At 50.2% G+C, this 222,669-nt stretch overlaps 7 protein-coding genes across 24 annotated transcripts; 4 read left to right on the plus strand and 3 right to left on the minus strand.

The window, feature by feature from the left end:
* The first annotated feature begins 5,111 nt into the window (after window positions 1–5,111).
* Window positions 5,112–6,326, plus strand: ACTL9 (actin like 9). Its single transcript, XM_068919521.1, has one exon. The coding sequence runs from the start codon at window positions 5,112–5,114 to the stop codon at window positions 6,324–6,326; it is 1,215 nt and encodes a 404-aa protein (XP_068775622.1).
* Window positions 6,327–21,710: 15,384 nt separating this feature from the next.
* On the minus strand, window positions 21,711–43,431 carry NFILZ (NFIL3 like basic leucine zipper). 5 transcript variants are annotated; one of them, XM_068920153.1, is made up of 5 exons: window positions 43,353–43,431; window positions 42,959–43,087; window positions 29,165–29,324; window positions 27,653–27,777; window positions 21,711–25,942 (listed from the first exon to the last, which is right to left on the minus strand). In XM_068920153.1, exon 5 carries the CDS (start codon window positions 25,890–25,892, stop codon window positions 24,984–24,986), a length of 909 nt encoding a protein of 302 aa, XP_068776254.1. In that variant the 5' UTR covers window positions 25,893–25,942; window positions 27,653–27,777; window positions 29,165–29,324; window positions 42,959–43,087; window positions 43,353–43,431; the 3' UTR covers window positions 21,711–24,983. The 5 variants fall into 5 exon arrangements, with proteins under 5 accessions (XP_068776254.1, XP_009665475.2, XP_068776256.1 ...); XM_009667180.2 differs by lacking the exon at window positions 27,653–27,777; XM_068920155.1 differs by lacking the exons at window positions 27,653–27,777; window positions 42,959–43,087; window positions 43,353–43,431 and adding exons at window positions 40,908–40,988; window positions 41,296–41,340.
* Window positions 43,432–62,798: 19,367 nt separating this feature from the next.
* Window positions 62,799–96,923, minus strand: ZAP70 (zeta chain of T cell receptor associated protein kinase 70). Of its 3 annotated transcripts, none has more exons than XM_009667178.2 (13): window positions 96,115–96,923; window positions 77,183–77,639; window positions 75,665–75,825; window positions 74,845–74,983; window positions 73,046–73,124; window positions 72,243–72,283; window positions 70,969–71,017; window positions 70,179–70,359; window positions 69,260–69,466; window positions 68,785–68,977; window positions 67,310–67,450; window positions 65,991–66,103; window positions 62,799–65,646 (listed from the first exon to the last, which is right to left on the minus strand). In XM_009667178.2, the coding sequence occupies exons 2-13, from the start codon at window positions 77,582–77,584 to the stop codon at window positions 65,523–65,525; spliced, it is 1,830 nt and encodes a 609-aa protein (XP_009665473.2). In that variant the 5' UTR covers window positions 77,585–77,639; window positions 96,115–96,923; the 3' UTR covers window positions 62,799–65,522. The 3 variants fall into 3 exon arrangements, with proteins under 3 accessions (XP_009665473.2, XP_068775715.1, XP_068775716.1); XM_068919614.1 differs by lacking the exon at window positions 96,115–96,923 and adding an exon at window positions 78,565–78,676; XM_068919615.1 differs by lacking the exon at window positions 77,183–77,639 and having other exon boundaries at window positions 96,115–96,912.
* ADAMTS10 (ADAM metallopeptidase with thrombospondin type 1 motif 10) lies at window positions 81,216–164,317 on the plus strand. 7 transcript variants are annotated; one of them, XM_068919609.1, is made up of 27 exons: window positions 81,216–81,345; window positions 83,581–83,689; window positions 101,332–101,614; window positions 115,283–115,744; window positions 121,204–121,568; window positions 126,375–126,534; window positions 128,866–129,083; window positions 130,350–130,433; window positions 130,801–130,946; window positions 134,087–134,130; window positions 135,449–135,554; window positions 136,330–136,476; window positions 138,318–138,459; window positions 142,050–142,157; window positions 145,341–145,486; window positions 145,971–146,034; window positions 146,843–146,945; window positions 154,071–154,204; window positions 155,308–155,431; window positions 156,165–156,245; window positions 157,690–157,853; window positions 158,230–158,356; window positions 159,328–159,457; window positions 159,943–160,147; window positions 160,387–160,563; window positions 161,843–161,999; window positions 162,436–164,317. In XM_068919609.1, the coding sequence occupies exons 4-27, from the start codon at window positions 115,657–115,659 to the stop codon at window positions 162,543–162,545; spliced, it is 3,330 nt and encodes a 1,109-aa protein (XP_068775710.1). In that variant the 5' UTR covers window positions 81,216–81,345; window positions 83,581–83,689; window positions 101,332–101,614; window positions 115,283–115,656; the 3' UTR covers window positions 162,546–164,317. The 7 variants fall into 7 exon arrangements, with proteins under 7 accessions (XP_068775710.1, XP_068775708.1, XP_068775711.1 ...); XM_068919607.1 differs by having other exon boundaries at window positions 115,406–115,744; XM_068919610.1 differs by lacking the exons at window positions 81,216–81,345; window positions 101,332–101,614 and adding an exon at window positions 81,419–81,468 and having other exon boundaries at window positions 115,406–115,744.
* Window positions 164,318–166,392: 2,075 nt separating this feature from the next.
* MYO1F (myosin IF) lies at window positions 166,393–183,638 on the plus strand. 3 transcript variants are annotated; one of them, XM_009667175.2, is made up of 28 exons: window positions 166,393–166,740; window positions 170,757–170,894; window positions 173,169–173,258; window positions 173,771–173,865; window positions 174,658–174,745; window positions 174,984–175,073; window positions 175,307–175,438; window positions 175,530–175,664; window positions 175,757–175,889; window positions 176,282–176,478; window positions 176,843–176,923; window positions 177,058–177,144; window positions 177,468–177,554; window positions 177,843–178,010; window positions 178,115–178,200; window positions 178,558–178,639; window positions 178,749–178,855; window positions 179,036–179,134; window positions 179,211–179,355; window positions 179,599–179,713; window positions 180,280–180,449; window positions 180,614–180,759; window positions 181,177–181,323; window positions 181,473–181,621; window positions 181,920–182,003; window positions 182,120–182,318; window positions 182,708–182,874; window positions 182,993–183,638. In XM_009667175.2, exons 1-28 carry the CDS (start codon window positions 166,738–166,740, stop codon window positions 183,067–183,069), a joined length of 3,297 nt encoding a protein of 1,098 aa, XP_009665470.1. In that variant the 5' UTR covers window positions 166,393–166,737; the 3' UTR covers window positions 183,070–183,638. The 3 variants fall into 3 exon arrangements, 2 of the variants coding, with proteins under 2 accessions (XP_009665470.1, XP_009665469.2); XR_693049.2 differs by having other exon boundaries at window positions 166,579–166,740; window positions 170,679–170,894; window positions 181,473–181,587; XM_009667174.2 differs by having other exon boundaries at window positions 166,580–166,740; window positions 170,679–170,894.
* A 3,312-nt stretch (window positions 183,639–186,950) lies between these two features.
* On the plus strand, window positions 186,951–197,550 carry ZNF414 (zinc finger protein 414). 3 transcript variants are annotated; one of them, XM_068920051.1, is made up of 9 exons: window positions 186,951–187,066; window positions 191,326–191,503; window positions 192,697–192,804; window positions 193,131–193,238; window positions 194,374–194,479; window positions 194,859–195,397; window positions 195,801–195,851; window positions 196,637–196,795; window positions 197,039–197,550. In XM_068920051.1, exons 2-9 carry the CDS (start codon window positions 191,437–191,439, stop codon window positions 197,113–197,115), a joined length of 1,215 nt encoding a protein of 404 aa, XP_068776152.1. In that variant the 5' UTR covers window positions 186,951–187,066; window positions 191,326–191,436; the 3' UTR covers window positions 197,116–197,550. The 3 variants fall into 3 exon arrangements, with proteins under 3 accessions (XP_068776152.1, XP_068776154.1, XP_068776153.1); XM_068920052.1 differs by lacking the exon at window positions 186,951–187,066 and adding an exon at window positions 188,949–189,162; XM_068920053.1 differs by lacking the exon at window positions 195,801–195,851.
* A 3,018-nt stretch (window positions 197,551–200,568) lies between these two features.
* LOC104139145 (acidic leucine-rich nuclear phosphoprotein 32 family member B) lies at window positions 200,569–210,803 on the minus strand. Of its 2 annotated transcripts, none has more exons than XM_068920301.1 (7): window positions 210,593–210,803; window positions 206,143–206,292; window positions 205,473–205,595; window positions 204,245–204,443; window positions 203,797–203,918; window positions 203,337–203,391; window positions 200,569–202,489 (listed from the first exon to the last, which is right to left on the minus strand). In XM_068920301.1, the coding sequence occupies exons 1-7, from the start codon at window positions 210,644–210,646 to the stop codon at window positions 202,401–202,403; spliced, it is 792 nt and encodes a 263-aa protein (XP_068776402.1). In that variant the 5' UTR covers window positions 210,647–210,803; the 3' UTR covers window positions 200,569–202,400. The 2 variants fall into 2 exon arrangements, with proteins under 2 accessions (XP_068776402.1, XP_068776403.1); XM_068920302.1 differs by having other exon boundaries at window positions 203,797–203,915; window positions 210,593–210,787.
* Window positions 210,804–222,669: the final 11,866 nt, after the last annotated feature.

Below are 222,669 nucleotides of genomic sequence, written 5' to 3' on the forward strand. Positions count from 1 at the left end.
TTACTTATTACATCAGGACCTTTTCTCTGTCCCTCTGAACCATGCCGTACTGGACAGATGTGCCCAAAACCTCAGTGCCAGGCCTGCAGCGTGCCCTGATTTTTGGCAGAGCACACTGGGTGCTCTTGCAGAAAATTCACACTAGTGTCACAAGGAAACTGCTGGATCTTGAGCCTGTATTGCCACATGTCCCTGGGAACCAAAAATCTTTTGGAAAGTCTGTCTCCAAATACAATGCCAAAATTTTCTTGAGGAAAACACGCAGAAAGGCTCACCCCTGCTCCCTCCCTAAGAGCATTTGGGGATCTTAATGCAGCGTTTCAGCACAGGAGATGGTGCTAATCTCTAGGTAATTACTTGATATTATCATTAGACAAACTCTCCACTCTGCTGAAAGGGAAAGCACCAGAACTAATGCAACCATGACAAGTCATTAATCCTTCCACTGCAGGCCATGTTTCCATGCAAACTGCCTTTTTGCTTTCAAAGCAAAACTGATCAATGGCAGGTTGGCCTCATTCACCTCCCAGGTTCGGTTCCTGAGCATGGACTAGAACATCCTATTTGGAAGGATTAGAAACTTACTTGCTTGATCAAAGGTTTACAAATGCCCAATATTATGTCAGCAACATCAGCTGAAAAAGTTTTCATAGCTGCTTGCAACAGACCTCTGTTGGTTTCCATGCTGCTGAGCAAGCCCTGGCTACGACATTGATGCAGGTACAGAAATGCTTTGAATAGAAAGGACTTCTTGGCTCAGCCTTTGAGGGGAGGCTCTCAGAACCTGAATGACTGAGCAGGAGTAAGGAGTCTAGTGGTTAGAGCATCAGCTCCTGTCTCAGGAGCCCACCTCCTGAGGCCTACCCCAAATCTTCCACTGACCATCCCCACTGTGCCTTAGTTTCCTTCTCTTCATCTCTCGAACTCCCCAAAGCCCACCTCCCCTTTCACTACAGAACACCATTTCGTGCCCCCCACAGCAGATGAGCAATGTTAACGGCACACTTGGGGGTGGTGCTGGACAGCTGGCACATACTGGGAGAGGAAGGTGCTATTTTGTGGAAATGTTTCCTAGAAATTTTGGGTTTGTTTGTTTTTTTAAATGCCATATTCATGGTGAGAAGAGCTGCCTCCCAGCGCAGCATGCCATACCACCCACTTCCTCACCCTCCCTTACTAAGCACTGAGATGATGGCCAGGGCCCTTGTACCCTAGGCTGTGCCCACAAGACTACCAGGAACTGAAGGAGAGGCCCAATGCATGCTACAGAGCACGGACTAGCAGCCCCCGCACTAGCACCACTGTCCTGATCAGCCCCGAGGACAAAAGGGAGGGCAGAAAATCAGCCATTTTGCAGTGAAGCTCCTGGCAGCACCCCCAGAGTTCCAGGGCTTCTCTAAACCTGGCCAGGACATGCAATGTACAACGGGCCATGCGTGCCTTGGCCAGGATTGCCACCATGGCCAGCCCCGACAGACACCAGCCCTGCCTGCTCATCTCCCCCATCCAACCCTGACAAAGTCCCACCGTGGTTTAAGAGCCAAGACTAGAGCTGAAATATTAAGAAAGGGGCACCAAGAAAGCTCAGAGAGAAGAGGATTTAGGAGCTGAGAAAGCAGCAGCACCTGCAGAAATTTGCAGGCAAAAAAGAGCCAGACTGGGTTGCACTGCAGAGACGGGTGGTATCTGCAAACCTCCTTCTGGGGCTGCCTTCCAAGAGGAAGGAGCTGTCACATACCAGTGCGCCTCTTGGCATCCCTTGCATTGTGTTGCAATGTGCCTCGTGTTATGGTTGGACACCAGCCCACATTTGCTATGGTGCTGCTGTTTCCCAGCAAGCTTGCTCAGGAGAAGGACAGGACCTGAGGGACAGCATGGCAAGGCCAGCTCAGCTCAGCAGTGACGCAGGTGCCTGAGCCACCAGCTCACTGACCTGGCCACAGGCAAAGATTTAATCCACCAGTTGCTGAAGCCAGATGGCTTCTCTTCCTCCAGAGAGGAGGATTAGCACACCCCCAGAGACAGATATTTGACTAGGGTCAAGGCCAAGGGCAGCAGCGAGGCAAGGGCAGAGCAAGGGGACAAAGAGGCAGAAGGTGGCCCAGCTCAGCCTTGTGGACCTTTCTTGGACACCCTTACAGCAAGCCCAAGCTGCAGCTCAGCCTTCCACTGTTGCTTTCCTCCCAGTGGGATCTTAGGCCTCCTGCTCTGTTCTCTGTCCTTACATTGCAGCTACACCAGGGCAATTCCTCTGTTTTTCTTTCCTTATATTTGTCTCGGTGTGACTTGACCCAGCCTCTCCACTGCTGCCAGTGTGCAAATCAACTTCTGATGGTCCCTGGCCTCCTCTTTTCTCAGTACAGGGCCAGCAGGACCTCCCCAGCACTGCCCTGCTAATTGCTGCCTGATAACAGACACTTTATCAGCCTCCTTTTCAGCTCTTAACATTTTATGTTCAGCTCTGGAAACAAGCTTGAACTGCAGCAATAAAAGATACAGCTGCTTCTCATCATTCTTCTCAGCGATTGCTATTCAGTTTGGCTCTTTCAGACAGAAAAATGCTCCAGCTGCCTAGGAAAGTAATCAAAAAGCCCTTCGTTTGCATTGCATTTCTTCCCCTGTGCAGCGAGGGCACAATTCAATACACACATCCAGACACTTTGCTGTAATCTCTGTTTTTAGCACTGACTCCAGCATCATTTCCCAACCACTAATTTCCATCCTAGTGAAGTTCTCATCTCCAGGGGTGGAACAAGCAGAGCAAGGGCCAGGCACACGGATCGCAGTAGTGGCTGACCCCAGCTTTGCTTGCTGGGCTTTATAGCTGCACAGCTAAGGGCAAATCAACCCATCCTTTCTGCTTATCCCTCTCATAGCTTTGTCACTAATTGTGCTTCATCAGCCTTTTCCCTCCTCCAAGAGAGATCTCTCAGCTTCATACAGCCTGCCAGCTGGGAGCTGTGCTGCACCTAACAAGGAATTTAATTTGCAAAATGGTTGCCTTATCCCGAACAGCAGCCTTACCTTATTGGCACCACAGCTGCTGAATGATGTCCCCCCCTCCCCCAAATCCCTGCCAGCCTGCAAGAAGCAAATCTAAACTTCCCCTAGAGCCACTGCTGGGGCCTTGCAGCTCCCCTTCTGTTCTTCTCTGATAAAAGCACCAGTGTTAGGGACAGCAGGAGACAGGAATTTCAACATTTTGGAATATACTTTGTCCAATACACCAGTAAAGAAGGACCATTAAGCAACTACAGCTTCCCCCTCCCTCTACGATCATAAAGGGACATTTCTGTCAGCTCTCGTGCCCACAGCACAGAGCAGCCCCTGCCACACCACTGCAGGCCTTTCTCCAAGCTCTGCTGTGAGCCAGGTCCACCTAGGGCTCTGGATGGACTCTGCAAATAGCCAGGCACCAGCTACACAGCCCACAGAGGCCTTGCTGCACCCAGCCACCTGTAAGCCCTTCAAACAGCCGGCTCATGGAAACTTTCCTGCATTCAGTCACCGCAGTTCAGTGATTCCCTTCCAAGGGCAGCAGTAAATAACCCCAGGCTAAGGGCACAGCCTGTGCAGTGCCAGTTAGTCTTTCACAAGCAGTCAAAAGGCTGTTGTAGGTGGCAATCTAGGCAGCTTTTGAAAGGCATTAGGCAGGATTTTACAAGAGTACTTCAGGAAATAGGAGCTATAGTTTTCCTTGGGTGTGCATAAGCACAGCCACAAAGGAGCTGCTCCAGCACCAGGTCAGGGTTTCCCCCAGGTGCTGGCTTGCAGCCAAATAGCATTAGCACAAACAAAAAACCCCAAAGCAGACCAAGAAAATCCCCAGGACACATGAGCTGGTATAAACTGGAGCTAGGTAACACTGTTCAGCTTTCCACCTCACTGCCAAAAAAAGCATCCGATACCAGCAAGCATTGTATTGTGGACTTACTGAACTTAATTGGGACCCAGGGGTCTCCCTGCCCACTCTCACTAACCCATCCTCCTCCAGCTGCTCCAGCCCCAGACCCCAGCCCCAGCCAAGGGACCAGGAAAGTATCCCTAATGTGCATTTTGAGGCTGCACTGAGAACAGCCTCACATACATCACAATGCAAAGGCCACCCATCATCCCCTGATCCCACTGACATGCTTACGTCCACAGCAACGTTCCTGTGTCTATCACTATGATCTGGTGTTTGGACTGTGCCAGATTAAATAGCAGGGGCCACAATGAACAAAGCCGCCAGCAGGCTGACAGGCGCATCCCCTGGGGCAGGCACTTTGCCTGGGTTTGGACTCTCTGAATGACTTTTTCTGACCTTGGGAAAACCAGTCCCTTCCTCCCCTGCTCTTGAGCATTTTTGGGAAGGCACCATCTGGCCCAGAGAAGATACAGGCTCTTACCCATCCACAGAGCCAGGAGGGTTTTACAAGGCAGAGACTTTTAAAAATTATCAGATTCTATTTGTGAAGAGGAACAGCGAGTTTGGATATTTAATCTGGGTCTCCCCACAGCAATACGAACCTGTGCCTTTTGGGGCAGCCCAGTGCCGATCCTCAACTCTCAATACCCGCATTAGGTGCCTGAACTGCCCCCACATATCCAGCCTTCAGAGGAGCAATGCTAAAACACTGCTCCTTGGGCTTGAAACACTCAAAACTGGGCACTGTGAAAGACCCTCCAGAGAGGACTCTTAACTAGATCCCTTTTGCTTTGAGGTAGATTAATTCAAATTCTGGCTGCTCCCTCCCCCTACATTTTTTAAAATCCTAACAAAGTGTAAAATTAGCTAGAATAGGAAAGAGCGAAAAAAGCTCCCGAGGTCACAGGTGAGAGATAGCCCAAGCTCAAGAGAGCAACCGCAGTAGCGCAGGGGGTCTGGGTCTGCTGTGACCAGTTCAGCCCTGGGTGATGTCACAGTTCCCTCTACGACAACACAAGCTGTCAAACACAAGGTCCAAACCCACTCCTCGGAAAGCCACCGCCAATCTCACTGCTGCATTGCCACCCGTCCTTGCAGACGGCCCAAGGACATTGCCACCTTGGCCAGAGTCCAGCTGGGAACAGTGCTTCCAGACTTAGCAAGCCAAAGAGCAGGGTGTCTGGGGGCAAGAAGTCACTCTCCAATGTCTGCACTGCACAGACTACATGAGGACCTCCCAGATCCAGGATCTGCAAAAGACACATCCTCAGACACAGCTAGTTCCTCATCAAGTGAGCACTCCTTTGAGACAAGAACTGGAGCTGTTGTGATAGATATCGGCACGGGGAGCTGTAAAGCAGGGTTTGCCGGACAACAGAAACCCAAGTCTGAAATCAGCACCTTGGTTGCCTATCCTTCAGAGCAATTCCTAGGCTCAGAAAAGGCCGGTCCTCACACCTTCTTCAGGGAGGAAGCCTTGCTTCACACCGATGTTGACATCATTGGGCTTGTGCAGAGCAGCATCATCAACTGGGAGGCAGCTGAAATCCTGTGGCAGCACATGTTCTACCATGACCTCATGGTCCCCCCTGAGGAGCACGCTTTACTCATCACAGATCCCCCCCTGAGTCCTATCACCAACCGAGAAAAGATGGTGGAGCTGGCATTTGAGTCACTGAACTCCCCTGGCATTTACATCGCCTCACAGTCTGTCCTCTCAGTATATGCCCATGGTCAAACTAGTGGTTTAGTTGTGGATGCAGGCTACGCCGTGACCCACACGGTACCCGTCCATGAGGGTTACAGCTTACCACACGCTGTCGAGAGAATGGATATTGCCGGATCCCACATGACACATTACCTGATGAAGCTTCTCAGGGACTCTGGGTACACGATCAGTGAAGGGATAACCCAAGTCATAGAAGACATCAAACACAAATGCTGCTACGTTGCTCCTGACTTTGAAAATGAGTGCTACCTCCCTAAGGCCACCTACACGGTGGATTTCCCCTTACCAGATGGTCAGACCATCAGTCTTGGGAAGGAGAGGTTCCAGTGCCCAGAGGTGCTCTTCAACCCCCCCCAGGCACACGGGATTTCTTACGTGGGCATTCATGAGATGGCCCAGAGAAGTCTAAACAAAGTTCCAGAAGCGGTCAGGGAAAAAATGTACAAAAACATCCTCCTGTGTGGAGGCTCCTCTCTCTTTGAGGGGCTAGAGGAGAGGTTTTCCAGTGAGCTCCTCCGAAAAATGCCCTCTAATGACAAAATCAGAGTATCTGCCATCCCCTTGAGGAGATATTCTGCCTGGATGGGGGGGTCCATCCTTGCCTCCCTGAAAAATTTCCAATCATGCTGGATCCGAAAGGAGGAGTACAGCGAACACGGACCATGTATTGTCCATCAGAAATGCTACTGAAGGAGACACTTCACACCGGGCTGAAGGCCACCAAGAGAGCCAACAGGTTTCTTTGGCTACCTGGGTGAGAAACACGTATGTATTGATGCACAATTTACTTGTGGCTACAGGATGGCCAGTAGAAAGCAGTAATAAATGGTTTTGCTTTATTGAACACTGTCCTTTCCCAGGTTTCACATCATGCAGAGTTGTGGGTTATTTCAGTAGATGCCCCAAATGTGAAACCAGCAGATCCTGCTCCCCACAATGCCCCAGTGAAATAGGTGAGGTGCTTCACACAGCCCTTGCTCCATTCCCCCAACCCCTCATCTCAGCCAGCACAGAACTCCCATGCAGCCATACCAGCCCTGGAGGGCAGCAGAGGCCTGTTCCCCAACTCACTCTGCTGCATCCCCTCCACGCTGTTTGCTCTCTCCAGGCTGTCCTGCAGCCTGGAAAAACTATCTTCACCCACAGAAATGCATGTCTAAGGGTTGGAACACAATGACTACCTGCAGCCAGGGTGTCCCAAGCCACAACAGGGGCCTGCTTGCTCAGAAAGGTTTTATTTATGGGGAGAAAATTGCAGTCCAGGTTGAGCAGCCCAGGGGGCTCTCAGCCTGCATCCTGCCTGCTGGAGACCTCTTGCATAGCCCTGCACAGCCCAGAGGACAGTGCTGATCATGGTCCCCCACCTCCAGGGCCACTACAGTGGCATCAAAGTGCCATTTCCACCTCCTTGAGGCCACCCAGGAGCTCATGGAGACACAGGAATGGAGTCAGGGCATGCAAACACCAGCCCAACCTCCTCACTCCAGCCCAGCTGAACAACAGCCCAGCCAGGAGCAGAATTGCATGGCCCCACTTTGCAGAGGAGACTTTCCCTCCAGTACAGCCCAGGCACTCCAGAAAAGGTTTCTAATGCTAAAGCAGGGCCCTGCAGATGTCTCCTATTGTGCATACAGCCCTTGCAACCACCTCCAAGCACACAAGCACTGGTCATCAATGCCCACATTCCAGCAAAAAAACAGGCACTCGGAGCATACTGCCACGGTACAGACCAAACCATGATGTGGGGATGTGGTGGTGGTGGGGGGGAACAGAGCAGAGCAAAACCTCCAAATCCATGACACCCCTAGTTACCTAAGGAATTTTCCTACCTCACTGCTAGGAAATGGTCTGACCTCTGTCCATAGCAGCTAAAGGGCCAAGGGGACTCCCAGGCACAACAGGCAGAGCTAGGCTGCTGCTAGCTCCCCCCCCTTCAGTGCCTTCTCCAGAGAAGAAGACATACTGACCCTCTGGGTTTTGTAGGTCTGAGTGCTTACCGGCCTCAGGGTGCACTTGGCAGCTCCTCAGGGCTCAGTCACCTCCAGCTGTAGCTCAAGGGACCTGGGCAGCTCTGCAGCCACCTGAGTCACACAGCCCTGACAGTGACCAGCGTGCAGGTACCTTGGCACCAGCCAGCTCTCCTCCTGACACAGCACATTCCCATGTAGGGTTTCTTCATCCAGCTGCTGCCAGTTCAGAGTCAACAAGAAGCAGGAGCTACAAAAATTCCTCCCCAGCTGCACTTCATCACTGGGATTTCATCAGGGGCTGAGGGCTCACAGGCACAGGTGTTCCCCAGCTGCAATTAGACACATTGAACCTGCACCATCATCTTTTCCTCAAGTTGCATCCTTTTATTTTCCAGCCCCCCCCACCTCGATTTTGCTTTCTCATCCTTTTTTATTTCTCTGCTTTCTCTTTTCAGCCCCAAGAGCTCTTGGCCCCATGAGGACCAGTTATTTAATACTCCCACTCAGGTGGGCAGAGTTAAGGGTATTATGGCAGGCTTAATCCCGTTGTTTGCTGATGCTCTTGAACATCAACGTGGCAAATTTAATCTCACTTGAATGTAGCTTTTGTGTGAAGGCAAAACCAGGACAGAGGTGTCTACCTCACCTCTCTGGCACAGACTGCAGCCCTCAATCCCACCCCGTGGCCGGATCCCTGCAGACACCAACACATGCACACAAGCAATTTTCTCACCACAATGGGGAGATAGAGCCGTGGAAACTATTTCAAACAATGTCAAGCTCAGCACCAAACCCTCCCACAGAAAGTCCTCAAGAGAAAAATCATGCCAAAGTTACCAAACTGTTGTGAAACTCTGCCGACCTTTTGAAGCTGGTGTGGGGTTTGGCAACAGCTTTTCAGCTGGTGACACTTTTATTGCACCTTGGTGCCCGGGGCTAGACCTGTTTTGGTCTCTTCACTACCAGCTGCGTTTGGGGGCTGTGTGGAGCCAGCGGGGTGAGGAGGAGGAAGAGGGCAGAGCTGCAGGGATGCTGCAGGGAGCTTTCCCACAGCTCACTGATGAGCACAGAGTGGTTGGCTCTCACATTGAGTCAAACTAGCCACTTAATTTCCCCTGAAACTTTCCACAGAAAACAAACTCTTACCTTGCTAGAAACCCAGGCCACAGAGGTGGGCTAGGAGGAATGAGCAGCTCTTGGGAAAGGAGGGGACAGGCTTGAGGGACACGTGCAGCAAAAGCAGCAGCACGAGCGACCCAAATTTGTTCCCTGTGAGCCAAAGGGGAAAGCACTGGGGCCAGCCAGGTGCTTTATTCTGCACCCTGGGCGTTAGCCAAAACTTTCAGTCTTTTTTCTGTTCAAGCAATTTTAAAACAAAGGCTTAAAAGAGGGATAGGACTTGAATTCTTATAATTCTTATCTTTACACTGAGGGCAAGCTCCTTCAGTGGGTACCACCATGGGCCACAAAAAAAAAAGCCATCACATTTGCAGCTTTTTTAGTCCAGCAAACTCCCCCCCCACTTCCTCTTTTTGTTTGGCAAAAAGCCTGAGCAACAGCATTCCACCACCCTCTCTCCCCCCGCTTAGGACATGGACCCCCTCCCCAATGTGAGCCGGGTGAGCAGGAAGGTAGTGATGGGGCAAGACAGGCCGATTTTATTTTGGTATTTCCTTAGCACATCAGAGAAAATGGGGAAAGTGGCAGGACAGGATTCGCTCGTTCTCGTAAGCACTTAATTGCAACCAGGCGAGGGTTGCTCTCGGGATGCCTGTGTCAAGGTGTGAGTGGGGAGGCACCTGCGTGTGTGGCTCCAGTCAAGTGGAAATACCGGAAACCTATTCACAAGAGGTTCGGCCTCGCCTCTGCTAAGGAAACTTTGAACCAAACGTTTTAACCCGTCCCAGTTTCCCGCATTCCTCGACCCCAGTGAAATCCTGCACCCTGCAAAAAGCATTGCTGCGTTTCAGTCCCGGCAGCAGCACGAGGCCTCGATCCCGGCGGGCTCCCGCTCCCGACAGCTTTGGGAGGCAGCCTCAAAAGCTGCCCTGCGAAAGCTTCGGCGTCTCCACCCTTGCCTGCTGGCGGCTCGCTCTGCCTCCTGCTCGCTGGCACAATGCAGGGTGCAGCCACCACAGAGGGAAGAAATTGCTCAGCGGCTTGACACCTCCGTTTCGCTTTCATCCACCCAAAAGTACTTTCTGCTGCCCATCAGCCTTTCCCCATGGAGGAGGATGGCTCCCTTCACTGGCTCGGGTGTTCGGCAACGGTGCCGCGAGCCAATGTGCAAACCTCCCCGGGAAGGTGGATGACACCTGGAGGATTGGCACAGCTCAACGGGATCCCAAAAACCGATGCAAAGCTATCGAGCACTTGCATTGAGAAGCATCGCTTTTGCAAGCAAAAACGGATGCGGCTTCTTCATGCCGAGGGGAGTAGGGCAGTTCAAAGCTGGGGGCAGCCTCCAGATCTGCTGGTCACCTCCAGCTCCCTCTGGGTGAGATAAAATAAATATGCATTAGGCGAGACACCCTGCTGCACATCATGGCTTCAGGGCCTAAAGGGAACGGGGCAACCCTGCATGCTTGGTGTTAAAGCGCTGCATTTCACTGTCCCAGCAGGGCATCAGCTCCTCCACGGGCGTGTATTTGTATTACGAAGAAAACCTCTCAGCCGTAAGTCTCAGAGAAATAAGACACCAGGCAGAAAGGGCTGGTAAGATTTTGAGGTTAGTCAAAAATGCTGTGGTAACTTAGCGGAAAGTATTTTTCTGCCGTAATCTCATTCTGATGCCAGGCCAAGGTTTTTTGTGCTGTAGGAGAAAGAAATGCAACGAGTGTGGGAGGTGTGAACTGTTGCTACCGCACTGGGAAGGTGGTGACGACTGGCGAGCTCAAAATGATGCTTGTCAGACTCCCTCCTTGATAGTGGCGTGAGCAAGTAAAGTGGAAAAAAAAAAAGACATTATCGGCCTTTTAAAAAAAAAACAAAAAACAAAACCCGAATCAAATAGCTGTGAGACGACCTCGTCAGCAAATGTTATTTAAAAGCAGAGACATTTGCTAGCATTGTCTCCTCTCTCCCGCGGGTGGGGAGGCTTAACTTAAGACGCAGCCCTTCCGCTCCCTTCCCCTTCACTCACACATTTGCCAGTTTGAAGCAGCCCTTGGCATCACCCAGTGAAAATATTTTCAAGCAGCAAAAACACCGCCACCTGCGTTGCGAGCTCTCGCACCTGCAGAGCTGCCTCCCTGCTCAGGAAGGTTTTTCAAAGCCTTGCAAACTCAGAAGTGACAGTGGCAAAAGCAGGGCACAGTTTGGAGGATGGGGACCCTTGCACCCAGGCCATCGTGGCCATCCCAGCGGAGGTGACACCTCTGCCCTGATGTGGTTTTTTACAGGGGTGACGGTGTGGTGGCAACAGGGGAATGACTTGCTCTCCGTCTCCAGGCGCTCAGCCCTATTGCCAGACCGGTGCAAGCTCCTGCCACCGCTGCCACCAAATCGGGACGGCTCGCGGAAGTGCTGAGGACAAGGAGGACCTCTAAGATGCGGAAGCGAGTTGTAAAACTTCCCATTCATGAGCCACCAACACTTCCTAGCAGGAAGATCGGCGGGTGCGAAGGGGGCCGAGACAGCTCTGCATGAACCTGCTCAGCCTCGGAGACACCGCTGGGATCACAGGGTGTCTTTAAAACGATGCTCCCCATCCCTCCCCATCCAGTCGGAAACATCAGAGTTCTGGGTGCCCAACTCAAAATTGAATTACTATTAAAAAAAAAAAATTGGAAGCTTTTCTTATCAAATTTTGACTTCCAAGCTTGCAGTCCCTATTTCAAAGGTGTTAAGGACAGAAACAGCCTTTTTCGGATGCAAGTGAGGCTCCGACTCATGCAGGATTGCCAATTCCTGCTTTGAATGCCAAAAACTCGGAGAAAAGAAGGTGCGAAAGTTGCCACCGCTGCTGTCAGCCAGAATGATTCAGTGTTTGTGCCTCTGCTCCCAGCCCTGCCCTTTGTCCCCAAAAGCCCCCAAAGATGTTGGTGTCCAACCCACTGAAAATGATGAACCCACATCACCGAGGAGCAGTTCAAAAAGGTTTTTACTTAAACTAAGCATTCATATTTTGACCCAAAATCCTAGCTCAGATTGTTTAGCTTTCATAGCCGTGGCTCAACACTGAGGCCCAGTGGGTAGGACTTTGACATGAATTTAGCCTCTAAAATCAAGGGAGGCGTTTTGCCGTTTCTTGTTCATTGGTGACCCCAACGACCTGGTCGTAAGGCTAGTCCTGCCGCTCATCCCCTGCTTCCACGGAGCACCAACTCCGTCCCCTCCCAGCAGCGAAATAAATGATAGCTTTTAAATTAAATGTTGGAAATTTTGCCTAGCTTGGCAGGGAAAGTCCCTGCCATTGTAGTTAGGGGCTCGGGAGCTTTGAAGGCGGTGGATTTTTCCAGTGGTTATGCTGCTGACGTAATTAATCACCTTGTAACAAATATGTAGCCACTTGGGATTTCATAGCTGCTTTTATATGCTGCTATGTGGTTATTCAGAATCGCAGAGCAGCCATGGAGCTGAAATTCAGGGCATCCTGCTTTGCATTCACAGCTTAGTTGGATGCAAACCATGCATAGGCGTTTGCTGGGGCAGAAACTCGCACTGAAATGTCATGTTCACCGAAAAGCATGTTTTCCTGCTTCTCCAAGGCTCTGGAAAATAAAAGTGCAACAGCATCTTTATTTCCCTCTGAATTTTGTGTATTGGTTTTGCACTTCTATTCCCCCCTCCCCACTCTCACTAGGGAAATTCCCCCAAAGATTATATAATTTTTTTACAAGCAATTCAAGTGGAATATCTGCATTTTTATCAGTCAGAAAAATGCTGAAACAATGAGGAAGAAAATCTGGGCTCCTTCAAAACTTTCTTATTTTGTCTAAGAGCTTGAAACTGCCCTTAGCAGAGGCTGGCTGAGCCGCACGTGCTCTCTTTTTGATCCTTTTTTTTTTATTCTTCTGATCTCCTCGAGCTAATAACGATTTTTTTCCCCTTCTTAATAAATACCACAGAAAAGCAGCCAAGCAGAGACCTTGTTGTGATAATAACACATTAATTCTTACTCATTTCTGCCCTGGAAGACATTAGACACTCTCTTGATTAAGCTCATTGTGATTTCACAGGGGAATATAATTTGATGGGCAGCGCTAAGGGGGCTCCATCCCTGTGCGGGGGGCAAGAAACCACCTGGGTAATTCAGCTCCAGAGCTAGCTCCGCTCTGAGCTGCTCCCTGCTATCATCTCTTTTCCAAGCCTGTCCCCAAAGGACTGTCATTAACTCTAATAACTGCAATAATGTGATGAGGTTGGGTAGGGGAGAAGCCTCCAGGACCCCTAAGCCTTGTCTCTACTCAGACGCACACTGGTTGAAGGAGAGATTAGCAAAGATGCAGATAGGTGTATTTTATTCCCCCTGGGAACTAGAGAATAAATAAATTGAAAAAAAAAAAAAATCCTAACCACAGAATCACACAGAAGCACGGAACGGCCAAGGTTGGAAGGGACCTCTGGAGGTGATCTAGTCCAGCGCCCTGCTCAGGCAGGGTCCTCTAGAGCATCTAGAGCAGCTAGAACCAGCTGCTGGCTGCCCAGGTGTGGCTGGTGAAACTGTTCCCGTCAAAAGTTATTTTCTCCACAGAACAACAACAAAACAAAACAAAAAAAGCTTTTTGTCAAACTGAATTTACAGTAAAAGGATTTATAACTTTTGTCTTTTTGCTCAAGAAACAAGAAGGAAAACTGTATGACTTCAAATCTGAACCTCTGACATTTCTTGAGGGGGGGAGAAAAGTGCTGACAAACTGAAAATTGTTATCAGATGGCAAGCCTTTCACATGCGAGCAAGGAAAAAATAATTTCCTAGTTACTTCTTATGGCTGATTTGTGGGAAAAATCTGCTCCGGAAGGATTTGGCCAGCAGTCAGCCAATGAGCAAGGGAAAAGACCAGAAATGAGGAGTCAGGGTCGGAGCTTGATTTTGGTGGCACCAATACAGCGGTACTCAGCTGGGTCTTGCGTGCCCTGGCTGAGCGCAGCGGCCAATAGCCCAGCTGCCACTTGGAGACCTGAGTTTTCAAGTGGGAAAACGGAGCTGGCAAGTCCTTGTAGGGCTTCAGCAAGGGCTGACAGTGAGAGGATGAGTCCCCAAGGTGTCCCCTGGGTGCCGAGACTGCCGATGCTCATTCCAAAATCTTCTGCAGCCACAGCTGGTGAGAAAGGGAAAGCTGAAGAAAAAGGGTTGGGGTTGCCGAGTGCTTTGGCCAGTGGCCGATCCCACCTGGATGGACACTATCCTTCTGGCCAGGCACATGTGGTGGTCTCAAGGGGGCACAGCTGGAGCTCTGGCTGACAGGGGGATTTCTGCAGCAGTTTGGGGCATCACGTGGCCACATCAGGGAGCATCAGCAAGAAAACTTTTTCCATCCTGGTTTTCCACTGCTCTGACCCTTTCCATAGGCCTAGCTGCTAGCAGCCTAACGTAACCACTTTCTGACTTCACTGTCACCACTAAATATTCTGGGTTACAGATGTGAAAAGCGAGTATAGGTGTTAAAACTCAGAGGAGTCCCAAGGCAGCGCAGGCAGCTGCCAGCCAAAACAGTTGTTCCCAAGCAGTGCATTAGGGACCCGGGGGTGGACTGGGGAGGGGACAGCAGCACCGTCCTGCTTCATCCCAACCAGAGTAGCTCAAAACAAGCACAGAAAGGTGCGAACACAAGGACGTATCTGGGTCTTCCGTTTCTACCAGCTGAAGAAGCCTCTTCTCACATGCCCGGCACCCTCCTGGTGGTGCGGGGATGTTATTAATACAGGGGTTTCCCTTGCAGAGGGACACACCAATCCCTTGGACACACAATTGCAATACTCCTCACGCTGCTTTTGCTACACAACGAATTTGCATCTGCAACGAAGAAAATCTCCTTCAGGCTTTGCTTCTGCAGCCTGGCTGGCACTTTATTCTCAGCTGGCAGGCAAAGGCAGCACCGCAGACCTGCAAGAAAGGCAAAGGCATGTGTTTTGAAGACTTGCACATGCAGTGTTGTCCCCCTCACCTGATGTGCATCAGATGTGATTGCCAGTGTCGTTCCCTCCAGACCTCAGGGCTGTGCAAGCCCCCGTAGCCACAAAGCTCGGGATCTGTGCGAGGAGCAGGGATAAAATGCAGGGGCACCGAAAGAGAGGAGACGATTTCTAGGTTTAGCTTAACCTAGTGGGACCCAAATTCTGCTTGTGGATTTTTTACGCAGCAAACCGGCATTTCCGTGGGTGCTGTGCAGATTGCTTCACCCTTGAGTTTGAGTTAATTTATGCAAACATCAATAAGCCAAGTTTTCTAGCAGAAAGACAAGAAGAGATAAAGACAGCATGATTCCACTTAAATGCCTCTGCAGGAAAAGGCTCAGTTGAGTACAGGACTAGGAAGAGAGGGTTAGTCCCTCCTCACCCAGTGGAGGAGACAGCTCGATCCTTGCTCTGCTGCAGCCTCCCTGCACAAAGGATAGGAAAAAATCATGTAATCCCCCACACTCAAGCCAGTAACGTGGCTCTTCCTCACTGGGGCGCTGGGACACTGCTGATAGATAGCAGCAACTGAGCGATTTGGATGCCTGGCATTGAGTGTACAGGAGCTGTAAAAGGTGGAAGGAGAAATTGGAGGTGGAAGAGTCTGGTTCGCATAGATGTTTGGGGATGGAGATTGGGTTTGGGTGCAAGTTTTGGTTAGCTGTTGTTTTATCCAAACCCAGCCCTAACACATCACAAATGCAAAGGCAACTTTAAACATATTAAAAAATATCAGATGAGCTTTATTCATTCTGGAGCATTGCTGTCTGAGTAGTTTGTTTGTTTGAGGTCTAGGAGTCATCAAACCTCCCCAGTTGCCTCTGATGTTTTAGCACGCTTATCAAGTATGAGTAAAGCTATGTGTGAGAAATGAAAGACTGTGGTCTTCAGAAGAACTGATATGAGAAAGCCAGCTTAAAGATGAATACTTTAGTGTAGTCACACTTCTTGTGCCGCACTTACTAAATTTTACAGGCTACTGGAAGGGGCTATACTTTCTTTTTCTCTTTTCTTTTTTTCTACAGGGTTGAGCATGAATTTGAAAGACAGAGTATCTGATAAGAGAAAGATGCATATTAGAAGGCAGCGACGTAAATACAAACTCCCACACACCTAAGATGCCTCTTCAATAATCACTTCATCTTAAAACACTGGCAAGCACTACTGCACATCAGTCAGGGTATTTGGTAGCCTTAGGAGCAGAGATAGCAACTCCCAAAATGTTTTGCATTAAAAGGGAGCTGGATCATGTAACTTGCTTTAGCCCTTTGCAAGCCACAGAGCTAAGTTCTCCGGTGTGGCAGCCTACAATTCTGGTGAGCGTCTCCGAGCTGTCTCTCTAGTCATACCTTCAGCCTGTCCTTGCACTGAGGATGGATATGCCTCGTGAACATTTTGAAGTTTATCCTGCCGGCATCCCTATGGAACAGATGAGGCCAAGGGCCCCTGGACACGCAGCTCTTCACCGTGGAAATAAGTCCCCCGGAAGCCAAAGCTTGCAGGCACTGAGCCTCAGTGCTGTCTAACTTGCTATGAACTAAACTGCATTGTCAAGGATCTGATCTTCAGATTCTTCCTATTCCTATTAGAAAGAAGACTGGATATGAGCACAAGAGCAAATTTAATCTGCGATATCTTTTTCAGCAGGAAACCAATAGGTATACAACCCAGGCAGCTGGGAGCAGAGCCTAGGGATTCGTGTGAGGAGCAGCTCTCATGCAGCTGATAAGTAGGTTAGCATGAGATAAGGGGCAGAAATGCTCTTGCTGCCTGTGGTTGATCAGTCAAGCTCCACGCAATCTCTCTGCATAGGAAATAATAAAAACCGGCTCTAACTCCAGCATCCGCAACCTGCAACTCACCACAAGGGTAAAAGCTTCACTGTAAAAGCAGAGATGCGTTGCTGCAGTCATGTGCATCCTCCCCCTCCACCTGCCCCTCCGGTCTTGCCTTGCCCAGCTGGTGTCAGTTGGCCTCGATCCAGATAACCTTCTTGTAGCAAGCAACCACCCGAGCACTGAGTTTCACTGCCTGGCTTGCAGTTAATTAATACTGCATTAATACTTGTATTAATCTGCGCCCTCAGCTCTCAGGGGAATTGCAAATCTGTGACATCAGGGTAACCTGGCACTGAAGGCACCAACCTTGTCCAAGTCACTTGGGGTTTACGACAGTGGATATGCAAACCAGAAGTAGTTAACTATTTTCTCTTCTGTATAAAGACCCACCCTCTTCTCTAGAAATAATCTCCTGGGACTGACATGGGATTAAATTAAAAGAATCCTATATGTTGGAGATTGGGGAATTCAGTTCAAGTTTGAGGCCCAGCTGCCCATATCTCCTGTCCGAACCGTGGTTTAGGAATAGGTGTCTACACCACCGCACTGCAGGAGGTGGGAAAAGGCCCCACAGCCTTTGGGATTTTGAGCCATTTTGTAGTGTAAAGTCTTGTGGCAGTGGGTTTACATCCTTTAAAAGGCAGAATTTGTCCCAGAGCGGTGTGCATCAGCAAAATATGGTCCCTCTACAGCTAGGCTGCTGCATCCCCTTGTAGCAGGGGCTGCGATGTAGGTACCCAGTTCATTTTGCAAACGATTAATACCGATAGTTGTGTATGGTTTGGAATTTTCCCCTCTAATTATTTCATAGTTGTGGAAATATGGCCAAGATTAAATATCAAAGAGATTTTTGAAATGGCATTGCCCTTACATGCACACGCGAGTGCTATACAATAGGTCAAGCAGTGGGGTATTCTGAATGTAATGCTTATTTCCAGAAGTCATTGCTAACTTTTCCTGCCTCAGTAATGATTCAGTCTTGGTCCTTTGCATGAGCTAAAGGTCATCATTAACTCATTCCCTTAAAGGGAAAACTCTGTAGTCATCTCTCCATCTAACACCATGAAGGTGTGAAAAATAGTGCTTGAAATGCGAGAGGTGTTTTTGCCTTTTTAGAGAGTGCAGTGTTTGGCAGCAGAAGAATGCTCTTTTCAGGGGCACAGGGACAGAAGGGCATTTGGATCCCCCCAAAGCTTCATCCAGCCTAGCAGCTGTCTCCAAAATTGGTGGATGCTTAGGAGAAACGTTGTGAGAGCAAAGGGAGCTTCCCCTGCCTTCCTGGCTCCTGCAGTCTGCAGTTTAGGGACTTCCTGAGCCAGACAGTCTATCCACACCTCTATGTTTAAATGCCCTGATGGACTTATCCTCCCTGAACTTGTCTAATCACTTTTTGACCTCAGTTATATTTCTGGCATCCAAAACATCCTGTGGTAACCAGCTCCACGGTTTAACTGTGTACTGCATGAAAAAATACTTCCTTCTGCTTTTCTATTTTAAAGAACTTCTGTGCACTTTCATTCAATGCCAGCTAATTCTACGCTATGGAAAACTGAGCAATTGCTCCCTGTTCAAATGCTTTAGGTCTTGCATGATGCATATTTAGATACCTGTAGGCATGTCCCTCTCAATTACCTCTTTCCTAAATCTGGCTATCTTTAGGTGCCATCCTTGCCTTCTCTTTATTGTATCTTTTTGAAGGCAGGAGGACCAGAACGGCACACAGTATTGAAAGCGGGAGTTCACTAGGATGTCAAAATTGCTTTGCAGAATGCTATTAATTTGAAGTTATCATATATGATTCATTAAGGTCATGGCTTTTTCCTTTGTGCATTAATTTGTATTTTTCAACGTTAAATTGCCCCTGCATGTTCTTCCACAGTCATTCAGGGTGGTAAGATCTTCCCCAACTCATCACAGTCATTTTTAGTTGTTGCCAGACTTAATAATTTTATAATACCAGAATCTTTTTTCATTTCACTATTTCCGCCTTATTCTCAGTCACTTACTGAATGTGTTTACTACACTACAAAAGCCACTGAGGTGCTACTCAGATTAACACCTAAAATGTATTTCCTGGAATTTGTGTGGGGCTTTTGAGCACTTTCCATTATGATCAGCAAAATTGTCACCGGTTATAGCAAAATGGCTATATTTTTTAAATTTGAGAAAAAAAAATCTATTGATTATGAAAAGAGGATGTTTGCAGAGGGGAAAGCACTGCTTTAAAAATAAATATTAAAACAGCATTGCAAGAGTGAGATTCACCTGTGATTGACCGGAGCATTAAGCTCAGAAGGCAAAAGGTTTATGTAATGTTTAAATGCCACTGAATGTTTCACCTCTGCTGCAACAAAGGCAAACACCACAATCCTGGGCTCCCTCTCCTTTCGGTCTTTGTGGCCCTCGGCACCCCAAATTCCCATCTGCGCTTGAGCAGAGGTTCGAGTGGCCGGAGGATGGTGCCTGGCTTTGCTGGAGTGACCAGGCCAGGAGCTTCCCGCGGGGTCTGGGAAGCTGTTTTGAATCCTTGCAGCCTGCAGAGGGAATTGAAGCACAATCTTTCATTTCCTGGGGAAGTGCTGTAACCACGAGCTCATATGCAAAACAAAAGGCTGATATTTATACACCATTTCTTCCTCCGCTGGTTGTGCTTTCGAATGAAAGTGATCGTGGTGGCCGCGCTTCGGCAGAGACCAGGCTGGCCACACGTGCTGGGGCTCGCTCGCCAGAGGAGCGCCACGGTGGAACCGCGGCCATGCTGCCACCCTAAACATGTGTGTGTGTGCATGCAAATGCATGTGCACGCGTGTGCATGTGCGTATGTGCAAGCGTGTATGTGATTCCTCCTGCTCAGGTGCCTGCAGGACAAGATGCCAGCATTACTGGGATCAAGGTGTCCCTACAGTGATGCTCTCGGGCTCATTCTCACCGACGCAAGCTAGTTTTTGCCTGCAAACCTCTTGACCCACTTTATTTCTCTATTTTGCCTCTATAAAGAACAAACATCACCAAATGGTACTGCTAAGTACAGGCCCGTATTTACCAGTGGAAATTATGATGATGTTAAAACTGTGGCATTACTTTACATATGCTTAACTGTGGGTCAAATCAACATTACAGTCTTAAATACCAGTTGGTCCTGAATTAGGATGGTGCTTTTGATCTTTCCATTCTGGTCAACAAATTAAAAAAATCAGAATAGGTTTCCAAAGGGATGCAAGTTCATGGGGAGTAGATCTCTTAACCAAGGCTGACCAGTACTTGTAATAAAACCTAAAATAGACACAAAATGTTAATTGGTTATTTGTGGTTAAATATAAAACACTTCCACCTCTTTTTGTTAACATAAAAGTGAGCCTCTCTCTTTTTTTTTTTTTTTTTTTGCTTTCTTTCCCTCCCATTTGGGACCAAAATGAATTTTGATGCAAAATCTTCCCAAGAGATTTCTAGTTCAGATTTGCAAAGCTACATGATTTCAGAGTTTGACTCAGCACCTGAAATCAAGGCTGTGGAGTCAAACAGGACGTAGAACGAATCCTCCCCGCCTCCAGGATTCCTGGGACTGCTCAGGAGTACAGTGACCGACCCATATACACCTCTGTTCATCCACCCCCTCCCACCTGCTCCACGCAGCACTTTGCCATCACGTCTTTCCCCCGACACCACGCTTCTCCATCACAGAAACAAACAAGGCCCCCAGGTCTCAGGAAATGTGAAATATTTTACTCACCTCCCTCCTTCAGACTCACACACAGTTGCTTTATTATATAACACTCCTCTCTGTAATTAATCAGCTTGAAAACTACTTAAAACTGCTTTGCAACAAAAGCTGCTTAATGAATTAGCTTTTAAGCCTGAGCAGAACCAGAAATCAGGTCAGATGCATCCCAGGCCAGCCCTCCAGCTTTCATTACCTAAAGCAATTAGTTCAATAATCGCTCTTATTTGAACATGTTATTAAATATGCAAATTGGGGCTGGAGTAATCAATAGAGATGGCTGGATACCCCCCAGGCTACCGGTAGGAAACTCTCTCAAGGACAAGGCAGTACAGGCAGAGATACAAGCGTAGTGGAAATACCCTCCCTGTCTGCATCTCCTCCCACACGTCCTAAGCCAGGTACGCAGCCCCGGCGGGGAGGAAAAGCTAAACCTGGAAAAAGAGAAATAGTTGAGAGAGGAGCACAAGGAGGTGTGAGATAAAATTAGGTGTGGGAACAGGGCTGGCTTAACTCACACCTTTTCATCCTCTCCTGCTTGGTCTTCCTGCTGTCCCACCCTTCCCACCATTATACTGCCGTTAACCCCAACTCCAGGCTCAGCCCCCAGCTCATGCACCAGCAGGGAGACAATAAACAGGAAGTGTTACTCATTTCTTAATACTCTTCAGATGAAGCATGTCTGCTCCCTGTGAAAAATCCCGGCTCTTGGCACCTGCAGGGTTAAACAGCTCGGGGCTTGCTCTGCTAGGGACCGTCTGCAGCGCAGTGCTGGGGCTACTTCCTCCCTGCTAGTGCTGAGCTTGGCCTGTGCTGCAAAACTCATCCTAAATAGCAGAGTGAGCTAGTCTACACCAAGCTCTGTCATCAGGCTAGATTGCTGCTGGTACCCCCAACTCGTTTGTTTACAGCTTGTTGCATCCTGAAATGCTTGCAACAGGCAGAAAGCCAGAGCAAGGTCCTGGAAGGGTCTTCCCAGTGATGCTTGGGAAGGGCAGTCATAGGGCAGAGGTGATTTTTTTCTAGCAAAACAATTTCTAAGCCTTCTTATTGCTATGGGCTGTCTCTACCTGTTCAGAGGGGAAGAGAGGACGGCGGGGAATAGCACAGGAAATCGACACACTTGCGGTTTCTTTTAATCTGCAAGCATCACTGTGTCAAGTTTCACACCTGAAGATGGTTGCAGCACTCTGGTTTCCCTTCATCTCCATAAGTACATCAGCGCTGCCCCCATTGTGCCGCAGCTCAGTGCGGGATGCTGTTTAATCCTTGCCCTTCTTCAAAGCCCCTTGTTCCCTTTGTGAGCAGGCCTTATCTCCAGGGGATATATTTATCACACTGGTCACTCCTCAGAAAGCAAACTTGGTGCCAATACAATTCCAACAGGCCATTTTTTGAAATAGAGTTTTATTAGGCACAACACGTTGATACACCTTACAGCACAGTGCAGTTCTCCCTCCATACAATTCATATTAAGGGCATTCTTTTTCCAAACCGAGCTAAGATGTGAGGATTATAACCCACATCAGGCAGTGCTGTTTATCCTTTTACACTGTCTTATTATTGGTGCATTTATTTGTTATCAATAAAATCCTTTCTGGAAAAATATCCCTGACAACTGTCCTTGTTCTGCAAAACCTGTGTTATTCACCTGATTTCCCTATGTTTTCCCTATTATGTTTTCCCCACGGTATTCCCCCAATTTCTAGTAGGGCTGGGCAGGCACTGCAGCTTTTCTATCAGTAGGGATACGATAGATTGGCCTCCTTTGCCCCAGCCACCTATTTTCAAGCAATCTGAAGTTACTTATTCTCTTTGAATCTCTTCTCTTCCATCAGACTGGACTATATTTGTCCATCAAGTCAAAAAAAAAATGTTTAGGAATGACAGACTGACACAGAAACACAAAACTGCATTAGCCTCATTTCCTTAGGAAACAAGACAAAATGTGGAAGAGGTAGAAAAAGAAAACTGAGGACAAGAAGTTACAGATATACCTGGAACACATCCCTGAGGACTCTCTTTGGCTTCTGCTTCGTAAAGCAAATGAATCACCAAGCTCATCTGCCTTGTAGACGTGGCACATCCTGCAGAATTCAGCACTAAGGTACAGCAGAGTGTCCTTTAAGCGTGTACTGGGAGAAAGCAAGATCAAGAAACTGAGGGGAGCACGCAAGCCCAGTGGTCAGTACTGGACATCTAAACATGAATTTTACACTTTCCTAGTTTTCACTTTCTCCCCCTGCTTCCACACAGCACCACCTGTACCCTGGAGCTACGCATTCGACAGCAATTTGTGCGCTCAAAATCCAGACCTAGATCCTAAGTCCATGAAGCGAGTCCACATCCGAGTGCAGACAGCAGACCCCGTGTGGCTCATAAAATGTGGAGGCTGAGGAACGGAGTAAAGGAGGTCTTAACGTCCTTAAAGAAGCTTCTGCTCATTGACGCTAAGCTAGTTTTAAGCTTAACAAAGCTATAGCAGCAGAACCTGCTCAAGATGCCAGGCTGTCCTGCACTGAGCTCTGTGCTACATCGCCGGCGGTCTCAGGTTGGCTGGGTTAAAATACTTCAGCTATATCTAACTTACTCCATACTCACTGCCACTGCTGCAGTGCAGACTTTCCCAAAGGCTAAGCAGTAGGAAGGCAGGAAGGACAAGCAAAGTGGCTGTGCAGGTACCCTGAGGAATACATATGCTATTTGCAGTATGTACACAGGTAAAAAAGGGAGCAAAATGCTTTAAAAGCCTTTAGGGGCTGAGCCAGAAGGTGTTAGCTAATAAACAAACAAAACTCTGGCGATCTGGAACAGAGCAGTTTCCGGAGAGGCCGAACTGACACCTCTGTGACCTGGAATAGTTAAATCTAACGCTGACACAGTGCTAGAAATATCTCAGCATGGACACTCCTTGAATGTCTGGCGAAGGGGCAGAATGTCCCGCAGGAAGCACCACACAGGAGCAGAACACCACTTTGCCCAAGCCTGAGAGCAGGCTTCCAAAAAGGACTAGGGGCAACTAGTTTGCAGATGCTTCCTAATGCATCTCACTGTATAATTTGTTGGTGAGGGAGCAATTCCCACAACCCAGATGACACATGTGAAGCCTGAGGGCGGTGAGCGAGATGGAAGCGTTATCCTTGCTGTGTGCGCTTCTAAAGGCTGGCTGCGATTGCTAAGCAGTGCCCCAGGCTGGAGAGCCATCCTCCTCCAGCAGGAACTTCAGTCCAAGAGATGCAGATGTTAGAGACCATTCACAGACAGCACAGCACTGAGTGAATTGTTAAGTAATAATTAAAGCAAGCAGCTCTGTCCTTGGGACAGGAGGTGCATCAGGAAACTTCTCTGTTTGGGCACAACAGTATAAGATATAAACAAAGATGACTCTGAACCACTGTCTCCAGGTGTTGCTCACATGCAAGCCCTCTCTGATATTTCCCCTTAAAGGGACACCCCTCGTGCCCTGGGTACCTGACACTTTCTCAGTCTCCTAGCTCCTTCATATAGGGATGCAGACCAGTTCCTCCATGTCCCAAAGATCTCTGAAGCAGCGATGTAGCCTTTCCTGTTTTTTGGAAAGTCCAGTCCATTTTGCTCCGTATCTGCGGCTCGTTCAGTGATGCTACACACTCTGTGTCAGCACGGATGCAAAAGCCAGTCATTAGTATTATCTTCCTCTATTATTTCTGAGTGCTGCAAATATGCCAGGCACTGAAACTCAAGAGAAACTTTCAGGGCCAGCTCTCCAGTTTAGCCTCTTAGACTTGGACAGTGTCATAAATACAGATAGTCAATGAGTACATCCAACTGTGAGTCCAATACTGCCAGTCACATTTTACTCTGATTAATGTATGCAGCCATATGTTAACTAAGATGCTCACTTGTATTTTAAGCTGGCTAAATAATTTTAAAAGTCATTTTTAAAAAATCTAAAATGTTGAAATGCTTTCTATTAAGTTTATTGACAATTCTGTTAAAAATCATCTTTTTTTAAATTTTAGAAATAATTCATTGCAAAATAAGGAAATGTTCTGGCCAACTCAGCTAAAGGTGAGAGAATGTTTTATAAAGGCAATTTCCAAATATGGAAATATCATTTCTGAAAAATGCCTTATATATTATGCCAGTGTAAATCTACTGCCTTTTTATCACTCTACCTTTTCTTGCTCCTGACAGCTGGGGTGAGAAGGTCTTTGAAGCTGTTTCCATCAATAGTTTCAACTGTAAAACAAACCCCATTTAAGAGGATGAAAGTGAAAAAAAAAAAAAGAAACAAAAGAAAGGGAATTAAAATGGTTGCCACACCAAGCACCTGTAGTTGAGGGGTGGAGCCACTACTGTATTACATGCTATGGCTACCAGCACCACTGTCTTAGCCTCTTCCTGCCTTTGGTCCTTTTACACTTTAGTTTGGTGTGTGAGCAGGGTGAAACTGAGACTTACTGACACAGTGACCAAGGGATCTGGCAGGTCTCCTATGACAAATGGAGCATCACAGATAATGCAGGGCATCAAATGCAATCATGCTGTAGTGATGCAGCCCAGTCCTATAAACCTCCTATCAATCATTTACACAAAACAGAGAAAATTACTTCCCACTTTGAAGCCTAAGATATTTCCCTTTCATTCCCTCCTTCCAAACCCCTCATGTCTTTGGAAGGTCTAGCGCTGGCCTCCCAGAGCGGGCCAGTCTTCTGCCATGTCAGTGGGAGTCCAAGCCGCCCTCCTCCCAGCTGCTTAGGGTTTTGGTCTTAATCCGGAGTTTGTGAGGCAGAGCAGAATAGCTTCGGCCCTTTGGGTGGTCTTCTGAAGAGCAGGACAGGCTGTGTAGGGGTAGGGGAGAAATTTTGGGCACTTGCTGCTCATCGTCTTCATCCGAGACCGTTCTAGTGCTTCCTTTGCTCACCTCAGTTAGGCTGGGGAAAGGGGACAAGAAGCAGGCGCTGTCTGACAAGGAGAAATGGTAGGCATATTTGTCTGGGCAGTGGTAATTGAGGAAAGGAGAGCAAACTGTGGCTCTGAATGCTGAATCAAGCCTTTTCGACTGGTGAAGGCTAAGGTCACCCTGGGTGCCCATGGGAGCCTGCTGTGAGTCATGGCTGAGGATATTTTTGGAAGGGCCAAAGCTTTTGCATGAAAAGTCAGCTGGCTCCAGCACCTTCGGCACAAAGCTGTTTGTCCTGAAGAAGCAGGAATCCCTAGCAAAGGACTCTGCCTCGGGAAACGAGGGGGGCACTTTGTGTCCTCTGAAATAAATTCCCAGCAAGTCCTGGACAGAGCAGCCCTGATGGGTGCTGGTGTCCGGGCTGATGAGCCCAAAACGCAGTTTCAGGGACAGCAGCTCTGTCCTGAGGATGGCATTCTCCTCACTGAGAGCAGCCAGCTGGGTCTCCATGGCGAAGTCATTAAGACGCCTCTTCTCCCGTGAGCGCTTGGCTGCCTCATTGTTCTTGCGCCTCTTTTCCCAGTACATGTTGTCCTTCTTCTCATCCGGCATGAACTCCCGCTTGCGCCGGGAGGGCCCACTCACCTTGTTGTGGAGGAACTTAGCCTTGCTGTGCTGAAGCCCAAGCTCGCTGACAGTGCTCAGTGGTGCCATAAAGTTTTCCATGGTCGCCAATGCACCTTGCGTTCTGCCAGTGGGAACCTCGGATGGCAGAACTAAAATATAAAACCGTTACCACTAAAGGTCTTATTAATTAATAACAATGAATACATTAATATAGCCATGGCATTGTTTTATCTGTGTTGCATTCACACCCAGGAACACTAAGACGAGTACTATACAAGCAAGTAATCTGAGGATGGTTTCCCTCAGTTATTTCTATTGTTTTGAAGCCATTACTTCAAAATATACTGTCAGCATATCAATGCACTTCCATCTCACCAGTGTCTGCAAAGTGAATCATGGGGTGCCCCAAAAATACGTATGATTGAGCAGGGAAAGAAAGGATATTTTTACTGGATCAATAAACAAATAAACATTTTGCCTAAATGAATTCAATCAGGAAAACAAAAATTGATCTTGCATACTACTTATCTCCCACTGATCTCAAACTGCCTTACAAAGGAAATAAGCCTCATTGCCCCTATATTACAGATAAGGCAGGCACAGGGAGGAGAACTGATTTACCTCAAAGTCACATGCCTTAGCAGCTGAAGCAGGAACAAAGACCTACTGCATCCCTGCTCAGTCTCATTTTCCCTCAAAACTCCAGGTCTCAGTCTGGTAAGCTGGTTTTGATGAGCACTGTGATTTTGATAGGTCTGTGAGCAGATGTGGATGAGCTCTATGAAAGTGCCATCCAGAAGTGTGCAAAGTACTTTCCTGTATATGCATGGCATCAGTGTGGCAGTAAGTACCAGCACAGCTAGAAAAGAACTAACCATGTGAAGATAATGACCATGGTAAAGATAGCATGAAAGACAAATGATACTGTAAATATACAAGCTGTGAATTAAATTAATATAGAAATCACAGGACTACTGCAAGCAATTATCATGGCAGACATCCCTACCTAAGCTATGAGTTTCTTGTAGCATTGGCATCTTCCAGGAAAACCAAATAAGGCCTCCTGCCTTCAGGCAGTCTGAGAGGGACTGCTCTGATTAAGCATCAATGTCTATAAAGTAAGCACTTCATCTGGTCACCTCAGACTCCCTCTAAACCCCACTGAGACCTGCTAAGGGAATTTAGTATGGAATATTTCTCAACCTGAAGTATGGGCTTACATTTGGTCAACTGAAATCTCTGGACTACTGTCCAGAAGGCCTAATTCTGAGAGCCCACAGGGACTAATTCAGATTTAGACACATACCTTGCAGGCACCTGAGGTGAGGTAAGTCACATCTTGTGAGTCAATAACTTAAGATTTGGGAAACTACTTCGCAGAGTCAAGGGGAGACAGTTTGTTACGACAGCCCTCCAGTATGGGTATGGAAGGAGTAGAGGAAGGATCCAACTCAGAAATATTCCATTTAGATACTGTTCAGGACCTAGGTCCCTTCTAGCAGAAAGCCAGGTCAGAGGGAGCAGCCGGGGCTGAGCCTGATGAGCTGTTACGTCTACAGGACTAGCCCAAAATGGCAAAGAGCAGCATGATTGTTTCACTTTGTTTGGTAATTAATGCACTGAAGCTTGGGTATTTGCCACATTTCCATCCCCACAGCCCTTACACAAGGCCCTTCATTGTAGCCTCATGACTACGTGACTATTACCCACTGTTACCCACGTGACCCACAAGACCAATGCACAAATAATTGTCAAAGAGCCCTCCACGCTTCCTTGCGGGTTACAATACACTTCACTAGCCCTGCAATACATGCATGGCAGTGCTCTGCCACGTCAAGTAGCTAGAATAATAATAGTACCTGTTTATAGAATTGCAAAGTGCTTTTCTGAGTCATGGGCAGAACATCAGCAAGGTTCCTGGTAGAGCTGGTCAGAGCGCTGCAGGAAGGAGGGCTGGCTGACATTTTCAGCTGAGAATGTGCCCCTTCTCCCAAGAAAAAAATTTTCTATTTGAAAATTGCCAAAACTCAAGGGAAAAAAAAAAACCAACACAACACTCAAAAGCCTAGCCTTTTTCAGTTTTTAGCCAGAAACATTCAATTTTGGCATTTTTGACTTTCAAACAAAGACCTAGTTAGTAATCAAATTACATGGCCATATTCAGAGTCTCAGGTGAAGCAAGAAGTCCAATTACTTTAGAAAGTCTGGACAGCCTTTCTGAAAATCAATACAGCTAATGATCAGCATGACTGATCAGCTCACATTCTTGCTAAATCAATTAATTATGAGTCACATGATTTGCTCTTTTCTTGCTGACAGAAAACCAGCTACAAGGAAATGACAATACCTAATTCAAAACCATTCATTCCTCAAAGCCTGATATCTCTTTAGGCAGGTACTGTACATCCCCCTGCACACAGAAGAGGACAAGTTCAATAAAGGACCTTTAGAGAGAGAAATGATAAATAGCAGTGTTTGGGCACTCCACCTGTTTTTCACAAGTATTCACACCAACACTAGTGAAAAGAGCTCACATATCTATGGAAAACATAATTCGTAAACATTGTCTGCTTAGAATTTGTTTCTGAAATTTTTTGGGGAAAATTTCTGGTGTTTTTCCCTTTCCAATTTTCGTGTAAAAGACCACATTTGAATAGTCTGGTTTTCCAGGAGTGATTAGCCATTTCTTAGGAATCTAGCTTCAGAAATCATGCAAAAGACAAAATTTTGAAAGCAGCGTGCTCTCTTCACTTTCTTGCATAGTGCTTTATGAAAATCGTATCACTTTTTAAGGTATCTACCTAGTACCCAACAAAGGAGGCATTAAAAATCACTAGTGGATTTTGAAAAATCAAGTAATGCACAAAGCCTTTCCTAGCCTAAAAATGCTTGCCTTCTATAGATGCTATTTGATTAACTATTTTGTTGCTTGCAGGCATAGATTTGGAGACCTTTAGTATTGGGAGGTGGTGATCTTTGCACAGTGCAGACTTGCAAAATAGACAAAACCACATCTCTGCTATCAGAATTTGCTCAGTATGACCAGTTTAAATCGGGACAAGTACCATGAAAGCAATCTCTGTGCAAATTAGTGTGATTTTGTAATTAAATACATCTGCAAAGTATTTATTTTAATTTAGCCATAACTCTTTGAGATCTTAAGCAGTGTGCAAAGGTTCTGAGGGTAACTAACAACCAAAACAAAAGAATCTCCTTTAGCATTAATATGTTTGGGGTAATTCCTCCAGTTTTCGATCAAAATTACTTCTGATCTCAAAGCATCAAAGGGAGAACATCACTGAGGATGCCTGTGGTTTCTGACAGCATCAAGATGCAGAAATATGCTATTGTTTCGGGGTTTAATCACTTACCAGGAATTTTTCAGGTTAGTATTTGACGTGACTTCTTTGTTGAATGAGTCAAAGATCAACAGGTGGCTCTTTCACTGCGTAAACTCATCACTCGCATTAGGGAATGTAGTTTGTTTTCTCCTTGTCCTTCTCTTGCTCCGATGCCTGTCATAAGGTGATCCTATAAGAGGAAGTTTAAGGTTACTGTAACCAACACTCATGGTCCAACATAGCTGTGAAACATTGAAATGAAAGGGACCCAGAGTAAGCGTGAGACAGGACAGAAAAAGTCACAACCAACCTGAACTCTTCCTTCCAGCATACTCATTCCAGCTCATTTGTTTAACGCTTTTCACATTAGTTTAACCCCTCACACTTTAACTCACTGTGTCAATGTGGGAGTTTTCTTAGGACCCCAAATCAGGGGTGCCAGGATTGAAGCAGATGGGATGTGAAATCATGCAAAGGGAGTGTTGAGGCTAGGGAAGAGGCAGGAGTCAGGCTGGACAGAGGGCACAGTAGCACTTGCTGGGGGGGGGGAGGGGGGCGGGGAAGGTCTGGGGCAGGTGGTAGGAGAAGTGGGAGGCAGAGGAAGTACTAATCGGAGGCAGGATCTGGCCTTTTAAGGGCAAGGGATGAAATTTTAGCTAGCAAAAGCATTGTTTGAGGCCACAGAGCCTAAACTCTACCTGTTATTTATATCTGCAGCCACAAAGTCTCACATATACCCATGTGACATTCATCTTGGGAGGCTCTCCATGAGTGCAGACTCTAGCAATTCAAGTGCACCAGATGTCACACTACTTGAACCCATGAGGACAAGTGGAAACATTAATATTAGTAAATACGGTAGAAGCATTTTGGTCGAGTGCATTTTGCAACCAACATTTCCGAAGATATCTTGGTACCTATTGTTTCTGCTGCTATAAATATGGAAGACAATTACTAGTGAGATTCTGCTACATGTAAGTCTTGCCAGAACATCAGCCACATGCTGTTTTATCTGCATCCCGACTGGAAGAAAAAGCACAAAAAATGTTGTAAAATAATGATAGCCCTTCAATTTCCACCTCTTATTTGCACTACTGCTGTTAGCTCCGTTCACATACAGCATCTTTCTGAAGCCATGCCTATCTGGAGAGAGCAGCCTTTGAACTTTTCCACTCTCTGTCTGTCTGCTCAGACAGATAGGAAAGCCACGTTTTTCCTATAACCACTGCACTGTTACATACACAAAAACATGCATTAAAAACTATATCCTTACTACCTCTACACTATATCTAAGTAGTTATGCTGCTGTCCAAGGACAGAAAAGTTGATGAACTTGGCAAAGATTTGACTCCACGGTTAAATATCTCAATTATCCCTTCAGCCTGTATGGGATCTTTTGGATCTCCGCAAGGGATGCTTCTGGTTGTGAAGAACTGATTGTGCAATGTCTCAGTGTAATGCATACACTTAAAGCATTTATGCCTCTGTGAAAATGAGGGTGCATTTGATTGAGGTTTTCCTATATATACTCTGTCTGGTCACAAGATCCTCATTTCTGATAAAATTGCCTTTCTTCCACTAATAGAATGCCACATTGGGGCTCAGGCTTTAGAGGTTTGGTTCAGACCTATCTCCCCTTCTTCCTCTTACCTCCACGCTGAGCAGCGTATCAGAGCAAACTCTGATTAATTATATTTTTCAGCAGGTTGTACAAAGCTCTCCAGCAAAAACTTACATCTAGCAGGAACTGATTCACTGCAGATCTACAAGATGATATACGCTTTTTAAAAACAAAACATACTGCCTCATAAAACAGCTGGTAAATCTCACTTTTCTGTGATCAAAAGTCAGGACCTCCCCTCTCAAATTACTTCATTCTTTTTCCCAGAGCTGTGAAGGGCAACCCAGAAGAGTCATAGATATAAAAAACTATTTCTGTACAAAGAAATGATCACTCATTATTTCTCAAGAACAAAGAACACACACTGGTGTTCTCAGTATTTCACAGTAACAAAAGGGAAACATCTTTATACGTCATATAATTAAAATCTGGAATTTGTTGCCACAGGATACTGTAGCCACCAAAAGTAGAAGTGGGATCAAAAAAAGATTACACAAATTTATGGCACACAGGACGACCGAGGGCTATTAAACAAGATGAACAGGATGCAATTGCAGATTGCTATAAAAAGAAAATAATTATTTCATAGACACCCTGTTTCTTATGCCCCCCTCCTGACTGTCCTGTTAGAGGCTATTGTCATAGAAAAAAGATCAAGCCAGGTAGAAGTTTGAGATGACTCAGTATGACTGTTCTTACATCCTAAAATACTGGTTGACTTTGGGTATTAAATAAATTTCCAGTGAGTGGGTTATAAAGGTTGTAGAACTGAACCACAGTTGTGGTGTCATCTTTTCTTTGAATGAGAACAGAGGGTGAATAGAATTACATACAAAGTTCTATCATTTTAATATAAGGAATACCTGTATTTTTTCTTTTCAATTTATTCATTTTCAATATATGAATCTAAATTTTACTACTACTCAGTATGACTTCACTTTGCATAAGTTGCAAAGTTTTTCTTAAATCTTTGCATTTCTGTTTATTTCCCCCTATTATATCACAAATTCACATGTGCAACCACTGATAATATTTCTACGCTTGAAATCTCCTTTGAAAAAAGGAGCTGGGAGGGGTATTCTTAGTCAAGAACAAGAATCAGAAGCCAAGCATAAATCTACATATATTTACATTAAATAGGAAGAATCAATGTAATTTAGAAGTCCCTCATTGCATATAGTGACTTAGTATATCTTCTCCAGGCTAGAGACTTCTTTTCTATATCCTGAAGTGAAAATCTATTTTTTACAACAACAACAACAAAGCCTAGCACAGGATAATCTCAAATGGTTTGATTTGTTGTAATATTGATGTCCTTTCCCATGACATGGACACATTTAAGCACATAGTGTATATTTGATTTTAAGTATATCTTTAAACAAACAACTTTACCTTAGTGAAAATGGGAACAGAATTTGGGATTTAAAAGTTCAAACAGGCACAGACTTTGCCGAAGCTACTCTTGCCTTATGTCAGTATAAATCAGATGATAGTTGTCCATTTTTTCCCTCTTCAGTTACACCAGCTGCGATTAAATCAGAACTCAGTTGTTAATCTCGAGTCACTCTGGTACATCAGTATCTAACCCACAGGAGTTATTCAGAACTTGCACTGATAAAATGAGATAATAAACAGGCCTCAGTGAGCATGGCATGATTTACAAGAGAAACCTCTGAAAACTTCTGCCAGGAACACCATCCTGTAGACACACTGCACAAAATTATAAGCACAACATTAGTAAAACAGTTTCATACTTCTCTACTGCTTGTTAACTTTAGTAATAAGAAAAAAAGTCTGTGGTTTGGTAGTATCTCACAGTACTCTAAACACTCTGCCTATTTAAGATAAAAGGATACCATTCTAATTACTCATGTTCCTGATTATTTCACATTCATACTAATGTAGTGGTTAATAGTTGATATTGAGGGACAGGTATTATTCACTTTTCATGTTTCAGTGGGAGACAGCATGGTCTATCGAGTGAAGCAGACAGAAAAGGGGAAAACAGATCACAACCTCATGATGTGTATTCCCGAGCTCCAAGACAACTACTTCTACGATTGCTACTCATGGAAGAATCGTTCGTGCTGGTGAAGCTTTAAACTCACATTCAAAGCAAAATTGACTCAGAAACAACTAGAACATGCCAAAGTCACAAAGCTGCCGTGCGTCTATTTTGCAGCAACACAAATGATTGTTGGCTCACAATGTCAAATGTTGCTGCAACTCTGTCAATGTACTGCAATGCCTTTACAGACAGATTTTCAAAATTGAGCATTTTCACCAACAGGCCAGGTTTTAAAAAAGTCTGGCTCCACTGAAGGTTTGCACTCAATTAGGCATTTGTTTGAAAATCAGACTCTTAAGACCTAGTAAGGATTCTCTGGTGTGGGCAGCTTTTGAAACCTGGCCCCAGCCACAGATGCTACACTCTTGAAAATTAAACTCTTCTCTACAGATTTGGAGTCCAAAGGATATTTTGAACTTTCAGGAGAACTAAAATTCTAGGCTCATGGAGATTAAATCATTGCTTCTGGAGCTTAACTACAACAGGTTGCTTTTTAGGGGCTTGGCAGAATCATAATTTTGTATTTTGGTCTTGAGATGTAGGACTTTGACCCATACAAACCTACCCAAGCTTACCAAACTACCTGCCACAGAACTGTCTGCAGCTTAAGCCGTATAAGCTTTTTTTCAGCTCCTCAGTACTTGTGGCCAAAGGCCACACCACTAAAGCTGCATTGCTTACTGTAACCAGCCTCAAAACTAGCTCAGGTATGACTCTGCTTGGAACAACCAACCTCTGAATTTTACTCTGGATCTACAAAGGACCACAAGACTGGAAATGTACTGATTCTTAAAACCTCAAATGTTACTGATGATTCTTTCTTTGCAAACTAGAGTTTTGCAGCTCATAGTCGGCAAATCCTCCAGTCTGTGCTGGTGCAGAGTAACAGTACTTCATAGCATTTGCTCCGTGCAACTTACCTCTGCGCCCGAGAAACCTACTTTCAAAACAAAGGCTCAATATGCCCCAGAAATGCACTTTTTTTTCCTCTAGGAAAAGATTTTAATGAAAGTCCTTTTTTTTCCCCCTTGCTTTATTCCATACTTTTGAGTGGAAAATATTGATTTTGCAGTAAATCATACTTGGCTGGGATAGCTTAGTTGAATTCTGAAATACTGTGTTCTGAAACTCAAGTGTTTCAGCAGAAGACCTAAAGCAATGAAATTCTTAGATATTTGTTGGCTCATCTTCGCTGATTTTTTTTTATGATTACTGAAATCTTCTTTGGAAAGCAGACTGCCTGAAAAATGGACTGGATACAACTCTATGAGTATTGGTTTTGATATTTTTTACCAGGATATTTTTAGTCATGTTGTTCTTCCAGTTTCAGCACCTACAGGTGGCCTCTGCTCTGAGAACAAACAAAGCATGAATAACTGAATTGTGTCCTTTTAAAGTCCCTTCTCTCTTGTCATTTCTACACTGTACAACGCAGTGTAGCACAGAGATACCTGAGCTATTTCATTTAGGCACAACCTTGCTGAGATAGACTGGAGCTCCCCCAAGCTAATTCATGCCACCCTTGACAAGATCAATTAGACTATGCTACCGCAGCCAGATTGCTTCTACCAACATAACTGCTTTACTGAGCGCACGCTCCAGCGCTATCATAGTACAGAGCACTGTGTTTTGTAAAGCTGTAACACCTTGTGCAGTGTAAAAGGGCTGGGGTTAAAAGGATTTAGGACAAGAAGGCAAGCTTGCAACAGGGTTCTGAATATTTATGGACTGTGAGTGCTGCTCCATTCCCCATTTAAGGAAACAAAACTATGCCTGCGAATAAGGACAAGCTAAGGATTTGCAGGACCAGACCTCAAATTGTATCAGATTTGTGTCACATGGCTTATAGAAAAGCCATAAATAACACAAAAATATTATTGTACGTAGCACTGTAGGTGAGAGATATGAACCTGCTAACTTGTGTGTGCATTCACTTATTGTAAGTGTCAGCTTTTGGCCTTTTGTGCTAACAGGAACTGCCAAAGTGTGGCTGCGTTTGCCATGGTGCAATTCAGGCATAGGTTTGTGCAAATCCTTAGGCCTTCACTCACATGATTAATGGGAGAACAGAATTAGCCCAGATGCTAATACGGTTGGTTACGGTCAAACAAGCAAATGCTCGTTCATTGTCTGCTGCTCTCGGTACGTGCAGACCTGCAGATGCTGTCTGCCTCTCTCTGCCTACCCAGAGGGATGGAAAATTCCATCTGCTTCATACTGAAGCTGACAAAAACTGCTGTTGCAACGGTTTCTTTAAAAGTGAAGACTGATTCACGAAGATAAGCTCGTCATTATCTGAAGGTTATCCCAGATGTGACAGTAATGCCTCGTTGTGAAGAAGAAATGAGATGCAGTCTACACAGTAAGCCCCTTTCGCGTCATAGAGCAAGAACGTCATTGAAGGCTGTGACGTCCATGATGCCTAAGCGATGCTGACTTTAGTAGGGCTGTCATTGATTTTAGCAAGTCGGTGGCTTTCAGTCTTGGCAATCGGAAGTCAAGAACCAATAGGAAGGAATTTGACACATTTCTAACCTTTCTTAGGTGTGATCACCAGTGATTAGCAAGTCTCAAGGAGACATGAAATCCCTATTTTAAAAACTGGGTGGAATCCCTATTTTAAAAACTGGGTGGAATCATTTCCTAATGAAAGAGCCCTCCACTCTCTACAAGCTGCAAAGATCACATTGTCAGAGAGTTCATAACAACAGTTTAAAAGGAAAAGCAGAACAAAGCCTGCTAAAAACAAGGACCCTCCCACACCTTTTCTAAACTACATTCTTCACCAAACTCCAGCCACCAGGAAAGAAAGCAGCCTCCCACAGCTGATGTTCCTGAATCCTTCCTTCATCTTTTCAAGTACGTGTTCCGAAACAACCAAGCCAAATACTTTGCCCAGCCAATGAAACGTTCAAGACCTGCCTGATCCCTCATCCTCCTGCTCATCGCACATTATAAAATATTCCTGATTTTAGAAAACCATATGAGGCCCCCCATCTGCTGCTGAGCTGTAGCAACACAGGTAGCCAGTAGAGCTCCATGGGGTTTTGCTAACCCAGCAGTGCTGCCATCCATACTCCAGGCATAAAAAATGATTTTGCTTTAAGTGGGCAAACGAAAGGCATCAGTCCCCTTCCCTGCTCCTAGCTGCAGCATGAGCACCTCCAGTATGTAGGACTGATCACAGCATCCCGTTATTGAACTTATTGCAGGTCCTAAATTAAACTCTTCTCATCGCTTACCCTTTTGTTTCAGAACGAGAAACTGATGCTCATAAAATAGAAGCCATTTTCCCTAAGATATCTAGAAGTAAGGAGCAGATCAGGAGTGGAGCATATCCATGAGCGCAAATTTCTATGCATGGTGCCTTTCTCATTATTTTCTGGTAGGAGTGCTCCCATTCTTGTGTTCTTCTGCAGGAGTCCTGTCAAAGGAACTGATGCACTCTGAAAGCTTTTCTTTCTCTTTTTAAAGGAAATAAGCTGTCCGTAATGGCTCGTCCTGCTGGGCCTCCTCCCCTCATAAGCGTGTGTGAAGGGCACCCACTACGGAGCGTGATCGCATCTCTCATTCATTAATTGTTAATATCAAGATTTTCTGTCAGAGGTTTCCCTTTCACTCTGTTATCACAGGAAATAAATGAAACTTTTGAAGATTTTGCAAGGCAGAGTCATGCATTGGCCACTTTCTGCCTGAGTTTCTATAATACACAGAATTGGTGACAAACCCACTTGTACTAAAGATGAAACTCTTCATTTCAGTCCCAACTCATTGAGTGTCTCTGGCTCCAAAGCAAATGAGTCTTTATCAGCACTTAATCAGATTCACAATACATATTTCTGGGTGACTGAAATGCAAATGTTTGTGTGTAAACTCACATAGTCCAGTCCTAGAAATAATTTTCCCAGCCTAAAACTGATTGCTGCCGTTTCTTTTTATAATCATTGGAAGAGAAAATAAGGATCTAAATTAGGACTTGGATTTTAACTGAAACCACACTGGAGTCAAATCTGGAGTCCCTCCTCCAACGCTGCACAACTCAATCCAGATTTCTGCCAGACCAGCAGAAATCAGAAGCCAGGATATAATGGTTTTTTTTACAGAAATCAGCAATAGAGAGTGAACGATCTCCTCCATCCCTTGCAATATTAATACACATGGTACAATTTCAGTAGATGTAAGCAGCAGGAATTTTACGTTAAATTGCTCGACCGCACGAGAAAAGAGAGAAAGATCTCCTTCCTTCTCAAAACGCAAAGCTAAATTCTGCTGTGAATTACACTTGCTCAGACTTACTGCACAAGTTGGAAAAAGGAGGAAGCTGTAGCCTTTGCACAGATTTCAACCAGACACACTTCAGTTTACTCCCCGAAGCTTTTTCTCTTGCCAGGAGCTCTTTCTTTCTCAAAGATTCCCAGGAGCATGGGAGCAGTCCTAGCCCCCCTGGACACTGAAATTCAGGGAACACTTCACCTCCCACAGTCGCCACAGCCACATTGACGGTGGAACATGGTAGCTCAGTATACAACCCATGTCAAAACAATCACCTAGCCAGGATGTGGAGAACATTCCTGCAGCCAGTGGAAACTGTGAGAGAAAATCCAAGGAGAAAGGGTAAAGAGCACAAACTGGATTGTGCTCTGAAGGCTTGTATTTCAGTGCAAAAAATCAGGCCAGGAACCACAATGAGAAGGCCAGTTCCTTAGGTCCTTCCTTGCCGATGGACTGCTGTTTTATAGTCATTCATGTGAAAAATGCTGAAAGTCGCCAGTTAATATGACTTTCATAATATTTGGTGTTCTCTTGAAAGCCGCTGAGAACTGAAGTCACTTCATTAGGTAGAAATCTCAGCTTTCAGTTACAGGAAAACATGTTTGGATGCAAACAAAGGACTAAAATTGTAACACCCTGGAGTCTCAAATACACAAAGGCAGATAGAAAGCTTCCCTTCAATACAAAAATAACAAAAACAAAACCTCTTCACATTCTGATTTTACCTCTCAACACCACTTGATTTTGGAACCAATTCTGAAATTCTTAAAAACATGTTGCAAAAAAGGCATCCTTTTAAGTTAGAGCCGAATGTTTTCTTAGAACAGCTCATGATTTGGAGTCTCTTTATTATGAGACTGCTTTCCGGACGCACCTCAAAGAATGCATGAGTTTAAAAAGGGGTCTTTTTAAATGAAGCCTCTTAAGTTTGGCAAGGAGAAATGTCAGTGCTTAGATGCATTATTCTTTTCTGAAATACTGCCCAGTCTCTGCAGATGATTGCACTAACACGGGCACAGAAGTCTTCCTATTGCTAATTATTGTGATATTATTTTCTGGTAAGCAGAGATGCTAGACTTGTGATAACCGGCATGTAATAATAACTGTCTTCCTCACACAACTTTCGAGTATGCTCATCGCCTGCCTTCAGTACATTATTCACAGTCTACACTACTGGGATAGATCCACCTTATAATATAATGGGCAGATTTCTGCCTACTCAGTTATTTCCAGTCACATTCCCTTTAAATCTTGAACAATCAAAAGCAATGCTGGCTACTAATCAGTTTTGATATTACCCTGTTTAAAATGTCCACACCTCATATATGGAATGGTTTTGGATTATGGATACTTGAAAGTTTCAGCTACAATTACATACAAAGACCAGAATCCTTCATCCAAAGTTTCATTTCCCCCTCTGCCTCCCCAGCCCAACCAGAAAGAATGCAACAAACTGAAAATTTGCACTTTATACTGCTTCAGTCTATATACTCATAATACACTCATTTTTGCATGGTACATTAGTAAACATGCTGGGGACAATTTTTGAGACAAAAGCCACATAGACTTGGAGCACAAAATCTCAGCCATCATCATTACCCTTCAATATGAGACACAAACTTGCATCCCAGGTCCAAATTCTGCTGTTAGAGGGTTCAGCTATACAGAGCAGAAGAAACCATTTTTTGCTGGGAATGTTATAAATACACAAATCTGTGTTCTGCAGACTGAAGTTGCAGTTTGATCTCATTACACTGTCTAGATGACTACTGTCCCTCTGTCTAGTTAAATATATACCTGAATTCCCTTGTCAGATGCAAGATTGCAGCTCACATTGAAACATCCTACAACAGAGCTGCATGCGGTGCTCTTTCCATGGCTGAACCGAACATCTGAAAACCTGTTTCTATGAAGTCAAGAGAAAGCATTTTGTTTTTATCTGAAATTAAATGTTTCAAGATGACTAATCGCTTTTCTCTCTTAAAGAATTGATTAATTTCAACATGAAAACACCATCTTGAAGTGAAAATGCACAACATTTTGTTTTGGTAAATTCAAAGTAGAACTTGTTTAGAAGGATTTTGACTTTTCCTAGAAACAGCTTCCACTTTTTAGTGAAATTATTTTCTAGTGAAACAGAACAGTTTGGGGGTCACTAATATGTCATTGGTTTTTTGAATTGTAGTATGTTTCAAAAAATTCACCCAGCTGTAATTTGTGAAGTCTACAAATATCCAAGGGCAGATTTTCTCTCCTGCCTTTGTAGTTCTTATTACATTGTCAAACAATAATGATGCACATTATCGTATAGAATATGTTAATTTAAATTTGCAAAAATAAAGAGTACGCTTCAGAACCGGTGGCTTCTGCTAGACCAATCTGCTTCCTAATATCTGTAATGACAAAAAATACAACTTGCAATAGCAATTAAAGCAATTTTGCTCCCATTTTCAGAAATGACCTATGAAATTCAGAAGCCAAACTTTCAGTGAGAAGAAATGGGACGTAGGACTGTAGTGGTAACAATCTTGGGTTACAACATATTTTTTTAAAATATTTAGAGATATAGGCATCTAAATCTCACAGGAAATTAACGAGCCTTCTGAATCTGGTGAACTGGAAGGTTGAATTGTGTTATGATTCAAGAAATCCCAGAGCCAAGTGGGAACGGAGGTAAGTCCATGCAGACTTTGCTGGAGTACAAGGTGCAAGGATCAGCGGAAAAGAGGAACAGACATTATCAAAAGTGTAAGAGACAATAGCATGAACTATAAAAGAAAAGAAGAAAACATTAGAACCAGTGCTTTTTAATCCTTTCGTAAATCTAGTCAACACGCCCCGCTGAACTCTTAAAATCAAGGAGATTTTGCAAATTGGACTTTTAAGGAAGAAAAGCATCTTTTTACTTTTTGGCTAAGTAAGTCCACGCCAGTGTCATCAAAAGTCAGTAAATGGGACAGGAAACTTACTTCCTTCTCCAGTTTTTCATTTATTTATTTCATGATAGAACACTTCTGAAAAGAATTTCACTATAAATCTTGGAAAAGTATTTTTAGCATGCATTTGATATTAATTTACTATTACTGTGTGCCTGCTAGCAATAGCAAGATTCTGTAGCTTCAGCTGGATTTTATGTTGCTTATATAAATAACCAAGCAATTACAAATGGCATATTGAGGTTTGGCAGATTTGCAACATTCAGACAGATATGTATCTCTGTCATATATTCGAATCACCAGCTCTTTCAACAAATACACACTGTTTCATTAAGTTGCATTTTAAATCTACAATCTTACTGCTTATGTAGAAGGGGAAATTTGGTTAATTCCACAGAATTCAGAAGAGCAGTTTCATTTTCTTTTGCATATCAGCTTTTCTCTCTGAAGTTTTCTCTACTACATAATACTTAGGATGACTGTAAAGCATACCAAGAATATTTGTTCTAACATTAGGCAAACAGCAAAGAAAGGTCTATTGCTATTACAACTATCTGAAAGATATTACGGGTCTGAGTCTGCCATGATTTTTTTGTGACAAGGGATATACAAGTTGCCCCAGCGTTGGCACCCAGTGGAGGGATGGGACGGCTGGAATGACTGCTCTAAGATAGTAGGACATTTCTTTAGGAGTACTTCTAAAGGCCTATTGACAATACATTCCCAATCCCTTTGCCATTTAGCTAATGGTAAACAACGATAAGAAGAAACTCCAGGTCATTTTTGCCTGCAGGAGAGGAACTGTAGCATTTTGCAGTTCACTGAGAGCCAGTAGGAAAAGTGGTTTCAAGGCACAGCCTTTGGCTTTATACTTACAGACATAAGACAGTAAGGGTTCAAGCCGTGGATGCAGATTTCTGTGTGATTTTAAAGTGCTTCTAACCCCAAAGGCTGCCTCTGAAATGGAGGTTTGTGAACACTTTACGTTCATGACTATAATATTTATCACACCCTGTAATTAATCTAATTAAAATATTTTATGTTTTAATTTCTTCACTGTGAAAGTCATTGTTTTGCTGCAGCAATAAAGAGAGAGCACGAATCCTGGGCAGAAAAAGATGGATTAAATAGTCTCGTTCTTTGCATGAAAATCTCATGACAGTTGTCAGCCTGAGAATTCAAAAGCAAAAGTACCTCACCACAAGCTTCAGAAATAACACACAATAATTTACACCTCCCTCCAAGTAGAATAAAGGTATATTACCTGACACCTGCCTTTATACAAATCCCCTGAGTGCCTTCACAATAGTGTTCTCTTTTTCTTTCTCTCTCAAACTTGTTTCAGAGGGAGAAGTCTGAGGAGGACAGGGGGAAATGACAGCAACTCCTCCCCTGTCTTCGAAACGAGATGCAAAGGCTTTTTCAAAGCAAGAGAGGAAAAGGCTTGCCCCCAGAAGCTTTGTGAACTGAAGAAACACATTATAAGCTGAGCAATGACAGAAAGAAACAAGCAGCACTGCATGGCGCTGGTAATTTGTGACAAGTGTTCAATGCCTGGATCATTCAAATTTTGTATCCCCTGTCTCTGTGCTTCTACTGTCATAAGGGACATAGGGAAGGACATATATACATCAGCATCTGCCTGTATGGAGTAAGCAAAGAGAAATCCAATTTTCAAATATTCTGTTTTCACACTGGCTTTGAAATAAAGGATGAGGTTTTCAGAACAGGGTTTGCAGCTGGGGCCTCAAGCATTTTGAAAAACTGGCCAGCAGTGTCATAGGAGGATTTTAAAGGGAGGAGAAGAGGATGAGGAGACAGGGAGAGGGAAGCAAAAGGTTTTAAGCTCATACAAACCAGGTAGAAGAAAAACAGGTTGTGCTTTCAGTGCAGGCTCTCTAGCTTAGGAAGTTCACAGCAGAACTTGTCCTGGTTAAATCACAGAGTGGAGCAAATGCTGTTACCATAAGGGACCTCCGTGACAGGAGCTTTTGCTTGGCATTGACAAATATACACTCCGTAATAACCACTGGTGTAACTGAGGCCAACTGCCTCTCCCTGCCTCGCAGTCTCAGCAAGCTGGGCTTAAGCCTGGGCATGCAAACGGCTCCCTCAGCCCAGAGCTGGGTCCATCTGCCAGCATAAGGGTCGCTGGCAGGAGGCCGCCCCATGACGAAGCCACATTTCTACAGGGCTGCTCTGCAGAGGTACGGCAGACTCCTCTTGTTGGAGCTGCAAATCCAGCACCTTAAATGCACTGCCTTATCATCACACACTACTGCTGCGCTGGCTGCGCCCAGAGAGATGCCAAGTGATGCTCTAGAAATGACAGAAAGCGTGCCCGCTGCAGGAAATAAACTCTTCCTTAGTCCCACAGCCAGCCAGGCGCAAGCACGTGAATGATGGCGCTCCTGGCACTAGCCGGAGAGCGAGCCAAGACCGACAAGCAGGACAGAGCAGGCACCGAGAAGGTCCCGCTGCTACAAACATGGCAGAAGCATACAACAAACTCAAAAAATACAATCTCCTCCATCACTACGGATGGGAAGCAAAATTAAGGAGCGAGATATGAGGCAGTGCAAGATGGTGAGGGCACGTGCACACACCTGTGTACGCACGCAGGTGTGTCTGTGTGCTGGGAGGCATGGCGGGGAGCAGGGTTAAATGTCAGGAGTTTAGGGAAAGAGGTAAATCCAGGGGCAGGGAAGCATAACGTTCACGGAGAGATTACAGAAGGAAACACAGAAGGAAAAAATAACAGGAATTTTTGCTTTGAAAGTCTCCCATGTCCCAGGAAAGCTGGTAGGGGGCCAGGGACGAGCCCTGAAATGGTTTCCTGGCAGTGCTTTTGCTGCTGCTTAGCCCCACAACCACCAAAAAAGCCCCTATGCTATTAATCTACTGACACCGAGCTGTCACGGACTTACCTTCGGGGACCAACGCAGCCACGGGGAGTCAGCAGGCATCAGCTCCTGGTGCCAGAGCCGCCTGGTGAGGGCGAGCGGGGGAAGATGAACTCCTCTTCTGCCTGACGCTGCCACCCCACCTGCTCGATCCTGTCCAGAGAAACATGTCAGTGGGTGAGTGAGGACTTTTTCTTGGTTGCTTTTTTTTTCCCTTTTTTTTTTTTTGGACACCCCCTCCACCTTTTTTTTTTTTGGCATAACCAGATCTTCGGAAAGCGGGAGTCATGCCGCAATTACGTAAGAGCCAAGAGCCGGTGACAGGGCAAGCGGCTTTGCTCCAGGGTGAGGTGGGCCCCGCCAGCGACGACGACGCAGCTGCTTTCTAGTTTTCTCAGAGCTTCCCGTTAGCGTTTACCCTGAAAACAGCCGGCAGCTGAGGCGGCGAGCGGGTGGCCTCCCTTCCAAGCCTCAAGTTTTAAAAAACCGGTGTCGGGGTTGAGTCACTCAGGAACCGAAGCGATGCGTGCTTTATAAACACGGCGGGAGGGAGAAAGAGAAACAGTGAGAGGCGTGAATGGCTGGGCAGAAGGAGAGCTGAGGTTTTATATACATATATATAGAGAGAGAGAGAGAGAAGGAAGGCAAAGCGATGTTCCTGATAGATGCAGTGAGATAAATCACAAATAGGTCCGGAGGAGCCCAAACAAATCAGGTTTCCCACTGCCCCGAGGCACCTCACGGCCCCTCCCTGCTCCTGGCAGGCGGGACTCTGGCTCCACCACGTCCCCACCAGCCGCCTCCCATCTCCTCACCCGTTTATCCACCTTCTCCCAGCTGCAGTGTTTTTTCACCCACCCCTATGGTGGTCGTTGCCAGCCTGGCTGCTGGAGAAGGGGCTCAGGCCCTCGTCACGGGCCAGCCGTGGCGCTCCTGCAGCCGCCATTTTAGGCTTGGGGGCCCTGTGGGTGTCATGGCGTAGCGGAGGCCTCAGTGAAATGCTTCCTGCTCGCCGCCCCACCGGACACGGAGGCCTGCGCCCCACCACCGGCCCCCTCGGTCGGCTGCTGCTGGAGGCGGAGGCCCGGCCCAGCAGGCCGCGTAGGACCGTCCTGCTGCCTGCTGGGAGCAGCCAGGGCGGGGGTTTTGCCCCAAAATCCCCTAATCCAAATAAAAGTGGCTGCCCGGGGGCTCTCTGTGTGTCACACAGATGTTGTACCCGGTGCTGTCTCCCGCCCCATCTGCATGCAAGAAACCATGCTCCCTTGCAGCTGCTTTTGGCAGAAATTCTTCAGCTCCCGACCGTTTCTTGCGCAGAAATGGCTGCGCTCGCAAGGTATGTGAAAGGGTTTAATATGCTTCATTCATTCATTCATTCATTTATTTATTTATTAAGCAGACTGGAATATTTATGGCTTTCTTCCTTCACATAAAAGCAGTTGTACTGTTGGCGCGTACTTTTGTGTTAAAACAGCACCTCGTCGGCCCGTCGTAGGAAGTCGCTGCGCGGCGGCCTCCTGCCAAAGCCGCGTAGCATGTGGTTTGCTTACAGCCCGCCGACCGGCCAAAGTCCGCATAGCCCCCAAACCAGTGCACTCACCACGAACTGGTACTGCCTCCGTGCCTCAGTTTCCCTGTTAAATGTGAATGTTAATGATGGAAAGGAGGAATCATTATCTGAGACATCTACCTCTGTGTCTTGTTTCCCGTCTGCAATGTGGGAGGTGACAGCGCTTCAGTTCATTTTAAAATCCTCTAAAACACCAGTTCTATCAGACCTAGGAACCGTTCTCTCTCTAATTACTGGGACAGCTTATTAAGTTTCTTTCAGGAACTCTAAAATCCTTGTAGAGAACATAGTGGCGGTAGCGCTTCTAAAATACCTGCAAGTCAGGGTGATGTTGGAGATCTGCTCTTTCACAGGGGATGTGGCATTGACTTCTTAACTCTTCCATGGCTCTCTTTGACGTCATTGTTTTGGGTATGTTTCATCCTTGTTGAGTGAAGTATTAACACACAGCAAAATATTGTGCTAAAGAGCCACGGTTAATCAATTCATTCTAATCAATTAAATTCACCCTCTGAATTCTTCAGCATAGCTGGTTGTAGCATCCTTCAGTGACGTTTCTGCTCCTGTTTTGGGCAGCTGCCATGTCCTGTGCTCTGTAACACCTCACAGCCTGCAGGAGATTTGCTCATGGGTTATAATTCGGAATGAGCAAGCCTCTCCCCTTGATGAGGAAATCCAGGTACAAAACAGGTGAGAGTTTGATGAGGAGCCAGGCTCAAAAGAGAAGATGAGTGTGAGTTGCTTTGCAGCAATGGGCTTTGGATCAGGACTTGCCCACTAATGCCTGTCACAATGATACTGAAGATGATGGTGTAGATCTGATTTGCCTGAAGTCTCAGTGGTATTGCTCTATAAATTTAAATTCCTTATCACTTAAGTGAGGATAATCATTGTTTGGATGGTGATTTTTATAGTGCAGATACTTTCTGTTGCTACACACTGCATCTGCCTTGGCAGTGCTGGCATCTTATATGCATTTCTGCGGTCTGTTGTAATACAGTGATGAAACTCTTTTGATACAACTAAGCATCACTTAGCTAGACAGCCTTAAAACTTGCAGTGTGTACCCTGAGGACAGAAAAAGAAAAGAATAGCTCTGAGTTGTTGGTACCATCCAGAAAACCAGAAATCACCTTTCTAGTGCATTGAGCCGTTACCTGTTTGTAAATCTGTCTGGACCCTGTGCCGCCTGGTGGACATCAAAGATAAAACAGCGAGCTGTGCCAGAGTGAAATAACTGTTTGCTGAATAGCACAAGTTACTGCCCTGGGTCCCAGATGTTCAGACCACCCAGTTCTGATCCTTTGAGACATGGTATGAGTGCAGTGAGCTGGCTGAACCTCCTGGCTGGACGGGTACAAATGGGATTGAAGACATGCTGGTATGAACTTCTAAAAGTAACACAGTGTGGAGAAGAAGGTAGTATGCCATCATTGTGAATGATATGTAAATAGGTCTGAAAAAATCACCAAAGTATAGCTTGTTTGTGTTTTTTAATTAATATGAAGTAAAACTTGCAAAAGCATTGAAGTAGCTTCGGAGGATACTTCAAAATCTCTCTGGGTGTTTAGCTGTATTTTATTTTTTAACTGAATTTCCTTGAATCTTCAGTAGTAAAGTTTCAGCCTGAGGGACACAGTCTCTGGTAAGTTTTTTATCTAAAGTGGCCATTAAAGTCTCCTTTGGTAAAGATGTCTTTTTTTTTGGGGGGGGGGGGGGGGGGGGATGCTGATTGTAGCAAGGATTAGTGTGAGCAAGGGAGAGAGTGAATTCTTCTCCCAGGCTGGCCCTGGGAATGTGCTGAGCTGTAAGGGTCACTCCTCTCTCTCACTGCTTCCAAAGTGAGCTAAGGTATCCCCTTGCTCTCAGCGGGGACCAAAGTACTACTGAACTCGTTTGACTCGTTGGATATCCACAAAGGGAGAGTTTCAACATATGAACTTATCCTCTAGATTCCCTTCATAGTCAATGGAGAGAAATAGGCTTTGGTAGAGTGTGAGTTGTCTGATCTATTTTATGTAGTGAAGAAAAGAACATATGTCGTTTATATGCCACTGGGCATAAACAGAGTCAAAGATGAGTAGTCCAGTTGATAGCTACAGTGTAGTCATCCCAGTTTAGGAGGGAGGATTCCTGCTGTAAGCCTAGAGCTAGGAGCACCAGCCAGAAATAGCATATCTTTTCTTAGCAGGCGGTCGTGGAGACAGAGACCCTCAGAGGCAGTAAACATTAGGGGAGCTGCTCTGGGGACGTTTTACAAAGTCAGGTTTCAAAATCACTTTCAAGCAGCTGCAGTCACCCCTGGGTCTCCTGGGGAAGAGACTGGCAACATCATAAAGTAGATCATGTAGTGCTCAGTTGCAGCTCAGCTGCAGGACTTAGAGGGCTGTTTGGATGTGTATTGAAAATATCCCCATGAATTCTGTGAATTAACATTATATCCTTCCCTGATCATTGCCTTCATGTCTTGTATTTACCTCGCTACCAAATTCTTACTTATTTTGGGCCACCTTCCATAGACATAAATGACAATGAAGTGTTAGCCAAGCTAACAGTCCAATCTAGGGCCTTCAGACTGTAAGAGAGAAGACCAGAGTGTCCTGCCTTACCCAGGGCAGAAGAGACTCAGAGGTATTATGTGAGCTGGCCGCACTCTGACTCATGAAATCTCAGAGTAAGCCATATAGAAATGCTCAGTCCATTAAAGACTGTAGGCTGAGGGTTCTCAGGAAAAGTGCTCAGTTAATTTAATTCTGTAAAATGACAGCATCACACTAAGCACAAGACATCAGCAAATATCTTGAAGATGAACTCCAAGGGAATACCAGATCTGTCCTATTTTCCATGCTACTGACTTAAGAGCTCCAACACTGAGGATACAGCTCACTTCCTTGGTTTGATGCCTGAAGTGGCGGAAGGACTTGGTGTTTCTGAGAAACTAGCTGCCATTTAGAGCTTCAAAGATCAAATGTAGAAAATTAACATTTTTGATTCTCTGTGTTAGGCATTTAGCAGGAAAATGACATTGTAATGTCTACCGAATGTCTCAGTAGACTTTGCCTGGAACATGAAAATAAACCCCAAGTTGTAGCATTTGTGAAGAACTAAGTTGCAGAGTCTGAAGGTGTAGACTTCATTCCTTATTACTCTGTTATCACTCACAAAACTTTTTGCCCAAATGCTCTAAATGGAAGTGATCAGCCTTGGCAGTTTTTTCAACACCGTCTTAGCGTGTCTTCAGAAGTATGCATTCTTCTGAAAAAAACATGAGCATGAGATGTAATCACAGCCGATAAGTGATCATTGTCAATTGTTTTTTTTATATTTCAGCAATGTACCAACGTAGCCTCAAATCAGTGGCAGTAAATATCAGTTACATACATTCAGCTCAGGCATGAACTAGCATTGGGGCTGAATGCTCCCTTGTGCACAGCTGTATATGTAACCTATATCATGTTGCTTGTATTGAATGTAACTATTGCAGATGGTCGTTATTGTGCTTTTCCCAAGGCACTATCACATTCAGAAGTGAGTTTTCATGAAATAGCCTGAGGAAGCTGTATCACAAGAACTTGGTGCCCTCTCATCTTCATTGTCCTCTGTGGACTGGGTCCCCTGGGCAGACTTCCCATTGCATTCTCCGTTATGCAATATGATGTGGTGTGGTGTTTCAACTGGAAAACACCACAAGGACTGTAAACCCGCCTCTAGTAATGAGCTATGACCACTGAATGTGGATTTAGCTCGAAGTAGAGGGGAACTGAAAATTAATACTTTGGTCTGGCTTGGCAAACCAAAATATATTAATTTTAATCATGCCCAGAATGAAATATTTTATTTCATTCTTTTTCCACTGGGAAATAATGCTATGGAACTTTTTTGTCTGGCAAGATAGAAATTTTCCATCAGAAAACACTGATTTTCTGAGAACTGTTTTTTTATCTCTGAAGAACAAGATTCTGACATAAAGATCCTTATAGTCACTAGAAATGTGTGAATCAAAATGCCACGTGTTGTAAGTAGATTATTAATTATAAAAAGACATTTTTTAAGGAAATGCATGGTAAATAATCATTAGCCCATCACATCTGGCTATAAGAGCAGGCAACGTTTCTCTAGCTGATTGCCTACATTCAGATTTTCTTGCATAACAGAGAACAGATAATTTCATCCTATCGCTTTTGTGTCAGTCTGTTGTGCACTGTGACCATGAAAAGAGCTGTGTGAAATGTTTTCTTCAATTTTTTTTTTTTACAGAAATATGGTTTTTCATCAAGTAGGAGGTTCCATAGCAAATATCAGTTTTCAAAATAGAACTTCTCATTTCTTCTCCCTCTCTCCACAGTTTGTCAGCATGGTCAATCAAGACATTTCAGTCAAAAAATCCCCAAACAGTTTTTAATTTTCAGATATGCAATTTTAGGAATGCTTCCAAAGGTTGAGAAGAAAAACTTCTCAAAAAAAAAAAAAAAAGCCCAAGCCTCCTTTTGTTTATTGTTATCAAAATCATTGCCAGGAACAGAAAATTAATGAAGAGCTCTAAATGTAATCATGGGACCACCAGACTTCTTGCTGCAAGGACAACATCTTCCCAGCTTCCTTAGGAGCTCTTTTCTGGCTCCCAGACATGCAATTCCACTCTATCTCCCTTACTATCTCAAGGTAGAGCTGAACACACATAGTGCTGCTACCAGAATAGCAGGAAACCTGCAAATGTGTTAAGTCTCACCTTTCCTGGTGAGATGCTGTATCTGAACCTCATCTTCAAAACCTCACCTCAACCTTGTACCCACATGAGCAACCACAGAGTGTTTCTCCTTTGCACTCAAAGACCGTGGGCTTACCTCCCTTTTGGCTTCTTTATACTCTTCCCCTGAACCCCAGCAAACAAATCACTGTGCTCTACTATCGTCTTTGTTTCAGATGAACTTGGTTTTACACATACCTTTTACTGACTTCAAGAGGAATTGCTTGTATGCTGGCAGCAGGGAGTAGAAAATCCCTCAGTGGTGTTTTGAGGGGAGGGATCGCTGCCTTTAGTTGCCACTCATCCCACCTACCAAGGAGAATAACATACCATATCTGCAGTTCTTGATACTGTTCTGCCACTTACTGCAAGGGCTCGATAACAAAACGCTACATGGTTCAGCCTAAACAAAGCAAAAACCTTCATATGTGAGTAAGCTGTGGAACTTGCTACCACGTTAGAAAAAGAAGCTCAACCAGAACTTGAGAAGGACCATTGGTGATCTGGATTTGGACTGCAAGGATAGTAACGTTTACCTGGGCTCTCTCTGTTCTGGTCTTGGAGATATTTCACATTGGGATGGACTTTGCTTCCATCTCTGCAGTCCTGCACGTTTGGGCAAAGATTTTGGCTGACGTTTTTCCTGGGAAGCAGTCAGCCTCAGAGGCTGGAGAGCTCTCTTCAGTCCCTTCTGTCTTGCGTGAGCCGTTGTCTAAGAGCTGGCAACCGTCGGCTTGCATTAAAAGACATTGAACATCTGTAGTGTCAGTGCTGTCACTCAGGCCAGGGTGTGTAACCAGTATTTCATTGTTGCATTAAGGGATAATGCTATTCAAACAGCACATGATAAAATGGTGGCAGCACAACGGGCATGTGGTTTTCTGAATGTACAGCAGGCAGCTCTCGGAGTGAGGCAGAGTGGAGGGAAGATTTTTTCACTGTATTATTCATGCCTGCAGGAGACCCAAGAGGCCTCATTGCCATTTCCCAGAAGAGAGGATTTTGTGGGCTTGGTGACATGAGAACGAAGGTGCCCAGCAAGCAACTACTGGGAGAGAGGCTGAAACTAATTCACGTGGGGGCTATATGTTAAACTCCAGCATAACCAGAAAGCACTCTTCCTCTTCTACTTCTCTTATAAAATACTTCTTCCGTCTTCCCCTTACCTGTCCTCACCTGCTTGGCTTTCACAGACAGAGACTACACTTTCTGCGCAGCAGAGCCTGCAGTGCACTCATTACTCCGTATTCCAGTCCTGACCTAAGGCTGAACAGAGAATCCACCCCTTTTGTGATGGGGGCTGTACAGCTATCTACTGAGAGAGAATCCCATTCACAAACAGTTTATTTAAGAGGAGATATTTAAAGGAAAAGGCATTTCAGATTCAATTGACTTGGGAGCCTGGATCTGAAGTTTCATTTATGGTTTTGGAATTCTCCCCACTGGAGTCAAAGCATGAGGTTAAGAGCATCCCATGTAAATAAGTTAGCACTTCTCTGCTGGCATGCTCCGTTACCAAAGTTTGTGCATGTGTGCGCTCAGGCTGACAAGGAATATGAAATCCATTGCGTACTTTATGCACTGACTGCCCAGTGAAAATGGGAACCGTCAAAACGGTTGCGTGGAGAGTAGTCAAAGAGCCAAAGCATGGAGTTTTGATGATAAACATCCAAACGTCATCGTAATTGGCACTTCTTAATAGGGACAAATGAAGGCAGGCCTTCTTTGCGCTAGCTCTATATACGTAGTGTAGCAGCCCCTCAGAACAAGAATGAGGCAGGAAAAGGAAACTCGGATAGAGGAGGCAATTATTCGGGGTCACATATTGGGACTAAGAAAAGCAGGAAATAAACCAGTCTTTGACTCCAATTCCCTCTGATACCAAAGGCTGGATTTTTAAAAGAAGCCAACCACCAAAATGAAAATCATACACTTTTAGTTTCTAACAGAACTTGTGAGTGGGAGTGCAGAGCTGTTCTGCGAACCTTTTTCCTCTGTTACCAGTTGAGAGCTTTGCTGTTTTGAAAATTGGCCCTGTCTGTGTAGGACGTAGCATATAAAAAGCTGGCCCTGAATGCTTCCAAAAAGAGAGCCATATGGGAGAAAGGATGCTGCTGTGGTTCAGGTATAAACTGGCATGTAGTAGGTTCTGTTTGCGCCACAGATGTATTACGTGATCTAAATCAAGTAACTTAGTCTCTGTTTGACTTAGTTTCCCTTCTTACTATTGTTTGTTCTACCCCATTTCCCAGAATTGCTACCTTTTATCATGCTTACAGAAGCAATAATACAAATAAAAACAATAAGTTTATAAACAATAAGTCTAATTATTCTGTTCCTTGAGAAACGCAGTTCTCTTAGCCATATGTTCAAGCATATACACAGTACAGTACTTTTACTGATTCTGTAAAAGAATCTGGGTGGACAGAAGGGTTTTTTATGGCTACTTTGTGGATTTTATAATGAAAATAGAATAAAAACTCTTTCCAATCAGTGATATATGATGATTCACCTAAAACTTTCCTGCACTTCTCCTTTGTATAGGCTATAGAAATTCTGTATTATTTTTCTGTGCTGCTGGCATAGTAGTGATACAACACAGAGGCCAAACTCTCCTTCTGTTTGCAGCAAGAAAGAATTAAGAATTATCTTGCATTTGGATCAGAGCTACTTATTTCTCATAATGTGAGTCGAAAAGGATACTGTAATCAAAACAGCATTTAGACAAAAGAATGATTGGTTTGTATATTGTGTGGATCAGGTTCAGTTTCACTTTAGGTTGTTTCTGTAAGTGTCTTCGTACATATTTAAAGATACTTAATACTATTTTAGCAACTCTGTATGATAGATGGCAAAACCTTTCAGTACTACTAAATTGAGCCTTAGTAACTCAGTGCACGGTCTATCAAATCACAGCGCATAAAACTATTTTTTCCATTATGTCATTTCTTGTAATAAGTAACAGCCCAAAATACTTTTTCCTCTTTGCACAGCTCTGTAGATCAGTGTTGTGTTATACAGTCAGAGAGGCATGGGAAGATGTCTGGGAGGAATGTGAAGGGGCAAGAATGGTCATCCACCCCATCCTTCTGCTTTATGGCAGCATGAAGTCTTGTCTTAGCCATTCCCGGTAGATATGTATCTAATCTGATCTTCAGGGTCCCTGATGAGGGAGATGCCACTATCTCTGCAAGCAGTGTATTCCAGCGTTTCACTACGCTCACTGTTAAAAAGTTTTTCTAGTATCTAGCCTAAATCTTCCTTGCAGCACTTTAAGCCCACTGCTTCTCACCCACTGGATACAGAGCACAGTTTATCCTCACAGTTTGTGGGAGCTTTTGACACTCTTGAAGAATGTTCTCATGTCTCCCCTTAGTCTTCATGGTACAGGGAAGAAACTCACCTACAGGAGAAATTAAGTTGTTTGCTCAGGATTTCTAGCTAGCTGGAAAGTGAGGACCCAAAGCTGGAGTTGGTGCTGCTCTGTAGGCAGCTCTGGCAACTGCTCTCTCAGACAGGACAGCAGTGCTGTGCATGACTGCATGAACTTCCGAGATGTATGTTCACAGGTAAGTGCCAGCTTTTGTCTACTGCTGAACTGTGCTCTATATCATTTATCACTTCTTTTAAACACTAAAGAGCTGAATTCAGCCAGTTCTATGTTTTATAGCCGTATCATTAATAATTGTATTTAAAATAAACCAGGGCAGTCTGTGCAGTACATCAATACAATAAATAGGAAATACAAACTTCATATTACTCACATCAGGGAAGTTTATTAATCAGTTCAAGTAGCTCAGTGAAGTAAATAGAGGTTTTAAAAAATGAATAGATTGGGGAGGAGAAGTCAGGGAGAACAAATAGGTTGTCTCATAAAGGTCAAATCACAGACACTAGAGAGAGCCCAGTCAACTGAATTTGAAAGGGCTGGGAGGTTTCCACCTTGGGTAAAGAGTAACTAATTTATAAACAACGTAAACAAAAGTACAGCCTTTGTTATTATGTGCATGCAAACATAGACCTGCACACGAGTGTCCTCCTGTTTATTTGTGTGTATGCAGGCGCACAAAATGCATCCAGACATGCCTGGCTGTAAACCTGCCTGGCAATTCCTCCACACAAACAAAACGGCATAGAAATTTTATTCTACATTTTGAAGGGTCAAAAGCAAAGCGCAGAAAGGGAAAATGAAGATTTGACTTTTTCTGACTGTAAGTCACATTGTCCTTTGGAGACTATTCAAAGGAACATTTACATCCTCTGAAGCTTCCGTTGACTCAGTGGGAAGAATTACCTCCAAAAATTCCCATCACTTAATTCCTTCTTCATTTAAACTCTGCCTGTGAAATCTATTTTCCCTTGCATAGGTCTTCTAGAGTCTGTGATTGTACTAAAGCATCTGATCCCATTGACTGATGTGTCACTTAAGAAGGAAGGAAGGCACTGTTGCTCCTCAGTTTATCTCCCTTCAGACAGCATCTGGATTGGGAGAGATGCTGAGGACAGTCCCCAGAATGGGAAGCCCCTATGCAGCCCCCCTGCATGCTGCATCCGACTCCAGGTCTTAGGACTGAGGAAAGCTCAGTTCCTGCGACACAGTCACCCTTAGCTTTTCTATTCACACTTTGAAAACGTTCCTCAACAGCACTTGAAACATTAAAACAGGCTGTCCTAATTACCAAGTCTTAGGCCTCCTCACAGTCTCTTCTGATTCTTTGCTGCTTGACATTTGGGAAAAGGGATGCTGGACTAAATAAACTGCTGTCCTGATGCACTCTCTATCTTCCTGTGTCTATTTTTTAATCAATTTTCAGTCCACTTTTTCCATCCTTGTTTATTTCCTGTCAGTTGAATTACAAACACATGAAACACACTACTTTCCTCCTTTCCACTGATTGTATGATATGGTTTACCTTTTTTTAATCATTGCAATTTTTTTCCATATCATTAGTTTTATTATGCTTTGTTAAAGCATTTGAATATCTGCTAGTTAAATCTTTATTAAAGTGACCGTAGCAAGTAAGCGTATTTTGTGATTCCCTTATTTATTGCCACCAAGACAGTGAGTTCTTTTTTGAAGTTATACCTTGCGTAAGCACAAAAAAATCACTTTATCTTTCTTATCATAGCATCAGTAAAATATAAGCACCTTCCTAGAAGTGAGACTGAGATGTACTGGTTAACCTTTACACAATGTGTTTTTATACATGTCAGAAAGCATGTTAGTATAAATTATAATCTAATTGAACAGTTGTAGTGATATAATTACTACACTTACCCCGGCCTCCGATTTCAAAATGGACCAATTTTGTAATCTTTACTTTAAACCAGTAGTTAAGCCAGTTGACTTATTATTCTTTCCTGTTAGAAGAGAAAGCAACAATACAGCTTTCCAGTCTTGAATTTAGAGCCCATCCATGCCAACGTTTCCTACATATATACTCCTAGCTATGCTCCTTATTTGCAAATAAAAAAAAAAACCATTACTTTCAGTGAAAGTCCCTACAGTAGAACATACTATGTTAAAACTTCGAATGAGTATGGCATTGTCCTGTAGCAGTGAGGCAAACTCAGGGAGGATTAGGTTAAGTGTGTGTATTTCTGGAAAGCATAGATCTGGAGAACAAAAAAAGGCAGAGAGCCTGAGAGGCAGAGATAGATTTCCGCATCCTTCTCCATGCCTAGACCGTATTTCCTACTCACTTTAGGTCTGGGGTTCTTGGACTGTTTGTCATTCCTGCCTGTTTCCCAAAATTCACTCGTACGTGGCCAAAATCAAATTCATGGGTTTGTCCAAGATGATGCTGTAGATCTGGGGTGAAAAGGGAGCTTGTTCTCCCTTTCCTGCTACACCACAGCTCCATTTACACCATGCCAAAGGATGTGGCAACCACTACAACTCTGACAAGACTGTACTTTATACCCACAGTATACTCACTTGCCCCAGAAGTAAATGACTTGAGTTGGATGGAAATTTTCCTGCAGAAGAGTTTTCCATCCAAAAATGCTGATTAGACTGAATTGAAATGTTCCATGGAAAGATTTTAATTCCATCAAAGCTTTCAGTGGAAATAAAGCAAGCATTGGCCAGGGTGTCTGACTGGTGAGTCTGCCTCGATTCCTGCCAGCTTGTCCGTATGTCTACATGTCCCTGGACTTTCTGGCTCTGCGGCTACAAGATTTCCCGGCTGATAGGGTCTTGAAGGCCAAGATATCAGTCAGGTACCCAATTTCAAGGACTCTGGCCTCTCACAGCTCTCTCACTCTGTGGGGGCAGCTCTGGGACTGCACACTGCCTGTCTTCCAGAGTTGGACATTTTATTTTGAAAACCTCTTCTGATTCTGGCCTTATGATTTTTTCATTTTTCATTGCACTGAAAGCATCTATATTTTCTTTTGCCTTTCAATTCAGAATTATTATTATTGTCAGTAGCATGTTTTTTTTAGAAGCATGTTTTTTTTTTCTGTACCACCACAGAAGGTGGTGTTCATTCAGCTTTATTGGTGACATGACTTCCAGCTCCAGAATCAAACTCTGAAAAAAGAGGAGATGCTTTGCTCCCCATTTCACCCTGCCTGTTCACAGCTGCCTCCTGCAATACGTTCCCTAATGCTTTGCCTAGTTGTAACGATTCTGAGTGAGGATCGGTACATTTTTTTCCCCACACAGACCTCACTATTCTTAAGAAATCCCTCAATTCAGCCTTAATCTACTTTATCAGTCACTAGCTGTTACATATCATATGCAGGTAATTTTTCACGCGTCCCCAAGGTCTTGTCCCAGCTACTCCCATCCTTCCTTGCCACATAGAGTATTAACATTTTTGTGGGCAGTTATGAGCATTTTGCCATCTGTTAAGTTACACAGACACAAAATTGGTTTGAAAGCTGTCACGCATGCAAGAACAGAAGGCAGACACTATGAAAACAGTAGTACTCTATAGCATCTCTCGTCAGAAGCATACTAGCAATGTATTTTATTTTCCTTGTTGTTTAGGTGGCTACCATGCTGCCACCCATTATTGTGCTCAAGGAATCAAAGAGAACTGACTTCTGCAGAGATGCAGAAGGAGTGAGTGGCAAACTTAAGAGGAAAACTCAAAGACCCCAGCTCTGTTATACCTCTGACTGGTTAACACTGAGCTATGGTGCAATGTAGATTCATCAGCACTTAACAGTGGGGATCAACCTTCAAGACGCTACAGCTATCTGTCTACCTCTATGATTACCCCATATTTTTAAATCAGGGTCTTATCCAGCATGTGAGTGGTGCCGAATGAGTGGTGGTCAGCACTTTGGAACATCAGAACCTGAACATATATATATATGAGTTGGGATGCAGAAGGCAGGATCTGCTAGGAAACAGCAAAATTACAAATGAGAAGCGTTTATGGAACAGTCTGGGCAAATAGGTTAAAGCCACATTTAAATCCCAGATGTGAGAATGAGCCAAAGAGAAATCAAGAAGTTATAAAGTGAAATGGACTGTTTTCTTTACCTTTCACCCCAGGAAAGGTTTTTCAGCCTGTTGGTATTAGGCTGAAATGAACAAGCAGGCATATTTTTAAGTCTTACTTTTAAATAACTCATCTGCTGTCCAAAGTGAGGTGAAAAAAGCAGCACAGCCAATGAGAAAGGATTGTTGAGAAGAGAGTGTTACTTCTGTGGTTTACATTTCAGAAATATTTCATGTTTCCTTGTGACTTGCAAAATGATACATTTTATAATAGCATGGATGATAAGAATAGCATGTGGTTCTATCTAAAATGCAAATCCAACCTTTCAAATCGTTTCACCTTCAGGAAATAAACATATTCTGTCCTGGCTAACTGTCGTAGGTATTGCTACATGCAATATCTGGTTGATCCGTTATGTTTGCTCTTTATGTGTATTGTTGTAGTATTTAGAAATGCATTGTGCTAGAAAGAGAGTAGGAACTGGGAGACAGACCATGGCCAAAAGAGCTTATAGTTTAAATAGACATGACAGACAAAAGTGAGTAGGAACCAAAAAGTGGAAGTGACTTGCCCAAGGTTACTCAGCAGATCAGTAGCTGAGTTGAACTTGAATTCAGGTCTTCTAACTCCTGGGCCACTGGCTCAGCTCCTGTCTTACCTTTGGGGTGATCGTGGCTGCCAACCTCTATGCTTTGGTCACTCCTTTCCCTCTTGCCTAAGCAGCTCTGTGCTTCTGCTGGAAGTGGAAGTTATGAGATGCACAAGGATGTTGATTCTCATCCTTATAGGAAGAAATATTCACACCTCACCGCAATGCTGAGAAGTCTTCTCGACAGAGGAGCTCCCTTTCGCTCCTCTCTGCCATGCTCTGTCTACCAGCTGCTGCCTGCAGGTCACAGGTCCTGAGCAGACCAGAGCGGAGAAGAGCATCCATGCCTGGCTCTAGTCTCACATGAGAGGTGACAACCAACAGCCCTTCTGCTGAGCCAAAGTCGCACTGGTCCTCTCCAGTTCTGCAGGATTGTAAATCCCGGGCTTAGCTCAGAAAGGTGCTGGTAGCTGCATTACAGGCGGGGACCCTTGTGCACCTGGACTCCAATATAAGCTAGGAAGTGGCACCCAGCACCTGAGAGAGAGGTTATGAGTAACTTTGTCACTTGTCACTCCATCCGTTCTGCATGTCCAGTGGACTGCAGCTGCTGCAGCAAGCTAGCTAGCTCTCCCCTGACCAAAATGAGCCCAGCGCCCGGGCTTATGGCTTCAACAGTGAGGGCAACAACCACAAGCCAAGCACTACGTTGCTGTAGCTTTGGCTTTCCCTCCTGAGCCACACCAAGCCCACCACTATTTCTGAATCTACAAATGATATATTTCTTTTTTGATGCGTTACACGGTTGGGTTCCCAGCAACAATCTACAGCCTTCAGAAAGAGTATGTGAGACAACCTGCTGCTTTCTGTCTGGGACAGTTTGAATTAAAATAGCTCTGCAGACAAGCACGTGTGTGTCCAAGCTTTAGGAAGAGCACAACCAAGCGCTGAATGATGGGAGTATTTGGGACAAAGCAACGATTTTGATAGTTTATTAGAAGAAAGCTGTGAGTAATAGCAGTAGTTTAGCTGTTGGGCCTGCAGTGGGTGGTTTCGTTCTGGAGAAGTAGCTGCTGCGCACAGCCCTGCATGAGGTGCAGTCCCTTGTGTGGCAAGCTACGCAAGGACTCTACTGGAGGGCAAGACCTTGCAGGGAATGCACTCAGGCTTTGACGTGAAGCAGAAATCAAATATAAAGAACCCTGCAGCCCACTCAGGCCAGAATGCAAGGTTGCTTCAGTCACAGCAGGGCTCACTGCAGCTCTGCCAGCGGAAGGAAACTGCTCGAGTTATATCAGCCAGTGCCATCTCCTTTCCCAGGAACTGTTGACCTGGCTGGCCTTTGCACAGCAGGCATGGGCTTTAGCCCTTCTCTGAGCTGAGCTATCTGGCCTGGGTTGAAGGCTCGGCCCATATGGTGCTCCCGCAGGTTGCGGAATGGGAGAGTTAAAAGGAAGGGGGAGCATGTGATGAGGATGAAGGCAGAAAGAAAAAGAGGAGAACAGTGTTCCCACTTTGGTCACATCCTCCACTCTGGCACTGCCATATGTACCTATTTTACCCTCTTACAAAACTTCTGACACTATCCAATAAAAAAAAGAGGGAGAGATGGATCAGATGCCATTTTAGCTTTTAGTGTTTCTTTCTGGAGCTGTGTGTTCTCTTGTTGTCCAAAGTAGCTGACAGCCCAATACCCCAGCCAGGCTACAGAAGAAGAAAAACAGTCCTTTTTCAACAACAGCAACCAGAAATTGGTTGGTTACTTAATTAATTTAATAGTGAAATGTATTTATCAAATAAGTTGCTTGTTTAACCTTTCAACAGCCTATTAACAGTCTATTACTCTGGACTAAATTTGCTCTGTTTGAGTGAGAGGCTGTTTTGCCATGTCCCAGAGCACTAGTCTACAAGTGGAAGCACTGGGTGGAGATCACAGACAGGGAGGGCAGGTGAGTTGAGGAAATATGGAGGATGGGACTTCAGTGGATCTCAGATCAGTAGTCAGATTTCTTGGTACCATCAGGTCCTCAAGGCTTTGGAACAAGGTCCTGAAGCTACCTTCTTACCAGAGCAGAAGCTTTGAAGAGGCTGTGTGAGCCGCAGTGGAAACATCAGCCACCTATAGCCTCATTTGCCTATAAAAGTTTAACAGAGCAACACGTTACAGTGACCAAAGCTGATTGCTTAAGGCCACAAAAAACTGCATAGAGAATTAGTTGTCGAAACCACCTGTCACTGCATGCTCTGTTTGCTGGCAGCTAGGGACAAAAATAGCCTCTCTTCATGACATGGTGTGTGTAGGAGAGCAGATGCCTCTCTCTGCACCTCCTTTCTCACTGCGCAGCCCGAGTCTGAGCGTGCTTCAGCTGGTCAGGCAGGAAGAGCCCCCGTGCCTATCCTCAGCACCCCTGCTGTCAGTTTGGGCCAGCCACTTCTTGATCTTCCTCAGTTACATCTTTTAGGGAATTTTAATTACTGTTATAATGTGCTTTTTCAATCAGTGGCTATTAACTGCTGTACGAATAAAATGCTTTGACAGATTTCAATACGGCTTTCATGCAGCCTGTAAGTAGTACTGGGCTCCAAGTCCTAGCTGAGCTCTTTGCCCCCTTTGCAATCTCCATTACGTCACTCTGCTAGCCTGTTCCTTACTCAGTCCAATAAGCTGAATGGGCTCTTGCTGTTGTTTGAGTTTGCCAGGTAATGAATGACCAGGACAAGACATAACTTACCTTCAAATGCTAAGATGAACAAAGAGACTCAGAAGCTAACGTGAAAGCAGAACTGGTGTCCAAATTCTGTGCCTATGGGGATTCACACCATACGCACCCTCAGATGGGATCACATGAAGTTAGAAGAGATGATCAGTGCTAAATTTCTTACCATTCAGCAATGGCCTTTCAGCCAGTAGCAGCACCTCCCTTGCTCTCCAAGGTTCCTGTTACTGATGAAAAAAATGACTTGTGATACATGCTCTGCCAGCACCTGGCTTCTATCTGAGGGGCAAAACCAAGGTAATAGTTAAAAAATAGAGAAAAAAAGACAGAGAAGCCCTTTTGGCTTACTTCAAGTCTCACCTGCCCTAGCAGATTTCTTGGTGGCAAAATAAGTAATTTCTTGCTGTTGCAAGAAGAGAGATTATTTTCCTTAAGACTTAGATACTCATTGTTAGTACCTAAAATAGACAGGCAGCCCGATCAGTTGCATTCCTCTTGCCACTGAAAAGCATTTAGATTTGCATCTTTCTGTGCCTTGCATACCCTTTTTTTCTTCGCAGGCAACTGGTAAAAGCCACTACAATGAGATTTAGCTACTTCTGGGCCATTGCAGAGTGAGCATATGGCATTCTTTGTGCTGGAGGCTGCGGCATCATTTGGCTTGTTCAGCTTCTCTGAACCATTAAAGTCCTTTGAACCTTCAGAGAAGACATCATCTAGAGATCAAAGTGTGACAACAGACAAAGGTGGAGAAGGCTTTTCCTCCAGGCCTCTGTTTAAACACTGATGAGTCATATCCTTTCCCTTGTCTTACTTCCCTCTGCTGTAATCAGAAAAAAACCCCATCTTGATCTCATGTCAGGGAATGAAAGAAAGGGGCGGTGTGGGGATCAGTATTTCACCTGTTTTTTATGAAGAAATCTGACTTTGAGATGGGTTTTGTTAGGGCAGGGCCAAAGTGATTCTGTAACTTCACAGTTGCCAGACATGTCCTAACAAAAAGGGTTCTGAACAGGGGGTCTGTACAAAATAAGCCTGTGCCCTACCCTTGCAGTGTCTCCAAGTTGTCAACAGCTGGAACCATTCAGCAGGATCTTGAAAATACAAAAAATGCTGTTTCCCTAGACCGTCACTGCTGCTTCTGAGCGACTCGGGCACAGGAGCAGGTCTGAATGCTGTAACAGCTGATCTCTATCATGGTCACATCCTCATCAAGGGCTGCACAGGGACAGCTGCCTGTAGAGCTTTCCAATGCTCTTCCCTAGGGCTGGTTCCCTCTCCTCTCCTGCTCAGTGCTCCTGGTTCTGCCTTTTATGCTGCATAAAAATACATAAGGCTGCTTTGTGCAGGCCATGGAAGGCCCAGAAAGCAGCCCAAAGAGAACAGTTTAACTGCTGGGCAGGCTGATGGGCCAGAGGACAGCCCAGCTGCAAAGCAGGGAGTCCCACGGCAGCATTGAGCTTTGCCCTGGGGAACCTCATTCCTCGTCGTGTGGGAGATGGCGCACTGCTGGGGCAGGGACGGCACTTCTTGAGGGGGAAAATAACCAGAGCTAGTATTGAAAATATACTTTTGTGTTTGTTCGGTATATTACTTGCAGATATGATACAAAAGTCAATGAGCACAGAGCTGGATTAGTCAGGTCGTTAACGTGCTGCTGAGCAAAGTGAAAATGCCTAGATAGCTGGAAGAGATAGAAAGGTGAGTATGTGCTTGAGATATGACAGTGCAATTGCATGTACTGGTGGTAAGATAGGCTTACTGGTGATAAGATAGATCGGAATGTGATGTATCTGCATTGGTGATATGGTAGAGTGTTACATAGCGTTGATCAGACATGATTACTGATACTTTATCATGTCTCACGGTACTGCTGTGGCTACTTAGTTACAAGATGTAATTCATCCTTTCCCTTGCACTGGATGAAGAATGCAAGAATCATAGGAGCTGTAAAGATTCCGGCAGAAAAAGGGGAAAGAGGGGAGGGAAGGAGGGAGGGAAAACGTCAGCCAAAAAAAGAGAATGTGAGAGAGTTTACAGGAGGGCAGAATCAGCCACATATCACTGAATTCTGAGTCCGTGCTAACTACAACTTGTGCCTTTATCTTATCAGTGACTCAGCTCTTGTCCAAACACCCAGCAATTCTGGTATCAGTCAACAAAAAGACTGAGATGTACAGAAGAGTGTTTCAGTATCTGGACCTGCTGGCAGGGAGTGAGGAGGGAAGACAGAGCCAGATATACCCATGTTGTGGGTGGGGAAGAAGAGAGGCTGGCCCGGACTGTGGGACCCGGAAATCTGTCTTACTGCGTTGGCTGAGCCCCTTCTAACCCATTATGAGTGCAGGTTGGGGATGCCCAGGAGGGACTCAGTGCCTGAAGTCAAAGGAGATTCCCCTTGGGGATGACTGTCAGCCCCTTTGCATGCCAAAGACATCCTGGCATAAACACGTGAGTCATAAAGTCCTCCAACTTCAGGTCCTGTTTATCTCACTCCCTTTCCCCCCCGCCCCCCCAGCAAGTCCTGACATTTTGTGATGCTCTTGGGACAGCCAGAAAAACATCCACAGCCCAGATGACTTTCCGGAGGAGCAGCCTCTGCTCTCCACTCTTCTGGTGAGATCTCGAGGGACTTACCTCCTGGCCATCACCTCATTGACTGTGTGCACACATGCTCACTTGTAATTGTTTCCAGCAACTAAATCAGAAGCTCCTCAGTGGACACAGGTTCTCTGAGGCAGTCCTTATGTCCCCTTCCGCATTTGAAAAAATGCTACCAACCAGTTAGCTGAAAATTTAATACGAAAAATCATTTCACACCAGAAAATGGGTTTGTTTAGAAAAAAAGTCAAAACAAAATGTTTTGGCTGTGCTTATTAAACAAAAAGTGCATAGAATCACCTATTTTCCAGCAAAAAAAAGCTGCTTTCTCCAGGAGGAAAACATGACATGGCAATAATTTTTTTCCTCTTTCTGCTGCTAACTCACTGCACAAACATGAACAAGCCACTTTCTCCTTTGATGCATCTATTTTCGTATCTATTGGTAGGGGTAATATGTCCATAGTTCTCAAGCATACTGGAGGGGCTGATGGGCTTGAGAGAGAAAATGCATGGTGTGTAAATACTTGCTGTCTCTGGAGACTGTAGTCTAAGCAAGGAGGGGAACGCTTACTTGTGTTTTCCATTGGACCTAGGTTCTCTGATTGCTTAAACAGGGTACTTGTTTGTGTACCCCAGAGGGTAATTCAGGCCCCATATCTGAATATCCTCCAGGAACTGTTACCTTCAGATCAAACCCATCTCCCATGAAGGTTTTAGATAAGGGCTGTGCCGTGGTGGCTTGGTCTGTAGCTGTTTATTTTACCTCCAGGACAAGGTACACTATGTGAGCTACTGTGTGGCTTTCAGATGCCAGAAGATGGTGAGAGGTAAGTTTCCCTTTTCATTGTATCTCAGGACTCTGATCTTTTGCTTCCTCTACTTCCCCAGCTTTCACACCCACTTTCTGTAACAGTGCAGACCACAGTTGTCCCCCCACCCCATGGGTAGTCCACTGCACCCAGGGGCAAGGGAGGGCCTGTAGTTTCTGAGTCTCTTCCAGGAGAAGGTGGAAGGAAGTTTAGAGGGCAGCTTTGCTCTTATTGTCCATCCAGAAATTACTGTGTCTCTGACTGCATTTGTGTCCCAAGAGAGGGGCTTGTTCTGCAGTTTTACGAGCAACTCAGGAAGGACAATGACCACCATAAATCTTCTACTCTGTATATGTTGTTCATCCGAGGTGCTCAAAAACCTTTGGACATGTGGATGGGACAAAACCTGCAGAGCACACACTGTGTGGGGTTCCAGTGGGGAATCAGTATCGTGGTCCTCCTCCAGTGATGAGGTAAGTAGGGCACAGATCAAATGGTCCCATTAAATAGTGACAGCAATAGTGAAACATCCCTGGGTGCCATAATATGAGCCTTGGACACTGGCAGCACTTGCTCTGACTCTCTGCCTGTGTCCCCACGCTACCATGCTGTCCACTCCTTAAGGGGGGATGCCACCACGGTACCAGCAAGGTTACTTGCAGAGTTCAGTGCATACCTACAGTGTCCTGGAAAAGGGACTGTGGTTATACAGCGTTTCTTCACCCTGCTGGACTAGTCACCCCAGTTGGGGTGAGGAGGCAGGAAGTGTCAATTTTGCTGCATACAGTGCTAGAATTAAAAGAAAAGGGAAGCATTTCTTTTTTGCTGTTTTCATTGCTTCCATGCAAGGCTCCAAGGATTAACTGCCCCATTACTCCCTAAAGCGTCCTCAAAAGGGCCTCATTTTTGCAGCATGCTGATGGCCACCCCTTCAGAACTTGAAGTCCTTTGAAGGGTCCTTAAGGTGGGTACCCCAAAACATTGGGGCTGCTCCTGGCAGTAAAAGCCTCGATAGTTAGGTTTCCAAAGTGGACTCAGTTGAACTTTACCCCAATCCTAGGCAACAGTATATGCCATTAGCTGCAAGAGAGCTCCATTTCTGGAGGGAGGTCAGTGACCTGGTTGGTGACTCCAAAGGGGTGCGGAGACCATCAAGGAGGGAAATCCTGGCTTAGTGTGGGGAAACTACCACTAGTTTCTGTTCAGCTTAAAGCAGTTGTAAACATCTGTGGTAGTTCAGTAGTCTAAGCCATATGTATGCTTAAAAAAAAATAGACTAGTTTATTTATAGGGTGGTTGATTTTCAGGCTTCAAAAGCAAAATGCTCATTTGAGTAGCACAGAAGGGCCAGTAGGAATCCAGGAGGTGAGCAATGAATGGTTCCTGGCCTGGGGATTTTGTTGCTTCAGGAGCCATAACCAGCCTGGAGGGCAGTGGCAGTGCAGGAGTGATGTATACCATGCGCCATGCTACACAGGCGCACATGCAGTGCCCAGGGGTGGAAATGCTGCAGTTGGCAGGGTTGGAGAAGGACAAAACAGTGCACACTGCAGCTCTGCCCCAGCATTCCTCCCCGTCTCTGCCGGCAGTGAGCAACACACCAGCTCCTTCCTGCCCTAGAGTGGAGGGGAAGGGGATGCAGTGGCTCCCTCTCCTGTGTTCCACCACATGCAAACTTCACCCAAAATGTGTAGTTGATGGTTTCCTGGGAAATAATTGTTTTTTAAGGGATCTGGAGAAATCCAAGTCTGCTGGAGCCAACATAGTTCATCCTTAGTAAGCCTGGTAGGCATTAAGCACTGAGGTCCTGGGATGAGATTTTGGAGGTGGGTAAGAATGCTGTTCTGCACTGTCCCACGTGGGGGTCAGGCTGGGGATGTAAATCATTGCTAGCTCTTTGTATGTGGAGACACAAGTTATGGTTGTTCTGTTATGGAGTTCTCTTGTCTGCTGTGGCAGCATCATTTTCTCCCAACTTCTTATTTCTGGGACTACTTGAGAAACGAAACCAGCAAACGAGATTAAAGCAGAAATTTGCAAAGAGGTCCCATTCAAGAAGTCCAGCGGGATACGTGCTGAGGAGCAGAGAAGAAAGCTCAGTGAAGAGCTGCTTTTGACTTGTCCTCGGTCTCTGACCCATTTTCTGTCTTGGTAGCAATACTGTAGTAGTAGGAGCGGATTGTGTTTTCCACAGAAATAAACCCTGGACGTTCTTCCCATCTGCAAGGGAAAAAAGGAACAAATAGAGACAGCGAAAGGACAAGAGTGGGCAGGGACCCAAGGGAGAAGATACCGAGCACAGATGAGCCCAGGACAGAACAGAAGCCCAGTTGTATCAGGGCTCAGATGAGGAGCTGAGACTTTTTCTAGGATGGAGAGGGCAGAGGCAGAGAGGCTTTGACGTCTTTCAGGGTTGCTGCAGGCAAAAGGAGGGGAATGATATTGAAGAAATAAGTGGACTGGTGAATGAGACCAGGGCAGGGGATACCATTAGCTTTATAATGCAACCATCCAGTGGGTGCTGTCTGAATGGACCTGCCACTCGGCAGAGAGATGAGCCTTACCTGTAGGTCCAGCACTGCTGCATGAGGGCGTACATCTCTGCTGGGCAGTCCACAGGGCAGTCCATGCGCTTGCCTTGCTCTATGAAACTGATGACCTCAGGGCCTTTGATTTTCTAGGGGAGGATCAAGGGAGAAAACATTTTAATGTGCATTGGAGTGGCAAGAGGGTCTGAGGAGGCAGATTAGACCAGCCTTCTAACAGGCATTGAGCTGTGCATGGGGTAGTGCTTTGAGGCTGTGCGCAGCACACCCCACACAGGCACGCTGTGTTTTTAACCCAGGCACCCAGCAGCAGTGTCTCATGTTGTGGTCAGTTCGGCCGACCACTCCTCTCCCAAGCTGAGCAGAGCAGTGGCTGAGTGACAAATTTTTCAGCTCAGCAAGTGGAAGGATCAAAGAGAAGATTTGCTTTGATTCATACCCAAATTATTTTTTTTTTCTGTTTCTTGTCCCTGAAATGAATACAAAGCCACAGGTTTCAAGCAGTCTAATTAGCTCCTTTCATAATATAGAAGTAAGCCTGTCTCCTTTCTCCTCTATCCAATAATGGTCAGAGGACCCACTCAAGGAGCAAGAAATTGCAGTTTCAATGCACATCAGCCCATTTGAGAGTGGGAGTCTGGGATGAAGCATCCATCTGGGTGGATTTCTCTAACTCCTGAGCCAGGAGCCAAAGTGAAACTGGTTTTCCTTGCTCTGCTCCACTGCTCTTCCTCTCCACACAAACTATGACAGATCCACTCAGGCAGTGAACATGGGGATGGCTCCAAAACTGCCGGCCACTAAATGCCCATATGGGCATTTCCCAAATATCTGCTAGGCTGCTAGGCTGTGACTGTGCTGGGCAGGGGCAATTGAATTGCTTCAGATGCAGGGAGATCGGGTAACTGTCACGAGCAACCAGCTGCTGGGCAGAGGTAGTCTTTGGTTCACCTTGCTGCTCTTATGGATCTACAAGCATGTTTTTTCCTCAGACTATGCCAGAAATTTGGCCTGAATTCACTAACTGTATCAGAAAGATGATATACGCACTTTTCAGCAAACAAGCTACTCCCCAGCCCAGTCTGTTTTGCTAGTTGCTGGCCACCTTGTTTTTGCTCTGAGTAAACATACTTCCTAGGGTTCATGGCCCAGGTGCTGGTTGTATTGCTCCGTCTGCCAGTGACTCCACTAGACTGGCACATGTTGAGGCACTATGGGGCCATGGGCTGTGTTTTCCCAGTACGTAAGAGACAGGCACAAAGTAGGGCAGGGTGATTAACTTGCAGAAGGCTGTTGCACAGGTTAGATCAGTGGACTGTCATCCAGTTGTGCCTCACCTTGTACGGTTTCTGCCCATAACTGAAGGCCTCCCACATGGTCACACCATAACTCCATACATCACTCTTGCTTGAGAACTTGTGATAGAGGATGCACTCCGGGGCATACCATTTCAAGGGCCACTTTCCTGCTGTCCTAGCCTGTAGCAAAGCAAGGAAGAATGTTTTTACCCTGAGACAGATGGTGACTTAACAATGTGCTCTGTTAAAATCTGCTTTGCTAAATGCTTGAATCAAATGAGATCACTCAGTACTGAGTGAGAATAACAGGCAAAAAACAATTCGAAGGACTAATAACCAGAGCCTCATTATGAAATAACTTGCGTATCAGACAGGGTCTGGATCTCAGTCCAACCTGAGCTGTTGTATTTCTTCTAAAGGATTGAACACCAGATCTGAACTGTTTGAATCTGGCCCTGAATCCAAATAGGGCATTAAATATGTCACAATTTCAAAGCTGAGATACTAGGTAAGGGCATTGCCTGTAACTCGATGTAAGGAACTGGATTTCCAGGTGAATACAGCGAGGGGATAAAATCCTCCCTGGTGTCAGAGAGAAGGGGATCTTCGTGTCTGTTGGAATGGATGAGAACAGAAGTACCCTAAATGAATTTCTGTGCCTGTCCCAGTTGAAGCACCCTTTTCTCCAACTGCCAATGAATGCTTTTGGGACCCTGGAACACAATTAGTGGCTCTTGGCTTCAGAACTTGATCCAAATGGCAGCCTTCCCCTATAAGTGCATGGCTGTATTTAGCTGGAGCCCCTCCTGCCCTCAGTGCGCAGCTCAGGGCCAGCCGAGCAGCTGGCAGAGCCACCGCAGCACCAACGTGCCTCCCACACCGCTGCTTTGAGGCGTTCCCAGCTCCTGGGCATTGCAGCTTCAGCCCACTGAAGTTAGAAATAGGCCTGCATGCGTTAAAGCTGAGCACACAGAACAGGAGCTCTTCTGGGAGCAGAGCTGACTGGAGCTCTGCCAGCAGGACCCACAGCAGGAAAACACCCTGCCCAGAGCCCAGAGCCTGCTGTCTTGGCAGCTCCAGCTTGGCCATCCCTGGGTGAAGGGTGCCCTCCTGTGGTACGCACACCTCTCCTCCAGCAGCCAGATTTCCCCCGGGAAGCAGCCTGGTCCCACATAGTGTGCATTCTACCAGAAGGATCAGCCCTGACTCACTCAGAATTGCCTTTTCGTCTCAGCTCTCGGCTGTCACTCCTCTCTGGCCTCCTCTCTCATTTCATTACAGTGCATTGCACCCCGCTCACTGCCTCGGTGGCTATTTTAATTTCCTCCTTGCCTCCTTGTTCTGCTGGAGCTTTGCAAAGCCCCTTTTAGTGTCAGAACAGCGAGGACAGGCCGTGTGTGATGCAGTCATGCAGCGGGGCTCCCGGGAATAGCCTAGACCCCCTATCCCCGGGGATCTCAGCCCCAAACCAGGAGGCCTCCCTCTCTTGGATCTTTTGCTGTGCTTACTCTTACCTTGTAATAGCTGTCATCAGCACCAAGAGCCTTGGAGAGTCCGAAATCACTGATTTTGGCATAATGTTGGTTGACCAGCAGGACATTTCTAGCTGCCAGGTCCCTGTGGACAAAGTTTTTTTCCTCCAAATACTTCATGCCCATGGATACTTGATGCATCAGCTCCACAACATTGCTGACTGCAATCTCATCTCTGGGGAAGAGAGAAGGACAATGCAGTAATAAAACTATTTGGACAGCAAGGACCTGTCATTACTCTACACACCTCAGTCCGCTCTGAGCTTTCTCACTGCAAGAGAAAATGAGCATGGACGTCTCTGCTGCAGAAGCAATGGTCCCTATTACCTCACATGAAAACAAATCCCCCTTTGCTGTTATTAGGTTCCCCCCACCTACAAAGCCAGGCTCCCTTGATAGCAGTGAGTATGATGAGAAGTACAGAGAATCAGCCAGCCACATTTTTTTCAGTACTTACTTCTTGGAAGCCAAGAACTTGTTGAGTGGGCCTCCAGAAGCCATCTCCATCACGAGCATCAGGGACTCTGCCTCACAGACCCCAATCATGCGGACAATATAGGGGTTGTCCAGCTGATGCATGATCTGGGCTTCCTTCATCATTTCATCCTTCACTGTTTTCTCGTTGTTGCTCTTCAGCACCTTGATGGCCACATCAATCTGCTTCCTGCACAGGGGGCAAGAGGAACACACATGGGATGAATTAAGCAGCAGCTTGACTCATGTATCACAGCTAGGAATGGAAATTGCCTCTCTTTGATACTGTTTTATCTCTCAGCTGCAATCTCAGTAGTTTGTGCTGGTGGAGCCCTACACCTCCCAGTTATCCCAGACCTACCAGAAGACTAAAGAGAAGAAGGAATGCCCAGCAAAATAAGGAAATCATATCTCCTCACCCTTATTGGTGTAGGCTAGTCTTTGCCATCTCTAGGTCTCAAGATATGTCTCATACTAAGCTCTGCATCATCCTTGCCATTTTACAAGGGGGAAACTGAGGCACAACGTGGAGAAAGGCCATCCTTGTGATCTCATGGAAAGCTAGTGATAGAGCCAAGGATCACACATCTCAGTCTCTCTCCTTTGCCTGACATGGATCAAGATGACCTCAGAAGCATGGACTTGCTCTTCTGAGCCCAGCAAATGCCTCCAAAAATGGCAGTCTGATGCCATGAAATACGCAGTGCAGATTACACCCCCAGTGCACTGAGGTTGTCACTGAAAGTCAGTGGAAAGCCACTGTTGACTTTCCAAGGTCTCCTTTATGCCTCTGCCCCATTATCACTCTAGGGTCTGTCTAGCTAGAAACAGGATGGCTGGCGACACCTCTATGTTCAGCCTGAAGGACCCTCTTCCTCTGCGTCCTTCAGGGCAGCACTCACTTTCTCATTTTGTAAACGCCTTTCTTGACGCAGCCAAAGTTTCCTGCCCCCAGTTCCACTTCGTCGATCATCAGGTGGTCCCTCTTCAGGAAGAGTTTCTTATCCTTCAGTTCCTCAGGGTCACTGTAAGGGCTCTCATAAACCCTGGTGTCCATTGGTAGCAGGCATGACTTTCCTGCGCCTTCCCAAAAGATATAGTTATTTATAGCTGTAAGTGATGTACCCTTTCCCTGCGCCTCTCCCCCTCACTGATGGGGAAAGTCTTTGCTAGTCTCTTGACCAATTCTATTTCATGCTCCAGCATTCAAGCCTCCTTCCTGGGCATCTCCCTTCCTTTTGCAGCCTGTGGCCTCTCCTGTTTACAGCTGCTGGGGGATCCAGGATGGAGAGAGTGTTTGAGCACTCCCACTCCACATGTCCTGACCCTGCAGGAGCTAGGCACGTGCATGACTTCACTCCACTGAAATGTAATTGAGCACACTGTGTACTTAATTGGGTTTGTAGGCAGGATGGAAGGTGGGAAATGGGACAGGGCTTGATTTACTGGGTGCTGGGTGCCTTCAAAAAGTCTAGCAATATTCTTGGCTCAACATCTTGTGAAACAAATGGGATGCTCTTGGGTGCTTTTGTAAGAAAAAAGCTTTGTAGCATAGCTCCTTGGCTAGAAGGTGATATGGATATGTAAGCTAGCCCCCATGGCTTCTGCAGCATCCCCATGTCCTATCTTACTGCTTGGCTGATGGTGCCCACCCCTAACCTGTACCATTAGAAGGTTTGTAGAGATACTCACCTATAGGCTCTGGTGTATATCCATCTGCATTGAGAATCCCAAGCTGTCTCTGGAAAAGAAGTGGGAATAAAGTGTATAGTGCAACCAATGCAATACAAGGGAAATGACTATTTCAGTTTGGAATGGGGGAGGAAGGGGACTGGGATCCTCTGCAGCCAAACAGATCCCTGCAGGTGACTTTTTCTAATTGTCTTTGAGGACCCTGAAGTGGGCACAAGGCATCAGGGTGGTATTAAGGTAATTTTCCCCTTCTAGGCTTGGTTGGCCTGTACCCTCACTGCAGTTCCACAGCAAGGATCTGACCTGGGAGGGATTCAGTGCTGCGGATCCTGAGTGCAGCATTGGCCTTCTGTAACCTGGTCTATGGACAGTGCAGCGTGAGGTGGTGAGTCGTCTGTATTTAGCCAAGCATTGAGGGCATGCACCCTTGACTGCATTTGCTCTGTTTCCCCTCTGCTCCCCCCATCCTAAATTCTCCTGCAGCAGCTGGGGTCATCCTGGGCCAAGTTTCTGCCACTCATTTTGAGATCGTGAGCAAAGGGAAGCCAGTGGACAACTCAGCTTGCAGTTGGCACATCTGCCTGCCCATCCACAGTTAAGAGCGGCCTCCATGAGCAAATGCAGACACTGTGTCCGCTGTCAGGGAGCCTAAAGCAGACACTCAGTCACAAAGCTGTGACTGCAGTATGGTACAGATTTATCCAGCACAGCGTTGAACTTCAGCGCTGCTTGCAGCAGAGTCACCACAATATGGGAGCCCATCACAGATTGTGAAAGCTCTCTGAAAAGATGGGTAAATGCTCAGGCCTTTATTTAGCCTCTGCTGAGCCCTGGGATGGGCTGCTTGTTGAGTCCAAACTAGCTAGTTTCAACACTGCTTTGCACTCAGAGTGGTGACTGAGTGCAGACATACCTAGAGGCCAAGGACACAGAGGGAGCACAAAGACCTGGCCGGCAGCCAGCAGCCAGGCTGAGTGTTCCCAGAATCCAACCAAGTCTTCCTAGCTTCTGCCTGGCAAGGAGGGCAGGGAGGAGAGGGCTCCCTGAGGACAGGCCTACATGTTGCAAGGAGCACAGTATGAATGGAAGCCATTTTCAGCTCTCGTGGTAGCTGTGCCCAGCTATTCCTCATCTCCATCCAAGCTGGAAAGGGGACAACGTTGCAGCTGGCCTTAATATACTCCAGTCAAGGGCAGAATTTGGTCAGCAAGCTTGAAATGTAATAACATTAAACCACTGAGATACCAATAAAACAGACTCTCCCCAAAACTTACGCTCACAGAGGGGTGGGCGGGTGGAACTGGTGCTGCAGAAGCTGTGAATCAGGAGAGAGACGTTGTTAGGTGTCTGCCTATGCCCAAGTAGGATCAGAGCATTAGTCCTTGAAAGACTGTGTGGACGATGCGGTCTGATTCCCACCCACACAAATGCCCCTTTGCACCACTTAGCCATAAAAGGTGTGGAAATGTGTGTGGATATAGGCATTATTCCCAGACCAGCCCTCAAGAGAGGTGCAGGCATACTGGAGAGCCCTGTATTCTCTGATGGTCACAGAGCAGAGACTGACTGAACAGCACTGAAACCCCCAAGCCCCTTGCCCAGGAGCCCTTGGGAGCACATAGGCAGGCTCTGAAGTGAGATCTGTGAGACTTGGGCCAGGATAAGAGTGACCCATATTTTCGGGTGTTTAGCTTGAGAGAAGAGGCAGGAGCCAGACTTGTGGGATACTTTGGTTCCTGCTGTCTAAAAAAGAGGTCATTTTTAGAAGCCATGGGTTTGGCCCCAGAAGTCCCTAATCACTTTGGAACATTGATTCTCAGCTCTGTTGCTGTCTTTTGGCCACCATAAGTCAGGCCTTGAGAGGGGCCATGTTCGGCAGTCACCGTTAAGTGATGATTTGCCGACGCTGTCAGAAGAACTGAGATCCCACCATTCCTGCTGATTGTGGATCCTTCACTGTCAGATTTGAGCAAGAAGACTGGACATAGTGGAGGACATTTGTGTTGGTGCAGCTCAAACTGACCCCATTCAGGCATTAAACCAAGGCCATGGATATCACTCACAAATGTCAACTCACCTGGCATATTGGGGTTGGAGCAGCTTTCCCTCAGGTAGAATATCAGTCCATCTGCTTTGAGTTTTAAGTACTCTACCAGCTGGGAAAGGAATCATAGGAAAAGGAGATTACTGAAAGGAGAAAATCATCCCTTTTTTGCAAGCAGCATTTGCGGCTTATGGTAATAATTTCTCTTAGCTTTATGGCAGTCAGGACTTCAAATATTCCCTTCTCTCCTCTCCTATCTGTTCACACAGAGCTCTCCCAGAACAAGTGTTTACATACCTCAATATCTGCCAGAGCTGGGAAGAACTTGGAATGTTAAATAAAAAAACGAAGAAGGACAAAAGGAAAATCCCCAATAGTAGAGCTAGTTAGGGTATTTTCAGTGTAATTTCATTGTTTTCGCATCCAGAAAGGTTTTAAAGACATGTTGCGTTCCGTAAAACCTGAGAGAGAAGTCTTTTACTTTCCTGGAGGAATCCCAGGGCTAGCCCTGTGGATGCAGGGCAATTTTTCATTGCAGCTCCCTCTGATTCAAGCACAGCAGGGGCTTGACTCTGGCTGGAGACAACCACACCAGCCCCTAGGCACCAGACCGCAGAGTCTTTCTTTTCCCCTCCCATGTGCTCTTGCATTTCATCTGAATTGGATACCTGGCGCTGTTCCATTTTCCAAAAAATGCCCCAAAGTCTTTGTTTTCATTCAAATTCAGAGTGAAAACAGTCCTGGGAGTTTGCAAAATTCAGCAAAACACAGTTATCGCCCTCCAGACAGCCTGCCCAGGAGGACACACTGGTGCATGTTCTCTGTAGCAGCTCTGAGAGAGAAATGACCATGGTGCATGCCACAGGGGAGACCCAGGCTGCAGAGAGCAGGTCCGGAGGGGCACGTGATTCGTAAGCCGTTCCAGGAGCTGCTGGGCCGTGTGTGCTGGCTGTAGGGCTCTGCTTGTATGAAAGCTTTGAACCCTTGGCTGTGGGAGCCAGCTGGGGTTGCTGAGGCTGACACTGCCAAATTGCATTCCCTGAAAACTCTGCCTCATCACTTCCTGAGGTGGTGGGATTGCTGGGAAATTACAACCATCTTCTGCCTGTGAACATTCTCCTGAAGCCCCTGACTGTCTGGGGTGATAGGATGCGTCTTGTGGCACTTGGATCTTCAGTCTTGATAATGACTTTGGCAGTTGGCTCAAGACTTGGCCTCCCCTAGTCGATGCACAGAAGTCAGTCACTTGAAAAATGAAGTTGCAATCCACAGACAATAGTTTTTCAGGTCCAGGAGCAGTGTAGGAGATGCACAGGAGGGACAGATTGGGATAAGCAGTTTCATCGGGACTAGCTGCGGGCAGAAGTCCATGGCTATAAGGGACTGTGCTGCGGCTGCATGTGTGATATTTGCTGATGGGGTACAGGTGTAATTAATATGACCATCTCAAGTATCCTGGCTTAAAGCTAAGAATGGAGAGCAATGATCCTCTTGTTTCCTTGGAAAGACAGCAGGCTAGTGTTAGGCATGAAGACAGTGGTAAGGCCAGCACTATTTCAGAGCAGCTGTGATATTCTAGACTTTACATCTACATAGCTAGGAGCACATGTTGTTGCACAGAAATGCACGCAATGAGGTGAGCTGATAGCCAGATCCAGGGGATATAAAGGCTTTCTGGAAGGAGCTAAACTGTACATGTATGGTCTTAAAGTCTGGTCTTAAAGGCTCCAGATAGCCTTTCCCATCCCCCAAGGCATGGGCGGCTATATCAAAGGAAAAGTGCCTTCGCCTTATTAGGACACCAGTGGGGTCACCATCCCCGAGTACGTTACCTGCCAGAGCGTGTCGAACTTGGTTCCTTCAGGGATGGAGTACTTGCCGGACTTGTCCTGGTCTATGCGATAGTGATACACGGTTTTGCCATAGACAAGGGAGAGAGCATAGGTGCCGTTTTCCTTCCTTTCTCTCAGCCTGGTAGGAAGGAGAACTATTAAGAGCAATTCTAGATTTTGTCTCCAAGTTACTGTGGCTGCAGAGTGGCAAGTCGCTGGGTGAGTACTTGCTAAGGTGTCCCTGGACCTCACTGTTAGAATTGCCACCTTCCTGACACTCTTCTGCCTAGATTGAGGGTGTACACCATTCACCTACATACTCTTGCCCCTCTCTTCCGTCCCCTCCAGCTAATTTTTTCTTTTTCTAACTCATTCAGGAGATAATTAAATTCAGGGCTGTCTCACCTCTTCAAAGATGCATGCATAGAGTCCCTATTCTAGCAGAGCAAAAGCTTTCTCCTGTATTGGGCTGGCCATACAGTGTCCCCTTTTCAATGTGAAATATCTCCTTCCACTGAACTCTGTATCTCACATCAACCTGTGCAATAACAAGCATAGTTAATACAAATGTCTAAACATGAGAAACACAAAAAGCTTAAGATAGGCTCTAGGCGCTTCATGGAGACCAGACACTGTTTGGGTGATAATATGTTTGGGGTGTCAGATCCTCTCTTTGAAAGATCTGTAACCATAGTCTGACAATATCCAGCTAAGCTCTTCTCAAGAACTGTCACATGTAACAAAATTAGAGGGAAGTGGAGGTGAGGAAATGGTAGCGAGTACAGAGATCATGGCATCTCCTAGGGTTTTGCATACTCACAGGAATTTCCCATCAGGTTGCGCTCCGGAGTAAAGCCTCCGTTCAGCTTCGTCCCGGGCAATGTTACCATGATACCAGGGCATCCTCTCATGCGCAGTGGTGGCAATGAGTTTCTCCACCTGTGGAGCCTGACTTATGATGGCCTGTTCGAGTGCATCCCCCTGGAAGAGAGTGAGAAATGAGACCATCTGCAGTTGTTGACTGGCTTCAATATGATTTATTTTGCACCCTCTTTGACAGATGGCACAGGAAACTTAGGAGATCTCAGAATTGAACTGCCTATGACTTTATGACTTGTCTATAGCAATAGTGACTTGAACTCTATTCTGCTGAAAAGCAGAACTACTCACTTATCTAGATTGGTCTCATCCCTTGAATGCATCTGCAGACCATTGACTTGCTGGTGAGAGAAGAGAAAAGTCATCATGTTCATGCAGGGGATCTTGACACCATGATCAAAGGGTGTCTTTCAACCTTGTATTGGTGGGAGAGGAGGACCCTGTTCTGGTGCCTCTGCCTTCCTGGCTGCTCTCTGTCCTCATACACTAGAACCTGTCAAGAGCAGTGCAATCTGGAAATCACATGGGATACCCAAAATTATTTTTACTAGCCCCACACGCTTTATAAACAGTTGCATTTTTTCATTTGCCAGTAGATGGCAATGTCCTTTACATTATCTACCAGCGTTCACAAATCTGCTTCCATGGAGACAACCTATAGAAGACCTCATCTTGTCAAGCACCTTTGCTCTAAAATAGGCCAAATTTAGAGATCTTTCCCAAAGAGGGTATGGATCATAAGGAGCCTGCATGAGCCATCTTTCAGAAAGGGACATGGAGGTGACTGAGTAGCTGCTGTTGAGGTAACAGTAGGTAAAAGGAAATTAATTATGTGGCTGCCAGTGTGACCACTTACAGAATTTGTCTGTATCATTATATATTACAGTATACAACCAAGTGTGGGAATTTCTGTAGCTATTTTTGAATTTAAATGACAGGCCTGATCCAGGATCTCTGTCTCGTAGTCAAAACCTCCACTAACTTCAAACAGTGAGGAAAAACTGAGCAAGAGTTTGAGTCTGTTTTCTTTGTACCTTGAACACAACATCACGGAGGCACAGACGCCTTATGCGGAGAGCAATGGTCAAACAACAGCGAGTGCCCAGTGAGCTGCAAAGGAGCAAATGGCACAGGGGGAAATGCCTTTGCAAAGTCTACTGTAAACTCTAATGCTCTGCAGAGCAGACACAGCACTAATTGTTAAGAGAAAGAATCTGAAGGCTTAGGAAGAGGTTTAGACCTGTTTCTGAAGACGAAACTGAAAAAAATTAGAGATTTAAGACTCCTCTAAATGCCAGAAGCCTCTGGGTAGAAGGACCTTGCTCTAGTAATAAAAAGACCATGCTGTAGTGTAAGAGGAGGAAAACAGAGACGAAGGATATCAGGGTGGCAAGCTGCAGTAAGTCCCCAGGGAGTACTTCTTGCACACTCCCACACCAGCATTGACAATGGCCAGTACCTCTAGTTTCCATGTCTGCCGGACATATTCGCGCACCATATTGTCCCTCATGCTGTCGAAGACACCGGGCTGGGGCTCCACGCCACTGGGGCGATTGCAAGGCTTGCGGAGGGTGCAGCAAAGCCCATCAGCATCCTTTGAGTAGAATTCGCAGAGCTCCTCCGGCCCACAGTGTGCCTTGCCCCCCGCAATGGCGTAGGTACCATTCATCTGGCGCTCAATGGAGTAGTGATAAAACTGCAGGTTGCAGACCATGGAGAGGACATATCCCCCCAGATTGCGCAGGCATTGCCGCAGCAGGAACAGGCCATCCGACATGCCCGCCAGCTTGAGGTACTCCTCAGCTTCTGACCTGGCAATGCTGCCGTAGTAAAAGGGCAGGTGCGCAGCAGCATTGGGCATCTCTGCACACCTACTGGGACTGCTTGGGTCAGCTCACAGGCTGCTGATGCTGGACCTGGGAGAGAAAAGCAAAGTGTTTCCCTGAAACATAGTATTGCAGAGAGATTGAAATGGACGTTTCTGGAATTCAGACTTGTCTGTCTAGAAGTCTTTAGCCCTCAATTGCCTATATCTAGGGTAAATTCAAATATCACACAGAGAGACACAAAGGATGCATGCGTGTTCCTGGCCAGAGAATCCCACACAATGATTCCTGTATCAGGCCCTGGACTGAGCCAGAAAGCATATTCAGACACCACCTGATGTTGATTTAAAGATTTGAAGCAATAAGGACTCCACCAAACCCAACAGTGAATTGTTCCAATGGTTAATTACCTTCACTATTAAAAATGTGCTTCTTATATCCATTCGGAAGTTCTCTAGCTTTGACTTCCTACCATTTTCTCTCCAGCCCTGCTCACAATAAAAGGAAATTCTTTTCTTCTCTGAATAATTAATTTTGCCATGAGAGCTTACTAAAGCCAAAATCTTAGATGGATTAAGATTAGGATGTTAGACAGACATTAAATGTCTGAAAAGCATTTGAATACACAATCGCACCAAGCGCAACAGAAGTTAAAGGATAAACCCAATTGCTTCTAGGCAGACATTAGCCACCAACTGACAGGAGTAAGGAAAAACCTTCCTCTCTTTGTCTCTTGATAAATTTTGTGAATTTTCTTCCACAATACCTGACTCTGGCTGGTTTATGAGTTTGGCCGATACTCTCATCTATTTATCACTATGGCCAATACTCTCATTCCTGTTTCTAGTCCCGCGTATAGTCCAGAGAAAGCTGCCGCTCAGTCAGCCGTCAGTCATTGCAAAGTGAGTAAAAACTCACTATCTCTGCCAAGCTGAAATGTGTAAATATTTCCTGTATGGGAGGTATTACTGGAGTCCCTAGACTCACAACAGCCTGAAAACAGAAATGAACCTACCACCTCACTGCTGTGGCACCAGTTCTCAGCAGGAATCCAATGAGCGGTAACACTTTGTTGACTGAGTCATTGCAGAGCCCCTTCTGCCAAAGAGCTATAGGTTTTGTATCAAATCGTCTAAAATCCAGCCCACAAACTGAAGCTAATTTCCGGTGGTTAATGGAAACATTACCAGATTTGAAGGGTCTCATTTGTTCTCTGGAGCCTGATCTTTGATTAAATCATTGCGCAGATGTTGACCCCAATGAGAGCAAATGTGTCAGTGACATTCAAAGTAAAGAAAATCCAGCTCTGGGGCCAATTCTCTGGGTATTTGCCCTGATTCTTCCCAATGTAACCCTCATTTCTGAACCCAGTGGAAAAAGCTGCTGCCCGATCAGCTGGTCCTGCTGCGATATTTCAAAACTGGCCTGTTCTCTCGGGTACTGGCTGGACCTGTCACTTGGCTGGGGGACAGGTCTGCTCTGTGTTATAAGCTAGCTTGCCTTAGTCTGCTAAGTAGCATTAAAAATAGGGCTACTGCCAGTTAGCCTCCAGGCCCACTGGAGTTAGGAGAAGGTTGACTGGATATGTGCTGGGTATCAGTAGATATGGGATGGGGGTTAAGAGGAAATTTCTCAGGAGAAACCATCCAGCTGTACATGCCCTGCTCTGCCTAGAGTACAACAGCGAAGACCTGTGGGGAGCTGGACTTATGGCAACCATACTCTTTTCTAGCTATTTGTTTGTCTTCAGTAAGCCCAGAAGTGGCCTTGTGATGAGAACAGGAAGGGAAAGCAGACTCAGCGGAGGAGGCATTTTACTAAAGCAGGAAACCACAACAGGAAGCCGTCAGTGGTGTTTGCAACTTGGGTACAGGACTAAAGTGAACTGTTTCAGGCACAGTACAAATAACCCTAAATTGTGAAGCCCCTTAAATCAAATTCATGAAATGAGGCAGAGTGGGGGCTTGGCAGACCTGCCAGCCTGGAACACAGATGGCAAATGAGAACACCCTGCAGCTCAGACACTAACTAACTGGAGTCGTGCTTGTAATCAAAGCCAGCATCCTAACAATATCCTCTGTGCTCCTACAGGAATGCTCCAGGCATCAAAAAACCCAAACACTGGGCAGATGCATCCCTCAGGTTCAACTTCTGAGGTGGGAGGACTGTCAGGTCTACCAGACCTCAGCCCAATCCCTGGTCCCAGGACAGGGGCACATCCCAGGCAAGTGGGTTGAAGGATGTGAAGGGCGAGGATTTCAGCTCCTGATTTTGAGTGCAGTTTCAGGCTCATGAGTCAAGCTCACAAGTCAAGGAAGAGAAGTGCTGAATGGGCACTGGAGGGCAGAGGGCTTTCTGCCTCCTCATATGCTACTAATTTCCACTCGTAACCTGGGTGAAACAGTATTTAAGTGAAAGGATGCTGTACCCAAATGCAGTGATTCCCTTTTCTGGAAAGCCCAGGACCAAAACGTCACAACAAATGGAACATGTCTGAAAATCTGTTCAGTCAGGTGACAATGAGATGGCAGGAAGACATTGGTCACCCCTGAGAGCTGCCACAAAGTTTCCAGTTGCTTCACAGGTGGTTATGTTACAAACAGACTGACTGGTTGTCTTCTCCAAGAACAGTGAGGAAATCCTCATAGAGGTAAGAGACCGAACCCAGAGATCAGAAGGTTGGTTCAGCTCATGGCAACCTCTTCATGCAAAGCCTCAGTGCCAGAAATGAACCCTATTCACTGCTCTTGAAGAAATTTCTGAAGTCCCCTGCCATTAGGGAAAGTCACCTCCTGAAGCCTGAGAGCCGGTTTGTGCCCTAGAACATGATGATTTATAGCACTTCTAATGCTCTCACTTTAAAAAAAATAGTCTATCCTATTGCAACTGTGGCTGTTTCTGTTGCCAGTATTCCCTCTCAAGGTCTCCTGGGCACAGCTAAGCTCTTACTCCAAACTATATATTGTGGAATTAAATTCTGTTCCTTAGCATTGGCTCTGTGTGGACCTGAACAACCCTGATAGAACCTGAACAGACTCTCACACACCTCATACAACTTTGTTTTTCCTCACTGTAAAATGTAGACAAGAGTAAGAACTGACCTCACGGACTGTTATGAATATAACAAACTAGAGCCTGTAAGAAGCTGTGCAAGGGGGCCTCCACTGCCATTAATTTCAAATAGCAGGACCTGATTTTTCCAGCACCTGCTAAATCTCTGTGTGCCTTGGGATACAGCAATGAAGGTGCGGAGCATTCCTGTTGACTTTGAGTGCTCAGCCCAGGGTAGAAATAGCCCCTGGGCAGAAAAACCTGTGAAAGGAGGGCACCTGTGATAGTGGCCACATTTGCAAGTTGGTGTTATGATGTGAAGATGCACCGAAAAAAGCAACACCCACGTAAAAAGCACAGTCAGAACTGCACACCATGAAACACAGAAAAGCCAGGCAGGAAGCTATTGAGATGTCAGTCAATCAGAACTATATATAGCTGGCCACTTGCTTTTATTGAGATCAGACAAGAACTGTCAGGAACTGGTGTGATTTTGTAATTTCTTGCAACAGCAAATCCACTTTGTGCTACACCCATGCCAATCCGTACCTAGCAGGCTGTACCAACAAAGCAGGAGGAAGCACTGGCAAATATTGGCATCCTCCTAGTACTCTTATTTTCTGTATCACTATTACGGTTGCCACAACCCCTCCTAATGCAGCCCCTGTTGGCTGGTCTGTCCCTTTAAGGTCGCTGGGGGCGAGCCTGCCCTGCTGGAGGAGTAACCCTTCCCTGGGGGAGAGAAGTAAGTGTAGCTGGGAGGGCTGGAAGCTGGGAATCCTGGGATGGGAAACAGGCCTGCAGGGTATAAAGGAGGCCTTGAGCAGTGCAGGGGCTTTGGAGGTGGTGGAAGGAGCTGCTGGCTGAGGTTTGTGCTAGCAATGTGGGAGGGATGGGGGAGCAGTCCTTCAAAAGAAGGAGCTAGGGGGAGGCAAGTGGACCTGCTAAATGGAAAATGTGTCTAGTGCTTGTGGTGTTGCTGAAAGGTTGGGTTGGGCTGTCCTGTCCTGTGGGAGCTGGGTGCTCTGGGAGTTCTTTCTGCTGTGCTCCCAGGTGTGGGAGAGTACCTGGGTGGTGTTGGGAGGCTGGTGGTCAATCCACTGGCTGTGGTGGAAACAGTGTGGGGTAGCAGAGGGTAGTGAGCGCTAGGAAGTTGGGAAAAGCTCTAGGGGGATGGTGCACAGGCCAGTGCCTGTGTGAGTGCTGCCTGCTCGGTACTTGGCTGCAGGAAGGTGAACCTCAGGGCCTGGCCCTGCTGAGGGTGCTGGCAGTGGGCATGGGAGCAGCTTGGTGCCTGGTGGGCAAGGAGTGCTGCTTGGGTGATGGCAGTAGCCTTGCAGGAAGTAAAAACACCTTTCTGAGTGCTTTGTGCTGACCTGTTGCCCAGCCCTGTTGCAGTAGCTGGGGGAAGAATAAGTGTGTCCAATTGTGCCTTTTACAGCTTTGCCTTTTCCAAGCTTTAGTAAAGCTTGGGTAAAGTAAATGCTTGAGTAAAGCATCTTGCTCCAGGTTATCTCCAACTTCTGTTACTTACTGGACTCCCTAGGCACAGGCTGTTAGGGCTCTGCAGGTGCCCATAGAGGGGCAGCTGACTTGAGAGGAGGCTGAGTTGGCTGAGGGAGAGACTGTGGGGAAGGCGGAGGGGTATAGACAGGAGCTGGAAGTGGGAGCAGTGGTGGGTGCAGGCAGGAATGGCAGAAAGCAGCAGATAAAGCTGCAGTGAGACAAAGCCAGGGCAATGGAGGCAGCTGCTGATTGAGGCCTGTTCCCTCTGTATTGGCAGAGGTATAGTGATAATGGGCATGAGCCAGGCTGCTGCCAGGGATCTTCTGGCTTGCATTGCATTGTGGAGTAGAAGTTATCCCCGAGCCCTCCCTAACTGCAGCTTGCTCAGCCCCCAAGCCACAGCCTCTGTGATCTGGTGTCCACAACCATGGTAGAAATGTCCCATGAGGTCTTGCTTGCTACCCCTGGTGCTGAGGCTAATTGCCAACAATTTTAGCTCTGAGGCTGTTTGAAGGCACTGGTCAGGTACCTTGTAGCTTGCTTGAGTTGGCACAGGGGCCTGGAAAGTGCCAGCTGAGACTTCTTCCAGAGTCACAACTCCTGGATTCCCTTCTGATGTTTGTGACTTGGTCTGAGAACTTGACTTCAAGCAGAGAGCCTGAGTGAAAGTGTGAAGGGCTGAAAAATGTCTGAAGTGTAGCAGGATTTCCCTTCCTAAATCCTCCTTCCTAGGAGAAGTGGGCAATGGGCAAGAGGGTGAACTGCAAAGGGCTGATTCCTGGAGCTCAGGCTACAGGCAGTACAGCATTACTGGTGTCTGACAAAACTCTGCCTTTAGTGTTCCTGTAATCAGTGTGACAGATACCACAGTGCCAAAGTTGAGAGATTGCTCTTTGTGGTATAGGTGTCCTTTTCCCCAAGGCACAGAGTTTGAGAATGATATTTTACTATTTAGAAGACTACAAAGTAATTTCGGGCTATTCAAAAGGAGGGCAGGATATAGTCCAAATGAACCTGAGTGCTCACCCTGGGTGAATTACTTTAAGGGCACCTTTTTTTTATGTTAATAACAAAAGGCTTAAAGTAATTTTGATTCCACTGAAATAGTTCTTCAGTTTTTTTCTTTAGAATTTACTTTGGATTGGCTTGATCACACTCTCCTAATTGTTCTTGATTAGCACTTGATTCTTATTTCAGCATTCCATAGCAGCTATTCCCAAGGCTTCCTCATGAGCCCATACCCACTTACATTCCTGGCTACAACTGCTGCCTTAACCTTCCTGCTGACTGCTTATTAAAACCTTGCTACCCAACCACTTATCAACACTTTAGCTATGTGTGAGTGGGAGTTTATGAAAGTGAGCCCATTTAAGTCTGTTTGTACTCATAAGCAGTGTGCTTTCTGCTTGTATTTAAAGATAATCATCTCTTCTGCTTGTCAGTGAGTATTACTGACTCAGTCCTACCTGAAAAGGTTGTGTTTACAGAAACCTCAAGGGAAAAACTCCCCACTTCTGCTGGACTCCTGTGCTCTGATTCCTACTAAGGACCTTGTCTCCTTTTATTGTGATTGAAGCAAGCAGGTAAGTCCAAGCTGCCCATGGATCTCTGGCCATGTGCAAAGATCTTCCATATAGTTCTCCCCCTTTGGAGTGGCACATAGGATCCATTTGGCCCCAATAATAATTGATAGTCCTTTTTGAAGGAAAATGCTGAATTCCATAGTAGCCTTCTCTGGGCCCAGAAAGGGGCCTGGTGCATGCACTCCTGTGATGCACTCAGTGCAAAGATGCCTAACGATACGAGGACTGTCCCGAACACAGAGGCTTTGGAAAGGGCTGGTACTGTGGAGATCAATAACTTTCTTCCTGTCCCCTCCCAAATCTTTGGCCAAGACCTAGTGCCGGCCAAGACCTAGTGCCAGCCAAGACACAGTATTCTTGGAGATGGAAATACGGGACAATTCTGCTCAAATGCTTGTAGCTTTGGTCTTAAGGTACTCTGCTTTGACTTGGCCCCTCTGAACCTACCCAAAGGGTGAGGGTGCTCATCCTTCTCAGAAGGGGAAAAATTGTGCATAGAGCATGGAAAATCGATGACACACTTGTTTGGTGCAGTCAGATGGCAATAAAGGCCTAAGCTCATTCATATCCTGCTGGGGACTTGTTTTCCTTCTGCGGTAATTTGTCAAATGCTAATGAGCGGAAGCAATTTGCTCCTATAGCTTTGAACGTGGGAGAGCAGGAGGGGGATGGGGAGGGAGAAGGCCACCTGCATGGGAGCCTTGTGGGTATAACTATCTGCCTGTCTTGTTCAAGCTGTTGCTGTAACAGCCAGGACTGCCGTGTTCCCAGAAAGCAGTTTCCTGGTGTTACCCTGCTCTTTCCGAGCTCTTGGCTGATGGTTGAGGATCCACAGTGCAGCCACCTCAGGGACAGCGTGAGGCAGGGCTTGGTGCTTCCCAGCATGAGATTAGGGCAGATATTGATGCATGATATAGGAGGGAAATCAGGCCGACTGCAATCCCCTAAACCACAATATTACAGCAAAAAGTACCTGTGGGTCTCTAATGGACCCATGGAGACAGTGCTTCTGTATTAACACAGATGAACTGTTGCACATGTGAACTTTTTCCTGTTCTACATGTGGTCATGCCAGTCATGCATCATATGCCCTTTCTAGTAGAGCACATCTATCTGAGGAAAACCTTGTTGTCTAGTTGCGCTCCGCTCAGGGAGTGGGGAGGGAAAGACGCAACAGAGCATGCAGACCTCGGTGTCTAGGGAGCACAGCATAGAAGAATGTAGGTGGCTAGTCTTAGCAGTCTGATTTGCACTAGGCAATGACTGGCCACAGAGCTGACTTTAAATGCTTTTCCAATTAGTTCTGCCCTTAACCAAAGGAAAATTTGGCTAAATACTTGGCTCCTTCTCTAAAGAAAAATGCATTGGTTCTTTAAATAGTGCTCCTTTTCCATGAAAAGATCCCTAAGCAAGAGTGTATACTAGATAGGAGCCTGGCAGACCCTGGTAATTTGGAATGTAAAGAATCATATTCATCCTAAAAATGATGCATACAATGAGGGGCACAGAAGAATCTAACAATGCAGTGCTTTATTTAAACTCAGTCTGACATTTAATATTTCAGAAACACCCAGTGATCTGGATGGGCCTGAGTACACTGACTCATGACTCCTGCAGTGATGGAGCTTTGCCCTTGGCTTCCCAGAGGCTGAGTTAGAGCAGGAATTGACACCTGAGCTTGAGTGCCTCCTTGATTTAGTGAACCCTTGTCACAGATTCAGTAGCATCCTTTGCTCTGCCAAGTGTCCCTGGCTAGCAGCTTCCCTTTTGAGGTGCCTGGAATAGATGGAGCGCTGAGGTCTATGGGCAGGATTGACTCTGCCTTGTAGTGAAGAGAAAGCAAAGTCATTGTGTTGCCCCAGCATGAGGGGTCCTGCAGTAGCTTGTGCTCATCTGTGTATGGATTTGATTTGCAAGGCTGATGGATAAACCTCTACAAAAACACCCTGCTGATCCCTTATACAGCTACAGAAAACACTTCTGGCTCTGGGCCTGTTGGTCTGGAACAGTTTTAATTAAGGCTCTAATTCTGGTGAATAGACAGCTTCCTGCTTGGTGTCCACGAGTGCTCCTGTGGTCTGCTAACTCAGCTATGGATCATTGCCTCTAAAGAGATGATGCCAGGGTACGTATTCTAGGGACAAGTGGGCACAGAACCTGTGCCTGTATTTACCTGCCAGGTAGAGCTTGAAGTTGACTGTTAACCAGAGGGTTGGTGCTTCAGCAGGATCATCTGTCTTGGAGCATAGGAGATGGATTCATGGGGCCAGTGAAAGAAAAGTGCACTAAGGTGTGTATATGTCAGGGGAGAGGGGCTCTGTTTTGTTGCTTTCTGCCACCAGGCCTCTCCATTTCCTTGTAAAGGGCTTTTGCTGAAATAAGAGCCTAGCACCCAGCATCGTGGTCCTGGAGACTAACTACTTCCAGTGGGGAGCATTTGGAGAGCAGCAGGCTGAAGAAAGACTAAATAAGACAGATGGGTTGTGCAGTGCCCACAGGGCTAGCCTAGAGTTTGAACTTGATCCTTCTTCTAGTAGCTTAGCCCTACCTCACTTACCAGGCTGCAGTGGCAGTGATACAGAAGGCTTTTGAGCCACATCCGTATGAGAGTGCAGAGCCATAATAGAACTAACTGTAAATAAGTCTTTCAAGTCCCACATTGGCTAGGGTCTTTTTGGCAGTGCTCAGCAGGTACCTTCCTTAGCAGAACTGAAACCTGCTGAGCAGGTTAGATGCTGTTCTGAACAAAGTTTCTCACCTCTGCCTCTCTTGCTGCTCTGGGTGGTGGAGTGATTGACAGAACTGTATCTTCAACTGCAGAATGACCCAACCCGGAACCTTGTGTTTTTTCTACATAATAAAAACATCTGTATTTGTTTTGCATTTGTTAATTAAAAAATAAGCCTTAAGCTCAGCTATTATGTTTAGCAGCACTTGTCTTTCATACCTAGAGATTCCCTAGAAGATCACAGCAACCTTGTGTGCTGCGTGTGAGTACAAGCTTTGTCCTGAAAAGCTGAAGTAGAAAAAGTAGGGTAAGAAGGAGGGGAGAGAGGCAAACTGAGGAGAGGAGGGTCATTGTGTCCATAGTTGCAGTCAGATCAGTTGTACAGCTCAAAACAAGCCTTGTTCCGTGGCTCCTGGGACTCTGAGCTCTGCAGCCACTGTTACAATGCCTTTCTGATGGAAGAGTTGATTTTTGTACTGAAGTGCAAAAAAACCCTGTCCTTCTCCTTAAATACATGATACCTAGCAAGTAAATTCTCTGTGAATACAAAAATGACATTGGAGTTTGGCAATCAACCCTCGCTTCACAAAATGCTGTTAGCTGAACCACTTATCTACTAGTGTTAGTTGGTGCAGCGAGCTCCAATGCTCAAAGGGGCGGTAAAAAACAGCACAGTGAGCAAATATTCGGCTCTCCCACCCTGTCGTAGTTCCAGATTAGATTTTTGTTACCTATAATGGTTCCTTGTAAAGGAAAACTGAGCTGGGCAGCCGGCTGCCCTGCTTGGTATAGTGTTGGGTTATCGAGTATGCTGGAGAGGCAGGGAAGGAGGTGAACTGTCTGGAGATAACATGGGTGGGCTCACCCATCTGCTGGCTGACCTTCAGTCAGGAGTTACACTCTGATTCTTCAGATCAGTTAACCTGCTGATTCAGTGGAAATTGATTGCATCTCACATGCAAGTTTCAGTCCTTTAATCATGCTGCCTTAATTTAGTTTCAAGAGGAAACAGTTACTGTGTCTCGGTCCATATTCTCTGCCCTCTGAGCATGTGTTCTCCTCTGGTCATATGCTTTGGTCACTGGGCTGTTTCACATGGTAGAGGCTGTCAGAGGCCAGCAAGCTATTAGTCTTCTGTATTCTGCAATACAACCTAGCTTCTCCTGTCACTACTGTATTTGGTGTATTTTTTTTAAGTATTCTCAGTTTGAACAATATCTCTACTCAGAGATGGCACTTCATACTCTCATTCTGTTCTATAGTCTTCCTCTGAAGCTGTCCCCAGAGTTCATCGAGACTATCTCAGAGTAAGAGTCCTAGGAGGATGGCTGCAAGAAATATAAGGAAGAAGGCAATTGCCACTGTGAGCTGATAGTGAGCTAGGTCTTGTCGGTGTTGCTGTGCGCCCGTTTCTCTGAATTTCAGCCAAGTCAAAGACTTCCACACACTCTGAACTCCCCCATAATTGAACATAGCTGCTGGATAGAGATTTCTGTTTGGGGGTAGGTTGGGTGTATGTAACAGTTAATATGCATGGAGCCAGTTTTGCTGGAATGGCTCTCAGAACATCGCAGAAGCAAACTTTAGAGGTGATTCAGCCTCATCTTCCAACATAGCTACCCCCAGTATGGGACACTGCAGCTATTGTGCTCCACAGTGCTGACACAATAGTGCCTTTAAAAAAAGGAGACTACCTTCCCTACACACTGTGAAAGGGATTTAGACAGGCAAAGTATAAATATCCAACTCGGAATTTGGCTAAAATACAAAAGCTAACGTATGTGCTTGTAATAAGTGCCACAGGCTTCCTAATGGCCACGAATCATCAGTTTCTCAATCTCATTTTGAAAGTCCAGGCGAAGTGGGCTAGCAGCAGATCCAGACATGACAAAATGCATGTTTTGGGCATCTGGTGTTTGCCACGAGTGTTGCAGCTATAGCTTTTGCTTTTATGAACACCTATTGCTGTAAGAGGAGTGAACGAAAGCTGTTGCCAGATGGGGAAAAGGCCAGCAGAGCATTGGATGCCCTCATTGCTCCTCAAATAAGCAAAGATGAGTTGTATTTACATGTAACAGATCAAAACAAAATTGCTATAGCTTTCAAAAAAGATACCACCCATGTGGTATAGTTCCGATGACAATGCTGGTGATTCCAGCGCCTTGGCACTGCTGAGTTTACTTATTTCAGTTAGCATTTTGATACTGGAGAAGGGTCAGAAACCCAGCACAAATTCGGAATAGAGCAATAAAAGTGATGAAGGGCCTGATGGGACTGATTAATGAGAATGCTTAGGAACAGAGTTTGCCAAGCATGACTGGGGGGAATGTGAGAGCAATCTAAAACTATCTGAAGAGCATGATCATCTTTCAGAGAGGAAAAGCTGTTTTGCGTGCTCTGCGAAGATATGAGGATAAAAGAAGAGAGATTAATCTGTGGAAATTAAGTGTGGTTATCAAGAAACACTTCCTAATAACAAGATCCATCAGTATGTGGAACAGTGTCTTCAGGGGAAATAGTGGAAGTCGTTGCTAGTCATTTAAACTGGATCAGAAAAGGTACTGTAGGGAACAATCCCCTACGAGCAGGAAGAAGCTGGGATGAGTAATAGGACTTTCCCATATCTAATTTCTGCAATTCTGAGTTCCATTTAAGGAAAATAATACTTTCATTTTCTTTCTCTGGCCAATGTAATTTCCAGTTCAGTCAGTGCTCCATGGAAAACTGAAAAACACTAAGTGCAGAAATATTTTGCTTCCAGTGTTGACACTTCTGGTGGTCTTTTGCTGGACATCAGTTTGAAATGAGATTGAAGTTCCCTACTTGCATGCAGACTAGGGATTGCATGGAGACTGGCAAATACTCTCCTGCACTACTTTCTTGTAACATGGCTCAGCCGTCATCTATGACTGACTAAGGTGGGAAAAAAAGCTCATTCTCCATGGTCTGGTAAGCTCTTAGCTTTTATCCTTTCTACACTGTCAGTGGGAGGTGGCAGTAATCAATGTCTACCCATGCTCGGTCACTTCTGCCCATGTTACCACGGGCAAAATGCACCATCTCCCTTTAGTTTTGCTTGGTACAAACATTACTTTGAACGAAACTTGCAGCCGAACATCCAGTTGCAAGCACCCGTTTCCCTTTCCTCTGTTGGATACAAGACACTGAAATGAACAGCAAACGGTTAATGTTGTCTTCCAGAAAATCCTCTGGTCACTGCTAGCTTCAGCTTCACTCTCCTGCAACCTCCCCTTGTCAGCTAAACATGCTGACTGCTTCCATTGTGGGATGCCAATAACCCATCAAAACAAATCCTCCAAGGAGGGACATCATGATCCAAGGAATAGGGCTTTGTGCTACAAGCCCTCTAGGTTGCTGGATTGCATCCAGCCGTGGCGGGGACAGGCTAGACATTCCTGTCTGGCAGTTGTTTGGGCGCTGTTAGCAGAATTGTTGTTCTCTCAGCCTGGTTCACATTGGGGTGGGTCTCTGTGGCAACAATTAGTTGCAAATAGCCTTTTTTTCGGCAGTCTCAGCAGAGAGAGTGGAAATCCTTCCAGGTCCTGGGGAAGCCTGTACACTGGCAGCTGTGCAGGGCATGTCCTGCCCTGCGTGGGCCCAGACTGAACAACTGAGTTCTCAGAAGTGCCCTGTGCTGTTTAACCCTACCCTCATAATGTGATTTCAGAGAGCTGTGGACAGCATTGAATGCCCCTGAAAACTCCCTGTTCCTCTGGCACCTACTGCTGCGATTGCTTTCTGTGACTATAGGGCCTTTCTCTACTCTTGTCCCTGCACTGAAATTATATTCCTCTGAGCAGTGTCTGCTGGCTCCTTTCACTGCTCAGTACGAAGCTGGAGTTTTTGCTGACTACCTGTCTTGTCAGTTTTTTGACTGTGGCAAGACCTATGTTGACATCCCTCTATCCTGTATAACTCTTCAGCTGAAGACGACAGGACCTAGAACATCTCATGCAAGATTTGGGGAGGGAGCTTCATTCACTGGTCTAAAGAAATGTATGTAGTCTGACATCCTTAACTAAAACTGTATTAATTTAATGAAGTGAGGCTTTAGTTACCAAACAAGTAATGGTTATGCTGGATGCACCTACTTCTGCCGTCTAGCCCTGTGCGTGAAAGATTATAATCTCCTCAGATGAAAAATGAGGGGCAAGCCGTATGTATATACTTATACTCTTAATCTTCAGGATCTTGGTTTCCCAGCACAAACACCCGAGTGTAAGAAGGTCATGATGCTTGCTTTAAACTCTTGCTATTTTTCCACTCACCTTGCAGATCTCAAACAACTTCTCTGATTCCAGTGTGAACTCCTAGAGAGTCACACAATGAGCCTTCCAAAGGGATGGAGAAAAGGCAGGTAGGAGCAGGACAGCCAGATGGGCAAAGAAAGTGACTAACCTGTTTTCTAATTGACCTGACCTGTCTAACTTTGTTTACTTAATCCCTTGGCAGAAGGCTATTTAGAAGCTTTTGGAAGCCCAAATTCATAGTATTTTCTTAAAAGACTTTAAGCGCTTATAATATTCACCTGGCTTCACTGTTCTGCTTTTATTGGCCAAAAACATAAAGGAGATGAAACCTGGGCACAAAACAATTGTATCGGACATCTCAGATATCAAAAGACTTTCTCTGGAATTTGAGCTCAGGATTTGAGCCAATGACTGATAGGTGAAGAGTCTATCTCATTCCAGCCTTGTCTGTATAATCTGGTTTTCTATTAATTGTTGACAGGCAGCAACAGTTCTAGATGCTTGGGGAGGGAGATTATTTTTTCAATCAAAGAACAGCTTAGACACATCCTCAAAAATACTAAGGTTTGAGATGATGTTCAAGCAGCTGGCAGTATTAGTGAACACTCATAGTTAGTAGGTAGTGTAGCCCTCCCCCCCCCCCCAAACAAATGGAATCTGAGATACTTTACTGCTCAGTTGCTTCTGCTCTGCAGTTCTGTAGGTTTGCTCATCCCAAATGCTGCCTGACTTGGGGCTGTTCCAGCAGCCCCTGGAAGAAGCCAGCACATCCCATTGAATTCATCGTGCTGCAGCACTGGTGGAATTCTCTGAGCAGCCCTGCCAAGACTCGCTGCGGATGAACTGGAAGGCACAATGTTCCACTTTGGTCTTTTTAACTCTTGCGATAGGATTTTTCTCAATGTGTCTGGGAAGGCTTTGAAATTATGCTTGTCAGCTTTAACCTAGCAATGTTTCAATGCTCTCAGCTGGAAAACCTGGAAGGTAGTGAAGAGCTTCCCCTGAGAGCTAAGGTCTTTTCCTGTCCATTCACAGGTTTTGCCCTAGGTTTTGCCCAGGCCAACGAGAACTTTAAGTCTTGAAAATGTGCCTTTGTTGGATGCTGAATGTGCTTTTTGCATTGGTATTCCACTGTTCAGTTCTTCTATTTTTCTAAGCAGCTGAGGGATGAAATTTATGATCGCTGCCCAACAGATGGGAAGTTGAGGCAGGCAGAGAGTAGCGCAGTGCACTGGAGTTCTCCCAAGTCACACTCCTGCTGTCACATCGTGTTGCCTTGCACTGAGCTTGCAGTGATTATCTGGATGATCTAGGATGGGCCCAGGAAGAATATAGTTGGTTTATGCATGCTTTATTAGGGCCAGTGAAGCTCAGAACTGAAGCTTTCTGTGCAGTTTTAAGATCTCATAGAATTTTCAGAAAATACCATGTCTGGCATCTGAAGTCTCTTACCCCATTTACTGTGTCAGACTCTCTAAATCTGTGTTTGAATTCTCTACTGCAATAACTGTGTTGTCTTGCCCCCCTGCAGAGGGGGGGAATTGTATGAAATGTTGCTTTCTGAAGCACTTTAGGATCCTTCACAATAAAGAGCTATGTAGATATTCCAAGGTACAAGTGGCAGGTCCTGCCTGAAGATTCAAATTGTATGGCGTTCATACTGTGTGACTTATGTGCAACTGCCTCTGCTACATTAATTCTGTCATCAGCTGGGAGAAGTCCATAAATCCTCCTTGCATCCCTTCAGGTCCAAATTAGCTATGCAGTTCCTAATAGTTTCAGTCCCATGAGGATATTTTTATGCATGCTCAGAAATAACGTGAACGCACTGTATTGCTGTAAAGGATTCCTGTGTTCTGATGCACCAATCCTGGATTAGGTGCAGTGTGAATTGACTACTGAGCTTGTGCAGGGTCCAACTAATAGTACAGAAAAGTGTTTAGCAGTTCTGATTGCCTTTAACACCTACTGTCCCCAAGGGGGTGAGAGAAGTCTGCATGCTCACAGCTCTGTTATGAAGGACGTGTTCGTATTGCACAGGGCAGCAATCTTTGGAGAAGCTTGGTTACCAGAAATGTTATTAACTGCATTAGCATTGCACTCTCTCTAACCGCAGCTAGATGTTTCCAGTTCCCTGAGTTAGCTCGGGTATCTCTGTGCTGTTCTGTGAATGCACCATAGCGCAGAGGCGGTCACCGATAAACAGAACTGAGTTGGGCACCCCAGTCCTCTTGGGCGTCAAAGGCTGTTGCACAGGCTGCGTGAAGAAGTTTTGGTCCCATGTGACTTAGGAAACTAGGGATCTGGCTAAGCAGCCCTGCAATGAATTGAGAGAAACTGGCAATTAGGTACCCAATTCTTCTCAACAGTTAGTGCGAGTTTGTCACGCTTCTCTAGGATCTTTTGAAATGCTCTGATAGGTGTTGAATTTAAGGCCCCTGCACTTACTCTTTGGCGCTTGCTACTTGCTAAAGTAGCCATAGGGAAGTGGAGGATGATTCTTGTGTTGCCAAAGGCACGTTTAACATCCCAGGACACATCTTCCTAGAGTTGTAGAAAAGGGCCTGAGCATCAGTAAATAATACTTGCTGTCTGATTTGAGCTGGTGGTCAGCTGCGTAGAGGTAATGAGCACTGCACTGGAAAAGACTTGACAGCTCCTGGCTCTGCTAAGGCTATAAACTGGGTAAATACAGTAGAAAAAGAGCTTGGAACCTAACAGTTATTTGTGACTTGACAGCAAAGGTTGAGCATCAGTTGTTCTGTTTGGAGCCATAAAAGTCAAAAGATAAATGAGCCTGAAACCTCACCTGTAACCAAGAGAAGAGTTCTGCAAGATCAGCTGATCTCCTAAAAACACAAGGAGCAGCAGGTTTAAATTATTGTCCTGATAGCAAGGCAGGGTTTAGGCCTTGATTTATCTTCACTAAAGTGGGAGCGCAAATTTTGCATTATCACTGTTGCTCAGGACTTTTTTGAACATCTCCAAACAGAATAAGATTATTTCTTTACCTTAAATCTTCACAAAATATGCTAGTAAACTTCAGACTGCACAGGATTAAGAGATGTTTGCAAGAAATTTCTCTTTTAAAGAAGAAAATTAATACTCTTGGGGGCAGGGGAAACTGAGAACTTGGGCTTCACCAGCCCAGATGTTCTTGCTGAGGCTTACTAGCCCCAAATCGTGGGTATGTATTTGCGTGTGACCAGCATGTTTTTGGGCAAAGCATGTGACTTGTAAGTGGTAATGGAAGTTTACGTTCACAGTCTGTCATTTCCTATGTGAAAAGGTCTTTTGAATTTTGAAATATGCCACTAACAGGCAGCTTGCTACCTCTCTTTCTCAAGTGGAAAACTGAGGCACAGCAATAGTGGGCAGATTTGCACAGGCCTTTACCATTATGGTAAAGGCTTTTTGATGTTTCATTGACTTATATGAGAATTTGGGAACTGGGGTTCCTGAGATCTTGGTTCAGGCTTTATCCTTCCTGCCTTTCTCAGAGTTGCCACAGCTTTGTCACCTGGTTGTCTGTGTCCTATAGAAAGCACCCCAGGTTTTCCCCAGCTCCTGTTACCTGTTTTGCCTTCTGGGCTTTTTCCAGCTTGGCCCACCCGTCTCTGCTGTGTAAATCCAAACCCTTCAGGGCCCTCACTGGAGCCACTGGGGGTTATTATGAGATTAAGTTAGCACAAGTTAGTGATCAAAACTATATTTAAAAATGCATGTTGTTGCATTGGTGAAGGAGAGGATGAACAAGTATTATACCTTGAAATTTCTAACCTAGTCTGTGAGATACAGGGCTGCCATGTGGCTTAGCAGTGATTCCTGGGAAGGCAGGTGCTAGACAAGGTACGTGGAGCTTTAAATCACTTGATAGCAGTCATGTATGCTCCTATACTTCCAACCCTCCAGATTCATTTTCTGCCTTACTGTTTGATAGTGCTTGTCCTAATAACAACCACTTCACGCATCTCTTTCTGTTCCTGGTCATGTTGCTCAATTCAGATCCACAAAATCATTAGAGGTGAAAAGTAGGTCTGTCAGTGGCCATATCTGCACTTTTGTGCTGCTGGTCCCACCTGCTTCAGGGTTTGTGAGTCAAAGCTTGTCTTAACTAACATATGTGTTGCCATTTCTGACCACATCTGCCTTCTCAGACTTTCACTGCTTAAGTAGAGTTTTACGCAGCAGGTTCAGTGGCCTTAGATCACATACAAAGCCTGATGTTTCAAAGGCTTTCTGTTCCTTGCAAAAGCCAGTTGCTTTATAGGGCAGTATAGGCAGCAGCATAATGCTTGCTATCTAACGGTTAAAGTTCTCCTTGGGAAACCCTCATTCCGGTTTAGGTCTCAGTGGGAAACAGCTCTTACAAGGAAGCCATTAAATGCACATGCATTTCCATGTGGATGCTACATGCTACTGTAGTATGTTTAGGAAATTGTTTTCTCAGGAGCATCAGCAAGTGTAACAGGAACTTGGGCCCCTTTTCCGCTCAAGAGGAAAAAGGATGAATGTTTCAAGAAACAAAAATCATAAGTGTACCAGAAGTATAACCTCTTAGATCAGCTTGTTCATCTCCCTGCCGGTGAAAGAGCCTTCTGCCTCATCCCTTCTCCAGTTCCTTTTCCAGTTCTGCCCATGGGATGGGGTTTCCCCACATGCCTGCACTGTTTATTCCACAGTCTAACAGATCTGAGCGTTAGGAAATGTTTTCTGAGGCTTAATCTCAACTTTCCTTTGTTTCAGTTTATTCCGTAACACTATGGACTGTGTTTGAATTGATGGGACTTGGAGTTGTGCCTGTTTTCGCAGAAAAGTGCAGAGCAATAACAGATGAGATGACAAAGAAGCTAAGGAAGTGAACGGGAATTTGCCGAAGGCCTGTTTTTGAGTATAGTTGTTGTTCCATTTATCAGTATGGAACTCTAAAGCCCCTCTCCTCAATTATGTGGTGCATTATTCAATAGGTGCCAGGGATCCTAAGCACAGAAGTCATCTCTCCACGTTGCCCCTAGGTTTTTAGATAGTGCTCAGCTGAATTTAATGAGAAGCTTCTAAGGAAGACAATTTTTAACATGGTGTCCAGATGTAAAGGAAAGAATGGCTGGCCCTGTCTGTTGGACTACTGGCCATCATTTTGGCTTCTAACCTGTGCAGCTCTCCACAAATCACAAAAAGAAAGCGTGATCTCTCTGCCACTGTACCTATTTTTTCCTAAAACGATGGAGTAGTCAGCAGAAGAGCTAGAGCAGTCTCATGGGGAATTAAATTGGGCCTACCAATGTTGACATTTCACAAGTTCCCCCCCTCCCACCAGTAAAGCCTTGATGCCGCCGGGGCGCACAGAAAGATATGCAGAGCAGGAACAAAGAAGCCATGTCGCGTAACAGCTACTGAACATGCTGACAGCCGAAGCAGTGTCTTACCTGGCTTTGCAGATGTGGACAATGTCTTGTTAGAGCTCCGTTACATCAATTGTGAAGAAAGAAAGGGGAGAAGGAAGGGAAGAACGTCCTTCAGCAAACAAGAAATTTGTTGATTGTGGAAGATGGGAGGGGAACAGGCCGCACCATCCAGTGAGCTGTCTGGCATTCAGTAACCTCCGTTTGCTGGTTTCTTTGAAATGTGACCTATTTCCTTGTTGCACAGGAAAGGAAAGAAGAGAAAATAAAAGCTGTGCAGCTCTGAAGAGTGAACAAGTTCCGAGAACCTTCTCAATGCCAGGGCGTAACAGTCCCTTATGGAAGAAAACAAACCCGATGGAGGTAGTGAAGAGCTGTCGTTATTTAAACAAATGTTGCGCTGTGGGAAAACGTTGCCTGGAGAGCAGCAAAGGCCTCGTCTGGCCTGTGGAACGGATGTTCAGGGGGAATTGAGTCCTTTTGCACAAGTTAATGCCTGCCATGCCATGGTGTGCCCCTTGGAAGTCACAAGGGGGCAAGGGGAGTTCTGTCAGTCTGAATTTTCAGCCTCCAGCTTGGAGGCTACAGAGGAAGGCTCTCTGTTTGGGGCTTCTTTGATGTAACAGCTTGTGATGGTCAGGAACTGAAATCAGTAACCCAAGAAGCCTCTTCCAGTCTTTTTTTTCTTGTTTTCTGTTCTGCTCTCTAGCTCTTTGTAGTGCAGAAGTGCCCTTACTAAGAGCTGGGCCAAGCATTCTCCAACACCAAAATAAGCACTATTTGATGGAATTGGAATGGCTTTCAGCTGCTCCTCAAGGACAGATCTCTCTTCCAGAAGGAAGTGTGCGTGTTTCTTAACTAGCCATGGTAAACCTCTCATTACCACTTGTCAGCTCATTAGCTTTGAAGAGATGAGTAAAGGGTCAGTGTTCAGTGCCAGTTCTCAGTGACTGAGAAGAAAGGCTACAGCATCATGACCATCCTACACGTTGCAAAGTGCTGAACAGAGAAGGTCCCAGCGAGATGGGTGGGGAATTCCAATGTGTCTGTTGCATACAGAAGACTCTCTGCTGCTGAAGACTCTACCATATTAAGAAGTTGGGACCAGAGCTGTGATGATGGCAAGTTGAGTTTGCTGATAATCAAGATTTTTATGGAGTAAAAGAAGCCTTAATAGGGCTACATATGCAAAATATGGGCTATCCTTGAACATTAGTCAACTGTATGGCATTTCATTACTGAATCCCACTTGGAGTCCTGGGTTTATGCTTTGTACATGCAGCAGTACGAGATATTTATGAAGAAATCAGTTTCAAATGCAAAGCAAGATCCTGAGACAGATGAGAGTCACCTAGGCGGTTTGCAAGTGTGAAAAATGAAGCATTCTGACCTAGCTAACCTTACAGTGAGTGGAGAGCTCGTCCTGCGCCTGCAGCAAGGCTCACCTGCACATTTGTCCTTTGCCCAGAGTCTCCGCTAAATTTAAAGCAAAATATAGTGATCTTGGCAATTGTTCTTTTCTGGCTGTGTTCTCAAAGCTACTTAGCAGCTCTTTTGAGCTGTAGGTAAAATGGGCTTGGTGTCTCCCAAACTTGTATCTGTTATAACACCTGGAATTAGTTAAAAATCTGCTTCTTACTGTTGAGCAATTAGCTTGATTTTTCCGCTAGTGGAGAGAGATACAAAAACTTTTTTTACAGCTGGTCTCCTTTGCAGGTTCTCAACAACCTGCAATATTTGGGCTACAAACAGAGCAGTCTCTTATAGTGGTAGCTAAAAGGCGGAAGAGAGCATTGTTGTGTTAGTACTGTACAAACAAAAAGGATTAGTCCATAGTGAAGTAGCTAGTCCCAATGTGGACTTCTGGCCAGGCTGTGATGTACAGCCAGAACTGGGACGTTTGCCCAGGCCTTGCCGTTTAGACATAGCAAGAGCCTTTTATTTTTTTATGTACAAAATGATTATACAAAATGACTCCTTGAAGCCTCAGCACCATCCCTTTTGTGCTTTAATGGCACCAAAGGTTCTGCAACTTTACAAGCCTTGAAATGAGCCCTAGCCTCTGTGTGTCCTGCAAACTGCTGTTGCATGCTGCTGTTGGGCATTCTGAGTGCATTTGGGCATCTGCCAGCGTGGCCAAGAAGAGATGGTTGTCATGTTTGCCTGGAAGCATTGTTCTTTGCTGTATTTACCCAAGGCCTGATGAGATTCCGCATGGCATCCCTGTAGGGTTTTCAGCAACCAGGTGCTGCGTTAAGGGTTTTGCAGATGCTGTGCGCTGGAGAGCTGAGTATGCAGCCTCTGCCCTGTGCAGCCACATGAGGGTGCAATGTCACCGGGCTGCTGAGTCTATGCTGGCCTTGGGGACTTGGTCCTAGCACAGCTGAGAACTGGGCTCCCACTCTGTCACCCTGCAGGACTAAGGAGGCGGAGGAGCCAGAGAGGATTTCAAGGCTCTCCTGGAAATATGTCTTCCTCTCCCTATCCCAGAAGGGGAGGGAGCAAGAGTGGCTCTAGCTGGCACTGTCTGATCTTGGAAAATAGAGGCCTGGATAGGCTTCGGAGACATGCCCAGACTAGACTAAGACCTTGTTTCTGAGCTAAGGAATTTGCTTGGTCTGGTGCTAGGATGAGAGAGGCCTTAGAGCAAAGCTGTGCTTGGGTACAGGGTTAGGGAGGTTTTGGCACCAGGAACGCATATGAGGATGCAAAATCTGATCCTGTTTGTCAGGAGTCCCTAGCACTGTATTTACCATCCAGCAGGGATTGTAGCCTCTGGTGCAAGGACACACTGCACTACAGGAAAGAGCATGTAGCTGTGGGGAGGGAGAGGGACAGGTAGCCTGCAACTGCTTGCTCTTGAGCAGGAAAGATGGTGTTGCAACCTTGCTCCCTTTTAATTGCACACAGTGTCTTTGAGGGCAAGCTTCAGCAAACAGTATTCATTTGAAAGCCCCTCATCTGGCACTGGGCCACATTCTGGGCAATTAATTTTTGCATGGCCAGAAGCGGCACTGCTCAATTAAAGCCCAAGTACTTTGTTTAGTTGCTCTTTTATGTATGCTTTGGGGGCTCAGACAATGGCTAACACAGCCTGAAGAGGAAAGAAACCCCTCTTTCCACCCAGTCAGGGAACCAGCCAAAAATCCAGCCCAGCAGTTGCTTTCTCTTTGAACTCCATTTTCAGAAAGAGAGGTAGGCCATGCCTGTAATGAAGAGCAGTCTTGAGCTAGTGTTTGGTGGTCTTACATCTTTGCCCACGATGGGACAGGGGCTCTCAAGGCTAATTCTCACTGCATGGCATTGGGATGTCCTAGCTGCAGATTGGTGCCGCACCAGGAGCGAGTCCAGGGCTGGGCACGCGCACAGTCAGGCCTCTGCTTCTGGGCTCAAAGGATGTTTCCCTTTGTTGTTGCTGTCTTGAAGCTGTTAGGACCAGCTTGCCAGCTACTAGGCAATAACACATACTCAGAAACCAGTGGAGGCTCAGAAGCCCCAGAGCTGCAGAGCACTGGCAGGCTGGACAATGTCTTCCTCTTCCACGGGCATCTTGGCTACTGTCAAAGGTAGGACTTTGGACTAGGTGGACTCTTGGTTTCAGTCACTGTGGCCACACTTGCATTCTTGTAGGTGGAGGAAGGCACTGGAATATAACTCCCTTCTCGGGCATCTGCTCAGATCACACTGCTGCTCCCTCAGAGAAGTGGAGCTCAAAGAGGTTCAATAAGTAAATGTTTATGTAGATTAATGAAAGGAAAACCATTATGTGAAAAGATACAACCTTTGGTTCAGAGTCAGTCTTGCACTTAGTTTGAGAGCCAGGAGGATATACTGTGAAAAGAACTGCAGGTTCCTTGTCGCCTTAATCCTCTTCCTTAGGCATCCCAAGGCCAGAATCTGCCTAGGAAGTAGGGCTGGCCAGACCTTTGATTTTCCCCTCCGTGGGAAAACGTGCTTCGTTCCCATTCAACAGCCAGATATCTGTGAAGACCTGCACTGGATAGTGCCAGGACCGTCCGGAAGAGCTGTGGCTGCATGGGACTGCCCTTTAGGGCCGAATCCTGTGGATTGGGCACTGCACGTACCTAGAACGGGCCACAGCAGGACACACAGTGGGGTCTCATATTCAGGGAGTTTAGTCTATGACTTAGCTTACCCTTCCCGTTCTGCATTTCATCCCTTACCCTTCAGTCAGTTGTTCTTACGCTGAAAGGGTCCTTGGGGGATGGTTTTTGGGCTCCTGTGTTGGCAGGGATGGGCTCAGAGTGGAGGTGAGGTGCCTGATACACTGCACTTTACTGGATCTGTCCAACATGGCCTTCCATGGGGCTGTGTCTATATCCACAGGGAAGCAGCTCAGCACATGGGAGCTCAGAAGGGGCCTTTTTTATAATATTTGCAGCATTGCCATGTAATTCTCTCATCACCAAGGTTTACATGTTCAGCTTTCTAATCTCAAAGACGACTCAGATGGAAGAAGGAAATGAGCTCCTGCCCTTTATTGTTGCATACTGTTTTATGTGTCCTGAGAGCTTTGTTTTTAAACAAGCACTATTTTATTATTTGCAGTGTTTATTCTTTACTTTAGAAATGTATTGTCCTCTGTGGGACACTCCATGGTGGCAGTAGAACATGATAAACTGTGGCGTCAGGAGAGCCAACAGGGTGAAAATGATTGGGAAGGGAAGGGACCTTTTCGAACATTAGCAAACTCTTGAGGGCTTTTTTAAATGTAATGCCAAAGCCTAACACTCCTATAGAGTAAAATTGTCCTTGTTAAGGTCATTTCCTCAGACTTGCGCTGGCTTTTTTAAAGAATTTTCAAAGCTGCAGTTAAAATGAAGGATGGGAATTTTGTTTGTTTTGGAAAAAAAACAAAAGCCCTGGCTTGCTTTCTCTGTTCTCTCCTGTGTGCCACCGTCAGCCCTATCTTTTTTGCTTTATTGCTTTTATTGGGCTATTTTATTGGCCAAGGAGCAGACCTCCAGCCATTGCACTTGGTGCTCTGCAAACACAGCCCAAACAGGCAGGGCAAGCCGGGGAAGGATGTTGCCTGTTTCTTTGCAAAACGGCTTAGCTGATTAGTTTTATACTGTTGCAGGAAAGACCTGCCTTCTGCACTGATGTCAGCAGTCAGGGCGGGACTTTTACAGCCCTGTGGGTTTGGGATTTTTTTTGGATAATCCTGGCAAAATTCCTGAGCAAAGGGTTTTTTTTTTTTTTTTTTTTTTTTTTGAGCAGCCCCTATACATGCTGCTTCTGAGCCGCTCTCTTATTACTGCTCACTTCCTGAAAGGAGACTTTTTAGTAAAGCCTCTAACTCTAGCACTGCCTGAGTCTGACAGAAGAAGGTTATTGAGGAAGACGACATAAACGCTCAGCCTGGAAACTTTCTGACACAAGCAAGACTGAGAGGGAGAGAGAAGCTTTTGGCTGCTGTTGGGAAGAGAAAAAAAAAAAAAAAGAAAGAAGCTCAAAGAATTAAAAGAGGAAAAAGAAGAAAGAGGGGAAAACGCTAGAAAAGGTAAAACACTCTTTAAAATAATTTTTCCAGAGAAAACCTCTTTGAGGTTGGAATGGGGTGGTCTGGGGTGGAGGTTATGTGAATGTTCTTTGAAATCAGAACTATCTCACTGGAGAAGGAATGAGCCTGAAGAATATTGCACGCTGGAAAAACATTTATGAGAATGAAAACCATGTTCACCCTTCTCCAACATTCAGAGTTTCCATAAAAACTCCGGGTTGTGTTTCAAAGTGTCTGCAGACAGCAGGAGTCAGGCATCTGCACTCGCGCGCTCTCCGTCTCTCTCGCCTCCCCCTTTCCCCGCACCACTCTACTTTTTTTTATTGCATTAAGCCATCTGATCGCATGCTTGCTGCTCTCAAGGAGGGTTCTCTTATGCAGACCTGCTGTGGGTGAAACTCTTAATTACAGAAAGCAAAAGCTATAATCCCCATTGGAGAATTATATGTTCCTTGCTGTCCTCATTCCTGAGAATAAACACATATTGCATTCCCTCTCCTGCTTTCGCTGTCTCTCTCCATCTCCAGGAGCTGCCAATGCCTCTTTCCCTCCCGTACAATGTGGTCAGAGGATTATAAACTGTCTGCCCTGAAAAAGCTGCGATGTCATTAACTTCATCTGCATCACCAGACATTTGGCCCTGTTACACTAGCTGTATATTTTGCTACTTCGATTATATTTTGAAGGCTTTTTTTTTTTTTTTTAAAAAAAACCCTCATAACATGTTATTTTAAACTTCAAAGTAAATATTAGTGATGGTGAAGTGCCAGAAGATTATCTCATTAGAGCTGAAGGAGCTGTACTATGAATAGAAAGGAGTTTATAAAATAACCTTGGCAAATATCTACCAGAGGGGAAGGATCAAATCAAGAGGGAAGTATAAAGCTGCACTAGTCTGAGCTGCACTTCAGGGCAGGCACCTTGCTTTGGCGCCAGCCACGGCTGTGCAGTAAAATGTAAATTTTCAAACTGAGGCAAGGTTTTGGAGGCTTTTCTGGTCAGGTGTAAACATGGGTGTAAATGTCAGGGGGCTCTTTCATTTTCCTATTTCAGTCCATGCCAGTACCCATATCGGCTGGAGATGGCTAAGCCACTTTGCAGATATCTGTTTCCTATTCTGTTTATTAATGTTGTTAGCAGGGCTCGCACAGTGACAGTGCGTGATCGTGTGCATGACGAGTGGCAGCAAGACAATTCTTGCAATCTTCTTGGTTTTGATCTCCTTTCCACCAGACGGTAGTAGGGGAAATGCCTTGTTGGGCAGCCTGGATGCATCCCCAGCCTGAGTCAGAGTGCTCCCTTTGCTCACTAGAGCTTTGCCCAGACTAATTTTAAATGCCTCAGTCAATGAGGCTTTCTCCATCTCTTGGGAGCTTGTTCCACTGTTGCGAAGTTTCTCCATATATGGAACATGCCGTTTCGGTTACTCCAACCTCTCCTTCCCATTGTTCTTGGTTAGACCCACAGGCAGCACCCTCTCGTTTCCTTCTCCTTTGACATTTAAAACCTCCAGCACTCATAGGTGCTTCTCCAGTTGTATCCTGCAAGCAGCTGCTTAGCTGGTAGACGGTGCAACAACGAAGGTGGTATAATCTCATCTTGTAAAACAGTTCTGTCCCACTGTCTTATTGGGACTTATTTGGCAGAGGAACGCCCCGACAAGCCACGAATGATTGATAAGGTGAAGCATGATGCTAAGGGAAGATATTGCCTGCTTCAACGTGAACGGTTTCTGCTACTCATGTACTCTCCTTCTAAGTACAACCTGACAACCTGTAACATGAGAGCCTCTGTTATCGCTGATGATTCAGGGTCACCCCGAGACTGTTTCCAAGAGGAATAGGTGTGCTTATGCAGCTCTGGTCCGGAGATGGCGTATGTGCACTGCTACCTAGAGGAACTGCCCCATGGAGAGCTTTCCAGTGACCTCGGTGTATGCCACATCAGGCCCATGCAGGAGAGTATTCTCTCCAAGCACTTATCAAAGTTTATTAGAAACCCCCAACTCCAAAAACCACTCTTCTTGCCAAGTTTCCAGCAATTAGTTCATTCTAAAGCAGAAACACTGCAGGATGTATTTGTCACGTCCTGTCCTGCCCTAGATCTAGAGTTAGCACAAGTGAACTTAAAACAATTTGAAACAAATTTGTTTGTTTTTTAAACAGTTCACTAGTGTTTTGGATGATGTGTCAGCTCAGATGTGCTGAAGATACGTAAGTCAAAAAAATGTTGGCTTGACCCCACAGCCATAGGAAATATTTGCAGGGCAAGTAGTTGCAAATGTTTCCTGGGAATTTGTAAGCCAGTCAGATCTGATGTAAAGCTTTTGCAGAGCAAGAAACCTGGAAAACCACTAGTCTCTATAGAGACCCGTTTGCAGCACTGAGGGATATTTTAAAGGGATACCATCAAGGCAAATCTTCCCATCTTGCTTACTCTTAAGTGCCTTGCTTACTCTAAATGCCTTACATTGTCTGCAACCAATTTAAGAGTCAGGAGATTCTCCACTGGGACAACATGGCCAAAATATTTTAGATCCATATGATTTCAGGGGTGCTACATCAGTGATGCATGTTAAGGGCAGGGTTTCCATCCATCCAGCTTGCTCCATTGCTGCTGTTCTCTCACCTTCTGGATTCACCCGCCTTGGGAAAAGAAATGCTTGTGATATGCTGTGGCTGTGTATTCAGCATCTTTCAGCTTTCAGCATCACTTATGATCCCAGCCCACCAATTATCACTGTTGCGTTTCCACTCTTCCATTTTAGCTCCATTTTTGAAAAGAAAGCGATTTCAAGCAAATCTATTCCTATGCAATTCTGCAAGTGCTGAACTCAGACAATCATAAATCTTGGTTCTAGCCTTAGCTGAAGTTACGGGTGAAATCCTGGTCTTCCGCTGTGGGAGTTTTGCCACCGACTTCAACAGGACCAAGGTCTTACCCAGAAGTGGCTTGCTTCAGTCAAAACCACAGTGCAAATAACTAGCTCAGTCCTATTTGGGTTAGCAGCTCTTTATTCCCTAGCCATGAACTAAGGCAGCTCTTCTGTGGCTGCGCACAGATAAATGTACTTGGTGACCTTTTGGTTGCAGCTTCCTCATTAGGAAGCGGCACATGCCTGTGAGACTCAATATTTTCAGTTCCACCCTGCCATACCCCATCAAATGCAAACCATCTGGGCCATATGTTTCCTCGGACAGAGAACCTGCAGGGAAGGGAAAAGGCCCCCTGAACTCTCAGCACAGCAGATCTCTTGGAGCTCACTTAAGGGAGCCGGAGACTGGAGAGGGTCTGCCGATTGTCCGCATCTCTGAGAGCTGGAGGGAATCCATAGCCCAATAGCTCAGTCCCTGCAGCATCTGTAAGAAGATTTCAACCTGCCTCAGAGCTCCCTGATGCGTTCCTCCGTGGAAAAGTGTCTTGGGGTGTGTGGGAGGTCTGTCACACGGCCTTACACAAAGAGGGCCCCAGAATGATCACATGGGAGGGGCACCATGCTCTTGCACAGACTTTCTGCTTAAGCATAGTCAGATCACTCATTCTCCCTTTGCCTTGGTTTCCTCTGCTGTAAAATGAAGCTAATATTTACTGATGAACAGGAACATTTTGAGAAGACAGAGAAGGTTGTGAGCTACTGGGATGTGATGGCAACAGCAGCTATCAAGTTCTTGCAGATAAGCTGGGCTGTATGTTTGCGTTACTGTACACCTTAACAACCTGTAAGACTGGGTGCTGTACACACATCTGTAGAGGGATCTGTAGATCTTAATGCTATGGTACTGAAAACTCATAGACCAAGCAGGCAGCAACACAGAGCAGATCATTAAAAGCTACCACTCTGGCCAGCTGGTGCTCCTCGCACTAGGTTCCCTTTCTCTGTCTCTCTGTAATGCAATAGCGTCTCTGAAAGAACGCATTTCTTCTGCTTTTCTGAAGGGACACCTTGGTCCAGACCAGTTTTACTGCTACAGGGCCGCATTCCACAGTTAACTGCGTTTACTCCAAGTCACTTCTGCATGCGATCCTGTGAGATAGCCTGTGAGATAGTTTCAGGATCTAAGCCTGATTTAATGTCAGTTAACCCTGTTCTGACAGAGGGGATTGGACCAGAGATCTGAAGCTCCTTCTGACCTCAATTATTGTCTGATTCAATGTGGCAGGACTAAATGGGTTGCAGGAGACAGGCGATGCTGTGGCTTGCACTCCTTCCACTGTCCAGCGCTGTGCTATTGCTGCACGCAGCATTAGATGCTGCTGTGCTGTGGGGATGCTATGGCCTTGTGGTTCACTGCAGGTCCCATCGTGCTTCTTGCAGCCACTCTGGGTGACGGGAGTTGCCTGTAATGCTCTTTTCCCTGGGAGGGGGGCTGCACACTGCTGGAGGTACTCAGGTAGCCAGGTAGAGCTCACTTGTTCCTCTAGCTTCAGGAAATGAGTCTGTGCTGTACTGTGGGTGTACCTGGTGTGGCAGGTGATGGGACGGGCCGCAGCGAGGTCTCTGCCCTCTAACACAGCACTTTTGATCTGGTGACCAGATGCATCGTGGTGCGGAGGGTCCCAGAGCAGGTATAGCACTGCAGATGCATGAGACATGCCAAACTTTCAGGGCAGTTTGAGGAAGGAGCCAGGTTTGGGAATGCTGCACTCTGTGTGGGACAGATCTGTGTGAGATACAGCCATAGTAAACCTGCAATTGCCTAAACTGGGACCCACAGCTCACCTCTTCCATACTCAAGATCCTTCCTAAAGAGAGCTGGGGGTAGTTATGCAGGTGAAGGTAGCTTGGTGGTGGCACAATAGGATGTTCATCTTTTTGTAACGCAGGGAATCTGTGCCCTGCGTTGCCATGAGCGTTGTATATGCGGGTGCATAGTGACTGTTGAAAGGCTGCTGGAGGAGCAAGTTTGGCCAGGATGCAAATAGTGACATGTGGCAGTTGCAGTGGATGTGTGCCTGTTCTCTTCCCTGCCTGTTCAGAGGTGTGAATGACCCTGTCCTTTCTGAGAGCCTGGGGGAATTTCCTGACCTACTGAGCACACTAGAGCAGAATTGCTTCTTGCTGTTGCGGCAGGAAAAGTAGGACCATGTGAAGGGAGCAGCTTGTGCTGAGGCCGAGGAGATGTGGATTGAACTCTGACAATGACCTCCCCCCCCCCCCAAAAAAAAAAAAAGAAGGGATCACAGTAGGGCTGTTCACTCTTGCACGCAGTGCAGCTTAGGTGGCTGCGAGCCGGTGCAAGGTCTGTGCTCCCTTTGAACTGCTAACTGGAAAGCAGACTGTTTTCTGGGGGAAGAAGTTTCTGGCAATTGCAAACCTGGGCTAACACCCAGGCAGTTCTGTAAAAGGGCTACAGCTGGTATTTGGGGCTCTGGATTCACTTGGGACTTTTACTTGCTTTCTGAAGCTTACGCGCATGAAGTGTGCACTCTCACGCATGTAGCTGTGTGACAGCTGGTGTGCCTGTGCACACACGAGTGGCAGACTCCTGACAAGATCTCCGGAGCGGATTTTCAGGTACTCTGCGCCTGTAACTCTAGATGTTCACTAACCACGTGAACACATGCACAAGAATGTGGATAGGGAGAAGATTTATGAGGGTGGAAGGCTCTCACACAAACATGGAGATGGTAGATATAAAAGCAACATTGTGCATGGAGTATCCAGATGTATTGATGGTACATGATAGCATGCAGGCAATGCACACAGAGGGCATGTGAGTACCAAAGGCAGACATGCCTGCAGGTGATGTGTATCCTCATACAGAGGTGGCATCCACCCATGTGGATCGCACAGCCACACACACAGCTGCAGACCTGGTCTACATGCATGTGGATGGCATGTGCATACTTACATGTGGGGCACATGTGCGTAGCTGGTGAGGGCACAGTGCTGTAGGTGAGGTGCAATTTCTTTCACTGACTGTTTGGTCGTCTTTTTAATTCTGCCGTTTCGTCCGTGGCTGAAGCCAGCAAGGAGAGCAGTGGCAGGGGGCCAGCAAGTCTGGGTCACATGGAACTGCTCCAAACCATTGCATAAGTCCCGTCTGACAGTGGACCTGCATGAGAACTGGTGGAGTCATCTCCTTAAAGCAAAAGACGTCCTAGATTAGGAGCTTTCTGTGTTGCTCTGTAGCTATCTCCCCTCTAGCTGAAGTTGCCCGGTTGAGCAGGTAGACCTGGGCACAGCCCTAGGACTCGCACTGCTCTTTGCCCTCTCCTGAACACCCCTTCCTGATAGTGGCATGACTTGGTCCTTCTCAAACCCTTTCCTGTCGAGGACCTCTGAGCTTTTTGCCACAAATGAAATGACCCCAGCTTTACAGATAGGGCCAAATCCTTATGTAACAGAGAGATAGTATTTCCAGAAAGCAAAGCAGCCAGTGTCAGAAAGGAATCAGTGCTCCCAGCTCCCCACTGTTATACCCTCACTTTCTAATGGTTCCTTTTTGCCCCATTGCTGGTGAAATGAAAGATCGCACTGGATTTTGGAGAGAGCAAGTGGGTAATTCAGTTCTTTCCTCACTAAGCTTGCACTGAATAGAATTGACTGTAAAACCATTTTCATGTTTAAAAAAAAAAAAATACTCCCACACAGTCCTGGAGTGAGCCCAAAACCCTCTGAAGCTTGCTTGTACAAAGGGATCAAGGGTGTGCCCAGCCAAAGCACTGGAGGGCCCAGCACAGAGCTCAGCAGTGAGACCCAACCAAGGCAGCGGGCTAATACAAAGGCAGAGGGTGTTCCCCAGCTCACCCCGAGCTGGGTACCACAGTGCTAACAGGGAGACGGGACACCTGTGCTCAAATCCCTTTTCTTAGATTCAGACTGGTAGCTCTAGTCTGAATTTCCCACATTACTGGTGAGTGCCTTTCTACTGGATTGGATCTTATGTTAACACTTCCAACCTGGCATCTCTGAGGATGGGTGTCTCCAGAGAACCATTCATCAGAGCTTCTTAGGAGGTGCTTCATCTCATCCTACAAATAAGGTGGGCTGGAGTGAAGTGGTGGACATCCAGCTAGAAAGGGGAAGACAAAAGCTCTTGTCCTTCCTCCGGGGTGGACTTGACACCAGGAATAATTGGATAGATGGCAAGGGGGTCCTAAATGACTGCTGTAGAGCAGTGTAAAAAGTGTAACTGTAAGAAGTTCCCGTGGCTGGAGGCTGCTGCTCTCTGGTGAATTGTGGTAACTAAATGTATGTTTGTTGCTAATTCTTTGCTCACCGTGCCCTAAAAGAGGCCCAGCCCAGAGCAGCAAGGCTCACTAAGGTTCATGTTCTTATTTTCAGTCCCACAGATCTGAGACTTTAACCTATTTTTCCCATTCCTCAGCTGATGATCCTTACAGTGAGCTCCTGGTTAGCTAGTGCTGATTTTTGTTTTTAACCCGTAACTCCACTCTAGGCTGAGAAATGACGTCCTAGTGGAAGTCCTGTCCTAGCTGGCAAACTGACTGCTAAAAATCTCCTGTCCTCTGCAAACGACCTTGTTTTCAACTTAACAGTCTCTCCAAATATTTTGCGGGGAGTGTCGGGACTCTCTTGCTCTAAGCCAGGGGAGTTGCTGGGGGCACAGCACTTGCAGCCTGCCTGGCCTCTCACCTGCTGCTGGAGGCCGCGTTGCGTGGCGGAGGGGGAGTATCACTGTTTACTGTGTCCTGAGCAACATGAAGGGACCTGCAGAGAGCTGAGGTGATGACTCCGCACGCATGAAACGCCCACTGCCCAAGGGGAACACAGTGGGCCAACAGCCCCCGGCCTGGGAGCAAACGCACAGCTGTATTTGCAATCCGGTGCCTAGAGGGAGGAACCTGAGTGTTTTGATAGTTTTGGGTGTGCAGAGTCTGAGGAGATAAAAAAACGAGGGGTGGAAATGGAGAGAGATGATTTGGGAGCAGCTTAAAGGGAAAGGAGGAAGGTTCGTCTTCAGCGGCGTTCCCTCATCCAGCTCTTTCCTCTTGCTCCTTGTGACCCACCATTGTGGACAGGAGACCTGCTGGTTCTTCACGTGGTCCTTCCTCCTCTTCAGCTCCTCACCCTCTGTTTTCCTTCTCTTCCCGGCCGTTCATGGTGTGGAGAGGCCAGGAAAATGCGGTGGAGCAGAACTGGTTGGTATCAGAGCGACTTGACGGAGCTGAAGGAGAAGAAGGTGACGATCCCGTTGACCGTGTAGTGCAGGCAAGCTAAGCTATGCCTAGCTGAAAGGACTGAGGCTCTGATTTTTTGCTGCAGTAGTGATGGCCAGAGACGTTGCCCTTTCTTCTCAGCCATACCAAGAAGCCTGCTAAATTAGGCATGCAAATACACTGCGGTGAAAGTTAATGTTTGATGGGCTCAGTTGAAAGTGCAAGAAGGAGGTTAATTTTCCTGGAAGACGCTGTGTTTCAGTGTGTTTTTTTTATATCTGGACAGAGCTATTTGGCTGTATGTTTTCTTATGCCAAAAAGACTAATTGGGGTCAGCTGGGCTGGGTTTCTCTAAGCTGCCGTCAGATACACGGAGGAGACAGCTATGTCTGCACTAACTGCCTGAGCTCTGCTTACCGGGGTGGACACAGGGCCCCTGCGGCAGGTTCAACTCACTCCAAAGCAGACCTCTGAAATATGCTGTTGAGTTGTCCCCTTGAATCACGTGTTTCTCTCCGACATGCTTAGAGGGAACCAGATGATTGGGTCATGTATGTGTGTCTACTTGTAGCTGTGTGTTGTCACAGGAAGGGCATCCCGATCCTCCTTGTGAAGCGCCGTCCCAGACCAGTCGCCTTGTCCAAAATGGCCAAGGCAATCAGCTCTCATCCTTTGTGTGCTGTCTCCAGGCTTTGGGCTTCTCCTTTAGATACGTGGGGAGCAGAGGGAGACTGCTCACTAGGCAGAAATCAAAGACCTTCGCCACAGGACACAGGAGACAAAAGTAATAATCCCAACACAGAGGGTTTTGGCAATGGGAGAGGGACCTCAAGGGCAGATTCCTCCCTGTGATCTGCTTTTCTCTGGTAGATTAGGATTGCTGTGAGATTGGCGCTGAGCAGTAGATAAAAGGCTCTCCATGGAGGCTCAGACAGGGCTTCCTTTAGCTGCTGCCTGGCAAAGCTCACAAGAGCTTTTGCTTTTAAGATGTTGCAGTCCCCAGTTAAACAATTTCCTCAGCCTTCACACTTTATCTGAGCAAGAATGTGGAAATCGGACAAATGGTCCAGGCGCTCCTATTTCTCTCTCCCAGAGCATGATCAGCCCTGCAGGTCAGGCAGCAGACAGGTACGTGGTGATTTGCTGTTGCTGAGTTTAGGCCACGTCCTTTGAGCAGAACTGCTGAAATTGGGGCGGTCCTTAGAGACCCCATGGAGTTATCCTTCTGCCTCGCTGTGGTATTTGTGCCTGCATCTGAGAGGCAGTTGTCAGCCAAGGGTTTCCAGCCAAAACTCTTGGGCCTCCATGAGGCAGCAACAGCACTAGCAGGTGAAAAAAGGGAGGGCGTTTTTCAGAAACCATGGCGATTTTAGGCTCAGCCTCTGTGAGCTACAGGCACTGCAGGTTTTGTTGCGTGGCCGTGTCCTTAGTCCATAGCTGTGATAATGGAGGTAGTAAGTGTGCATTTTGGGCAGAGCAATGGGTCTGTGTGAGCTGTGGATGAGCCTGAGAAATCTTTGTATGAAGAATCTCTCCTGCTGCAAAGTGCCTCGCCGTGGTACTGTCATAGCCAGTGTACTGCATATCCAAGTGTCTCACCATCTTCAATGTATTTAGCCTGGCCTCCTAAGGAAATAAGGCCTGTGGAGCAAGTATGCTTGCAGTGATCCCCCCCAATAACTTTTGAATTTGTTGGCCGATTTCAGATTGAGTTGGATGGAAATCCCCATGACGCGGAGTCTGTACACGCTGTGTGCCATGGCTATGTAGTTGCCCTCACTGTGGGAGGTCTCAAGTGGAGCTCAGCTGTGTTATTGGAGGCAGGTGGGAGGTCATTAGGGATGAAGGGTGGCCTCGCTGCAGGACATAGGCACTGCGTGTTCCTGTGGAGAGTCCCGTTGCAGCTAGCTAAGTGCCATCAGCATCATCTTATATAGAAGGCCAGAAGAAAGGCCAGATCCATAACAGCACTGGATTTCAGGGGGCTGCAGGTGCCTAGGGATCTGAGCAGCTTGAGCTCAAATGACTTGCCCAAGGAGGTGCAAGATGTGGGTAACCGAAGCCAAGTCTCACAAATCCCAGGCCAGCCCCTGAACCGCTAGACTGTCCTTCCTCTCAAGGCTGTGTCCCTGTTGTCATTGTGACAACTATGATGATGGCATAGGAGCAAGCCAGTTATTTTCATTCATTCGTTAACTGGTTTGCTGATAGAAGCAGCCAGCAATGCTCTCCGTGGAAGTGCTGCTGCTGGAGCTTTCTGCTTTCACCGTTCGTAGCGGCTGACGCTGCACATTGGGAAGCTGTGTCGGTGGAAGGGCTGGGGGCTGGGAGGGGGGTGGATCACAAGTATTTCCTCCCACTGGGGCATTCTGGAAGCAGCAGTCTGTGTTTGTATTTATTTCTCTCTCAAAAAGGGAAAAGGACACCTGAGCTCATAATTTGCAAAAGTTGGATGAGAAACCTGGAACCCACAAGGCCTTGCATCTTTAAAAGCATTTAAGTTCCTCTTCTCTGCACTAGGAGGCACCTTGAACCTTCCTCTTGGCCCCGATTGGAGCCCATCTGCTTCCTATTACCTTCCCATAAAGCTGCCTCACCAGCCAAAAAGCCAGGCTTTCAGGGAATTCTGTCTGCAGACCCGATGTTGAAATTAGTAACAGTTGTCATCTTTTCTTTTCTTTTCTTCATTTCCATGCGAGCGTCAGAACACCCCTTCTCGAGCTTTTCCAGGGTCAGAAAAGGTGACCTCAAATCCAGCCGCAGGTTCTAGCTTGCCCTTTCCCCGTGGTTCTCTAGGAGCCTGGATCACTACTGCCTCGGTTGCTTCTGCGGAGCAGGGGATCCAAAGAGCCTCCTTGTCCTGGCTGCTCAGCCCACGAGTTCACACAGCGAAAGCCACCTTGGCACGCGGAGTAGGGAGTGTTAGCAGCTCACGGGCGGTGCCTGCCAAGTACAATGAATTCCTAGGAAAGCAGCAAATCGGAACCGGCCCAAGTGAGGCAGGCACGAGACCTGGAGAGGTCACCCTGTACCCTGGGCCTCCTTACTGCCGGAGACCGTCTGCCTCCCAGGGTCCCAATGTCCTGCCGACTCCCGCGTGCAGGTCTTGGGGTCCTTGTGCTAGTGCGTGCCTGTGAATTACTGCCATTCCACAAGCAAAATCTGAAAACTGAGGTTATGGAAAACTTTATCCATATTCAAGAAACCGTGAAGCCCTTGTTCTTCCAGCTTGCCTCCTCTCTCTTCTGCGTTGCGGGTCTCTCTCTTGCATGATAAGGGCTCTCTGGGTCTCGGAATTTGGACGCTGTTGGAAAGGGGAGATGTTTTCATTGCCATGTGCAGGGAGGAATCAAAGCCGGGGCCCTTCCCCCTGCGCAGTTTACGGGAATTTTGCAGCTATAATTCCTACCATGTGGTGCTGCAAACGTACCTCCTTCCCCCGAGGCTGGGGGCTGTGGGCCTGCAGCTCCCTGCCGGCTCTCGGTGCCTCTGGATACCCAGGAGCTGGGGCCGAAAGGCGAGGGGAAGAGCAGGCGAAGGGGAGAAAAGGCCACGAGTCACGGCTGCTGCAGCTCAGGGTCATGGAGACGCAGAGGAATGGCAGGAAATAGCATCTTTGAGGAAGCTGGTTCAACAGCTGAAAAACAAGAAAAATTAGTCATGTAAAGCCCAGGAGAAAAAAATCCTTCAGCTGAGCAGCTTTTTGTCCACAAGCCTTGGAGCCGTGACAGCGTTTAAAAGCTGGAATCTCGAGCTTTAATAGATTCCGAAAAATGCTGACTTAGGAGAGTGTCGCAGCACGCCGGGCTTTTGTTTCGCCTGCTCCCTTTTTCAGTTTGCTTTGCGCAGCCCTAAAGGAGACGGCAGTGAAGCAGCTCGCAGCTCCAGCTGTGGTTTGGCTGTGCGGCACTGCTGCCCTCGCTTTGCCCTCCCTGCACCGCGACCCCGGAGGTGATTCTGCCAAGGAGAAGTGTCACTAAGCGCCTGGAGCCTCTGGGTCCTGCACGGCTGAGCTCGGCATCCTTGCGCCATGGCGGAGCAGGATAGGAGGAGTCTATGCTGATGCTTTTGCCTCCTTTGGTTTACCTGTGGTTGGGGAGCGGAGCAGCCGAGATGAGGTTTGGATGGTCGTTCTCCAGGGAGGCACTGGAATTCTCCCGGCCGCGGATCACCTGCGCTTAACCTTTAAAATATGGCACTTTGAATCATGAACTAAAGACCCACGGTTAATCCTCCCAGCATTTCTGCGCTGTAGGGGAACATCATTAACTTATTTAGATTAATTATTTGAAAACATCTTCCTGGTCTTTGATTGTACCTCACCTACAAGAAGTGCAATCTGGCCTGTGATAGGAGTTCTTCCATGCCCCCACTGCACAAATAACGCTAACTGCAGAGAAAAGATGGGAAAATAGAAGTAGAAATGAATTACAGACTACTCTGAGATTAAAAGGGGAATGGGCCTGTGGCAGAACTGAGGAGGAACTAAGCTCTCCTGCTCTGCAGTCTTAGCTATTAGTTAGTCTTTGCTTTTTAAACCGTGCACAAGAAGAGCAAGGCAATGGTTAATAACGGTATTCTAAGCGTTTCCTTACTGGGCTAAAGCCACACGTGTTCCATCACTGTTGACACCTTTGCAAAAATCACCATGCTCTAATCTCTAGCTGAGCCTCATGCTCGTTCCCATGTGGATCTTCCAATGAGCTCTGGAGCGTCCCCCTTTCACGTCCCCTGCAGTGTTCAGACACTAGCATGCAGCAGCAGAGCTGCCCAAGCGCTAGCTGTGTCACCGATTTGAAATCAGACTTTCATGCGAATACATCTGTGACCATTCTGTACTGCCTTTGCGGGAACTCTTTACATTTTGTCATGGGGATGCTCTTGAGCAGAACATTGCTGTTGAGATATTTGGAATTCTCTGTGCGGTAGTTAGATATGTGCCGTGTTAGTCGCGTACGTCATCTAATCGCTGGACAGAAACAAAAACCACAGGCTTTATGCAACTTTCCAGCACTATGTGAATTTTGTATAATTGCCTCAGACTGAGTGGAAATTATCTGCAAGCCAAAAATCTTTCACTGAAGCAATTAGCCAATCATTTTAAATAACAAATACAACTGGAATCTCACGATCCATTTGTGGATAGAGCTACGGGTAAGGGTAAGTTCACTGAATGGGTCCTTTGTTTTGAATCACTTTTTTAGGTTTGGCCGATCCACTCGGAAAGAAAGTGCCTTCTCTCAGCATAGTGATAACCTTGAAAGCCTATTTTAAAGCTGGGGAAACCGGAATATAGAGGAATAGAGAGCGGTGCGGGGGCTCCGCTGCAAGTAGAATTCATGTCCGGGAGAGCACTGCGGGTGTCCAAGATCACCGTAGCACAGGAGCAGTCTTCTCAGGGTCTGGGCATGGCACGACACTAACGTGGCTTTCAGATGCCGTGAACTGACTTGGTTAATTGCATTTGCACTTCCTTCCCATCCTTTTCTCCCCTTTCCATTTCTTTCTTTCCATCTCTTTTATGCTCACTGTTCCCTTCTCTAGTTCTGGCTTTCCTTACCCCCCACTTTACACCTTCTTCTTTATCCCCTTACACCTTCTATTCCATCATTTCTGTTTCCCCTCTCTCCTCTCCTGCTCACTTGTCCCCCACCCTTTCTTCCACAGGGGCAATGCCACCAAGACCCATTGATTCGAATTAGCCCATGTTGACACTATTACACCAGCCCAGGCAGAGCACGTTATCAAGACACCATCGGCCTCGCTGCTTTGGGGAGAGCACGGAGTGGCTGAGGATGCCTGCCAAGCAACTGAGGACTCCCATCTCTACATAAGCGGTGGCTGAAAGAGAGACATGTTGGGACAGCGCCTTTTCAGCTGGTACAATACTCCCTGCACTGAGACAAGCATCGCTAACTATGGCAATAGCTTGGAGGCTTCTCACGTGGACTGTCATCTTCACCACGGCTGTGTGCAACTTCCCTGGTTACACCTTCCAGTCTCAAGGTAGGGATTGCCGTGAGGAGGGGAGGGTAGCTGGCACTGTTGACCTCTGCTGGCAGAATCCCTAATACTGGCCCCGGGGGAGGTATTAGGTGATACTGTGTTTGGGTGGAGGTGGAGATACCCTGAACTCTGCTGTGCTCAGAGTTGCAGCAGAAGCACCCCTGCTGATTTTGCAGGTGTGTCGTCTGCCCCTTGGCCTGCAACGTGATGTGCTCTGAGACGTTATGCTCCTTGACTTCTTGCAGGACTTAGGATTCAAAGCAGCAGGGTCTGTATCAGATGAGAGCCACGTACAGGCTTAGGGAACAGAAGGAGGTGCGGTAGCAACAGGGGAAGCTCCCCTTCCACTTGCATGGAGCGGAGGATCCTTGCATGAATAGAGGCTTTGTTGCGAAGAGAGATGTGTGTGTGCAGTGAGCCGGTGCGCTTGTGAACAGTGCTCTGTGTGTGCAGGGTTGGAGGTCTCTGCTGGAGCATACAAATACCCATGTACAGCTATGTGTGTGGACAGACTTGCTGCTGGAGGAGCAGTTTGTGTGCACGCATTTCTGTAAGTGCTGCCGTTAGTATATGTTCAAATCTGGGCATAAGCGTTTTGTACCTTCCTGTATCTGTGTGTTTCTATTGTGCATGTGTTTAAATACAGAACTGCATATGCAAATTACCACAAGGAAAGCAGGACTGGGGGTCTCATGCACATTAGCAGCTTTGTGCCTTTGTGCACGATTTTATTTCAGCCTAAGCGTGAAGTGACTGGAAAGTGGGATGGGCTGCCTCGTACCCAGCCTAGAGTAAAAATTCATTGGCAGGTAATAGAGTAGTTAAATTGCTTAGTACTCGTTTGTTTCTATGACCCTTTCTTAAGAGGCAATATGAACGCTAACAGTAGGCGCCACAGGTAGGAGAGGTAAAAATGAAGAGCTCCTAAATTAGGTGCTTATCTGTAGATGGTGTTGCTACCTCAGCAGCGTACTTATACAAACGTAAGGCTGAAATACCACATGTGCCTGGATTGATTGCAGCAGGGCCAAAGTCAATGGTGTACTCAGCCCCTTGCGTAGCACATCATCATCGGGCTGCTGTTATGTTGGCTGTGGGTTGTCTTGTTAGGTAGAACAGAAAAGAGGGGCAACGGCAATCCAAAGCCACATACTGTCCTGGGTCTGAACACCATATCATTGGTAAATTTGGAAAACCATTGCACTGCCGCTTGTGCAGGGTGAAACAAGAGGCAATCAAATTACAGAGCTGTTGTGCTGTGCATGCACTGTGCAGCATGCAACATTACACAGGCAGATTTTCTTTAATCTGAAACAAGCACAGTTTCTGGTCCTTTTAGCCAATGACTGGCAGTTCCTGTTGTGAATGTTCTGGGCCTCCTGCATCTGTCACTTCACACCTCCCTTCGTCTGCATCACTGCACTTGCAGCGCTAGCAAAACACTAATGAGAACTTCACTGCCAAATTGCCTCCGTCCAGACTCTCAGCAGCTAAAACCCTCCTTTGCTCCCGAGTCGCTGTCCTGTGTGTTAATACACCTCAATCTAAACCCCTGGGCTCACTGGTAGTGTAGTTCACATAGCCTTGTTTGTGCTTACTGGCTTCCTGAGCAGAGCAATGGGCAAGGGTCAGTTAGTGATGCTGCTGGGAGCGTGGCCCCGTGGGCGAGCACAGGCAGTAGCCAAGCCAGGAATAGCAGCTTATCCCCTCCCCAGTCCCAGCCCTGTGCCCAGTGCCTTGGATCAGGCTGCCCCATGGGCCCCTCTTACTGTCAATGCCCTTTTTTAGGCTCCTGAACAGTTGGCTTCATGCATTGGCTTCATGCTATTAATAATGCTCAACACTTTGTTTTGCCACGTTGCTGAGATAGTAAGTACATAATCCCCACAACGCCCTTTCAAGAGGGTGAAATACTGTTATCTCTACTTATCAGTTGGAGGCATAGAGAAGTAAAGGCCAGGGTTTTCAACAAGCCACTGGTTTCGGCTGAAGGGACTTGCGCAGGCAGTCCAGTGAGGTAGCAACGGAGCAGGATTCATGTGCCCCATGTGCAGAACTCCAGATCAGTGTATTTAATTAACGCAGAAAAAAAATTAACGTGTTTTACGCGTAAGCTGTAGGTGTCCATGGGACTGACAGCAGACCAAAGTTGAAGGCCTCGTCACGTCAGCAAAGATATAACAAAATTCAGAGGCCAAATAACGTCATATGTAAACTAAGGCTGCAGTTTTTAACAGTCAGGTAATTACAGCTGAAACAATTAACCAAGGACTCAGTGCACATCCTCCATTGCTGAATGCTTTTTAATCAATAGGAAATTTTCTTCTAGTGCTTTAGTTTAACCTCAGTGATAGAGCATATGTTCTATGATATACTGAGCATTAAAGGAGGATAATCTCGCATGTAACTCTACGGACCTGTGGAGGAAGCACTGAGGCTGCCGCAAGGCCAAGGCAGCCTGAAGCCAGGGGATCCCATAGCATTTTTCCCAGACGTCCCTTCTGGGTTGTGTGTCTGTGCTGCAGCTGGGGCTCCTCTCTGCTCTGGTGACAAGACCAGAGCAGAACTCTGCTTCCTTTTCATCCTTTAACCAGCTCTGTAACGATAGAGGCAATGAGGAGAGCATACAAGGTGAGGAAACAAAAACCTCCCCGTTCCCTCTTTGGCTTTCACCTTCCCTCTCTTCTTCTTTTCATTCAGCTTCCTTCTCCTCTTCCCTGCACTCCTGCTTTGCCCTTTTCCTTCCTGCACCTCCTGTGCTGTTCCTTCCCCTGCAGATGCGTTCACCCTTTACACGAGAAGGTAGGGGGAAGAGCTACCTGCTCTTCACACCCTGTCGTTCCTGCATTCCCAGCTTTCTCCAGTCCCCTCTCCCAGCAGCCCATACAACCACAAGCTGGTTCCATTTTCCTACCAAAGGGCTTTTTATAGCATCTCACTGAAGCAGTTTTGACAGCTCTCTGGAAACACCAGGCTTCTTATCGCCAAACCCTCCTGATCCAGCAGAGGCAATAGTGCATGTTTCAAGCCAAGGTCTATTAATATAGCATGAAGTGGCTGAGAGGGCAGAGGGAACATGATGGCTTTTCTGGAAGGAAGGAAGGAAGGAAGGGCCAAACAGTGCCATTCTTGATGTTGGGAGCTCCTGGTGTGTTCTGTAATATGGGGAGCAGGACATAGGCAAGGATGCGGAGCTGAGGAGGAAGGGAACATCTCTAACGCTATTGGGTGGATATGAAGTGAGAGCGGGCCATGTGAATACACAGGGTTAGGGAGCAAAAGATGCCTGTACGCTAATGCTGGAGCAGAGGAAGGAATCAGCTGTAATGCTGGAAGAGGACACTGGGTTCTTCCTTGGGTTGAAAGTCTCTCTTCATTGTTTTTTCTGTTTGTGACATCTCCATAGTAAAGCATCCCTTTCCAAAACATTCGTGTGATGCTGGGGACTGTTCTTATCTTTTTCCTCCTATACATCAGTTTCCTGAGTGACATCCCTGAGATTGCAGAGGGAGCCTGCACTACAGCAAAAGCTAGTTCTCACACACAACCTGAACCCCAGACCCTGGACACTCCCTCTTCCCCTGGAAGTACATTGCAGGTCAGGTTTAGAGACAGCAGTACAGGGTCCCAGGCCCTTCTCTAGCCACTGGGTGCATAAACCTCCTTCCTACTCACTATTTTGTAAGCTCGCATGGACTGCAGAAAGAGAAAAAGAAAAACAAAAAACTTCCAAGAGCAAGTTTTTCCAAGCCTGAGGTCATTGCTTAAGTGCAAATAGTCATGCTTGTTTGCCCGGCTGCATCACACAAGACGCAGTGTGATGTGGGAGAAGCTAAAGCACAGGAAGTTTAAAAAAAAAACCTAATAATTACTTCTGGCTCGTTGAGCCAAGGGATAGGTGCCAGAGGTGCTTATGGTTTGGAAGGTTGGGAGCTAATCCCTAAACCCAGCTGGTGGGAAGGACTGTCCCATTAGTGGTGGCCAAGGAAACCACTCTGTCAGGATCCCACACTGGAAAACACACTAAAGGAAAAGGAAACTTTCCAGTGCTGCCATGTGGTAAGAGTGTAATTTGGAGTCCAAATTTATGATGGCTGGGAAGGCTTTGAAGATGGGTGCTGTGGAGCCAGGCAAAATGCCACCACCCCATAGCAGCCCGGCCTCTCCCTGCTTGCTTAGGAAACAACAAGGAATAGGATGCCGAAACACGGTAAGACCCCTCCGCGTGAAAAGAGGGCAGATCCTCTCCCGCTCTATAAGTAGACCTCCAACCATCAGCAGCTAAGAAGAAAACTCTGATGGGCAGTGGGGAGCGCTCTCCTGTCTAACACATGATTTTTTACATCTTCTGGTGAAGCATCCAGTATTGAAGGCTGTCAGACAGCTTGACCTCAGGTCAGATCCAGTCTGGCAATCCCTGCGACATTTACTTAGAAAATAGGAAATTTCTGTAGAGGTTGCAGAGAGCCAGTTTCTTTGACAGCCATAGGTGTTGTGTTACTGGGTGAGTGCAGTCAGACATTTCGGACGGTGACGTTGTCAGAGCACATTTCCTAAGTGGTACGAGACAGGCTCAAAAGCTCAAGTGTCTCAAGAGGAGGTGCTAAGCCAACCTGATATGTTAAAGAGCACCAGGCTGGTGAGCTGGAAAGGCAGGATGGTCTAGTGGATCGAGACATGGCTGGGGAATCAGGATGACTTCTTTTCTCGCTGTCTTTTTGGGCACTGCTGGGGAATTCTTGTTTCCCTCTTTGTCTCTTTTATTTTGATTATAAGATTGTCATGGCAAGGATAATGTCCTGGTTTATCTTTGAGGGATGACTAGTGCCTAATGCAGTAATGCAGCTGTGATCAGGGAGGCTAGTACAGTACTCTTACTATGTGAATTATTGAAAGGCCGTGAGTTAGCAGGTCCACATGGCAATCACATGCAGAGGCCGAAGAGATTAGCCTCCATAGCCTTCATGAATACCCCAAGAGGTTTGCTCCAGGTCACACAGCCAGGACAGGGCAGGGAATGCAGGCATCATGTCCCTGTTGTGCCTTATTTTCAGGGGCCCCCATCCTTCTGCCCATCTATTTTACTGGTCTGTTGTAAGCAGGCACAAGTGTACTCAGTCCATTCTTCAAGCTGGAGGGAAACTACACAGCTGCTCTGCTGTGACACAGAGCAGATAAGTCCTACAAGGTGGCCAGAGGGCAAGTTGAGAGCTGATACCCTGCTAATGCAGTTAAATGCACTTTCATTTGGGGCGTGAATGGCGTGAGCATGTCTGCCTGCAGTACGGCCACTGAATTACAAAATTCCCTTTGTGTCAGGGTAGTGCTCATCCGCCTTGCACTGGCTGTGACCTTAGGTAATGTTCAGATGCAGCCAGCTCTGCGTGAAGTTACTAGGTATTTTGCTCTGACTCGCTTTGCAGAGCGTCATTCTTCCTGTGTTTGCTTTTCCTCCCCAGAGGAGTTCCTCTCCAGCCTCGATCACTATGAAATTGCGTTCCCCATCCAAGTGGACCAAAACGGCGACTTCCTCACCTTTGACATGAGAAGCCAGCTGAAGCAACGCCCTCGGCGCAGTCTGGGCTCCCTGCCCTATGAGCCATCTGAGCAACAGGTCTTCTACAAAGTCTCTGCCCATCGAACCCAGTTCCTTCTCAACCTAACACTGCACTCGAACCTGCTGGCTGAGCACTTCACTGTCGAATACTGGAAACGAGACGGTGTGGACTGGCAACATGATTTCCATGAAGACTGTCACTATGCGGGCCACTTGCAAGATCAGTACTTGAACTCAAAGGTTGCCATCAGCAACTGCAATGGACTGGTGAGTCTCCGTATTTTGTCCAGCCAAGGGCAATACTAACAACTAGAGCTGCCCGTAGATCAGAGCAGATTGCAGTTTCTTCTATCCTTGCTATAGAAATGCAACCTCATTTAGGTCCCAACAGGCAGTCTTTTGTGGTGATGGGAAAAGCATGGGGTTGGTGTCAAGCTAGAGTGTTGCACACTACTATCAAAAGTCAGCTGAGGGTGGAGATGGCCATATCTCTTCCTTACATCTGTAAGGGTTCCTGCTTCGTGTCTGGATTGCAGTCCAGTTCCTGCTGAAGTCAGTGGGCGTCTTTCCGTTGGTTTTAACCAGAATGGGAAAGAGCGAGTCTGTAGACCACATTTGGATTATTCTGGCTCTCACAGAACTCTCCAATCTGTTTCCAATAGCAACAGCAAACGATATGTTTCGCATGTATTAGTGAGGAAGAAGTGCAGAAGGGCAGAAATTTCACAGCACAGCTGAGACTGTCCAAAGTGCATTCATATCCTAATTGCAGATGCATTCCTGGGGTTCCCATTTACTTGTATTCAGATTTCCAGAGCTAAAAACATGACTTCTGGGGAAAATTTGAAATAATCAGTGTTCTTCAATGTAAAAAAAAAAAAAAAAAAAAAAGAGAACACCAAGATGGGACAAGATGTCATTCCTCAAATATAGCAAGACTGCTGTAAAGGAGGGAATAATCTAGTTTACATGCTCTTAACAGCTAGGACAAGACATTGTCGTCTTAATTATCAGCAAGAAAGCTTAATGGTAGACATCAATGGCAAGGATAGCTAATCTCTGGACTAGATACCTTGCAGAGTGCGTGACCCCTCCATCATTGGAGATCTTTAAGAGTAGGCCACACAAATGCCTGTCAAAACTACCCCAGGTATGATTTATTAGCTCTTTCGGCATTGAGAGTAGACTGAGGACTTTCATCCCTATTTTTCTATGATTTTCTGATATTGCCAGCTCACAAATCAGCTTTCGTGACCTGCCAGATGGAAAGATGGAGAAAACATACCTTTTCAGAGAATCCCAGGGATGATGGGCTCCCTTGGAGGGGTAACATGTACAAAAAACTCTATAGGCCAGACTTGTATTTATGCTAAGGCTCCACCTCTTAGCAGCATTTTGGCAGTGTAGAAGAGCTTCCAAATGGCAATGAGTTTACATTTGAGTTATTGCTAAATTACATTGCCAGAACAGTGCTGTGAGTTATTAACAGAAATGAGAATCTGACTCATTATATCAGAGATTCTTGTGTTTCTATCTCACAGCCAAGAATCAGAGGCTGCATAAACCCTTGGTTCTCTAGTTAGCTCTTTGTTTAGATATGGGAACTCTGCTGAAGTCCTGAAAAAATTATTGATATTCACAAAAGAAGAACCGAAGGGTGAGTTGGACGTTGCTGGCTCAGAAGGGATCTGGCATTAGCCTACCTTCCAGCTTCACAGTGGGCAGCAAATTCAGGGCAAGCAGTGGCTAGGCAGCTCTTGCACTGGGATAATTTAGTCCGCAGACTGTGTTTAGCGCTGGAGATATACCAGGGGCTGTCTGGGGAAGAATGTAGCCAGGCACAAAGAGGTACAGAGAGTTGTGCAACAACCTCTCCTTTTCCTGACCTCCGTCCTTCTGCCCTGAAGAGCTGCAGACATCAGCAGTGGGGGAGATCTTCTGGTTAAGGAGGAAAACAGGGTCAAGAACTTGCCACAGCATGCTCTCCTCCAGGTAGGCATCAAATCTGCTTGGGTGGGGACAAGTAGGGACAGAAGAGAGCCTTCAGTCCCTATGGTCTCAGAGGACTCGAGGTGCAGGTACACACTGACGAGTGCCGATAGGGTGCCGCACGTGCTGACCCATGTTTGCCAGCACGAAGCTCACTGATGGTGCGAAGGGAGTTGTGTGTTATGTGTTGTTAAATGGCCATGAGCAGGTATCAGGTGCTGTTTATGGGGGACTGCTGTGCAGTAAGGAGGAGGAAAAGGGAAGAACGTGTCTGCCAAAGTGTCCAACACGAGGTGTGAAAATGGGTAACAAAACCCAAGCCATCCTGTGCCTTGAACTTCCCCACATCCCTATAGAACTTCTGCTTCTGCCAGGTATAAATGTAATCTGTTTTGCTTTCAAACACCAGCAACGTGTAGTTCGCACCTTCCGGCGCCCTGGCTTTAGACACACGTTCTGGGCACGTTCTCATTGACTCATCTTTCTGGCCATAGACATACAGTCATATGCACATCTGCATATACGTACATCACACACTTGCTGTGTCCTCCATGTGCTCCTGCACAGCCACACCAACACACAGGCATCCAAATCTGAGTGCAGATAGACAGTGTACGTCAACACACACGTCTTCCCGCGGCAGAGGGCTTCCCCGCGGAAGCCACACCATGCTACACTTCAGTTTGAACAGGATAAAAGTCGCTGAGGCTTAAGTTGTCGGAAGCAAAGGGCAAAATGGTCCATGTTCCAAAACACGCAGAGCCGTGAGCTGCCAGCAAGGCAAGGCCGCCAGCAGGGCTGAACACAAAGCAGCTGGAGCCTGCAGGAAGCAGCCCTAGGAGCTCTGCCTGGGCCTTACAGGGAACTGAAAATCCTGTATTAAGCGAAGCGAGATTTCAGCCCACCAGCTGTATGAGATCCCAAAGACCGGTGTCCTACCGTCAGAAAATTTGCAGTTAGGGGAAAACAACTATGGGAAAGAAATGTCACTCTTTTTGCTCTTGAGTCAGAGCTCATTAAAGGACAGTTTAAAGGCTAGGTTTGCAACCCTGTTTGTGCATGCTGAAATGTTACTTTAATCTGAATTGCCCTCTTGAAATCATCGGAACATTAAATGCTCAGAGCTAGGCAGATGGCCCTGCCACTGATGCTTATATCAAGCTGTTTGTGTGTATTTAAGAGGAGGCAGAAGAGCTGAGTTGCAGTATGTGGCCGTGCTTTCCTAAGTGTGGTTATAAGCTAATAGGATAAACCATCCTTGCTCTGCAGATGACCTGAGTGAATCATAGGCAGGATATCCAGTTTAGCTCCCCCACAAACCGCAGAGATGTCTCCAAGGGCTTCTTGCCGCCCCCTTTCACCAGGCGTGTGTCATGTCCACCACCCAGACCTCTCTGCTCGGGTCTTTGGGGTCAGTGATGAGGGAGTTTTTAGAGTCCTGTGTTGGGAGGTCTTCACTATCAAAGGGTGTTGGGCAGATGGTGGAGTCTCCTGCCTGTAACATGCTCTGCAGAGATGCCACACATAAGTTTCTGGGCGGTTAGGAATGGGTTTTCTCTAGCAGTACATGGTTTTCAGGCAGGACATGCTCTCCTCTCCTGTTACTCTGCCCTAAGCCGGCGGTGACCTCCTTCTCCCCGTCCCACAAAGCCGGCAGCCAGCTGGCTTCACAGGCCGACACTCGGCTTTCCGTCAGAGTCCTCGCCAGGCTAACCTCACAGTACCTCGCTTGTGTTTGAAAAGGTGGAGCTGAGCCAAGAGCAACAGAGCTTGGTGCAGAAGGAAATCCCCCGGCACTCTGTGGAGATGGGGACTTCGCTGTGCACACACTGCCCTGATTCAGCTTTCATAGCAGTGAAGGGAGAGAGGGAGAGACCTATTACAGGGGCAGCATCCACCCAAAGAGGGGTCTCCCCCACTTGCCTGGCAATAACATTGTTACATAGTTGGTCCCTTCCTTGCAAGGACCTCAAGATGTTTTACAGAGACCTGCTTCCCCCAACCCCTTCCTGGCAGTTTGGGGCTCCGTAGAGAGGAACCGGTGAAGTATTATGACAACCAAAGGACAAGCGGTGGCAGAGCTGATGACAGAACCTAGATGTCTTTACATCCAGATCTATGCTTGAGCGTGAAGAGTGGAGAGACAGCCTGGCAGCATTGGTCTTGCATTTGGGGCGCTTCCTCGTCTGCCTGAGCGATGTCAGGCATGTTTATGTGCCCTGGTTGCTCATTGATAAAGTTTAGACAATAGCATGCCCCTGTTTCTTGGAGTTGCATGAGAATAAATTCAGTAAGAGAGTTGTTGCAGCAGTGGAGCTTCTGCTTATATAGCATTAAGCTGGAAGAAGCTTTTTAGGTTGCCAGTTCTAGGCCCACAGCTGAGATTTGTTCAGTTAAAGAATAAAACAAGGGAGAACAAAAAAGCTGACTTGCTAAATCAACTGCAAACGGAGCAGAAGCGTAAAAAGGGGCAATGTTGCCTACTGGGCACAACACTGGCCTCAGGCTGTAGCGAAAGGTTTTGGCCCCTGTTGGTTGCTTCATTGCAAATCAGACTTCAGATTCTGAAGATGCAGTGTGATTCTCCGAAGCCTCTAAATGTCTGTACTGCTCTCCATCTCTGTGCCTCAGTTTCCCAGCTGGTGGTAATGGTCCTGAGTTCTTTTAAAATGTTCTTTTGTGAGGCTGAAGAGCATAGGAAGTAGACCTCACTCTTGGGCAGTGCTGATATTTGAAGGCGTGGTGTTTAGGATCTCAAAGACAACTCAGATTGATGAGTGTGTGGAATAGGAAAAAAACCCTCATAATTTCACAAGGAGCGACTGTGATTTTCAAAGGGCTTCAATGAACACAGCTGCCCCAAGTCATCCAAGAGCAGCTGGCTCAGTTTGGTCTGGTCCATAGGTTCATATGATTCAGTGTTTGTGCGTAGATGAAGGATTCCTGCACGTTCTCAAAAAGCATTTGTCAGTACCCAGAAGTTCAGTGGTTGATCATCAGATAGTTTGTTATGGGAAGCCACCACTATGTCACCCATTTCTCTCCCTTCCTTTTTTATTCCCTTCCACCTCTTTCCTTTCACAGCATGGGGTGATAGTCGCAGATGAGGAAGAATATTTCATTGAACCGCTGAGCCCAGGAGCCAACGTCAGTACAGGGAACGAGGGCAAGGGCAGCCCCCACGTCGTGTACAAGCGATCATCTCTCCAGTACCCACACATGGATGCAGCCTGCGGTGTGCTAGGTATCTGCAGCTACCAATAAAACCTCAATCCATCCCAGTGCAGGGTGGGAGAGACCTTAGAGACCAGACTTTGGAGCTCCACGCTGCCCTCTACAGCAAGAAACCCAATTTTTCTCCTGCACTTCAGAAAGTTTTATTTATGTTTTTATTTTTAATCCGTGTTAAGAGTTTCTGGTAGCCTAATCTGTGGGAATCTTTTGTACTCTGCTTCACAGCAGGGCCTTTAGATTTGTCTGTAGAGGGTGGAATAGAAGAGAAAAAATTGCCTCTCGTTGATCTTAAGAAAATCCTCCCAGATTTGGCCAATTTACAACGAATTGAGAAACTGCAGTTCACATATGCTCAGCAGAGAGTTGTATTTGGGTTTCAGTCTCCAAAACTTCTGTGCACATTGAGCATACTTCTGCTGCTGTAAGAGACCCTGGTGGAAAGATGTCTGGTGGGTTGGGATGTGGGATCCAGTTAGTCATAGCAGGCTAAATGGGAGACATATACAGGATGATGATTGTGCATCTACCTTCCTCCCTCACCTCTGCACCTATAGACCTCTAACTTCCTAAAGAATTGAAACAGGTCGGCCCTTGTCTCTTCCCCCATGTGCCTGTGCTCTTCTCCTCCTTGCTAGCAGTCAGTCCATGTCCCAGAGCATGGGGGAGATCCCTGGACTTTGGTAATGTACGAAGTTTCTCCATCCACCCAAAATGTTGCATGTATGCAGGATAGTGTTCCTTCTGTTTGGAGGCTTCTCCTGATTCTCCCCTCTGGGGGGACAGAGGGGCCACCTGGCATTTTATGTATTAGAGTCAGAAGATACGGAAGAAAGGCTGCTCCCTGTTGCTCCCACCAGGTTTGTGTGTCACTTCAGGATATTAATCCGTTGTCCCTGCGGTGACGCTTGACCGGATGAGGAATCACTGCTAGAAGGGATGGAGCCTCTGGAAACATCAGGGCACTGCCTGTGTGGTGTGAGGGCAGCAGTGTCCCCCAGAGCCTGCCAGTGCGTCAGGAGACAACCTGCCTTTCCCTGGCCCTGCTCCTTCCGTCACAGCTCCCAAAGTCACGTTACACAAGGCTGCCAGCAGACTCCCCTTCTGCTGATTCTTTGCCACATTCCCCAGCTTCCAGACGAAAGTTAGCCTGTTCCCAATTGTTTCTTGGAAAGCAAAGACCACGGAGTAGGAGCCACAGGCCAAATACAGTTCAGAACAACCACAGTGCAACTGGCCTCAGCAAAGATGCCCCCTCCTATTGCCCTGCAGGCCTGACCTGTCCTGACCTGCCCAAGGCAGCCTGGCCTCTGAGCACCTAACAGCGAGCTCCCTCTGATCAGCCTGAGGGGCCAGAGCTCGATCCAGCAGGTAGGCTGCAGGATTGTCTATATTCAGCCCATCGTCCCAGTCTTGCTGGATATCCGATGATCTCTGCATCAGAGCAGAGGAGAAGGATTCAGGCTGCTCTCCCAACAGGACAGTATCAGTGGTTGTAGCCCCCCAGACAGCTCTCCTTCCCTGCAGTAGTCTCCAGGTAGTCTCTGCAGGGTTACAAGTTGGGGATGGAGGCTTTGGTGCCTGAGCTGATGGTCCCACTGGGTACATCTCTACAGTCAGGTCAGTAGCACTTGAAGCCTGGAGCAAACTCCTACAAACCTGCTGCTGCTGCTTTGGAGGCTGCAGCCATTACTGCGGAGGAAAAGCCAAGTCCTAAATTCAGGTCCTGGCAGGAAAAGGAAAGAGGAAATGATCTGCAATGGCTTTATTTTCAGATTATGTCTGTGTAGTTTCTAAATCTGTGCAGCTATTCCCTGTGACAGAGATGAGGGCAAGGCCTTGCAGCACAGAAGCAGTCAAATGCATGATGGAGGCAGCTCTGGGCTGAAGCAGCAGGACAGGTGTGCTCCTCAGTGTTCGAGTGCTTGGGCAGGAATAGGGAAGAAGGGCAGGCTGGATGCTAGGAGGGACAGGCAGGAATTTAGGGAGAAAGGATCTTGTTGTGAGGGATGGTGTGGGGAGCTGGACGAGTGGGGGACCTGTGGGGCAGCTGGGATGGCAGGTTGGCTCTGGGATGCAGTAGAGCCGTATGGGGGAGGCTCAAGGACTGGGATGGCGGGAGGGGGATGACAGGACCAGGGAGCTTTTAACTGAGTGACGCTGGCACTAAGAGCAGGCCCATGATAGTGGGCATATTTGCTGGGTCTGTGCGAGGTGCATAAAGAGACTTGCAATGGCCTTTCCTTCCCTGTGCTGAAACCAAGCTAATACTGTCAACCCCTCACCTCCATGTGCTGCTGAAATGCTGCTGGAGAGCAACGCAAGAATCTCTTTTCTTCTCCAGATGAGAAGCCCTGGAAGGGAAGACACTGGTGGCTGCGAACACTGAAGCCGTCCCCTCTGAAGCCATCAGGCAACCACAGCCAACGAGGCCAGCTGCCCCTGAAGAGATCTGTCAGCACTGAGCGCTACGTGGAGACCCTGGTGGTAGCTGACAAAATGATGGTGGGGTATCATGGACGACGGGACATAGAGCAGTATATCCTGGCCATCATGAATATTGTAAGTGTTATAACCATATCGCAAACCTTCGGGGGACCTCAGGGCTCACACCCCCAGCAGCAGAGGGGAAGCAGGAATAAATCCTCCTCTTAACCCCAGATGTCTGGGTTTGGCATATGGTGCCATGTGCTTTTCCTGCAAGAAAAGTGGGATGGAAGGGACACAGTGGGGAAGTCAGATCTGTCGCAGGGTTGCCGTGCCTTCTCCCTGTTCCCAGAGGAAGTTGTTGTCTGGGGCAACAACCTGACATGGCTGCGACTGTTTAGGATCAGTCATATTCTGCGCAGCCCACAGGAACTCTCTTATGTATATGAGGGGGTACCTATTTAGGAAAGGTAAACTCTGGCCCATCTGACCATGCTTCAGGCCAGATCCAGACTGGGAGAACAAAGCCTTTTCTTTGAACAGCATCTCTCATCTTGAATTAGCATTGTAAATAGGGCCAGCCAAACTGAGAAGCACATGGAAAAACATAAGGGCAGTGAGCTCTCACACACTGGGGCTGATCAGCTGGAGGGGTGGGAAGGAATATCCCCCATTCTTCCCTACAGTGCTGCCCAGTTCTCCGAGTTACTGCAGAGGAACCTCCTCTGAGGCATCAGGTCTGAGTCATTGCTGGAGGCAGGATACCAGGCTAGATGCGTTACCAGCCTGAGTTGGCCATGCTAAATCCTCCTGTGAGGTGAGACAGGCTTGGAAGTTGTCCGTCGAACCTATGAAAGCCCCTCTGTGATGGTTCTTTGTCCTGTCTTCTGCAGGATCTGTTTTCATGGCTTGCTCTGTTTTCATTTCTAAAGCAGATACCTGATTTTAAAACAATACACTTTTTAACCATTTCATCTGATATAAAATGCCTGTAGCGTGACAATAGTTTTCTGAGAGACGTTGTGTCATTCCCAGCTGATAGGCAGTCAGGAAAGCTTTATTCCTTGGTTGTATAATGCCAGAACCACAGGGCTTTTCCATGTGAGCTCCAGGCAAGGAGCAGGTGCTGCAGGATTTGGGCTTCACTACTAGAATCACTCCAGAAGGAGACACCAAGATCTGAACAATGTTTAGGAGGTTCTGCAAACCAGTGTGGAGTTCCATATCTATTTCTGCTTCCTGACCAGATTGTGTTCCAGCGCCACAGCCTGCACTGACAAAGCAGGCCTGTTTCCATCTGGCGAGGTGCCCGATATGTGCCTGCTCACCAGCTGATTGTACCATCACCCAGCCAGCGAGCTCATTTTTAAGACTCGTCTTTTCTTGTTTCTTGGAGGTCAGGTTGCCAAACTTTTCCAGGACTCGAGTCTGGGCAATATTGTCAATATCCTAGTGACCCGGCTGATTCTTCTCACCGAGGATCAGGTAAGGTGGGCTTTGTCAAGTCAGCTTCCATCGTGCTGCTGGCCTTCCTTTGTGGAACTGTGCTTCTCCTGGATGTGACCCTGGGGAGGTCCCTCCCACCCAGGCCATCGCAATCCACTGGGCATACCACACACTCTCAAAGGTGGCTGGTGACCCCTGGGAGTCTAAGGACTGTTTCTAAGAGGTCTATAATAGGGTGGCTCTAGGGAATTTTAAGTAGCTTTAGTTCTCCTGAAGTCTTGCTTCCCACTGCTTCCGTGCAAGGTGGGGGGGCATCTGAATGTGTCCATGCCCAGCTGGTCTGGGAAGAGACAGCGCCTTCATATTAGAGCTTCTTTGGGAACGTGTTATATTGCTTCTATTCCAGCCCACCCTGGAGATTAACCACCATGCTGGGAAATCCCTGGACAGCTTCTGCAAGTGGCAGAAATCCATCGTGAACAGGAATGGCAATGGGAATGCTATCCCTGAGAACGGCATAGCCAACCATGACACTGCTGTGCTGATCACCAGGTAAGGCTGAACCAGGCCTTGGCAGCGCTGTCCTCCCAAGGGGTGTCTTTGCTGCAGCTAGCCCTCCATCTCTACCCTAACAGTACATCCACGGCTTACCTGCGCCTTCCCATGTGCTCCCCCGTGAGCTGGCCTGGCAGCGGCTGTCACTCAGACCAGCCCCTTGCCAGTTACCTTGCAGTGATGCAGATTGTTGCAGTTCAAATAGCAATCGTCTTCCAGTGTCTTCTCTCCATCTTTATTGGGCTCTCAAGACTGACAAGGAGCTTATCTGCAGATATTTGTGTCTGTTGCGCAGTATGTTCAACGGTGTTTAGCATGTGTAAAGCATCCCCCAGAGCTGTGTGTCATCAGGCAGCCTGCTGAAAGGGAGAGCCCCACGTGCCCCCTCTGTGAAAGACGGGAAAGAGGACAGAAGTGGGACCCGTGCATCATGACAGCGATATAGTGCCTTGAGCCAATGTGGGGTTTGGCTCGCCTCATTTCAGGTGCCTACGCATAGGGCTGAGCATTCTCCTTGGTAGCTGGTGGACCCCCCTTTAAATGATTTCATCCTACCTCCCTTAGAGCAAGGAGCAAGTACCCTGTATCTCTCTCCACTCCCATAATAGGTCAGCAGCTGAAAGTAGATGCTGAATTAGACATGTAGAGTTGGGTGAAGGGACCTGGCCCTTCTCGTGCAAGACAAATAACCTCTATGAGAATAAATGGATGCTTGAGCCTGGAACAACGAAGGGCAGAAGGGGACAGCTGGAAGAACAAGAGGATGGTCAGCAAGAGAAGGCATACAAAAGGGACAGCTGGGACAGTGGAAGGATCAAAGGGATGGCTAGAACAACAGGGGATACAGAAGAGACAGCTGAAAGGATGGAGGATGCAGAAGGGATGGCTGGAAGGACAGAGGGTGCTGAAAGGCAGCTCTAGGAGGTACTGCCCCAGCTGCATCCTGCCTGTCTCCGATCAGCATCGGCCCCCCAGGACCCACATAAACATAACTTCGGCGGGGGCACAGAGGCAAAACCAAGCTTGTTTGCACCTTTTTTTTCCTCTGGAGGAATGGAAGAAAGTCATAAAATGAAAGCAATAGAGAGGGGAGCCTCCAAGCGGGAGCCGATTTCTTTGGCTTCCCTGCGCCTTGCGCTCCCGCTCCAGTTCCCTGCAGCCGCAGGAGCCGCACGCAGCCTGGCTCATGTCAGGGAGCTTGTGAAATTTTTACAGCGCTGGGGGAGGAGCGAGCGAAAGGCCCTCTCGGCCCCAGCTTCACCCTTCCAGGATTGCAGCGTCTGCTTTTCCTCCCCTTGCTCCGCACGTGTGGGACACGGACGCTGACTCTGAATTCTTCGGCCTCCCACCAGATGTTTGAACTAACCCTAAGCGACTCGCTGGTCCTGCCTTGCTGAGGCCAAGTCCTGCGCCAGCCCTTGGACAGACCAAGTGTATCCAGCCCTGTCTCTAATAAATTCCCCGTCTTCCGATAACATCTTGCTGAGCTGTGGGCTTTTTTCTCTTGCGGAGACGTGTCAAATCAGAACCTCAGAAGGGTTTAACGGAATCCGCTCGAAACAAAGCAACAAATGTTTTTCACTCGCTCGGTTTCCTGTCGGGGGTGAGAGGTTTGGACACTTCCAGCAAGCAGGAGAGGCCAAAGGGACAGGAGCCATTACCAGGAACATTTTACACTTAACCCGTCGTGTGCTATCAGCCGATTTGCTCTCTGGTTTCGTGCCCGTGGGGCTGCCAGGACGAGCGGTGTCGGACAGGCCGACTTGCAACGTGGGTGGCCTTGCTGGCGTCCCCCATAGCCAGCATCCTTGGGGTTGAGCCCTGTTCCCACACAGGTTGAAAGTGCACCTTGCAGCCAAGCTTCAACACTCGCAACACAGAGCGGAGATGCCCCAGCCGCAGTTACCGCCGGTCCGTCCTGCCCGCTAATCCCATGTGCATTCGAGTATTAACCTTGCGCCTTTCAGCTGGAGATTCCCACCTCATTTGCCAAGACCCAAATGTTTGGTGAGGGCCACGAACTGGGCAGGACTTGGGGAAGATAAGTAAATGGAGGCCAGGGAGGGCACGCTCATCTTCACAGTTAAAATGCAATATTCACTCTCTGGCCCAAACTGATCTCCAGCGCTGTCCTGGAACTGCTGCCACATCCCATGTCATGGTACTGCGTTTCAATTTGGATGAGATTTGCTTTGTTGTCCTCATTAAGCTTTGACTTGTACACAGCTAAAGATGTGCAAATGATTGATTCCTTGCTGCAGCGGCTGAAAGTCGAGGCAAGGAAGAGGGGAAGAGTCATTTTGAATCAACCCATATTGAATTTGTTTGGAAAATTCTCAGTGAAGAAAAAAACTGAAAAAAGAATGTAGAAAATCAATTTAGCATTTTTATACAAACAGCGAATTTGGACATGGAATGTACTTTCAAACTGAAATGGTTTGTTTCCTGTTTTTTTTAAATTTGTTTTCCAAATTACGTTTTGACTGATACAATTTGCTGCAATGAACCTGAATTTACAGACATCTTTAGCCAGCCTCTATGCCTGAATCTCCCTGTGCTGACACACCTGTGACCTGGCCCGAGCAGTCATTTGGGGTTCAGGTTCACAGTGCTGTGCGCTTGCGCAGAGTCTGACCCTGTCATCAACACTGCGTTGCTGGAGCGGATCCCCTGATCCCAGTGTCTCCCAGTAGAGCAGTGCATGACTCATGGGAGTGAGCCTGACTCTAGGACTCTAGTGAGCAGAACAGGACTGTCTACCTGAATGGCTTTAAGGTTGGAATAGCATTGTCCCTTCCCCTGCTGACTTACTGCATTTCATCAACAACAAACCTCTGATCCCTTCCAGCATCAGATCATGGTTAAGGACCCAATATTCAGGAACTGTTGTTAAAAATCCACAGTGAATCTCAGCCTGGGGAAAGTGAATGTCCTAAAACATGTGTCAGAGACTTATCTCACGTTTTAGAGGTCTATACTTTTCATTCCAGAAATGTCACGTGAACCATGTATGCTGTTTGAAGTGTTTTGAATATGAGCACATCAGCAACATTGAGAGGAATTTGTGAAAGGTTTTGTAGTGATCAAAATTGTGAGTGTTGTTCCTAATACTGCCTCCTCCCTCTCTTTTCTTGCAGATATGATATTTGCATCTACAAGAATAAACCATGTGGCACCCTAGGTAAGTAGGATTTTGCTCAGAAAATCTGTTGTAATGACAAAAGCTGTCTCTTAGGTAGCACATCTCACCAGCACATCTTCAGGAGCTTGGCAAGGAAGGACCGCACCATCCTTATTTCCTAACGAGCAGGCTGAGGGGGAGCGGCTTGCCTAACGCTACCGAGAACACCGCTAGCAGAGCCAGAAACAGGCCCTGACTTTCCAGCCTTCTAGACCGTATAGCCTCCTTACTTCTGTAAACACTAAAAGCAGCAATCCAGAGGACGGATGGGCTTTGGAACGCTTTGCTGTTATATCCCTGGGTCAGATCCAGCGTGATGATTAAGAACCGTTCGCATTTAAGGCTGGTCCATAGCCTAGTGGAGTATTCCTGGCTTAGCAGAGAAAAATAAGACTTTTTTGTGATGACTATAAAGGGAGTTCTTTATTTAAACTGCTAGACACAGACAGACCCTGCAGCTCTCTTTGGCTGTAGCTCCAAATTTGTCTTGCCCTGGTCTAGACTAAGCAGTCAGAAAGGGATTATTGCTGTGAATCACTTCAGTTAAAAAGAAGTTGGTGGATCTCTGACCTGATGAGACTGCAGACGAGGTGCCTGGGAGGGAGGTTGAGGCTGGATGGGTCGTGGCAGCTGGATTCCTTCCTTTAACAGAGACTGTTCACTTCCCTGACACCACAGAGCAGAGCACAGCCAGCCCACGTCTGAGTTCGTGGGACACTATATGTGCAGAGGGTCTGGGGAACCCGCTGCTGTGATCCAAGGGTATTTCTGTGTTCTTCCACCCTCCAGATGGAGTCAGGTTGGATTCCAGACCATGGTGGTTGGGTGTCAGTCGGAACCCAGTGCACATGGTCAGGTCGGATCATGGATTATTCAGTTATCCAGGCTGCTCTGGCAAGGTTTAGATGCCTAAGCCCTGGTGTTGGCTGGTCCCAAGACCCAGCCAAAACAGACCCCTGGTTGCCCCGCAAGCAGTTCCAGTGTGCTGACAAGGCCTACTTCCCACCTACCTGCACACACAGTCTAGGGCTTGGGTGTAAAATTTGTTCAATGTTAACCTGTCCTTAGCATTTCTGAGCTTGTCATGGTCCAAAGTCAGTTGATTGACAGTGCTGAGAGACCGCGTGCCCATGGTCCATAAACCCCAGGGTCCATCCCAAAGCCCAGTGCAGTTAGTAGGAAGAAAGATGTTATTAACAGGAGGCTGTGGTCAGTGGTGATGAGTGTGAAGCACGTTATTTAGTCCCCAAATGCAACCCATGTCCCCTACAGATGCTCTGTGCTGGCCCTATGTGACAGCTCTATCTGGCTTCCCTAGGCCTAGCCCCAGTGGGCGGGATGTGTGAACGAGAACGAAGCTGCAGCATCAATGAGGACATTGGCCTGGCTACAGCCTTCACCATTGCCCATGAGATTGGCCACACGTGAGTACTGTACCTGAAGAGTTTCCATGGGTGGCCACCCCAGGGGATGGGTCCTCTAGGTTTGTTTCTGCTAGCAGTAGCTGTAACATTCTTCTTACAAAGAAATCCTGCTGCTCAAGAGATTTAGAAATTTCCTCTGTGGTCCATCCAGCCAAGTCAGCCCACAGCAACATCCCTCCATACTCCAAATCTTTACCATGCTAGATCACACACACATGGCTTGGAAGTCCCCTTTTGACATGCTGGGTGTTGACATGTTGACATGCTGTTGGACCACCCTGCCCCTTGTCCTGCCCTCAGTACCATCCAGTATTCAGCGCCACCAGAAGGGCCCTTTTCCCCAGAGATACTTGGGCCTGCCTCTGCAGACTTAGTGAGGATCAGTTCTCAGGAGGTTGGGAAGACTTATTTGTCCCAAGGAGTCGGTCCTTCTGAGGTGCGCAGATCTGATGTTCTGCTTATGTCAGCACACTGTGTTTTGCATGTCACGCCCTCAGGTGTCATAATTTAGAGATGTGCCCTCACTGGACTCCTTGCCAAGCCTGTTCCTTTCATGCAGACTGCCCAGTCTGCAGTAGTTTCTGTTTCTCTGTGAGTGCCCTAGTCCGCTCCGTCAGACTTGCACCTCCTTTTGGTTTTCCAGGCTTTCTTTGGGAGACTGGCCAGTCACCAGCATCTTGTTTTCTGGCTTTTCAGCTCATCCGCACCAATGCAAAAAGTGTGTAAAAAATGCAGCAGTTGACCACGTTTCTATTGCCATGATGATGTTTTCTAGGTTTGGCATGAATCATGATGGGGTCGGCAACAGCTGTGGCTCCCGTGGGCAAGAAACAGCCAAGCTCATGGCTGCTCACATCACCATGAAGACCAACCCGTTTGTATGGTCCACATGCAGCAGGGATTATATCACCAGCTTCCTGGAGTAAGGAATCCATCTCACCTTGCCCTTCCTTCTACCTTGTAAACAATACACATCTCCAACCTCTCACAGTCACTTGTGAGGAGTGGTTAAAGCCAAAGAAAAGCCCCAAAGCACGTAGCCCGTGCACCTTCTGTCTTGCCTCCCAGCACTTCACCCTGTCCCAACCAGGCCTTCCTTCCTCCCTCTAGACTTTCCTGTGATTTGCTTGTCTGCTTGAAGATATAACTCTACTTTCCCTGCAGCTATGAGACCTTTATTTAGGTTTCTGTCTTCCAGAAACTTCACAAAGAAATAAATAGCTTCTGAAGGCATTTGGACGTTTCTGAAGTTCAGCCAGGAATCACAGGGAAGGGTTGATATGGTAGGGAAGGAGGATCTGGAGACAAGGCTCTGGATCTGCGTGGTGTAGGCACATGCTTCCCCACATGCTGAGGAGGAGAGTCTTCAGGTGTGAACGAGCAACTTAGGAGATTTTTGTCCAAAATATATTTAGGATTTGAGAGAATAGATTTAGGCTTCTAAGCCCTAGAATTTGGACATCGTCTCTGCAGCCCGAGAGAGCTCCTTGTCCAGGGTTCAAGCAGTCTGCAAGATTTCTGTCAAAAAACAACCAGTCAGCATCAATGTTAGTGAGGCTTTTGGTAGGACACAGACACTACCTAACAGAAGGACCTGGTAGATCTTGAATAAGAATTGGAAAAAGCAAGTACGTAAGGTCATTATGGCAGGAGCAGTCTCAGGAAGGTCTGAGTAGCAGAACTTAACTGACAAGGATCCGAACTGAGACACCACTGTTGTAATGTGAAAGGGGTAACAAAAACAGACCTCTCTGATGGGCTCCGAAGTGTCCCTCCATCTCAGAAAGTTTGGTCAGAACAACGTGGCTTATCGTGAAATTCCAGATCTAGCAGCTCATATTTGGCCACAGCAAAATCTGTCCCTCTTGGCCTTTGACCCCCCCTGGACTCACAACAGAGCAAAGCACATTCCGTGTACAACGCCGGAAAAATGTAGCAGCAGAGGCTCCCTTGTCCTCAGGTAACCCTGAGAGGTCTCAGCTGGGCTGGCGGAGGATGGTGAGTTTATGTCAGTCTGCTCTGTAATTCGTTCTCACCACCCCCACATGAGAGCGTGGGCCTAAGAGCTTCCTCCATGCCAGTGCTGTGATGTGTGCAAGACCCTGGGACGTGGGGCCAGGGGAGTGGTGACAGGGGCCTTAATTTAAGAAGAGCTTATAGCAGCAAGGAAGCGAGAGGGGAAAACGTACTTCTTGCAAAATTTGGACGTTCCTACAAAGGTCTGGCAGGCAGAAGGATGGGGCTTGGAGAGCGGGGGGCCCTCCACAGTCAGCACCTCTGGCCGCTCTCAATCCTAGCAGCCGTATGGTATGAGGGCAGCCTCTCCACCTACTCATGGCCTGTGCTAACGGTGCGGAGGTCCTGGGCTCAGGCCTGCCACTCACTGTCTGCTGGACTGGACAGCAGACATCCCAGGCTATAAGGACAGCCAGAAATTGACAATAGCCTGCATAATCTGCAGATTAAAAATTCTAGGATTACCTAGGAATCAGCATGTGCCTAAAGTGCTTCCCAGAATCCAGCCCTGAGGACATAAAAGCTCTGAGGACATAGATCGAAAGAGTTTAGAGCGTTTTCTCAGCACTGATTGTGCCTAAAAATATACTTACCAAAGAGGCCTATAGAATCATCTCCAAAAGCAACCTAGCTCTTGAGAGCTTAGCCCCAGGCTGAGACCAGTTTGCTTGCTGCTGGTTCTCAACCATGACATTTTCCTACAAACCTTTTCCAGCTCTGATTCTCATCTCTTGTTCCCCACTCCAGCTCCGGGATGGGATTATGCCTGAACAACGCTCCTCCCAAGCAAGACTTTATCTACCCAACGGTGGCTCCAGGACAGGCTTACGATGCAGATGAGCAGTGCCGCTTCCAGTACGGAGTTAAATCTCGCCAGTGTAAATACGGGGTAGAGAGCCTTCCTGCTTTACTATTGGTTTCAAGGGGGTGGAGGACTGGGGCTATATAGGTCAAAGGGCCATGGGGCCCTTTCTCTGCTGCCCACATTGCTTTGCTGTCCTGCCTGAAATGAAGGGCGCTTGCACATCCCCTGTGAGCTTTGCCTTGTTTCCCTGGGTGAGGACAGAGGAGCTCATCTCACATCTGCAAAGGTCGACCTCAGCTCAGTTTCTGTCACATTAGTCCTATGGGAAGAGTTCTCTGGCCTCACCTAATACTTTGGCTGCTGCTGGACCACAAGGATTGTAGCTGAAAGCCAAGCTGCAGTCCCCTCATACAGACTCCTATGTCACTAGGGGTTAGTTCACAGAGGTATTTTTCGTAATCCTTGCTAGAAGTCATTGTATAAGTCACTGCACACGTAAAATTAGAAAGAGAAACTTCTTAGTGAGAGGTCTTCCCAGGTGAGGCAGGCAGGTGTGTTGTAGATGTGTCTCAGGTGAGGTACCCACCTGAAGTGCCCCAACAATCACATGCTGACATCCCCTGATACTTGAATCCTGGAAACCACTGAAAGGAAAGACTGTTTCAGAAGAAAAGGGTCTTCCTGGAGCTCAGCCTGACCTTTTGGTGTATTTAACATACTGAACATTGACAACTCTATGAGCAAAACAGTGAGTGGGAAGTGTGTGCACTTGAGGGCTAGGTAAAGCATCCTTTTTCCCAAGAGAAAGCAGAAGATCCAGCAATGAGATACACTGGAATCTGTGTTGTCTGATGGACACACATGTATGTATATCCACCCTAGTCTGAGCCCTGGAAAGAAGGGAACACGTCAGGTCAAGTTTTGATTTCTGTTGCAACCATGGAAATCCAAGCCCACCAGTGGTATTGAAGTGATCTGATATTAATCAGTTTATCACCCTGAGTCTTCATCTAGTTAGTTTGGCTAAGAAATAGAAAATGAGACTTTTTTCCTCCTTGTGGTCTCACCAGCTCATCAGTGATCAAACAGACATGGACCCAGGGCCCCAAATCCCAGGCCTCATTTTGAAAAGTGCCCCAGAGCCAGTTGGGAGTAGGACAGATGCAGTCTCACATCATGCCCAGAGCATCAGCAGCAGCAGGAAGGATCTGAGTCAGAATGAAGTGGTTGTGTTATCTAATGTCAGATACTATCGACCTTGCAGTTAGTGTCCCTCCTAATCTGAACCAGAGGCAGTGGAATGGAAACTTTCCACATTTACATGCCTGTTTCCTAGCTAATTTTTAACTTAGGTAGACACTTCCTGTGTATATACAAGGATCACAAGGGCACAAGTTGTCCCTGTGATAACCCTTCTAGCACAGCTTGTCTTGCGTATAGTTTGGGAGAGGTGCGAAGGGCATAAGGGCTCGTGTTTGTGTATGTGAACTTGTGTGAATGTGCACATCCATTCATTCATCCCCTGCCCCATAAAAACAAACTCAAGAGTAAACACACACGGGAGCTTCCCTTTCTTTTTTGGTCTCCTCCATTTCCATGCTAATACAGAGCAGATTATGAACAGATATGATGAAGGTGGAATGAACAAATGCAACAGGTTGAAGTCCTTTTTTTGGTAGACACCAGCTCCTACTTACCAATAGTCAACTTGGCTCTGCAAGCGCAGTGTGGAGGGATAGATGCCTTTTTAAGTAAGTTGGGAGAGACTTTAGGCTTTCACTGGTTAAAGCCAGTTTTAGCTGGGCTTTGCAGAAGGAGTTGGGAACTTAAATCTCTTTGCATCTTGGATGAGGCCGGTTGCAGACTCTGCAGCATTGTCCTGAAGCTGTGTCAGCTGGTGGCACGCTGCTGTTGCAGTCCGGGAGGGGAGGCGAAGCACGCAAATCTCAGGCTCATGTTTTCGCCCCTCTTGGTACCCGCACAGAGGATTCCCAGTCGTTGAGTCAGTTCGTCTTGCCTGGGTATCGGTTACTGTTTAGAGCACAGCCATTGGCGGGGCTGAGGAATTCCTTACTGAAAGGCTAAAACAAGTCTGGAAGGAATGATGAACAGGCTGTTACCTGACTGAAGGCAGGCGGCCTGTGGGAGCTCCATGTTGTCAGGTCCCGCTGCCTTAGGGGCAGGCCGGAAGCCAGGATGTTGCTGCCTTGTCTGGTGTCAGCACTCGAACACGCCAGGTCCTTCAGGCCATGTCATGGCATCAGCGTGCACCACCAGCATGTCAATGGCCCTGGCGTGCTAGAAGCGTGTTAGAAGTGGCTGTGGCTATTTGGACTCCAATCTCACATCTCAGTTTCCTCCATTGACAATATAAACCTGTTTCTTTTTAATACTTTCAAATATAATTTAAGTCACGGCGAGTCGTTTTCTGAGAAACAGGAAGTTTTCCGTAGTCTCATTTCAGTAACTAGAGGAACACGATGATGACCTGGCAAGAAACTCAGCTCTGCTTTTTAGCTGTTGCTTTGCAGTTTGCAGGTGTTGAGATCTGGACCGGCTGATGCAGTAGCAGAGGAGGTTCCAAGGGTCAGGGCTTTCTGATGTAGCAGCTGTGACGAATTTGCAGAGTCTCTGTCATGGAACTAACTTTTGGGTGGTTTTAAATTGACTGGTAGAGGAGATGAAACAGCTGAGGGATGCTTTTGTTTGCTGGAGCTATGAGAGATCAGGATGGGTTGGAGCTCAGGGTCTGCAGCTCAGACAGCTTCCTGGAAAGAGGGTTGGAGGCCTGAATCCGCTTTCGTTCACTGGCTCAAACTGCACCTAGGAGCCAGTACAAGTAGAGAGCAAAAATGCCCACTTCTGGAGCTGCTTAAGGGCTAGGTCAGTTTTTGGCATTATTTAGATTATACTAAAAGCAGCTCTAAATCTACCAGCAGGGCTGTGCCCTTCAGGACTGTTAGGCTGGCTGAAGATTACCAGAACACAAAGTAGCCTAACCATGACCTGCAGCGTGTTCCTATAACAGAAGATGGCAAATTTGACATTAACCGTTTATGCTGTATTTACACTCCAAGGGAGTCTCAGCTTTCCTCAGAGATAGATCAGGACTGAAGTGGCATAGAGATGCTAATGGTTGGTGTTGGGGACTAGCCCTTGCATTTAGCCTCCACAACTAAGACCCAAAAAAGGAAACATTCCTCAGCCTGTAACCCTGGGAAAAAGGGTCGGAGCAGAGCACAGTGGGATTAACTTGGGACTTATTGGGATGTCCGAGGAGATGAGTTGCATGTGACGCAAACACTAAGTTTAGATGCGCAGGGTAGCTGGGGAGCCAATTCTGGCACCTTGGCTCATCGACACTTGGATATCTCTGAAAACCCTCTCCCCAGGAAACGTGCTTGGGCTAAGTCTGGAGAGTGGGTGATCTGTCAGTGGCCTTGGGGTGATTGCCACCAGGAACACCTTGCAAGATTTGTTCTTGGTTTTTTCCCCCATGCTGAAAACACTTCTGTTATAGCGTCCCAACCCAGCTGGTGCTTTTCAAGCACACCAGTGTGCTGCTGCCCCAGCCCTAGCAGCCCCTAGCATGAGTGAATCCTAATCTTGGCTCTGTTTCTTTGTCTCTTTCTTCTTCCCTCCCCCTCTCTCCCCCAACATCTCTCTCTTTCCAGGAAGTCTGCAGTGAGTTATGGTGTCTGAGTAAAAGCAACCGCTGCATAACCAACAGCATCCCTGCTGCTGAGGGGACCATATGTCAAACCAATACCATTGATAAGGGGGTAAGGAAGCCCAGGGCACCGTAGCATGTTGACAATGGGGGGGCTGAATCCCTTTTCCAGTGATAACCAGGCTTATTGTTCACGCTGGGGAGGGCGGAGTTGATTTAAGAGCACCAGCCACCCCATCCTCCTCCCTGCCTCCTGGATCTCGGCACTCGGAGGAGCTCCCAGCAGCTCAGGGAGGCTGGGTCTCACCAAGGAGTCCCAAGGGCCCCACGTTGCATTGAATTACAGTCCTTGCTCCAGTGAGCTTCTTGGTCTCACTTAGGAGGCCTAGTAATACAATGCCAAGCACTGGCTAATGCACTAGACAAGCGTTTTGTTCTTAGGTCTTCTGAGGTCCTTTGGGTGTCCTGAGAAAATGGGTTTGGGGTTTTCCCAGTTTCCTCAGAAACTGCGTTTTGCTGGTTTCCCCAGAAGGGACAATGTTTTCATAACATACTTTAAGATCTACTTATGAAAAAAATGCCTAGGCAGGCAGGTGTTACTAAACATTAATTTTTCACGCTCACCTGAAAGAGGAAGGTAGAAATTGTCATGACCATTCATTTTGAAAGTGAGTTTTGACTTGACAGTTGCTCACATCTCTGCTTTCTCCGCACCTCCTACAGCCATTTGCACCAACATAAAGCAAGTGTGAAACACTTAAAGCTAAGTGACTCATACTGCCTTTACAAGCTGTGTATAATAATTGGGACAATGGAGAATCAGGGCTGGGACATTCTCCATAAAATGGACATGTGTTTTTCCACTAGAGGAAAAATAATTCCCAAGAAATTCAAGAGTAATTTCAAATCCTTAAGAAGTTGGGAAAACTCATGTACAGGAAAGAGGATGGCTTTGACAAATGCATTACTCTTTGTAAACAGTCATCTTGAACCACAGGCAGTTCCATCTGAACCTGAGAAAAAACTTCTTCACTGTGAGGGTGACTGAGCACTGGAACAGGTTGCCCAGAGAGGCAGTGGAGTCTCCTTCCCTGGAGATATTCAAAACCCGTCTGGATGTGATCCTGGGCAATATGCTCTAGAGGTCCCTGCTTGAGCAGGGAGGTTGGACTAGATGATCTCCAGAGGTCCCTTCCAACCTAAACGATTCTGTGATTCTGTGATCTTAGCTCCGCTGGAAATTAGACTGAAAAGGATTAAACAGCTCCTGGGACTTAACTTCCCTGCTGTTTGAGATTCGCCATATACAGTGGGATATTTTTTGTACTAGTGATCTTTCCTCCTGGTAGTTCCTACTTTTAAATGTCTGTTTTCCCTCCACTTACTAGTTGTCCTTTGAACTAGGAGTCTTCAAATATCGAAGGAAGAGTGAAGTGACAAGTAGTCACAGCCCCCAAGACTGATTGGATCTATTCCCATTTAAGATATCAACTCATTTTGAACCCCCAGTTACCTTCCAGTGCCTCAATATGTCCTTTGGCATTAATTCAGGCTTCAGAAGGGGTTTGATATCCTTGGGTGATACCCTTGGGTGAAAGAAGATGCGCCTTTATATTAAGTTTCTGCCTCTTCACCAGCTAGAGCTCATGGCTGATGGTCTGTAGGATATATGCTCCCTGCTCTTGCCTGCCGGGTGAGCCTTCAGACCTCAGCAGTTTGCTAGAGCTGCTCTTTGAGGTCTGCCCTAGCTTTTCCCTTTTCAGCTGGGGAAAACAGGGAAAGGTTAGGTCATATAAATTATTTGAGCTATGCAAGATTAGAGGAGAGATAGGATAAGTTTCTGTGCTCTGCCATGTGACCTGGGGAAGCAGCTAGCAGGGAGAGAGAAGACTGAGCTGAGCTCTATCAGATGGAGGCTGTTCACTACATCCCCGACCCTATGGTCGTTTTCCCCTCCCAAATTCTCCTTTTTTTTTTTTTTAAAGCCTGTTCCCCCGGAGCCATTATGACTTCACCTGTGTTACTCTGAGAAGTCACAGTAGATGACTTTGAGAGCCAGCTCTGGGGGTAGTTTCCCTTGTCCTCGAGGTGCCCCACAGCAGCCCAGCTGCTCAGATAGCAGGTTCATGGTCTTGCTGACTCTTTCCCTGCCAAGTTTATGCTTTGTTTTGGTTTTTGTTTTTTTCTCTCTCTCCCCCTCCCCCATTATCAAGCGCTTGTTACACGGGCTGTGGTCAGCACAGTGGTTGTGTGGATGGCCTTTTGTTACTCGTCCTCTGCCTCCCCATGACTCCCTTGAATCATATCTGATCACACAGCTGACATGCGCATGTTCGTGCTGTCTGCAGGGGAGCAAGCCAGGGTCTGCTCTGGCTCCTGTGGCTAGCTGCCAGAGTGCAGTGGCAGATCTGATCCTCAATGCTCTCAGGAGCCCCACGTGCATGGTGGGGTTTGCAGATGCTGGGCAGACTCCTGGGTCCTGCCAGGACAGGAAGCCAGGATACTGAAGCAGCAGTATCAGTCTGTTGAGTCTGGAGCTGTTGCAAGCTGGGACACCGAAAGGGCCATGTTCCTTTGTATGGGATCCCACCTTTTGAAAACTGCTGGTACGCAAGGTGGTTGTTAGCTAAGTATCTTGGAGCTGTGCTGTCCACAGAAAACCTGGCTCAAAAGGAGCCAGGAGAAGCTGTGCCAGCAGCTCCAGGGTGGGTGATCAGCTCCTGAAAGGAGCGCACAGTGGTTCCTTCCTTCCTGGGATTATCTGAACCCCCAAGGCATGATGTCCGGCACTGTGCCCAGAGGAACTGCAGTGGGTCTGGCGGTGTCCAGCTTCTTGCAGTGTTTGACTCCAGGGGGTGCAGGACACTTTCCAGATCCAAAGAGAATATTTCATATACATGTTTGCATGAGCCTTCCTGGTAACCCTGAGTGCACAGCATGTACAAATGGTGATAACTGCGTGGAGGGTGAATGCCCTCCACGATGGTGAACTTTGCTCCAAGGCCAGTGCAGCTCAGATTTTAGTTTTCACAGCCAGAGCCCAGCCATACACCTCCATCTTCAATCCCTGGGGAAGCATGGAGCTGCTCAGCAGCTCAGCCCAGTCTCTGGTGGCCAGGCCCACCTCCACCCAGCTCAGGTAGTGACCCAGTGACCGCTCACTACCTGGTAGATCCTGACAGGATCAAATCAGATCCCAGTACTGAATTTTTTCCAATGTTTGGCCTGGGCCAGGGAGCTCTCTGGAAGGAGGAGATCATGTACTGAGGGTCTTTGAAGCTCTGTCTTTCCCCAGTGGTGCTACAAGAGGGAATGCGTGCCTTTTGGCACCCGACCAGAGGGTGTGGACGGTGCCTGGGGAGCCTGGTCGTCCTGGGGCGAGTGCAGCAGGACATGCGGAGGAGGGGTATCGTCATCCATTCGCCACTGCGACAGCCCACGGTAGGTGTATGTGCACACGGCCACCTAGTCATGGCCCTGCCCTATCCTGGCTGCACGGCATCGCTGTTCAGATGAGCGGGAAGGTGTCAGCCAGGTGCCTCAGCAACACCATGCTCACTCCCTGGAGGGGCCTGGGGAGAAATGAGTTTGCCAGGTCTCAGCTTCTGTGTTCACATCAGAGCTCTCCCCGTGTGCTTTTTTCAAAGCCAGCTTGGCACTGTTACATTTGGTGCTGGCACTGCAGTGAGCATGGGCAGACCCAAAGCCTCTTGGACAGTCCCACCCTATGCAGCTTGCAGTTGAGTGCCTGAGATCTCCTATGAGGCTGTGCTTCTGGACTAAGCCCCTCCAGGCAGGATCTGTCCTTGCACCAGAGCAGGGCTGGGAAAAGTCACTGTGTTCCTGTGGGTTTGGAGCAGCTGCCAGCAATAAATGTGGCTCATTGCCCTGAGCTGTTTCTCCCATCTCGTTCCTGATTCGACAGGCCCACGATTGGAGGGAAGTACTGCCTGGGAGAACGGAAGCGCTACCGATCCTGTAACACTGATGTAAGTACCACCGGCCACAGGATGTTGTATGGGGCTCCCAGGATGATGCTGGGGGCTGGGTGCAGGCGAGTCACACTGTGCTGGAAACAATCCTGCAGTGGGGGAAGCTGAACAGGACTGCACATGCCTGCGCTGGCTGCAAGCTGGTTCAGCAAGCGGGTGGGTAGTATGTACCTGCAGGGCCTCAACATCAAGAAGGGGCCCATGAAGATAAAAGGGAAACAGTGGGAGATCAGAGACTTCTAGCGCTGCCACAACAGTGATTGCCTCTTGCATTCCACGAGTCCAGGCCTAGTCAGGTGAGAGAGGCTCACTGCAAACGCTATTCTAGCACCCACTTCCCAAGGCAGGGGGTTAGGCCTCCTGGGGAGCCAACAACTGCACTGCAGCGAAGCTGTACTCAGAGCATGGAGAAGAACAACTAAGCTTTGGCCCCAGAAAATGATCCTTTTAATGTTCACAGGTTGGTAGTAAAGAAAATAGATGCCTTCCCATTGCTTCCCCTGGGCTTTGTGCCTGGCTTTTCACGTGCGTCACTTACGCAATTGCTTGCAAGAACAAGTGTTGTTATCTGTAGATAGACCGGCTGGACCCCAGTGGCCCGTGCCATTGGTCTTTAAATAAAGTTAAGCTTTGCAAGAAGGATGCTCCTGCTATTCTGTAGCGTTATCCAGTTGTCAGGGCTGAAGTCCATCTCCTTGAAGGGCTGGTTTTGGTCACTGATGAGAGCCCTGTAGCAAATCCTGCCTTCTTAGCAGGTAAGCCAGACTCTCTGCTCTCCACTGACCTCCTGATTCTGTCCTCACAGGACTGCCCTCCTGGTTCCCAGGACTTCCGAGAGCTGCAGTGTGCTGAATTCGATAACGTCCCCTTCAGAGGGAAGTACTACACCTGGAAGACATACCGGGGAGGTGAGTGATTAGAGATGGTTTGCTGCTCCTCAGAGCATCTCTCGGCTTCAGCACTCAAGCAGGCAGAGCTGGAGCAGTCTTAAGGCTTCGGTTGCCCCCGCTCTGCAGGGGCAGCTCTCACAGTTCCTACCAGCCTCATGTCTAAACTCTCTGGCAAGCTCTTAGTCACTGTCTCCATTCGCCTCCCAGCCTGGCTGCTCTGTATTGCGGCACCCAAGTCCTTGTGGTGCGCTGCCTCTCCGTTGCGTGACTGTGGATAAGGGCTCCTTCCACAGACAGCTGGCTCCCAGCACTGAGACACGACTGGCCTGTCATGCCCTTGTCCTGGGTCACATAACTCTGTGCAATTGCTCTTTAACTCCTTGGCTCTGCCAAAACCAATTCCAGTGACATTGGAGCTGTTTAGATTCTTTCCTCAAGTCTAATTGTTTCCTTAATTATACAGTGAAGAAATACAAAAGCAGACAAGAAAAAGGTGTTGTAAAAGCAATGTAAACTACTACTCTGTTTTGTCCAGCACTCTGTCCCTGCCAGGGTCCCGTATCTGATGGAGCAGAAAGAAAAGGCAGCTCTCCCTGCCCAGGCAGGTAAAGCTTTCAGCTCCAGCACAAGCGGGAAGGGATCCGAACTACCGGATCCTGCAAAGAGCAGTGCCTCCCTCTTCCCCGAGGTCAGTCCTAGCATGTCCCACAGAAGTGTCTAGCTAAGCAGAGGGGGTGGGAGGAGGTCTCCGTGGCAGAAATCTCTTAATAATGAGAAAGAACAGTGCGTCTCCTTCATGTAGTTAATGAACTTGACTGGGGAAATCCTTCGCAGCTGTGTAAATAAGCACACCTCCCAGCGGGGCTCCTGCAGCCGGAGCAGATGTGCTGAGGCTGCAGGGGATGGATCAATAAAAATGTAATAAAATCGCAAAGCAATAAGTCACATAAAGACCCCAATGGATTCCAAAATGGAAAATAGCCCCGCAAGCTGGATCTGCCCTAGCTCAGACCTCTCTCTTTCCCCCGCTGAGAGACAGGCATGACCCCATGGTCCGAGTGCAGGCCTGAGCCCAGCAAGCTGTTGGCCAGTTGCACATGGGTCCCTGTGTTTCAGTCTGGCCCTGACACTGATTTTTGCTTTGGCTCTCAGAAAAGTCCTTTCCTCTCTCTCTGCTTCAGCTTCCTCTTCCATAAAATTAGGTGGTAAAACTCATCTTCCTCGCAGAGGGCTACGTGCTGTGGTGCATTCATGTTTTGAAGGGATCTGGGTGTTCTCTGTCTCAGAAGCTCTCCAGGTTGGCTTTGGATAATGATGATGATATTTAGCAGTTAGTTAGGCCTTTTTTATTCAGAGTCAAAGGGTATCACAGTCTTCCTCTGTAGTGATATAGGTAAGAAAACTGAGGCAGTAAGCAAGGAAGTGATTTGTACGTGTTCACGAAAACAGAGATGAGCTGGAACCTGCATCTCCTCTGCCTGGTCTGGGAGCCAAATTCCTGGTTAGGAGAACCCATCTGCCACCTTTGAAGAAACTGCATACTGAAACCCACCTGTCTAGGATCCGTCAACTAGTGACTCCTGCCAGGTTTAGCAGCAGCCTCGCTCCATGGCCTAGACTGGACTCTCAGATCAGTTGGGACCATGGTGGCCTTACGGCATCATCACTGTTTTCCTCCCTATCTTGGGGAGACTTCTTTGCCCAGGTCTGACCAATCTGGCAGGACCTTGGCACCATGGGTACTTGCCTCTTTACTTGCCAGTGGCATTCTGTGCTATTTGGTGTCATCTGGGTGTCAGAGGCGCATCTGAGGAGGCAGCAGTGATTGTCCCTTGCACGTCCGTCCACCTCTGCTGTGCTGTAGACCAGACACTCCTGGGGAATGGCCGTTCCCTGGTGGCTCTCTGAACGTGCGCCCTCTCTTGTCTTCCATTCACTGCAGGTGGTTATCTCTCAGGGCCCATGTTTTTCCTCTCCAGACCTTGTGCTAGCAGGCATGCCAGCCCTGGCAGCTATTGGTCCCATCCCCCAACCCCAAACCTCAGTGAAGCTATGAGGGTTGCAGTTATCTCCCTCATTCACCGCTGGCTGCTTGCACAGATCTCCTCCCGTGGTCCCCAGAGAGCTGCTTGGGCAACAGGCATCCGTTCCTCCTTTCCCTCTGGTACAAGCAGCCTCCCAGGATCCAGATGTGTTGGCAGCCTTATCCCCAGGCAGTCTTTCTTCTAGCTGGTAGTGAATCTGCTCTTTGGGTTGCATTTGGACATGTGTCTCCCCTCCAGGACAGGTTCACCATCCTGGCTCTCGGCTCTTCCAGCCGGTGTTGGGAATGAGCTGCTCTTCCTCCTCCCCCCTCACCCCATAGCTCAACAATAGCCTTTAGAAGAGCACCTGTGTCAGCCATGACCCTCTTCCTCTGCTGAGCTCAGCCATGGCGTTTGTCATTGCACCATCAAGCCACCCCACTGCTGAAAGGCGTGCTGGTGTGAGGGATGGGGTGCCCACGCCATTCACCCATCAGACGCTAGCCCCACAGCTACTGCCCTCGCTGGACAGGGCGATGTCCATGGCGTGAAGCACCCATGCGCTGAAGACAGCAAGTATCCCTGTGGCTTAGATGGGGAAGAGCACAGATCCCACAGAGAATTTGGGAAAGGAAGGAGCAATCCACTGAAAGCCTGGCACCAGCCACCAGGTCACTGGCAAGAGGAGGTTGGGTTTTGCATGGGGCCTGTACGGCATGCTTTCCTGGCAGTGATTTATAATGGTCCTGAAGCCCAGGCCCCAGGAGTGCAAGATACACAGCCCCGGCGAGAAGCGCTGAGCTCAGCCTTTCAGAGTTTAACAGTCAGCAGATACCTCGTGGAATGTGGCTTTAATTGTTTGTTTATTTTGTTTTATTCGCTTAGTTATTCATTTTGCTCTTGGCGGATGCAAGAGCCGAGGGAGAGTGCAACAACTCACGAGGCTGAGAGAGCGATGGGGAAGAGCAGGGGCTCACAGAAACAGGAGATTGCTCATCATAAATTGTAATGTGCTTTAATTCCTTTATGGGCCAGGGCAGGCAGGAGGAACAAAATCTGTCCTCTGAGGCACAGAGGAATGGGTAAATGCAGTACCCACAGCAGACCTCGCTGTTATTGACTTTGGACTGGCCAGTGCAAAGCAAAAGAGCACACGTTTCTGGGTGAGCCTGATAAATGGCCTGCAGATTCACCTCTTTGGGAGCATTGGTTGAGGATTTACAGTGTTTACAGCAGACCCTGTGTTGCTCAGGGCTCTGTGCTTCTTATCTGCTGCTCATTTTCCAGCTGCCTGGGGACTGGTAATGCTCACTGGGAAGTGGGCAGACTGAGAGGGTCCCCCTTGTTTAGTGGAAGCAGCTGCTGCTTCTATGGCAGACCCGCCTTTGCACACGTGAAAATATGTACTGCAGAGCCTGTCCTGCCCATCCGTTGCCAAACACATGGCTAGGTTTGAGATGAGCACCCCGTTTGCCCTGTGCAGATGTTGATAACACTAGTCTGCCAGCAGCAATGAGCAGGTGCAGGAGGATGCCGAGCACTGCTGCCATCCCGAAGGCACAGCTCCCACCGAAGCTTTCACACTCTGCCCCTCTAGGAGAAGAGGGACTGTTGGATCCTGGCTGCTTATGAAAATTTGGTCTTCAGTGTCTATATCCAGGAATCTCAAAGCATGTTGTGACGTTCCAAAGGATCTTTTGGGGCTTCTCGCAGTCACCTTCTCCTTGTTGCTGTGGTCATGAGAAACCAGCAAAGGTTACTTCTCATGGGAATAAGCAGTTTTCACTGGTCTAGGCACTGATACGGGCTAAGTCAGTGAGTTGTCTTTACAAAGGTGCTTCTTTAAGAAATAACTTTGCAACAGAGCTCTCAGGTAAAGCTCAGTGCTGAGGTTGAGTTTTGCCCTTTGTTGTTTCTGTCCTGATACTCGTGATCCAGTTTGTTCCCAGCTGGACACCAGTGAGGGCCCTGCTGCCTCCAGTTGACCCTTTTTCTCCTCTCCGAGGAGCATTAGGAATAAGTTTCAGAAATGAGTCAATTGCCCTTGCCACCCCAGGGTGACCTGAGAGCCCTCCTAAGCTGTTGCTGCGCTGTGTCCAGTGCCAACAGCTGAAGAAACCACGGTTCCCACTGGAAACCGCTATGAAATGAGAATTTGCAGCCTCTTGGGTTTCCCATGTCCCCAGCAACACCTGCCTTCATGCTCTGCATGGGAAAAAGCACCTAACAGCTCCCTCCCCCCACATTTCTAGCAGGGCTAGTGGGACACAGCAGTGCTCTTCTACTGTGGCATTTCCTGGAGTTACCATCTATTACTAAGATCTCTGTTATTTTAGTTTATGGAAAAGTTGCCTGAGGATTTCAGCCTTTCACAGCTTGATTAAATACCTATTTCCATAATGAGGAAGTGGACATCAGTGTGGGGTTCTCTCTCCCTCCCTCTCTCTCTCTCTTTCTCTCCCTCCCTCTCCCTCTCCCTCCCCTTCCTCTTATAATTTTCCTCCCTGCATTATTCTTAAGCCTTGTCTTTTAAGGGCAAAAGTCTTTCCCATCTGCAAGCCTTTCTTAAATCCCTTCCCAAACAGCTGGCCAAGGACAAGTCCAGTCAACTGTCTTCAGCTCACCGAGAAGTTTCTCAGGCCCAGGCTATCACGGGCTTTGGAGAGAAGCAGGCTGCAGGGATAGGAACATCCCTGGAGATGTCCACTGGGGTCTGGGACTCACACATAGCAAGTGCTGCATGATGAGCACTGACGGTGATGGGCACTGAATTTCCCTGTGGTTCTTAACCACCACTCAAATTCGAAAGAGGGTTAATTTGTTGTGGATTTAAGCATGCGCACGCGCACACGCAGCTCCCCCTGGGCTCCAGCATGATAAGGAAATCACTGCAGACAACCCCTGCTCAGTGATGCAGCAAGTCCTTCTGCTCTGCACCATTTTTGCAGCGCTGTAGCACAGCCAGGGCACTTAAGGCAAAGGAAGGAATTTAGCCTCATGCCACCAATCCTCGATCTTTTCTTTTTTTTCTTTTCTTTCTTTCTTTCTTTTTTCTCCTGCTTGTTATGTTTTTCATTCTAGTTTTCCCCATTGGCTCCCCTCTCGAGGCCGTAACGATTATGCTCTGGGCTGCTTGCTGCTGGAGGAGGCTGGGCTGGCAGCTGGCTGGGCACGGGGCAGCAGCACTGAGGAGCAATGATAGAAAAGAGTCCTTTTTTGTACCCGGTGGCATGGCCTTTTTGCTGCAGGGTCCTGCAACTTTGACATAAGACTCCTCAGTGTGGCGATCCTCTAAGGTGACTCCTGTTTTCTTGCCTTGCTGTCACAGCAAATTAGGAGCTGCTAAAATGGAGACGGAGCTGTGTGAGGGGTTAGCTGCTTCCCAGGGAACTGGAACAAGGTGTCTGCCATGAGTCTCACCTCTCCTGTAGGGTAGCTGGAGACAGGGAACTGGAGTAGAAAGTTTTGTGTAGCAGCTTAAAGAAAGATTTGAGAGTCCTGAAATGAAAGTCCAAGTTCCTGGCTTTTTCTCAGCTCTACTTTTTTTGCGTAACCTGCCCTGCACTCAAATGATGGCAGAAAAGAGAGCACTGCCTTCAAGAAGACAGAGAGGGAGAGCCAGGGGCCAGGCTGGGGCCAGAGGATCCCCTGCGGTGGGTGGAGCCTGCTCAACCACTGCTGGGAGCCTGCTCAACCAGTGCTGGGGGGCAAGGCCACAGGAAGGAGAGGTGGCTCCCAAAGGGAGCAAGTGCTGGCTGAATGGCAGAAACAGCTTGGGAAGGATCAGCACAAACCACTCTCTGAGCAGGCATGACGGTCACATTTGCAGGGTACACAGTTGCCAAGGTACCCGGTGGCATGGCCTTTGAGCTGCAGGGTCCTGCAACTTTGACATAAAACTCCTCAGTGTGGCGATCCTCTAAGGTGACTCCTGTTTTCATGCCTTGCTGCTGGTGATTTTCATCCAAGGTCAGCTTGGGCAGCGCTGGGGCCAGGCTGCCATGCTCCAGGCTCAGGCATGCTGTGGCAGACAGCTCTGAGGTTTCGGTGTCCCCCCGCGATGTACCTGACCCCTGTCCCCCTGTGATCCTGGTGGCCCCCCATCAGGCAGGATGGGAACCCAGGGTGAAAGGATTCAGGCAAGGGCAGAACCTGCTGCGGGGAAGCAGTTGGCTCTCATGAAGGAGCGTTGATCGACCTCCTTCTCTAGGGGCTTGCCCAGGCCTCCTGCTTGACAGCATTCCTCCAAGCAGCTGAATTCCCCTCGTGGGTCTCCTCCTGTTCCTCCCTCCCCTGGCTTTGCTCTTCCTTCCCCCAGCTGCAGTCGGGTGCTCCCAGGCACAGCTGGCCACTGCTCCCCTCCAGCTGCCCCTTTGATGTGCTCTAACGACTTGCAGCTTTGGCAGATTTCAGTTGTTGGCGGCCCACAGGCTGCTAGGTGCTTCCCAGCGCTGGCACGCGGTTCATCACTGTTGCCAGTGCCTGCAGGAACGAACTGCCGCAGCTTGGAGATGTGTCTCTCTGCCAGGGACCCACAGGCTGTTGAGTCTCCTTGGGATGCTCAGGAAATGCAGTGAGTGCTGCGATTAGGGCCAGCATTGGATAAAGTCCGATGACAGGAGAGAGGAAACTGCTCTGCCCAAATCTCTCCTTCCATAACAGGTCCAGCCTTTGGGGTGACCTTGGACAAGTCACTTAAGAGCTTGCTGCCTCAGTTTCCTTGTCTGTAAATGAGAGTATTGACTGCCTTTGTAGAGTGCTGGGCGATCAAGGAGTGACCAACACCAGATGTGAGCAAGCAATGTTGTTTCCTTCCTTCATCGTGTGATGCCCATGTTTTCTGGCTGTGCAGCAGGGACAGTGTCTCATGCGTTTGACATTGTGTCTGGTTCTAGGGTCTCTGTTTCGGTGCCTGTCGCTAGGGAGGGTGTCTGGGCACCTCCATGGGTCTCTCTGCTTGGCAGGAGCAACCTTGCGGGCACTTGGAGCTGCCTAGCCGAGTCAGGCCCAGGAGAGAGGTTGTGGGAGGCTGAGGGGACAGCAGCCGTTATCAAGGTCTGGCTGTCTGCATCCTTCCCCTCTCTCTTTGGTTTCACTTAAACCTCCGTTTCTTTCCTAGGGGGTGTGAAAGCCTGTTCCCTCAATTGCTTGGCTGAGGGTTTCAACTTTTACACAGAGAGAGCTGCGGCCGTGGTGGACGGGACGCCGTGCCGGCAGGACTCCAATGACATCTGTGTCAATGGGGAGTGCAAGGTAGTGCTGGCCGTCGGGGAGCCGGGACAGGCTCGGGGCTGGGAGGTGAGGGCAACCTCTGGCTCCAGGGTAGGGGAATGCTGCCCTCCACATGTCCACGTGGCTGTGGGCATCCCTCTGCCATGACCCCAGCTCTCCCTGGGCACCCAGGTCACCTGCAGAAGCGTGTGTTTGCCCTGGGGCATGCCCATCCGCTCTCCAGGCACTGAGCCCTGCGTTGGCCCGCATTAGTGATGGGTCTCTGCCTTTACTCCCAGTCGCTTGATATTTCCTTCTCCCAAATCCTTTGAAATGAGATCTGGAGCGCCGTAAAAGTTTAATTATAACAGAGAAGAGCTGTGGGAACGGCGATTCTCCCCAGCAGGCAGCCTCCCTCTCTGGCTTTGTCTGTCTCCCTTCCTGTGTCTCTGGGATCTCTTTGTGTCTGTCTGCGGGTCTGAATATCCAGGGAAACAAAGGGGTGATTGCAACATAGGTGGGCACCGCCGGCTTAGCCTTCCCCCTGCTAACATGCTGCAATAGCAGTGCAGCAGAGTGCCAGAGGCTTTGTATGGGCTCGTGACCAGGGCACAGGCCCTTGGGGGACCTGGCTCATCTTGGGCAGCTGCAGCTCCATCAGCTCAGCACAGGCAGCGGCAAGGCTTTGGCTCACACCATCTCTGATGCCATCTCACTGGACCCATCCAGGAGCGAGACAGTAGCACAGCACAGCATTGAACACTGCCCCAGGGCCTATCTGGAGTGTGGCCAGGACCCAAAGCACTGCTGGTGTCCAAGCAGGGAGAGTTTTGACGCTGCTAATAACCAGCACTGGATGCAACATCACTCCCCCTTCACCATCCTCCTTGTCCTGCAGTTGCTGGGTTTCTGCTTGTGCCCCACAGGCTTGGTGACTTTGGGTGAGACCTCCAAGGGCCTGTTTTTGAACAGGGATGGCAGAAAGCTGGGGCTGGGAGGAGGTGACCCTGCTGAGTCCTCCCTGGTATAAGGTGCAATAGAGAAGGAGGGAAATGGAGTCCAAAGAAGTCCCCCATTCCTCAGGATGCTACCGGTCAGGTGTGTGGAGGACAAGATGGCTAATTCCCTGTTGCTCCTTTCTCTAGCATGTGGGCTGTGACCGTGTCCTGGGCTCTGACTCAAAGGAGGACAAGTGTCGCGTGTGCGGGGGAGATGGCAGCACCTGTGAAACCATTGAGGGTGTCTTCAACCAGTCCCTGCCGGAGGGAGGTACAGAGCAGATGGCTCAGCAGGCATTACGCACCCTGAGGTCCCCCTCGCGTGGCCCTGCTGGGCCCTAGGGCACCTCAGGAATTTAGCCTGCTCTTGGGAACATGGCATATGGGACAAATAGGGAAACTTCCCAGAGGAACATCCCAAAGGGTCAGATCAGGCTGGAAGGAGGGTGAAAATCACTCCTGTCCGCTGTCCAAGCCCCAGCCCCTGCTGAGGCCCATGTCCCCGATGCTGAGCACCAAGCTCCATCCCGTGTTCCAGCTTGTACTCCCCTCAAGCCATGCTTCGGCTCACACCTGGCAGTGCCGTGCCAGGTCCTGCCATTCTGGGACCCGCAGCCAGGCACAACTCCAGGCTGGTGGCCCCAGGGCTGTGCCTCGCCCAGAGTTGCTCCGTGGGGCTGCGGTGGTGCCCCCAGAGCTCCCAGCTCTATGACACCCTCCCCATGCAAGTGGTCCCATCACGCAAGCCAGTGCTCTGAGGCTGAGCCTGCGCCTGCATGTAAACCTCTGTCCTGACATCGGCTGCCTCCTCACCGGAACAGCTGGCACGAGTGTGCTAGCTGTAACACTTTTCCTCTTTAATTGCAGTAGGTCGCTAAACGATCATTTCTGCAGGGCTAATGCCTTGTTTAGTGTTTCAATGCTTTTGTAAGGGGTTGGTACAAACCCCCGCTCGGGACTCAGAGGCTAAGCATCTCTGTTCACCTTTCCTCGGGGTTTTGCAGGGTACGAGGAGGTGATCCAGATTCCCAAGGGCTCTGTCCACATTGACATCCGGGAGCTGAACCTTTCTGTCAACTACCTAGGTGAGGAGGGACTGGGTGTCACTGAATTCCCAACTGGAAATCCCTTGGCCTGCCAAAGCCCTTTTCTCTGTGGTTAGCAGGGTGTGGGGAAGGCCAAGCATGGAAAATCCTTCACTGTGGCAAAGGATGGGGTTAGAGGTCCAGGCCTGGCAGTGGGAGGCAGGGGAAGGTGGCAGGGCTGGGAAACGGGGCTGCTGGCGGGGCCACGTGTCCTGGCCCAGCAAAGGAGCCACTGAATCAGTGCGGGCCATGTCAGTGTCCTGCTCTTAACATTCAGCAGCGTAACCCTAAGAAGTCCCCACGCCCCACCACTCCTGGCACTGTCTGTGGCTCCTTGGCGTTCCCCTCTCAGCCAGCATGTTGGGCTGCGGATTAAAAATAGACCTGCTTGCATTTTCCTTGGGCTCAATTATCCGGCCAGACTCTAGCTCATTTTTTTTCTATTGGGCTTTTTTTTCCCTGCTTATCCTTTCAAGTGATCGGCAGTGATCACAGATGGGTGGGGAGGGGAGCTCCCTGCCTGCACACGCCTGGGTGCCTCCATGGCAGCTCTCTGGGAGCAAGAGCCTGCCGGGATGCTGGAGCCGGGGGGGAGGTCATGATGAGGCTCTTCCTGCAGCGTCCCTCCAGACTGACTCCCCTTGCAGGGTTCAGGGGTGCTCACGTCCCTCCCTGCCTGGCTTAGGTAAATTGGGGACTCCCTGTGTCCGTCCGAGCTGGATTTGTGGGCGCTTGAGGCACAGCCCAAGCTCTTCCCTAAATCCACTGCTACCACCAAGATGCCTCCCTCTACCCTAGGTGGGAGGTGAGGGAGCGTCCTCCATCCTCGTCACTACGAAACATCTTCCCCACCGTAGAGCATCATGAGGTTGTTAGGAGCAGTGAGTGCAGTAAGTGATGTGTACCCCAGCGCAGGGTGCATGGGAGAGAGCCAGGAGAGTGTGGGGATGAGAGCCTAAGCAAGCGAGCCGATCTCCCTCTAGCGACTCGCTTCGGCAACCACAGCAGCCAGCCCAGGCTCCCGGACACCAGCGTCTTCCCTTAGCCATAGCAGCCAAGACCTGATTTGTACAGCTGGATTTGACCCTAGCTTTGTGGCCACAGCTCATCATACCACCAGGCATGGCTGTCATCACGCCAGGAAACTGGCACCGCTGGTAAGCTCTCCTCACACCATCGGCCTTCTGCAGTGCAGGGACTGAGAGGCTGAGACCAAGGAGACGGGCGCATTAGTCCCGTCTCTGCTAAAGACTTTCTATGTAGCCTTGACGCAGGCACTTATTTTATTTTGCCTCGCCTATTCCCTCCCTGTAAAATGAGCCTGAGGATATTTACCCTCTGTTTTGCCAGTGCTCTGAGATGGATAGATGGAAAGCGCTGGGCCAAAGCTGGACATAGGCGTGTTTAGCCTTCCTGCTAACCACTTTTTCCCTTGCCCCTCCAGCACTGAGAGGGGAGAACGGCGAGTATTACATCAATGGGAAACTCTCCATCGACCCTCCGAGGCGCTTCGATATTGCAGGCACGACATTTCACTACAGGAGATCCCCAGATGAGCCTGAATCCCTGGAGGCCTTGGGGCCCACCAACATCACCCTCGTTGTCATGGTTGGTAACAGCACTTTCCCCCATACTCCCACCAGGCCTTGTCCAGGCTAACGAGACCTTGCAGTGACCGCTTGGGAATTAACGCTAATCTGCCTCTGTCATTGCTGTCTAAAGTAAAAGGGACATAGCGATCAGAGGTAAATTTGGCTAAATTCTCAGATCTCCCTCCCTAGATCTGCCGGGCTTTGGAATAAGATTGATCTGTAAGTGCACAGGATCTTGTTCTCTGATCATGTCTCTGTTGCCTTTATGGCTGCACCATTGTCACCACCAGTGGCTGCCGTGTCAAGGGGGAAGGACTCCAACACCATCCAGACAGTCACAGCCACCCTGGACTTCGATGACAGTGATGCATTGGTGGTGCCTTTCTCCACAGGTCCTTGTGCGGACAGAGCTACAGGGGATTCGGTATAAGTTCAACGCGCCCATCAGCAGGGATGCCTCGAACCAGTACTCCTGGCACTACGCTCCGTGGACCAAATGTTCAGCATTATGTGCAGGGGGTGAGAGGTTTAATCACATGTTGGCTGGGAGAGGACACATCTGTCTGCAGCTCTATGACTCCTACACACAATGTCTGGGCCATAAAAGACAGCACACAGCCATTGGCATCTGCTTTGCTTATATTCCCACCCTATGCTCAGCCACCTGCAACCTGGTGTCAGTCAGTCTGGTCTTGTGGGCAGTGTGTCTGGATAAACAAACTGGATGCTGTTCTTTGACTAGACTGCAAGCACAGGTGGTAAAGGCGACAAAGGGTGGCACGATATGCTTGAAATTCATTGACTGATGTGATGCAGGGCAGATTAGCTGATCATAACAGCCCCTCTGGCCTTCAGATCTAGAGATCTGTGAACTGAACACCTTAGATGTTTCCCTGAATCCCTTGGGCTAGTTCATGTGGGGATGGAAGCAAGATTTTATGTGCCACATCTGGTGTCTCTGGAGAACCTGGCTGCAAGCAGCTGAACAAGTATGCAGAAGAGAGAGGCAGTTTCCAGAGCAAGGTGTAATAATCTTTCCTACTTAAATTTAGGGGCTCCAATTTGGTCTTGCATCGTAGGCCTCAGCAAAGGCAGTGCCAGATAATGCTATTTTCATCTCTTCTTCCAGTTGTGGCCCATGGCTTTGTCCAGTGTTACAAGGCAAAGGTTAGAACAGATTTGTTCCAGGGTGACATCCCAGGAATCCTTTGATCCTACTTCCTCTACAAACCCTGCAGGGTCCTGTCCTGGCTAACCAGCTTTCACCCCGTCTAGCCAGCTCTGGAGGCAGAGGCAGAGGCTTCTTGTAGAGGCAGAGGAAGCTATGGTTATGAATAGAAATGCTTGGCAGTGTACAGTAACAAGTGGCTGCTCTTTACGTTGCCCACGCAACGAGCCACGTGGAGCAGAGCCATGGGACATTGCACCTGCAACCTGGTTCAGCGCTAGCCTCAGGCTCTCTCTCTCTTCTTGCCTCTTTTTCTCGGCAGGCAGCCAAATCCAGTCTGTCATATGCAAGAAACTCTCCGACAGCTCAACTGTCTTCAGCCATTTCTGTAGCCCTGAAACCAAAATGCCAGAGCGTCAGAGACCATGCAACACTGAACCATGTCCCCCAGCGTGAGTACCACGGCTTGGAGCAGGCAGAGGGAGGACTGGTGGAAAAAACAGTGTGGAGGAGGAGAATAGGGATAGTATTTGACACAAATGTGGAGATGAAGTGATGTTTTCCCATCTTTTTCCCCTTCCCAAGTGGGAGCCCTCTGCCACAATCCCCGGGGGAGTGACACTGTCTGGGACAGCTCTGCAGAGATGTGCAAGAGCACAGGAGCGTGTCAGCCAAGGAACATCTCTGGAGCATGACCTGCTCCCTGTGTCATTGTGCTCCTTGTGGAAAGGAGCCCTCTACTTCTGGCCCTTCTGGTGCTGAGCAGATACTCAGCACTGTCCCTTAGAAACTGTCCCTGCTTCTTCCTTGGTTGGTCAGTGGTCCATTAGAGCTGCGTGGGAGGCTGTGGCCAGGTCAGGAATAGGGCTGCATACCTGCAGGGGCAACAACGGACCACCCTGCACATGGTGAGCTTTGATGCTCTCCCTGTCCCCAGCTGGGTGATCGGGAACTGGTCCGAATGCAGCCGAAGCTGTAATGAGGGTGTCCGTACACGGAGCGTCTTCTGCAAGCGTAAGATCTCTACCACCGAGGAGAAGACCTTGGATGATGCCTCCTGTCCCCAGCCACGACCCAAGATGCTTGAGCCTTGCAACAACCAGACGTGCCCCCCGGAGTGGGTTGCCCTGGACTGGTCAGAGGTGAGTGCTTGTCTCTGCCCTCAGCTCTCTGATGACATCTCTGATGCCATCTCTGATGGCTCCCTTAGGAGCACCACAAAGCGCTGGTGATGGGTGCTGCCCATGGAAAGCATGATTTGGACAATTATCCTCTTGTAGCTAAGGAGATGGGCTAGATGGGGCCACTGATGGGGCGAGCCTATGATGCCTGTCTCTGCTCTTTGCCGCGCATCCTGACCGAGTGTCTCCTCTCTTTGCAGTGCACTCCCAGCTGTGGGCCAGGTTTCCGCCACCGCATTGTGCTCTGCAAGAGCGGCGACCACAGCACGACACTGCCCACATCCCAGTGTCCCGAAGGCTCCAAGCCCCCGACCAGCATGAGGTGCAACCTGCGGCGCTGCCCACCCCCACGCTGGGTGACCGGCGAGTGGGGAGAGGTACTGTCACTTCTTTCTGTGGGGTTATAGCAGGAGAGGAATACCCGCCACCCCCAAAATCCCAGTGCTCCTGAGCTTTTTACCTGTGAGCTGCCTGGCCCTTGGCAGTGTGGTCATGACCATGTCAGTGTGACACAGGGCTGTCCCTACAACTCCTTGCCCTGGCAGCTGTCAGCCTGCTGGAGAGATGCCCGGGCCCCCGGCATTTGCAGCATGGTGCCATAAATACCTGATAATACCCTGCTGGCAATAACCTCTCCACTTCCTGCCCTGTCCCTGGAAGAAACTGAGCTCTCCAGCCAGCTCTGTAGTGCCAAGACCCCTCTGCTCTGCTCTGCATTTGCAAAAGGCAAAAACAGAGTCAAAAAAAGAGCATCTGAGTGTGGCTGATAGAATCCATGGGGGTAAAGGGGCCAGTTGCCTTCTCTGCATGGTATGTAGGTCTTTACTTCCTCTCTGTAAACCTTCCTGGCATCCCCATGCTCTTTCTGGACCAGTTCCCTTGGATCTGGGGCTTCAAACCTCTCTGGTAGCTGGCAAGGAGGGGTGTCCTGCCAGGGAGATACGTCTGGATGGGGTCTCGACCCTCTCAGTCACAGCCTGGGGATCATACAACCTGCCAGCAGGGATGGATGGAGGCGAATGCAGGCCTGGGTAGGGCCACGCAGCAGCTCAGTGATTCCAGGGCATGGACAGCCCTTGCTGGGTGTGCAAGTGGAGCAGGTACGGATTTGCCTGCAGACTGAGCCCTCAGGGTGCTGGTTCCTGAGTCTATCGGCCTTGCTATAGCCCAGCTGGTGGGGCAGGGGTGCCATCTCGGGACAGCAGGTTGATGGGGAGGGTGAGGACATGGCAGTAGAGAAGGAGGCGGCTGGCCACAGTCCATGCGCACAGTGTGTGTGCAGCTGCAAGGACACCTGGCGGTCACAGCGAGCTTGGCAATCCCCCCCTGGCCTTCCCGCACCAGTGGCCGTGCCTGCGTGTCATGCTGCTCATACCAGCGCTGCTCACACCAACAGCCAGCTCTGCTCATGTCAGCTCTGCTCTGCAGTGGGCCAGCTGCAAGTGGGGCCATCCCAGCCCCGCTGGCTGTGCATCCCAGCACCGAGAGCTGCCAAGTCCTCCAGCCACGGCCCAACATGGCATCCGCAGCAGGGCAAGAGGGACAATCGCATCAAGAACATTTTGTACCTCCTAAGGGCTGCCCATGCCCTGTTCTCCATGGGTTATTAAAGGCTTAGTAGTCGCTGCAGCTCCGTGTTGTGCTGTTCCTTGGCAGTGCTCCGCGCAGTGCGGCCTCGGCCAGCAAAGACGATCCGTCCAGTGCCTGGCACACACCGGGCAGCCGTCCAGCGACTGCGTGGAGACCCTGCAGCCACCCGGCATGCAGCAGTGTGAGACCAAGTGTGAATCAGGACCTACGGACAACCCTGAAGGTGAGGGGCTAGGGAGGGAAATGCTGAGCCCTGCCGACCACAGGGCTGTGCATCTCTCCTCCGGGCCCACGTCGTACAGGGACACCAGAGGCAGTACACCTCGAATGGGGATCTTGGTGCTGTGCAGTGGGGCAGGCTCTTGTGGGGACCCCTCTGGTCTCTGGCCCCACTGGTGTGTCTTGACCACGATAAATGAAGTGACTGCACTTTGCCATAGCAAAGAGAGGCCTTACTGTGTGGCTCTCTGTCACTTCTTTAGCACCAATCCGTCCTACTGCTTTGTGGCAAACAGTCTCCAGGAGCAAGGCACCAGGGAGCAAAACTTGAGTTTGCAGAGCGCTGATCTGAAGCAACTCCCTCCCCTGGGTGCTCAGAGAGGCTCTACAACCCAGACACAGCAGGGCTCTAACCCTGTTTCCCTCTGTCGCCTGTCCAGAGTGCAAGGATGTGAACAAGGTGGCCTACTGCCCACTTGTCCTGAAGTTCAAGTTCTGCAGCCGGACCTACTTCCGACAGATGTGTTGTAAAACATGCCAGGGGCACTAGGAACAGAGCAAAGTGACCCCCGTGGGAAAACTGGAAGGCAAAAGCTCTGCCGGAGGGCAGCCGAGCCGTGCCCTTCTTCTCCGCCCCTGGGAATCTCCCCTGGATCCAACACAGACATTGGTCGTGCTTCCGGTGGGAGCCGGCATCACCCCATCCCGTCCCCCAAGGACACACACCCTTCCCTCCCGAGCACCCCAATGGCAGGATCCCAGTTAAACCACTGCCGGCCACTCCAGAGACCGCCACAGCCAAGCACAAGAGGAGCCGGTCACCGCAGCGGGAGAGGGAGAAGCTGGGCAGAGCACGGCAACAAGGACATTACTTGAAATTCTGACATTGTTATTTATTTAGTAGCGGACCTAGGTCCTGCAGGCGCCAGCCGACGGCCACCGAGACGGTACCATTAGCCCCGCTCCTGCCTCACCCTGCTGGGTGCCTGTATCCTGAAGGCATCATGGGGCATCGCGGTCCATCATGGGGCGTCTCTGGGGAGGCTGAGTGTGCTGCCTGCCACTGCCTTTCCCTGGGGGCATCCCAGGGGACACGGGGAGGAGATTTCAGCCACCAAGGGTGACGAGCGTGGCTCGGTGCTGTTGGCTTCTATGTGATGGACAAAGAAGAGCCACCGTGGGGAGTGGGGTGGGAGCAGGAATCTTGTTTTCTTCATTTGCATCCTGCTGCCTTGGGACCCGCTGCAGGTGATGGAGAACAGGCCGCTCAGTGAGCGGAGCAGCAACACCAGTTTCACTGGGAGAGGAGGTTATTCAAACTCTCTGAATGAACACTGATTTGGGTTTTCCCCAGTTTTTCCTAGAGCCTTTGTCACTTGTATGATCACTTTCGTTACAGAGCGATCTCAAAACGTGAGCCAAGGTCAGGGCCCAGGCACACAGGGGTTGTAGTCACTTAGTGGGAGTCAGAGATGTTCCAGTCTGCAGGAAACAAAGCAAGGGAGGATGCAAGACGAGAACCATCTTGGTCACAGCATCCCCATTGCCAAGCCATGGATGAGGACCCAGCTCCCAGCTGGGCCGTCCCCCGTGAGCAAGACGGCCTCCACGGCTGCTTTGGCCCCAGAGGTGCTTAGCCCCCAAAGACAGCCTCGCTGCGTGCGGCTGTGGCCTCGGGGTGCCAGCCCAGGTGCCACCCCACTCCTCTGCCCCCAGGAGACTCCAGTGATGGGAAAAGAGCAGGCTTGAAATTCCTTCAGGTCACCTCCCTTCAGGCGAAGTCTGGGCCGTCACACGAGTCCCTCTGTTTGGCCTGTGGAAGCAAAGGGCCAGATGAGACCTGAATTTCCAATGTACAAGGCATGTGCTTTTTATTATTATTATTATTGTTATTGTTATTATTATTTTCAGGCCTTTCTGCATCACAAAGATGGAAAAGCTCATCCGAGCCCACCAGTTCCGTTCCCCTCGCGGGTCATCCTTAAGGTGCGGGGATGAGGTCAGCCCTCTTTCCCCGAGCAAACCTCTCTGCCCTGCTGGCCCCCACGTCTTACTACACCGGGTGCCTTTTTCCCTGCTCGTCAGTCAATCGCAGCTTCTCTGGTGCTCAACAAATCCTGACTGGCTGGCGAGCGGGCGTTAATTTGTCTTCCTTCTCGGTGCGATGCTCCGTTCTGACATTTTGGGGAGGGGAGGGGAAGGGAGGGGGAGTGTTTTCACCTTTTTATATAGATATATATAATGAAAAATGTTTAAAATACTAACTCTGAGGAGGAGCGACGTAACGGCATGATTTATAATAAAGGAGTAGCTACGATCCCGGGCGCAGCTTCTGGTCCCCGTGTCGTTTCTCCCTGCAGGCTGGTCCCTGGGTGCTGCCTGGGCTCCGGGGACCGGCGAGCCATGGCCCTCAGCCCTGTCCTATGCCAAGATGCTCCTTGAGGTCACCTTGAAAGGGGGTTTGGGCAGCTGAGGAGGGCTCTCCCTGCACCCCAAGTGACCGGAGTGGGTTGGAGACATCTGGTCGCAGCTAGGGGTGCAAGGCAGGACCCTGAGTTGTGGAGAGGGTGATGAGCCAGCTCATGATTTGTTTGAGGCAGAAACTCCCGAAGTTGGCATTGCTAAAAGCTTTTATTTTAAATGAGAAGCAAGAGGCTCTCCTAGCACTGCAGTGCCACGACTGTGAGCGTTTCCGGTGTCACCTTCGCCTCTCCAGCGAACCTCCGGCACTGTAGGGAGCCATCACGTTCACGCCAAGCGTCCTCCAGCCACGAGAGGTCCGTGGCAGCTGCAGCATGCGGGAGGTTGTTCCCTGCTAGATGGCCTTGCGCACCCTCTGCCCGTGGGTCGCGAGTGCTTCTGCATGGTGGACTTTTTAGGAATTCACAGGGGTTGGAAATTTCCCATTCGCTGACCGAGCGGAGGAGGAGTTTGGAAGACTTTTCCAAAACCTGAGCTTTGCGGGTAAACGTGCAGGGCAAGGACAACGGTCTGCTCCCACCAGCCAGTGATGCACGCAGACCCCGTGGCAAAGCGCTCGGCCGTGCGGGGCTGCCCAGGGCTCGCCGTGGCCCCAGCACGGGCACGAGACACTGTGCCGGGACCCGGCATGAGCAGCTTTAGCAGAGATTTTGGCCACAACCCAGCTGCTCACCCTCCCTGCAGACGGCAATTTTAATTTCCTGGTTTCCATTCCTGCCTGTGGTGTCGAGAAATGGCAAACAGGTTCAACACTGTGCAGGTAAATCCAGCCCCACCGTCAGACCCATCTGAACTCTTTGATTCCCCGCTCTCCCAGGGAGGCCTCGGGACCCTATCCCAACTAAGCAGCTGATTTTGCCAAATACCCGAAGGATTTGCAGGTGTTCAGCATCTTCATTTCAGATATGAGCAACACAGGACGTTCAAAACTCCTGACTCAGATGCTGCCAAATCACTAGCTTCGTTTTAAGGAGAACAAGTAGGAGTCTCAAAAAACTTCTTGGCGTTTTTGTTCCAGTAAATATATTTTGGAGACTTTTAATTCTGTCACGTCCTTGGGTTCCGCTTGCATCCAGTTTTGGTCTTTTTCACTCCAATCATGAGGCTGAAATGTTACTTCTTAGAAAGAAAGAACAACTCAGAGACGTTTCTGAAGTCTTTTCAGTCCAGGAATCGGGGCTCTGCAAAAGGCACCGAGCAACCTGATGATAATATCTCGCGAGTGGTAACACTTGTCTTTGTTTACCGCCTGCATTTGGATCGCGGTGTCTCGCTCCAGCTTGAATATTTTCGCTGCAAGCGCTTGCACGCTGAGCTGTGCTCAGCACCTTCAGCCCTGCAAAATGATTCAATAGAAACGCTCATGACCACTTTTTCCACCTAGCTCCCAACCCACAGCCCAGTCACGTTGCAAATGCTCCCCGAGCTGCACCTGTCGAGTGATTCGTCTCGCATGGGAGATGCTTCTGCAACGGGGACCCCACCGTTTGCCGCCTCTGCAGGACTCGGGCCTGGCGCCTGCACGCAGCTGGGAAGGTCTCTCCGAAATGGCTCCAACTGAGCCATTTCAGCAAGCGTGGCCCCGGTTGCAGCATGTGCCCACGCACGGGGCATCCATGTGCCTCCTTGCAGCAAAGGCCAGGCTGGCATAAAGACACCAGAAAAGAGTTGGAAAAAGCAGCGCCTGATAAAGCATCTTGCTCCTAAAATGCCCTTAAAGCAAAGCCTCCTCTAGCACCCATCTGCCACCCCGGGGCACAGCAAACCGACACCCCGAGGTGGGGGAACGGGTTTTGCAGATGCCTGCAAATTAGCAATTAGCCTGGAGAAGAGAAGACTGAGAGGGAATCTCATCAATGCGTGCAAATATCTAAAGGGGAGTGTCAAGAGGATGGGGCTGGGCTCTTCTCCGTGGAGCCCGGCGACAGGACAAGAGGCAACGGGCACAAACTGAAACACAGGCAGGTCCACCTGAATCTGAGAAGCTTCTTTCCTATGAGGTTGTCTGAGTGTGGAGAGGTGGAGCCAGCCCGAAAGCTCCCCCTCCAGCACAGAAAAGAAGCTCTTAAACTCCCTATATGCTGTGAGAGTGGCTGAGCACTAAATGAGGAAGTAAGAGGAGGAAAAAAAATTGGTTGCAACTTGTAGTTGCAGCAGAAACACAAAGCAAAGTGCCCGGGGATGGACCCGGGCCCCTGGTGACAGGACCCCCACCCGTTCCGAGGGCAGGACGTGCGGGACAGCCGGGCTGCGGTGACGCCATGGTGAGTGCAAGGAAGCGGCAGGGCACGGCCGGGTCCCCCTGTCCCCAGGTGGGCCACATGCCCTGGAGTTGCCACCTGATTTTCTCCACAACCCTGGGGCACTCTCTGCCCCAGCCCCGCTCTTGCAGCCCATCTCGGCCCCAGGCACCCTCTCCCTGCCCAAATCCCCACGCCGTCACCGACACCCGCAGGTGCAAGGAGCAGGCAAGAGCCCTGCAGCTGCTCGGATAGCTGGCTCATCCCGACGGCAAGGTGGCGGCGGTCCTGCCCCTGCTCCAGGCAGAAGGAGCCTTGCAGGGCTGAGCGAGGTGCTGGGGCAGGACGACGGGGAGCAGCCGGGGCTGGGTGCTGGGTGCTGCCTGCAGGGTGTCTCAGCTGCATCAGCTGCTGGCAGCCCGTTTGCACCGTGTGCGGGGTCTTGAGCGGGGCCGGGGCTGCCTACGGCAGGCCTGGAGGGCTCAGGGTGGCGGGGCCAGGCTGGCGTGAAAGCGCCTTTGCTTTCACCATCTTTGCGGTCCCCGGCGGGGGAACCTGTTCGTTCCTGTTGATGTTCTGAGAAACGCTTTTAGTTTCAGCGCTTCTCGGCCGCGGCGGGAGCGGGGCCTCGGTGGGGGCCGGCTGGCGGCGATGCCCTCCTGGCAGTCACCCCTTGCCGAGCAGCATCGCCCCGGCATGCGGGGTGACAGCAGCCAGGTGCTGGTTTCCGTCCTCAAATTGGGCTTGTGGCAGGACTTGAGACCCCGCGAGAGCTAAGCAGGGGCTGCATCCCCCTCCGGGCACAAGGGACAAGGCTGCTGGAAGTTGCTGTGGAGGAAGGAGAAGAGGAAGATGAAGCCTCTCGAAATGGGCTGGCTGCAGGCTAACAGGGGTGGAGGAAGTTGGGGCCGAGCTGGGGAAGCTGGAAAGGCCCAAGGGGCACCGTGGGCAAGGCGGAGCGGGAGTCCCCGCGGGCGCTGGGACGCTCCAGGACAGGCAGGAGGGAGAGGAAGGACTAGAGGTGAAAGAGAAAGAGTTAAGGGGAAAAAAGGAGCTTTTTTTCCCCCCCTCCCGAGATGGAGAGCCGAGGGAACCTGGCAGCGCAATGGGGAGATGCTCCGGCCGGGAGCAAGGTGGCTGCGCAGCATGGCCGCGGCTGCATCCCCCGCGGGTCACGGCTCTGCTCCAGCCGTTTTTGCAGCCCCTCGTCTCCCCACCCAGCAGGCAAGGGGGACCCCAGCCTCTCCCACTCCGTGTCGGTCGTGGCTGGCGGCATCGCCGCCCCATGGAAGGATGCTCCGGCCCCCCGCGGCGCGGTCCCGCTGCCCCCACGAGACACAAACGCCTCCCCCTTCCTGCCAGCGCCCGAGGCCTGAAGATGCTTTGTGATTACCCCAAGAGGCCGTATGAGCCCATTGACCGCTTTGCGGTGCCTGCCCAAACCCCTCGCGGCTCCCCTCGCCGGGCTCCTCCCGTCTTTCCAGGGAAAGCAGCCGGCTTCCCAAATCCCTGCTGGGGTTTGGCTCTGGGGCAGCTCTTCCCATCCCCACGACTGCTGCTCCATGCTCCCATCTGCAACCTTGCGGGTTTGCTGATAGCATTGCAATACCTTGCACTGCTCTTCTAAGTATTTCTGGTGGTTTCATAAGGTGTCAGCTGCGCTGAGGTTTGCCCTTTCTCGAAAAAAAGGATGCCAGTTTCGGTTGCCTTTGCTCCGCATTTGAGGCCTGCCGCAGCTTTTCTCAGCAACGTGCACCTCAGCTTTAGAGAAAAACAGATGATGTTTTTTGCAATGATGTTTTACTCCTCTGGCCGGGGAAACAGTGCCTGTTTAAGAAAAAAAAAAAAAAGGAAATTCAATTTTGCTGCATGCCCCAGGCTCAGCGCCGCGCTCCTTAGGGCCGTGCAAGGGCAAGGATGTAAAACCTCCGGCGCCTCTCCGCATCATCCCACGGCAGCAATAGCTACCTCGGTTATACCACTGGGGAAACTGAGGCACGGCCGGGGAGCAGGCTGCGCTGGGAGGCCAAGCGGGGCTGAGAGCTGGCCTGCCATGCTTGGCCTCTCACCCCGGGATTTCAGCCCCAAAACAGCTTCCCCTCCGCCCGAGGACTGGCGAAATCCCCCGCACGTGATCGTCCCGAACTGTGGACTGAGGGAGCCGCGCTCGGATGTTGCACAGGGCCAAAGGGACCCCCGGGGCTGCAAGGTCGGGGGGGGGAAGTATTTCTTCACTCAGTACAGAAACACGTGGCCCAGCTCAAATCGGGGACAAACGCCTTCATTGAAACACCGCCCCAGTTTTCCCTGCAGTTGTGCTTCACCGGGGGCGCGATCACGGCCGGGAAACCCCCCCGGCTCCGCAGCTCCCCAGCCAGGGAGCGCCCTGGGAGGCAGCGGGACGCGGGGCCGGGCCTGCGCCCAGCAGTCGTTTGGGTGAGGAAGAAAGATGGGCGGCAGCTCAACAGTGCCGTGGTTGCAATGATGAAAACGGTGCCGTTTGCCTTAATTCGGTGCCACGGCAGGCAGAACGAGCTCAGGGTGCCCGTGCCCGCGGGCGCCAGGATGGGGAGAGCCCGACAGGGACCCTGCAGGGGGTCCATTGCTTTTGTTTTTTGCTTTTGTCCAGCTCCATTGCTTTTGAGGCTTTGAGATGCGTTTGAGTTTGTTTTTTTTTTTAGCAGGCAGAGCACAGTATTTTGGGTTGCTGCTATGAGGCCGGTATTAAATCCCACGGGGGGTAGAGCTGGCAGGGGAGCAAGGAGCATCCTCGGGGCATGAGGGCGGGTACCAGGCGCTGCTGGGCAAAAATCAGGGGGCAAAGGCAGGGAAGGTCCAGAGGTGCTTCCCAACCTGGCCGGCAGCATGTAGAAGAGCCTGAACACCCAAAGCCTGGCAGAAAAATGAAGCAAAAGGGGAAGAGCTGAAAAGGGGAAATGGAAGGAGTAAGAGGCCGGGGCAAGGGTTGGGGGAAAGAGAAGTGAAATCGGTGCTTGGAGCACTTTAGGCAAAAAAGAGGAAACGCAGGGCGCAAGCAGCAGCGAGCCAGCACACAGAGGAGCAAGGACGGCTCCAGCTGGACATGTCACCTCCCGGGCTGCACCGCAGCCAGCCAGGGCCACCCGATGCCGGGGCCCGGGGCTCCCTGCCGGCTCCGAGCCTGGCCCCGGTTCGGTGCCAGTGCGGCCCTCGCGGGCGTTGCACGCCGGCTGCACGCCTCGCTGCAGCTCTGCACCGCGGTCACGTTCAGCAAGTCGTCTTTGTAGCAGCGAGGATGAGAGAGGCCTAGCCGGGGGCGGCGGAGCGGGGATTGGTTTGGTTTGCTTTGCTTTTTTTCCTTTTATTTGCAAAGTGAAATCTTCCCATCTCGTGTCTGGGAAGGGCTGTATCTAGCCCCGCTAGGGCTTAAATTGCAGCCCATGGTTTTCCTTCCAGCCCCGTTATCACGAGAGGACAGAGCCAGGCCACCTTTGGGGGCTTTTTTTCTCTGCAGTTGTGAAGTGCCGCATTTGCCCGGGCAGGGAGGAAGCGGTGACCAAGGAGTATTAACACCTGTGCCCCAAGCTGTCCTCAGCCTGGCGGCTGCACCGAATGCTGGCAGAGATGCAGCGGGGAGGCAGCGAGCTGCGGGTGCGCCGGGTCAGGCAAACACCCGCTGGGCTGCTATCAGATTTTTTTGCCTTTCCTCTGGGTTATTTTTGCAGGCTTTTTCCCTGCTCGGGCCTGCAGCGGCAATTTATTCACTCATTAATTCATGAACGAGCAGGGGGCTCTCTTGAAAAACGGGCTGTTGGTGCCCCGTTTGCTCCTTTCCGCGCTGCTCAGCCTGCCAGCCCGGCGCTAGGCGGCAGGATTTGGCCCGAGGAGCGGCTCCCAGCGGGGCAAACGCTGGCCCACACGCGGGACTTTGCTGCTTGCTCAGCCAGCGTTTCCCCCAAGCAGCTTTTTAGGAACTTTTGCAGACCCGCCACGCCGGACGCGTGCCGCGCGCGGGGTGGCGGGAGCGCCCCGGCACAGCGGCTCTCGCCGTCTCCCCGCAGGGCAGCAAGGAGCGCTTCCACTGGCAGAGCCACAACGTCAAGCAGAGCGGCGTGGACGACATGGTGCTGCTCTCCAAGATCACCGAGGAGGCCATCGTGGAGAACCTCAAGAAGCGCTTTATGGACGATTACATCTTCGTATCCTTGCTGGGGCCGGGCTCGGGAGCTTTGCGGAGCAACAGGTCAAACCGGGGCTGTCCTGGTGCTTCCAGAGTGCTCTGGTCCCGGGACGGGGTTGGGATTAGCCTGGGGGAAGGGGGGTGGCTGTTGTAAAGGTGTCTTCACCCCTTCATATGCTGCAACCCTGCCTGGTCCAGGTAAAAGGACCCATCCCTGGCGCCTTCAGCATGGTCCCGCTGGCTTGCGGCTCCCTCCTTAGCCCGCCGGGACTTTGCCCCCCCACCCCGGTCCGGATGCAACAGCACAAGCATGGGAACCTGTGTGAGACCCCCCAGGAGGCCCCCGCCGCCACGGTGCCCCGGAGACCTCGGCCAGCCCCAGCGCGCAGCCCGCGGTGGGTGCAAAGAGCTGGCAGGACGGCAGGCGACCCCAGTGCCGGCTCGCTGGCTGACACAAACCAGCCCCGCTTACAAGCTGTTCTGCGGCCACACTGCAACTGCCACGGGCTGTTGCCTGTCCCGCCGCACCCCGTGACGCCGCTTGGACCCGTCCTTTCCAGCCTCGAGGCATCAAGGATTGCAAAACAAGCCATAACCAAGATCCTTATCTGGTTTCTTCCGTGATTCCCGCAGCCTTGTGAAATCCCCACCAGGAACCAGATCCTGACAGCCGCATTTGCATCCCCCCTCCTGCTGCCCCTGAGGCCGATGGCCCTCAAAGCTGCCATCTCCTGCCGGGCTCAGGCGTCCCCCCGCCATGGTGCCATGTCCTGCCTCCCCAGCCACAGCTGCAGCGTCAGGGTCTCCATGCCACCCCTCCCGGGGAAGCTCGCAGCTCCATCCCAGGGAACCGCATCCTTTTGCCGTGGGATGGAGCCTCCCGTTGCTGCTGGGATTTCACCTCCGCCCCACCGGAGACCTCCGGCGACGGCGAATCCAAGCAGAAAAGCTCTGCACTGATCCCCGGGCGGATGGGGAGCAACCTTGTAGACCTGGAGCGGGGGAAGCTGCGTTTTAGCTAGATCTTTGCTTTCCACCGCTCTCAGGCTGGTTCAGACGAGCAACAACAGGGTGCTGCTGAACCCCTCCGTCCTGCCCAGCGTTGCCCCGTGCCGTCATCCAGACCAGCCTTCGCACGGACGGACGCTAGTGCGGCCACCAGTTCGCCAGCTCCCCGTACCGCCGCGCTACCGCTCAGCGCCATGCCTTGCGCCCTGCGACTCTCGCGCTGCGCTAGCCCCAGCCGAGCGAGGCAGGGCGGACGGGGCTGGCGTCCCGCCACGGCCGGGATTCACGGCAGGGGCTTTGAGATGGGCCTGCTTGGCCGCAGCGGGATGCTCTCGTTCCTCGCTCGCCCCCCAGCAAGGACCGCGGCAGCTCAGCATCCCTGCAGCATCCATCCGCTCCCCCCTGCTGCTCCCAGGCCTGGCAGCTGCCCGGTCAGGCTGGGATAGGAAAAAATAAATCACTAAATTGCAGGGCAGGGCAATGTGGCAGTTTGGGGAGGCTGCTCAGCTAGTGGGAGTGGGACCAGTCTCACTACTGAAAGCCACTGTGGTTTCCCTGAAGACGCGACTCTGTCCTTACAAGGTGATGCGCCGTCCCAGGCAGGAGGTGACGCAGCGTCACTTGCTCTTACAGCAGCCATGAGGCTTTAAATGTGTTTGGGGTTTGGTTTGGGGACTTGGGGTTTTTTTTGTTTGTTTTGTTTTCCTAGAAAAGAGGAAAAAAGAAAACATGCAAACCTCCCCCTTCCTTTTTTCTCACCGTGCTGCTCAAGGCCTGCTGTCCAGCCGTGACTCAACACCCCGTTTCTGCTTCTCCTGCAAAAATCCTGCTTTTCCTGCCCTTCGCCTCCTCTTCCTCTGCCTTTCCCACCCTTGGCGCAGGCTGAAAACAGGACGTCCGACTGTCCCTGCATTTGCCGGGGGCTCACCCCGCCGAGGATGTCACGGCACCCCAACGTCCCTCTCCGCAGCATCCACCCGGGCACCGGCGCGTGCTTGGGGTGCTGGGGGACTCATCCCTGTCCTCCCGTTGCATCCGTCTCTGTTCCCGTCATTTCCAGGCTCAATTCCCTGCTTTTCTGGCCATTCTCGTCCCCCTGCCCATACATTCACTCTCCCCCCGACCCTGAGGGAGATTTTGGGGTACTCCCGGCCAGGCTGTGCCATCGAGCCCTCTTGCAGCACGGTTGCCCTGAGGCTGCATCCCGTCGGCGGTGGGTGGGGGGAGCAGGGCAGGGATGGGGTGACATGGAAGACCACCGGACAGACCTTAACCTGCCACTCAGACCTACATCGGGCCGGTGCTCATCTCGGTTAACCCCTTCAAGCAGATGCCCTACTTCACCGACCGGGAGATCGAGCTGTACCAAGGGGCGGTGAGGACACTGCATCCAGGCTTTCGGGGTCGGGGAAGGGAGGGGGCGTTGAGTTTAGTTGGTTACTTTGCTGCCTTATGTGCTGCATTTGCCTGCAAGTGCCTGGGGGCTCTCCCATCCTCCCTTTGGGAGCCATGGGACTCAGCGTTCCCAAACCGGATTGATGCTCCTGTTTAGGGTCAGTAATGAGACTCAGGAGCAAATCTACAGGCCTGGTAAATTCAGCTAATAAATACAAGCACAAGCAAGCCAAACATGATAAAATATGACCCCCAAATGACATTAACTCTGCCACAGAGAGACACCACGAGGAGAAAAGAGTTAAGAAAACATTTGAAATGTCTCCAAAAAGCTCACTGTTTTTGTGCCAAGAGGATATGCCCCATCCCTGCTGTACGTTTGTTGCCTCGTGCAGTGTGTGGGCAGAGTTAAGGTGACTTGGAGCTGGAGCCCATCCGCGGTGGCAAGGAGCTGCTCTGCACTCAGCGCCGCTCTCCATGTCCCCTCTCTAGGCTCAGTATGAAAATCCACCCCATATCTACGCCCTGACTGACAACATGTACCGGAACATGCTGATCGACGGGGAGAACCAGTGCGTCATCATCAGGTGCGGGGCTGGCTGAGGGAGAGAGCTGGGTGTCAGGGTCGCCGCGCCGCTGGGACCCCTGGACCCGGTTCCCTCCTACCCCGGCGACCCAGCGCATGGCCCGTTTCCCTCTTGGTTAAGTGAGATCAAGGTTTCATTGCGCCGGGTGCTGTACAGGCAAGAAAACAGGCGGTTCTCACCCCTGTGGGTACCTGAAGCCCAGCAACGTGCTCCAGGTGTCCCAGCACGGGGTGATGCTTGGAGGGAGCCTGGCGTGTGGGCCACAGCCCCATGGCTGCAACAGGCTGTTGTTCCCCGCAGGAACTGAGCCTTGTGCAACGCAGTTTTCCGGTTGCATGTTGCAAGGGAACGAGTCAGGATGTGGGGCAAGTCCCGAGACTTCCCCTTTAAGCTCCAAAGTCCTGTGTTCCCCTCCAAATCCAGCAACCAGAAGTCCAAAATCTCCTCCCAGAGTAACCAGCCTTGGTGGGATCCAGCCACGTTTCTGTCCCAGGACATCCCCAGAGCAGCAGCAGCCCCCATCCCCTGCCACATATGCAGGCTCCCAGGCAGGAGAGCACCCCGACCCCGGGAACCCAGGGCTCCCTGCACCGCTCCAGCACCCTATGAGCCCCACCGCTGTGGCTCAGGGCTTATTTGGGGCTGGACCCTCAGGAGTGTGCAACTCCAGGGCTGTTCGTCACTCCCGTCCCAGATTGAGGGTCTGCCCTGGGGATGCAGGGGACCCGGCTCTGGTGCCTGGGCTGGGCATTTCTGCACCTTCACTTTGCCTCTGTTTGGGTACTTCCACAGTGGAGAAAGCGGGGCTGGGAAAACAGTGGCAGCGAAATACATCATGGGCTACATCTCTAAAGTGTCCGGAGGTGGAGAGAAAGTGCAGGTACTGTTCCTGTGCTCGGCCAGATGCCTGCTTCACCTCTGTCCATCCGCGCTCTGTCCCTCTGCCTCCCCTCAGCCCTGCTTTCTCCTCCATCTACAGCATCTCCCTGGGGCCGGACGCAAGGAGCAGGGGGACCTTGGGGATGCTGCCAGCTCTGAGTCAGGGTGCTCCCAGATGTGGCCTCACGAGGAAGCCCAGCATCCCCCGGCTCAGCATTGTCCCCTTCTCTCTTCCTCAGCATGTGAAGGATATCATCCTGCAGTCCAACCCTTTGCTGGAAGCATTTGGGAATGCCAAAACTGTCAGGAACAACAACTCCAGCCGCTTCGTAAGTCACTGGGGCAGGATGCTGTGAGCCCGGGTCATGCTGAGGGCCAGCACCCACCCCAGCATCCTGGCCTGCATCCATCCCAGCGATGTCCAGAACCAGGCAGCTGGAGCACTGATGTTGTTAGTGTGCAGATGAGAGAGGATAACGGGGCTGAAGGCAGGGGGTTGCCACCGGACCCTGGGAGAGGGCAGGGGAAGCAGGCTCTGAGCAGCGACTTGTCCCGTTGGCAGGGGAAGTACTTCGAAATCCAGTTCAGCCGGGGCGGTGAGCCCGATGGAGGGAAGATCTCCAACTTCCTGCTGGAGAAGTCCCGGGTGGTGAGCCAGAATGAGAATGAGAGGAACTTCCACATCTACTACCAGGTAGGGACATGCCAGCACCCGCTGTGCAGGCACCTGCAGGCACCAGTCCCGAGTAACCGCAGCCCCCATTCGCTCTCCCTGCGCCTGGCAGCTCATCGAAGGGGCGTCCCAAGAGCAGCGGCAGAACCTGGGCATCATGACGCCTGATTATTACTACTACTTGAACCAGTCGGACACCTACCAAGTGGACGGCACCGATGACCGCAGTGACTTCCAGGAGACCATGGTGAGTGCCCATAGGGGCTCCACGAGCCCAGACACCGCTGTCTGCGGCCAGGTGTGGGCTGACAGGCTCCTCACACACACCCCTCCCCCCAGAATGCCATGCAGGTCATTGGCATCTGTGGAGACGACCAGCAACTGGTGCTGCAGATAGTGGCAGGGATCCTCCACCTCGGCAACATCAGCTTCCGGGAAGAGGGCAACTATGCTCAGGTGGAAAATGCCAACGGTGAGTACGCCAGCACCCCTTGTCGGGCAGCACAAGCGGAGACACGTGTGGAGATCCTTTGCACTTGGATGTGAACTTGTCATAGCACAGATCCCTCAGCAGAGGAAAGAGGTGGCATCAGCATCTTCCCAGCTTTAGAGATGGGGAAACTGAGGCAGCAAGCAAGGAAATGACACAATCATAGTTAGAAAGGAGGGGATAGATGCTAGCAGTCCTGTTTGGCAGTCCCTTGCAGTGATTTAGTAGGAGGAGGAGATCATCCCACGTCTAGTTGCTAAACCGCAGTTCCTTCCTTTGGGCTCGGCCAGGGTGGAGAGGGGTCTGGCAGCCCCAGCAGCTGTGGGCAGCATCCCTGAGGGTATGTCTGCCCTGACCACCCTCCCTTCGCCCAGCACTGGCCTTCCCTGCCTACCTGCTGGGGATCAACCAGGACCGGCTCAACGACAAGGTCACCAGTAGGAAAATGGACAGCAAGTGGGGTGGCCGCTCGGAGTCCATCAATGTCACCCTCAATGTGGAGCAGGCGGCCTACACCCGGGATGCCCTGGCCAAGGGCCTCTACGCGCGAGTCTTCGACTTTCTTGTGGAGGTGCGTGCCCCCACAGCCCTGCCGCAGATGGGGATGGATGCTCCAGCCAGGTAGCACGTGCCCCTTCTTTGCAGGAGGTAACTCCTAGCCCCATCCTCTGCCAAGGCATGAAGAGCTTTTGTTTGGTGCTTGGGTCATGAGTGCAGCAGATGAGATGGGAAGAGCTGGCCACATCCTTGAGATGACTTCAGAAAAGGGGCATGTGGTGGTGACATGGGTGAAGTGTCTCAGGACACCAGCCCCACAGGGAAGGGGTACCAGTGGGGCCAACTGCACGTGAGCGCTCACCATCCGCTCCAGCACACAGTCCACCGACCTGGCAGGAGCCCTCGATGAAGGGGATTCAGTCCATCTCTCCCTACAGTCTATTAACCGGGCCATGCGGAAGCCGCACGAGGAGTACAGCATTGGGGTGCTCGACATCTATGGCTTCGAAATATTCCAGGTACTGACTGCTTTTCTGTAGAAGCCCAGCAGGGGACTGTCCAGCCTCCCTCTCCTCCAGTGATATGAAAGGGACAGAAGCCAACTCAGCCCTATCTTATTTTTCTTCTTCCATTCTCCTCTGTAATTCTGCAGAAAAACGGCTTTGAACAATTCTGCATTAACTTTGTGAACGAGAAACTGCAGCAGATCTTCATAGAGCTGACCCTCAAGGCAGAGCAGGTACAGGGGACAGGGCACAGTGCAGTGGGGAGTGCTGAAAGTTGATTCCTGCACCCCGACACCCTCCAACCCTGGGCAGATCCCAGTGACGTGGCGAGAGCAGTCAGGCATTGGCAAAACCCCAAAATCAGGTCTCCGGTCAGGATAGAGAAGGCACCCCAACCTCTTTTTTGTACCTACTGGCTCAAAAAGCCCAAGCATGGGGGACTTTGCAGGTTGTAGGTGACCACTATTCACGAGCAGAGGACGGGAGAGGAAAGGCTGCCTGCGTCTGTCCTTCTGCACACAGCTGCCCTCACCCAGCTCTCTCCGCTCTTCCCTAGGAGGAATACGTGCAGGAGGGCATCAAGTGGACCCAGATCCAGTACTTCAATAACAAGGTGGTATGCGACCTGATCGAGAACAAGCTGGTGAGTGGGATCTGCTCCTCAAGAGGAAGCTTAAGATACCCCAGGGGGACAGGCGGACAGGGTGTTGTTCATGGCAGTTGGCCAAAGCCAGTCCTGCCTGGGAGTATCCTTGGGCAAGTGGCAGCACGGAGGAGGTGGTCTGCATCCTTAACACAAGCGGCAATTCAAAGGAAAGCAGCTTTGAGCAGTGCGGGGCACTTAAAGCCAGATATAGGACTGGGCCCTGCCTAATCCCCCCGGGCTTCGCTCAGGGCACCTAGGTCACCCTGGCTTTGACTACCTCCCCAGAACCCACCGGGGATCATGAGCGTCCTGGATGATGTCTGCGCCACCATGCACGCGACTGGCGAAGGGGCCGATCAGACCCTGCTGCAGAAGCTGCAGGCGGCCGTGGGGACACACGAGCATTTCAACAGCTGGAGCGCAGGCTTCGTCATCCACCACTATGCAGGCAAGGTACATGGCATGTGCCCCATGCATGGGCACCCCTCATACACATGCCACCAGGGGGGCACGCGGCCCAGGCGGGCTGAGCTCTCCCCTTCTCCCGGCCTCTCTAGGTCTCCTATGATGTGACAGGCTTCTGCGAGCGCAACCGCGACGTGCTCTTCACTGACCTCATCGAGCTCATGCAAAGCAGTGAATAGTGAGTCCAGGGAGCACTTCAGTCCCCCGTGCACACCTTGAGGGCTTGATCTAGGCATAGCATCCTCAAAGCGTGTGTCTCGGACCATCTCATGCTCCTGCCCCAGTCGATGCCCAGCATCCTGTATCGCTCTTCAGGGACCATCAGCAGCAGATTCAAGGGATGCTGGGCTGGATGGAGGGGGAAATTTCGGGGGGGGGGGGGGTCCAACTAAATCTTGGTGCAGACTGATGGCCCATATCTGCGTTTCACAGCCTCAGAAACTGGGACTGCAGCTGGTTCCTGTGATGGCTCAGTGCTTGCTGAGCTTCCAGGAGTCCGTCAGCATTCACCCGCTCACTGTTATCTGCCTTTCAGCGGTTTCATCCGGATGCTTTTCCCAGAAAAGCTAGATTCTGACAAAAAAGGCCGACCAACCACAGCAGGCTCCAAAATCAAGGTATGTCCTGAAGGCTGCAGGACAGCAGCTGCCTTTCCCTGGAGCAGCAGCCGGGTGCTGGGCCCCTGTCAAAGCCACCGAACACTGCCAAGGTTCATCTTTGCAACAGAAACAGGCTAACGACCTGGTGAACACGCTAATGAAATGCACGCCACACTACATCCGCTGCATCAAACCCAACGAGACCAAGAAACCCAGAGACTGGGAGGAGAGCAGGTAAAGGAGGCCTCTGCATCACGGCACCCTTGAAGCCCAGGGGCTGTTGGATAGCAGGGTCCGTCTTTCCCGCAGGCAAAGCTGCCGAGCGGAACCCTGGGCCAATTCCTCTCCACGGGAGCCACAGTGCAGGGTCTTGTCCCACCCTGAGCGCTTCCCTTGCCACTCTTGGCTCCACAGGGTGAAGCACCAAGTCGAGTACCTGGGGCTGAAGGAGAACATCCGGGTGCGCCGGGCAGGTTTCGCCTACCGCCGTGTCTTCCACAAGTTCCTGCAACGGTGAGCCACTGGTGGGGCCAGACCCAGCCAAAGGGCAGTGAGCCCAGGTGCATGCTCATGGCCCCTCTGCTGGCAGGTACGCCATCCTCACTCCGGAGACGTGGCCGTCCTGGCGAGGGGATGAGCGCCAGGGCGTGCAGCACTTGCTGCGATCCGTTAACATGGACCCAGACCAGTATCAGATGGGCCGGAGCAAGGTGTTTGTCAAGAACCCCGAATCGGTAGGTGGCCTGGCCTTGCCCGTCACCCCACAGCTCTGCATGGGTCTTGGAAAGCACCCAGCAAGGAGCACCCATCCAACCTCCAGAGCGGACATACATCCCTGTGCCCAGCTGGGCGTTGATTTGGGCCATGCCGGGGTGGATTTGGGAAGGGGATATCCCTACCTGGGAGAAGGGAGGGAGAGCCTGGCCAGGCAGCCCCCGTCCCCAGCCAGGCTCTGCACCCTGTGTCCCCTCGCACAGCTCTTTCTCCTCGAAGAGATGAGGGAGCGGAAGTTTGACGGCTTCGCCCGGGTGATCCAGAAGGCCTGGCGGCGACACATCGCCATCCGGAAGTATGAGCAGATGCGAGAAGAGGGTAAGACCAAGGGTCTGGAGCCATGGCAGCCGGGTCGGGAACTGGGTGACAATGGAGTGCTGGGTCAGGAGCAGCACCCTGCAAGGATGCTCTCAGCCAGGGTCAGTCCCATCCCTGCTTGCTGGTCCCTGCTTGATGGATCCTGCTCTGCCACAGGGCACCCCATGCGCAGTGTCTGCACAGGCATGGGAAAGGCCAGTAGTTAGCACCCAGCTCCCATTGCAAGCATTTCCCAATCTCCCCAAATGTACAGTGAAAAATCAAGAGGAAAACCCACAGCCGGGAACAGTTTCTCCCTCCTTCCCTCCTACAACACAATTCATGTGATTAAAAGCCAGCAAAGTTCAAACAGCTCAGATGCTTTCTGTGGCAAGCACTCTGCCCCACATCTTGCTGCCACAGCTTGTGGGGTGTCTCACACGGCTCTAGCAGCCGGATTTACAAGACCAGGAGATGCCTGGCCTCACAGGCTCCTGGTGCCGAGCTCCAGCAGCCCGAGCCATAGGCTCAGTTGCCCAGCCAGCAGGGCCCTGACCTGACCAGCATTGCTTTGGGGCCTTGCACAGCTTCCAACATCCTCTACAACTTCAAAGAGAGGAGGAGGAACAGCATCAACAGGAATTTCGTGGGTGATTACCTGGGCATGGAGGAACGGCCTGAGCTGCGCCAGTTCATGGCCAAGAGGGAGCGGATAGACTTTGCTGACTCTGTCACCAAGTACGACCGGAGATTTAAGGTAAGCACACCCAGCGGGGAGTCAGGGGACAGTCCAAGTCATGTCACATTCTCATGGCTCATCACAAACGTCCTTGGATGGGACCCATGTAGGACTCGCGTCCCGCAGCAAAAACATATTTCACCTACCTGTGTCCCTCAACCCCTGCTCCTGCCCATTCCCAGCCCATCAAGCGAGACTTCATCCTCACCCCCAAGTACTTCTACCTGATCGGGCGGGAGAAGGTGAAGAAAGGTCCTGAGAAGGGGCAGATCAAGGAAGTGCTCAAGAAGAAGGTGGAGATCCAGGCTGTGAATGGTGTCTCGCTGAGGTACATCCCCTGGCACGGGGCTGGGACCACATGTAGCTCCACAATGCTCTTTGCAGGGGTACCATGGGGTCTTCAGCAGCCCCAGCGGGGTCAGACTGGCTGGTGTGCTGGCCCATCCTGGGTCTCCTAGGCTTTCTCCATCCTCTGATCTCCAGGCCGTTGTTGGAGATGAAGATATCAGGGCATCACACCATGGTGGGGAGGGAAGAGATGGGGGACCCACGGGTCTGGGGTCCCTGCAGGGTTGGCTGCGTCCTTGCTTTGGAGGCCTGGGAGGTTTCCCACTAGGTCAGCCTCCAAATTGGCCCAGACTCCAGACTCGGTGGGATCTCCTGGTTCCCAATCAGCGCTGGCTGGGACCAGCATTGCCTGTGCCCAGTGTCTGACCCCTCACCTCTTGGGGATTTCTCCAAGCAGCACCAGGCAGGATGACTTCTTCATCCTCCACGAGAATGAAGCCGACAATTTCTTGGAGTCAATCTTTAAGACGGAGCTCATCAGCTTGCTATGCAAACGCTATGAGGAGCTGACCCGCAGCAAGCTGCGCCTCACCTTCAAAGACATGTAAGGAGTAGGGCTGCGCTGTCAGCTGGGTTTGACCCTTTCCTCCCGCAGCCCGAATTTTCAAGGCCAACCGCATGTCTCCATGGAGGACTGGCCCTGTAACCCCACAGCAGCATCGGGGGTCCCAACCTTTGGCCTCTCTCCTTCAGACTACAGTTCCGGGTGAAGAAGGAGGGCTGGGGTGGCGGCGGCACCCGCAGCGTCACCTTCGCGAGAGGCCAGGGCGACGTGGCTGCCCTCAAAGCAGGAGGCAAAACCCTTACGGTCAGCATTGGGGACGGGCTCCCCAAGAACTCCAGTGAGTGCCAATGCCACGGCGTCCCACTGGGGAGAGGCAGCGGGAGGGCCAGGAGTGCCAGGGCGGCTGGGCTACGGCAGCGAGGGGCTGGCGGGATAAGCCACGACATGGCGTCCTCGGGTGCGTGTGGCTTGCATTTCACCTAGGAGGATGGTCGTGCTGCTGCTCATGTGGTGGGGGAACCAGGCGCACTGGAGAAAGAGGCAGCCAACCCATTGTTCAATCCCCAGCCGTCTCTGAGGACCCCACAAAGCTTATGGGGACTGTCACCTAACAGGGTGTCTTTTTCCCCCCCTAGAGCCCACAAGGAAGGGGGTAACACAGAGCAGAGGTTGCCACAGGCCACCAGCGGCCTCCCGAAATGCCCCACCAGGGCCAAGAGGTGAGGAAGGCAATGCCAAAGGGGTCAGCAACGGGGAGCCAGTCCCCAAGGGCAGACCCCAGCCTGGCCTGGTGGCCCCTGCCGCCATAACATGCCATCTCTTGGGGGGTCTCTAGGCACCTGCAGGAACGGGGCACCCCAGTTCCCCCGCAGCAACAGCCAGGCGCAGCGGGACCCCCACACGGTGCACCAGAAGCAGATGCGGGGTCCACCAGCCGCGGTACTGCCCATGCAAAGCAGCCGCAAGGCGAAGACGCGGCCCCCATCTGAGCAGAATATGGAGTTCCTCAACGTGCCTGACCAGGGGGTGGCCGGGTAGGTCACGGTACCATCCCCTGCGTGTGCCCATGCCTGCTGGGCTGGCCCTGACCTCTCCCTGTCATTGCTGCTGCCCCCAGATGCTGGCTTTTCCTTCCAAGGCCAGCTTAGCCTCCCAGCTCCATCCAGCTGAACCAGCTCCAGGTTGTCTGGCCATGCTGGGAGGTCTCCTTGGGTCTTCTCCACACCAGTTCTTCCAGTGCTTGCACTGGGAGGCCCTTTCCTTTGCAGTACTGAGCTGGAGGGACAGAGCAGCACTTTGGTGGAAGGCGGGTGTAGCCCTGTGGCTCAGCTCATCGTGCCACACTGTCCTGGGTGCAGCGTGATGTCCCCCTCCTTCTTAAGCTTGCCTCTTTTAATGATGTCATTTGTCCTTGACCCTGCAGCATGCAACGGCGGCGAAGCGTGAGCCAGCGGCCCCCTCCGGCTGGGCGCCCCAAGCCCCAACCCAAGGCAGCTGTCCCACGCTGCCAGGCACTGTACCAGTACATGGGGCAGGACGTGGACGAGCTCAGCTTCAACGTCGGGGACATCATCGACATCCTGCTGGAAGGTACATGCTGGGCACCACTGCCCCAGCACCTCCAGGCCAGCCCCATGCTCAGGTTTGCAGCACAGCACTGTCGCGTAGATGGTTTTGACCTAGGACTGTTGCTTTCCCCCTTCTCCAGATATCTCTGGATGGTGGAAAGGTCGACTCCACGGCAAGGAAGGCCTTTTCCCTGGGAACTATGTGCAGAAGATATGAGCTCCATCCGGTGGTTGCACTGCCAGGTGTGATGGGAGGCCACCAGCAGCATCCTCTCACCTCACCACCGATGAAGAAGTGCAACCCAAGCAAGATCCATGTCCCTGCCTGGAGCAGGCTGGTGGTGGACAAAAGGCAGCTCTCTGCAGCCAGTTGTGATGTGGGGGGGGGGGGGGGGGGAGGGGACCACCACACACTCCCAATGGCAGCTTTGCCAAAAATCACTTCTGAGTCCAGCGTGAGGAGAGGGGCTGACCGGCTCCTTTCTGCTATACTGGTGTTTCATAACCACTTCCCCTTCAAGCTGGCCACCCTCTGGGCCCCCTTCACTGGCTGCCCAGCCCATTCTCTGCCTCCACACTGCCCATACCCACCAGCCAGGGTTGTGCCGGTGGAAATCACCAATTTCCACAGCTGCTTGAAATCATAGCCCTGGAGCAAAGACTGTCTCTTTGCTCCCTGCTCATACAGCACGTCACACCACGGGCATTGGAACTGCTAAAGATGATTCTGGGGTATAAATAGGATTGTTGTTAATAATTGTAGTTATAAAGTTACCCTATATGCCAGTGGTGGCTTTGATCCTCTGACTTTGATGCTGGGGCGTTCACATCTTGCAAGCACAGCAAATCTCAGTCTGATGCAAAAATAGAGCCAAGAGTAAGTATTTCACCCATGGGCCCCTCCATGGTGACAAGCGCAAACGCATGCAGGAGGCAGCCCCGTTCCCTCCGCTTCAAATCCTGCCAGAAGATGCTGGGCATGGAAACAAGCTTCCCCCATAAACCTGGCTCAGATGCCTGTACAACCCAGCGCGATGCTGGACTGCACAGCATGGCTGGGAGCTGCTGGGATCTCGGAAATCGCTCCTGCTAGAGCAGCAGGGGAGGAAAGCGCTAGGAAAGGGGGCACAATGGGACCTGGGCATTGCTGCTGTGCCCCAATTTCCTGGGAAAAGAGCTGCAAGGACTGTTTAGCCAAAGCCCAAAGAGCCTTTTCATGGGAGATGCCTGAGGGCTGCACTCAGGCAGGTCAGACTGGGCTGCCTTGTTTGGCCCGAATGGGCCAGAACTCGATGGCTCGGCAGATGTAGCAATTTGTCATGATTAATAAAGAGCTGGGACTTCCCCCAGAAAGCAGGGCAGTGGGGGCTCCTCCCGCAGGAACACCGGGGGGGGGGCTGTGCCACGGGTGGCAGAAAGCAGCTTCGTCTGAGGACTCAGAGACCCGCACTCGGTGCAGGGCAGATCTGCTCGGGAATCAGCTCTTTTAGGGTGCCACGGGGGTTGCTTTGAGGCCAGACCTTTTCCCTCTTGGAGAGAACAACTGCGCTCAAGTCCTTCAGCTGTAGGGGGGGGACCGTTGTCCTCCAGCTGGGTAACAGGATGGCTGCATCGGGGCTGAGCTTTGGGTGATCCCTGGGCTGGTTTTCCCCTCCAGGCTAGGCATTTCTGGTGCTTGCAGCATTCTCGGGGTTTTACCCCATTGCTGACAGTGTGCAGCTACGGCACCACCTCGTACCTCTTTCTGGGTCCGCCGTCCTCTCTGTTGAATGGGGAAACTGAGGCCCAGTGAGGAGCGATGTCCTAGGACAGACTGAGGAGGATTGCCTGTCCCCGTGCCAGCTGCAAGGGATGTGGTTTTTTTGGTAATCCTGCCTCTGGGGTTAGAAACGGGGAGCCCCGAGTCCCCAGCTCCCCAGCCCGCTAACCCCTGCGACCATGCTGCAATCACAGCAGCCCTCAGGGGAGAGAGATGTTGGGAGGGGGCTGAGCCCATCCGGTGGCAGGGGGGGGTGCATTTGGGGAGGTTTAGCATCAGGGCCAGGGTCTAACAGTGCCTTTGCAGCAGGATTTGTCCCCGTCTGCCCTTCCCTTCCTCGTGGACACCCCGTGTTGCTGGGAATGGCCTTGGTCCCGGCCCCCCCCACAGGCACACACAGCCCCCGGTGGGCTGGGGGCAGAGGGATGCCCCAGGGGATGCTTTTGCTGCAGGGCTCTGTGCGTCCTCCCGCCCCCCCCCCCCCCAATGCCTTTTTAATCCCTTTCTTTATCAGCCAGGCATGCTCCTGCGTTGCAGGGCGCCGGAGCGGAAGTGACGGCAGCCCGCACTCCACACTGCTCGGCTGGCGCCCTTCCTCTCCCCACCCCAGCCCTCTTCCTCTTCCTCCCTCCCCACATCCCCATGCCCCTGCCTGGGGCTCACCCCCTGCCCCTGGCAAGCAAAACCCTTCCTTGGGTGCCAGAGATGGGGGGGGGGGAGGGGATGGGACACCGATGGGGCAGGGGGGATTAGGGGAGCCTATTTCCTCCAGGCTGGGAGCGGCAGAAGGCAAAAGGCTGCCGGGAAATGAAGTCCGTCTGTCCGTCCCTCATGCTGCAAACTGAGCATCCTGTAAACGCCCAACTGTCTGCAGGGCAGGCAGAGCCTCAGCTCTTCTTTAATGAGAAAAAACAGCTTTGGATACTCTGGAGTTTTAGGAACCTCCCTCCCTTGCACCTTCCAGCCCCCTTTTTTAGGCCACAGAAGGTGCCCAGCACCCTGGGCCTGCGTCAGGCCACATCTGACCGCTGGCAGCCAGTGCCAGGCATGTGGCACACTCCCACCAGTGTCAGCGGCGTAGGCCCTGCGGTAGGTGTGGAGGGCCCTGCCAGCGCCGGGAGCAGGGCCCGTCCCGGGCACCCCAAGGGTCCCGGGTACTGCGAGGGGCTCAGGATGCTCTGAGAGCCCTGGGATGCTCTGAGGACCTTGGGCTCCTCCAAGGCCTTCAGCTGCTCACAGCGGCTCTGATGCTCACAGGGGCTCTGAGGGCCTGGGATACTCCAAAGGGTTCAGGGTGCTCTGAGGGGTTTGGGGTGCTTTTAAGGACTTGGGGTGCTCCAAGAGCCCTGGAATGCCCTAAGGGGCTCAGGGTGCTACTAGATGCTCAAGGTGCTCCTAGATGCTCAGGCTGGTCTGAGGTGCTCAGGATGATCTGAGGGGCTTGGGGTGCTTTTAGGGTATCAGGGTGCTCTGAGCACCCTGGGGTGCTCTAAAGGGCTCAAGGGTGCTCCAAGGGGTTTGGAATGCTCTTAGGGGCCTCTGATACTCTGAGGGGCTTGGGATGCTCCAAGGGGTTCAGGCTCTTAGGGTCTTGTCATACTCCAAGGGCCTCTGTGGGTCCCAGCATGCTCCAAGAGGGTCAGGGTGCTCCAAGGAGCTTGGGGTGCTCCAAGAGGCTCGGGGTGCTCCAAGAGGGTCAGGGTGCTCCAAGGGGCTTGGGGTGCTCCAAGAGGATCAGGGTGCTCCAAGAGGCTCGGGGGTGCTCCAAGAGGAGCAGGGTGCTCCGAGGGCCCTAGGTTGCTCCTAGGGACTCAGGGTGCTCCAAGGGGCTCAGGGTGCTCTGAGAGCCCTGGAATGCTCCAAGGGGCTCCGGGTGCTCCAAGGGGCTGAGGGTGTTTTGAAGGGATCGGGCTGCTCCGAGGGGAATCAGGGTGCTCCAAGAGCCCTGGGATGCTGCAGCCGCACACCCGCTCCGCAGGGTGCGTGCAGCCCCCACGCAGAGGCTGCGAGCGTGTGCGTGTGCATGGGGGTGCGTGTGTGCATGTGCATGGGGGGTGCGTGTGTGCGTGTGCATGGGGGTGCGTGTGCGTGTGCATGTGTGTGCGTGTGTGCGTGTGCATGGGGGTGCGTGTGCGTGTGCGTGTGCATGTGCGTGCGTGTGCATATGCGTGTGAAAACACCCGGGGAAGCAGAGCCTGGGGACGGGGCGGGGGGGGAGGCACCAGAGCGGGGCCGGGCCTTGGTTGTCCCCCCCCCGCCCCCCGCCCCTCCGCTCCCCTCCCTCCTGCTTCCTCCCCTCCCTCCTCCTCCTCCTCCTCCTCCTCCTCCTCCTCCTCCCCGCTCTCGCGACAGCTGCGTGCAGAAAATGGCCCCCCGGCCCCGCCGCCGCTGATGCCCGCTGCGGGCGGCGCCGGCCCCGCCGCAGCCCCGCCGCCGCCGCCGCCGCCGCCGCCCGGTACGTGGGAGCCGGCCCGGGGGGGGCTCGGCCCGGGGGGCCCGCAGCTCCGCCGGGAGGAAGGGGGCGGCGGGGGAGCCCTGGGCTGCGGGAGCCTCCGGGCGAAGCCGCCCTCCCCGGGGGGGGGGGGGGGGGGCTGTTAGCTGCGGGGGCTGCTACTTCTAGGGGGCTTCTAGCCACAGGGGCTACTAGCCGGGGGTGTATTACCTTTAGGGGGCTACCAGCTCCAGGGGCTACTGGCCATGGGGAGCTGCTAGTTTTGGGGGGTATCATCGGGTACGGGTGATGATATTCACTAGGGGCTACTGGCTGGGGGTTACTATCTATGGGGGGGCTACTGGCCATGGGTGTATAACCCGTGGGGGGCTACCAGGCATGGGGGCTATTGGCCATGGGTGTATTACCCGTCGGGGCTACCAGGCATGGGGGCTGTTGGCCATGGGTGTATTACGCCTGGGGGGCTTCCAGGCATGGGGGCTGTTGGCCATGGGTGTATTATGCCTGGAGGGCTTCCAGGCATGGGGGCTATTGGCCATGGGTGTATTACCCATGGGGGCTACCAGGCATGGGGGCTATTGACCATGGGTGTATTACCCATGGGGGCTACCAGGCATGGGGGTTATTGGCCATGGGTGTATTACGCCTGGAGGGCTACCAGGCATGGGGGCTATTGGCCATGGGTGTATTACGCCTGGAGGGCTTCCAGGCATGGGGGCTATTGGCCATGGGTGTATTACCCATGGGGGCTACCAGGCATGGGGGCTATTGGCCATGGGTGTATTACGCCTGGGGGGCTTCCAGGCATGGGGGCTATTGGCCATGGGTGTATTACCCATGGGGGCTACCAGGCATGGGGGCTATTGACCATGGGTGTATTACCCATGGGGGCTACCAGGCATGGGGGTTATTGGCCATGGGTGTATTACCCGTCGGGGCTACCAGGCATGGGGGCTATTGGCCATGGGTGTATTACCCATGGGGGCTACCAGGCATGGGGGTTATTGGCCATGGGTGTATTACGCCTGGAGGGCTACCAGGCATGGGGGCTATTGGCCATGGGTGTATTACCCATGGGGGCTACCAGGCATGGGGGCTATTGACCATGGGTGTATTACCCATGGGGGGCTACCAGCCAGAGGGGCTATTGGCCATGGGTGTATTACCCATGGGGGGCTACCAGCCAGAGGGGCTATTGGCCATGGGTATATTACCCATGGGGGGCTACCAGCCAGAGGGGCTATTGGCCATGGGTATATTACCCATGGGGGGCTACCAGCCAGAGGGGCTACCAGCCATGGGTGGATCACCCCAGAGGGCTACTAGCCACAGGAGCTGTGGCAGGGGGTGGGATGTGTTATCCATGGGGGGCTGCCAGCCACAGGGGCAGGTAGCTTGGGGGGGTGGGGAGGGGCAAAGCCCCCGCTCTCCGCGAGCCGGGGGCCAAGCAGGAGCGTAGGGGCCTGGCAGCGCTGTGACCCGTCGCCGCTCGGCCGGGACGCAGGCGCCTGCTTGCTTATCCCGTCGGAGCATCCCCGGCCCCTCCATCTTCCCGCGCGCGTGCGAGGGAGCCGCTCGGTTGCCGTGGGGCGCTGAGCTCTGAACCCCCCCCCCCCGGTGCAAACTTTCCCCGGGGCCGAAGCCGGGGGCTGCCCGCTCGCGGCGGGACGCAGCTTTGTCCCGGGTTCGGCGAGGACGATGCCGCCTGGTCCTTCCTCCCGCGGTGGCTCCCGAGGGCTCTGCCTGGAAAGGAAAGATAATATTCCCCCCCCCCCCCCCCCCGCAATGGGCACTGAGCAGCTTAAGGCCCGGTTTAGCCAGCTCGCGGGCCGAGCGGCGTCCGAAGGCGCTATTTTAATTTCCCACGCCGCGTTTTAGCCCCGCGGGCAGGAGGTCGGGGCGCTTTGGCCGCGAGCAGGACGGCGGGCGCCGCGGGAGCCCTTCTGCTGTCGCAGCCTTTCTTTCCCGGCTCCCGGCGCCGCTCGTGCTCTGCGGCGAGCGATCACATGAGCCCCCTGCTCGGAGCCTTTGTCTCTTATCTCGTGCGCGGCGCGGGCTGCATTTCGGGAGCTCTCCCCGACCTCCGGCCGTAGATCACGGTATGGATTCCCAAATAGCCGTATTTCTCCCGTTTATCCTCCCAGGGTGGATTTGCAAATATGTTCGGCGCTTGCTGATGCATCCAAACCCGCCAGTTTGGATGGGGGAGATGAGCCGTGTTGGTTATTAACCGTAGCTGCTCTGCTCAACTGGGAGCTGCAAACCCTTCTGGGTACCCCCCCCCCCTTTCCCCATCAGCCCCAAGAAATGATTGTTTTCGGGGCTCCCTGTTCGTTGCAAGCGCCGGAGCGAGCCAGCACCGCTCAGTCCGGGCTTAAACCGGGACATTTTGTGTCGCCAGCGAGCTGGGCGCAGGCGTTCGCGCAGGCGTGCCCGGCCCTCCCCAGCAGGTCGGGGGCCGCTCGCGGCCGAGCCCGGCTCGCTGACACCTGGACGCCCCTGCAGCACGCGCGCGGCGTGATTTTTTTTTATTATTATTATTTTATTTTATTTTTTATCGCTTAGAGAAAGCGAACTCGAGGGCTGTTACTGTGGCAACCAGCCGTGCTGCTCCCGCATTGCAACCGAGCGGGTGATAAATTAAAAGCGGGGGGGGGAATTGGGGAGGGGGGGGAAATCTGCACGGGATTATTCCCGCCGCCCGCCCCCAGCTCGGTGCGCCAGGCCTGCGGCTTTGTTTTGTTTTTGCGTTCAGGCTTGGGGTTGGTTGGTTGGTTGTTTTTTAACTCGGCGTCGTCCCTCCCGGCGCTGGCAGGATGCGAGCAGCGCGGTGGCAATGGCCTTGCAAGCCGGAGGGGGACCTGCATGCCGGCCGGGGGGGTCCCTGGGGTCCTTTTTGGGAGGCGTCTGTGAATTCAGCCCTGGCCGAAGGGGTTTGGTTCGCTCAGTCCTTGCAAAGCGGCGCGGCTGTGGGAGACGAGGTTGGCGCAGAAAGTTTGCAGGGATTTTGATAGAGCTTTTTTTCTTCTTCTTTTGCATCAGGAGGGGGAAATGCAGTTTTGTTGGAAGAAAAGGTCTCGGGAATCTCCTTTTTGGGGAGAAGGAGCATTAAAAGGATCGAGGCAGGGCTGCCTCTTCTTGCTTAGCCCCTTATGCTGCATCCATATGGCACCTAGACGTTGCAGTGGCAGGAACTGAAAGAACAAAGCTTTGACGCTCCTGGGGTTTTTTCTGATAGCACGAGGCCTTGAAAGTGTAGCAAAATGTCAAATTTCTAGTCCTCCTTCCTCCTCCGAGTCTGTGTTTCCCTGGCTGGGAAAACTGATTCCAGATCAGCCCTAGATGTCACTGCCTGTTCCCGGGACCTGGTGCCAAATTGTCTCCGATGGCCTCTGGACGTGATGGTCAGGAGCGGGATGCTCTGGCCTGCTGCACAAGAGGCGAATTTTTTAAGTAGATTTTTTTTCGATAAACTGGGAGATTCTTTCTTTAAAAGCATTGCATCGAGGCTGTCTTTCGAAGCTCTCGAGGCAGGAGTCCGCTTGCCGCACAGTGAGCCTCCGGAGTCTGCCAGGTGTTTAAATGCATTGCTGGGTTTTCTGAATGTTACAGCTTGCTGGTGGGATCGTGAACCGTATGTGCCCCCCTTACCCACACAGGCTGAGCGAGGCCAAGGCATTTGCCAGGGACCAGGATTGTCAGGCTGAGGAAAGGTCCCAAAACACCCATTCTCAGGGGGGCGGTCCCTGCTGCTGATCTTCACAGTCATGCAGCGGGACCTGCTGTTCCTAGAGCATCCTCTTGGCACGGGGACGGGACTTGGCATCACCCCGCCTGCGCTTTGCAGCCTGTTGTCCTCCTTGCAGTACAATGAACCCTTAGAAACTGCGTTAGACCGGCTGATGGCCTGCGGGAGGTGGGACTGTGCCCAGCAAAGCCTCAGGCCTGGCTGGCAGCAAGAGAGGTTAGAAAGGCTCCTCTAATATTGCTTTGGTACCGCTGACGCCAGTGACCTTCGTTGGGCTTTGTAGGGGATTGATGGATGATCTGAAACTGCCTGTGGAGCAAGAGAGGCAGGAAGGGACAGCAAAGTCTCTGGCTTTAGAGGCTTTAGAAACACCAACCGGGACCTCCCATGATAGCCGCAGCCCTCTCCAGGCTGCGGCTCGGTCCCACCATCGCTGCTCCGCAAGCAGGAGGAGGAGGATGCTGTTGGCATTGCTCTGTGCCAGACTAACCTCTCACCCTTGTGTTTGATTTAGCGCCACCAGGAGAAGACCCAGTCGGTGGTGTCTGGCGTGCTGGCCCGCTCTGCCACCACCCTGGCTTTCCCTGAGCTGTACCCCTCGCCCGAGCCCATCAAGAGCGAGGCCATGAAGACAGAGAAAGATGAGGCTTTGCCCACCTTCTTGGGCAGTAAATACACTGGAGAGGGGGCAGGTGAGTCCCTTGCAATATGGGGGGCAGCACAAGGCGGGGGAGAAACCTTTTCTCATGTTGCTGTGAAGACCCTTCCGCCAAACCTTGTGCGGGGCTGTGACCGGCAGGGATGTTGGACAGGCTGTTTCTGCTCAAGTGTGCCTTCAGATGGGCTTCATGGACTCATGCTTCTCACCTAGTGCCCCTGCTTGGGTTTGGGTGGACTGGATCTAGCTAGAAGCACCCCAAGTGCGTGCACGTGTGTGTGTGTCCATGTGCACGTGTGCACTGGGCATCGTCCAGTGTCTGCAAGATGTCAGCAAGCTTTGCCACCAGACCAACAGCTTTTCCTAGAGCAAAGACCCTCACGCTTCTAACCACCCTCAAATGATCCTGCCTGGCTGGCTCCATCCAACCCAGACCCACTAGATCCCAGAACTGCCAGGGCCATTTAAGGTCTTGGTTTGTAACAGGTAGGAATGAGGCCAGAACAGTGAATTGGGCCAATCTTTGCAAAACAGAAACCTCGGCTCAACTTGAAAGAGAAATTGGCATTTAAGCGTGTAGTTATGGTGCCAAGCTGTGTCCTGCTCGAAGTTCAGACCCCGGGGGAGCCTCCTGCTTCTGGGCTCGCCAGCCAGCGTCCAGGTTCTGGAGGGGACCGGCAGAAAAGGTCCAACCCTGGCTCATCTGAACCTGCGGCTGGTGTCGTTGAGGGCTGTGCCAATCCCCAGGCCTGGGCAGCATACATAAATCTGTCCTGTGTGTCATCTCCTGGTGCTACGAGCACCTGGAGTTTAAACAGAACGCAGGACGCAACAGGAGGGGAAACTGTGGCACAGGAGCAGCAGAGCAGGCCAGGGCAGTGTGAGCTGCAGGCATCTTTATTTCCGGCCTGGTGACTTGCCTGCTGCATTCCTGGTACCATCTCTGCAGCTTCTTCAGGTTAATGGTTGGCAGCAGCTGGGTTCTGGGCTTGCTAAACTGCCCACCCAGGAGCAAGGAATCCAGGGCAGGTGGGAGGAGAGGGCACAGCTAATGCCTTTTTTGAGCATTCCTGGATTTCTGTGTTTGCGGGTGCACTTAAGCTTAGCAGTGACTCTCTGATGTGACATCCTTGTGCTGCTGCCTTCACCTCCAAGCTGGGTGATGCACAAATGAGTGCTTAGCTACATCTCCAGCAGATTTTAACCTGGAAGGACTCTCTCCGCCAGGTTGCAGCGACCCAGCTCTGTCCGGCAGCCAGATGCCGGTGGTGGGGAGCGGAGGCGGAGGAGGGCAAGCGCAGGATCTGCGGCTGCTGAAACGCCGACCTGTCCCCGGTGAGCTCAGCATGGGGCTCTGCGGGGCCTCCCCAGAGCAGGGATGGCGCACTGCAAATGCCATGGGAGAAGGCGGTGGCTCTGGGGTGGGTTTTGTCCTTGCTAGGATGAGGTAGCCTGTCCTGTCCAGGTCTAGGAGGGCCCTCTGCGTGGCAGGGTGGCTCATAGCCCCCAGCTGGAGCTGCTGGCTGGTTGCTGGTGCAGCTGAGGGGGTTTGGGGAGGCTCACCTTGGCCTGCGTGTGCTGGGCAGGATGAGAGGCTGAGAGCTGGGCGAGCAGTGGGTGCGTGGGCCTGTCCCAGGACCAACGGCTGTGTCTCCTTCCAGGGAAGCACTACCAGTGCTCAAGCTATGGCTGCAAGCTGGCCTTCCACAGCATGCAGGAGCTGATGGATCACTTGAAAGTCCACTACAGACCCACGCAGTCCCTCGAAGGTAAGGCTGGGCTTGCACACTCCCTCCCCGGGAGGGTGTCATGGGACAGACCATGTAAGAAGGCCCGTGCTGCTCCAGGGTGCCTTTTTTTGGTCGGATGGATGGATGGATGGATGGGAGGTGAAGTGGGGCTTGAAACTTGGCTTGCTGGTTAGACTGTGCTCCCTCTCTCTTCCAAAGATGCCCATACCTCTGGGAGATGCTGTATGGGCACACAGCAAGAAGCTGGGAGAGCATCAGAAGGGGACAGAAACCCTTGCTAGCTCATGGCTGGTACCAGGGTGATGGCAACTGCAGGGTCCTGCACCTAGGGAGGAATAACCCCAGGCACCAGTACAGGCTGGGGGTTGACCTGCTGGAAAGCAGCTCTGCAGAGAAGGAGCTGGGAGTGCTGGTGGACAACAAGTGAAGCATGAGGCAGCAATGTGGGCTTGTGGCCAAGAAGGCCAATGGTCTCCTGGGGTGCATTAGGCAGAGTGTTGCCAGCAGGTGGAGGGAGGTGATCCTGCCCCTCTCCTCAGCCCTGGTGAGGCCGCATCTGGAGTACTGTGTGCAATTCTGGGCTCTCCAGCACAAGAGAGACATGGCACTGCTGGAGAGTCCAGCGGAGGGCTACAAAGATGATGAGGGGACTGGAGCATCTCTCCTATGAGGAAAGGCTGCGAGAGCTGGGCCTGTTGAGCCTGGAGAAGAGAAGACTGAGAGGCGATCTCATCAATGTCTACAAGTATCTGAAGGGAGGGTGTCGAGAGGATGGGGCCAGGCTCTTCTCCGTGGTGCCCAGCAACAGGACAAGAGGCAACAGCCATAAACTGGAACACAGGAAGGTCCATCTGAACATGAGGAAAAACTTCTTGGCTGTGAGGGTGACAGAGGACGGGCACAGGTTGCCCAGAGAGGCTGTGGAGTCTCCTTCGCTGGAGATATTCAAAATGCGCCTGGACGTGATCCTGGGCAATGTGCTGTAGATGACCCTGCTTGAGCAGGGGGGTTGGACTAGATGATCTCCAGAGGTCCCTTCCAACTTCAACCATTCTGTGATTCTGTGATTAGCCCCCAAACCTATCCAGGAGGGCTCTCGGGGTGCTGGTTATGCAGCCAGGGCATTGCTGACTCTCCACCCCTCTTCTTACAGGCAAAACCTTCCACTGCCCCACTCTGGGCTGCTCTGAGAAGTTCCCAAGCATGCAGGACCTCATGACCCACATGAAGGTGCACTACAAGCCAAACCGCTACTTCAAGTGAGTCCCGCTCTGTCTCCCGAGTTGGGTGCATGTCCCATCCCGTGCAGCCCTGCCATCCCGTTGCGGCACGAGCTTTGGAGAACAGGGAGCTCCCCAAGGCTGGGCTGCCGAGAGCATGGTCTCTCGGCACGGCCGCCCCGTCCTTATGGGGAGGCAATTGGCAGCATCCAGACATCCCCAGGCACGTGGGATCCCAGCGGCTCTGGCCAGCCAACCCTGCTCTTTGCCATTGCAGGCCTTGCTCAAAGGCGAGCCCAAGGTTGCACCCATGTCCTCAGATAGCGGGGAGAAAGGCTTCCCATGGTGCCAGTGGCACAGGGCGGCGGGCGGGTGGAGGGGAGCCCCCGGCGCTCACGCTACCTCTCCGGCTCTCCAGGTGCGAGAACTGCCTGCTGCGCTTCCGGACGCACCGCTCCCTCTTCAAGCACCTGCACGTCTGCTCCGACAGCTCCAGCAGCTCCGGGCCGGCCCCGAAAGTCGACAAGCCTGTCCTACCTGCTACCTCTGCCCTGGAGAAGGAGCCCCTGGCCAAGCCGCTGGAAGGGCTGCCCAAGCTCCAGAGCGTCATCCGGCACATGGAGAAAGAAGCCATCCTCCCTAGCATGGACACGGTCACCGCCGCGGCCCCGGCCGCCCTCCCCGCCAGCCTGCCCGACCTGCACGGCTCCCTGGAGGCTGTGCCGCTCGTCTCGCCGGCCTCCCACCCCTTCCCGCTGCTGGAGCCCAACCTTTTCGGGCCGTCGTCCTTGACTCGGTTCTCGGGGCCTCCCCATTCGTCGGGGCCGGGGCCTTTCCTGTCGTATATGCACCCCTCGCCCTACAGCTTACCTCAGACCTCGGTCCAGCATCGCCTCAGGCCGTACCTGCCTAGCCAAGGCCTCCCCGTCTCCAACGCCGTGTGGAAGAAAAGCCAAGGTGAGAAAATGGGGCCAATAGGGCAAAGCTTCTTCTGCTTCCCGCCTTGACCAGCAGCTCCCGGATGAGGACCCGCCGGAGACCCTGCCAGCCGAGGACCCTCCTTCCTCCTCGCCCCGTTGGCCGCCACAGCCCCCCCACCACCACCACCCATGGCCATCTCCAAGCACCACCACCCCATCCCACCTTTCCGCCCACCTCTCCCCTTCCCCAGATGCTCGATTTGGCCACAAAGCCTCCAAATTGCCCTGCTCCTCCCCGGCGTGCTGGGGCGGGGGCCGTGCCGAGGGGCGCTTGCACGTCCCCGTCCCCCTGTCCGCCCCGTTTCCCCCCCCCCCCACCTCCGCCGCCCCGAGGGAGGGGAAGGCCTAATGCTTGTCTCGCCCCTCGATTCCCTCCGCAGGTGTGAGTGTCAGCCCACTCCTCCCATGCTTTGGCTCAGGAGTGACTCCAGGTTAGTTTGGCACCTACTGGTTGGGGGCTGCTTTCTGGTCAGCGGTTGGGGTGGAGGGGGGGGGAAGGTGGGTGGCCGGGAGGGGCAGCAGGGGCCGGGAGAGACCCTGCCGGGTGCCGCCGCAGAAGGCGGGTGGGCTGCCTCTGCCGGGGAGCTGCTGGCTGCCCGCCCCCGGGGACCACCGAGCCTGGAGCAGAGGAAGCGGCAGCGCCGGGCGGGTGGGCGCTAACCTGCCCTGTGGCCCCCCCCCCCCAACCTCAAGAGGTGGCTTCCCGGCGCTCGAGGAGGGCGCAGGATGCGGCGGCGGCTTCGGCTCGAGCTCACGTTCAGCCACGGCGGTGCCAGGAGGGGGTTGGCCGTGTCGTTGGGGTGCAAACGGCCTCCCTTCGCCCCCCCCCCCCCCCCCCCCCCCGGTGGGCACTGCAGAGAGGTGCCAGACGAAGTTTGGGGCCGGGACCATCTACCTGAGACTTGCTGCCCGCTCCCAAATTCGGGTTTCCCCCTCACCCCTGCTGGGGAGGGGGATTTCCCCGCCTGTGGGGAGAGCTACCGGCTCCTGCCCTCGCGGCACCAGCCGATCGGAGCCGCCACCGAGCCGGGCACGACACGGCCGCACGTCCCTGCCCAGCGAACGAGGCAGATGCAGGCAGCGCTTGGGGCCCAGGCATCCAGGGGCGGGGGGGGGGCTACGACGCCGCGGTCCACCCGGCATCCTCCGCCTCCCGCCAGCGGCGGCCTTCCCGGCGTGCGAACGCCGTGCTTCCCTTCCTCGCCCGTCCTTGCAGGGCACTCGTCCAACAGCCGCATCGTGTGGGAGCACACGCGAGGCCGCTACACCTGCATGCAGTGCCCCTACTCCACCGCCTCGCGCGACGACATGACGCTGCACATCGAGGACCACCGCAAGAACCCGCCGCCGCCCGGCCGCCTCGAGGGAGAGATGGGTAGGTCGCCGCTGCCGGGTCGGAGCCCAGCTGCGCGCGCGCGAAAGGGGCTCGAATTGCCCCGTGTAAGGTTTTTTTTTTTTTTTGGGGGGGGGGGGGTGCAAAGCAGCCCTGCAGCACCAGCTGGGGTTTTTGGGGGGGTGGGGGGGGGGGGCCTGGAGAAACTCAGCTCACAGCACATGCGATTGCTCCCCCCCACCCCCCCCACCCAAACCCTGACGGCTCTGTTCCCTCTCCCTGCAGATTTCGGCGTGGGTCTCGGCTCCTTCCACTCGAAGCTGCCGCCGGAGATGGAGAACTCCCTGTACTCGCAGCTCTGATGCCCCCAGGCTCCTGCTGGGCTGATGCTCCTCTTCTTCTTCGTTATTTTTCTCCTTCCCCTTCTCCTTCCCCCTCCTCCCTGGCTGGGCAGGCAGGGAGGCACAGCCCGACCCAGCGCTGGGGCCAGGACCCCTGCCCGGGTCCCGGGAACGTCCCCCACCACCCCGCGGGCACCCAGCAGGGGCGTGAGACCAAGCCGGTCGCTGCAGGGCATCAGCCCGGGGGTGACTTTTTGTTTTCTTGCATTTTCCGCCCCCCCCCCTTGTTTTTTTTTGGAAACTCTAAGCGCTGGAAACTCGTGTGCTCCCTCCTCATCCCCTAAAGGTTTTATTGCTTCACATCCAAGGGTTCGCGGTAGAGCCGGGTAGGTTGCTCAGGAGTTAGCGGACTTCTCGGGAAACGAGGTCGCTACGTAATAAATGGGAATTGTACAGGAGCGCGTCTGTCCGTGGCCGCCGGTCCGGAGCGGCGGCGTCCGCAGGGGCTGCCGGCGAAGGGGATTCGGGCCGCTCGCCTCGCTCCGCCGTGACTGGAGCAGGGACGCGCCGCAGCCGCGCGGCCCCATCGCTGTGCCGGCCCCGCTGGCCCGGCTCCAGAGGAAGGGAGGCCGCCGGCGCATGCTCGCCGCAGCCTGGGTGCGTGTGGATCCGGGTTAGGGCTCCGCGCTGCAGCCTGCGCTCTGCAGCCTGCGCGGCCCGTGCCGTACAGCAGCAGCAAAACCCAGTGCCAGGACTTGAGGGTTTTTAAGTTTTAAGACTTGCCTTCCCCTTACCTGACAGTGAGATGCTGCCCTGTGTTTGCTCCTTTATTGCAAATAACACTCACAGCTCAGGAAGGGGCTGAGTCCTTCCCGCAGCACCCTGCCCCCAGCACCCCCAGTGAGTCCATACCAACAGGCAAAAACCAGGCTCGGCTCCATCTCAGCTAGCTGGAGACCAAAACTGTGACCTGCCTCGCGCTGCCTTGCTCCAAGGGCACCCGGCTGCTGGGGAGGAAAGGAGAAAAGCAGCCCTGCAGGAAGCAAGGCGGGGGGGGGGGGGACCTGCAGCCCCGTGCTGTGCTTCAGCAGGTGGCTGCAGCTCGGGCACGGGCTTTGCACGCTCATCAGCCTCCTGCTGCAGTCAGCAAGGGCGCTCCGGCTCCTGTGCCGGTTTTCACAGGCAGTGGTGGATGCCACCAGCCCAGCTCGCCCTTCTCACCTGCAGCCAGGAGGGACTAAGCACCAGGCAGTGACAGGAGCAAGCAGCCAACAGCTCCAGGACCCCCCTCCAGCTCCCTCCTTCACTCACCAGATCCAAGGCACTTCTCTGAGCAGCTGGTTTTGCTGCAAGCAGTGGCTAAAGACTGCTCGCTGCTGCTGCACCAGCGCAGCGCCGGACAGCCGGGGCTCCCACTGCAGCGTGCACAGCCCTGGGGCCATCAGCCCTGGGGCCATCAGCCCTGCCAGCCCAAAAGCACAGCTGGGGACCAAGCTGCTCCTTTCAGACACGTGCCTTCACCCCCAAACACCCCTGGGAGCCCAGCTTCTCCCTGCCACCTTCCCATGTGCAGGGCTGACTCCCTGCCCAAGCAGGCAATGCACACAGGACCCCCCCCCCCCCCCAATACTTGCACCAGAGGGGCATAAACTAGTACCTGAGTTTCCTTGGGCTTGCCCCACGTTTCCTGGTTTATGAAGGGGTAGAAGGCAGCACAGCTGGGACACAGCTGCCCCCCCCCATCCCTCTGCAAACTCCATGCACAGAGCAGCAGCAGCTCAGAGCACCATGAGTTAATTCTCCCCCCTGCCCCCAGCCAGCTACACCCATGCGTGCAGGCAGCCCTGCCGCACCGCCTTCCCCAAACTCGCCTTTGGAGACTACACCCTGGGTGAGTCAGCCGGCGAGCACCCGCACAGGCACCCTTCAGCTCCAACGCAGGGAGCAGCCTGGGCTGAGGATGGCTAGAAAGGAGAGGAAAGCAGGGAAAGCCCAAAGCCAGCTGGCCAGACCCAGCTCCGGCGCATCTGCAAGCAGGGGGAAAGGGTGCGAGCAGCCCGAAGCAGCGGGCGGGCTGGCAGCAGGCAGATACAAGCCTGGGGTGGGGAGATAAGCAGCATGTCTCTATTCGAAAGGTGCAGGCCCCTCACAGGAGGGGTGGAGGAGAAGGGTTGAGTAGGTGGCAGATGAAGGCAGCTGCTGCCAACAGGGCTACGAGACCAGCTCTGGAAAAGCACACGAGCCCCTCGAGCCAGCAGCACGAAGCAGGGCTGGGAGCCAGCACGCTCGGCCGCATCGCTGCCATGCCTCCCCACCTCTCATCCAGTTAGGGCCTCAGGCTGGCCCCAGTACAACACACCGGGCCCCTCTTTGAGCAGGCAAGATAGAAGGACACTACATCAAAAAGCCCAAGCTAAAGCCCACGGCTGCAGAGACCTGGCAGAGCAGCAACTCATTGCAGAGCCAGACCAGGATAAGGCAGCCTCAGCAAGGTGAGGGATGTCTCCAGCCTCCCCCAAGAGATGGGGGGAACTAACCTGGATCTGTGGGATCGGGCACAGCTTGGCAGCTCAGCCTTCCCAGCCCCAGCAGGCACAGGCAGCAGCGTTGAACCCTCCAGCCCAGCCCACTGCTGGGTTCCTCCCCAGCTTCTGTTCAAACCCCAATACCCGGTTCCCTTCTCCAGGGCGCAGGAGTTTGGGTGCCCACCCTCAGATCCAGCACATCCATTGTTCACTAACCTCTTCCTGACCCTGTGCCACCCCTAAGTGCGTAAGCCCTGCCCTCAGCAGAGATGAGCTTCTAGCAGAACAAAAGTGGTCTATTTTAAGTAATTTGTGTTTAGTTGAGACTTTCTATAGATTAGAAAGGCAGATGCATGCACTGACCAAGCTCCTGGCTCACCAGAAAGAGCCACTGCAGCTACCAGTGAGCCCAGCTGCTCAGCTGAGGCAGTTTTCAAAAGCAGAGACAGTAGCACAGAATAGCAGAGGGCTGCACCATCCTCACATGGGTCCTGCAGACACATTCTTTGCAGGGACTCCTCTTTGCACTGCCTCAGGATGGTCTTTATCACTCCTCTCTGCTGAGCCTTCCCACACCAGAGGCCCCAGCTCCATCCCCATCCTCCTTCCCTCTGCCCAGATAAACAGCCCTGCCATGATCAAGTCAGTCCTGCAGAGCTTCCGCACGTGCATCCCCACAGCAACCGCAGCTTAGAGGCCTCCCTTCCCACCAGACTGCAGCAGGGATTTAAAAACAGACAAGCTGCACTTACCAGGAATCTGCTCAGCTGGGGCTCAAAACAAAAAAAAAACACCATGCCTGGGATGAACAGGACAGTCACTACTCCCAGAAGAGATTCCAGCTGCTCAAGAAAAACTGCCCCAAAACTTCAACCCAGTAGTTCTGCAGGTTGGTTGCAGCTCTGATGTTCCTAGAGCAGAGGCAGTGAAGACAGCATTCATTGCAATGGATTTTTAAAAACTGAAGTCTTTATTAAAAGTTTTATCCAAATTTTGTAACAAAAGATACAAAAGGGCTGGAGATCCTTATTTCTGGGACTAGTCTGACCAATCAAAACCTGACAGTTACTAGGCTAATATAAAATCCATACAATCTGCTAAAAATGCAGGGAAAAAATTAGAAGTAACTGCTGCTCTGAAATCTCTTTTTTTAAAATTCCTTTAACATTTTATAAGTTACTCAGTTTGCATTTTACAGGAGTAGTTCTTCTCTGAATGGTTATAGCTACTGTACAATGCAAGAGACAACAGCAAGAACAGAACAAAGCAACAGAAACTTAGATGTGCTGCAACACACAACACTGAAGGAACTGCTGTGAAGCTCACCTTCGAGTGCTGGGCGCTGAAAGATTGCCCAGAGCAACCGGGAACTCCACAAAGTGCCAGTGCATCTGCACCAGTGGAGAGCCTCAACACTGCATCTCTACACACCCAGGTGGAACAGGAGTTATTCCTGCCTGAGCATGGGTCTCCAGGCACCCAACACTGAACAGTTACTATCCCTGGATGCCACAGGGCCAGAGTTCTCTCCAGAAGCTAACACATGTGCCGTCCAAACACCTCAAGGCAGAGGAAGGAAGAGCTAGAGGTCAGAAACCCTATGGTGGAGAGCTACAACCTGGCAGGATTCTCCCCACTCCCTGTTCTGGAAACCACAGACCAGAGGGACACATGCTCCACAGCACTGTCTGCATTCCTGTAGTGCATACATACTATGAATGGGAAAAGAGCTGGATTTCTGATCAATGCACTTCTCTTCATGCTGAAAAGGAAAAGGGAGGAGGATGCATACACCAGGCTAGCGCTGAGGCAACTGTCCAGAGCTGTTACTGGCTAGCAGAAGGACCCTGAGAATATATAGGCTAACACGGTCTCCCGGGGAATGCCGAGTTAGGTGCATCACAGTGATACTGGTTGAATGGGTTCTGTACAGTGTGAAATGGAGTTTGACAGAAGTGCAGTATCCCTTAACCTGCTATTTCCTATCTCTTCCTCAAGACAGGCTGCTATGGGGTGAGGAGAAACCTCATCACAGCAAGACACTCACAGCCACAAAGCAGACTTACTTGGACATCCAAGAGAAAGTTATTCAGTGGCCAACAGGAAAAAATATTCCAGTTTATAAAAAATAGGAATGCAAGTACAGGGTTACTGCAAGGTGCATCATCAGAGGTACCAGGTCTTGCAAGCAGCCACCCACCCCCCATAGACCCAGGCACCCCACATCCCCAGCACTAAAGTATCTTCAAGCATCTCCAGAGATCACATCACCATTATTTCTGATCAGAGAGACCTCAGTGATCATCTACTTTGAGTCCATTTAGATGAACCAGATTTGCACCCACTGCTCAAGATGGCTCAAGCGTCTTCAGAAAGCTGGTCTGAGGGCATGCAGATAGCAAACACGCCTTCTTAGTTGTCAAGCAGGGTGGCGAGCTGGAGCTCTGGGTCCAGTGTGTGGCAAGGCTGATTTCAGACACGAAAGATACCCTAGGAGAATTTTTTTTGTTTTTTGTTTTGTTTTTTTTTTGCAAACTGCTGCACAAACCACAGAACGGAGAAAGCCTTTGGTCATGAGATACTTGTGAGAAAGTGAGCCTTGTATGGAAGATTCCCCTGAATGCCTACAGTATTCTACATCTTAAAAAAATATATTGTGGACGCTGCAGCCATACAAAGGGGGGAGGACTGGGAGACGGGGATTTACAGTCTCACATAGACACAACGGGGAGGTTCAGACAAGCACAGTCATAGTCTGTAAAACTGATTGGCTCGCTGGGATCAGTCATCCTCATCATCCTCTTCGTCTTCTGGATCTTCCTCTCCTTCATCCTCTAGATTTCGTTTTCTCTTTTCTCCTCGCGGAAGGTCTGCAAAAAGAGGTGAAGCGTGAAGCTCTGTTCAGTCTTGCAGAACAAACAGCATTTGAACTGTGGCTTCAAGCTATGGCAGCCACAGCTTGCTCGGGGACAAGCACAGACTAGACTCACACCACTGTGGAATGGAGATCCACCAGGCTGTTTCTCATGGCACCCCAGAAAAGCCCGGACTAGCAGAAGACACTAACCATTTTCTATGCCCTCCATGCATCCCACACGTCAGCAGGCACTTGAAAACATGTTTTTACTGAGCACCCCCAAGACCGCAGCATCTGTACAATTCACTCCGTTTTGACCAAGCTCATACAAGACCATTTAAAGTCATGCCAGCCACTGTATTCTGTTAACATTCACATGCCTATAGTCTGCTCTAACCGGAGCACCCAGACTCAAGTCAAGAACATCAGGCCTCCCCTCCCTACAGCTGAAACTCCAGAGGAAGCTATCGCTCTAAGAGCATTTCCTCAGAAAGACTGCTAACAAGAGTTTCTGTGACAGAAGTCTAGCTCCTGCAAGAAATATCAGCTCAAGCTACTTCAAACTGGTCTGCCAGGCAATTTACCTATTTAATATTTGTCAGATTTGCTCAGCTTGGTTAGCATTAACAGACACTAAAAGTTGTTTCCCCCATCACCACCGTATGATCGCTTGGTTTTAACCGCCCTTAACACAGTCCGTTAGGCATAAGCAGTTTCAGCAACGCCCACAGGTAAGAACATTGCACTTTTCATCAGGGAAAAGCGCAAGAGTACAGCACCAAAGCTGGAGAAATCCTAAGATCACAGCAAGTGTGCAAGACTGTTAATGCAGCTCTGCAGCTACTTATAATTCAACTTACCATCATCAACTTCATCTTCTTCATCCTCCTCACCGTCTTCTTCCTCGTCTTCCTCCTTAAGTCAAAACAGTACACTTTTGTTACAAGGACCACAACCCCATGAGTGAGGTGTAATTCTGCAGCATCCTTTTCTTTCACCTCCCTCCCACCCTTCCCTACAAGGCAAGGGAGCAGGAAAAAAAGGCACTATTGTTTTCCCACAAAGCTTCTCCCATCCCTACAAAGGGAGTTTTATGGGCTTTATCATTTGAGGCCACAGGAAGTACCAGGCCAAGCAATGAACAAACACTGAATTTGCAAATCCATGGACAGCGAGTCAAGAGGAACCTGTACAAGAAAAGCCAGAGCCGACTGCAGCAGCCCTCAGATCTGCCCAGACAGGCATCTGTGACATCTGGTCAGAGGGGTCACAGCAAGACTAGGGGACAAATGCACTATGCTTATGTCAGAAAAGTCTCACCTCATCATCTACTCCATCCTCCTCCTCTTCACCTTCCAGGTCATCATCTTCATCCTCTTCATCATCAATGACTTCTTCATCCAAATCATCTTCCTCCTCCTCATCATCTTCTTCCTCACCTTCTACCAAAAGGGGGAGATGCATGGTACAGTTCCCAAAGGCTTGCTATTCTCAGACAGTATGCTCACACCTCCTACCCCCAGTGCCACACAAGCAATAGGCATGAAATCTGGCAGGACAAGCATGCGCAAAGAATGCCAGCAACAAGCCCAGTCAGCTCAGAGCAAGCTTTATTTCTCATGCAGCCTGCCTGAGAAAGAAATGGGGTTTATCCAGACAACCCCTACCTCAGTGGCAAGTTATGATCAGCACTTATTTAGCAGCAAAATCCTGCAGAAGGGTGCAAGGGGTGGTTTCCCAAAAACAAAACCAAGAGCAAAAACCTTACCTTCCCCATTCTCATATTCATCTTCTAGTCCATCCCCATCTGCTTCAGGGTCCGAGTCAGGGGCTTCCTGGTCATCAGCATCAAACCCATCTAGGTAGGTGAGCTGAGGCAGGAGGGTGAATACACTCTCTCGGTAGTTGATCAGCATTGTCACCTCACAGTTGAAGAGGTCCAGACTATGCAGGTTTGGCAACTTTTTCTGCAAGAATCCATTTATTAAACCACTTACAAGGTGACACTATTTGAAGATCCAACGGCCATTAGAAGACCCTCTGAACAACTGGTTTACTACCCAGATCTACTACAGAAGTGCCTTCACATGCATTATTTGCACCATGTGCTCCTCAGAGGCGCACTATTACTTATGCTAAAGGTCCCTGGCAAAAATTCCTTTTCAGCTCCTCCGCCCTGCAGTTTCCCTTCCTTGAGGCCAACTCCCTCTGAAACCATTTGCAAATCTTGTTCCGTTTTGGAGGGGGTGGGCAACAAGTACAAGCTGCACAGCACCCCCAGCAGAAGGGAATCCCTGAGCCAGATTCATCCTACCTAAGAAGTCAGACAAAATACCTGGGAGAGAACACAGGCAGACCAGACCACATTGCACACAGATTGCACATCACGTGCTTCTCAGCACAGCCACAGCAGCTCTCCCGGTCTGGCTACCACACCATGTACTGGGTTAAACAAAGGAAGAGTAAAACAAGGTTTCAAGCTTTCTTTCCAAAGAGGATGGAAGGACTGCCCCAAAGGCAATAACTAATGAGGCAAATGCCCTAGATCAGACTTTTCAGCTACAGAGGCAGGATCACAAGGGTGATCACCCAGGGTGAGAGGGTCAGAGCCCAGCAGGCAGGGCCTTTGGACTAGCGTGATGGACACCCTCACTGGCATCCAAGCAACTCATCTCCATGACACCCCAGGTGCCACCTACCTCAAACTGCATCCAACCCATTAATGGTCCTTTCTCAGATGGACACTGATCACTGCATCCACAGTTTTACTCATCCAGCCCAATGTCATGCTTCTTTTAGCAACTGGCTGCTGGTTTTCCAGATAGAAGAGCCATTAACTATTAGCCCAGCCTCAAATTGGACCCACTCATCTGTTCCCAGCAGAACCACGAAGTGCTGTTGGAACAGTTACCAAGATGTTGGACTTCTGCTGCACACACATGCTCCCCAAAGGGAAAAATGTCATCCCTTAGAAGTCAGCACAGCCTTTCACTCACCAAGGGCTCCAGGGTATTGATGTCTTTGATCTTGTTGCCACTTAGATTCAAGTGTGTCAGGTTAGGAGTTCTCTCTGCTAGAACTTCAAGGCCACCAGAAATCCTGTTATCACTCAGCTCCAGCTGCCGGGAAGAAATAAGGTCACAAAGTGGCCAGCTTATGACATAGGCAATAAAATTCCCTGAGGACTGGACTATAACAGACATCCAAGTCCCAGACCCTGTCAATTAGACCACGCCCTAGAGTAGCAACTCAAGTTTTCACTTAAGACCCTTTTGCCAAGGTAACAGAGCCCCAACCACTTTTGTACTGTAGGACACAGCAAGTACTTATCCTTTTAGCTGTAACTACATAGCTTAACAAGGCAAAATACTTATTTTGTTACTGAAACTTCTGACAGTAGCACAACTGCAAAAGGAAGAGCAGAAGCACACTACAAAGAAATTTAGAAAAAAGTAGAAGCACACTACAAAGAGCTCAAAAACATTTGTGTTATACTAGAAAACAATCTCTCTCACTTGCTCAGGTTAGAGGTCAGCTTGCAGAAAGAGCACAACCAAGTCACCCTATTTTGGCTACTCCAGGAACGAAACCAACTCTCACCAAGGACAGGGCAGCAGAAGTCTGAGGGCATGGACAGCTGGAGATGAGACCACAGGTCTAACTCACCTTACGGAGTTTGTTAAGCTTGGGGAGATTGGAGACAGACAGCAAGTTGATGTTGATCATGCTGAGGAACTCCAGGTTCTCAAAATCCGAGGAGAGCCCAACAATCTTCCCATCATCCGAACGGCAGTTATCAAGAACCAGCTCCTTCACCTACCAAGAGACACTCAGAAGCTGTCATCATAAACTGAGCTGAGTCATCTTAAGTCAAGCTGCATAACCTATCAAGTTGACATCAGGCTGAGTGACTAACACTTCAAAGCAGCAGGCATGTATGAAGGTCTCCTTGTCCCTTTACTTAAGGGACATGAAAAATTTTAAAGCCAAATACTTTGTGAGGGCCCAGGGTCAGACTCCATAAAGGGTGCAGTCCTAACCACAGTTCAGTACAGGCTATGCAGTATGTTACCACTACAACATCACATCACATGACTGCAGCTAAGGTCCGTCTTCTCCACTAAGAAGCATTAACAGGTTGAACCATGAGGTTGCATCAAAATGTTTCATGTGCAAGGCATCAAAACCTTTCAAAAGAGCCACATTAAGCTTTACTGAAAAGGCCAAAGTCGTCTGGTTTTATCCCCTTCAGGTCTCTCACCTATAATAAATCTTCCCTAGATGCTGGAAAACCTGCCTTCAAAGGACTCATCCATTCCCAGTAACAATCTCCACACAAAAAACGTGGCCTCACCTGCCTACAGAGGTCTCTAAGCAGGGGAGCTCGATCCTAGGATCTGAGAGCAGGGCCACTGATGAGACTTGTAACATTTTACCAAACACAAACTGCACACAGCAGTCACCTCTACCTGATAATTTAGTACAAACAGTCCCTTGCAGCACTGGGCCCGAGCACCAGCACAGAACCACTCCCCACTGAGTATCTGAAGGATAAACATACCTGGCAACCCCATCTCCCCCTAAAGTAGTACAGCTGAACACTCAAGCTCCAGTTCTCACAGGCCATTTCCAAAACATGTTTTTGCCCCACACATCCTTCACAGCAAGATGCAAAATTAGTCTTGGCTAGAAAGCTGGCAATGCTCTCCACATTCCTCCTCTGCAGCTGCCCAGTTTTACCTCTCTTGCTCAGATCAGCCAACTATGAGAAAGTCCTTTTAAGATCCCTTTGCCTTACTATAACCATACTAAGTTTCAGGGCTGCCATGCCAACTTCACAACACGGACAAGCTCAGGATGAATTGGCATATAAATTCCCAAAGCGATACTGTTGGCCAGGGCTCATAGTCAAGCAGCAAACAAGCTCAACTGACAGTTTTGTTAAGTGTTAGAAGCAAAATGAACTCAACTAAGACAGAAGTACCCAATTAATTTAAGATTGTTTGCCATGCCTAAAGCTGACCTAAGCTGGCACTTAAGTTCTCTTCATTGGCGCAGCCACGCAGAGGCAATCATGAAAGCTATCAGGTTAAAAACTAACCCAGCCAAGAAGAGAGTAGCTTCAACCTGGGTCAGATCCTTGCCCTAGATCACAGAACAAATGCTTCGAGCTGGCAGGGCAACTGCAGGAACAGGAACAAGCAGCTAGGGCTGCTTCTTTCAGTAGCCACACCGGCTTATACCAGCTTTGGGTGCAGAGCACACATGCTCTAAGTCTGCTCAGTTCTGCAGTACACCAGCCATTCCAATTCCTGGGGTCAAACAAGAGGAAACTCGCTCTCGGCAGGCTAAGGGGACACTTACATCCCCCAAACAGTTCTTGTCTGCAAATTCCTTTGCCGCCCACAGAGGATCTTCTTTAACCTCCATTTCTCCAAAAGGCTTAATTTTGGGTCCATTTTATTTATGCTCCCAGTCTGATTTCAGGCTGACCATGCCAGCATGCTATAGACACACAGCAAGTTCATCACAAGAGTTGAGGAATGCCAGTCACCAGCTATCCTACTATAAAAAGGCCAATGGGACTGGCAAGGCTGGCCCGAGATAAGGGGATGCCTTGTTACTGAAGCAAAGCCTGGTGCACGCAGCAGCAGCAAGCCAGCTCCCATGAATACAGGCTTGAAGGACAAAAATACTTTTAAAGGGTGCAAAAATCCAAGCCTCAAGCCTTGGCTGACCTGCTGCGTACAGTGTGATCTAATCACTTCAGCAGCAACGCAGTTTAACTGGCCCCACCAGAAGCAGCAGCAGCATTCCTCTGCCTGGCTACAGAGGTATTAGCCCCACATAGGCACTGGGAAGCAAAAAAGTTCAGCAAAGCAGGCACTGGAAAAGGACAGCAAAGCAAACTAAGCAACAGAAGAGTGACTTAAGGCAGCTCAGATATCACCTTATTCCTTCTTTTCAGACCAGGCAGCTGTGCCACAGCCTTCTCCTTCAGCTCTGAAGCTTTATGTTTACACCCTGGCAATAAACTTCCTCCCCTACCAGAGGTTTAACCTTACCAGAAAACCCTCAGGTGAGACAGGAAATCCCACTAATAAATGGAGATAACTTAAGTATGAGAATTTCACTTCCGGTGCCAACAGCCACACTTTCTTATCTACCAGGACTACCGGTGCAAAAGTCTCCCAGCGAGCCCAAACGGTACTTCTGACTACATTTGTGGAAGAGTTTGCAACGTCCCTCCCTTTCTCCATGAATCACCAACAGCAGGGAGAGAACAGTTTGTGCTGCTCTTCCTCTTGACAACGTGACTTCACACACTGGAAACACTATTTCAGATGCTCCAGCTCCAGACAGAAAAAAGTCACATGCACTGGAAGAATCGTGAATCCCTCGCACAAGCAAGTCTCCCCGGAAGTCAACACCGACTTCGGTGCTGGCAGAGAGCACCCTTTTCATATTCCTCCACCCTGCAGCGGGAGAAACAGCTCATATGCACTACAGAAAAGGACCCCTGGGGATTCAGGGTGGAGGCTGAACAGCAGCTCCAGTTGCTCCTACAGCAACTTATCTCCAGGCCCCCCCCCCCCCCAAACTTTCCCAGCTGCAACACAACTCAAGGCCATGCTGGGAACACCTCTCACCAAAAAAAGGAGATTTTTAAGAAGGGGAAGAACACAAGGGAAGCGGGTGCAGATGCCTGTTGACACACCGAGAAGCCGCTCACAAACTTGCTACTAAAGGCGGCAGCAGGCTGACGCACATAGGAAGCGATTATCCCTAGAGCCTCACATACGAAACCTGAGCAAACACTACCTCAGTCATAGATTTACCACCACCACCTTAGGTGTTTTTATTTCCGTGCTGGCCGCGCTGATTAACCTCTTCCGACCAGGACTACGCGAGCGTTTTGGGCCCTGCCACAGCAACCCAGCAGCTCTTCTGCCTTAGGCCCGCTCGGCCTGGCCCCGCGAGGAGCCTCTTCCTCGACAAGCCGCGCTCTGTCACGCCAACCTCGCTACCCAGCGGCATTTTGACATCTTCCCGCTCTAGGGAAGTCCTTCCAGCAGAAGGTACGGGGACAACTTGTCAGCGTTTCCAGTCTCTCCAGCACGCTCGCTTTCTCCGCCGCGCGGGCCCCGAGCGCGAGGCCTGCCATGGAGTCGCCCAGCAGCGATCCCGAGGCCTGTGACAGCCTCCTGCGCCCTCCGCCCCATCCCTCCCGGGCTCGCCCTGCCTCGGCTCCAGCGGACAACGCTGGAAGACACGGCTGCCGAGGCCTCCACGAGCGAAACCTCAGAAAGGGGCGGGCGGCCCCACCTGACTCCAACGGTCGTTATTTCCACGGCAAAGCGGCTGCCGGGCCGCGGCCTCCCGCCGCCCGCTGGGGAAGGCCCGGGGCCGAGCAGCCCTCGCTCCCCCACGGCCACGCGGGGAACACGAGCCGTCATCCCCCCCCCTCCCTCAGGGCCGGGCGCCGCGGCCATTACGGCGGGCGTCGAGAGGCCGCGGCATGGCGGTCGGGGCGGCGGGCAAGGCCCGGCGAGGCGGCCCCGGCGCCTCCTAACATGGCCGAGCCGCGTGTGCGGCGGCGGAGGCGGCAGCCGGCCCCGCTCCGGCCATGTTAGGCGGCCCCGTGCGCGGCGGCGGGAGCCATCTCAGCCCGGCCGCCTCCCGCCCCGCCGCGCACCATCTTGTGCGCGGGTATATGAGCGCGCGTGTGAGGGTCCCCGCTCCCGTTACAGCCGCCCCCGCCGCACACGTGCGCGGCGCCCCGCAGCCGCGGCCCTTCCCGGCGGCGGCAGGAGCCCCCCCCTCCCCTCGCAGCGGGGCCGAGAGGGGCGACCCCCCCCCCCGCTTCGCGTGCTGCCACCCTGCTCTGCACCCTCCCCCCGCCCGCCCAGCTCCCCCCCCCCGGGTGAGGGGGGCACGCTCCCCCCCCCACCTCCGGCGCGCCGCACCCCGCGCAGCGGGACAAGCCCCGCAGACGCCCCCACCGCCGGGACGGGGCAGCGCCCCCCCCCAACCCCCGCCCGCCGTGCACAACACGTGTCGGGCGAGCGCGGCCCGCCGAGCCACCTCCTCCATATCCCCCCCCCCACCAAAGTACCTCTCCCGGCTTCTTGTTCCGCAGCTCCAGCGTGAGCCGCTTCTTCATCTCCATCCTCCCGCCCGCTCTGCGAAACCGCCGCCGCCGCGTCCCGCCGGAGCCCGCGCCAGCAACGCGCCGCCGCCGCCCGCGCCGCTTATATAGAGGAAGGCGCCAAAGGCAACAAAGGGGCCCCGGCGCGGCGCCCCCTGCCGGCCGCCGCCGCCTCCCGCGCCGCGCCGCCTCAGCCCCGCCGCGCGGCAGCGCCGCCTGCCGGCCGCCGCCCGCGCCGCGCCGCCGCTGACGGGGCTCGGGGCGGGGGGAGGAGAGGCGGTTGAGGGGGGTTGGTTGGATGAGGGGGTTTGTTTTTTTTTTTTTGGTTAAAACCGTGCCTTTTCACACGAGGCTGCGGGAGGATCGCCCGGGCGCTGCCGCGGCGCCGGGCTGAGGCTGGGGGAGGGGGGGGCACGGCGTTCGCCGCCTCCGTTTGGCACCCCTCGCCGCTGAGGGGGGGGCGGGTCCCGCGTTTTGCCTCCCATTCACCCCCCCACACACACATACACACACACACTTTGGGAGAACCAAAAAAAAAGGCCATTTCTCCTCAGCGATGCCTCCGGGGGCCCCGGCCAGGGCCGGTTCCCCCCCTGGTTCCTCACGGCCCGCGTTGGGGGGGCCGGGGCCGGCCGCAGGCCTCGCCGAGCGAGCGACGCGGCGGCTCGGGGCGTTTCTTCCCCGAAAGCAAGGCGTGAGGAGAGGCAACGCCCGCCGTCGCCAAACGGCGACATCCTTTCTGGCAGCGTCTATCCTCGACAGCTGTGACGCCGACGAATTAAGCTTCTGAAAACGAACACCGCTCGGGTCACCTCAGTTTCAGGGTGCGAAACGTGGGGCAGCAGTTCTGGCCTAAGTTATTTCCCCTTCCCCATCCCGTTGCTCCCGCGCAGCCCTGCGCTGCAGCCTGCTGCTCTTTTCCTCTGTCCCGGCGCAACCGCTCCTTAGGAAGGGATCCAGACTAAAACGCCCAGGCGTCTTCTTAGCTTCTCCTGCAGCGAGCGAATCGTCCTCCCTCGCCCAGCCCTCCGCGCGCCTCCGGCACGCTCGCCCTGCAGCCCCTGGCCGCCCTCCGTGCCGCAGGGGAAGACGTCACTCCTTGGGCGCCACTTTTCCTTTCCTGCCCTGGGCCACGTCTTTCAGCGGCTGTTGGGGTTATGCCACCCCGCGGTGCCGCAGCCCAGGATGCTGATAAAGCCAGGGTGTTGGTCAGGCTTTACCGTTAAATCAGGAAGGACGAGATAATTGTGGGAACGCCCTCGTTATTATTAGGGGTTACCATGATGTTCCCCCCCCCCGCCCCCGTAAAGATCTTGATGGGCAACTTGCAGAGGATCGCGTTTCTCCCTGGCCAGGGCTGCTGTCCAGATGCGAGCACCGTGAGTCAGGCAGGCTCGAAATCCTGCATTCGTGAGACCGGGGTAAAGGCAGAGGGAGGGGAAGGTTGCTGGTGCAATTACAACCTCTGAGGTTCGCACCGGAGGGAGAGCCTGCAGCAGGCAATGCCGTCGGGGTCACCTGTTTGCTGCTCTTCCAAACGGTAAAGTGGTGCTGGCCCGACCCGCTGGGGCTTGGGAAGGGCTCGCGCTGTCATACAGCGCTGTCTGTCGTTCCCAGAGACCCCTGCTAAAGGAGAAATGCTCCTTCACAGGGGGACGTGTCTGGATGCAGGAGGAACAGGATGCTCGGCAAGGAAAACGGTGCTGCCCTCCGTGCCTAGCGCTTGCACGCAAAAAAAAGGAGAAGCCCAAACTGGGAACGCGGCCTCTGCCTCTCTGCCCTAGGCGAGGTATGAGAAGGATTCCTCCCGGATGTGGGCACTGCTGCTGCTGACTTCATTAGAAATTGTCATAAAAAATATCCAAAGAAACCTCTCCGAGCAACTACCAAGGCTCCAAGTAAACAGGAACACGAGGGCTTGCAGGACTGGTCTTCTAGTCTCTTATTGTCCCCTTTGGCGGCAGGCCACTGGCTTTCGTTGTATGTGAGGAAATGGCTTTCTGGTACATTACTGTTCGTTTTTGCCAGTTGGCTCTAACATGAACCTTATTTTATTAGGAGTAGCAAAATAAAGTGGCTGTGGTCAGAAGAAGGGTTTAGCTTCTGAAGGGGCCAAAACCAGGCTATTTTTAAGAGCAGGCAAGGGGCATCTTGGCGAAGAAAAACTGTGCGTTTAAAGATGGTGCATTTTTGCATCTCTGTGATCTCCCCCTGCTCCCTCCCTGAACACGTCTCCGTCTCCCATCTCCGTTGCTCGAGCCCTGCTGCGTTTCAAAGAGCTCCTGGCTCTCTGCAGGTGGGGTGAGCAGCCCGCTAGGCGCTGCATCAAAGCGGCTCCGATCTCTTCCTCGATGTGCCTCTAAGCTCCCTCTGCTTCCCCCGAGACACCCAGCACTGAGGCTATGTGGAGGTGGGCGGAGAGGACAAGAAATGCCCATGCACCTGTGCATGCGAGGGGGACACAAAATGACGAGGGAGCAACTGGAATAGGCCTTGCAGCGAAGCCAAGGGCATCTTCTTATGGCCCTGTCCCACGACGCAAGACGCTGCGTTAGCCCAGCACTGTTAGTCACATCCCTACATACGAAGAGGAGGGCGATGCCCTCCTCTGCCAAGCGTGTTGAGACCTCAGGCTGAAGGGTGCTGGCTGAATGCGGGCTCACCTGCTTCTTTTTGGGTTTCTTGGAGCGAGATCTGTTCCGGGGGGGCACAGCATCCTCGTCGCTCTCCTCCGAGATCACCATTTGCTAAAGCGACAACTTGTGTAGCCTGCTCCTGGGCAGAGCAGCTGGGAGACGAGCGGCGAGGCCCCCCCCCCCCTTGCTGATCTGCATTTGTTTTAAGGTCTCTTTCATGTCCTCTTTGAGGCTCATTTCCTGTGCTTTGTAGAAAACAATGCTTCCCTCCCCCTGCTCCCCCCTCGCCCCAGCCCAGGGTGGCTTTATCTCCCCTCCCTTGGGATTCGCTGCACTGGGCTCCCTCGGAAGCCGAGTTTTACATTTGTCTTTTAGAATACAAAACCCGACTCTGATTTAACTGAATTGATTTTAAAGCTGTGTCTGGTACTGGATGTCTGCTAGATGCATTTAAACCGATCTGGACTTTCTCTGTTTGGGCAGATTGTCATGAAGCTGGTAATTTACTGTGCGAGTGACAGCAATTGGAAGGCTGGACCCTAAGTGCTGACATGGGTTGCAATTCAGGTCTGGAGCTATTCATGCAAGCTGGAGCACAGATGCTCAGCATACAATATTATCTGTCTATTATGCAACACAATATTATCTGTCTGTGTTTTGCACTGCTTTAGCTACTTCATTTTTAGCCTGATGCCTTACAGCAATGAATCATATACAAACAGGTCTTCAGTGTTGTCTCCGCAGCACAGGGACCTTCTCAGCACACAACACTTCCTTGTCCCCAAAACAGGGATAAGAGCAGATCCCCAGCAGCTTGTCCTGCTGGGACATACTGGGAGCCAGCAACAGGAGGGCTGTTGGGACAGCAAATTGGTGCCTGCGCCTCTAACCAGCCCTCCATGCTATCCTCATATCCACCCTGATGTGACCCTGCTGTTCCCTTCCTGCTAGTGGTCTGGCATTTTCCCTATAGCTGTCTTTTTCTGTCTTGTCTTCTGTCCTTTTCTTCATGTGAGCGTCAAGCACTGAACATACAGTCTCAGACTATGCAGCTCACATGTTTGCCCGGGGTGGGAATTATTCCTGCAACAGCTTCTCCTGTGGGGCATGTTGTGCCAAGAGCTGCACACAGCCAGAATAGATAGATGGTCCCTGTGTGAATGAGCATACAGCGTTTCACCGGGGTGACTGGCTCCAGAGACCTTCTGGGGAGTCTGAGGGCATCCAGAGGCCCATAGCTGGAAGATGTGCTCAGGTGATTTGATTGAAGATTTACAAACAAATAATGCATCTACCAGGAGACCAAGAAAGCAGAGCCCACGCACACCTCGACAGCTCACCGAGGAGGAGACAAATAAAGCTAACGCAGCCCCTAGCAGTCTTTAGGAGAAACTCCCATGGTTTTTTTTTTTTTTTGGTTTGTGCTCCACGATCTTCTGCCTGTGGAAATCAGAGAGCTGAACCTTGCGGGGCCTCATGTGCTGGGCCCTCCCTGACCCAGCAGGAAGGTCTCGCTCCTGAGGGACCTTGTCGCCCTCTTTCCCTGGGCTGTGCGTGCCCTGCCTCGGCACTCCCCGCTGCAGAGATGCTCCGGGACCGGCAGAGGGAAGCATCCCCCCGGCAATGGCCCGGCAGCCCAGCCCAGCCACAGCCTGGCCCAGAGGGTCCTGAGGCTGCTTGGGCTGGAGACACGGGTGGGAAAGTGGGAGCAGGAGCAACCGTTTCTGTAGAGCGAGAACCAGAGCATGGCCTTGCAAAGTGGCCCTGATCCGGGGTGAAAGCCAATGCTGGTGCCTCTAGCCTGGGCTCTGCAACCCTTGTCTGTGGGGCGAGCGACCGGCAGGCAGCTCTTTGCTTTTTGGGGCAAGACAGAGGCACTCCAAGGGTTTAGATGCCTCCCACTCCCTCCAGGCAGTTGGCAGAAGTGCCTGAAGCAGGAGTTGTTGTCTGGGGACTCCCAAAACGTGGCGAGGAGAAGGAGGCACATCCAGAAAGAGATCAGCCCTGGTTTTGCCTCTGACCTGAACACTATGAGAGCAGGCGAGAAGCGTCCCCAAGCAGAGGTAGAGGCGTGGGCCTGGGACGCCAACCTGCGCACAGCGTTTCCCCGACGTGGAGAAAAATTCCTTTGCCTTTCAATGTTACTTGCTACTCCTTTAGTGGTGATTCTCCAAATGGTGCAGCTGAGATATGGAACTCTCTACCACGAGCTCTCCGCATGGCAAGGGCTTCACAAGCCGGGCAGTTCATACCTTTAATATTTTATCAGCCAGTCCACATTTGCACAAGAAAATCACACCGTTCTCTCTGAAACGTATCTATCTTGTTGTATCACTCACAAAACACTCTGTGTCTGTGTCTGAAACACCCGCATGGCAGACAGTCGCCTACTGGTCCCTTTGAACTCTCTGAATATGGGGTTTATATCTGTCTACAGGTTCCTGAGTCCAGGAAGGTTTATTCCCTCCTCTCTGCAATAATTAGCGTTGCCCTGCAGTAATTAGCTGCAGACGCTGGCATCTTTATGCTAGTATAACCACACAACAACACCCAGCTCCTATCTCAAAGCAGATCTGGAGGCATCTTACACATTGTTATTCCAACAGGGAAGCTGAGCCCCATAGCAGGCAAACTGTTCATCCAAAATCACCCTGGAGAGAGCTAGTTCCTTTTGGACCAACTCCCCCCAGCAAATATAACTCAGCATCACTTCCATCACATCAGCGCATGGAAACACGGGGTGGGACTGTGTCCAGCTACAGCCCCAGGAAGGATCGAGGGTGGCAGCGGGGAAGGATCTGAGGTAGGATTGGGGATGACAGGACTGCTTTCTGCCATCCCCCAGCCAGCAGGCAGCATCCCCACCTCACCCTGCACACGGAGTTATCACCTGCAAGCTGCCCCTGATCCCCCCAGGCTGTTGGCAGTCCTTGGCAAAAAGGAAGGACGGTGGTGGATAATTATTGTTTTCACCAACTCTGTCATGTGTCCAGCTCAGCTGGACCAAATAACAACGACACTGGGAACTATCATTACGGCTATTATTGCTCTGCGCTACCGCAAAATTTTGAATCCCCTATAAAGAGTCAACACCCAAAGAGACTTTGGAGAAAACCTGCCCCAAAGAGCTTACAAAAGACAAGGAACGCAGCCAGGAAAAAAACTTTTGGAGCCTTGGGCCCCAGGGCCCACACCTGACATTAGGATTAAATTAGGCTGGGTCTACTGGGATGGACACCTCCAAGGGATCCCCATTAAATATCCTTCGTCCTTCCAAGGGCTGTGATGGAAATGTTGAGGGCCACAGGCTGGGACTACACCTCGGACTGGGACCTAGGGCCACTCTGGGCTGTAGAGCAGATCCAGAAGGACTTAGACATGCGCAAGCAAACCAGCACGAAGGCAGTGTATAGGATTCTCAAATGGGGCTGGGCTTTACTTTGCATCTCAAAAATATATGGTCAAAGTAGCCTTGCCCTCTTTCAAAATGTCACTAACACACACCGCATCCATATCCCTGCACTATTTTCCTATCACCTGGAATACGCTAAAACTGCATCAGGTCTCAGGCAGCTCGTGACACTTCTGTGCAGTGGATGGGATCAAGGACTGAACTCTGGGGTCTTTCCAGCAGAAGCCCCCTTCCCTGGTCTGGGTTTACCCACGTTGCTGCTGCCCGGCTCTGAGTCGCTGCAAAGTCTCCTGCTCCCAGGCTTAAAAATTCCCTCTGCCACCTCCATCCGTGTGTCTCGGTCAGAGACTTTCAGGCCTCTCTGGACAGCTAGGAAAAGTCGGGCTCTCTCTTAGCATATCCATTGCTCTGTCAAAGCTGCCCCTGCCCCTAATTTGCAGAATTGTGCTAATATTCTTGCTATTGGAGTGAGTGACGTCAGGAGAGCATCTCTGGACAGATCGGAGTTTATTCTTATCACCTCCACGAGATCCAGCGCATGAGGGGGGCCATTGCACTTTGCTCTTTGGCTGCAGGGACATTTCGGGACACAAAAAGAAGATTTGGAAAGTTGTGCTCATTGGGAAACGGTCCCACAGAGGCCACAGGGAGAGGGGGGTTGCTGGTGGGATGGCTTCGGCTGCCGGTTCCCATCGCAATGCCGAACCTCCCGTGGGGGCTGCGCTTCCAAGATGGGCGAGGACCTCTCCTAAAGCCTGAGGTCCCACAGCAGCCTTCTTCCCCGTCGCAGGGGGCTGTGCAACCCGCTCGCCCTCGCTGCTCATGCGGGGGGCTGCTTGGGAAGTAGATAGGCACAGGTAGATAGGCTCCCTCCTTCACATCAGCTCCTGCCCCGAGCGGCACGGCCCCGGCTGGGGGTCTGTGCAGCGCCCACCCCCCGGCCGCCTGTGGGTGCAGGTTGCAAGGAGAGGGGTGCAGCCGCACTCTGAGCTAGCCGGGCGCCTCTGCACCCCTCCGTGTGGCCGAGCGCGGCCGTCTCGCGTGCCCCTTGGTGCAGGGCCAGTTTGATACCTCAGAGCTTCTCCAGGGGTGAACTCGGCCCTGATGCAAGCCGCAAGAAAATTGCACCAGCCTGGGTTATTTGGGGCCCTTTAAGATTTACCGCTTCATTTATCCGCTGAATTGCCTGCAGACTTTAAAACTCTCTGGACTAGTTGGTTTTATTATTTAGAGATAGTTTTAGTCCCTCTGTGTTGCTGGGAAAAAGCAGGAAATTAAAAAAGCCAACAAAACACTCAAGAAACAAGGAGTTATTAAAAGAATAAAGGAGACGTCTATGGTGGTGAGGGCTGGCCTGGGAAGAGATGGATGTTCAACACAAAGCACGTTCCCAGCTGGCTTTTCCAAAGAGTTTGGCCCAGAGGTCGCCCAGGTTTGGTGACTTCCAGCGGCGCGGCGCGTTCGGCTCTGCATTAAGGCTGCCAGGAGCGGGGTCTGCAAGACAGCGTCGCGGTCTCGACGTGAACGTGCGTCATTGTGCAGACAGCTGCGATGGGACGGCGGTGTGGCCGTGTGGCTGCTAAACAGCTCTCCCAAGGACACAGGCGTCACTTGTTATCCGTCGGGGTTGGGTTTGAATGCACGCCTGCACAAAGGATGCTCTCTACTATTAGGGGAGCTCGTCTGCTTTCGAAAATAAGAAAGAAGTTTGTGCCAGGCTGTGGTTGCAGGAGGATGGAGAGGGCCTTCCTCGTGGTCTCAGAGCCCAGCCGCCAAACTGTGAATTCAGAGCCGGACCGGCCCCGACGCTGGATCCTGGCTGATCTGCTCTGCGGCCACTGACGATACTTCGATGCCAAACTCAGGCTTTGCTCCTTTTGGTGACAAGCTCTTCCGAGGGGTTTCTCTTAGTGTCACTGTGCCCTTGTTATAACATCCCCTTTGCCTGCCCATGAGGCGCTCACGCTGCATTTCTGTTTTCAGAACAGCGCACAAAGAACGACTGTGGGAAATACTAAAGTCTCCCTTTATTTTTGGAAACACACGGAGGTTTCAAAGCGCCTGGAATGGAAGGGGCTTCCTCGAACCCGCATGGAAAAGTAGACAAGGCCCGGGGACGTGCATCAGGAGCGGCCGGGGTGGGCAGGGAGGCCAGAAGCAGGTACCGCGAAGGAGCCCAGGAGCGTGAGCTGGGAACAGCAACTCACTGTTTTCCGCTCGCAAGGGGACCCAGCGGGAGGGCACCTGAACGCATTGCCATGGGGGTAAGACCTCAAAAACGGCCTTTTGAGATAAACGTAGGGAGGATTGGTCTGTGCAGACCAAACGTGATGGTCCAGGACCTCCAGCTCAGGGAGTACTAAGTCACCGATCACCAGAAGATGGGGCAGGATTATTTCCTACTTCCTTCCTATATTCCTTCCAAAAGATCCACTACTGCCGCTGACAAAGTCAGAGGCAAATTTTTGATTTGACCCAGAATAGCTTTCTTATGTGTTTATGGAGTTTTAAACTATTTATTCCACCAGCTTTACCCTGCCCTTCCTCGTGAACCGAGGAAGGCGGATGTTGGGAGGCCCTGGTGACTTCTCCCTTCCTGAAGCAGATACAGACACTGCTGCTTTCTGCCCATCTGGGGAACAGAGGGGAAAGAGGGGCTGGTGGGGCTCTCCTTGCACAGAGATGGCGCTGCAGAAGGATGTTTCTGGCTTCCAGGGCCTGTTGCAGACTCCGCTATTGAGCCTCTAGGAGAGCTTGCACAAGCCACCGCTGGCTCCTTCTGCCGAGGCTTTGCACCACTCTGAGAAAAAAATTGCAGCGTTAGATAAACACAGCTACCCGAGTGTAAAGCACTGCTGGGCGGCTGCTAGCGACGATATAAAGCTGCAGGCTCAGCCCAAGCAAAAAGGAGCTTTTTAAATTCATCTCCCTCCTTTCTCACATCTCTTTGGAGGGACGATTCCTCCAAGTAAGAAAGGATGAACGGTTACTATGTGCAGCAGTTTGCTCTGGCAAGAGGCACATCCCTGCTCTTTGTCTGCTAAACTTGAAATTTTGCAGGACTCAAGGCGGCCGTCGCTGGGCTCCCGTCCTGCACCTGAGCGGGGAGAGCCCTGCGGGTGCCCTTACAGCACTGCTGAGAAGAAGGTGATTTTTCTCCCTCCTGCTTTCAATAGCTCAGATTTTCCTCTGCAGGGTGGGAAGGGAGAGAAATGTTTCTGCTCAGCCCCCTGCACATCCAGCAGCTCCTGGTGTGTTACATAAGCCAAAGTCCCCGCAGCGCATACACGAGACCGCGCTGAGAAGCGCACATGCCAGGTGACAGAGCACTGCGAGAACTTCCTTTAATTACTGCTCCTATTGCTGGCGCTATTAGTAATTAAAGCGTTCGTCTTAAAGCTACCTGTATTTCAAAACACACACGGGGTGGTCAGATTAGCAAAGACTCTTGGGTTAGCTGGTATGGTATGGCATCCTGCCTGGAGCAAAGATAATCGAGTGCCTGGGCGATTGCTCAATCATGATGGATGGGTGGGGAATTTCTCCTGGACCCCAGCATTAACCTCTGGGGCCTGACAAGGCTTGTGCACTGCTCTTCCGGAGCCCGGCTTGCACAAGTACCAGTGCCACAACGTTGCAAAAAGCAGGTGTCCCAGACATTTGAGCCTTCAAAACCACACCTTGCGCGGGGGTGTGATCTGTCTCCGCTGTCTCTGCTGATGCTTTTTGGTTGCCTGGAGCCCCTGCCCTGCCTGGTGAAGAAACACAGATATTTACAGCTTTGCGGGAGTGAAGAGGAGCGGGTACATTGCCCCCAGTAGGCCACAGAGCAGGAATGGAGATGAATGCTTTCATTTAGCTGTGTAAAGCACTTCCAAGTTTAGTGTGTCTCCTGCTGCTGTTATTATTTCTTCCAGACCATGATTCGCTCGGCAGCTTCCAAAGCAAGCAGAGGATGTGATTCCTGCCCCATGGAGCACTGGATAACAGGGATTATCCAACTGCGGGCTGTTAGCAAACTCCCAGGTCCTACACGTGTTTTTATACCTGCAAGCATGAAATTGCAGCCCTGGAGCTAAAGCCACGTACCGAAGTAGAGGAGCCAGCAGCAGGACAGAGCTGCTGCTGCTTCAGGGCCATTCCTGGACACAGGCAGGGAGATGGAGCAGGGTGCCGGGGAGCTGAAATGCTGGCTTCCCTTCCCAACTCGCCACTGCTTTGTTGTGAGAATCGGGCAAAGTCGTTACATCTCCTTGCCCTCAAGGGCTGTGACTAAGGCGGGCTGAGGGAATGGCGTCAGGGATGCGGGGTGCCAGCACTCTCACTGCTGGCTGCTCCTCTGCCGGCCGTCGTGGTCCTGCAGCATCCAAGGCAATGAAGAAGGCACGTGGGCTTGAGCCTCCGCTCCTCCGAGTGACCGATGGGCAGGGAGCGGGGCCGAGGCTCCTCAGGTTAAAGAAAGTCCCCATATCATAAAGGGGGTGAGGGTGGAAACGGGTGCTGCGAGTCCAGCCGTTATAAAGCGGAGATGAAAAGGGATTAGCCAAGCAGCCTGGGATGTGGCATCTTGCAGGATGGCATCGATCGCAGGCAGTGGGGAGGGAACGGCTACTGGGCTGCGCGGCCAAAATCGAGGCCAAGACGAGGAGCGAACCTTATCCATGAGGTTTCTCTGCAGACTCTGGTGTGGAAGCAATGTATCTGAGCAAGATGAGATGTCACACATTAGAAGAAAGCTGGAAGGGAGAAAGAAAGTCTTAGCAAGGAGGTAAGGACTTGGGGGAAAGCTCAGAGAGAAAGAAATCTCAAATACAGGCCTGGGGGATTCTCCATGTAACTCTTATGGGAGACCTAGAAAGCTTTACACTGCACTCCTCAGCATCGCCCCCGCTCCCCTGCCCAGTGTCCAGGCACCCAGGGCTCTTGTGGCCACCGGCAGGAAGGATGCAACAATTAGGAGGAACTGGGAAGGAGGACTCACCCGAAAATCAGCTGCTCTCTTTATGATCTGAATGCTACTTACAGATGAATCAGGAAAGAAGCAGATTCATGACATTGTCCTGGGTTGTTTCTTCACCATGTGGCAAGGATACATCAATGATGCTTGAGGGCTTTGCTCATGCCAAGGATGCCAGAGGTTTTGGGGTGGGAAAACTTGGTTTTTTTCAAAGATGTTCGTATGCTCATGTGACTTAGGAATGATCTGTCTTATTTTCACCTCCCCTCCTGCCGTCTTCCCACGCAAACCCTTGCTCAACTGCCTTACTTCAGAGTGCCATGGCCCAGACATCACTTGATACGCACTGAGATGCCCCTGGGTGCAGTGCACCGTCTTTCAGCTCACTAACCCGACCTCCTGAGCACAATGGAGTATGTCCTTACTGAAGCGATAAGTGAATGTGCAGCAAATTCACCCCTGACTTTCACAGCCCGGACACTCCACTGCAGACCCATGCAGAGGGGTGAGAGCTCCTGCTTCGAGCTGCAGCATCTAGCCTGGAAGGACACCCAGCCAGGACTTTGCTGCCTGTAACACGAGTACCACCATGTCATAAGATAAGCTGCTTCGAGGGGTTAGTTATGCTCTCATTTCAAAATGCATGAGGATTTGCAAGGTTTTTGTGAGCCCTGGAAGGTGCTGAGCTTCAACGCTGATGAGGTCCTTTCTATGGACATATCAAATAAATGGCTAAGGTTTCCAAAGAGCCAGTCCCCTGGGCGAAGCTGGCCAAGGGTGTCTGGAAGTGTCAGATGCTGAATACAGCGTCTCCCTGCTCCAACAGCAAGAGTTGACCACATAATAAGCTTTCAGGCTTAAGAAAGTAATGTATTTCTTTTTCTTCTACCCTACACAGAGGAATCGGAGAAAAAAGGGTTGATCTTTGGGGAAAGGTTCATCGCTGCCAATTTTCTTGACATCCTGAATGGGGTTCATAGGGAAAATGTTTACAAAGTTGCCACCCAAAACTGTGCCATGCAGCCAATTCTTTGAGCAA

The sequence above is a fragment of the Struthio camelus genome, chromosome 26 (assembly GCF_040807025.1).
Source record: "Struthio camelus isolate bStrCam1 chromosome 26, bStrCam1.hap1, whole genome shotgun sequence".
NCBI classification, from domain to species: domain Eukaryota; kingdom Metazoa; phylum Chordata; class Aves; order Struthioniformes; family Struthionidae; genus Struthio; species Struthio camelus.

What these genes read in the sequence shown, in the direction of transcription:
- ACTL9 (XM_068919521.1), top strand. Translation starts at nt 5,112, where the DNA reads ATGTCTGCACTGCACAGACTACATGAGGACCTCCCAGATCCAGGATCT.
- NFILZ (XM_009667180.2), bottom strand. Translation starts at nt 25,892, where the DNA reads ATGGAAAACTTTATGGCACCACTGAGCACTGTCAGCGAGCTTGGGCTT.
- ZAP70 (XM_009667178.2), bottom strand. Translation starts at nt 77,584, where the DNA reads ATGCCCAATGCTGCTGCGCACCTGCCCTTTTACTACGGCAGCATTGCC. An exon ending in AGTTCGACACGCTCTGGCAG is followed by an intron (nt 73,125 to 74,844) that starts GTAACGTACTCG and finishes TTCCTTTCCCAG; the next exon opens with CTGGTAGAGTACTTAAAACT. An exon ending in CAGCAGTGCTGGACCTACAG is followed by an intron (nt 65,647 to 65,990) that starts GTAAGGCTCATC and finishes TTTCCCTTGCAG; the next exon opens with ATGGGAAGAACGTCCAGGGT.
- ADAMTS10 (XM_068919609.1), top strand. Translation starts at nt 115,657, where the DNA reads ATGGCAATAGCTTGGAGGCTTCTCACGTGGACTGTCATCTTCACCACG. An exon ending in CTCGCCAGTGTAAATACGGG is followed by an intron (nt 138,460 to 142,049) that starts GTAGAGAGCCTT and finishes CTCTCTTTCCAG; the next exon opens with GAAGTCTGCAGTGAGTTATG. An exon ending in TTGCCCTGGACTGGTCAGAG is followed by an intron (nt 160,148 to 160,386) that starts GTGAGTGCTTGT and finishes CTCTCTTTGCAG; the next exon opens with TGCACTCCCAGCTGTGGGCC.
- MYO1F (XM_009667174.2), top strand. An exon ending in TTATGGACGATTACATCTTC is followed by an intron (nt 170,895 to 173,168) that starts GTATCCTTGCTG and finishes CCTGCCACTCAG; the next exon opens with ACCTACATCGGGCCGGTGCT. An exon ending in TTCCACAAGTTCCTGCAACG is followed by an intron (nt 179,135 to 179,210) that starts GTGAGCCACTGG and finishes CTCTGCTGGCAG; the next exon opens with GTACGCCATCCTCACTCCGG.
- ZNF414 (XM_068920051.1), top strand. Translation starts at nt 191,437, where the DNA reads ATGAAGACAGAGAAAGATGAGGCTTTGCCCACCTTCTTGGGCAGTAAA. An exon ending in GAAACGCCGACCTGTCCCCG is followed by an intron (nt 192,805 to 193,130) that starts GTGAGCTCAGCA and finishes GTCTCCTTCCAG; the next exon opens with GGAAGCACTACCAGTGCTCA. An exon ending in CGTGTGGAAGAAAAGCCAAG is followed by an intron (nt 195,398 to 195,800) that starts GTGAGAAAATGG and finishes TTCCCTCCGCAG; the next exon opens with GTGTGAGTGTCAGCCCACTC.
- LOC104139145 (XM_068920301.1), bottom strand. Translation starts at nt 210,646, where the DNA reads ATGGAGATGAAGAAGCGGCTCACGCTGGAGCTGCGGAACAAGAAGCCG. An exon ending in GGAACAAGAAGCCGGGAGAG is followed by an intron (nt 206,293 to 210,592) that starts GTACTTTGGTGG and finishes GTCTCTTGGTAG; the next exon opens with GTGAAGGAGCTGGTTCTTGA. An exon ending in AGAAGATGAAGTTGATGATG is followed by an intron (nt 202,490 to 203,336) that starts GTAAGTTGAATT and finishes CTCTTTTTGCAG; the next exon opens with ACCTTCCGCGAGGAGAAAAG.